This window comes from Pituophis catenifer, unplaced genomic scaffold (genome assembly GCF_029215685.1).
Source record: "Pituophis catenifer annectens isolate HBS135680 unplaced genomic scaffold, rPitCat1.0.hap2 SCAF_2, whole genome shotgun sequence".
NCBI classification, from domain to species: Eukaryota; Metazoa; Chordata; class Lepidosauria; order Squamata; family Colubridae; genus Pituophis; species Pituophis catenifer.
The window spans coordinates 174,330,207-174,617,798 of record NW_027256882.1 but is presented as its reverse complement, the minus strand read 5'-3'; the positions used below and the strand labels follow the sequence as shown (position 1 = coordinate 174,617,798).

Sequence of the window (287,592 nt, the reverse complement as noted above, 5' to 3'; positions counted from 1 at the left end):
GATGGAAAAAGAAGAAATTATCATAATATAATAGTAACCCATTTCCAGCAGTGAAAACCAGAAAGCAGTTTTTGCTACCAGAACAGCTCTCAACTGAATCAGCAAAAGCTGGATCTTTGCTAGGCAAACAGGACAAAGAAACTGCAAAGTAACAGAGGTGAACAAAACTGGAAAATAAATTGTTACTACAAATCTAGACCATCAGAAAGGGGATTTCAAATGAACATGTTCCATATTTTAAAAAAGAAATTCCCAGAATGAATGATTACATAAGAAGTGCAAATGGATCCGCATTGTATGACTATGAAAAGCAAAGTTTTCTCTGATACTGAGTTGAATGGATGGCAAACAATAACTGGGTGTTAACTGAATAAGATGAAATTACAGATGCTATGAACTCTGGACAACTAATAGCGAATGAAGTTATGAAAACCACAAGAATATAATATAATTCTGATCTTGGGAAATAGAAATGTTGCAGCTCACCAATCAGCTTATCAATTGCTAAGAAAATAAAAAGTCAAATGAGTCATAAAGAATACTCCTAACATTAAAGCAAATAACTTTTTGCTTTCTTTACAATCTTTGTTTCTCCTGCTTATTTGCCTAAAATTAATCAATATTTGTTTTACAAAAGTGTAGAAGCTGCTCAAGAAAAAATAAGTACCTACAAATCCATATAAAGAAAAAATAAATACATATTGGAAAATTTATGGGAAATATAGTAAAAGAACGTTTAAAAAAAGCACAATAGATTAAGAGAACTGGAAAAGCATTTGTTAGGGAAGCAATGGAAAAATGTACTGAAAACAAAATAAACGGTTCAGATACAAATTAGAAAGATTGAAAATTAGAGTGCTCCCCCAAAAAGATGAACTACATGATTTTTGGCTCAAAAGTCAAGTTTGACAAGTCTTTACTCCAGGCTAGCACACAGTTGAATGATCTGCAAACAATAAAGAATGAGTGACATCTGGAAGAAATTTCTTGTATAGAAAAAGAAGGGGGGAAAAACCTATTCCTGACAACTTCACGCCTATGTCTTGCCTGCTTACAACACTCAAATTGTTTACTGAAATTATTCCAAATCTAATATATGATAATTTGAAAAAAAATTTAATAATCTCAGTGGAATACAAGGGGAATTTTTATCATTCAAAATCAGCTATTGATTGACAAAACGGGAAAAAAAACTTTTATGGCCTATTCATAGAAAAGGCGTTTGACGCATTCTTTCATAGCTGGGTTAAAAAAATGCCTGAAAGTTTTTTGGAACAAACAGAAATATTAGAAGATTACCAAAAAATATCAGTGAGTTCTTGAATATCTTTGGGATAAGAAGACCAATTATCATCATTATTCTTTGTACTGGCAATGTTCCTCTCACAAACAACTGGAACAAAATCGATTGTGGATACCAAGTTAAAGAGCAAAGGCCAAAAATAAACAATTTGCTTTATATAGATGATCCAAAACTATAAGGTAAATCAAAAGTTGAAATCAAGTCAACTTTGTCCACATATTCAGTGAAAACATAGAAACAAAATGTGACTTGGATCTGGCAATTAAAAAAAAATTATAGAAGAAGAAAGGCTACCACAATGAGTGGAACTATCTTTAGATACCTGGCACCTAAAGAAAAATAAAAATATTTAGGATTAATGGAACCTTCTGATTTATTGTATGACCAAGTTAAAAAAATACCTTTCAGCCGAAATTATATAACTGAGCAGGGCAAGAGGCTCAGAAGAGACCCTGTCTACTTTCTCAGGCTGTATAGGAGAAGTTGTGGTGGAGAATAGTATTTTCATATTTTAAGATTGAAGTCAGCCTTGCAGGGTAAACCAAATAGAAATCACAACCAGATGAACTAATTCTACTTTATCATAAAGCTACTTTGACATAATCTTGCAAGTCTGAAAGTATAATTCTTTTCCCCCGCTCCCAATCTCCTATACAGACTGAGATACTGGAGAGAGAGTCTCTTCTGAGCTTCTTGTCCCATCCACTATCCAGCTGTACACCTTATCTAGTAATTCCCTTGACAGTGTCTCTTTGCCATATACCTTTACAATAAAACAACTATGGAAGAAAAAGAACACAGTCTGAATGATTATATCAGGGAATGTAAAGAGTTCTCACAAACGAAGGCAAAGAATTTTCCTTACAGAAAATTCTTATATAGGCTCTTGAAAACAACAAAAAACAAATTAGATTACAGGGGAAAAAGTAATTCAGTTGGATTGATAACTAGAAGAGCAACCACTCCATAGCTAGCATGATACTGAAGGAAAAGTTGATCAAAATCTAACATGTTTGTGTCTGAAATCTAGAACATTTAAAAAAAGAAACAGAAGGAATAATTGTGGCAACTCAAGAACAAAATCTACAAATCAATGCCATCAAAGAAAAAAATTGAACATATTTTCCAAAATGCCAAATGGCAATTATTTAAAATTAAGAATAATACTCTAGATTGTATCTTTAATAGTAAAATCACTCAGAAGATAAAGAATACCATGATAGGATTGTAAGCATTGGAATTTAAATTGGAATTTGAGAAGAAAATACAGCTTTACAGTTTGTACTACTGTACTATGACTTTACAGTGATACTACTGTATGACCACATGCCTGAAAATGTTTTGCAAAATAAAGAGATCAAAATTGTGGAATTTCCAATTCAATCTAATAACCACTTAGAACATAATGCACCAGATTTTTTTTCCTGGCTTTGAGTCATTATGGATCCCTGGAAATTGTCTGGACAAGCCCATATTTTTTTCTTGACAATATTTTTGGGAGTGATTTGCCATTGCTTTCTTCCTTGTGCTGAGAGAGGGTGACTAGCCCAAAGTCATCAAGCTGCTTTGGATCTAAGGAGGACTAGAATTCATAGTTCTAGTTTCCAGCCTGGTGCCTTAAACCACTACACAAAGTGACTCTCACACAAGATTTTACTTTTATAGAAAACAAGTGTGGTTCATTGATGTGGCAATACTTGGAGGCAGTCAACTTGATGAAAAACAACTGGAGAAAATGACAAAATACCATTTATTGAAATTTTGAGATTGAAAGTTTGTGATAGAAAAAAAAGTAACAATTGTACTTGGAATCTTTAGTGCAACATTAAAAGGATTCACCAAATATTTAGTAGTGTTAAACTTACTGGACTTGGTACCATTAATTTTTCTAGAGTATTTGCAACAGCATACATTTTATGTTGATACCTCCATGATTCTTAGCTCCTTGGCTAAAACCTGAATCATTGCAACTGCTGCAAAATCAATTAGAACGATAGACATAGATAATATTGGAATAGCCGCTTGGCTGCTAGCTAGCTAAATAATCCCAAACCAAAAAGAATTATATATTTACTTGTCTGTTCATTATAGTACTTATTGTTCATCTGGAACTCTGAGCAATGAGTCCAGGTCCAATTTGGTATGCATTCAGGGTAAGGTCTGTTGCCATGGGATTCTGATCTCTAATGTGCAAATACTGATTCATTTTAATTGCTAAACCTTGAAAGACTAAAATGATACTTAACAAGAACTGACTTTACCTAAAATGTTTCTTTTTGTTGATTTCTAGGTGAAGTCGGGATTCTTCCATGAAAGCGATTCCAAAGCTGTGGCTAAATCCATTCGTGATCGTGTCACCCTAATCAAGAAGACTCGGGAGCAAAGGCAGGTGGGCAACCTGGAGGAAAGGAGGGACTCTCAAATTCAGCTTCCAAGTGGACTGCCACTACTTCAGCCGCAAGGCTCATCGTTCACCCCACCTTCTCAGCAAAGCAAGACCGAGTGTGAGGAAACAGAGGTTGATCAACATGCCAGACAACACATCCTTCAACAAATGCAGCACAGCTTTTCCCTTACTGGTAATGGGCAATCATAGGCACTTAATACATGATATTATTTTATTATTTATTATTAAATAAATAATAAAGGTATGATTCATATGTGAGTTTAATGCATGTACATTTTTGAACAGCAATAATAGCTATCCAGAGAGCTTTTCAGCTGTTCATTTAGAAACTTTCCATTACTTTCACAAATTACTTGAAATTTTGTTGGGAGGGAGCTTATTTTCATAACTTTAAAATGCAACTGTACCTTTCTTTCTTTCTTTCTTTCTTTCTTTCTTTCTTTCTTTCTTTCTTTCTTTCTTTCTTTCTTTCTTTCTTTCTTTCTTTCTTTCTTTCTAGATAGCCAATTGTGATTGCTGAAAATTGCTGCTTCTTTCATTTGGTTTCTATCTTTTGTCAGATGGCAAAACTTGAATGAGCCATCTTTTCAAACTTGCTAGTCCTTCATTCTGTTCAATACCAGCAAAGTCATTTTAACTGCTAAGAGTCAGTTGGTCTAGTGTTGAAGGCATTAGGCTAGAAACCAAGAGACTGTGAGTACTAGTTGTGCCTTAGGCATGAAAGCCAGCTGGATGACCTTGGGCCAATCACTATCTCTCAGTCCAACCCATTTCAGGATTGTTGTGGGGAAAATAAGAGAAGAAAAAGGTATTAGGTATGGTAGATTTGCTGATGAGTTATTTATAAAAATAATAAATATTGATAAAAATGTATTTAAATAAAATAAAAATAAATGAGAGTTTAGCAGAGAGAACCCCCTCCCAATAGCAGCTTTAGAAGAAAACTCTATGGCCATGATGGTGAACCTATGGCATGCGTGCCACAGGTTGCACTCGCAGCCATATCGGTGGGTATGCGAACTCAGCTCCGGTGCGCATGCACGTGCTGGCCAACTGATTTTTGGGCCTTCTGGGCCCACCGGAAGTAGAGAAACAGGCTGTTTCCAGCCTCCGGAGGGCTTCCGGGGAGGTGGGGAGACCGTTTTTGCCCTCCCCAGGCTCCTAGAGAGGCTGAATTCACTGAAAAAAACATTTGCAACTTCCTCATGTTCCCCACTGCAAGGGTGAGGACCAGAACACGTTGCTCACTGGAAGCTGTTGGATCCTGTGGATTTCATGCTACCCTGAGCAGTGTTTTTCTCGAACCTTAAACCACATTAGTGCTTTGGTTAAGATATGGAATAATGAAATTTCACCACTAAATATGAATACTCCTAAATTCCCCCTGTCCTGTATTAGTGCCTTGAATGTTCCATGGTTCATACAGCAATTTGCATGCTATGAAATGTGAGGACAGAAATGTGCAGGTCCCAAATGAACCCATCTAGATAAAATGCATGCTTATTTATAGAGCCTATGTCACGGCAGTTAGGCGGATAAAAGTAGTAATTTATTTTCCACTTGATTACATCCATGGAATCAATAATCCAAGAGAACTCTGATAGTCCAACTACCGATAACTGTGGCCATTGTTCTCATACAATCTGATATCTACTGTGAGCCATTTACACAACACAAATCTGAAATGTGTTATTCAGAAAGTATTGAGCAGTTTACACAGTACTTTCTGAATAACACGTTTCAGATTTGAGTTGGGTTTTCCTTCATTTTAGGCAGTGTCATACCTAGAATTCTTCTGTAACATTATCAATTTTGTTGCTTGATCCCTTATAAATAACTGAATCCTCAGTTCAATTTGTACTGTTACTTGTTTGATCCCTTCCTAGTTTGGCTTCTAAGGGTTTTTAAGGATTCTGTCCTGCCATGATCTTTTAGATTGTTTAAAAAAGGATGATGAAGCAACTACTTAAGAAGCTTTTATTAGACATTGCTAATTTTAACAACTATGAGCCAGTATCCAGTATTCCATATCTAGCCAGCCCAGTAGAGAAGGCATTAAAGCAGGGGTGAAATGCTCCCGTTTCGGACTGGCTCGGGCGAGTAGGTAGCGATGGCGGCGGGCAGTTCGGAGAACTGGTAGCAAAAATCCCTGCCCCCGCCCCCCATGCCCAGCTGAGCCGCATGATCATCAGAGCCTTTTTTTTCTTTTAAATGGCTCTGACCAGCGAAGCTCTGATGATCCCAGCTGAGTTGCCTGCTAATCAGGCAACTCAGCTTGGATCGCCAGAGCCATGTAAAAGAAAAAAAACTCTTTTCCTTTTAAATGTCTCTGCCTGCTGATCGGTAGCAAAAATCCCTCCCCCTCCCCCCCTCAGCTTGCTTACCTTAGCTGCTGGTCGCAACGCCTTGCTGTAATCCCTGCATCCATTGCATCAGCAAGCAACTGAATCTCCCTGCCTGCAATCAAGCAGGCAGGGAGTTGTGGACTTCAACTCCCAGAATTCCTCAGCCAGCAAAGCAAAGCTGGCTGAGGAATTCTGGGAGTTGAAGTCTACAAGTCTTAAAGTTGCCAAGGTTGGAGACCCCTGTTCAATTGGGTAAATTTTTTCCCTTTTGGGAGCTTTAAAAAAATAGTTAATTGGAGTTTTTTTTTAGTTGTTCTTTTTTTAGACCTAGCCATTTAAAGTTTAGGAAGTTTTAAATTTAGCTGCTTTTATATAAAAATAAATTAAAATAAAATAATATTTGTGCAGCTTTCTGAGATTTAGTGTGTTTCTGTAGTGTTTCACTCTAACTACACAATCACACAAAATCTCACAAAGCTGTACGTGGAATTTTGTGTGTATAAAGTGTGAAAGTTGGTTTTTTGGGCTTTTTGTGGCTGTGTGAGGTTCCTGCTTGTTGCAGGGGCCATTTTGGGTCTAGCACAGCTGCTTTTACATTGTGGGTGAGCCAGTTGTGTTGTGTTGTGTTGTTTGTGTGTAAAGTGTGAAAGTTGGTTTTTTGGCTTTTTGTGGCTGTGTGAGGTTCCTGCTTGTTGCAGGGGCGATTTTGGGTCTAGCATAGTTGCTTTTATATTGTGGGTGAGCCTGTTGTGTTGTGTTTTGTAGGTTAAAAAAGGGTAAAGAAGTGACATTGACTTGGCCATGCCCACCTGACCAACAAGCCACGCCCTCCCAGTCACCTTACCACCAAGCCCCGCCCACTAATTAAGCCATGCCCACAGAACCGGTAGCAAAAATTTTTAGATTTCACCCCTGCATTAAAGCCTCTGAAGATTTAGATATAATGGGTCATCTTGAGCCTGAATTTTGACTTGCATGTGTCATAGAGATGGCTTTGGTCACTGTTAAATAAATATAACACAGTTTTTGATACTACACTTATTTAAACAGATTGGTTTAAATTGTGACAGTGTATCACTTGTGACAATTGTGGCAATTTTTAAAAGAAAGATTTGGCTATTCCTTGTTTTCTTTTCCTAGGGAGAAGCTTTCATTTTGTTGTATTCTTTCTGAAGTAAATATTCCATCCATACGTAAAACTGCATTTCCTGACAACCCAAGTGTTTGCTTGAATGAGGCAGAAGGAAGGGAAGTGGTTTTGATTTATTCTGAAAGAATGAACATTCTGCCTTTTCTTTCTTTTCACACTGGCACAGCTGACAACTTGTCTGAGACAGGAGCAGGATCAGTTATACTATCAGATGCCTCTAGCCAACATAATCTGGCATTTTCCACGGAACACATGATGGGCACTCAACAAGTCCCCAATCTCTCACAAACTGAAAACAGTGTTCAAGGGCGTATATATACTTCTCAACAGATGATGGGGCATTATCAATCCAATGCAGGGGTAAGAGGCTTATTGTATTCTTTAAAACATAGTAATTATGATTGTTGTATTAAGAAAGTGTCTTTACCTATAGGAGAAGGTGGCAGAACCTGGGGATGGAGTCAAAAGAGGAATCTCCATGTAGCCACAAACAGACTAATTCTCCCCCCACCCCGAATTCTGCCAACCCTTATCTAGCACAAAATCTTTAGTCCAGTAGATTCCTAACATAGGCATGAACAATAAATCAGTCTAATTGGAACTTTATGTGTGGTTCTCATCTTTCATGCCTGACATTATCCCATAGAGACATGTATGGTGTTTCAGTATAAATTTTTTTTGGCTCCAGGAAAGGAATAAAGCTGGTAGCTTTGAGTAGAGGGGGACTTTTGCACAGATTCATCTTGTGAACTAATTTCACCCTTTCCTGGACTAGAGGCCTTGTTCATGGTCCCTCATGCCTCAATCACTTCCCATTTGGATTACTGCAATGCATTTTACGTAGGGTTGCCCTTGAATGTAATGGGATGTGCAGTGATAGGCCCCCCTAGTTTTACCCACATTATACCCTATTGTGCAAGTATCTCCCAGTTTCCTTCCAAGTGCAATTCAAGGAAATGATTATTACCTTTAAAACTGAGAGAGACCGATGAGATGAATTAGTTGTGGGCTTCATGTCAAAATGTAATGATGGTGTCAAATTGTTTTTTTAAAAAAATATCTATGGTTTTTTTATTTTATTTATTTTATTTTTATTTTATTAGATTTATATACCGCCCTACTTCCGAAGGACTCAGGGCGGTGAACAGCCAAGAGATAAAACACAGAGATTACAAAATTTAAAAACAGTATAAAAACCTAATTAAATAAATTTGGCCCGGAACAGATTAAAACACCCCTAAAGTTTTAGACAAATTAAAAAGAGGTTAGGCCAGGCCAGCCTGTTGGAATAAAAAGGTCTTGAGGGCATGGCGGAAGGTGCGTAAATCCGGGATCCTCCATATCTCCGGGGGGAGCTCATTCCAGATAGCAGGTGCCCCCACAGAGAAGGCTCTTCCCCTGGGGGCCGCCAGTCGACACTGTTTGGCCGACAGCACCCTGAGGAGCCCCTCTCTATGAGAGCGTACTGGCCGGTGAGAGGCTACTGGTGGCAGCAGGCGGTCCCATAAGTACCTGGGTCCTAAGCCATGGAGTGCTCTAAAGGTGGTAACCAAAACCTTGAAGCGTACCCAGAAGACCACCGGGAGCCAGTGCAGCTCATGCAGGAGAGGTGTTACATGGGAACCCCACGTTGCTCCCATAACCACCCGCGCGGCCGCACTCTGCACCAGTTGGAGCCTCCGGGTGCTCCTCAAGTTATCGCGCAACCACACTCTCAACAACCTTCACCCCATGTAGAGAGCATTACAGTAGTCCAGGCGGGAAGTGATGAGGGCATGAGTGACCGTGCGTAAGGAGTCCCGATCCAGAAAGGGACGCAACTGGTGGATCAGGGGAACCTGATAAAAAATCCTCCCAGCCACAGCCATCAAATGCTCTTCTAAAGACAGCCGTGAATCCAGGAGGACACCCAAGTTGCGAGCCCTCTCCGTGGGGGCCAACGACTTGCCCCCAATAGTCAGTGATGGCACCAACTGACTATATCAGGACGCCGGAAACCACAGCCACTTGGTCTTGGATGGGTTGAGCCTGAGTCTGTTTCTCCCCATCCAGATCCGCACGGCCTCCAGGCACTGGGACATCACTTCAAGGGCATCATTGGGGTGGTCCGGGGTGGAGATGTACAGCTGAGTGTCATCAGCGTACTGATGGTACTTCACCCTGAAACCACAGATGATCTCACCCAGTAGCTTCACATAAATGTTGAACAGAAGGGGCGAGAGGACCAACCCCTGTGGCACCCCACATATAAGGCGCCTCGGGGTCGACCTCTGCCCCCCTGTCAACACAGACTGCGACCGGTCAGAGAGAAAGGAGGAGAACCACCGTAACACAGTGCCCCCCACCCCCCAACTCTTCCAACCGGTGCAGCATGATACCATGGTCGATGGTATCAAAAGCCGCTGAGAAATCTAATAGGACCAGGACAGAGGAGCAACCTCTGTCCCGAGCCCTCCAGAAATCATCAACCAAAGCGACCAATGCCGTTTCCGTGCTGTACCCAGGCCTGAAGCCCGACTGGAACGGATCCAGATAAACCGTTTCATCCAGGTACTAGGAAAGCTGTTGCGCAACCACACTCTCAACAACTTTCGCCACAAAGCGAAGGTTGGAGACTGGACGATAGTTTGCTTACACTGCGGGGTCCAGGGAAGGCTTGAGGAGAGGCCTCACCACCGCCTCTTTCAAGGCGGTGGGAAAGTCACCCTCACTCAGTGAAGCATTTATAATCCCCTGGAGTCAGCCTCGTGTCACCACCCGAGAAGCCAGCACCAACCAGGAGGGACACGGATCCAATAAACATGTGGCTCTGTTCAGTCTACTCAGAATCCTGTCCACGTCTTCGGGAGTCACAAGGTCAAACTCTTCTCAGATAACATTCTCAAGACCTGCCTCCGCCATCCCTCCTGAATCTACCCAGTCAGAATCCAAGTCTTCCCGAATCTGAGCGATTTTGTCATATAGATACTGCACAAAGTCCTCGGCCCTGGTGGAGCAGGGAGCGGGTCACCCTAAACAGGGCGGCCGGGCGATTATCTGATGACGCAATAAGAGCAGCAAAATAGTTACATTTTGCCGCTTTTATCGCCACTAGGTAAGTCTTAATATGAGACCTTACCAGTGTTTGGTCGGATTCAGAAAGGCTGGCCCTCCAACTGCTCTCCCCTATCCTGGGCCACCCTATCCTAGGTGGCCACTAGGTCCTCAGTCGAGGCGTGAGCCAGAACCTCAGGGAATGACCCAAGCTCCGTCTGGAACCTATCAGGCTCCATCAGGCGCCTGGGGCGGAACCACCTCATTGGTTCCGCCTCCCTGCGGCGGGGTGTGACAGTTCGAAGGTCAAAGCGAAGAAGAGAGTGGTCCGACCATGACAAGGGCTCAATCGCTATATCCCCTATCTCAAGATCACTCAACCACTGACCAGAGACAAAAATCAGGTCCAGCGTGTTCCCCCCCTGTGTGAGTAGGGCCATGAACTAACTGGGTCAGGTCCATAGCTGTCATGGAAGCCATGAACTCCCGAGCCGCCTCAGACGCCTCACTGACGGATGGCAAGTTGAAATCCCCCATGACCATAAGCCTGGGGGTATCAACCGCCACCGCGGCTATAACATTGAGCAGCTCAGGCAGGGCCGCCGCCATGTGGCAGGGAGCCAGGTACGTGATCAGCAAGCCCATCTGGACCCCATGACCCCACTTCACAAGGAGGGACTCACATCTGGCCGTCTGAGGAACAGTGGCCTCCCTCGACCCAAGACCTTCTTTAATGACAACCGCCATCCCCCCTCCCCTCCCCTGTGACCTTGGCTAATGAAATGCGCGAAAACCGGGTGGGCACATTTCAACGAGGGGGACCCCCCCCTCTCCTGGCCCAACCAGGTCTTTGTAATACCCGCCAGGTCCGCTCCCTCCTCCTGAACAAGATCACAAATGAGAGGGGCTTTATTTACCACGGACCTGGCGTTGCATAACATCAGCCGAAGGCCCAGGCCCTGAGGATCTGTGCAGCCCGGGGAACGAGTAGAACATTGGGGGCCGGAGCGCGCCACCACTCGAAGACAGCGAGCGCGCGCTCCCACAACACGATATGCCCCCCTGTTCCCGCCATATCTGCCCCTCCCACCCACAGTACTGATGGAAAGTCCATCATCGGAACAAGCTCTAACCCCCTCCTTGATCCCGAGTCCCACACCCCCTATGCCGTGCCCCTCAGCCGGACCAGGCCCCCTCCTCAGTGGATTATCCCCCACACCCACAACCCTAGTTCTAAACCAACCCTCCCCCCCGGAACCCCTTAAAAATTTCGCTAAAAATTTACATAAAAAAACCCTCAACCCCCTCTTCGCTGCATTTTAATTTTTTATTGTAAATAGATTTTTAAAAATCTGTTGGCTGCCTGGACTTGGGTACAAATGGGTGGTTATGTAAATGTTCTAAATAAAGAAAGGCCCAAGAACATATTTTGGTTATTAATTCTGCATCCTAGGAAGATATCTTGTTTTCCCTAGGGAATGTGTGAGAAAAGGCTACAAATAGGGCAGATGAGACCAGGGGAACTGAAGCATAGACAATTGTTTTGTTTTTCTAAGTGAAGTCTGTTAATTATTCTTTATACAGGTGCAGCCGGCGTTGCCAACAAATATGGCTCACCCTGGTGTTTTACCATTAATCCAGACTCAGCCTTCTGGTCTACCTACTCACAATTTGGCACCTCCTGCAACTCTCCAAGCCCAAACCTCTCCTCTTGCAGCTCAACAATTCCCATCAAGGATGGTAAGATTCTTCACTAATAAACTGCATTACCTAGCAGATTTTTCAAAGCATCACTAAATGTGTCCCATGAGTTTATTTTAACCATCTAAATTAAAAAGGGGGAAGCATTCATAAAATGGAAGCAATCATTGAAGGAAATACAGATAGTCCTCAACTTACAACCACAATTGAGTCCAAAATTTCTGTTGCTGAGACATTTGTTAGGGGAATTTTGACCCGTTGTATGATTTTTCTTGTCACAGTTGTTAAGTGAATCACAGTTGTTGTTCAGTTAGTAACTGGTTGTTGAGTGAATCTGGCTTCCCCATTGACTTTGCTGGTTAGAAGGTCGCAAAAAAGGACTATGTGACCCCAGGACACTGAACTATCATAAGTATGAATTAGTTGCCAAATGTATGAATTTTGATCATGTCACTGCTACAATGGTCATAAGTGTGAAAAATGGTCATAAGTCACTTTTTTCAATGCTGTTGTAACTTTGAATGGTCACTAAATGAACGGTTGTAAATTGAGGACTACCTGTAGTGGATTATTGCTTCTCATTTAAAACCAAGCTACATAGTACCATTTCATGTGTATGTTTTGCCTGATGGCATTTCTCAATAAGTGGCAGTTTGTAGTAGCAGGGTGAAGGACATATTTAATTCTCCCTTTTTTTCCTCTGCGAAAACTCCAAGCTGTAGTTCCAGAATTATTCTCCTGGAAGTAAATAATGTCTAAAACCCTGATGGGAAGAACAAAGAAAATGAAATTGTAAAATTAGGATTCGGGAAAAAATGCTTAGGTGTGAGGTAAAATGGGTAACTACAGGTAAGTCTCAACTTACCACCAGCTGCAACCATTTAAAGTTAGAACAGACCTCTGGAAAGCTACTAACTATCCAATTCTGAAGTTCCAAGCTCCCCAGTCACATGACCACATTTGGGGTTCTCAAAAAGAGGCCTGCATTTACAATGGTTTACAGCATCTTGTAGCTACATGACCACGATTTATGACACTTTTGCCAAAACCCAATGTTTACTTTCAATATTGGGGGGAAATGCCCTATGGTAAACGACTTAACAACTGCCACAAAAAGGTCATAAAATTGGGTTGATCACGTGGGTGACCTTCTTTACAACCATCTTGAGTTAAACCTATAATGGGCAGGCTCCATTAAACTCATAAATTGAGCATTACCTGTATGTCCCAGCTATTTTTGTATATTATCTGATGATAATAATTTTTATCCAGTTAAATTATGCATCTCTGCATTGTAAAATGAGGCTTGAGCCAAATGGGGATCTAACTTCATTAACAAATACATCTGAGTATCCATTTCATGGCACTAATGATTGCCACTCTTTTAAGCATCCTTTTTCTGATACTTCATAGTCCTGTGTATCAACAGGTGGCAATTCCTAAATGACTTTGCTGGGCTCCAAAGGTAAGCAGGGTGAACACTGTTTACTACCAGTAATGTAGGTTAAACTGGAATTGTCAGCAAACTTATCCTTTGTTACTCTATAACATATAACTCACATTATAGCTGTCCAGAATTTTTTGGCCAAAAACTAGTTTAATAAATAATCAAATAATAATGAAACATTACTCCCAATATAGATATTTAAGAAACCTTATACAGTTATTTGGGAAACAACCATCTGTTCAGATTGTATTTATTTAGATAACCTTGAATCTTGAGATTTGTATTTCCCTTCTAAGATTTAAAGCTGGAAATGGCAAAGAATTACTGAGATGTGCATTCAATTCAGATTTAAGACTACTTTAGGGAGACTTGTTTATATTGGTCAAGTCATACTTAATTCACTCGGTGTATTCCAAATAAAAATAACCTAATTTTCATCCGTTAAACCTTAATCAATTTATATAATCCCACATCAAGTACCAAATTATAGATTATATGTAAATAAGTATGTTTGTTAAAATAAAAGTATGCTTCCAGGTAGTGCAGCTGGCAGTGAAAAAGGATCTGAAGAACTTAATTATTTCCTTGCCTTTTTTCTCTGAACATTTATGTGCCTAAAAGCTTTTCCACTCTTGCTTCTAAAGACTTGTGAAAAGGGTTGTATTTCTGGATGCTATAGAGACTGCTGTCTCACTACAATGCATATTGCCAGATGGGATTAACATTCACTAATAGCAGTTTTGGCTCAGACATCTGAAACATAAAAATGTGAAAAACTTTCAGCATTTCCATTTTTCTTTTTAGAGCACAGCCAATTGTCCAGTTCCTATAGTTAAAGTAATTCTTTCAAAACATTGAATAAGTGTTGCTAAGGTGATGGAATTTTACAGCTGTTATTTTTAACTTGTACATTCTATATGTTGCTGCTTTTTATATAACCTGTTCTGTCTGAAATAATGTCCAGAAGATTATTTTTATGGCAACATTTTATCCTCTGTATTATGTTCTGTATGTTGCTAATTTGCATATACTAAGTTCTCTGTGAAATGATACTTAAAAGATTATTTTTCTGACAACATTTTATAGGATAAAATCTTGATACAAAAACAATCTCTTTATCAACATCTAAAATATGTTTATTTTTTACCAGCCTCCAGATTCACAGGTATCCTACAGTGCAGAAAGTCAAGCTTTGGATGGATCCATCATGGGAGTTCCTCAGCAGATGTTGACAATAACTTCTCCTCAGAATATACCTGCCTCACAGGTGGGGAATCAACACATGCCAACAAGCATGCAGTTAACCTCTGCTGCTAGACTTGGTAGTCAGGCTACAGCTGCTGTGGGATCGGTGGAATTAGAGATTGCTCCTGCCAATTTGGTATCTGCCAGTCAGTCCCCTGTGCTACATGGGCAGCCTTCGGTTCAATTTGTCAACAACATACAAGTTCTTCAATCAGTTCCACAAGGAGTTAGACTTATTCAACAACCCAAGCAAGTTTCACAGCAGGTGCCATCGACACAGCAACCACAGCAAGTTCCTCAGCAGGTGGCATCTATGCAGCCAAGCCAGCAAATGGTTCCACAGGTAACATCGTCTTCACAGCAGGTTTCTCAGCAAATTGCAGCTATGCAGCAGATTCCCCAGAAACTAATGGCTATGCAGCAGTCTCAGCAGGTACCATCTATGCAGCCACCTCAACAAGGGGTGTCCTTGCAGCAACCACAGCAAATTCACCAGCAAGGGATACCTATGCAGCAGTCTCAGCAAGTTCCTCAACAAGCAACATCTATACAGCAAAGCCAAACTGTTCCACATGTAGCTTCTACTCAGCAGATTCTAGAGCAGCCTCAGAAAATTTCCCAACAGGCAGCATCCATACACCAGCCTCCACAAGTTCCTCAGCAAATTCTCCAACAAGTGGCATCAGTGCAGCAGCCTCAGCAGAATCCTCAACAAGTAACATCCACGCAGCAGCCCCATCTTATTCCTCAGCAGGTTCCTCAACAAGTAACATCCACACAGCAGCCCCATCTTATTCCTCAGCAGGTTCCTCAACAAGTGACATCCATACAGCAGCCACACCATATCCCTCAGCAAGTTCAACAGCAAGTGACACCTTTACAGCAATCACAACAAAGTCCTCAACAGGCAGCAGCCATGCAACAACCTCAACAGGTTCCACAGCAGGTGACACCCATGCAACAGCAGCACATTATACAGCAGGTGACAGCCATACAGCAACCACAACAAGGCCCTCCACAGGCAGCATCTATACAGCAGCCACACCATATTCTTCAACAAGTTCCACAACAGATGACACCTGTACAGCAGCAGCAGCAACAACAACAAGGTCCTCAACAGGAGGCATCTATACAACAGCCACAGCATATTTTTCAGCACGTTTCACAACAGGTGACACCCATACAGCAGCCACAACAAGGTCCTCAGCAAGCAGCATCCATACAGCAACTACAGCATATTCCTCAGCAGATGACACCCATACAGCAGCAACAACAAAGCCCTCCACAGGTTCCGCAGCAGGTGACTCCTATACAGCAACCACAACAAGGATCTCAACAGGCCGTATCCATACAGCAACCACAGCACATTCCTCAGCAGGCTTCTCAGCAGGTGGCACCCATGCAGCAACCACAAATATCTCAACAGGCAGCATCCACACAGCAACTACAGCATATTCCTCAGCAGGTTCCTCAGCAGGTGACATCCATACAGCAGCCACAACATATTCCCCAACAGGTGACATCCATACAGCACCCACAAGGATCTCAACAAGCAGCATCCATACAGCAGCCACACCATATTCCCCACCAGGTGACACCCATACAACAGCAACAGCTTATTTCACAACCGGTGACACCTATGCAGCAGCCACAACAAAGCCCTCAACAGGTGGCCTCCATACAACAGCCACAACATATTCTTCATATTCCGCAGCAGATGACACCCATACAGCAGCCACAGCAGGTTCTTCATATTCCACAGCAGGTAACTTCCACACCACAGCCACAGCAGGTTCCTCAACAGGCAACAACCATGCAGCAGTCACAGCAAATGGCAACTGTTCAGGCACAACAAGCATCATCTATACAGCAGCCACAGCAAGTTCCACAGCAGATGATATCTATACAGCAGCCACAGCAAGGACACCCACAAGTTCCACAACAGGTGGCATCTATGACTCAATCCCAGCATGCTCCTCAGCAAGTTCTCCAGCAGGGGACATCAATGCAAATGGCACCAGGGCTGCAATCTCAGCAAGTTGCCAATCAGCAGATTGGATCTCTGCAGATTCCACACCAGGTAGCCTCCATGCAGCAAGTTACACAGCATGGGGTCTCCTCGCAGCAACCTCAGCTGGTTTCCCAACAGGTGGCATGTGGGCAGCCAACTTCACAATCTCAACATACTGTACCTGCTCATCAGGTCTCTACTGTACCACAGCAAATGACACTGATGCAGCAGGTCTCACAGTGCCCAGAATTATCCCTAGATACTTTGGGGCCTCAACAAGAGCAGCAAATGACTCAGATACACCATTCCGCAAATCAGCATCCTTGTGTAATGCAACATACGTTATTTCACATGCCTCCACAACAGCAGAAAGAAGAGCAGTTTGTTCTGTCTTCTAATTCCAAAGATCCATTGCCAGCTGTCTCTCAGCAAGACATGGAAAAGCATCAGCAATCTGAATTCTCAGGTTCAACTTCAGAAAAGGTGGCTTATTCCATCCAGACCCAGTATCAGCTGCAAATCCAGGAACAAATGATATACCCAGCACAATCCCCACACAATCCACCAGTTTCAGAGCAGCTGCAACACCAGCTAGAGCCAACTAACCAGCTGCAGGGTCCAGAGCAAGCCACATGTCAGATGCATGTCACTTATGCAGCACAGGGTTCAAATCAGGCGGCTTGCCCAGAGCCGTTGATTTATGCAGCTTCTGGAATATATTCAGGACATTCTTTGGACCAGTCAGCTTATGTTTATCAAGGGCAGACAGCATATATAACTCAACCAACATATATGGCTCAACCTCCAGAGATTCAGCAAGCTCATTTAGCAGTACAGAATACTGATCAACCAAGTTTTGCTGTGCATTCACCTGATCAGTCATTACACCTGTCGAAGGATGGAGATGCTGGCAACATGGAATTGCAGATCGGTTCAACACAATCCACAAAAACCCATCCTTACCCTTCTGAGCCACATCTGCCTGAACCAACAATATATCTTATCCAGCAAGATTCTGGCATGGGCCACCAGCAGCTGAACCCACCACATGTGGCACATAAAATTGCAGAAGGACAACAGTCAGGGCCACAGGCACCTTTTGCCTCGTCTCAGCCATCTTTCACATCACAAATGCAATCACAACCTCCTTATCAGGAGTTTAGCCAGCAACCTATTACTCAGCCGCACAAAGCCACAATCCCTCAGTCTGCTCTTGATACATTACAGACCTTAACTTCTGTATCAGAACAGTCAGAACAAGCTTATACAATGCAACAATCTTTGGATGTGTCAGGACTGTTGAATCATGCTCCTCTCCTCCAGCAGTCTCAGACATTTCAACCAATTGACAATAACCAACAGTTTATTCCTCCACCAGTACAACCAGCATATATTCAACAGCAGCCAGTATGTCAGAACTCAGTTTTAACTGCAGAATTGATTGTCCAGGAGCAGATGCCTTTTAAGAATTCTATGGCAGCTTCTTTGAACCAGCAAACAGCATTTACTGCTGTGAAGGAACCAAACCAAGAGTATCATCAAGGACAAGACATTCTACAGGTATGCCAGTTGTTATATCTACCCTCCCCCAAAAAAACCCCATTTTCTTAGCTACCTAATCCAAAAGAAGGAGGGCAAAGGAGAAAATGTTTATTATAAGAGAACATTTAAGTTTTTTAATCCTAATGTTTCACTTTCAAATTTTATTTCATTAAGTAACAGTCATTTGCATTAAGGGAAAAGGGATAATGGTGATTTGGAAGTAGACCTTTCCACTTGCTAATTTCTCTAATAAGAAAATTATCTACCTGTATACAAATAATCTAGATGTACAAAGGAATGTAATTGTACAGAACTCCCCTATTCCTTGATATCCTATGCTGCCATGGCCATAGGCTCTTAAGTGCAGATTTATTATGGAGCAATCACTTTGGAGACTTTTTTTGGGGAAAAAAAAGCAAGGTGGTTTTTTTGTTTTCCCTCATTCCTACCTTTTAATCTCTTGGAAGGAATTTTGGTTGTCTTTTGTTTGTAATTTTTGCCAAACAACCAAATACATGAATATATTACTAGGGAGTGGTAAAAACACTCTAAATCTTATTTTATTTTATCTTATTTTTTAATCTTATTTTTTTCAGGTGGGGAAAGTTACAAGATATTTATCAAATGTTTGCAAGTATGATGGTTACATGAGGGTGGGTGCAAAAGGTTGTTCAGTTACTGGTTAATTTGATGGAATTAAGAGTAAGCACAAGTTGATCATCTCTGAAGCTCCACACTTGGAAAATAATAGTGCTTCCACAATTATAGTTTTGTAAATGTCCCCATGTATTCTGATTTTATTTAAGCACACTCATTATAAAGAATGGAGAATCCAGTGGTCTAATAGCCTCCCTGAACCATTACCAACTCCCCCCTCCCCCACCATCTAAATGTGTCATTTAGATCACATTTTCTTTTCTGTGAACTAGTGTTGGATAAAAACTCTTCCAGAAAAAAAAAGTTAATAGAGCTGAGCAGAGCAGAACAGAACAGAACGAGCTGGAAGGGACCTTGGAGGTCTTCTAGTCCAGCCCCCTGCTCAAGCAGGAGAACCTATACCATTTTAGATAACTGACTCTCTAGACTTTTCTTAAAACATCCAGTGTTGGAGCGCCCACGATTTCTGGAGGCAAGAAACAAGAAAAAGTTCCACTTGGGTCTCTTTTTGTTAACTATTTTGCTAATTAGCTTTGAACATTTCTAATCTGTTTCACAAACGTTAATTGTGAAGTTTTAAGATAAATTGACAGGCATGGTTTTCTTGAGAGTTACTTCATGCTCTCCTGAATTTAAAAGATCAAAAAATAGGTATAATCCAAGAGCCTGTGTAGGGGGGGAAAGTGAGCATTCCCATGCCTTTCTTTGACTCTGTGCCCCTGCCAACATGTTACTTGATTGCATTTGATCCTATTTGCTGTGCCATCATGGTTCTCAATTGCTTATCTCAGTATATGATTTTGTCTTTTTTATCATTCTCTCCCATATAATGTAGTTCCAGCTGTTTTTGTGTGTGGCCCCCTCCTCTACTTCATGGTTCTTTTCTCTGGTACATGACTTCTAATACCTACCATTACTTCAGAATTTTCTTTCCTTCTTCTTGCTGACTCTGTCCTTTTCTTTTTAGCTGCCTGGGCATTTTGCCCTGTAACTTAAATTGTATACAAGTATCACATCTCAGTTATCCTGTCTTCTTAATGATACGGTTCACCATCTTCTTGGAGCCAGCTTAAAGTTTTAATTTCACAAAAATTGCTATCTCATGCCTTAAGTTCCTTAAAGAAGACTGGCTTGAGTCTTGAATCCCATGAAGCCTTTTAATTCTCTTAGCACTTAGATTATTAATGAGCTTTAAAAATAACACACATATAGAAGAGGTTTCATTGTATTATAAATCACCAGCTGTAGCAATCTTTGGATTATGTTTCTATGTGCCTGTTGTACTGTTGCTTTACATATTTTTTTTTGTTGGACTATTCTGGTTAGAACCTTTAGTCTAATGTATCTGAAGGCTAAAATCACATAAAAAGTCCTGCATACTAGAGAGCAGTTCCTATCTAATTTTTGAATAGAACAAAGACTCTAAGTCAGGGCAGCAGTATCAGTTGTACCTGGATGAAGTACAGTAAAAGCTGAGAAAGTTACAAACAATTGTTTCCTTATTTGTGATTTGTAGCCTCTTGTAGTATCATTTAACCATCACTGTGCCAATATAACAGTAATGAAGAGGTGCTTTATCTTGTCACAAAGATGATTCTTCCGTCTTCCGGGTGCAATTCAAGGTGTTGGTTACCACCTTTAAAGCACTCCATAGCTTAGGACCTGGGTACATACGAGATCGCCTTCTGCCACTGATAGCCTCCCACCGGCCAATATGCTCCCACAGAGAGGGACTCCTCAGGGTGCCATCGGTCAAACTATGTCGACTGGCGACACCCAGGGGGAGAGCCTTCTCTGTGGGGGTACCTGCCCTCTGGAATGAATTGCCCCCAGAGATACGTATGATCCTTGACCTACGTACCTTTCACCGTGCCCTTAAGACTCTATTGTTTCAACAGGCTGGGCTGGCTTAGAAAATGAATTTTAATTGGGTGTTTTTAGTTTTTTAATACAAGGGCCAAATTATTTAATATGTTTTAAACTGTTTTTTTAATTTTGTGGAGATATGTTGTTTTATTGTGGCTGTACACCGCCCTGAGTCCTTCGGGAGAAGGGCAGTATAAAAATTTAAATAATAAATAAATGATGATTTACAGAAGACTAAAATAATCATAAGAAAATGGCTACAATATCACAGTTTAAATAGCTAAGAGGAAAAAAGCAGTTTACCCCCTCTCTCCTCACAGGTTTCCATCTCAGTATCAGATGAATATGAGCATCATCCAGCAGTTCAAAAACAGGAGTCTACTCAAGGGTGAGTTTGCTCTAAGATTAATTCACTTAGCTGTCATAACAGTAAAGGGGATTGGATTTCAGCTCACATTATCCAAGCAAATAAGCAAAACTGGAGACTCCTAAGTGGGGGAAAGGTACCTTAGAATATTATGCCCAAACTTGGTGAACAACTACATTCTTTATTCATAAGTGAAGAACTGAGAGGACTGTGAGTGTGTCCAGAAACAGAAGATGACTTGAGAAGGTAACAGTTCTCAAAGAATGTGAGAAGAAAGATGAAATGTTTAGGTGGTTCTTTTAATCAAATGAAATCTTTAAAAAAAAACTTGTGGATTTTCTTTACTGAAATAGTTTAAATTAAGTATTTTTAAGAGTGTGTGTCTTTAACACTGTTTTTTTGCTGCATCATTCAGTTTTAATACTTGGCCACTTCTCTGACTCCCTATGGCAAAATTACCTACTGTATAGTAGGCCCACATTGTTTTCTACATACTTTTTCAACAGCAATGGGAAAAACTCAAGGTACAACATTGCATTTGTAAAGATCCGTATAGCTATGTCTTCCCTGTCCTGTATAGATATTATGTGCAATCTACCCTCATGTCCATTTGTTAGAGCATAGCACAGAAATATAACAAACTGCCATTGAAGAAAGCTCTATTTCTCCTGTTCCCTAGGTTGGAATGTGGTGAGAGAGCGGGAGGATGTGAGGATATGCCCAAATTTGTTTTATATTTGAGTGAAATTGTATGGCTATGGTTTTAGCCTTGGCATCATTCACATGGTCCTCACTCCCTCTATCCCAAAGTTGTGACCTATACCTTATTGATTAATTATTACAATGAGGACTTTGTGACTCAGAGTAATATAGATTAAAGACAATATGTTTCACCCAGTTTTAACTTAAATTGCATATTCTTTAAAGCTGTAAGTACAAAGTATCCCCAAAAGAATGATTTAGATTAATCTCAGAGCAATTACACTTTTCTGTAGAATAGGATCAGTGCTTCTAACAGATCCACATTGCTAGATCCAGCTTCTTTTGCACTGGCAAGAACATTCCCTGAGTGTGCTCAGAAAGTTGCCACCTTTGAAGTAAGAGGACAAAATCTGATTTATAATACAAATAAAGAAGCAATTTGGCAGTTTTTCAAACATAATAATTTATACTATTTCCTTGTCAAAAGCATTTTAGTTCAGTAGATATACGTGTTCAGCATGAGCAGTGAGGGACATTTTTATCATTTTTAAGTTACTGAACAAGTAGTGCCTGCCATAGTCTATATTTTATCTTTTCTGCATTTATTGTTTTGGCTCTGATTTAAGCTGTTGGTATATTGGAAATTACCCTTTATATTTACTAATGTTTAGGAGGTAAGTATATGCCTGTCTCCTAATGTCTCTGATTCATTTATTTTATTTAGCTTGGTACAGGACCTTCCAAAGGAAGGTGTGACTGGCTGTGACCTTCCATGTGGAAATGGCAAACAAGACAAGAGCAAACAGAGAAGGACCTCCTGTGCCCGACCAGAGAAGGGAACCAAATTTCAACTCACAGTGCTGCAGGTTTGTATATTTTTAAACTAGAGGCTGTTAAATGGGGGATTACAACAAAATCACTGGCCAGGTTTCCTGCCTTCTCTGACTTTATTTTTTTTTAACAAAGAAGTTACTGAAGTTAGCATGCTGTGAAGCAAAGCATCATCAAGTAGCATCACTTTTCTTGAGAAAAATGCCACTGGCCTTCACATAGCAGTTACAGGAATACTTAATAAATAATAATAATAAAAAAAAACAGTGAGCAACTGTACCCTAGTACCTTGCTTGGAATGTGCTTAGAATAGAAGTCAAAGGTAACTTTGGAGAAGTAGAAAGTAAGCTTATCTGATGAGTAATTGTTTTATAACTGGCCATTTTATGGGCCCAATTTATATGTAGGCAAAATCCTTTTATAATCACTATTTTCTGACAGTGCTCAAGATACACTTTCAAAATTACAAATAATTCACTAGCCCCAAAATACTTGCATGATCCTGGAGAACAGGATGTAGAAGAGGAACAGGATTACATAAGAGCATATCTTCAAATCTTGTGACAACATCAATAAAAAGATTGTTTATCTGAGCTTAACTGCTAGTATTTTTACAATTCTGGTTATTGCTTGAAGTTAAAACAGTGATTTAATGTTGCCATGCATTCAATAAAGTGGGTTCTACATATTGACCATATGAAACAGTGACCAATTTTAATTGTCTCACAATTGGCTGAGCTTGTACCTTATACTAACACATAAGTCATATTTTGTAAACTACAGTGCTTGGGTTCATCCATAGCTAAGCAAAAACAAGACAAACCACATTAATTCTTATTGTAGGTGGAGAATTATTTTCTCTGTTTCTGTTAAGAACCAGTACTTTGGCTCAATCTCTTCTAATTCACAGGCAATATTTCAGATATGTGTGAACATTTATATTGCAGGATGCAGAAAGAACAGAACCAGCTAGTTTCGCTCTACTGACACAACGTTTCAATCATTAGAAGATGAAGCAGTCTCCTATAATTCCTAATTCTTTTCTCCCTGCAATGATACAGTATGTGACCTGTAACACATGCATTGAAACAAAAATTATTGGAAAGGATGAGCCTTGCCATAGTAAGGACAATTATAATAGTGCTTTGTTGAACTGGTCATGTGATTTTATGCAACTGGTGGCAAAGTATAACTTACCCTAGATGTTAAAGACAGAAAAAAAAATGTATTCTGCATCTGTCTAATAGCCCAATGTCTTTTTTTGTTGCTGTTCAATCAGGTATCAACATCTGGAGACAATACTGTTGAGTGCCAACTTGAAACGCATAACAACAAGATGGTTACATTTAAATTTGATGTTGATGGAGATGCTCCAGAGGACATAGCTGATTACATGGCAAGTTACATATGCCTTGCTTCAAAGTAGATAATTCCTTACTAATGGCATTCAAACTTTTAAAAATTATTTAGATACTATATAGTTCAAATGCAAGTACCCTAGTTCTTCATGATATTTCACAAGTTATATAGAACCTCCTAAAGCCAAATCTTAGTTTTGCAACTCATATGCCTACATTTTATTTATTTGAGAATGAATTTTGATACTGGTTTTGGGGCAAGACTATAAAAATGAAGAGGATTGGGGGCTGTTCGAGGAATGTCTGAGAATAAAGGATAGAAATATATGATTGCACTTTACTTTTAGAAACATCACATTTGGAATCTCTGAAAGTTGTTAGCTTTCTTTAGACTGGTAATACAATCCATATTTTAGTCCTAAATATTTTATTATTTGTTAAATGTATTCATCACTCATCCTGCCATGGGGTTATTCTGGGAGGGGAGGGGGGCTTACAACAGTGAAAACGAGATTTTTTAAAAAAAATTAAACAAAAATAGCTAAGTAATGAAATAATAAAATAAACAAGGAAACTACAAAAAATGAATTTTAAAAAAAGGAGGAGCAGGAAATGCTGAGGGAGGAAATATGAGCTCAGTTAATTAGTCTAGCAGCCACCTCTAGTTGAAGTACTCCCCCACTGGGTCTCCAAGCCAACTGGCAAAGCCAGATCTTCAGGCCCTTGGCGGAAGGAGGGTGGAGGCAAACCTCATCCCGTGTGGGTGGGCTAGTTGTTCCCTATCAGCGCTACAGCAGCGAAAGCTGGATCCTATTAGTCGAAGTTCCACACCTACTGGCATGAATTTCTGGGAGTATATTACCTGGGAGTAGGGGACAGGAGGAGAAGAGAAATATTAGAAAAACATTTCAGAGAGTGGTCTACATTTAAATTAGCAGGAGGAGATTTTGAAAGCATATACATGTCATATCTGAAAGCTAACTTTGCATCATGGACCTTATTTGTTCTATTAGAAACTACTTCATCACATGGGATGTACTTTCAGGTGACCATTCATAGAATTATATCCTTCACACCATACTATAGAATTATTATACCAAACTTACTCATCAACTGTGAGGAAATCGTATAGGGGTATTGCTTTAAAATAAGTATGTTCTATGATTGATCGATTAATGAGTTCATTTGAAATTTTGAGAACACTTACCGGATATTCACAAAATTGGCAACATTGGTGGGCAAGGCTAATCACAAACCATGCATTCATCTGGAGACAAATAGATGTTGCTGCTTACCATAATTCCAGCCCCCCAATGGTGCCCAGAGATATTTGTAAAAATAAAACAATGATGTCAGAGATTAATATTTTGCTTTGTAAGAAAAAAGTAAAAATAAAAAGTTGGATATGAAGCCAGATAATATTAATATTTCAAAAACTGAGGTATTTCCACTAGTACAAAATATAATAGAAGAACTGGACACTGGCATCATGTGAGAAGAGTTGGCATTCATAAAGGAACACAAATTAGCATTATTGGGAAATAAAGCTTAAGAAAGTTTTTTTAGAATACTTTTTCAAGATTAATGTTCTTTTCAACATGTTTTGTAATAACTCTGAATATTTGGAATGTGAATATTTATGGGTGAGATCTAATTTTCTACAGCCTATTGGAATGGGTGATAGCCAGAATTTGAAGAGCAAAATAAGGTTTGTATCCATATCTTCTATCCTGTTTCTCCCTCCCCTTCCCTTTCCCACTTACTAGGTTGAAGATAATTTTGTATTGGAAAATGAGAAGGATAAATTTGTTGATGAACTGAGAGCTATTGTTTGCCAGGCTCAAGATATCATTTCTAGTCTTCCTATTGAAGAACGAGCCGCTGGCATGGAATCTGCTCCTTCTGATCCAAACAACTCCCAAGTAAGTTTAGCTTCTTTAGTAATCCCAGTTTTCTGGAAAGATGTGTACTTATATTGGGAAACTCCCTTTTTATATTTATCTATTCATTTTTAATTCAGACAGGATCTTCTGAACAAGTTCAGATAAATCCAGCATCTACTCAAAGTGGCAGTAAGTAACTATTTTAAAACATTTAACCCTGCAGGACCAAAGCAACACTCTGAAACTCACAAGACTAAAACCATCCTTATTTAAAAATAAATCTATGGAACACAGTGGATTTTTGACAAAGGTCTCTCCTCAGCTCTTTTCCATTTTGTCCTTTCAATCCCCTTATGATAGTTTACCTTTGATTCTCTGGACTGCTGCAGAGAGTCAATAGTTGACTCTGCAGTAGTCCTGTTGATTTTAATGGAATATTCTAAACATTTTAATGACATTATCATAGGCTGAAGAATGGTAAATAATGAGCTCCTAATGAGCGTTGCTAAATTAGCATTATTTCTGGAGTTTGCTTGGTGGACCTTTAAGAAAATTTAGAAATATTAGGAGCCCATTTGGTAAAAGCTATGCCTCATAGACATGTAAATTGTATTCACTACCAACTCCTTAAGATTATCCCTGCATTGAAAAAACGGATTTACGACTGTTTTTCACACTTACAACCATTGCAGCATCCCTATGGTCATGTAACCAAAACTCAAATGCTTGGCAACTGACTCATATTTATGACGGTTGCAGTGTTCCCTGGGTCATGTGATCTCCTTTTGCAACCTTTTGACAAGCAAAATCAATGGGGAAGCCAGATTCACTTAACCACATGTTACTAACTTAAGAACTGCAGTAATTCACTTAACAACCATGGCAAGAAAAGTCATAAAATGGGGCAAAACTCACTTAACAAATGTCTCACTTAGCAACAGAAATTTTAGGCTCACTTGTGGCCATATGTTGAGAACTGCCTATATTAACCTGTGAAAATGTATGCCAGAGCAGCAAAAGACATTAAATACTACATATGCATTAAGGATAAAAATGGATGGCAGGGCAAGGTTAATCTTAAACGGCTAGCAGTACTTATTTCCACCCTTGCAAATCCCCGTTGGCTCCTCTAACATTGGCCCAGGCCTGCACAGGACTATGCATCTCAAGAGGTTATCAAAGCTATCAACGACATGAATTTTAAGTACGTGACCATGATGTGCCTGAACTACTCATAAAATGGGTCATAATGCCAACATTATGCCAATACCAGCAGCTGAGTAAAATGCACCGCCAGCCTTTTGGCAACTTTCCTGTGAAAGTTGGCACACACTAAGGTTTGGCATTATCGCCATTGCTGGTAATTTGCACCATGGATACCATCATGCAAGACCTGTATCATAGTTTCTCCTAGACCTTGCTCCAGGACAATGACGTCCTGCTCGCAGCTACTACAGGGTGCTGTATCCAAACATGGAATGATCATTTTGGCCAATTTAGTTTGTATTTTTAACATCCAGAAGACAGCAAGGAAGGAAAGAAAAAAAATTGGGAGGGAGGAAGGAAGGAAGGATTGATTCTAATATTCCTTGCCAGTTTCCCTCAAGGAAACTTAAATGGAGAAGCCAAGAGGAAATCCAAAGTCACTGATAATTCCACTGCTTTTTTGTCCACCCCTGTTCATTCTGGTTGTCTCTTTAATAAAATATCTGAAACGAGGACCCAATGGATTATGGATTCTCTAGGTGAACTATTTATTGTGATCCTTTATATGATACAAAATCAGTCCGTTTCAAACATGGTTGATTTCATAATTTTGTTTCAATAATTGCATTAACAGAACAATAACAGTTTTATTATTGTTCTCAAAGTAAGCATCTGTTTTTTGATTTTGTAATTTCATTTAATTCTAACATACATGTCTTTTAGGTCCCCAGAGGACCAGAATGTTTATGATTCTGGCCATAATCCAAAGTTCCATAATTCAAACATCATCATAGTTTGTCCTAACCTGGTTTTCTGTAGAGCTTGGCAACATCTATAGTTCTTTCGGGTTGAGCTGGCCAATAAAGCTACTAAATAAATACTAGGATACAACTTGCAGAATTTCCAGCTATAATGCTGGCTGGCAGTTTTGGGAGTTAGAATTAGCAAGCTGGGGAAGACTGAGTTGAGTGATAATTAGTTGTGTTTATAAAGCAGAAGTCTTTCTTATCATAAATTTGTTTAAACTTTGGTGGAGCTTGATACAGCTGTTTGGATTCTAATCCTGCAATCTGTGGTATGAGTAAAAGTTATGGATCTTTTTCTGGGTTAATTGATTAATGATACAAACAATGTAAATTTTGATAAAATAGAAATAAGTCGTGCAAGCCAGATGTGTATCTGATAGCCTTCTCTTGAGAAAGAATAAAACTCTGGATTAAAAGGAAATCTGTTGAATTCACTAATCATCTGAATATTTTATTGATTACATTTTAGATATCTTTTTTCCTTTGTTGATTTGAGCTTCGTTCCATGGAAATTAAAATCATGGTTACTGTCTGATACTTCAGCAGTGCTATTGATTGATTCAGTTGAAATTAAATAATAGTACAAATGAATAAAATTAATTAATACAGAATGGGTCTATTGAAGCAGGATCAATATATCATGTACCAATACATTTAATAAAGACAAGCAAAAGACAGGTGTGTCACATAATGCAAATTTCATAGATGTGTATGCAATTTATGATAAATATGGTGGAAATATGGCCTGAGAAGCATTGTTTTTACTAATGAACATCTTTGAACTTAGGCTTTGGGGTAGGGTGGTATCAAGTGTCTGTAGAATTTTATCTGATTGCTCCTCCAGATATTCACAACTTGATTTCATTGTTGTATTGTTTTCTTGCAGTTAATGTTGTAAATTACCCAGAATGAGTTTCTTATGAAGTTAGATGGTCTCTAAATTGAATTAATTAATACATTAACAATGAATAAACAAATGTGTGTGTATTGTCAGCCAGAAGATGGATAATTTTGAATAATTGATTTATACAGAAAGGAAAGGGGAAAGAAAGGCTTTTATGTTTCATTAGTGGCTTCTAAAGGAAGACTACTTTCATATTTAAAAATGCATCTAAATAATGTTTAAAAAAACCATGAAGGAGGAAAGTCTACACAGTGTCAGAATTAGTATTTACTCTGATGTACATACTTTAGTGTTCCCTTATGTCTATTAAACCCTAATCCTAATCTTAATCCTACTATTAAGGATTATCACAGGCATCCTAATTAGTTGGATTACAGTGATCCAGGCTTGAGGGGAGGAAATTATTCAAAGTGTACATCAATGTATACATTGGACATTTTTAACTCTTTAAATAAAACAACTTTTCTTAGGCTCTTGGAACAGCAATCATGAAAATCCAGGAAAAATAAAACTCTTTCCATGTGCTGCTATCCACAAGTGTGACATGAGCGCCCATGCATATTGCAAATCAGTTTTTCCCCTTCAAATCCACATCTCTGGATAGCCCTACTGATTGTTGTATCTTTTTACTTCTAAGATTCCTTTTTTTGCAATAGTAGTGCTGTTTTTGTAATTATCTAAACAATGAAGTAATCTCCCCTGTTTGCTTCTCTCTCTCCTTTTTAGGTGATGCTGCTCCCCAGTCATCCCCTGTTGGCCGCTGGAGGTTTTGCATCAACCAAACAATAAAGAACAGAGAAACCCAGCCATCTTATACCCCAGTACAGTCAATGAAAACTATTCAAGGATGTCAGACAACAGGTGAATACATGTTTAGAAAAAAAAATGTCAGATTTTTCTTTTGGGGGTAGTATAATATCTGGATAATTTTGGAACTGGACTCTGCTTAAATGAGAGTGGCTCAGATTGCAAAGTATTAGGGGAATGGTGGTGAAGAATAGCAGACCATTTGAGAATCTCTTCCTTTTCAATATTACTGCATTTACTTGAAAGGAAGGCAATCCGAATTTGAAACCATGCCCCATCCCCCAGAAGATTAAACAAACTTACAAAAAGCCTTATTTGCCGTGTGATCACATTCCCATTTTGAAAGCAAATTATTTTGGGGGGGAAAATAGTAATAAAAGTATTTCCCTGTGAAGATATATTCCTATGAATCTCTTCATAGGAACATACTTCATTACTTTAGAGATAGCCAATCCAGTTAATAGCGGTTGTTTGTTCTTTGAGATCCCAGCTTCTTAACACTATGCTAAAGCGATTATGTTCATATTTTGTGTGAATGTTTTATGGAAATTTCACACTTTTTACCATTCTTTTTAGTCGCTCTTAAAAAACATAGTTTGTTTATTTGTTTGCGGCCTTATTGGTTCATGCACAATAATTATAGTGACAGAATTAACTTTGCCATTTTTTTTATTTTTTTCTTAGATTAGTATGGTGATGGATAGTCATAAAGACTATATAAAATCAGCTTTAATACCTGCAGCAAATCTTCATGTTTTAATAGAGAATTTAGCATAATCAGCTTTACCCATATTCAGTTCAATATTGAATTTGTGTCATATCACCTCTGATGAAGAAAATTGGTGATTTAATTGGCATTAGGGTTGGGCAAGAAATAAATATATCACTGTCTTATAATAATTAACATTTTAACATATATTTAATAAAACAATGAACTTTCCATCTTAATAAAATAAGTAAAAAAACAACCTTTATTTGCCCAGACATTCAATGTTATTGTTCGTAAAATCTTGTTTTCTTTCCCTCCCCTCCCCAACCCATCCTTTTAGTTTTTACTGTGCTCTTTTTTTACTATTTCTAATCAAACATTTTAATAAGACGTAGCTTAAAAATAGATAAACATTTTAAAAGGAAAAAAAAAAATCTAGACTGTATCACCTCAAACTAGGGGTGAAATTTACTTACCTTCCCTACCAGTTCGCCAATGTGCACATGCCGTCATCTGCGCACGCGCAAAACCTTCTGCGCATGCGCAGAGGCTTAAAATGTCACAAAAAGTGACGTCATGATGTCCGTGTGGGTAGGCAGAGCCTCCCGTAGCTGTTGCTACCGGTTCACCTGAGCCTGATAGAACCGGCTGGATTTCACCCCTGCCTCAAACCGAGTTTTTATTATTTCAGTGTTTCTGGGCTCTTTCTGTGATATATTTTTTTGCCCAGACTTTCCCAACCTTGGTGCCCTTAAATATGTTGGTGCTGCAATGTCATGAGCCATGCTAACTGACAATTCTGGGAATCTTGATTTTCAGTATATCTCCAGGATTCCAATTCTGATGAGGATCTTCTGTTTTAGATTCATAGGGCTTAATTTCCTAAGCAAGTCTGAAAATAGTGACATCTGAAATTTTTAAACCATCTCCCCCATGGTCATAATAATCTTTAAATAACTTGTTGGGAGCAGTATGCTGACTCTGGGAACTGGTTAGAGAGGGCTGTGAAGCTCTATGAAGCAGTATATAAGTCTAAGTGCTATTGCTATTTTAGAAGAGGCAGTAGTAAGCAACATGGAGATAGATTTTTAAAGCTTTATTAATAATATTCTTTTTTTTTTTTTGAGTTTGTATTTTGTCAACTGTTCATTTGTTTTGTTACAGATTGCATAAAGGAAAGTACCAAAGAAGAGACAACCAAAGATTGTTCACAACCTGTGGACAATCTTAGTAGCCAACGTAAGTCTAGCCCTTCTTTCAGTTCAGAGGATTTGACAAGTGACAGTGTGATATCTGAAGCCCAAATTTTGGAACCTGAACTTTCAGCCCTTTCTCATGAAGCAGAAGGCAGCACGGATAAATTACCATCTGCCTCTACAGGCGACAATACTGATGTTACTACTTACGATTCAGAAGCTTGGCTGGACCCTTTGCCAGCAGAGACTCGGTATAATGGAGCACCCCATATGTCTTCATATGTACCTCATCCAGCATCTGTGGTGAATGAGTTGAATTTGTCCACAGAAGCCTTTGAATCCACACCAGTGTCTTGTCAGACTTCGATCACTGAGGAAGCAGGACATGTAATAAATGCTGAGCAAGCAGCTGCTTTGGCGCAGACTCCGAGTCAGGAAGGAATTCCCTCCACATCCATTCTAGAATCAGACAGTGAGGGCCCCCCTAAGATTGATTTTGTTGACAACAACATCAAAACTCTGGATGAAAAGCTGCGGACACTTCTGTATCAGGAGCACAGCTTGTCAGGCACTTCTCCTGAGAGCCAAAAAGACACACAGAGTGCAGTGGAGTCTCCATTTTCCTCATCTGCTGAAGATACTTTTCCCTGCCCTGGACCTGAAACACAAGACACTAATTCCCCCCAAGAGACCGATCCCCAAGCTGCACTCATTCCATCCGGAAGTCATCCTGATAGCTTGCCAGTGATGAGGCAAGAGGACAGAGTTATTACCTCTGCTCCCAGGGATTTCTGCAGACATGTGAGTATTGACAAGGTTGGTAGGGGCTAAAAATTGTTTTGCCTACTAAAGAAATACAGAATATTGCTGAATGCCTATATAAACTCACCTCCCTCATTGATCCTGGCAAATGAAAGGTAAGCATTGACTCCACACAGATGGTTCTAACATGTTTTTTCCCTATTCATCAATTTTGTAACGTGTGGTTTTTGAACGGGAACAGAAATCTGTGTGTGAAATCAGGAAATCATAGGGAGCAGAGATCTGTTTATATGTAAAATTAAACAGGAAATTGATTTAATGCATGAATTAAATGGGTTTTAAAATTGGTTTTTAAGCATTCCTCATTTTTTTTTCACTTAACCAATTAAGATTCTCAGGAATTGGACATTCAGATTTGTTTGGAGATTTGCTGATGTAACATTAAGTAAGGAGGCAATCTTTAATGCATCTGAGGCTCAAGTGGTATGTGAAGTATCCTCATCCTCTTATTCATTATTGTTTCTTTTCTATTTGCTTCCCTGCACCCCTTGTTTTGTTCAGGAGATGTCCTTGGAGGCTTCATTTCCTGAGAATCCTGTGGCTTGTCCTGCTTCAGAATCAAGTGGTGGAGCTGTGCACCTGCATGCAGGAGGTGGATATTTTGGCCTAAGCTTTACTTGCCCTAGTCTCAAAAACCCTATTAGCAAGAAATCCTGGACTCGCAAATTAAAAAGCTGGGCATACAGGCTACGGCAGACCAGCTTTTTCAAGAGATCAAAAGTCCGGCAAGGTAGTGTGCTTACAGTCAGGGATCTAGACTAGGTAACATCTGTTTTGATTTCTTTAAGTATGTTTCTCTTTCTTCCTCCTCCTCTTCCTCCTTTTTTTTTAAAAAAAATTGGGCATTTCCTGCAAATCCATATATCCCTGTGTAACATTTCATCTGTCACCACTTTGTTTTCCGGTTTGATTAACCAGTTTTTTCATTCCACATAGAAGCATAGGACTTGGGATATTTAAAAAAAAAAAGCCTACATGTATACTAGAATTTATTTTATAATGTAGTACTGTATGTTAGTGTTCACATGGTCACAGTTTTACCTGACCTGTTTTTTTTTTCCTTTGTGTTTGTCCCCCTACCTGCTTTTTTTCCCTTTTTTAAAAATCACAGCAGAGGAGATGACTGCTGATGTTGCTTCTGACTGGATTTCTCTTTCTGAGCAAGCAACCAGAGAGAATAAAGCATTTGGTCATTCTAAATCTGGAGCTGGATCATTCCAGCGAGGCAGATTTCAGGTAAATATAATTTAATTCATTCATTCCTACTCAAATATGTCCCATCCAACAATGATTTATTGTTGAGGATCAAAAATAATTTATTGTTGATGTGTTGAATAAAGGATGTATGTTCTGCAACAATTCTTGTTGGCTTTTCAGCAAGTGCATATCTGTAATAATTACTGGAGGTATTGAGTTAGGTCCCCAACTGGTTTACCTCCTAATGTGTTGACTTCAACGCTCATATTTGACGATTCTGAGAATTGAAAACCATACACTTGGAAATTGCTAAAGTTGGGAGGCACTGTTCTAGGTGGTATATATTTTAAGTCATTATCTTTCACTTGGGCAAAAAGTAGAATAATTGAAGCTCAGGTTTTTGGTTATAGCTTTATTGAACGGATGATAACTGGTTTATAGTTTTTTGATGTATTAATTATGAGAAGCAGATGAGTATCATTTAATGCATGTTTCATTGCTAGCTCTTCGGTATTACTACAGAATTTGAGTTGCAGTATTTGGATCAGGTTTACATAGTAACACAGACTTGTAGCTGTAAACCACAAGGTTAGATATGAAACATTGATTCAAATTTGGAGATGTTTCTTTGAGTGTAAAACTGTTTCTTGAAATAATTGTTTCAAACTCAAAACAGGGCACTTCAAATTCAAATTCAGGGTTGTCTGAAAAAAGTGTATATCATTACTGTATTATGGATCCATTATGAACCAATTGACTAAAATAAAAACAAAATGAACCTCCCAAAAACATAATCTGACTTGGTTTTAAGTACAACCCAGGCAAAGTAATCAATCGTTTCTAATAAACATGGATTCAGCAAATGTTTTATTGAAGGTTGTTTCTTGCAATTCGTTATTCATATTTTCTGGTATTTCTTCCTCCCTCCCTGCTTCCTCCCCCCATTTTCTCTAGCACTGCTTCTCATTTGCCATTTTGAAGAAAATTTCCTAGCTTGGTAATTAGGCTTAGAAAAAGGTCCCATTGCATCCAAGGGAGATTTTTCCCCCTCCTAATTGCTGCAGTTAAGAGATGATTCTCATCAGTGCCACAGGATGCAGGAATATTTAAATTATCCCCCCCCCCCTGCGCGCAATGAATTGCATCTAATTGGGTTTAGGAAAAGAACAGCAGTTATCTTTGTTTTTTTTTAAAAAAGGGCTTACAGAAGAAGAAAGTGGGTCAAGAAGATGAAATCATAGTTAATATTTGAATCTACTGCAGAGTGGAACTTTCCTATTTTTGGCATTGCCCATCAGAAAATGGGAAGCCTCAAGTAGAGGGAACAAATTTTGGGAATAATACATTTATACCTTAGGATAGATGAATCCTCAGTTTGTCTTTTTTAATTTAAATAAAATATGCTTATCCAGTTGTCACCAAAGACAGCGATGCTGGTTCTGGCATGTCTGACAGTGTAGATATGATTCCATAACAATAGGATAAAAGGACATTGTTATATGTTACAGCAGAATATATATATAAAATATCTGTATAATAATCCTATTATATAGGATCCTATTATATAGGATTCTGTATAGGAATTTATATTATGCCAGGTCAACTATATCTCTGTCTTGTATGGTACTTTATAACCTATGATGGCTCTTTTGCCTCTTTAGCAGAGATTTTTTACAATGTAAATACATGGTACTGCTTATCTTTTATTTGGAGATGATAGGAGTATAAATTAGACTTTTGACACATCTACTTCTCAACTGCAACTCCTTCCCAATCAGTGCTAATACTTTGTTCTAAATCATCTGCAATGGGCTTTGGAGGGCAAATGACAAAAATAAGATAATGTAATCATACCATAAGCTCTGCTCCTCTTATACGTGTGTTGTGATGCTTCTAATTATTGAAATCTTGATAGGAAAAAGGGGATGAGTGATTGTATCTCACTCTACCTAAAACTGTTTTAGAAATTAGAGTTTTAGTTTCTCCAAGTCTTTGTCAGCTGGCTTTGCAGACAAAGAAAATTTTGACTTTGAAACTGGTCCTTACCCTGTTTTCCCCAAAATAAGACATCCCTTGATAATAAGTCCAATTCGGCTTTTGAGTTTTCTTTCTTTCTTTCTTTCTTTTTTGAATGGCTTTTTGGCTATAGAATCAGGTGTGGTTTATATAATTGTAGTTCAAGTCTGAGTTGACATGGTCCGTCACACGGGCCATGTCGTTCTTAGTTCCTTTTAATTTCACCTACCAAGGGACAGATGATTAAATAACATAAAGTTGAAGACAAGTAACTCTTTAAATGTGCATAATGAATGCATATATTATTTATGCCCTGTGAATCTCAAATTCTTTTCAATAGTGTAGCAGCTCATTTTAAGCTTCATTTTGATAGAACTCAACTGAATTAAACCTTCCTTTCTTCTCTGTCTTTTTTTCCCCCTCTTCAGGTTATCACAGTTCCACAACAGTTGTCCTCAGGTGTTTCAGAAAGTGAACTCTCTGAGATGTCTCCTTCCTTGGAGCTTGGAACAGAAGAAGGCTGCCCCAGAGGAACAGAAATGGCTATCTTGCCCAGTGCCTTGGGTGAAACAGATGCATGTTGCACCACCTCTGAACAACAGGAAGTAGAAGAGACCTCTGCTACTGCAAGCAGTGTGCAGTTCTGTTCAGAGCCATGGTCTAAAGGTGATGTGATCCAGAAGCAACCTAGCTCTGACAGTGAACTTTCTGCACCCATGGGTGGTGGCAGCCTAGAAGGCTGGGAGTCAAACCAGCAGTCTCAAGAGGAAAGGGGTGGCACCCACCCAAAGAGGCGTAGTTCTCTTTTTTACTCGGCATCTTCTCCAATGAGTAGTGATGATGAATCTGAAATTGAAGATGAGGACCTGAAATTGGAACTACAGCGTTTGCGGGAGAAGTAAGAGCACTAAGATTGAGTCTTATAGTATAAAGATTTGCATTGTGTCTCATCCCGTACTAGGTTGTGAAAAGAGTGGGATATGGGACAATTATATTTTTTGCTCTGTTAAGCTATTACTTGTGGTTTCTGTTTCAGGGATAGACTCTGTCTGACAAAACTTTATTTTATTAGTCCGAAATTATTCTTTTTGTTCTCTATTATCATTTATTATTAGTTACCTGTTAGTATGGAGCTGTCTGCCTTTAATGGTCAGTCATAAGTTATACATCAATTACACAACTGAATTTACATAAGTTTGTGCATAAATGAATCAGTACATTTTAAAGGAAAAACACTATTTTAAAATGGTACCTGTGCATCAAGGTAAGTATGTCTTTAGAATTATAACTTCCTTCTGTGTGAAAGAAACAACAGTTACTTTTCTGTGAGGGAGCGTGTCGGCCATAGAGTATTTCTTACAAATAATTTTAATCAAACTGGAAATGTCTTTTTAATAAATCAGAGGATTACATCAATCTAATAAGTTAAGTGAGTTCAGTATTGCATTCCTGGTTACAGCATGTAATTGGAACCATTCAATACTACAAAGGAAGAAATAATCTATAACTACACTGGCACATTAGCTCTATAACTTATATTTTTCTAGTTAAAACAGAACAGTAAATCCTCTGCTTAAAAAAAAACAGAATAGAGCAAAAAGAACAACCAGTTCTCAACATCACTGGAATCACAACAAGATGCCCAGTACTCGTGACCAGGATGGATCATAGATATAAAGCCAATCCATTCTCTCTCCCAGGGAATTCCATTATTCTTGCACTATTCTGCAAAAAATGCCTTGCAGCAGGTAAAGTAGAGGGAGCTCCTGGGTTTTGAAACCACACAGTGGGCTACTCCTATCCATTGTACGGGGGCACGATGGCTCAGCGCTTAAAGATGCTGAGCTTGTCAACTGGAAAGCTGACAGCCCAGGTTCGAGATCCGAGCACTACGCAGTGGGTGAACTCCCACTGTTTTGCCCCAGCTCCTGCCCACCTAGCAGTTTGAAAGCATGCAAATGCAAGTAGATAAATAGGTACTTCGGTGGGAAGGTAACAGTGTTCCATGCACCTTGGCATGTAGCATGATGGCCACATGACCACAGAAGTGTCTTCAGGCAATGCTGGCTTCCTTGTCTAAGAAACAGAGATGAGCACCGCCCCCTAGAGTTGGACACGACTGGACAGGGGAAACCTTTACCTTATCTTTATCCATTGTCAGAGCTAAGAGAAGAGATACTATGAGGCATTTGTATTCCATCAGATAGACTGCAGAAAGTGCCATAACCTGGAGATACAACTTGTTTATTACACACAAGGATTCTTAGATTTATAATATTCTGTGAGGCAGAAAAGTTATTATAAGCATAACATATAATATTTCCAGATCTGATAAAAATGTGATTCATTCCTTTGAAAAGTCATTGTTTGAATTTTATCAGTTTTTCCATAGGAGAAACTGAGCATACTTTTGCATACCAGTTATTCATTGAGAAGTTGCCTAGAAAATTCCAGTTTCAAGCCATTCTTAATTTTGTAGCCAGGAGTAAGAATACAATAAGGATATTTCTGCTTAGTTTACAATTATCTCCCTGGTAAAAGGTAAAGGTAAACGGTTCCCTTGTCCACTCATGGCTGACTCTAGGGGATAGTGCTCATCTCCATTTCCAAGCCAAGGGAGTTAGTATTGTCTGAAAATGCTTCTGTTGTCATGTGGCCAGCATGACTATACACTGAGGTGCATGGAACGCTGTTACTTTCCCACCAAAGTGGTACCTATTTATCTACTTGCATATGCATGCTTTTGAACTGCTTGGTTGGCAGGAGATGGGCAAAAACGGGAGCTCACCCCATCATGCAGTACTTGGGTCCCAAACTACCAACCTCCCGGTCAACAGTTTTGAGACCCAAGTACCATGTGACAAGGTAAACTCCCATTCTTGCCCCAGCACCTGCCAACCTAGCAGTTCTAGGTAATAACCCAGTGGTGAAATGTAAAATTTCTTACTACCGGTTCTGTGGGCGTGACTTGGGGGGGGTAATGTGACTGAGTGGGCGTGGCTAACTTTTTTTTGTTTTAACACTTTTAAAAGCATTTTTTCGGCCGAAGAGGTTGTAAAAAAAATGCTTTTAAAAGTCTCTGATGATCCCAGCTGAGTTGCCTGATCGTCAGAGGCTTTTTTTTTTTCTTTTAAAAGCATTTTTTTGGCCGATGAGGTTGTAGAAAAAATGCTTTTAAAAATAAAAAAAAATGATCGTGCAGCTCAGGTGGGCGGGGGGGAGGGATCAGGGATTTTTGCTACCGGTTCTCCGAACCACCTGCCGCCATCGCTATTGGATCAGGCGATCCAGTCCAAACGGAGCATTTCACCCCTATAATAACCCTATTTTTAGAATACCTTCTACTTTTGCTTAGTTGTTATTCTGACCTCTTTGAATGTTGGCCTCCAATAAGGTACCACTTTCACAAGTCCTCCACATATAAAAAAAATGTTCCCTTCCAATTGTAACCCCTCCAGCATTTGATGAAGGTTCTTAAAATATCATAGTGGGAAAGGGGAGGAGAAGTGCTGTTTCCCCAGAGCAAGTCAGAGCACTGATTGGGATCCCTTCTCCAGCATTCCTGTCTCCAGATGATGATCTCATCGCATGCAGTAGTATGTCATGAAACATCTCTCCCTCGCATCTTGAGGAAACCCAAGCAAGCTGAGAGTAAAGAGGCCATTGGCCTGAGCTAGATCGTTTCACGCTCCCTGCTTTCCAGTGGGAGGTGACTATTGAGGTGAAAGAGTAACTGAGAACTTACGTCTTGCCAAGGTTTTCTTCTTTTCCTCTGTTTCCATGAAGGCACATCCAGGAAGTAGTCAGCCTGCAAGCTCAACAGAACAGGGAGTTGCAGGAGCTATATGAACGTCTTCGCTCCATCAAAGATAGCAGGTCAGAATCCTCTGACTTCTCCCTGCAACTGTCATCCCCACGGCGGCCTAAATCTTTCAAAAGCAAGCTGCGCAGCCGGCCACAATCTCACTCTCATGTCGACAATGGCATTGTTGCTGCTGGTAAGGAAATGCAAGTGGGAGCCATACACAAAGCTAGGGGCCATTTTGTGGATTGGCCAAGCGTTTCCTAATTCAGAAAAAAAAGTTGCATTTACTAATCTGTGGATGAATCTCTAGGATTTCATATTGTTTGTCAAGGTTATGTCTGCCAACTCAAAACTCTTTAAGACTTTCCTGTTTGCCATCTGGCTTTCTGCCCTTTACCTCCAGTGAACTAAAACTGTTTTCAACCTAATTTTCCTAAACAGATTTAGGCATATTGATTCTGAATGCAATCCATGCCTTCATTATCATCCCCACACCCAGCCTACCACATATGCTATTTTAGTTGCTTCTGATTGTTTGTTTCTCCCTTCTCTGCCACCCAGAATGCTGTTGTGCAACCACTGCTGCCTCTGTGATTGACTATCAGTTGAGCATTCAAGCCCATTTGCTGCATCAAAGCTGTTCACAAGCAGAAACTAACCAAGGTATTTGCAAATGTTCAAGGGCAATTTAGATGCTACACTTGCTTTCTTATTGTCATTTCCCTCAGCCTCCTCACATAGAAATATGTCACAGATATTTGCATATTTTAGTAGATATACTGTTCTGCTTCTTCTAGTTTGTAAGTTATTTAAAATTCCCACTGTGACTGAGGCAGCCTATAGGTCGGTGTTGATGAACCTTTTTGGCACTGAATGCCGAAATGGGAGTGTGCGCGTGCGCATGGGGGAGCACCAGAAACCGGAAGAGCAGGTCCCCGGCACACATGTGCAGGAGCGCCAGAAACCGGAAGAGTAGTTCCCCAGCATGCAGGAGCACGTGGGGAAGCTGAGCTTCCGGTTCCTGGCATATGCATGCATGCTAGTCACCTGGTCTTCTGGTTTCTGGCACGCATGCGCGCACTGGAAACTGGAAGCTCAGCTTCCCGGTGCGCACATGCGCGCCAGGGAGCTGCTCTTCCAGTTTCCTGCACTCTGACACGCAACGGGCGATGGCTGGCGTGCCCGGAGGGATGGCTCTGCTTGCCACTTCTGGCACGTGTGCCATAGGTTCGCCATCACGGCTATAGGTCATAATGATTAAACAAGAATGGATACGTAGGTAGGAGGAGTCTGCCTATAGTTCATCATAACATTATGTAGCTGAAATTGGTTAGCAAAGTGGCTGATTTTTGCTTATATGATATTCTCTTTCTTTGGGAGATTTGGGGAAGTTTTAAGGATGGAAGTGCAAGAGTTTGAGAAGATTAAATGCTCTCCTTCCCTCCCTTAAAACCATCCAGTCTTGTCACCCCAAATAAAATTTAAAAAAGGGCAAATGTGTTCAGCCCCATCTCTTTGGATGATAGTATGATACTGGAAGATCTTTTCCAGACTACAGATAGGGCAAAAAGTGCTTTGCAAGACTCAGAAATTGCTTGTCACCCAGGTTCAATGTTTTGATACAACTACTTGAAGAGTTAAATACCCTCTAAATACTCTTGCTCCTCCTTAGAACAACTCTGCATCGTGAGTAGCACTGCCTCTTGTCAGCAGACAACAGCCAGTAAAAAAGGAATGTTCACGGATGATTTGCATAAACTGGTGGATGACTGGACTAAAGAAAAGGTGGGAAACTCCCTCATCAAGCCAAGCCTCAATCAAATCAAACAGAACAAGCACCGGCTGGATACTGACAGCTGGAGCAAAGTATATGAGGTAAGAGGTCTTTACATATAACAGGGGTGTCAAACTGGCGAAAGGAAAAAACGTTGCAATACATCATGTGATGGCAATGTGACATGGCGATTTTGACACCCGTGACATACAAGGTTTAGAATTTGTGATGTATTAGATTCACTTTCTCAAATCTGGTACCTTCCAGATGTGCTGGGTTTGTAACTTCCCAAATTTTCAACCGCTGCATTCAAAGGGAAATCTAGAAATCACAATTATCCTCCCCTAATTCAAAGGAGCCTGGTAGAGTATTGGCTATACCCAGTGTAAACTTGCACTGTTGATGACCTACAGTGTAATTTGATTTTCATCTAATAGTAGATGAACTTCATTCATAACTACAATTAGGAACTCACAAGTAAAATCTTCCACAGAATGATAAGTGTTTTAGAGCAGCCAAACCAGTTTGTGAAATTTTGTGGCATGACCTGAAACAAGTTGTTTAGCTTCCAAATACCTTCAAACAAATGTGCAAAATCGATCAAGAGGCACAGAAAAAATTTGTTTGGAGTCGATACATACAAAGTACAACCAGTTAATAAATGGAAAACATACATTTTCCCAGGGAAAATGGTGAATGTTGCTTCAATGTATTGAAGCACAATGTAAAGTTACAACACTGTTTTGAATGTGGTCTGTTTAACTAAACTCTATTAATAGGTAGGTGAATCTTGGGTCACATTACTATTTAATTCTAAAGGGTTCAAAATTTTTCTCTGATCATTCTAAGGTAAACTAAAATCATTGTCCTGATGGGGTATTTTTAGACCCTTCACATATCCCTCTTATTAAACTATTTTCACTATCTGTATTTTCTGAAGTTTCCTCATAAATGGCAGACAATCCATTCTAAGCATTAAGACTAGCTTGCTATTTTTCACCAGAGTTTACTCTGGAGTCATCAAATGTATTTCAAATTCAATCCTATATATCCCCTAGATTGCTAAGGCTATATATTCTTCACAGATTCACATCTAATATACTTCAGTGGCAGGGGGACATAAAAGACATAAAAGACTTTCAACTTTCCAAAAAAATCTGGTAGATCCCTGTGGGGAAAAATGCTGAAATAGTTCTGATTCAACCAGGTTTTTCGGTTTTCTGTGATTTGCTGGATAGATCACAACCAGTAAGAGATTATTATGTTTTTTTCTGAGTATATTGTCTCTGTTTAAAGTCCAGGTGCCCTACATGAATGGTATTGGAAAGGAGCGATGTTGCACACAGCCTTATGTTATGGATAGCTCTGGGAACGGTGAGCTGGGAGCAGGTACTTAGAAAGGAAATAGTGTTACTAGGATATTAGAAGCTGAAAGTGAAAATCTCCACTATGTGGTAATGTTTGTTCAAGTGTGTGCACCTTCCACTGCATCTTTGGTCCTCTTCCATGCTCTTCTGTTAGCAGATACTGCACTATTTAAAATCACAAAGATGTGCCACAGACAGCTGTTGAGTATGTTTCCTTGCATTTAAAATAGTTTCTGTTTTCCCTTGTGTTTAAGACAACAGCATCTACTGTGGGCTACACCTCCACATGGATTTCCTCACTTTCCCAGATCCGCGGGACTGTACCAGCTGCTTTACCCCAAGGACTTCCCCTGTCACCCTTTTCTGGCACACTATCGCCATATGGAATACCACATTTGTGCCAGTATAACACCATCGCAGGAACAACTTACCCAGTGCAATGGATGGGCATTTCTGGGACAACTCAACAATCTGTCGTGGTCCCTGCCCAGACAGTGGGACCCTTTCAACCAGGGATCAGCATGCCAGCATTTCCAGCATCACCCGTGCAAAACCCAGCTCCCATTCCCCCAAGTCCCAAATGAAGATGGATAGCAAAAGAATGCTAGATATGGGGGCTGTGCCTATCTCTCATGACTCCATTCCTCTGCCTTGCATTCTGCTGCCTGGATTTGGGGGTGAATTCCCCAGTGCAGTGATGTGGGAATGGTAGGAGATTGTCTTTGCATTCTCCTCTTTGAATACTTGATTTCATTTTCTTTAAGGGATTTTTTTAAGTACTTGAGAGAGCTTTGGCCTGTACATCTCTTTGTTCCTGAGATGGACAGCATGCCATGTGCTGCTTATTAATAAGCCTTCCCTGTCATTCCTGCCCTATATCCCTTGTTTGCTTTGGTGACAACTGTTTTTTGAAGTTGATAGTGACTCTTCTTGGATTATACACTTACTAGCATTTGAATTAATTTACAGAATGGAAGGGATCAGCAGAGAAGAGTGACATTTATATTCGCATTATTGTTATGTTTCCATTTAGTTTCATTGGCAGCTCAGACTACAGGCTAACTAAGGATTTTTTTAAAAAATTGATTGTAGTTTGTTTAGTTGAATTCTATTGTAAACTCTTCCTTCATCTGTCCCAGAGATAGGACTTTTGGAAGTGAAGCACTGCTGAAAGAAGAGGCATACAGTTGCTGCCTTCTCTTTGATTTGGGAAAGCTGTCCTGGACAATTCAGAACTATTTGTAGAATGCAACTAGATGTCCTTACACACACTGTATTCCGTAGATACATTGGAATGTTGGCCTGGTTTATTGTACCTGTGTTGGGAATCCTGAGTTTTTTTTAAAGCTTATTTTGCAGCTGATACAAATCTTATACTATGGAATGGGTGGGGGGGGGGGAGGAGGTAGCATTGGAAAGGGTGGGAACTAGGGCTGGGGGACTATTGTGGGCCTTTTTTTAAACTTGTCCCATCTTGGTCATTTTCGCATCATTTGTGATCCATATTCAACATTTCTTTGGTTGTTGGAAAAAGAATATAAATTGAAACAGGGTCTAGTGCACATAGTTTTTGCATTTAATGGATTGCCTTACAGCAGATTAGTGAAATACAGTCTCCTAGTTTAGATGCCTAGTGTTGTTTCTCAGAGCATTAAAGGTTTAGTGTCTACTGAATTTGATTGCCAAGGTGCAAGATTAAGCAGTCCATCTTTACATTTACAAATTAAGAAAATTCTACATGTATGTATGGCAGTAAGGATATAGTGTTGGAATCCCATTTGGCAGGCTTTCTGTTTTTTAGTTACATCTAGTGCTCTAATTGGATGTCATGCAAAAAAAGTCAAAAATTTACTAGTTCAAAATCCTTAAAAGATATAAAAATTTGCTAAATAAAGAGGCATCCTCCCTTGGAGGTATCTATCATATATAATCACTAATTCTATCAACTGCGTTTCAGCTGCCATGTGAAGATTGCTGTTATGATTTCACCTTGATAGAGAATTAGCTTAGTTTAATGGTACATGTTTAACTTAATTGGCTGTGAACTATGAGGGAAGTCATAATTCACTGGAGCTAACATTTCTTGTTTTCTCTAATACATAATCAGTTTATCCCTTTCTTGTTGGAAATTGTATTCTTATGTGCACTCAGAGGTTGCTTCCTTTGTTGCAAGTCTTTCAAGCACTTGCTGAAATAACATCTAGCTCACTTTCCTCCTTCATTAATCTGGAATGAAAATTGCCATTTTGAATTCAGACTTAAATTATTGTCTTTTGGATATTATAAGATAGCTGCCATTTTTGCAGCTGCCTGATATTTTTAGCAAGCAATAGAAAGAGGCTTAATTTCATTAAAACATCAAGTAGTTGAATTTTATCTAAAAGACCACGTTTAAATCTGAAATTAATGTACCATTGGTTTAATAGTACTGTGGCCAGGAATATCTGAGTTGCTGGAGATTGTTTTATTTAAATCAGTTTCAGACACCAGTTACTTGTTTGTTTGTTTTTTGTTTTATAAAACATCATCTGTAGTCTTAGTGATACATTATAGACTATATTTCTCCCCTCTGCATTCTGGACAAAGATTCTGCTTCCATTTAATGCAGCCTCTTTGTTCTGCCTGCAAAGATTTGCAGTGCCTTGTAATGGATAATCTTAGTATCTTTTCAGATTTTTACTGGAAAGTTGAAAAAAATAGTTATAGCCTTTTGATGCTTGAAAAGTACATTGCTGATTTGCAGCAGTAAAATCATATATACCTTAAAGAAAGTTTCAGTTTGAAGAACTTAGGCAAAAACAGTGTTATTTTTTTAAAAGACATACATATGATTTGTGGGAAAATCAGTGGTGCATTTCCATGAGCAGAAACAGTTTCCACTCATAGAGCAGTTGAGAGATGATTATGCCTCTTCCTACAGTCCTATCCGTGCCTTTATAATCTGCTCCATAAGGAAGGGGGGGGCACAAAGTGAGCAGACAGCTGACCACATGACATTTGCTTCCATCTTTTTTTTTCCCCAGCTTTAAAGTCATTAAAATAAACCCTTTGTCAGCAATTCACTTTGACTTGTTAGGAAAGCATAAAATGTTGTAGTCTAGTTTGCTGTTATGTAACTTAATGTTCATAAAAATGCAAGCTGCTAGGAAGTACCCGTGATAGTCTTAAAGGTTGATTTATCTATATTAAGGATCCTTGGCCCATTTAGCTCTCTCAGGCACACAAATATACGAATTGTGTTTCTGTTATGGAAATGTGGTGTAACACTGGTGCATTTGTGCAATCCTGATTATTGAGTAAACTGTAGAGTGTACTTCAGTATTGGAGGGAAACCAGTGTAACAATAGCAGTATCAGGGTTACATTGCTGCTGATTTTCTGTAGAGGACAGGGTCAGTTTAAAGTGCTGTGTATTCACTGAATTTCTACCTTCCCTACTTCATAAAATAGCCTCTCCTTGCTGCTTCTCTCTTGATGGAATTTTGAAACCAGGGTATTCCCACTTGCAAAAAGCAATTTTGAAGAAAAAAAATTGTACACCTCTTGCCTTGCCCATGCTGTTTCTAATTCAATTCCCGATTTTCATGTAGAACTGGCATAACCCATAATCTGATGTAGTTTGTATCAGTTGAGAATTACAATATATATTGCTTCTTTATTTAGAAAAATGTAGCCATGTAGCACAGACATGAGGCTTTATTTTATTATGCAAAAAAAAAAAAACCCTTCATTTATAACAAAACAAAATACCCCTAAAAATACCTCATTTGGGTCAAATTAGGCTACACAAAAAAATTAAAATCCTGCTTATACTATTTAAAGTATGGAGCCTGGGACTTTTTAAGAGCAGGAAAGTGTACAACTGAACAACAGTAGGCAAGGGAAAATAAACCTTAATTTATGCGGATTAACTGTCAGATTTACATAGCCCCTTTCCTTCTTGGGTAGAATTCAGAAATAACTTGGTATTGGAATTAAGAAGCAGTTTGGCAGAATACCCATTTTGCAAACAATGAGAACAGACCTGATTCCTATTTTCTGTATGTGGGTAGCAAGGGTTGAGTGAAGGTAATGCCTCTTAAGTAAAACTTGCATTTAGTCTTTTCTTCCTTTTGGTTTAATTAGAATTCCCTCAAAGAATCCACTGTTTTACAGTTGACAGGAGAAGGCTTTCTTTGAAGCCTTGAGAAGTTGGGAAATCCTTATGTGGCTTATGTTTCTACTGATAAAGAGAATGAAAGTGGTATTCATGAAATAACTTGTTTGACGCCAAATCTATTCAAAACAGTACCACAGTATCACAGATAACAATATCTGTGATTTCAGTTTAAGCTGGAATTAGATGCTAAGTGGTTGACGCTGATAACATCCATACTTTCCCCTGCTTATCATTTTCAAAAGCCTTACCAATATAGAACACATAATTTAACATGATTATGTGCTGAGTTTCTTCATTTCAAGTGGAAAAGCATAATGAGATTGTGTTATTGGGGGGGGGGGGAGAAATGTGAAGTGGCATCCTTTTACAAAGTTTACTTCCTGTCTTCAGTGGCTAGAGTTCAGAGAATATGACATGGCCAATGTGTTAACTGTGATGTGGATAGTAAATTACTCTGCCCCAAAAAGTCTCAAGACGCTTTGATTTCATAGGTTTTTGAAACACTATAAAAAACTTTGTAAACCCAGGCAATATTAGTATTACTATATCTTTAGATTTGGGGAAAAGATGAGGAACAGGATTTCTTCGAGTTGGATTGTCCCCTTCTTTGAAGCTATGTAAAGGCACCGGCAATGGAGGAAACATACATACTATGTTTATGTATTTTTGAGTCTCTGCATTTAATGTGAAACATTTACTGCCCAGTTTTTCTTCTCTTCCCTGTTGCTTTTTCATTGTTTCTCTTTGCAGCATGCACCCTCTTTAAAACAAATCAAACTGTGAATTTGGTTTTGGGAGATGTTTTGGAAGGCACTTTTCTGCTGTGAAGCTTGAGCCTGAGCTTGTATGATATGAATGGAATGTATAATTTTAATAACTTTTGTGAATTTTTAGTAGTGTTCAAACTGAATCGTTTTCTTTGTTGAAATTTCATGTTTCTACCTACCTCATTTGTTAGTGCTGTTTAAATCTAGGCTGTGGCATAAACAATGTATTCTACTGTTTCTGTCTGTTTAAATTGGATACAGTGTTTTGACACATGCTTTTTCCTTCCCCCCACCTCCCTTTTTTTGTAACTTGGCACAAGAGCTCATTCTGTTTACTCTTTTAAGGAGGATGTTTAATGTTCACAAAGAAGATTTCACAAATTTATCCATCAACTTCAGTATAACATAATGACAGATGAATAGAAAGAACAGCTCCATGCATTTTTTCCCAGTTACCGGTATATTCCAACCGGTTACAGCAATTTAGCAAGGAGTGTGACCAACTGTCTCATCCGTCTTCCAGTACCCAAGTACCACCATCTAAGTGGGAAAAACAAGATTTTCTTTAAAAAAGAATTTATCATGCCAATTGCTTGGAAGGATTATAAACAAATTTCTTAGGTATTAGCTCTTAACTGAAGTTGATGGATCAATGGGAAAGAGACAATACAGGCTGTAGGTTTAGTCTAAAAAGTTCCACTACAAATTCTTTTTATCCTTCCTTTCTGCTAAGCATATTGTATTTTCTGTTTACATTAGTCCTAGATTCAAGTAAGATTTAATGCTAAAAACATGGGTTGCTGTTCAATCCTTGATACATCTTTACTGTTACAATTTGTGCTGACATTAAGACTCACATAAGTATGTGTGTATGCGTAAGTATGTGTAAGAGGGAGAATACCAAACATGGATTCATGTCTTCACAAAGTGCAAAGGATCAGATTTTTTTCACTGGCAAAGAGACTTTACACAGTGAATTTGGGAGTCAAAACATGAAACCACATTCAGGCAATAAACTCATATGTTCCTTTTTAATTTTCAGACTCAGAAACATTCCTATAAAATTTCTAGTCATGTTTCCAGACTACATTTTCAAGATAAACCAGTTGATTTAAATAGTAATTTTCAGTTTATTAGTCCAGTTAAACATTTCACTTTCAAAGCTGATACAGCTAAAGGGTAGAAAGACAAACTTACTTTAGGGGTTCAAAGAAATTTTTATCATTTTCCTTTAAAAAAAAGAATTGTGATAATTTTGAACAGCATAATTAACTCTCAGAACCATATACCATATTGCATTTGTACAGCTGTTCCCAATATATACATGTTATGATTCTACTACTAGCTTCTTTAGAATTAAACTGCAATGAACAACAGTCTTAGCGTACATGTTTTTAACTAACTTCTTCGTGCTCATACAAATGTCTCCTTGAAGTTAATGGAACTGAGCCAATTTAAATTAGCAGTGGTTATGGCATTTAGCATGCTGGAAGAATACAATCACTTTTTAATAGTTTTGTTCCTTCCATTACAATAATTATATCATAGGACACATTACCTAAATTGTTCATGTCATTATTTCCTTGATTGCTAGAGTAATAAAGTATTGTTTGGGAAGCCAATTCTCACAGGAATACAGATATAGCAAGTACCATATATTTTACAACATGGCAGACAGTTTTTCTGTAGTGAAATGATCCACATACCAAATACTAAGCAGCCATCAGTGATAGGCAATGAATTACAAAGCACTCTGTGGAAGTCTGAATGTGTTGTTGCCTTTTAGACCTTCAGCAGATCCCTTGAAGCTATCTGTCCAGCATTTTATTAAGCTATTTTTTCTCTCTCTTTTTGATTGACAAAAGATGGTAAGTGCAGGAGAACAGCAAGTGGGAAGAAAAATAGTATCTTTGAGAGTTGTAGAAATATACATCCAGGTTCTGTTATACATGAAGTTATGTACATGAACAGCTGGATAGTAGAGCAAACAGCTATGCTCCTAGTTGCTGAGGAGTTAATTTACTTCCAGGTATCAGCTTCTGTTCCACCTTTTAAAGCATCCAAAGCAGGATGATGTTTGTGGCTCATTGTTATGGTTAATTTAGGCCACACAATATCACCTACTAGTTGGTTTGGTGGTCACATTGGAGGTACTGTGGTTCTAAAAAATCTAATACAGCAAAGGACTTCTCTATTTAAAAAAAGTAACCTATTTGAAGAGAGGCCTGTTTGTTTTTTCCCCTCATTCTTTGCTAGAAATAACTGAGGAGCATATGGGCCTAATGTATGACAATATGATCAGGTATATCCTGTGAATAAATGTCTCCTTAGGTTTACACACGTTGGCAATGTTTCAGAAATAGGAATTTTCTTATGTCTCTATGTGAATTATATCTTAATGTAACATCATAGAACTTATTTTCAACCCATCAACTTGGCATTAAAGCTGAGATGTTTCTGACTGAACATAGAATGTGGGTGACCTGTTCATTATAACATGGATGAGGCATCCCATTCACTTTTTTAAAAAAACATAGCCCTAAATCTTTATGGTAGAAAATGAATGTCTTTTATCAGCAGTTGTTTCATGTGTTTTTTTAATTATTTTTGCAAGCTGTGAGTTGACTTCATTTGTACACAACCATTAACAAATATTTTTTTAAACTGTTACAAAGGAAAATAAAGGCTGTGTTGGGAAAAAAAATGCCTAGTCTTTATTGCTAAAATAGGAAACACATTTACTGTTTCTGAAATGCATGTTTACAGCAGAAATCATACTTTTCTAAGGGTGTAATTGTAGTTATTTTTCCAAATTTACAAACTGTCATCAAAAAACAGAAAACAAAAAGTTATCTTCCTATCACCACTTTTACCGTGCCAACATGAACTAGGCAAGATTAGTCCTTGGCTGAACTACCACACTATCACCCAGTAAATCTTAGTGGGTGATAATGTGGTAGTTCAGCCAAGGACTATTCTCCATTCTTACAAAATTGTTTTTAAGGTGCTGCAAAGCCTTCATTGCATTTGTTTCCTGATTTTTAAATGGCTATTATTCTAGAATTTAGTTACACAACAGTAATAAAATGCATACACGCTTCACGAATCACGCAAATCAGTTATGGTTTGCAATCCCCCAGTGACTTGAGTTTGCGCTACATGCTAAGTCAAACCAAACAATATGGGATTCCAGTGACACAGGCTAGATTCTTGGTGAAGTTAAGGAATCCAGAAGAAAACCAGATAGGAAGTCTTTGAATTTACTTCTGACTGGGTGACCTTGGGCAAGTCACTCTCAGCCCAACCCACCTTAAAGGGTTGTTGTTATGGGGGAGGAGAGGAAGTATTGTATTCATGATTTATTCATAAAAAAGTAATAAAGGTGGGATAAAAATCTAATCAATTGTGAAGGATGGTGTAAAAGCTGGAGGAACATGACCACATATATTGAAGCAGGCATATTTAAAGTAAAATTGAAGTCAGAAGCTATGAGGTGTACTAATGAGAACAATCTACAATAACTGGTGGGTCTTGGCAATTCTGCCCTGTTTTTGATAGTGTGTTTGGTGGGCTAATAAAACGTTCTCTCATTTACTGATAAAGCTCTGGACTCTTGGGCAGTCTTCATAATTAAAAGGTTACTATAATTATGAAAATACAGCAAAGGAGCTGTGTAAGCGTTTAAAACATTAACATTTAGCCAGAGCGCATATCCTGCTGCTTCTGACACCAGCTGTTATTTAGGAAAACTCCAGCGCCAGTTTCATACGCTGGAACATTAATTTAAAGCGAAATAGATCCATTCCCAAGGTCGTCTGGTACGGAGGAGCCGCGGGGGTGGGGTTGGGGGGCAACGTGGCTGGTTGTGCCGCCGGATCAAATGGCCTTCCGCGGAGCGGAGTGACAATGTCGCTGCTGGTATCGGCGATTATTATTATTATTATTATTATTGCTCTGCTCTGCGCGACCAGGTGGCGCCAGCTTCTTTTCCGGCCTTCACAAAAGGTGGCAGACGGCGCGAGGCTGATGAAAACCAGGCCGCTCCGCCGCCTTCTGGGAGGGGAGGGGAAAAAAAGGGGGCGGTTTACGTCCGAGTAAGCAAGACTGCGTGGGAGGATCGGTAGGCCCCGCGACTTTTTAAGAAAAAAGGACGCGAAAAAGAGGAGGGCTGAGAACCATGTCACTCTTCCTTTCAACATGGCGCCCAGGACGACCCTTCTGAAACCCTGGGAAAGGGGTGACGGACTACATTTCCCGGCATGCCAAGCGCCATGCTAATACGGCGGAGGCGCAGCTTGCCGTTCCTTTTCCCTTCTTAGGTGGCTGTGTCTCTCATCCCGAGTGTAGAACTACGCCATGCTCCCCAGGGGCGGTAGAGGGCACCTACGTGGCAGAGAAAAAAAAAAAAAGGGACGGATTTACGTTAATGCGCGGAGATTGCTGGAAGTTGTAGTATTTCCAAAGCCATGTTTGGAATCTTTTTTTTTTAACTTCCGCAGCTAGCATGTGGCTGTATAACGTCACGGAAGACGGGTTCTTTAAAAAAAAATGGTGGACGCCTGGAGTTGTAGTTTTAATTTACTTTTTCCACCACTTTATGTCGATGTGACAGGGGACTCTCTTCTTCAATGGGACTACAAGCCCCATAAATCTATGCGACGCCAGGATACCGCGAAGAAAACTTTACAACATGGCGGCTCCTGCGTTCTTTCGGGACTTGTAGTCCCGCTCTGTGCTGACTAATAGATGGCGGGTTAAAAACAAAACTACAACTCCCGGTGAGCTTACCGCCTAAACTGAGGAAAGGGAGGAGGCAAGAGGAGGAGGAGGAGGAGAAGAAGAAAGCTACAACATGGCGGTTGCATCCATTCCTGAGATCTGGGAACTGTAAGAAGCGAAGCCCCAGGAGCTGGAGCAGCTTGGACTGTGCCAGGTCCTGGTTTCGGGGTGCCAGCCCCTCAGCCTTCCCTGCCTGCCCCAGTGGAAGTGGGCCGTATCCCCGCCGCGGTGCACAGCCATGGGGGTGCAAGGCTTCCAAGAGTTCGTGGAAAAGCGTTGCCCAGGGGCAGTGGTGCCCGTGGACCTCCTGAAACTGGCACGGGCTGTAGGGGGCCGTGGAGGCGGGGGGCCCTGCCTACTGTACCACCTTCCACCCACCAGCTGGCTATCCCCATCCTGCCGGGGCTGCGCCGGGGCTGGCACCCATGGTTGGTGGCTACCCACACTCCCAGCATGCAGGGGGGTTGGCACCCCCAGCGCCATGCCCAGCTCGGCTTCTGGTGGATGCTGACTCTGCTTTGCAGCGTCTGTACGGTGGCTACCAGACAGACTGGGTGTGTGGGGGCCAGTGGAATGCCATGGTGGGTTACCTGGCTGCCCTTTCACAGGCTTGCCTCTACCAAGGTGGCCTGGAGTTAGCTGTCATCTTCAATGGAGGGCTTGGAAAGGAGAGGCTGCCTGAGTGGGCCAGGAAAGCCCAGGCTGAGAGACAGACAGCTCAGCTAATTGCAGGGCATGTGGGTAACAAAGGTACCCCGCCACCCCGAGCCTGGTTTCTTCCACCTGCCTGCTTGGGGCATTGTGTACGTCTGGCCATGATTCGATTCCGGGTGAAGGTAAGGTTCTATGGTAATCTTGAATACTTCTATTGTATCCCTATAGGATTCTTTTTCTTCTGTCGTGACCATCTGTTTTGGATCTTGCATCTCTGTGTTACTGTATTGCTCCAATGAGATGTAATTTTATCCATATTTCCAGTCAAGTATTGTTTCTTTGCAACCGCATAATTTGCAAGCTTCATTCCGTTTCAAATTTCTTTTGTTGCTTTCCCTGACCGGCATTTCTAAAGCATTCCTACTAATTTTAATTTCCTTCCTTAAATAAAATTATTTTGTAATTAAAAAATGGTGTTTGAAATAGAAGTAGAAAAATAAAAAAGGCACAAAAAGACACAATAAAAATACACATCACGTACTTTAAATTCTTTCAAAAAACAACAGAAAAAAAATATAAGGTAGACTTACAATAACTTTATTGTCACTTTAAAAGTACACTAATTGGCATACATTAAAATGAAATTAAGTCTAATGTTGCAATAAACAAATATAATTCTGTATACAATCATCTAATGTAAATACACACAAACCTATAGTTATATTCATTTCTAATACATTTATATAGCTATGGTGCTTTTTTAACTTACTGTAGTTTTGTACAAATGAATCCCATATTTCCACTAAATTTATCCATACAAATTTTATATTTTATATGCAATCTGTTCACAGCAGCAGGTGTAATTAAATCTTCATTCCTTATTTATGTTGCTGAAATCTCTGATGTCTGATTTTCAGTTGTCCTTCAGGCTATTTTCCAGTTCTGAATCAAGGTGCATATAAGAAATAAATATTGCATCCCTCTGAATGTGATCCATCCCCTTTCAAGTTCAGAGTTTAGCCTTCTAAAAGAATCTGTATAGTTTGATTTTGCTATCTTGTCCCATACAACACGTTTTTTTATCATTTCATCCTTTTGCCACTCTTAAATAATATGCTTTTGAGGGTGAAGGTTGCTTCTCCGAGCTTGTGGGTTCATTTCTAAATGTTTCGTTACCAGGCCTAGATAACATCTTCAACAGAGTTTAGGAGATGTCAGTGTCAGTTTTCTTCTGCTTATAAGGGCTTCAGGTGTGGGTGTGTCAAGTGAGGTTCTTGTGATGGGTCTAATAATATGTTTCAAGCCACTCGTGAGCAGCTGTTTATCAAATTTATATCATTACTTTCTGAGTCACATGTTTAGATTATAAACCTGCCATAGTGTGTCTTTTCTCCATGACATGCTAATTCAAAAAACTGCCCCTTAATTTTTAAGATGTAAGATTATTCTTTCCTTCAGAATGAGTGTTAATGTTTTTGAAGCTGCAGTGATTGGTATTCATTTTGCATTCATTTGAAAGAAACATATGTATTAATTCAAAGCTGTGCAGAGCAGCCCTCAACATAAGAATCTTCTGTGTAATAATATATACATATGTCACTTTTTGGGCAAAAATAATGACAAGACTGCATCATATATTTAAATATATCCTGAACAATTAGGGGCTTAAGAAAAGCAAAATATCTTAGTTTATATCATTGTGTAATTTTGTAATTTTTCCTTCCAACTGAACTAAAATGGTTCTTTTTATTTTCTTAGTCAGAAAATCTTGAAATATTCATGTTTTGAATAAGAATGGTATATAATTATAAAATCCAGTAAGATTCCATTGTGGGGAAAAATATGTTCTGCAGTAACTGGTAATCATGAGGATTAATATGCACACTTTTTGACTTAACACAACTCTGCTGTAAAATAATTGTTATATTATACAGCTTCATCAGTATGGGGAATTTATTTATACCTCTTCTTTAGCAAATTTATATTCTGCCCACTTCTGAATTATTCTGATCAGCTTACTATACAAACATTTAAAAAAACAGGACAAGTTTTTTTTAACTCCTTTAAGAGGTTGTATTAAAAGAATAGGTTTTAAATCCACTTCTGAAGTATAATTGGGAGGGGCTTAACTTCAGCAGTTTTATTCCCCACCATGCAAACATATGTTTTTCCTGTTGATGTCGGATATATATTAATGGTGGGACTTGAAAAAGATTTGCTTATAAAAGCCTGTCAGTATAAAAAGTACTGTAGCCAATCCTGTCAGAAACATAAACCAATGCTTTATGAGGCTTTGTATGTCAGACAGCTTTTGGATTATCATAATTTCCTCTTCTCCCTCCTCCTCCTTTCCTGCAACATGGGATATAACAGCAACATACTAAAGAAAAAGAAAGAATTACAAATTGCCTTATACCCTAGGCCTAGTATAATTTTAATGTGCATGTACATGCTGACTGGAATTCTCATCTTTAGTAAATTGGGAAGAGTCACCAACATGCTCTGGAATAGTCTATTGTTTCTGGTAAACTGCACAAGAATAAGAGACTTGATTGAAGGGAGAGCTGAGATGCTATTATCCAAAGTGTGCTGTAGGGAAAAAAAGAGGAAATAGAATAGAAAGTTAGCATCAAGTGGGGGGGGGGATAGGTATGAGCTGGCCTAGGGAATCTGGTGGAGCATAAGCACAGTATGAGAGGGAGCTGGCTAATCCTTGCCCCTCAGCCACAACTCAGTTGATGAGCATAAGCAGGTGAGGCTCCTGCTTCTGCTTTTCAACACCTCAATAATGTTAGAAGATGACAAAATATATCATTGGAGAACAGGTGTATCATAGAAGACAAGACGTTAGTTAAATCTTGAAAATTCCAGATTTTTTTCTTTCTCTCGCATATACTCACCTTAAAATGTAGATGCAAAGCAAGTAAAGACAAGCCTAAAGTCACTGTATATCCAACATTTAGGCCTTATATGCTCTTATATGTTATCAGGCCTTTCTAAGGGCTGATCCAGCAAGTTTTTTCACATTTAAAGAATACCAGTGCTGCAGAATCACATGCCCATGGGGAGTTGGAGTTTCACTGTCTTCACAAATTAAATCCAGACACACTGTAAATCCTATCATTTATGTACGACAGATACTGTTGACTTATATTCTCAGTGAATACGTCATCCTAATTAGTTTCTGTCAGTTATCTATAACCTACTTGAGGCCAAGTGTGAATTTGCAAGCAAAGGCCTGGAAATTAGCTATTGTTGAAGAAGCATTAGAAACAACTGACCTGAAATATAAGGAACTTAGATATAAGTTACTTACAATATAATCAGTTGTTTGCATGTATGTGTTTACAGTGTCACTTTGAGCATCTTTAGAAAAGCATTTTAAAATATTGGGTATAATCTGGTTAATTGAATCACTTTTTACTGAAATGTGTACTTGAGTTTTTGAAATCAGGAAGAAATAAGTATATTCAACTTGAATATCTCATTTCTAGTGAATTGGTGAAGGGAATGAACTGATTTGTTTTAGATTTTGATAATGGTAGTTATAGCATATTTAACAGGTTAAGGAGTTTATGTTTCTCTTTTTCTAGAGTACCAGTTCTACATGTACAAATAATTTCTTGGTTTGTGTTAATAGTAACCTCCATATGATATAGATTTGGTACAGGTAGTCCTCAATTTACAACCACATTAGAGCCCAACTTTTCTATTGCCAAACAAGACGGTTAAGTGAATTTTGCTCTATTTTACTTAACAACCACAGTTGTTAAGGCAGTCATTGCAGTTATTAATTTAGTAACACATTTGTTAAATGAATTTTGCTTCCCCATTGACTTTGGTTGTCAGAGGGTTGGAAAAGGTGATCCCATGACTCTGGGACACAGCAACCATCAGAAATAGATGCCAGTTGCCAAGCATCCAAATTTTGGTCACGTGATCATGGGGATGCTGCAGTGGTCATAAATATGAAAAATGGCTATAAGTCACATTTTTCAGTACCTCTGTAATTTCAAACAGTCACTAAACAATTGGTTGTAAGCTGAGGACTACCTCTACTAGAAAGAATGGACTTTCAAAGCACATTGTTATACTGTACCATGGTGTCTACTGTTCAAACTAGGGGATGTGGAAAAGGAATTAAGAAAAATTAAAATACCCATTAGGTATTAAGTGACTCTGAAGTAATTCTTTTTACTCAGATTTCTGTATTTAGAGATGTGTAAGAAGAATGAAGGAAATTGAGTTTTTACAAATTTGTCTTTACATGTGTATTTATTTATTTGAAATTTTGTCTGTAAGGAATCCTAAACTAGGTATTGTAGTTCAGATTCAAAATCTGTAATTACAAGTCTTTCATTGTATTTGCATATTACATCTTAATTGTTTATCTTTAGTTTAAGACCTGTTTTGTTTCCAATGCTGTGAGGTGGGTAGACAGTGAGAAAAGTACTTAAAAAGGAGCTGGAAGTACTTTTGTACTCACTTTGTGAATACAAAGTGCTAGAAAACTCTTTCTAGCACTTTGAAATTTAGATACCTGCTAGACTAGTCACTGAGATGCTATACTATTGAAAACCTTTGGAAGAAATGTCCCCTCTGGTTCCTCTTTTCAAGAACTTTTTTTTAAGTTCTTGAAAAAAAAACTTGTGTTCTTTGAGCTGAAGCATAGCCTTATTCTGTAATATTTAACTTTATTAAGGCCATAAAGACTTTAAGATCCACAGTCTTTTGCTCTTTTGTAGTTTCATTCTTAGGATTCTCATTAAATTCTGATACGCTACCTTTTTTCAGCTAGGACTATAATTTGGCTGTAACAGATCTTACAACCAAAGTATATAAATAATCACAATTTCCTATTAATTCCCCTTGATTTATAGGAACATCTATTTTATTTCTGTTTGGTTTTTTTTTTTTTTTAATTTCTTTTCATACAGTGCCTAGGTTTTTTCCCCTTATTCCCTCTCTTATCCACAGGGAAAAACATGTGAAAGAAAATATCTAATTCTATAATTGTCTAATATGATCTTGGCTTCTAAAATGGAGTGAAATCTTGGCTATTTTTTTGAAACTCAGAGGAATTTCATTTAATGGAGACATATTGCTCAATATCATAACATTAAGTAGTCTCACACTCTTTGACTTTTTATTCTGATTCAGAAACTCCCTCTCTTTTCTCCTATCATTTCAATTCATCTGTTTTTAGTACTATGTCTGGTCTGAATTAACATGAGACTATACAGAACCCCACTTCAGCCACGGTTTGCAAAGTAGCACACAACTGAAATATTTCCATGACCCCCAGTATTTTGCTGTAAAGGCCTTTGGGGGTGTTCCCATGCCATGTTCCACATCTTCCATCTTCTGAAGAGTGGTGGGAAGCAGGAAAAGAAGATAAAACAAATGAACAAATTATCTCAAAGCAAGTACTTTATTACAAGTTAAGGCAAAGAAATTTGCCCTTGTAATTTACTCATCCTTGTCCTTTTACTCCTTTCAGGTGTTCCAGAGCCTGGAGGATCATCATCAGGAAGTAGTGTCTTTCTTTCGGGAGAATGGTTTTCATGGACTAATTGCCCATGACTCGGAATATGCTCTCTGCAACATCCCCTCCTACTATAGTTCCCATGCCCTGAAGCTGAGCTGGAATGGCAAAAACCTCACCACTAACCAATTCCTCATGCAAGAGGTGGCCAAGCAGCTGGGTCTCAAGCTGAGCAGTTTTCCTATATTTGCTGCCTTGCTGGGTAAATTGAAACTGGTTAACCTTACATAGATCATGTTAGATCATAGTCTGTGGTAACCATGGCTTATAAAAGCTACAGTGACTTGAAAGATGCAGCTTTTCAGTGTGCATTGTGCTTTTTTATTTTTATTTTTTTCTTCCTTAATGTATGTGAAAGAGCATAACTTTTTTTCCCCACATTGTCAGATGAAAAAAATAGGTTGCAGTTGGCTTGGAATACTCTCAAGAGCAAAAGGATGTCCCATTTGCAAAATCCCTGTCTTAACTCCAATCTTTTTACTGGAGTAGGTGCATCTCTACCCTACCCTTCATGATCTTTATATAGTATACATTAAATTCTTGTTTTTTAAAATGTTTAGAATCATAAATATAGCCTCCCACCGGCCAGTACGCTCCCACAGAGAGGGATTCCTCAGGGTGCTGTCAGGTAGGCAGTGTCGGCTGGCGACCCCCAGGGGGAGAGCTTTCTCTGTGGCAGCACCTGCCCTCTGGAACGATTTGCCCCCGGAGATATGGAGGATATCAGATCTCCGGGCTTTTCACCGTGCCCTAAAATCTTTTTTCTTCCATCAAGCAGGGCTGGAGTGAAACACACACACACACACACACACACACACACACACGTTTTTGAGATATTAGATTTTTTAATTGCTTAATGGGTTTTAGTTGTAAGGTTCTTAATGTTTGGCCAAAGGGTATAATTTTTTTAAATTTTTAAATTTTGTATTGGGTGTTTTTTACTTGGCTGTGCACCGCCCTGAGTCCACTAGGAGAAGGACGGTATACAAATTTAAATAAAATAAAAAATAAATAAATAAATTAATTAATTACAAGGATTTTTTTAAAAAATAAAACAGATTGGGAGGGTTACATATGTCTAGAGACTAGGAGAAATTGCTGCTATCTGGAAAACAGAATATGGTCTGAAACATCTCAAATTGAGCCGCATTTTATGGAGACCAATTAACTAGCCTGAAGCAAATAAGAGCTTCAGCTTCAATCAAAACAACATAATTCAATTACTTTGCTGTACTCAAGTTTAGTATTAGAGTGCAGATTTTCTGTTTGCAGAGTTTCAGATTTGGGATTCTCACTATAGTGTGTTCAGTTCAAGATCTTTCTCCTCTTTTGCAAAACATAATTTGCTAAATCTTAACTTTAAATTCGATAACACTTCCTGCTTATTTCCATTTTGGGTAAAGGGGTGGGGGCTTGAATTCCATTCTTGTTGCTGATTGTATATTACTGTGCCTTTCCCCCCTCAGGGAACCACATTCTTCCAGATGAGGACTTGGCTGCCTTCCATTGGAGTCTTCTTGGTCCGGACCACCCACTCGCTTCACTTAAGGTGACACATGCCCCTCCTTGTCCTCTTCTGAAGGGCAGCAAGGCAGGAATTGAAAGAACTGCAGAGTTATTACCCAAAGAACTAGTCGAGTGTTGTCTGGATTCTAAGCTGTCTCTGGAGTTTAGAAATGACATCTTAATGGGAGGAGTGAGAAAAAGCACCCCTAAATTTTGCAGACAGTTCTGAGAAACAATTGCCCTCTTATATTGTGTTTACCTGAAGAAAGCTATGGGTTTTCCCCAAATAATGTAACTTTGAATTGGAAGGATCACTTTAAATCCAACAAGAGATGATAATGGAGCCAGATACATTTTTTTAACCTATGTGAAATGTGTAAATGAAGTGTCACAATTGTCAATTCTGAAAAGAAATGGAAGGATTCATCTAATACTTAAAAAAAGGATTTAGGAAGAAATAGAGCTAAAATAGACTAGATTTAAGAAGTAGAATCAGTTGGGCACATTATTTCATAGTGTTTGTCTAACAGGACTGGAAAACCAGAAGACTTTTGTTGCTTTTTCTCTGTATTATAGTTTTGTGTAGCTCTACAGCTTTGGCTGGGAAACAGCTGAAACCACAGATAGAGCAGGAATAAACAGGTCACATTTCTGGCATGGATTATTGCAGTCTTCTCAACCTGATGCTCCTTAGTGTGACCTATGCTGAAAACAAGTAGAGTTATACAGGTAGTCCTTGATTTACAACAGTTCATTTAATGGCCATTCAAAGTTACGACGACACTGTAAAAAGTGATTTATGGCCACTTTTCACACTTACAACCATTGCAGCATCCCCTTGGCGATGGGATCAAAATTTGGATGCTTAGCAACTGGTTTGTATTTATGATGGTTGCAGTGTCCCGGGGTCCTGCAATCAGCTTTTCTGAGCTGCTGACAAGCAAAGTCAATGGGGAATCCAGATTCACTCAACAACTATGTTACTAATTTAACAAGTGCAATGATTCACTGAACAGCTGTGGCAAGAGAGGTCATAAAATGGGGCACTTAACAAATGTTTCACTTAGCAACATAGATTTTGGGCTCAATTCTGGTCGTAAGTCGAGGACTACCTGTAGTTAATATTACAAGGGAAGTTGCAAAAGATGGAGTCACTGAATTGTTCATGGTGTCTAAGCTCCTCCAGTTTATACAGGTAGTCCTCGACTTACAGCCACAATTGGGACCAGAATTTCCATTTCTTAAAAAAAGTGGTTGTTGTGAGTCGCACATGATTTTATGATCTTTTTTACCAGGGTTGTTAAATCACTACAGTTCTTAAGCAAATGACATGGTTGTTAAGCAAATCCAGCTTCCATTTACTTTGCTTGTCAGAAGCTAGTGGGAAGGTCGCAAATAGCGGTCATGTGATCCCAGAATGCTACCACCATCGTAAATACTGCTGGTTGCAAAGTGCCCAAATTTTGATCACATGACTGAGGGGATGTTTTGACAGTCATAACTGCAAGGACCAGCTGTAGGTCACTTTTTTCAGCATTATTGTAACTTGAAAGAGTCACTAAATGAATGGTTGTAGGTTAAGGACTACCTACATTGGTCACTGAGAATGAATTTAAAAAACAGCCAATTCATGTCTGAGGCTACAAGCAGCCTAATATACCCCTGAGTGACTGTTAACTGCAGTATCTTTCCTCATTTAAAAATACTGTAGCTATCGCCATTTTCTACTGTGAAGATTTGATTATAATGGTACAGTATAAATATACGGAGGATTTAAAGCAATTTAAAGAATCACGATAAAATCAAATACATGGCTGACATTTGGTCAAAAGTTTGATTTGACAGGAAGGCATTAGCCAGATTATTTTGGTTAGAAATGAAAGGGTTCTTGGCAGCTTTTGGTTTGAAAAGAGGAAGCTGTCATTGAGAAGACCTGTTCTGCAACCCTAAAAATGTTACGTGGGCATTGGGAGAAGGCATTTTATTATGTTTTTACAGTTTCTAAATCAACATTTTAACACTTCATTAATAAGCAAGATTACTGTATCACATTGAGAGAGTACTCTTCTGGAACATTACACATTTACATAAATGCCTTGATACCCTGAAGTGAAATCCTGACTCCTATGAGGAGTATTGTGGTCTACCAGCAGCCTGCGGAGCTGGCAGCAGAATCAGACAGTGAAGAGGCTGGGGAGGAACATGGGCCAGTCCTGGAGGTTGGGGAAGGCTCAGACGAGGGCTCTGCATCGGAGGCAGAGATGGGGCCAGGGTCATTTGGGAGTTATGTGCGGACTCCGGACATCAGAGAGGCAGAGGAACAGGAGAAGCCTGTTCCTAGTGCGCGCATGCGCAGAGCTGACAGAAGGCAAGAACAATTAAAACAAAAGGGACGACTCGGGAGTAAGGCTTGGAGATGATTGGACCTTCCCATAAGACATAAAGGAAGAGCAAAGGCACATGGGCCTTTGCAGGAAGCAACGTTGTGGATGGTGTCGGTTTGTACTTTGAAGCTCCATTTTTGACTCTGTGTTTCCATGTGGCCTTGCCAAGATAATTGCCAATTAGGTCTTTGGCAGCATGTCAAAGAAGATAAAGAGTGTTTACCAGCCTTATCCAAAGGACTGTGGCAGACTTCTGTTGGACTATTTATAAACTCTTGGTGATTCAGCATGTGCTGTGAATAAAAGGAATTCACAGCTGTTAAAATAAAAAAAAGGGGTTTTGGGACTAATTGTGTGTTTTTTACTATATCAGGAAGCGTAGATCAGAACAAGGAGTTGAGCTGAGGTTCCATAAGTCAGCAGACATAAGGAATCCATAGAGAAAGTCTATGATACTAATATTTCCTGATCATTGACTGATGAGGCGGGAGAATTTTCCTATTCTGTTCTTCACACTAATTATACTAATGATAGTTGTTCAGGTCTTTAGACCATAGAGTTGTTACTGTGCTGCCTTTTGTCTTCACTGAAACTTTTGTCTAGGTGCATGCTTCTTGTTGGTTCTAGGTGCGTGCCCACCAGTTGGTCCTCCCACCCTGTGATGTGGTCATCAAGGCTGTATCTGAATATGTCGGTGCCATCAAAAGTCCCTCTGGCCTGGATGTAATAGGGAGAGATGTCTTCAAACACTCCCAGGTGAGATGGGAATCATGGAGATGGGTCTAGACTAGTATCAGGCTTAATATTTATATAGTATGAAAGTTACAAAGAGAAAGAGAGAAAATAGAAGCCAATGTGATGCCAGATAACTAGTGTTTTTACTTTTTATAGAATCTAATGAGTTTCTAGTTTCCTCAGGCTCTTTCCTTCTGCTCTATAATTAATATAAATCTTATTTTGTGATTTCATTAGGAATAGAGACGGTAGCGTACAGTATATAGCTAACTATAGTAGGATTTCCATGCTGAATCCTAGGCTGTTGTTGCTGCACACTTTTTTTCCTGCCATTTCCATCGTTTCTTTCTCATTCCTCCCCAGTCCAGGACTGAAGATAAAATAGAACGCTTCAAGAAAGCAGTAGAATATTATTCAGTGGCCATGAAAGCACCTCCTACACCAGCCGGCCAGTCCCCGTATGTTCGTGAGTATCCAGGCGACGCTGGTCAACTTCACCTCTCTCTCAAGCGTGTTTTCTCCCGCTGGCCAAGAAGGTGAGGCCCTGCCTGATACCTTACAGCATCTTCTGCTGGGAGAGGTCAGGTCTGGATTTAACTCTGAAATTACCTTCTCTTGGCCCGAAGAGAGCTTTCGTGCCTTTTAATAACTACATGGCTGGAAGAGGTTTGGGATGCTTTCTTCAAAATAATGCCATAACAAGTTGGAAGTTCTATTTGTTCTTTGTCTCATGGTTTACTTAAAGGCACAAAAGCACCTTTCCAAGCCAGATGCTGGTAATCTTACTGGGCCTCTCCTGGATCTTGCATTCAGAGATCATAGTACACTATTCTTAATAGTTGTCCTTACTGTCCATTATTATGTGTTTAATTTTACAATGCAAAAATATTGTACACAAAAGATATTTAAGCAATTAAAATATAATTAGCCCAAATGCCCCTTGATCCAGTATTCTTTATAATGACCCCAGTATCTTAAAGAATTTGGTTATCTATTAAAAATCAACAAGAGGTTTGGTGATTAACCACTAGTTTATGCTTCCTTAGATATTTATTGTTGGATTCAGTGACTGGAAATTGGCTGGATCCATATTGTTGCCATTGTATCCGGCTTCTGTCCTGTTTCTGACACCATCCTTTGCTAAGAAACTTGGTCAAGTGTGTGAGAGCCATTCTCCTAAAACAGTTCCCAAATAATGTTCTAATCCTGTACTTCCAAGCTCCTCAAGGATTTTTTTCAGAGTTAAATGGTAATGGTGGACAAACCATCCTTCAGTCTAATTTCAGTTTCGTGTGGAACAGCCAGTAGAATTGCATCCTGCTGTTACTCTTTGTGACTTCAGGACATCCTCTACTCTATCGCAAGAATCTGAAGCTCAGGCTTTTATGGGTAAAGTTGCCCAAGTATAAAAAGTTGTCCATGGATACCAACTCTAAAAAACAGAAAATGGAAAAAGGCAAGACTGATTATGCTTCAGACAATGAAGATATGACTTCCCATGCATAACTTCTGTCTGAAGTGTTTTTTTTTATCTACACACTGTTGGCAGAAGTCTCCACTCAGGGTATCCTAATAGTAATGTTGGGCTATTTTTTTTAAGTATAACAAGGATCCAATTCTTTGTTTCAGTCCCAGCATTTGGACCTAACCATTTCGGAGGGGCACCACCTCTGAATCGCAATCCAATGGTATCACTTCCTTCTGGGAAGGCTATGGTAAGTGCTCAGAACTGCTTTAGGCAGATATTAAATTTAGTGTGAGATTTCCTTTACTGCATCCATCTAGAATAGTAATGTTCACTGGGTTAGAGAAAGCCGTTGGTCCTTGCAGGCTCAAGCTACAACAGGGAGATGTAATATATACTACACAAATTGAGATATCTGAACTTGGCCTGCATCCTTATGTGGGAAAAATCATTTCTGAATGCTCTTTTTCTTTATATAAGGCCCACTGCATAGAAGATATTAACGCATCAAGGAGAAGCTTAGGTTAAACTGTTCCCTCTAGTTTATGTCATATAAGCTACAAATATGAAGAATCATTCAGAAAATTGCATCCCCCTTGCAGTTGGGTCTGAAGAGAGATTTAAAATGCTACTAGGTCAATTTTACTCATTCATGGGGCACAAGCATATAATTCAGCTAAGGAGAATTGAATTATCTGAATGTAGTGAGCAAATTAGTAAATTATTGTGCATCTATAGATAACTTCTTTTGCTACCATTTTCCAAAGAGTCCCCTGTGCCAGTCCAGCCATACCATGGCTGTGCATGTGGCATTGGTGTATAATAAACATATGATATTTGAAACATGTGACTGGAATTTCAGGTTTTTCCTTTCCTTGGGGAGGGGGTACATTTTCTGTCTGTTTCTGGTATGAGGTAAGCATTTAAATATTTGTAAATGTTCTCAGGAGTAAAATGTAATAGGATCTCTATTACAGAATAATTTCAGAATCACAGATAGTATTCAGTTAATGACCACTCATTCAGTGATTTCAAAATTACGATAGTGCTGAATGAATGGTGGTTACAGCCAGTCTTCGAACTGCTGGTCATCCCAGCTGCCCTCCCCACCCCATTGTCATGTGACTGCGAATCTGGATACTTGACAACCAACTTGCACTTATGATTGTAGTGTCATGCAGTCATGTGATTGCAATTAGTGATTTTCCCTGCCAACTTCCTTCAAGCAAATGGAAAAGCTGGATGGGATATTTGCATAATGCTCTAATAAGTGTCCCCCCCCCTCCCACCTGCATACTCTCCTCTACTGGTTTTGAATTGTTGTTGATAAATGATGCAGTCACATGAGATCACACTTTACAATCACATCACTTAGCAATAGAAATTCTAGTCCCAATTGCCATTGTAACCCAAAGACTATCTGTATATTAGAGGCTTTTTTGTCTTGATTTAGATCATTGAGTCCACTAGTCCAGTACTTAAGTATTATGGTTCACAGCAGTTCTGCAAGACTTCAGACAGATATTTTCTCTTGTTTGCTCATTGTTCCTGTTTTAATTACAAATGCCAGAGAATTAATCCAAAACCTTCTGAGTGCTAAGGGTCTTTGCTTATTTTCTCTGCTACTGGGCTATCACTCCTCCCTAGGTTTGAATAAGTAGTTTTGATTGCAGCCATTCCTTTTCCCCTTTCTCTTTGCTCCCATCTCTAGTTTGCACCCCAAATGGGGCCAAAGATGCAGTACCAGCCACCTGCTCCACATGGTGGCATTGCTGCCTCTTCATCTTTCCTTCCGGGTCCTGGTTCCAGTTTTCTCTTCTCACCTCATGGCTTGGCGGACGCAATGCCCTTCCATGAAGATCCTGCCTTGAAGGCTGGTCACTTCAACAACTGGCCTGTATCATATGATAATTGTCCTGCCAAGTTTCCTAACCATCACCTGGGTTCCAAACCTTCCCCGTCATCTGGGCCTGGATCTTCACCCTCTTCTTCTTCTGATGGAGAAGAGCACAATGGAGCCAATTCCAAGTGAGTGTAACTCATTGGAGTCTTGTGACTTTCTTAGCAAACTCTGGGGTTATGGCAGGGGTGAAATGCTACTGGTTCAGGCCGGTTCACCTGAACCGGTAGTAAAAAAATGCTACTGGTTTGCCAAACCGATTGTAAAAAAAAAAAGTTCCGAAGACCAGTTGAGTGACACGCGATCGTTGGAACTTTTTTTTTTTACTTTCTTAAAGCATTTTTACTACCGGTTCCAGAGAACCGGTAGTAAAAAAATGCTTTAAAAAAGTTTTTTAAAAGGTTCCCAAGCTTGTGCGCCACAGCTGATCCTCCCCCCCGACTGTTCTACTTACCTTCCCAAGCCTCCTTTTGGTGCACACTGTGCATGCGCACGCCCTTGGCGCAGCAAGGAAACCGGTAACAAACTGTTTCAGATTTCACCCCTGGGTGACAGTGATAGTTTATGGGGGAAAGTGGGGAGAATTAGCCAAATCTCAGACATTCTATCCTTGTTCTGGGAAAGGAGAGACTTCTGAATAGTTGTACCGTCACACAATTGGGAGAAACAAGACTCCTGGATTTTAATCCCATTCTAGGATGACAGTATTTCTTTTCTTTCTCCATCCAGTCATGTTTCTGAAACTGTGTCTCGCAAGTCTGGCTGGGAGGATCCTGCGGGTGAAAAGATAATGAATCAAGGCTGGGGACAATCACCTGGGAACACTGGCAACTCAGAAAGGACCTTGAGTGGACCTGAGGCCCACATCCCTTCATTGCTCTCCATGGCAACCCGAAACCACATGGACATAACCACCCCGCCTTTGCCTCCTATTGCTCCAGAAGTACTTCGAGTGGCTGAACACAGGCATCGGCGGGGGCTTATGTACCCTTTCATCTACCACGTCCTTACCAAGGTGAGGCGGGCGGTGAGCCTTCGCGGGTCTATTAATTGGTTTTCTTGCAGGAGACCTAGGTGGTTTTGAGAACAGTCGGATGGTTGAGAATCAGTGATCCAGGATTTTCATTTCATTCCAGGGTGAGATCAAAATCCCTGTGTGCATTGAAGATGAATGTAACACTGAACTGCCGCCAGCAGTTGTCCTTTTTCGGGCCTCACGGCAGTATGTATACGGTGTCCTCTTCAGTGTGGCTGAGACACAACGGCGGATGGAACGCCTGGCTGTGCGCAAGCGCATTCCCGTGGAAAGTAGGTAACTTCTCCACACTTTTGTACGTGTGTGTACTTTCCAAGTTCTCAGTTAGGGCTAAATCATAGTAAGGTCACTTAGCCACAGTTTATTAAGTAAGACATAGGGGCTGCATTCTTGTTTACCGCTTATGAAGCCAAATGAAGTAAACCTCACATGCTTTAGTATGATTAGTAAACTGGATCACTGTTTCTAGAGCTTGGTGTTAAAAATATGGGAGACAAGATTCCCAGAACCTACGTTAGGTAGTTCAGAAGGATGTACCCTGTCATGGTGGGATTTGCTCGGGTAATAAGACTACAGGTAGAGATCCTGTTCCTACTCCCCTTTTCTCAAGGCAGCTGAGAACTGGGAGTCAGTTGAGTGTCTAGTGCTGCCTGCATGGGGGGTGGGGTAAGTCTGCTGTGTTTCTAAATGGGATGATGGAGTTTGTGGGATGTAATGTAGCCTCGTCCCTATGCGTTTTCATTTTTTCAGACAGATTGCCATATGCATATGTGTAAATGGAGTATCTGCATCTCAATTAGTGTTGTTGTGTTGTTGGGCTTTCCAGTTACCAAATGGAAGTGCTATGTTGCTTTGTTGACTTTTCAAAGCATATTCTGAAGGCAAAACTTCCTAATTCAGTAGTTTTTCTATAACCTATATCAGTGCAGTAAGAGTTCTGAAGCTAATTGTCAGAGAGAGAGTGAGTCTTGTATGCTTTTATGGATTAAAGGTTGAGATAAATCTGTTGCTATTGCGTCTTTGCTAGACCTTCTGAGATGCTTTCACCAGGCAAGTCGCAAAGTATGCTTGCTGTTGGCTGTTGTTTGCTATGGGGGTATTTAAAAGTCATTTTTAATAAGTTGGGTACTTTAATAGAATCAGAATGGATTGCCTTTGTGGTTCTAGGACAGAAAACAAGGGGACTAGTGACTTTTTAAAAATGTCCATTGTTTTTTACGGCCAAACATTTTGAGGGATTTTTTTGCCAGAAAAAAGACAGAAAAACAGACTACTTGAAACATCATAACAAAACTTTTTAAGTGGGCTTTGTTTTAAGTTCACAACAGAAAGAGCTTTTGTTTGTTTTGTGCACATCCATATTCTCTGGGCCAGGTATTATTAACCTGCCTTCTCTTCAGTTGTTTCATCATGAATGGCTCAGGGACCAGGTTCTGCCTTCTCCTGTATATTTTGGTAGTACCATGGTTGATCTTCACATTTATTCATGTTTTGCTTTCTTAGCCAATTTATTTAGTCCTGAACATGAATCTCATCTTATTTTGTCTGCTTCTATCTACTTTCTTCTGATTTGCACCCCCCAGGCAGGGACTAATGCCAAGCCAGCTTTTTTCTGCAACTTGTTCATAATTGTATAGGCATCACTTTGTGATGATCTGTAATCCTACCACATAGCTGTGGAATTCATGCCCTGGCAGTCTTCTCCCTTTTATAGAGCCATTTACTCCAATTGTGATTACTTTGTTATATGGCATAAATCAACTGTATATCCTTATATAAAGGCATACTTCATAATATTTATATAGTGAGGAAAATGTTTTTTCCTCCCTCTTCTCCACCATACAGCATTTTATAATTACCTTGTTCAACTCCAACAGGTGTGTTTTAATTACCCTCCCATATTTTAGTGTTACCTTATGGCTTCCAATCCCTTAGTACCATTTGCAGCTAAATGACATATGTTGAACTCTCCCCATTCAGTAGTCCCTGATACTTTGCTTTCCGTGTTTGATGCTGGATAATTTTAGTCTAATTATGATATCTTTCTTGACTTGCAATAATGGAATTGAATGCACTGTTTCATGGGGACCATTTTGGTGCAACTTGAAAGACTGGTGCTAGGATTTCTGTTTGATGCCATGGCTATTAACTTTTGGGTTTCATTGTGCTTCCATTTTATAGGGTTTCCTGCTTGAGCAGGGGGGTTGGTCTAGAAGACCTCCAAGGTCCCTTCCAACTCTATTATTCTGTTATTCAAACATAACACATTGGATGAGATGATCTTATGTTTGGGGAATCCAGTTCCATCAAAATGCAACAGTTTGGCTGCTTATTTCCATCTAAACCTAAGAAGGTTGTACACATTCTAATTTAGTATCTGATATTACTTCAAGTCAATTGAGAGATGAATAAATAGGGATTTCCCCTTGCTTCAGATGTTCAGCTTGAATGTTACTCCCGTATTCAGCCCTGAAATGGGATGTCTTGCTTTTTTTGGCAGCCAAAAGCATTTTTGCACAGCAGAGGCTAATATGGTAGCACAAATCTACAAGTGGCAAAATCAGCAGTAGTGGTAATGATGATGTCTAAAATGGCTCACAAATGGGATTTTGCAAAACATTTCATTTCAAGAAATGCCAGAACTTTACATTTTTCCTCTAGTTCATGTCAACCTGGCATTATGGGGATAGAAGAAATCTAGAGGGGTTAGTATATTAATATGTATATTTAAGCATCTGTTGTGATATATGTTGCTTTTAAGATAGTTTTAGTCTAAACTATCTGGTTCTATGTTTTAATTGTTTTTATGGTTTTTGCTTCTATATGCTGACCAAAGTTCTTTGGATTTGGGCAGCTATAACAAATATGAATAAATTATAAGCAAAATTAAATTTAAAGTAAGAACAGTGTGTAAATCATGGTGTTATGGATATTTTAATTCAGGTAACATCTCAGATTGCCCTGGAATTGCCAGATCAGCATAGTCTGTGAGAAAAATAGGATGTTCCAGTATTCCCCATAGAGTCCTGACCCTTGAAGCATACATACTTTTCAGCAACCTACTCCTTGGCATACTGGATCAGAATTGATATAATGCAAAGAAAAGCTATATGCTCTACTGCGTTAAAATGTACAATCGAATCTTGGCACTGTTTCACATTTTGAGCTTGAAATATATTTTTGCTGTAAGTGTACATTCATTAAAATACACCTGGTCTAAAATATCTGAGTGTTGTTTCTCCTTATTATATGAACTGGGAAAGTCATTTATTCTAATCAGATATTCATCCCTACATAGCGCATCCTGTTATCGTCAAGGAATGGTCAGCGTACAAAGGGAAATCACCCCAGACTCCAGAGTTGGTTTCAGCTCTTGCTTTTCGGGAGTGGACCTGTCCCAACCTCAAGAAGCTCTGGTTGGGCAAAGCAGTGGAAGACAAGAACCGGCGTATGAGAGCATTTCTGGCTTGTATGAAATCAGACACCCCTGGCATGCTCAACCCTGCCAATGTACCAACACACCTACTGCTCATGTGTTGTGTATTACGGTGAGTGGAGCATATCTGAAGAGAAAAGTCAAAAGAGTGGCAAGTAACATTGTGTGCTAGGGTTGGCACCAATGGGATATGGCTATGAAGAAGAGCTGTGAGAGATCTGTACTATTGAAAAATCCAGGAATTGGTTGTGAATTGGAGTTAGTAGGTAAGAATGAGATGACAATATCTGAAAATATAAAGGAGTAGGCATTATGCAGTGTTCCAGATGTTGAACTAGCAGTGGAAGAATCCATGTTCTAGTCCCTCCTGAGTCACAGAAATTTAATGGGTGACTTTAAGTGAGTCACAGTGTCTTAACCCAACCCATCTCATAGGCCTTTTGTTGTGGGGTAAAATGGAAGGAGGAAGTGCTATGTATACCATCATGAACAAATATTGAGATATAAATCTATTAGATAAATTTATTTGGGTAAATGAAAGCTTATTGTTATATTTATGTTAGTGATCTTCTGCTGTATGTTACTTGAAGATAAAACTATCAAAGCTTACAAGTCAATCTAGAATCATTTCCTGATTTTAAGCATGGTGACAAATAATATCCACACCATTTGCTGAGGTGCACATTTGGGATATTTGTTCTGCAAATGATCACTATTGAAGTATGAAACTTCATTTAGTTCTTTAGCTTTACTGCTCATAACTTTTGCTAAGTGAATCTGTCTACTCATGCTTCTTTTGTCAAATTACAAATTCTAGATTTCAACATTTTAAAAAAACCAATTATAATTTTCTCCAAGGACCAGCAGTATCCAAAAGTAAAAAAGCATTTTAAATTTTGATTCTTGTTTAATAATGTATTTTGTACTTTTATTTGAATTATTCTTTTTTCAAGATACATGATACAGTGGCCTGGAGGCCGGATCCTCCACAGACATGAATTGGATGCTTTCTTGGCCCAGGCTGTGTCTGCTCAGCTATATGAACCAGATCAGCTTCAAGAATTGAAGGTTGGTGTTATTTATCACTCCTGTATTAGTCCTCGTAGTGGGAATAGGAAAGAAGAGAGAAGATGAGGTTAGAGCTAGGGGGCCGAGAATAGAAGAGTGCCCAAGTCTTGTTCTTGCTAATGAAAGGTAAATTCCTCTTACATTTTCACAGGCATAGAATTAGCTGTTTGTTCATGCATCCCTGCATCCCTTTCTTCCATTACTCAACACTCCCAGGTTCTACCCTATTCAAACTTCATCTTACTAATTCAGTTGGTCTGATAAAGAGCAGGTAAATTTGCACAAATGGGTGCTCATACAGTGAAATGCTTGTCTGTAAAGAACAGTTCCTTGCACATAGAGAACTAAGATGTGGGGGACAAGGGAGAGGTTGTACTAGGATGCACTAGATCTCCTATATTGCAGGGTACCTTTTTTTTGTCATAGAACTGAAATATACATCTGCATACATGATATTGGAATGCTTACATTTGAAGCCTGGTTGCTTAAAGGAGACTTAGAGAGCTGTAGTAAGGGCAGTATTTTGAGACGTTACAGGACACATGCTGTTAACATTTTTAGTAGAAGTAAAAACGTTCCTCAACCCCTTCTTTCTTTGACTGTCACCAATCCTGCTTTCCTTAAAAGTTCTGTTTGAAGGTCAGTACTATGCCATTGGTCCTGGAAAAAAGCCTACTCCTTAATTCTAAGATAAAGGTTGTAAGGGACCTTGAAACTGGAAGATCCCTTGTACATATTCTAAACAGGTATATTAGATCACTTTCTCTCTCAAAATGGGGCATGGCCTCATTAGAGGTGGGTAGAAAGAGGAGTTAGACCAGTTTTAAAGAAGACCAGAAGTACTAAGATGAAAGTGTTTCCAAAGTACATGTTCGTGCAGAGGAACTAAATGGCCCCGGGTGTTGTCTGGGAGATGCTGAAAGGGTGGGAATATTGAACAAAGGTGACCTCTGCCTTAGAAGGCTTTTTCTTGAAGTAAATGCTGTTTTCTTCCCCCTCTTGCCTGAACATTCCCTGGAGGTAAAATATGCTTCACACCAGTAGACCTTATGATTTGAGCAAGTGAGCAGTGTAACCCATAGCCACTGTGGTGTGTTGTAGTTTGTCTTCCGTATGACATAAATACTTAATGTCTCTGGGATGGATGTCGGCCATTATAGACAAACCTTATGTGAAATAAATGCTCAATTGGAAGTTTATACTTTATGTAGCCATAACAATAGCACTTAGACTTATATACCACTTTATAGTGCTTTACAGCCCTCTCTAAGTGGTTTACAGAGTCAGCATATTGCCCACAACAATCTCTGTCTTCATTTTACTGAGCTTGGAAGGATGGAAGGCTGAGTCAACCTTGAGCCTGATGAGATTTGAACTGCCAAATTGCAGGCAGCTGGCAGTCAGCAGAAGTACTGCACTCTAATCCCTGCGCCACTGTGGCTCAATATGATTATAGGGAACAGAGGAATGGGTTGTTGCTGCCTCTAATACTGCTGTCTTTAATACGCAAATAGTAGTATTACTGTATCCTGCCTTATAAAGTCACTTAAGCTGGATCGTGGTCATAAAGGCCAGAAGACAGAGGAGAAGGAGTAAAGGGATGTTGCTTTCCTTGCAGATTGAGAAACTGGATCCCCGAGGAGTTCAGTTGGCTGCTCTGTTTATGAGTGGAGTGGACACGGCCCTTTTTGCCAATGATGCTTGCGGGCAGCCTGTGCCCTGGGAGCATTGCTGCCCATGGATCTACTTTGATGGGAAACTCTTTCAAAGCAAACTGATTAAAGCTGCACGAGAGAAGGCACCTCTGATAGACCTCTGCGATGGCCAGGTAAGCATCCTGTAGTAAGCAGTTGCTTCTGCTTCTGACTTACAAAATTGTGGCAGCAATTGTTTCTGGTTTTCATTCGTAGGTTTTCTGATGTGCAAGAGAGGGTCCCAATGCTGCCTATATATTGTTCTCTCTTAGAAATCAACAGCGAAGCCATTTGAGCAAAGATAGAGATGTTGCTCTCAAATTACTTTATAAAATGATTTAAAACAAAAAACAAAAAACCAGCTTTACAAATTGCTGATATTCCAGATAACTTTGTCTTTCAGTTTTGTCTCCTTCATCAATAGCTGAATGTGCGCTTTGTGTTTATTAGACAGCAGGAAAAGTGCAGTGCTATCATTCTCCTTGGCTTACTGCCCTAAAGAAGCCTAGGAGCAAATTGATAGCCCAGCTATCTGACTTATCTTGTGCTTTAGAGAGTGTATTGCATAGGATGATCGAACTAACCCGTGGCCAGCAGAGAAGGCCTGCTGAGGATCCTGTCAGTCAAGGAACTCCGACTGACAAGATCCAGAAGAAGAGCCTTCTCTGCAGTAGCACCAGCCCTCTGGAACTTCCTATCCCCTGGGGTGTAAGAGCCTGAAGAACTGGCTCTGCTGATTGGCCTGGGGAGGAGTCCCAATTGGGGGGGGGGTGTTTCATCACAGGAGGTGGTTACTAGACTAACTTGCTGACCCCACCTCCCCCTCCTGTGCTTCCTGCTTTCCCTCCGTCCATCTTTTTCATTTCATATTCTCCACTTTCATTTATTGTTTCATTCCTTTACTGTTGTTGTTTTTACATTTTTATCATCTTTTTTTCTTTTATTGTTGTAGGCTGCCCAGAGCAGCTCCAAGGCAAGATGGGCGGCAAATAAATTTAATAAATAAATAAAGTGAATCGTGTTCAGCTCTTGTTGATTTCAGTGAGAGAGTCGTGGCATCTGATATTATCTGGATATATCCTCCTTTATCCCAATTACTGTCAATTTATGCTATGATTTTTGTTGTTGGCACTTGGCCCAAATTGTGCCAAAGGAACGTGCCTTAGATTTCTCATCAGTTGCGCTTCCTTGACCTTGGGGGATATTAGATAAAGACTGAAAGAATATGGAGATCTCCCCAGAATTCTACTGGATACCTATTCTGTGTGTTCTGTTTCTATTTGGTCTTGGTCAGACCGAGCAGGTTTCTAAAGTAGAGAAGATGAGGCAGAGTATTCTGGAAGGCATCAACCTCAATCGCCAGGCTCCTCCACCTCTTCTCCCACCTCCACCCTTTGTGCCCTCTATGGCAGCACCTTTTTATCCAGTGCCTCTTTACCCTCGCACTATTGGATCAATGCCACAAGCAGCCCCTGGGAGGACTAGAGGCTTCACAGGTAAGTGAACGAGGTTCAGATGCTTCTACTAGACCCTTAATTCATATTTATGTGATTCCTATATTTTGAGTGTAGAGCCAAAGTTCTAAACAACGAACTTAATAGTACCAATATAAGAGTCTTCATTAGTACAGTGTCATTTTGGCATGGAATTCTTGGGAATATTAAATGCTAATTCTCTTGTGACTTCCAGCTCATAGTTGTATTTTTAATACTGAAAGGATGCAACCTAATGTACAGTTAACCAACAAAAGCACTTGTGCACATGCTTTCCTCCTCCCCTGTCTCTTCCAACAAAAAATTTGATTTATGGACCCTAGATCTGTGGATAAAGCTAATCCCATGTCCCCCTGTCCTTTCTTACCTTTTTTCTTACTGACTATGCCTTTCCTCTCCAGGACTCCATCCAATCCCACCACAAGGAGGCAAATTGGAAATTGCTGGGATGGTGGTGGGGCAGTGGGCTGGGAGCAAACCTTCTCGGGGACAGGGCTCCTTTGGCATGCAGGTGGTATCAGTTGGAGGCCCAGGGAAAGGGTAAGTAGCACTAGAGGATGGCCTTGATTAGTTGCTGCCAGATTCTCCCTTCGTTCCTTATAACCTGTAGAAATGCTAGGGCATCTTAACCGCAGGCTACAAGCGCTTGCTTGGATATTTTGCTCTGGGATTATTATTACTTCAACAGAGCTAAAAGGAGAAAGAATGAAGATGGAAAAGGCAAACAGAAAATTAAAGCATTATTTCTTAAAGATACATTTTTCTTATAGTGACCAGATTTGATGGAAACAGTTCAAGGTAGGCTAAATGGCAATTTCAACCTTCAGCTGACTCTGTTTCCCATCTGATGGATGATAACTAATGGAAAGGAAAAAACCAAAAGAAATAAATACAGCTGTTCATGTTTAATATTTGTATGTAATGTCAGTCTTTTGAAACTGACAAATACATCCATGCACATAAAGGACCATGATCTTTACAAACTTTTATCCGTGTCTCAATTGCTTCCTGAAAATTGTTTAATGTGAAAAGCATCTTTATCTGACCACAATTCATATATATCCTGAGTGAAAGGCTCTTTAGAAGTCGCTATGTTTTTTAGCACAGGAAATGTATTTATTTATTGTGAAGAGATTAAATTATCCTAAATACTGTTGGATGTTTTAATTATTTTGATCTTGTTCATAAAATGCTAAGAGTCCCTAAGTGATAAAACAGTGTACATCAAATAAATAAATAAACAAACAAATGATCTCTTCTACCTGTGAACTTGAACTTTCAGCTTTTTTTCTTTTCCTATTCTGCAGCCGTGGCCGTGATTGCTCTGGAAAAATCCCCAAAGTAAACAAGAAAGTAAACAAGCAAGTATGTCTCCCTAAGGATTGTGGAAATTCATTTTATTATGAATTTTATTGTAAAGAGTTTTCCTCTTTTGCTGATTGATCCATACTGAGTTCTGTCCATCTCATCCACTATGCAGTAGACCCTTAAAGAAGGAATGATCTTTGAAAATATACAAATGCATACAACAAAGATCAGCTGCACTGCGATTGCTGGCACCAGGGCAATCAGGATTCCGTAAGAAGAGTCTCTTCAGAACTCTGATGTTAAGACGTAACAAATATAATCAGCCAAAATAATGCAAGATTGCAAATCTCTTGAAATATATACAGTATATACTGTATTTTGTAAGCTGCCTGAAACTATTCAGAAATGGATGGCATACTGATTTGCAATGTAAAAAACAAAAACTAATGACATTTGGAGATTTCAGCTCCTCTTCCAGCTGTGTTTTTAATCTTTTATGGCAGGCTTTGAGTCTTCTGCTTCCTTATCTTTTCCTAAAGTTATCCTTTGTGTTCAACAGAGCTTGACCGACGGAACTGCAAAGACGCCCGAGTTCGGCAGCAATGGCGGCAGCAGCTGCAGCCGACCCCAGTCCCAGTTTAATGGGGATGGAGGCCCCCCCTCCAGAGCCAACGAAGATCCCACTGTTGGAGCATGCCCTTCAGCCGCATCACCTTGTGCCTTAGCAAGAGACACTGACTCATGCAATAACAAAAGCCCCTTTTTCGGGACGCTGGGTGGGGACTCTGAACGATGCCCGGAGAACAAGCTTCCCTTCCCAGTTCTGCAGAAAGAGGAGTGAATAGATGCCGCTGTGGATCCAATTGGCTGGCAAATGGAGGGTGGGGTGAGGTGGGATGACAAGGTTTTGACCTGCCAAGGATAGGATTCAGCCCTTCAACACATTGGCTAGAATGTAAATGCAATCAAGTGCTGCAATGGAATTATTAGCTAGGCAGGGCAGGACCGGAAGATTGCTGTTTTGATAGCTCACATTACAACATTGGGCTAATTAATCAAATTGCTCCACTACAGCAGATATTATAATATTGTGAGGTCAAGCAGCCTGCTGGGATTCTTGCCCCTGCTTTGGAGAATAACATCAGCTTTTTTGCATTCCACCCCTCAAATTTGCCACTGTGCCAATCGGATCCATAAAGGCGGCAATTTTTTAAGTTTATTTGAATTTATTTTTGTTTTTTAATTTTATAGGGGGAAGACTTTTTAGGGGGCAAGAATTATGAATTCTGGATTTTGGGAAGGGGGATATTTTTAAAGGAAGAAAAAGCCAGGAAGGTTTTACTTTAAAATGGGGCAGATTTTTCCTGCCTGCCTTGTTTAATTTCTTGCCAACTCCCCCACCATTAGGCCAAATAGCAGTATTGCTTTGAGGGATGGTGATGTTGGTATGAATTAAGGGGTGTGTATGAGAGACAATGATTTTTAAGAAAGAAAGAGTAGTACCACCACTGCAAATTATACACAAGAGGCATATAGCAGTTGGCGTGTGCTTTTTATTATATATGAAAGAGAGAGAGATTGATTATATTTATATATAACATGAATAGAGCTATATATAAATATGAATGCTACAAACCCGGAAGGGGTAAAAATGTTCCCGGGAGACAACTTGCGTTCCAAAGCGCTACGTGTTTAATGAATTAAAGGCCTGCTTCGCCAGTTGCCAGCAATTGGGTCCTATCCTCAGGTTGCGGCAGTCGATGAGGCAGGCCTCCTGATACCAGACAGAACACTTCTTATCCTTTAAACAGACAAGCACTTACTGTTACAATTCCAGGACTGTGAGCAAATGGCTGAAGATAGCTGGGGCTGTAAAGATGTGGGGTGGATAGCCATCCAAATGGGGAAGTCATGGGTGAGGCTGCAGAGATACCAATCCTACCCAGAAACGGGGGGGTGGGGGTGGGATTCTAGCTCTTGTTGTCATTAAAAGGGTGACATTGGATGTGTGTGTGTGGGTTGATTGCAGTTGCTCAGCTGGTGATTCTTTATTCTCTTCCAAGGGAATCCTACAAGTTCAGTACACGATCTGGAATCTAGGATGAATCGGGCCTTTTAGAAATCACCCTGCCCACTCCCAGGCTTCGCACAATCTGCTATCAATTCTTATGCTGATGATAATGAGAAAAATTTTCAAAGACTTTCTGAAAACAGTTGGTCGAGATTTTCAGTAGTGTAGCTAAACTCCATTATATACACAAGTTTCTCTCCTATTACCCTATCCTTTTGGGTTGTCTAATTTGAATTACACCTATCCTTGCAGATGATCTTGTAGAATCCGAAAGCCTTGAATTTTGGAAATTTGGTAAATCCATTAGAAATGTGTACTGAGGCAGATTTCAAATGCAGAATGTTTATATAGAGCAGGCAGTTCAAAGTTTTTTAAAAAATCAATTTGGGTTAGGAAATAGAACAGGCTGAACATTCTGTTGGAAAGAATTTTTAAACCAGTTTTCCAGCTGCAAACATACATGCACTTCTGCAGTGCATGTTTCTTTCTAGTTTCTTACAACTTCTATAGCACGTACCTCAGATGACTTGAGTAATCTAAAACGTGTTTTGATTTTTAATTTGTCTTTTGCTATCAGTATCCAGTAGGATGAATGTTTCCCTTTCTGCTTCCTTCAGCAGAGGGGCACATGATTAAACCCACTGCCTGGAACAATGGTTGGTTCCACTTCAAACCAAAATCAGAAAAGTATTCTTAATAGTGCAGAGTAATTATATGAAATTAATTGCCACAAGATAAATGTTGGTAGCTACGACTATAGACCCTTTAGTGAGAGATTCCATATATTATTGGGCAACAAGTCATAACTAAATTGAATTTATATATTCATAAGAAATATTTTCTTAAATTTCAATTACTGCAGAAGAAAAATAGGATTGTGTTAAAAAGTGAGGGAGGGTATTATCCAGATTTTAACAAATGTATTTGCCTTACTTTCTGCAAATGTATAAAAGGGTAGTTAAAATGGGTTTAAAACCTGAAACAGGGCAGGGTATCTTATTTCTACTGCTGGCTCCATTCTCTTGAGTTAGTTATTCACCTACCAGTAGGAAGCCCTGATCTTCCTCCTCCCAGTTTAGCTGCCAGATCACTCTCATCAAAAGATTTAAACTGTTTGTTTCAGACAAGTTTTGGAATCGATCTATAACCAGTTGGCTATTTTTTCTCTGCAGCTGTTGACTCAAACTCATTGAGATGGGAAATTTCTTATATTGCTCTAAGAGCAGGACCTTTGGAAATGATCCATGGTTGCCAGAAGGGAGGTAGCACCTGAAAAAGATTAATCCCTTATAGGCAAGAACTTGATAACAGCCAAAGGAAAGAGTTGCTTTCACCTTTGGGAAAGTAGCTAGAGCAGCCTAAAGGGTGGGAGAGCATTTTTGTTTGAAAACTATCATAGTTATAGCTGGGTAATATGGGAAGTAGACTCTATTTTAGAAAACAAAGAGCTGCTATTTAAAGTAGTTTGTGATACAAAGTTTGAGTATTAAGAAAACTTGATTTTTAAAAAGTATTTCTGGTAGGTAAATTTTGGAAAAATCAGATTTTTTTAAATAGTCAAAGCAGCATGCTTTTCAGCTGCAAAAACTAGTAATTCTGATTGGGTTGACATTCTAAACGTTGAAAAGAGAAAGTTTTTGTTCTGCTGGATAAATTGTGAAGAACTGGCAAATTGATGTCTTTCGTGTTCTGAAGTACTTGCTCAAGAGTTAACAAAGAGAATCTTCTTGTTTAAAGATAGCAGTACTACTGAGAATCATACATTTGGAGAGCGTCTTACAAGCTTTCCCTCCCAAAGAAAAAATAAAATCTTATTTTCCTTTTTTTAAAAAAAATATTTATTTGCAGAATTAATGGAACTAGTAATCAAGTCTTTTAAAATCTCGTTTGTTTTGTTTCTAACCTTTGCTGATAATTTAAAGCTAGTTGTCCAATGCAAAAATTGCCTTGAAGAATCAAGCCAACTTTTATTCAGGAATGACTCGCATTCTATCAGTGGATTCCATTGAGTACTAATAATCTAGATTGCCTGGATACATTTTTTATATTTGTGGGATTTATTTTTTTTAATCACAGTTATCCCTCCATTTCTCTTGGTTCTTTCATATTACATCGTGTTGCAGTCCCTAAATAACATCTTAAATGTTCAACTTTCTTTTGCAAGAAAGCCCCAAATAAAACCCAGTTCTCCAGTAAGCAAAATGAATAAATAAATAAATCCCAATGTACCATTTAGAATACAGTTCTTTTAGCCTTGGTATCTAGGTAGCATCCTGTATCTAGAGTTATAATAGCAGATATTAGTCCCAAGGTTATGAACTTCCAGCATCAGGCATTGAATGGCATTTGCAGGGGAGATATACGTCTCTACTTCTTGCATGGAAGATCCTGCATAAATTAACTATATTTGCAGCTACTATCTTTCGCTAAATGTGGAATCCAGGTCTGAATTTTTCTGCAATGGTCTTAAGATTCATGCTTTTGTTTTTTTTTTGTTACGATAGCAGAACAAGGCAGAAGTTTAAATCACACATCAAAGAAGATTGGGGGAATCTGCTTTTTCTGGTGATATCCTAGCCCCAGTCTCAGTTGAAACAACTAATTTGAAGAGACTGTGGCTCTCCATTGTGAAATGTGCTCTAATCTGGGCCTAACAAGGAAGTGCCCTTCTATTCCCAGGATGAAGGATGGGAAAGATAAAGACTTTCATTTAACCGTCAGATTATTTCCTGATGCAGGTTGTTTAACTGATTGATTTGGAATGGGATTCCCAAGTGAACTTTGATGAATAGCTTGACAACTTCTTTTGTGTCAACTTTAGTTTGATAGTATTCATGGAGGCAAGATTCTGTCCTAAAGGCAGCAGAAATGTCGGTGCAGCCAAATCTTTGCTAGTTCTGACATCTAATCTCAGAGTTACAGATCTGCTTGCTTATGTTAGTCAATTATGGAGGTTTGTAACAGATAACATACAGATAATTTTCTACGGTATCTCACAGTTTAGGGGCAGATAAGGCTGCCTCAGTTTTCTGTCATCTTCATTTTCTAACGCTATTTCCAGTGCTTCAGAAGAGGGAGCTCTCGAGAATGGGATCAGAGATTGATTGACTATATTGCTAAGATAAAAAAAAAAACATTCTGGTCCAATCCCCATTTTTGAAGCCCTGTAGAATTCATGTGGTTTTATGATCTGTTTGGGTTGCAGAAGTTAATGAGTCTCGGGTGTAAACTAGTTCATTTTGCAAGTAATAGAAAAATATCACAGAGTTTTGTACTGTGTTTCTATAGGAGTATGGAATGTGGGATTGAATATAAAAGTCATTTTGATTTTTTTTTTTTTAATCCTAATCGTTCATATTAGCAAAGATATTCTATAAAAATGTAGGGGCCTGGGTGAAATTTCAGATCTTGAAAATGATGCCTAAATTTAATTTGATACAGATATTTTTTTTTAACATTTAAGAAAATGGTTGTGGAGATATGCATTTGATCATTTTATATCCATGACAAAATTCAATGTTTGAAGATTAAATTTTACTTAGTTTTGATCTGGAGTATGCAGACTTAAGCCAAGCTCTAGTAGAAAATGAGATTTGAAATAATGTTATTCAATTTCCCTTGATAAACGTAGATGATTGAGGCATGATTTTGTTTTGAGTTGCTTACTGTCTGCTGATCCAAAACAATAGAAGGTATCATGCAGCTTTAAAATACTCAATAAAAATGCAAAGTGCTTCCCTAGGGGCTGTAAGAGGGATAATGAAAACATGCAATTCAAAGTCCAGTGTTGTATCAGAGCCAAAGAGATGGATAAAATTACTGATTTTGTATCTCCTTTCTGGATCCAAAGAATCACCCCTTTCTCCATTGATATATTTAGATTTCTGAATGTATTTTTATTTTCACATCAGTTGTTCAAAGCATCTTTTACTTGCATAAGTTAATGCTTTCACTTACATGGCCATTTCTTAAAAAGTGTCTCTGATTCGATGCCCGTTGCTCCACGGTACGAGAGCCAGATGACATGACCTTCTTAAGTCCACAGTAAAAAGCAATAATTTGGCAAATGTTTTTAAAGCAACAGTGGATTTGCATATGTTGTTGCAAAAATTTACTGTTTTAATTACTGCAGTTTCCCAAATCAGGTCAGCCTGATATGGTTCCTGTCTGCAGACCTAAAATAGGAATATTATTGTATAATGAAGTCATTCAAACAGGAGAAATATTTTGTAATTAAGCCTTTTTTTGAGAGAATTAAAGACATTTGGAAGGGCTCCTCCCCAGCCTAAGTTTTAGTATAGAGCTGATTAATATCATTTGGGGTTTTATTTTTTCAAAATGAGAGTCTTTCTCCTAGGGACCCTCTTCTCTTTTCAGAATAGCCTGCCTCAGTCCACTGGCTAGGGAATTGGGAGATCTGAAGTCCAACACATGTCTGGGGAGGGAACCAGATTGAAAAAGGTTGGATTAGAATTACAGCAGGAGCATTGTGCTAGATTGAGTTGTGCTTTGAAAAACAACAGGTAAAGATTTTCATATTGTTATTGTCTTTATTTGGGGGCAAAAGAATGCAAATTCCCTATCTTTCCCTAAACTAGTAGATATATTTATAGTAGTTACTAAAATTTTTGAGGGATCAAAAATCAAATGTTAATACAGGTTACACTGTGCCTTAAATAGTAATGTTAAAATTAATTTGAATTGAAACCCTGAAATTACAAACTTTCAAACTGTGTTATTAAAGAACAGTTTCTAACATTGAGGTCCTCTTGTGAAATCAGAAATCTAAAGTATTGCTTTGGAGTTGAGGGTTCAGATTTCAAAGATGCTAAATATGTAGCCCTTAAACCCTTGTATCTGAATTTAAAAATCTGGAAGTGTTTCATTTCAAATATGTCACTGCAGGCAAGTGTTTACCACTGCTGATCATTTGGTAAAAAAATAGGTATTGTAAGTTTAGCCTGTTTGTGATCCTAGAGAAGTATGTGAGTAAAATTCTGAATATACAAAGCATCTATTTTTCCTATCCTTGCACTTCTAGAAAGCTGGAAACTTAGTGCAAGATAACTTGTGAAACTTAGAAGTTTTAAAATAGTCATAATAGATAATATGGACTTTTTATGAAAAGAAAAGGAATATTTTTTTTTGTATCTGGGAAAAAACTGTATGGATCACTGGAAACAAAATGATTGCAATTAATTGCAAATGTCCAGTTTATTGAAGTTGATTTCTAAGGAAATATTGCAACTAACTGACTCAAAGGTTTTCTCAAGTATTTGTGAAACTAAGCCGTTCTTTTTCATTTCTGTAACCCTTATGCCTGGTATCCCCCATTTTGGTGCCCTCCATTTGAGATGGACTTCAACTCCCATAATCCTTAAAGTAGAGATTATGGAAATTGAACTTCAGTAGTTTTGGAGAGTTCCTTGCCATGGGATCCTGGTCTAGATTCCCTCTAAAAATGGATCTTTGTGTGGTATAGATTGTCAAGTATTTATCCCAGTGAATTAAGGCCCATTTACTCCACCTATGTTGTCATGTTTATTGCCATCAATTGCTGAGTTAGCATATTGTGATGTTCACAATTCATTGAAGTAATCCGATTCTTTCCTACCCATCATCCAGTGAATCTTAAATTACCAATGTGACAAAGTGTTTTTCTGAGTTAAGACTGCATCCTTTAAAATATAGGAAGACATCTTTTAGGGTAGAAATATAAAATTAATCTTTTTAAGCTTGCTGTATTCGGTTGCAGTTCTGAACTTCTAAAGCATATTTCCTGGAGTCCAACAACCTTTGTAAGGATTTGACCCATCAAATCATAGACATGGGGTTTTAGCATGCTTCCTTCATAATTTTGTCACCAGGGAGGGAGGGAACGTTTAAAACCAACCTGTTGACCAAGATTACTTGCCTTTCTCTTAGGAGTCATTCATCCCATTCTGAGGCAGTACTGAAAATTGTGACTGTGGCTAGCAATTCTTAAGCTTTTGCTACCAGTTAACTTGGCTCGAACTCTTTAAGAAAATGGAATATTCCAAATATACTTTGAATATAATATATATACTTGAAAAGACTAGGGAGCCTTTTCAGGGAGGGACAGCTTTTAACTTTTTCTGGTGTGGTTTAGAATTCCACTCTTTCTTGGATTCAGATTCAAACAAGTGAACCCTTGGATCCCTGGGGGAAAGTGACAAACAAACATTACAACAGGGACATGATTCTTGTGGAGGGGAATGGGGGTGTCCCAGTCCACAAATTATACATACACTTGAGCCTGTGAAGAGGACACAGTGCCACTAACTAGCCATTTGGGCCAGAGTACCACCATTTCCCCCCCATCACTCAACTTCAAATATAACTTAGTGCAAACCTTAACTGTAGCTACTTAGATGAAAAGCCCCATTGTACTATGGTCTCTCCTTCTAAGTAAGCATGGTTAAGATTAGGCCACACAAGTCCTACACAAACTACAATGTGTTCTTTTTTATTTTTAATGTAGTTAGCAGAATTTTACTACCAAGGTTGAATCATTATAGTAGCTAACTTACAACATGTACTTTGCTAAATATGCATGTACTTCTATTTTTAATTTTTTATTATTCCCATTCTCTCCCCTCCCAAAAAACTCTTCTGCTTTTTGGTTTTACCTGTGCTGATTTCTGTTTTGAAGTCCACCTTTAATGTTTAAAGGAAACCTAATGAACACACCTGTTACGAATCTTACCATTTTTAACTGCTATTTGCTGGTCATTGCTTAAAGTCAGACGCTGTTGCTCATTTTCTAGTTATTTTTCAGATTAGATTTTTGTCCTCAATTTTGAAAAATCAACCCTTTCTTCCCACAAGCATCATATCTGTCTATGATATTACCCTTTCAGATGGGATATACACCTTTTCTGATTATAACCATTGCTCTTGTATTTTGGTAGATGCTTTGTTGATAGTAACTAAATGCCTAGTAAGATTTTTAAAAGTAAAAACAAACTCAGTTGTTATTTTAAGCCAGTCTTTTCCCTCATACTTTCCTTGAGTAACCTTGACATTGCATTTTTACCAGATATATATCTCTCCACAATTGCCTTTTCAAAATGTTTAGCCTAAGAGTTTAGCTTAAAAAAATACAAATCAATAATTTTGCTGAACAGAGTAAATCTGATTTTTCTTGTTAGTGATCCCGTCAATTGCAAGTTTCATGCTTTATTTATATGGGAAGTTAATGATCAATACATTATTCCCTTCTACCTTTTAAAAATATTTCTTTTTATGCTAATTAACACCTGTTCTTAGTGAATGGATAAATGTTATCTTTACTGTCCCCACCCCAATCTTGATAATCAAATTCCCATCTCCCCAATCCTTGCACCCCACAACATACTCCATAGGTTGTTGGGTTTTTTAATCAGTGTAAGTTTGGACAGGTTGCTCTAAATCAGGGGAAATTTGCAGTAGGTTTGTGATCAGAAAGCTTGGGTGTCTTTTGGGAATGTTTTTTGCTGGTGGAATCTTGGTGCGCTGTTCATCTGTTGATGATGGAGAAAGACTTACAGTGCTTAATAAAGTCTATTCTTTTAGTAAAGAAAAAGTGTTGTCTCTTTTGTTTTACACTCTATTTAATGAGGCCACCATTTCAAGTCACTACTAGGTATCAGCTGCAACTCTGTGAAAGCTGCTGGAGGGAAAAACTCCAAATTGGAAGAAATCCATTTCATAAAAAATTAATAATTAAGAGTGCCAATAGCCAAATTTCAGTAGATGTTACTTTTCTCAATCATAGAACATTATAGTTTGTATTCTATGAACTACATAGAATTATATTTATCAAATTTATATGGCTGTCCATATCACAGAAAGTGACTCGGCAGTGTACAACATCCAATAAAGTAATAAATATAAAACAATGATTACTGAAAATTGTAGTTATTTAAAAATAATTATAAAAACATTAGAACTATAAAAGCAATACTTTTCTTCAGAAGAAAAAGAAACAAGAAAATAAAATAAATGGGAGGATGTTAATAATAACAGAGCCACCTCACTAGTTCACTCAGGTCCCTAGGTTTGCTGACATAACCAGGCCTTGAGGGACCCTCAAAAACTCAAGAGATGAAACTGATGTCATTTCTGAAGACATATTACACAACGTGGGTGCGATAGCAGAAAAGGTCCATTTCCTGGGGTCTATTAAATATGTACCAAATATATACACTGCTCAAAAAAATAAAGAGAACACAAGCAGAAGACATCCGAGATCTGAAGGAATGAAATAGCCTTATTAAATACTTTGTTCGTTATATACAGTAGTTTTGTGTTCCCTTTAGTTGTTTGAGCAGTGTATAAACTACTGTATGTAAAGAACAAAATATTTAATAAGGCTATTTCATTCATTTAGATCTCAGATGTCTTTCTGCTTGTGTTCCCTTTATTTTTTTGAGCAATATATAAACTGAAATTATGTTTTATTTGTAACGTCATAAAACAGTTATCAGCATGGATATGGTAAGTTCAAGCAAGGTGTTATATAATGGTATCCAAATGAGTACTATAGTTGGGAGCCTCCTTGGGGAAAGTGGAAAAGAAGACATTTGTTTACATTACAAATGTATGAGTTCAATAGTTGCAACTTCTATGCTTACAGGCTTTTTCCCCAATGGAAGGTGTATATAAGTGCTAACAATTACTTGATATCATGCATGGAATTACAGTTCCAGGAAAAGAATGAACTCAGAGTAACTGTTATGAGAAAATATCTTAAATCTTAAGAAATGGTAGAACAAAAAAATGAAATTTAAAAACAGATCTGGGCCTGAAACATATAATTATGCCACTGTAGCATTACCTGTGCCTATTATTCCTTGACATAACTGCGTGCAGTCCAAAAGACAGTTCCACAAATACCTAATTTATGTTATAACTAGGCCTATACTTTTTCTACTCTTTTGGAAAATGATTGTTATGATTTAACTCAACCTTTCTATGGTAATGGACAATGAATTATTGTCTATCCTTTAATTAGCTACAGTGTTGTGATGGTTACTGAATATAGCTGGAATACGTGGCTTGGCTAGAAAGAGGATACTCCCTTGAAATCTAATCCTAAAGAGTGGGGGAAACCGTCTTCTTGATATGACACTTTAATCTTTCTGATTTAACAGTTTTATTAATTTATGTTATAACATACAAGAAAATACAAAAGCAAATTAGTAGGAAGAATAGAGAAGGGAAAAGTGAGGAAAAGAAGGGGGAAAAGAAAGAAAAGGCATTGATTTCTGATTCCCTTTGGTGCAGTAGAATAAGGCATTAACATCAAACCTAAACTTTTTACTTTTACATAATAGTTTAAACTAGCCATTTCTAAAACAACAAATCTGACACTTTAATCTTGCAGGGAAAACTAATGCATTATCAGTCAGAAGGGTCACTAGTACATAATTATAGGCCCCAATTCTAATTCAGATTTAGGATTTGTGCAACAGTGTTCCAATCCTTAAAAATCTAGCAAAAAGTACAGCAACTCCCAGATTATAGGAAATTAGATTGGAATTTTGCTTTTATAGAAAATTGTGCCTTTGTTATGCTTTGCTGTTTCTGATTCTGTTCTGTGTGTATGAGGAAGTGCATTTTTTGATTGAAAAGAACGGATTAGTGTTCTTTTTAGATTTTTTGTTTTGCCTTTCATCTCCTGTCTAGTTCCTTAATCTTGATGAATACAATATAGACTTGAATTCTTGTTGAACCAGCACATTCATTCTTTCAAAAGACTGAAAATGACCTGAAGGTGCAACACAAATCCTCCATCAGTGTGACTCAGATAATTTTTATCCAGTACCATTGCCTAAATCTTGATTTTAAAAGGGTTTAGAATAAAATAGATACATTCGTCAAGAATCATAAGGTACAACGCTTAATGACAGTCATAGGGAAACAGTCAATATAAAACTTAAGGATACCAGCAACAAGATTTAAATTAAATAATCCACTTTCTCTTGGGTACATTGAAGCTAGAGCACCACTATTTTCTCTATAAACTTCTCTAAAAAGGGAAGCCTGGGAGACAGAAAAGTCATCTTGTGCAGATGGATAACCTCGCCCAGTGGCTTCATGTATACGTTCATTGCTCCAGGGTAGAAGAAGTGGAGAAAGCATCGAACCCTGAGGCACTCTGCAAATCAGGGATCAAATGTGGCACTCCCTCCCCCCCATCCCGACACACTGACTAGAACTGGTCCCAAAGGACGAGAACCAGCACAATACAGTGCTGACCACATCCAACCCCTGGAGCCCATCCAGAAAACTACCATGTTTAAAGGTATTGAAAGTTGCTGAGAAGTCAAGAAAGAGCAAGAATGGACAAACTACCCCTTCCCCCATCCAAATGTGCCCCCAATGCCATTTTGGTCCTGTAACCAGGCCTGAATCCAGACTGAAAGGGGTCCACATAAGTCTACTTCACTGAGGATCTTCTGAAGCTGCTGCTTGACCACCTTCCCTGAAAAACAAAGGTTGGGTATGGCAAATTTTTTAACAAGCATTTTTACTCCAAATTACACAAAATCCTAAATTTAATTTTGGTGCTGTCCATCAACCCCATTCTGCCTTTTACCCTAAAATAATTGTAACATAAGAATCAGTTTGGTTTAGGCACCAGGCTCCTAAGAAACTATAGAGACAATTTGGGGCCAATGCTGCTCCTTCAGCCCTAGGAGGAACGAAAGGCCAATGACAAACCACTTCTGAAAATATTGCCAAAAAAACTGTAGGAACCCGTTTAGGCAGTCATGTAACACCCAGACCGACTAAAAAAAATTGCAGCACATTCCTAAACCTCACACACACACACCAAGCTCCATCACATGCTCTATTTCAGTTTGTACAGGTAGTCCACAACTTATGACCACAATGGAAACAGTTATTAAGTGAATTTGCCCCATTTTACGACCTTTCTTGCCAGTTTCCATGTGTACTGAATGTTGCTCCAAGACCTCAAATAATGAAGCATAGTTTTAAATAATGTTTTAAATAAATAAATAGATGTTTAAATAAATAAATAGATGTTTAAATAAATAAATAAATTTTTAAAGTAAATAAATAGTTGTAAGTAAAAAATTTTATTTATAACCTAGAGTTGTAGGAGATTAGATATAAAAAACAATAAAAATAAAAATAGAGTCAAACTGTATACTTTATAACAGTCATGAAGTACAAGCCAGCCAAAGTTTATCAGGTTTACAAGTGTAACATACAGAATATGTGTGTATTACACAAAACCATTACAGAGGATAACTGTCCCAATGCTGAACACCCCCCCCCAAAAAAAATTTGCTGTGGTTCTTTCTTTCAATTTAGGCCATTTTGACCAGGGAATTCTGGGAGTTGTAGTTTTAATGTATCCCAAATTGGGAAAGTGTGCTATAGAAAACAGCAGTGTGTGGCTTCGGTTTGACTGTTCCTCCTGCTTCCTCAGTGCGGATGATGTGATCCTAAAGCCGAGTGGAACACAACTGACTGTGGAGTTCCTGGAAGAGAACAGCTTCAGTGTGCCTCTCCTGGTCCTGAAGAACGATGGCCTGGGCATGACTCTTCCTCCACCATCATTCACTGTGCGTGATGTGGAGCATTATGTTGGTGAGTGCTAGGAGAATTTAATTTAACTTAGTTTATCGAATTTCTATGCCGCCCAACTCCCAAGGGACTCTGGGCGGCTTACAGCAAAAAATAATACAACAAAGAATATGAGAAAATTATTAAAAAACATTTTAAAAACATTTTAAAAACATTAAAAGCCCATGCACACCATTCATGGCCGGATCTCGTAAGATTGCAACAGCGAGATCAACGGCCTCAGGCCTGCCGGAAAAGCCAGGTCTTCACCGCTTTCCGGAAGGCCAATAGGGTGGGGGTAGTCTGGATCTCAGGAGGTAACTGGTTCCAGAGAGCTGGGGCAGCCACAGAGAAGGCCCTCCCCCGCGGGGCCGCCAGCCGGCATTGTTTAGCTGATGGGACCCAGAGGAGACCAACTCTGTGGGATCTTACCGACCGCTGGGAGCTATGTGATAGAAGGCGGTCTCGAAGATAGCCTGGTTCTGAGCCATGTAGAGTTTTAAAGGTAATAACCAACACCTTGAATTGTGCCCAGAGACCAATAGGAAGCCAGTGCAGCTCGTGGAGAATTGGTGTAATGTGGGTGTATCTAGGTGCACCCATGACAGCTCGCAGCTGCATTTTGGACCAACTGTAGCCTCCGAACACTCTTCAAGGGTAGCCCCATGTAGAGCGTGTTGCAATAATCTAACCGTGAGGTGACAAGGGCATGAGTGACTGTGAGGAGAGCCTCCTGATCCAAGTAGGGTCGCAATTGGTGCACCAGGCAAACCTGTGCAAAGAATGGGTTGATTGGCAGGCAGACTTCCATTGGTGACCTGAGGGAGAGCTCTCTTGAAGGGCCAGCAGCATGAAGCTTCTCTGCATGGTTTGCCGGGCAGTTTCCACAGTATTTTATCCCATTAGTTAAGTTGAGGGAACTGAAGTCCAAAATACCTGCCTCCTACTATTTTGTATGCCGTAGGCTGCAGAGAAAGCTAAAGGTCATTTTTTGCTAAAGGGATATATTTTTTTGTTTTTTATATAAGGAGAAGTATTATCTGGCATTAGTATTAGTCATTTACTTCTATGTAGAGGTCAAAAGACCTCTTATCAGAGTTTGATGAAACAAAGCCACACTTTTTGTCATCACTGGCTGCTTGGATTAAGCTCATCTGTAATTTCCAATACTAATGAGGAACGTATCCATTTGAACTATGGCCAAGGATGTGGTTCTTCTCAGTCACTGCATCTCAGCAAAGATTCTTCAGTTTGCAGAAAAACTAAAACTTAAGGAAGGGAGAGAACCATCGTTTGTTGCAGTCCTACTATTGGGTTTGCAAGCACATCTGTTCATCATGGATGTGTGGGTACACAAGGAAGGTAGGATGCATTTGGAAAAGTCACAAGTCTGGGCTGGAGGACAATAATCCCTTCTATTGTCATATCCCAGCGATTGGTATTTAAGGTATGGTGACTAGTATTTAGGAGGCAACCATCAGTATTCATAACCACTGATCCTTCCTAAATTGCCACAGTTGTTAACTGAATCATTGCAGTCGTTAAGTCAGTGTCATGGTTTTGAAGCAAATCTGGCTTCCCCATTAACTTTATCAGAAAGTCGCAAAAGGGGATCACATGACACCCCTCTCCCCAGGACACTGCAACCCTCATAACTTATGAGTCAGTCCCCAAACTTCTGAATTTTGGCCACATGATCATGGAGATTCTGTAATGATCGTTAAGTGTAAAAAACGGTCGTGAGTCACTTTTTGCACTGCCGCTGTAACTTTGAACGGGCACTAAGTGAACTGTTGTAAGTCCAGGACTATCTGTAGTGCAGAGGCACTTTCATACATTCGTAAACCCCACGAAATAAGCTCGGCATTTCCCCACAAAAGGGCTGAATTTTGAAAATATAGGCGGACACGCAGGCGGTTAGGCGGATATTCTCGTGGCACGAAACGAGCTCCGGGAGGGACAATCGCCTCAGCGCTACGCTAAAGCCCGGATCTCCCATCGCTTCCGGTATTACCCGCCGTGTCAGAAATAACCCGAATTATCCCGCCTTCTTTCGTGGCGGCTGAGGGCGCTCTATCCGCCGCTCCGTTTGTCTCTATGGTGGAACGCTCGCCTTGATCCGCTTCCCTAAATGGCCGCCGCAATCGTCGTTGGACGTTGCTTGCCTGGGGGCCCCAGCGCCACTCTCAAGATGGCTTCTCCGCGCGCCCGTGCCTTGCCTCTCCTAAGATGGCCGCCAGCCCCTCCTCTATTCCCTTCCTCTCCCTTCCCTTGTTTTGAATAAAACTTTATTGGGAAGCTGGAAAAGAAAACCCCAGGACCGTAGGCCTCGCGGAGGCCTTTTCAGCGGCCGAAAAGCCTAGAGGAATTGCTTTGCTTCGGGAAGGCCTCGATCCCCGTCCTGGCGTTGTCGCTTCCGCCGGGGAGAAGGCGGCGGGATCTGGCGTGCACAGAAATCGGCAGTCTCGCGTCCGCCTTCGGCTCCGGGGCAAGAAGAAAGCGGGGGAAGGGGAAAATCTTTTGATTTAACAGAAGGAGCCCCCCACTCCCCTCCCAGACAAGATCGTGGGAGTAAGGGGGAGTTCGGATGGGCATCGCGGGGGGAGGAGGAGAGGAAGGGAGGGAAACAACAATGATTTCGCTCTTTCGGGGAGAAGGGAATACGGAGGTCGTCCTTGGAGAGCGAGGGAGCCGTAGCGCGCTTTGTTGGGCTTGAAGGAAGAGCTGAGGGTCTCTTCCTCCACCCCCTCCGGGGACCAAGTGGGAGAAGAAAGAGGGGAAGCGGGCTCTGCCGATCGCACCGAGAGACTCCCCTTAATTTGGGAGGGAGATCGGGGAATCCCCCCCCAAGGAGCCTTGCAAACTTCTGAACGGAGCGGGGAGGAGGCGCTGCGAGCTTTTTTTCGGGGGGCCGAAAAAATGTTTCGGAGGATTTCGGATTCTTAGGAAAAGCCCCTGAAGAACGTGAGGTTTGTTCGGAAAAGGCGATCTGCGGAGGATTAAACCAGTTGTTTTTCCTTGCTGGTTTTGTTTTGTTTCGGGGGCCAAACCGAAAGAAAGAAAGAAAGAAGAAAAGCCGGCCGGACTTCAGGCTCACAACTGCATTTTGCACAAAAGTTGGTCAAGCCTGGGACGTGGGTGCGTTGTGCGTGAATGATTTTTTTTTCACCCTCGCTTAACCCCAGCTGGGACAGGACTTTTTCCTTCAGGCCTCGGCATGAGAAGCCTCTCCGGCTTGCCCTAGCGGACAGTTTGATATCCTTTTGATTCCTGAGGGTCTTCCTTGGCTTGAACTTGGGAGCAGCCCCTTCCTCCACCATGGCCTCTGTCCCGGTGTATTGTCTCTGTCGCCTGCCCTACGATGTCACCCGCTTCATGATCGAGTGTGATGCTTGCCAGGACTGGTTCCATGGCAGGTGAGAAACAAAACACGGAGTGGAAATGGCTGTTTGCTGGTCTTGGGCACGCTGAGCTGCCTAAGCCTGTTTTCTCTTTGGGTGCTAATGTAAATGGACGTTTTCCAGGACATGGACAACATATATAGCAGCACTAGGTCTTAGCGGGTGGTTGCTTTCAGGATTGGGTCAGAGTAAGATTTGTGTAGTTGAAATTCATGTTGCAAAAAATTCAATGAGGCATTATTTTTAAAAAAAACCTTGTCCCTAGTAATTAATGGTACCCTATCTCTACATCGGGATGCTTGTAGTAGTCTGAGACAACAAATACTGAGAGAGTCGGAGAATTAAATCTATACAAAGGTGCTCATGGCATGATTCATAGAGATGTTTTTTTCGGCAACAGAACTTGGGTACATAACTAAGATGAGTGATAAGGTAAGTGATGAAGTTGGATTCCCAATTAACCAGCATTGTAAAGAATCAAGAAATAAGGGAATAGTATCCCATAATTCTGAAAGGACGGCGTTGGTTATCATTGCCTTAAGTTCTAATAACGCCAGTCAACTTGGACTGAAGTAAATTTGCATTGCCACTTGTCCTCGCACAACCGAAGTGTTTTGAGTTGGGTGCACTAAGAAATGGTGAAATAAATAAATTGCCTCAGGTAAACAGGCATTCATTGTGTCTCTGGAATAACCTGCTCAAGGATAAGCAGAATCAAAACTGTACAAAACTGTACACTACAGCTTTCAGCCTATTTTTGTTGTGTTTTAACTCCACACTACTTCCTGTTCCTTTTTACCTCTGACAAATTTGTGTAATAATTTTATGCTAAAGAGGACTTTTTTGTTAAAGTTATTTATTGCTGAATGATAGCCTGAATGATACAGAATGATTCTGTAGGATGTTCAAATAAATCAAAGTGGATTTGGATAGTAATTAAGCTTTATAGGGGACTGCTTGATGCTTTGTTTCAAACCCAAAATATGGCTATTGAATTATGCTGGTTAGAATATGAAAATGTTTCTTGGACTGGATCAGAGACAGATCCCTCATCAAGCAAAGTGTGGAATCATTCCCTCCTGTATCTTCCCCAGGCACCCTCCCTATCTTTAGACTAGAAGCACTAGGCCTGTAGTACTGTAGATATTCAGAATTCACCTACACCGCCTGTGATTCAGAGTTGCGATAGCTTCCTGGATCTTTGCAGGGCTGTCATCCAGGCTAGGCATTTGGAGAAAGGACATTTGGGTCTAACTTTTTAAAGTCAGTGTTGAGCAAAGCAAGCAATTTTCTTTCTCTCTTCAAGTTGTGTTGGAGTAGAAGAGGATGCGGCAGCCAACATTGACTTGTATCACTGCCCCAACTGTGAACTGCTTCACGGACCATCTGTCAGTAAGTTATTGTCACTTTATATTTTACACTTCCAGGAAGATAAAATACGATGTGAACAAACATACTAAAGATTGTGTGGTTGCTATTTCATCACCAATGCCAAAATATATGGTGTATTGTACACATTCTTGTGAATAAGAATTTAAAAAAAAAACCATTTGTAGCTGACAAAGTCTGCCAGCTAAAGGAAACTGAAGAGAATCTTTTTTACAACTTTGCACAGCTCTTCCTGCATGCCTAGCCCAGTTTCCTTACCTTTATGGGCTGCTGTTCTACTGTTTATATTATTTTACAATGAGTGACAGGTCCAGGACTTTTATGATGAGTAATAGCTACAGAATTTTACTTATATCTACAGCTATTAAAATTCTGCTCAGCCATTTCTACCTCAGATAGGCACATTGAACAAATGTGTGTCATCTGGCTCTAGGTCTAGGTGCATAATTTGTGTGTTGATTATTTATTCTAATTATATAATCAAATTAATAAACATACATTGCACAATCTGTTTTAAAAAGCCTTCATTGATCTAGGCAACTTGTTAGCTCAGACCCAATATGTAAAAAATTTTCAGCAACCCTTTTGACTTCCAAAATTCCAGTAGATATTGATGGGATTTTTCAAGCTTGTGGTTTACAATCATCAAGACTACATGATTTTAATGAGTTGTTTGTATGTATCTATAAATCATATTTTGGTTTTCCTAAAGATGATTATTGATATTGGGCAGGCTTACTTCATCACTACTCTTGCCACATTCTTCATAGGAGGAAGGAGCATTATGTAGTCTGCCTTGAGTTGAGCAAAATAGAGATGGGATATCATTTTCAACATCATCATCATCTCTGCACTGCTGTCTTTGAATTGTCTATATGCTTGTCTGTATTTTGATTTCTTCCCTCCATCCCTCAGTGAAACGGCGCAGAGGAAATCCAAAACAGTCTGAAGCCTCTGTGAACAAAGAGGTTGGCAAAACAGTGAAAACCGGCAGCAGTCAGTTCATCAAAGAACTTCGCAGCAGGACATTTCCTAGGTGAGATTATGCTTGATGTTTTTGCCATTACAGAAAAAAGAAAAAAAAGGCATTTCAAATAGCCATATTGTGGAATGACTGGTTGATTTCTAGCTAAATCGAAGCCTTTCTTTCAGTTCGTCTGGGCAATTTTATTGTAAAATTTCTTCAAAAAGAATTCCTCTGCTCATGAATGGGCAATATTTAATGAACTACAGCTTCCAGGGGCTTTCATTATTAGCTTTCCTTTAGAAGGATGCTAGGGGCTGTAGTTCTGCAACTTCTGAAATACCTTGCCAAGATTTACTGATTTGTGGTCTCTCGGATAGCAACAGTTGGGCAGGATAGAATTAATAAACTTGCCCAGCTATAACGTCAAGACTGCTTTTGGTTTTTTCAAGATTTTGTGCTGCTTCTTTATATTAAGGTATTTATTGAAAAAGGTTCAAGAGTAGTGTTTTTTTAATTTGAGTGGAAAATATTTAAACAATAGGTTTGGATAATAGCCCATTTTGATAGAATCTGGAGAACAGGTTGCTTTTGGGTAAATCCCCTTCTTTCCTATCTGGATTGCGCTGCTATTTATTGTCACTGTTTCCTCCAGCACCAGAATAGCTGTCTCTGTAGGGAGACTCTTTCCAGCTGCCCCACCTTACAAGCAGCTGCACAGAGGTCTCCAAAGACATAGCCAAACAGCTGCTGAAGGAAAAGGAATCAAAATAGTTGTTTCTTCCTCCATGCAAATGTTCAATTTAAATAAAAGGAAAGGCAGTTTGTAAATGATGCTGAATGTTTTAATGTGTACTGAATGTTGCTCCAAGACCTCAAATAATGAAGCATAGTTTTAAATAATGTTTTAAATAAATGTTTAAATAAATAAATAAATGTTTAAATAAGTAAATAAATACTTGTAAGTAAAAAAAATTATTTATAACTGCCTTGGAACCTAGAGTTGTAGGAGATTAGATATAAAAAACAATAAAAATAAAAATAAAGTCAAACTGTATACTTTATAACAGTCATGAAGTACAAGCCAGCCAAAGTTTATCAGGTTTACAAGTGTAACATACAGAGTATGTGTGTATTACACAAAACCATTACAGAGGATAACTGTCCCAATGCTGTAAACCCCCCCCCCCATTGCTTTGGTTCTTTCTTTCAATTTAGGCCATTTTGACCAGGGAATTCTGGGAGTTGTAGTTTTAATGTATCCCAAATTGGGAAAGTGTGCTATAGAAAACAGCAGTGTGTGGCTTTGGTTTGACTGTTCCTCCTGCTTCCTCAGTGCGGATGATGTGATCCTAAAGCCGAGTGGAACACAACTGACTGTGGAGTTCCTGGAAGAGAACAGCTTCAGTGTGCCTCTCCTGGTCCTGAAGAAGGATGGCCTGGGCATGACTCTTCCTCCACCATCATTCACTGTGCGTGATGTGGAGCATTATGTTGGTGAGTGCTAGGAGAGTGGGTTGATTGGCAGGCAGACTTCCATTGGTGACCTGAGGGAGAGCTCTCTTGCAAGAGCCAGCAGCATGAGGCTTCTCTACATGCTTTGACAGGCAGTTTCCACAGTATTTTATCCCATTAGTTAAGTTGAGGGAACTGAAGTCCAAAATATCTGCCTCCCATTATTTTGTAGGCTATAGCTAATGCCATAGGCTGCAGAGAAAGCTAAAGGTCATTTTTTGCTAAAAGGATATATTTTTTTGTTTTTTATATAAGGAGAAGTATTATCTGGCATTAGTATTAGTCATTCACTTCTATGTAGAGGTCAAATGACCTCTTATCAGAGTTTGATGGAACAAAGCCACACTGTTTGTCATCACTGGCTGCTTGGATTAAGCTCATCCGTAATTTCCAATACTAATGAGGAATGTATCCATTTGAACTATGGCCAAGGATGCGGTTCTTCTCAGTCACTGCATCTCAGCAAAGATTCTTCAGTTTGCAGAAAAATTAAAACTTAAGGAAGGGAGAGAACTCTATGTTTGATTGAACCACCGTTTGTTACAGTCATACTATTGGATTTTCAAGCACATCTGTTCATCATGGATGTGTGGGTACACAAGGAAGGCAACCATCAGTATTCATAACCACTGATCAGGGTGGATAAAAATCAATGGTTTTTTTTAAAAAAATAAAAAACATCAGATTTTTTTTATTTAAATCGGATTTTTTTTATTTAAATCGGATTTTTTTTATTTAAATCGGATTTTTTTTATTTTTATCAAATTTATTTTAATAAAAAACTTTTGGGGTAAAAATCTATGGTAAGATAGTTTTCTATTTAAGATACATAAATAATTTAGTTTATTCAGCATGAAATGGAGCTTAGTTATGTAGCATGAGGCTGTATATTCTGCAACACTGGGACTATCGGTGAGTCAACAGTGGGTCAAAGGAGTAGCAGAGATGACAGTTATCCAGATATCCTAGAACCATGATGGCAAACCTATGGCACGTGTGCCACAGATTGCACGAGTGCCCTCTCTCTGGGCACGCGAGACATCACCCCAGTTCAGTTCTGCCATGCATGCACATTTTTTCTGCAGTTTTTCTAGCTCTATAATATCCTTAAGATCCAGTGATCAGTGCAGTGTAACAGATTCAGTGCATCCAATTGGAGATATTCCTGAGGCCTCCTCAAATCTTCAGCTCTCATTCCTTTTCACTTTTCTTTCTATTATCTGCAGATATAAAGATTTGTATTTTCTGCAGATGTAGAAAGGTCAAGCTATCCTTCTTTCCTTGTCCACTAGAAGAAAATCTGTTCCCACCTTTTGCTATTCTTACTGAGAGCACAGAGATCTTGGAAAGATTGACAAGGAAATGAATGTTTCTTTCATCATAAGAGTTATTAAACTGAATTAAGAACATATTCTTTATAGCTTCCATGCTTCACTTTTCCACAGGAATCTGTGGCTTATGATGTTTACAGTGCAAAAAAGACAAACAACCCAAATTAATCAGTCAGAATGTCAGCACAGGAATTAAATAGCTTCTTGTATTTATTTGTTTTGGACTGCTGTTGACTAACAACAATCCTCAAATTCAGGCATGTGGTACTTATAACTACTTAGCTAGTGCTCAAGTTTAATTCCCATCAGTGCTAATCAATAATAAGGATGCTAGAACTTCTTATTTCAACAATATCTGGACAGTTATAAGTTCCCCAGTCCAACTCCAAGTTGTAAGTATGGAGTCAATAGATCCAGGCCTCAGAAAATGCTATATGGGCCCTTTGCTTGGACAGGTGCTGGTACTTTGTCAGATTGCTTACCCACACTTTGCTCAAAGAAAGCAGATATCGGTTAGCCTTGCCTGACCAGCTAGTTCCTAACTACTATTTAGTTTTCTCTCTTTCAAAGAAGATGAATAAGAGACTTTCAATCAATAGCGGTGATTGTGTAGCTGTAGACTAAGGTCTCCGGTCAGAAGTTTTTTATAATCCCACATTGGCTTAGTTCAGACATTACCCTGAATCATACTTTGTTCTAATGATAGTTTGTTGAATAAGCTATAGTGCCTGGGTTCACACAGCTGCTACGTCAAAACCAGACAAAACACATTACTTCTGAGATTTCTTCACAAATCAGTTCACTTACCATCTTCTTCTGGAGCATGCAGTTATCCAAAATTGTTGGGAATATTCCCTGAGCTTCCTCATTTTGATGCAGAGTATCAAAAAAGTATATAAGGCATCATTATTTCTCAGTTATTCCTCAAACATGATACGACTTATGGAAGATTAAGGCAACTTAGTGCCCTCCAGATGCTTTGGACTTCAATTTTTTTGTCAGTCCCAGCAAAGGGCAAGAGTTATAGTTCAGAGAATGATAGATGACATCAGCTTGCCTGCCTTCCCTGAAGGAGACCCAGAGTGTAGCATATTCTTAAATGCCTAAGACAACCCTTCTTCCCCTGTTGCATGCTGAAATGCTATTGTTCAAAGAGAACATAGCTTCCACTGTTGCTTTTGTGGGCTGGCTCTCCCTGGGAATGGCTTGCTAATAGGCACTCCACGTACAGCATCCTATGTTGTAATATAGAACCAGAGCATTTGTATGATTGCAAGGTTTGGAAAGGGAAAATCCTTAGCTGAATTTTGAAAGTAAGAATAGATACGTATGTGTGTAGTAAGTAGCCTAGCAGCCTTTGACAAAATGGCATTCTGGCCCTTGGGTATAAGTAGCAGTTGCTGACCAAGGTGCTGGAGGAAAGGACCACTAGAGGGAGATGTTTGCATCACTAAGCTTCTGATGAGTTTGTTGCCTGCCCCACGGTGTACTTCAGGGGTGTAACTCAGGGAAATATGGCTGCTGCTGCTGCTGCTGCTGCTTCCTCCCAGCTGACTTGCTCAACATGAGGTGTATCTCTTTCTTAACAGGTGCAGACAAGGAGATCGATGTCATTGATGTGACACGCCAAGCTGACCTCAAGATGCGCCTGGGTGACTTTGTCGGCTACTACTGCAGCAGCCGCCGAGAGAAAGTGCTCAATGTCATCAGTCTGGAATTCTCAGAAACCAGGTAAAAAAGTACAGGGAGGTTGCAAGAAAGGCTGCATGAGACTGCAAAAGCAGTCCAGTTATTTTTGTTCTATGCTCCATCCGCCCATCTCCCCCCCACCCCCCTATTGGGAGAACCTGGATCTTCAAGATCCCGTGTTTTGGCATCAAGATGTATTATTTTCCCCCAGAATAGTTTTATTTAGCCTGAAGGGGCTACAAAGAAGTCCTCCATTTTGTTCCATCCTTCAAATGGGGGGTGAAGGCTAATACAGGATGAATATTCTGAGAAATCAATCACAGGTAGTCCTTGATTTACAACTGGTCACTTAACGACTGTTCAAAGTTATAACTTGCCTGGAAAAGGGGACTTATGACCTAAATCCAAAATTCTGATGGTCAGGAGCCCCTCCCTCCCCAGGGTCACATGACTGCAGTTTGGGTGCTCAGTTGCCGCGTTCACACAGCCAACCACTGGGTTGCTTAAGGACCACTGCAAAAGAGCATAAAATTAGGTCAGTCATGTGACTGACCCATTTTACAACTGTTAAGACTTACAAAATAATGAGCAAGCTCTGTTACAGTTACAACTCAAGCACTACTTTTATCATTATTTGGAAGACACTGAGTTGTAATTATTCCCTTTCTCACAAATGAAGATGGAGATGTTTCTTCCTGCCATATTTTCCTAGAGGCAATTGGGGTGGGGGGTGGTGAAGGAACAAACCATTGGTTTAAGCATCAGTAGATAGTCTCTCCACCAGCCACCCAAAAGCATTCTCAGGGGTCATTTGGAAGGAGATGAGGTTGTTTATTTACCTTTGCAATTTTTCAGGTTGTCTAATTTGGTGGAGACCCCAAAGATTGTGCGCAAGTTGTCCTGGGTGGAGAACCTGTGGCCAGGAGAGTCAGTCTTTGAGCGTCCCAGCGTACAAAAGTACTGCCTGATGGGGGTGCGGGACAGCTACACGGATTTCCACATCGACTTTGGGGGCACCTCTGTCTGGTACCATGTCCTACGGGTAAGAATCTGGTATATGGGATAAAAGGAGGATCCTTATGCAAAGCTTCAGAACTGGAAGAATGCCTTGGTGATGTTTGAATGATCTTCCCACTGCATCTTTGTTTTCAAGGTTTCCTTGTACTGGTGTAACCGAAGGAGGAAAGTAAGAGTAGTTGGAGTAGCAGCGTAAAATAAGACACATAGTTATACTCTGATGTGGTATAGTCCAGTAATTGATATAGTCAGATCAGTTAGTGAATTTCCCTAGGGCAAGTGAGAACTAGGCAATATTGCATTCATTCTTACCACCGGTGGTCCAGGTTTTTGGGATGCAGCTGCCTTTCATGGCATTGACAGCCAGTATTATTATTATTTTTGTCATTAGTTTCTGACAAGGATTCTTGTTAAAAGGGTTCAGAGGCATTTTGTGGAGGTGTCGGTATGAAGAAAATATACCGAATCCATAGAAGAAAGGATGTAATGGTTTTAATTTATCCATTTCTCATGTTTTAAGATGAGAGCCCAGTTGGTGTAGTGGTTAAAGCATCAGACTAGAAATTGGGAAGTGATGAGTTCAGACTCGTCTTAGGCACAAAGCCAGCTGGGTATTTTGGGCCAGCCACTCTCTCTTGGCCCTAAGAAGAAAGCATGGGCAAGCCACTTCTGAAATCTTGGCAAAACAAATAAGCAGGGACTAGTCCAAGCAATCACCAGGAATCAACACTGACTTGGAGGCACATGTATGTTTTAAGAAAGGTTTCTGGGGATGATGGTAGCTTGAAATCCAACACAGAAAGCACAATCTGGGGAAGAGTGGAGGAGTTATTTTTGGACTCTATTTGGAATAGGCCATGAAATGTTGGTTTACGATTGCAAAAATATGTTTATGCCACAAAAAGACACAATTGGATGATAATTGCAGAATTCAGCACCTGGAAAATCTCTGCTGTCATTTGCAAACTAGTCCTTATGGCCTGGGAAATTTGCAGCTGTAACCAGAAACAAAGCAAAGATTTTCAGCAGTCAGAAAACTGAACTTCAGCACACTGTACTTCTTCATGTCCCTCAAAATGTACAAAATGTAGAAAGTTATGCAGATGGTCTTACTTAGCACACCTCTTTAGAATTCAATTGTTCTTGGCCCAGACCTTCTGTTACCTTGGCATGCACTGTGGTCTTTGATTTCCTTCATGTATAAAGGACATATGGTCCTGAAAGTTATAATGTAAAGAAGAAAAAAAACTGCCAACATTTGTTTAAAAAAAATAATGAATCATATAGAGAAAACTTAGTAAAATTATTGGGCAAAATTACCTGTGAGACAACGCAAGCTGACTCAGACAAGGAAGGTGTTTGTAATTCTGTTACTCTTCAAATGTTACCTCTGAAATGTGAGGCTAATAGCATTTTTCCTGGGCTTGGAACAGTCTAATTGTCCATGAGACATGTCCCCATTAGTGCCGAAGTACCCAATGTCTCTGTGCTTTACTGTATCAATCTTTCCCTTATTTATGTGTACCTTGTTCTTTCGGCTCTTTATCGTTTTGGAAAAAGAGGGAGGAGACTTAGTGTGGCAATTTATTCTGTATCATTCCCCGCAGGGAGAGAAGATCTTCTACCTGGTACGTCCCACTGTGGCCAACCTGACACTCTTTGAGGCATGGAGCAGCTCCTCCAATCAGAATGAAATGTTCTTTGGGGACCAAGTGGATAGGTGCTATCGCTGTCCTGTCCGCCAGGGCCAGACCCTCTTCATACCAACAGGTAAGGGCCCCGAAAGCCACATTGACCATATATCATTCCCAGTCGGCATCATTCCTCCTATTGTGGTTCTTGGGCATTCAATTTTCTCTTTTCTGGGCTGCTTCTTTTCCTGTAGCTTCCATTTTGTGTGACAATTTGTAGATCACTTTGGGAAAGGGCTATTTATATGTAAAGGTTGAGGGTTGGTTTATTTCTTTGAGTTTTACAGGCCACCCGACTCCAAAATTACTATAGGTGGTTTAAAGCAATGGGAAAAAAAGAATAAAGAAAAAAAGAAAAAACAGGAAAATCCTGTGCATCTGCACAAACCCACTCCCTCTATCAATAACATCATCCATCAACCTCCATATCACAATGCCTGGGAGGGAGAGACATGGATCTCAGCAAGGATATCCTTCCATGGGGTAGGACACATGACCAAGAAGCCCTGCTGTCTGATTGGCATTGGATGGCATTGCTTGAGGAGACCCAAACTGCACTGACTCTGCCCAGTGTTACCGGATGGGTAGAAACCATGGAAGAGAATAGCCATGTCATGTAGAGTAGCAAATACCTTAAGCCCTTTTTCCTCTTTGGCATTTCAGGCCAGAAACAGCTGTTTCCCCTCTTTCCCAGTCAGTCAATGTTCTTGAGAAGCTCTTTATCATGTTATCACCTCTTGTCCTTTCAGGGTGGATCCATGCTGTGCTGACCCCCGTGGACTGCCTGGCCTTTGGAGGCAATTTTCTACACAGTCTCAACATTGAGATGCAGCTCAAGTAAGCTTGGCTGGGAGCGACTGACCACCATTGAGCACCTGGGGAAACTATTGGGAAAAGCCAAGACTCGGGAGCAGAGGGTGGAGGTCCCAAATTCATTTTTTGACTTCTCCGAGCTAGTCTGGGAAAATTTCCTTCTGAAAACCCTCAAGTGAGTTATTGCTTATTAATGTGGATGACACTAAAGCAGAGAACGCACTGATCTGGCCTGGCATAACATCATTTCTTGAGAGGATCCTGGATATGGGAGTAGAAACATCTGGAAGCATACCAAACTTAATATTGGTTTGAAGAATTAAATATACATAGTCCTCGACTTACAACCATTTGTTTAATGGCCGCACAAAGTTATGATGGCACTGAAAACAGTAACTTATGACTGGTTTTTACACTTATGACCATTGTGGCATCCCATGGTCATGGGATCAGAATTCGGGCTCTTGGCAACTGACATGTATTTATGACAGTTGCTGTGTACCAGAGTCATGTGATCATCTTGGGTAACCTTCCCAGCTAGCTTCTGAGAAGCAAAGTTAATGAGGAAGCCAGATTCACTTAATGGTGCATGATTCACTTAACAACTGCAGCGATTTGCTTAACAACTAGCAAACAAAGTCGTAAAATGGAGCAAAACTCATTTAACAACTGCCTTGCTTAGCAATGGAAACTTTGGGCTCAATTATGGTCCTAGGTGAAGGACTACCTGTATCTGAATTGGGTTTCTTTTTAATGCTTGTGTTTCTAGTCCTTAGAAAATGCCTCATGAAATCTTAGCTGCCTAATGCAGTGCTGACTAGAACCCAGGAGTAAGTCAGAGGAATGAGTGTTTAGTGCCTAGATAGCTTCTTACGGCTCTGATTGGCAGCTGTTGACCAAACTATCCGAGGAGAGGAGTCCAGCAAATTAACATTATTTACAGAAGCAATGTCCTCTTTATGGAAGATGTTACATCCCTCCCTCCCTCCCTTCCTTCTTTCCTAGAGCTTACGAGATTGAAAAGCGCCTCAGCACAGCTGATCTCTTCAAATTCCCCAACTTTGAAACTATCTGCTGGTACGTTGGCAAACATCTCCTGGATATCTTCCGAGGTGAGTTTTGAGTTTGCCTGTTTTTAGTATTCTCCTTTCTCCCTGTGGCTCATGAGAATGGCCACCACTGATGCACTTTCTCTCTCTCTCTCTTTCTCCTGGCAGGCCTTCGAGAAAACCGTAGGCACCCAGCTGCCTATTTGGCTCATGGGGCCAAAGCCCTCAATACCGCATTTCGCTCCTGGACTAAAAAGGAGGTAAATGATTGAGAGAATAACTCATTAGTATTTGGGCTGGGTAACAATCAGGAGGACCTAGAACTGTGATGGCTAACCTTTTTGCCATAGCGTGCCAGGAGAGGGGGGGGCGGGGGAGGGTTGCCCACGCACGTGCCCACGCGCATGCGTGCGCAAGCCCCTCCTCCCCCCCCCTGCTCCTGGCACATGATGGCCTGGTAGGCCCGTTTTTCTTTCTTACCTGGTTCCAGATCCTCTCTGTGTATCTGGGAAGGGAGAAAACAGCCTTTCCCACTCCCTTGGAGGCCCTACGAGGCTGAAAGTGCCCATTTCTCAACTCTCGCTGGGACAGGAAATGACATTTTTTGCTGTCCCCAGCCTCCAGAACCTCTCTAGGAGTCTGTAGGAGCCTCTCTAGGAGTCTCTGGAGGCTAGGGACAGGAAAAAAGTCACTTCCTGTCCCACCGGGAGTCGGGAAATGGGACCTTTAGCCTCCATAGGGCCTCCAAGGGGGTGGGAAAGGCTGTTTTCGCCCTTCCCAGATAAATAGAGAGGATCTGGAGCCAGGTAAGAAAGAAAAACGGGCCTTCCCCACCCCCCCGGGCCCTCCAGAGGCAGGAAACAGCTGTTTCCCTACTTCTGGTGGGCCCAGAAGGCCCGAAAATCGGCTGGCCGGTGCGCGCATGCGCCCCAGAGCTGAGCTGGCGTGCCCACTAATATGGCTCCGCATGCCACCTGTGGCACGTGTGCCATAGGTTCGCCATCACGGACCTAGAAGGTCCTGGAAAAGGGGACTTACAACTTGGATCCAAAGTTCTGACAGTTTCTTCCCCCCATCCCAATTATGTGACAGCACTTTGGGTGCTCAGAAACATGGCCATATTTATGGCCATTTGCAGTATTCCATAGTCATTGAATATATTTTAAAACATTTTTGCCAAAATCTGGCATTTCTGGGTTTTTTGGCAATACCGTGCCATAGCAAACAGTGGGTTTATTTAACAACTGCGGTGGTCACACTTATGACCACTGCATTCATTTAACAACCGCCACAAAAAATGTAGAATTGGGTCATTCATGTGACCAACCTGTTTTACAACCATTATGACTTATAACTCCATTATGGTCATAACTCGAGGACTATCTGTAAGACCGTTCTTGGAATGGAAGACTGATCTAGCGGAGAATATTCTGTCCCAGGAGCAGTCCAGAGTGGCTCAGTTATAGGCTGACGACTTCAGTCATCCAGCCAGGGAATTCTAAGAGTCGTAGTTCAGCATATCTGGAAAGCAGTAGATTTGGGGAAAGTCTTTGCACTCTTCAGCATGTTTCAATTTTACAGAGAAAAGTAGACTAGATATTATTCTTTCCAGGCCTTGACTGAGCATGAAGAAGAAATTCCTGGGACAGTACGTCCAGCACAACTCATCAAAGACCTGGCCAAGGAGATCCGACTGGTGGAAGTGAGTATCAAGAGGCTCATTGGTTTTCCTACTGTTCGGTTGAAAGCAGCTCTGGGGGAAGCAAAGTGCCAAAATGTATCTGGTGCACATCTTAAAACTAAACCTAAGAAGATCCTGCTTTGGGTTTTGTGGAAAGATTAGTGTCTTGTTTAAAAGACTTGAATATTATATCCTGCAGTTCTGATGCTTACAACCACTCGTTTTCTACCAAGAAAATTTACATATATGGCTTTGTTGCTTAATAATGCAAAAGTTGAGTGTTTATGAAGATATTTTGCAGGCTGTTTATCAATCCCACTTTATCCCTTGAAATTGAAAGTTGTATCCTCCCATGAATGACTCTAATGCCAGCTTCCTGGCAGGCAGGTTCCCTTCTGCAAAGCATTCCCAAACTGTACTCAGGCAAGGAACAGCAGTCAAGGACATACCTTGGAAAATGCTTAGTTCGGGTTTTGCTTATCTGCATGTTAAGTATCTTGTAGGAAATAGGGGCACCTCATGTTAGCCCCGAGCATAGTAGTCTGAAGTGTTACTGGCTTTAGGTCCCCGGTGTGCACAGAGCTGCCATGGCATAGTCTGTAGCCTGGCTGTTTATACCACACCGCAGAATACATATTCTGGTCCTTCAATGTGTCTGAGAGGGCTTGAAAGTTTGCTCTCTCTGTCCCAAAGTGGCGCCAGACATTTGCAGCCTTTGTGTTTTTTTAAACAGCTACCCTACTTATCCTAAATGACAAGAAAGTCTGCAGAGGAATCCGCTAAGAGTCTAGTAGCACTTTTTGGCAAATTCTGAGCTTGCATAGGTGATACTCTGTGACGGGCTTGAGAACAGAGTGTATGTTTTAGCTCCATAAAGTTGCAGGTTCCTTGTAGAAAAACCTGAAGCAAGCTATCGTAAGAACTCCCTTTTTGCCTTCTGCTTTTAATCTCAGAGAGCCCTTTCCATCTCTTTATCAGTTGGCAGTATTTGTTCAATGTGTCTGGGGAGGAGCTGGACTTTTATCTTAGCAAGACTTGCCCCTCCCAAACCCTCCCCCCCAGGAAAATTGCAGCTGTGTTTCTGTGGTGCTGAACCCAGCAGGGGTGGTTGCCTCCAGTCCAAATGAGGGATTTGTGCTCTCACTCCTCCAGGATATATTCCAGCAGAACATTGGGAAGACTGGCAGCCCATTTGGCCTGCAGAGAGTCGCCCAGCCTGGTGCAGCAGCTGCCAAAAAGGGAGATCAGAGTCCCAAGGAGCCGGTCAAGAAAGGCAGCCGAAAGGATGCTGCATCTGTCAAAGCCCTGGAACTAGAGTTGCTGCGCAAGTACAAGAGGCAGCAGAGCTTGAAATGTGCAGAGAGTCCTGGCCAGGAGGAGGTGAGGTGCCACTGGTGCACGCTAAGTGAGAGAAAGGGTGGCGTGGAGGTGGCCCCATAGGCGGGATTTGGGACCCGGTTGGGCAGCACCTGGGCTTGTTAGTGGTTTACAATCTGTTCCTGCCCCTGTTTTGCCTCCCATGATCTCAACATATACCGGCCAACACTCTTTGTTTTCCTTGCCCAGTTTGACTTGCCAAGTTCCAGCCTGGATGATACAGATGGAGAACCTGACCTGACAGAGGAAGAGCTGTCCATGGTGGTGGCCAATGGTCGAGGCATGAGGTTAGCCTCTTGAGATGGGGTTGTTTGGGGAGGGGGGGGTGGGGGGTTACAGAAAGAAAGTAGGTGACAGATTGGTAAACTGTGATACTTCGGTAATGCTGATTTGTTCAGATTCCTAGCCACCTGAGACCTATTTTTTCAGCATGAAAGAGATAGGCAGCCAGCAGCTGAATTGGCTCTCAGCAGTACTCCAGAACTGCCCTCCAGTGTGTGCACACTCTGGGTCAGCAGGGCGTGACATAGACATTTGGCAAGATGGAGCTTTCCACTTCTGCTTTTCAAGCAGCTCCTCCTCCTTCGTAAGCCGTGTTGGTTAGCAGATGGCCATGCTGAGAAGAAAGAACCCTGCCAAAAACCTCCTTTGCTGTCAGCAGGGGGAGGAGTGGGGTGTGTGTGTGTTTAAGGCCAGGATTTGAGAACCTAGAAGTGAGTAGATTGGCAGGTGGCTGCAGCCCAAGTTTGCTGCAAGAGATGGCCCACATTTAAACATGAGTTGCTGGTAAGAATAATAGAGAGTAGCAAAATGTTTCACTTGACTAAGGTTAAACCTTGTGCTTCTATGGTATCCTCTGGAGGAATCTTTTGTTGCCTTGAGTATATTTATGTTTTTACATCCTTCCCTTCCTCCAAGGAGATCAAGGCAGTGAAGCGGATGCTGATGTTCTCCCTCCTTCCCCTCCCTGCCCCTCCAGTTTATACCCAGCAACTCTTCAGGGTTGTGAGAAAGGTGAATGGTGACCAATCTATGCATAAAGGCAGAGCAGAGATTTGTATTCCCCATGTATAGGCTAACCCAAACATCATAGCTTCTGCAAGGTGACTCTTACTTACCAAGAAGACATCTCAGTGTTTAAGAAAAATAATAATCCTTTTCCCTACCTTTGTAGAGCTGATCCAAAAAGTGGAACAGCGAATATATTATGGGCTGCATAATAACCTCCAATGATTAGATCATCAGATCAGGTCAGCCTCGTCAGTTTTGGTGTTTCTCCTCCTCCCATCTCCCCCCCCCCCCCGGACAGGAAAATCAAAGCCTCGGAGCGCACCCGGAGCCACAAAGGAGCACAAAGGAGAGCCCCACCCAGCCCCTCTGATGCAGAAGCCCCAGATATAGACTCCGAGGAGGATCTGCAGATCGACGAAACGCCACGCAGGGAAAGAAGGAATCTGCTGCTGCACAAGAAGCTTTCCAGTATGTGGCACCTTCCATCCATGCTTGGTGGCTCTCTAGAATCGATGCATTTCTCTTGGGTTGGGCAGATACCTTCTCCATGTTCACTCGTGCTAACTCTGGTCGTCTCCTTCATCTCTGTTCCAGGCCTCCCTTCAAAATGTCTTTTGGGGCAAAGCTCAAGAGTTAGGCTGCATTGTGCATGTACTGTACTTGAGGCCGGGTTGGAAGGAAAGAGAAGAATCCAGATTCTTCTACAATCTGAATTAAATAGGCAGATGAACACATTTTTCTCTCCCCCTCTTTTTTTTTTTTTTTTTGCCATGACAAAACCCATCATCTGTCTGCTAAGAGCTATCGGCTTCTTTATTACCAATTGCTTATGTGCTTTCAGGCACATCATTGTAATGGCAACAACTTAAAAATAATTAACCACCAACACACTTATTGTTCTGGGGTTAACACTGTCACCAATCCGTGAAATTTATTTTATAAAAACTAAAGCTGGAGTTTTAGAGAAGCTAAATTCTGTATTCCCTGTTATCGTCTTGGTTTTTAAACATATTTTTGGAGTCACATTTAAAATGTGACTTTGCTGTTCTGTTTTCTTTTATGAATGATCCTTTCTTATTTTCAGCTTCAGTAGTGGTTGCCTAAATTCCATTCTCTTTATTTCATCTTTGACCTACGTTCATTGAAAGAGGTTACATAGTTTCCACACCTGCTTCAGATGGTTATGAGGGCACTTGTTGATTTCCAAAACTTAGGTTGCATCCCTAATTGTTTATCATTATTATTTATTTATAAAATGGCAAGTGAGTCCTATATTGTTTTCTTGGCAGTAAGTCCCACCATGATTTAGAAGGCAGATTCCTATGTAGGTGAGTGTGTAGGGTAACTGTTATCTAAACCACAGTTTACAGGGCTGATTCCTAGGTAGATGGTTGTATATACAGATATTACCATTATCTGAGTCACAGGAGCCACACATGTCTCTCTTTGGAGAATTAATACATTTCTGTTTGATTCACAGCATGCGATTTGCCAGCCTTTCCTCAAGTTTCCAGTGACATATTTTAACCTCTATGTTCTTCCAATTCCAGAATTTCCTCGGAAACTGCCACGAGCCAAACCCTGTTCCGACCCAAATAAAGTGCGAGAGCCAGGGGAAGTAGAATTTGACATTGAAGTAAGTCTGGTACACATGATCAGGATTGTGGAGTTGTGACAACCGGGTAGGATCACCATTTAGGAGTGGGAGTTAATTGTGACATGAGGTACTTCCTGTGGTTTTGGCTCAGGATCCATTTTTAAAAGCTTGAAAAAGTTATCAGGCACTGAACATTTTCCCTGCATCCTGGAGTCATTTTGTTTAGCCCACAAACCCTTGCGGTAAGGGCTCACCAGACAGTCTTAAGGACAGAGTTATTACTTTGTTGGACTCAACCGAACAGTACTATAGCTTCTGTAGTGCCCAGATGGCTACATCCCACCTCACAAGATTGTTGTGGGAAAATAGGAAGCATGAGTACTAGGTACGTTCATCACTTTGAGCTATACATAAACAAGGATGGAAAATAATAAGGATGATGATACCCATGCTATTTTCTTGGCAGCAATATGAACATAGTTTACTATTGCCGCCTTCTGGAATATTCTTTTGACTTACACCAATTTGAGGACATCTGGGCAGTTTCATATTCAAAAGTTACGTAGATCTGATGCAAACAAGATCAGCCAGGTCCTGTCCCCTGCTAAGATTTAGACTGATAATCTAAAATAATCACAAGAGCTAGCTAAGTGAAACCAATTCAAGTAGAAATGATAACAGCATTTTAAGAAATGTTTATTTTGTCAGTCATATCGGTAAAGGTCCAGCTTTCCCTGAGGAATAATCATGTACAATTTTAAACATGGCACTCTCCCTCTGCCTAAGGAGTAACTGTAGTAAGGAATCGCAAGTCCAGTAGAAATGTTGGTGCTCTTGAGCTTCAGCTGCACATTTTGCTCAAATGACACTCATTTTCTGCTAGCCTTTGAACTATTGTGCTGCTGGAGTAGATAGGCAGGATACCCATTAGCCTAGCGAATTGGCCTCCTGTTAAAACTGGATTTATTTTGTCTGCAGGAGGACTACACCACCGAAGAGGAGGAGGATGCTTCTGGTGATGACCAATTGGAAGGCAGCAGTAGTGCTGGTGGGATCCTGGACCTGCTGAAAGCCAGTCGGCAGGTTGGCGGTGCTGACTATGATGAGCTGAGGTGAGATGGGACCTGAGGGGGCCTGAGGAGGTGTGTGGGGAGTGGCTTATAATCCTTCAAAGGCGATTGTTTCTGTTTCCCGGGATGGGTGTGTGGCAGACCAGACCATCGGACCTCTTGGAGCTCTGCTACTTCCAGGAAACCCCAAAGCCTTGCCTGTTTTGTTTGGCCTGCTGTGAAGGAGGCACTGGAGCCACGTACAGCACAGCTTGATTTTAACAATTAGTTAAAAAAATTTTTTAATTAGTTAATTTTAATTAGTTAATATTTTTTTTATCCCTGGTAAACTGCTTTTTAATACTCAAAATAACAATATTTTTAACATTTCAAGTAGGCTCTTTCCCCCTCTCATCAGCTAATGAGTTTTCTGGTGTTTGAGGGGGTAACTGAGTCTTGCGGGGCTTCTGTTTTTGCTACAAAGTGAGGAGCTGGAGAGTTCCCTTCCAACTTCCCCTTTGGGATGGCACCTTTTCCCCCTCAGTTCTCAAACTGTTAAGATTTTACCTCAGGCATATGTAGGTACAGGAAATACACCTATAGGCCCCTCAGGCAGTGGGTTTCATAGGTTTTCCCCTCCACCAGACTCAAAGAAGGCTGAAGCAAGGAGGGGGAAGAGCAAGGTGACTCTTTTTGATCACCAGTTTCCAGTTGACAGAGATCTGCTGCTACGTCAAATATCATCCTCAACAATTTGCCATATATTGAAACCAAGATGGAACCCTTTCATGTTTTTCTGTTCATTATACCTGAGAGGGCTTTGATGACCTAGGAATTTAGAATAAATGAGTTTCAGATTTTTTTCTTTCTTTCTTTAAACCAAACAGCATTATGTCTGTTTAAATAGATTTCACCTTCTACCATCCAGATTGGTTAGATGACAGTTCCTCTTCTTTTTTTAGCCTCTGTAGGAAGCACTAATAGGAATATCCAAGTTGCAAGAGAAATTATGAAAACATATTTTGAGGTAATATATGAGCCGTGGTGGTACAGTGGTTAGAATGCAGTAAGGCTAGCATTGCAGGCTAGCTCTGTCCACCACCAGGAGTTCAATCCTGACAGAGCTCAAGGTTGACTAGCCTTCCATCCTTCCGAGGTCGATAAAATGAGGACCCAGATTGTTGGGGGATTATGCTGACTCTGTAAACTGCTTAGAGATGACTGTAAAGCACTGTGAAGCGGTATATACGTCTAAGTGCTATTGCTGTTTTCTCAGTGCAGCGAGTATACTTACGACCTGTCTAAGGGTACTGAGAAGTGTTGTTGTTCAGAGGCTTCCTGGATAAAACCATGTTGTATGTTGTGTCCCAGTGCTGATACAATAAGGACTCCACTTCTATTGTCTCCCCAGTGATGCACCTGCGTCTCCCAGTACTCAGGAAGCCATCCAAGGCATGTTGTGCATGGCCAACCTCCAGTCGTCATCCTCAGGAGGGGCCTCCAGCTTGCAGGCCTGGTTGGCAGCTGGGCATGAACGTGGCTCTGCAGGAGCCTCCGGCACACAGCGCTCAGGGAAGAGGCCCATCAAACGGCCGGCTCATCACAGCACAGACAGCGAGGAAGAGGCCAGCATGGATGAGCAGGAGAGCCTGGGAGCCTGTTTTAAGGATGCTGAATACAGTAAGGAATGGAAAGAGATTTACTTGTCCTTTGGAAGGTTCAATAAGAAAAATAGGGCTTTTTTTTCTCCTGGGCAGAAAAGTTAAAAGGCTACTTACAATCTATTGGCCTGGAAGAGTGCTGTGCATTACAAAGTATGGATCTTAATATATACCTACACCACCTGTACAACACTTGCAAAGATGGAACTCTGGAACACTATTGCAATTCCTACACTGTTCCCTATTATAGGTCCTCCCATGTAAAAATCCACTGACCTCAATAAACACGTCGTCCTTGGTTTAGGGGTCTCTGGAGGTGTGGGGCTAGCACAGTTTGAGTGGAAACTTCAATACATGTGAAGGACATCAAATTGGGGAAGGCTGGAGAATTGGCCAGCAGTGGTTAGATCGTGCAGAGCATCTCCCAACCACCTTCTCATTTCTCAGTGCCAAACTGCTCACTTTCTAATGGTTCTCTTGCTCCTACTATAGCAGTGTATTTTGCCACTGACCTGGATAGATGACATTTGATCACTAGCAACTGGTTTAGGAACATGCCAGTTTTTGTAGGGCTATTTTGACTTGTCTAGCGGGAAACTGCTGTAGTTGTGCTGAGTTTCCTTTCCCAAGCAGGGAAAAATACAAACAAGTGGACATTTCTGGTCTTGGCAACAATCCTGATGACTTTTAGAGCTGTGCAAGGAGTTGAATGGACAGGCAGAGTGTCTAGAATGAGGAGCAGACCATCTTGTAAACTTTTGGGGTGGTATCTCTGGCTTGGAATTCAAGACCCTTGTAGAGAATTTGGTCTTATTTGACTTCTGGACTTCCTCTTGCAGGGAGGAATCTCTGTCATTCTGCATCAGGAGAAGCTGCTTTGCCCAGCTTAATTCATCCTCCTGTCTTTACAGACTTTGCTACTCAAAATTATATGCAACCTTTTGGTTTTCTGCAAGTACCAAACGTGTTCCCTTATCTTGGTTTAAAAATTATTGCATCAGAAAGATTCATGTTTTGTGAAAAGGAGCTACTCTATAATAAATGAAAAGATATCCGGTTGATATAAATTGAGCAGAGAAGGACTTATGGTTATAGCAATAAAGCATTTGTCTTCAGAAAAATCTAGCTTCCCTTCATGTGCCCCATTGCAATCACAGTTTCTTGTTTCGTCTCCCATATATTCAGACCTGAAAAATTTACAGTTCATGCCCAACTGCATCCCTCTCTCTGTAGTTTACCCATCCTTGGAATCAGATGAGGATGACCCAGCCTTGAAGTCACTGCCAAAGAAGAAAAAATGCACGGATGATGCTCCGTGGAGTCCTAAAGGTAACCATCCATCACCTGTAACAGATGGTGTGTATTTAATGTGAGTCTATACAAAGAGATCCAAAACACAATTCCCTGGGAATAATTCTTTTAAAAAGCAAATTTCTAACCCTTTTGCACACGAAAATATACCTGAAAGTGTTTGGGATGAAAAATGTAATGAGGATTCTAATGCTAGGAGAATTGCTGAAGACTTTTATACTATACTTGAGGATGAGATTTCATGGTGCAAGTGCTGATCGTTGACTATCCCAGGAACCAGAAATTTATAGAGTGAACTGGATAGTAATTCTTGGAAATATACAAAGCACAATGGTATGGGCATAGAAGGCAAACAAGATACAGGCAGAAGAAGAACATCATGGCTTCAAAATCTAAGGGACTGGTTTGGACAAGACTCAACAGCACTTTTTCGTGCAGCTGTTGATAAAAATAGGATCGCCAACATGATCGCCAATGTCCGATGACAGATATGGCACAAGAAGAAGAAGAAGAATGGTCATAGAACTTACCTTTTGTTTCTGTGAGGTATGGAAAGGCTATAGGTTAGAGCAATGGGTTTTCTCTGTTTAAACCAAAAACTGCACTAAGCATAGACAACCTGTATTGCAGCTTTGCCTTATTACAGTTTGTAGAAATGCCTGAAAGGCCACAATTCTGAATGTGGAGATCTTTCTGATTCGCTTGATATCTGAAATGGGAGTTGGAGGGGTGGGGTTTCATTGTAATAGTAATAATCTGAGGCAAATCTGCTTGAGTATATTGGAAAGGAATTTTTAAAAGGATTTTATTTAAAAAAACAACACTGAGCTCTGCAACCTAGCTTTGCTAATTTTGATATACCTGCCCTCAATTGGCTCCATGGTATATCTGGCTTAGCTCAATTCACAAATGCAAATTGTTTTTCTTTTTTTCCTTTGGGTTTTGCCTGTGACAAGCGTTTCAGAATGAGCACTGCATCTGTAAGGGCTCTGAGGCCTTAACTCCAGATTTGTGGCCCAGATATTATGGATTTCCAGTAAATGAAGCTTCCATTATCTTATTCTTGAATTCATGGGTTTGTAGGGCAAAGGATATGTTTTATATGTACCAAGTGGGAGCAAGTAGAGCAGCCTCACCTAATTTTGGGGTGCTTCAGATCTCAGGACTGCAGCTCCGAGAATTCCTCAGCCCAAATGGCGACCTGGGCATTATCATTCCACATAAATTGAAATCATCAAGGTTCGGGGAAGGCAGAATAGAAAAAAATTTCATGTGAATTTTCCCTCTTCACAGCCCGGGTGACCCCAACACTACCCAAGCAAGACCGCCCTGTCCGTGAAGGGACCAGAGTGGCATCTGTCGAGACCGGTCTGGCAGCTGCAGCAGCTAAGCTAGCTCAGCAGGTAAATGGCCAGGTTGGTTTATGGATAGAAGGAGCAGGTTGTGAGGCCCAAACAGACTCTTCCTCGGGAGGGTGGCCTTCTTCTTCATTTGCTTCATCAGTGGGGAAAGCTTGGGGTGTTTCAGGAAGATAGAATGGTTGTTCAACAGAAAGCATACTCATTGTTAAGGTTAGTGTGCTGCCTTCTATATACTGGTTTTTCTTAGTATATTTCTCACCGCACTCAGTGTGGCAACTGATTGTTTATGTGTTTATTCCCTTTCTATGCCATCACATTCAAAAGACTGAATGCTACATAGCATAGTTCAACATATGCAGGAACTATCAAAAGCCACCCCAGGATCAGCACTCAATAAACAATGAACAGAAATATAGCAAAATTTATTCTAAAAGAGCCAGAGTAACATATTTCATAGGATAGCAGCATTGCATAAGTTGTTAAAGCCCTACTTTCAGATTTTGTGTGTGTTTGTGTGTGTGTGTGTGTGTTGAATTTAGGATATCTAGTTCATTCAGTGTTCTCGAATGGGAATTCAAATGTGTAGGAATCCTTTCAAGACATTTCCAGGTACCATTATTGGATCCAGCCAGGCAGGAGCAACAGGAATCCCTAGCAGTGCTGCTCATACCCAGCTGATCTTAAACACTGCAGCTCTGCATAAAGGATTGTGCCTCTTTTCTCTTCTTTTTAAGGAACATCAGAAGTTGCAGCGACGGAAATTTGTGGTAAAAAAGAAGCCACCATCTCCAAAAGCTCCTAGTCCAGAACCGGAGCCAGAGCCGGAGCCGGAACCAGAACCAGAACCAGAGCCAGAACTGATAGAACCAGAAGTGGAGCTGGATGTGCCACCCCCACCCCCCGTCCCCCAGGAACCAGATCCTGAGCTGGAGGCCCCTGTGCCCACCCCTCCACCGGAAACAAAACAGGAGCAGTTTGCTGGCAGCCTGGTGGATCATGAATATACCGCTCGGCCTAATGTTTTTGGAATGGCCCAGGTGAACCGGGGCTCCACGCCTATGGCCCCAGGGGTCTTCTTGTCCCAGCGGCGCCCCTCAGCTGGCTCACCAGGTCCTCAAGCAGCACAGGGTAAGCTTGTATATATGGGCTTCAAAAGGGAAGGGTCAGTCCTATTGCTGTTGTTTAGGGAAGAGTTCTAATTGTTTAAGATCTGCCACAAGGTGTTTTTGCCAGTGGAAGAGAGATAATGGAAGAATATGGCTTGGACTGGTCATTCATAGGATGCATTCTGGGCAGTCAAATAGTGAACACACTTAGTGGCATTATCTATTATCAGCTGTGCTGCATTCAAAGGAAGTTATCAGTTCAAATAATACCTCACCTTGAGTATCTCGCTTGGGAGAATACCAGTGCATTGTGTAGCACGTTTGAAATTGTCATTAATTATATAGCATTGTGAACATTCTGGACTTCCTTATAAGAATAAAGTACTGTATGAGTAAGGAAACTGAGGCAGATGTGAATCAAGGCAGGTAGGAACCACTGGATCCTGGCAAGTTCCAGACTCATTCTGCATGATCCATAACATCACACAGATGGAGTTCATGGTTCCCCACTCGGCTCACCGTTGTGAGAGAAGATGATATTCTTGTTCCCTTGTGGGAATTTTTGGCTGCCAAGTGGAAAGCAAGCAGGTAAAAGAAACAAGATGCCATTTTTAATGTTCATCTTAGATTCATTTTGTAGCTGGAGAGCACTTGGTGAGTTTCATTCTCCACATCAGCAAGAGACATTCTTCAGAAGGAAAATAAATGGGTTTTATGACTCGAGTAAATCTCTATACTTCTAAAGCTCTTGTCTCTGTAACTTTTAACTTGACGTGACAGTGCCTCATGGGGCAAAATTTTTTGAACCAAGGTACCTCAAATGGACCATTTTACAGAATGCATCCAAAATCCATGACCTGCGATTTCTGTGGAATTGAAATTTGGCAAATTTTGTAAAACGTTTTATGACATACAAAATGTCATAAAGCATTTCTGGTGGTTGGTTCCTGATGTTTCACTGTGCTGTACAGCGGCCATCCCCAACCTTTACGGCTTGGTGGCCCGGCGGGGGGGGAAAGGGGGAACCAGCCTGTGCAAACAGCGGGCCATGTGCATGCTGGCCTGTCGCTTGCACAAGTTGAGCTGCGCACATATGTGCATGTGCCGGCCCATCACTCGCGCCAGGCTGTGACCTGGTAGTGGGCCACGGCCCAGGGGTTGGGGACCCTTGCTATACTGTTCAACGTGGGCTACTTTCAAGGCAGATACATCTTTGAATATTTCCCTGAATTTTTAAAATACCTTTTCAAGTACATTAGAAGTTCTGTCATGGTTGAAGGCATTAAGAAATCTGGTAAGGAAATATCTCTAAAATGGTTGTCTTTTTTCTTGTTCTTCCCGTTCAGGAAAACGCCCCAAGAAGGGCTTAGCGACAGCAAAGCAGCGACTGGGACGCATCCTGAAGATCCATCGCAATGGCAAGCTACTCCTCTGAGTGCATCCCCATGTCAGCTCCAGACCACATGCCCAGCTCTTGGGCAGCAGAAGTTGGGTGAGGCACAGAGACCCACTTGGAGGCACCGCCTGGTGTCTTTGGAGGGCTGACAGGACCTTGGGCGCGTGGACAAGGCCTATGCTACTCTACCTCTCCTTCCCTCACATGGATCAGAGCCAAGTCTGAGCTGCCTGTGCTGCTGTTGGAAGCTTTGAACTCGGTTGGCAGCACCTGAACACAGAGGCAAACCGCACTGGTTTCTCTGAAGAGACAGACAACGTAGGAGGCGGGGGGTTCGTTGTGCCCACTGATTCTCCATCCCTACCTCGACCCACTGCACTTCCTTTTTTGTTCTGGGGCTGATACCTCTTTCGAAAGCTCCCTTCCCTCTGTCAAGTCACACCTTACAGATGTTGGCTTTATTTTTTTTCCTCCTAGCAGCTTCAAATGCCCTTTGTATCTTTCGTTGCTGTTGGCAGACCCTGGCATGCCAAGGAGTGTTTCTTTTTTTTCATTACTTTTTAAAAATGTTTTTCCCAGCAGAAAGTAGCTGCTTGTTGTTGTTTTTACACAAGCAGAGGGTTTCTTTGCAGTCTTCCAGAACAGCGTTTCTCAGCTTCAATGATTTTGAGATGAGTGGACTTCCACTTCCAGAATTTTCCAGCTGGCACTATTTATGGCTGGAGAATTCTTGAAGTTCACCCATCTTACAATTGCTCCGCTTGAGATACGCTATTCTGGAGAGATCCTTCCAAAGCCTGGAAGGGCAGGAGAGGAACCACTTGTTTTACAAAGGGAACTGGATGCTTCCCTGTTTTTCAGCAGTCAGGGATTTGTGGATGGAGTAGGCAGACACTGGAAATAACTCCCTCTCCATCGAGAGAATTTTGAAACTTCCAGTCATTTGGCAGCAGGGAATCATTCGCTCGTCATACCTTACGTTATCCATCCAAAATAGAAGATTGAGAGCCTCACAAGAGATCTGTGTCTCCAGAATGCAAAAGGGAGGGGCGGTCTAATATGTTATAAAAATTTTGCAGCACGTACAAGAAGGCAGTTGAGGTAGAAGGCTAAGTAAGCTGCCTCTTCCCTAGTTTGCATGTCTGTCCATGCAAAGGGACTTCTGTTGCTTTGAGTGTTTGTATTTTAAATCGGTGAAAATCCCAGCTCTGCCCAAACGGTAGTTGGAAACTGTTCAGGTCAACATCACTTGCCAGTTGGGGCTGCCAGCCAGGAGATTCCATGTGGAATATTAGCAGATTCTTCCTGCTCCCAATGTGAAGTTTTCCAGTAGGCTTCACAGCTGTTCCTGTTGCAGATCTCTTGTTTTGTTAATTCCAGGGCTTTTTCTTTCTTTTACATTCTTGGCATAAGGCAGTCTATCCTCCCTCCTCCTTCTCCTTCTCCCCCTTCTATGGCGGCAGGGAGGGCGTCATGCCCCCTAAGTAAGACTTAAAAGATGTTTCTACCCAGCAGCACAGCTCAGTGAATACAGCTGTGTATCATATTTTTACACCAGACTCTAGCAAGCTTTGTGTAAATGTTTGAATTCTATTTTTTAGGCCTCACTCTAGAAATGTGTGTTTAAGGGGGAGAAAATTATATATATATATAATTTATATATAATTATATAAAATTATATATATAATTTTTTCCAGGGGTTAGAATAAAAGAAAACCTTCAGTTTATTGTAGCATATGCCTGAGATATATTTTTCTGATTCTGTTCTTTTAGGAACAAATGCTTTCACTGGGATCTGGGAGAACTTGCCCACAAAATTTGTGTTCTGGAGAGTCTGATACTGAAATACAGCTATAGCAGTTTCTTGCACAAGAGTTACTACAGGGGGTGCAGCACCCTGACCAAGGCATACATTCTACATACAGTTTTTAAGGGTGAGGGCATTATTATGCACAGCTTTTTCTTTTAAAGAGGGCTGTGCTGAAAGGATTCACCACTGGGGGAATTATTTCAGGAATGCTATCCAAACCTCTTTTTTTGAAGGGGGGGACAGTTTTTTTGCCAATTGGGAAAGAAAAGGTATTCTAAATTGCTATAGCATCAAATAACCAAATTGAATGTTCGCCCATTTAATTATTTTATTCTGACACTCCTTGGTACTATTCATGAAGTGTGCCTCACATGGATCTCATGTGGACTTTCTCCCTGCAAAGTATCACAAGTCACCTTTTAGTCAGAATTGGCATTATTAATGGTCTGTTGTTGATTTTTCGATGCACAAAATTAATACCCTAAAGTTATTTATCAAGCAAAACTGAAAGGCTCGTTCTCCCAGCTAAGGGCCATTGCCTTTTTACTTTTCCTTAAATTACTCTCCTATATTTGCTTCAGCTGCAGGTTTACAATAATATCTCGGGCAGCAATTTTCGTTTTTATTGTAAGAATTGTAAAATACACATTAACACATGAAAAGAGAGTCTGATCCCGCAATAATTACAAGGACAATAAATCTTGAGTGCTGCAGGGCCCCAGGAACTTTGGGGGGGACGGACAGAATGGGTCTCAGCTGCAAAACTGAGGGGGTTTTCTTACTGCAGACAAGCAAAACAGGTAAAAGAAATATACATATAATGCAGGAACATCAGGAAGAACGCCATCCAACCTTCTGCAGGAGAAATAGAGAGAGCCTGTCTGCTCTCAGTTATAATGTAAGATTTTTTTTATATGGATTACAAGGGCTGATGGAAGGAAAATCCCTGGACAGAGGCTAGATTCACATCCGTCAGATTACTGGTGTGAATTACTTGATTCTGCCTCTCGGCTTGCCACATGCTAAAAATTTTATATGCTTCTGCTAAGGCCTTTCAGTGCAAAAACATTTGACAGGTGCATTACGGTAGTAGCTTTTATTCCCTTCTTTTAAAAAAATAAAATCATGCGCTTTTCCCTGCATAGGACACTAGGTGAGCAAATTGAGTTCCCTTATTGATGGGAGATTTCTGGGAGCAAAATTGTGAAAGACTCCCAAGTCGCATCAAGGAACAGGATGCAGCGAGTCCAGCTGCCAACCCTCCTATTTCTACTTTTAGTCTCTAAAACGTAAGAATTTTGACTACATGGGGTCTGATTAAATCTACAAATGAAATAGTGGAGGCCACTCTAAAATGATAAAAAGCAATCCACCCACAACTTTTGCTTTATCCAACTGAGCAAAGCTGGTAATTTTTCTCTATTGGTGATGGAAATATTTTGAATAGGCTGCTCTTTCCAACTGCTCCCCAGGATGCTTCATGTTCAGAAAAACCTGCCACAAGGAAGACAACGAGTGCTCACTCTTCATACTATTGTTCACCTGTCCAGAGCCAAAACACTCCAAGGGAAAAGGCTAATATGGCATAAATTGGATTGTTGAATAACTAAAAAGTCCAGAGTATATTAAGCCAGGTTGAAAAATGGCTCCCAAACTGATCAATGTTTCGCAACATCTGTATTTTCCTGCTATTTGAAGAAATTTGCAGGGCTGCTGCTCTTTTGTTGAGCCAGCGCCTAAATCATTTCCCTTCTGTTGTGCCTTTGAACAGGAGTTTGTCTCACACACATGTGGTCAATTTTATTTGAGCTGAAATACTGCAATGTGTCACTGTGGTTGATATACATTCCTCCATTGATTGAAAAGGGCACATTGGCCTTTGCCTCTATGGCTTTTCATCATGGAGCGTAGCTAGACAAAGACAGTATGGAAGGATTCGAGTGGATCCCAAACAACTCTCCAGCATATGAGGCCCACAGAAACCCTCATCCTTTCTTTGTTCTTAACAATTCCAATTAAAGCTGTGAACTGGGGGTGTGGGGGGAATCTGTTGTGGTAATTCCGAAAAGCCAAGGTAAGGATCTCTCGACTTTTCGGAGAGAAAAGGAATAAACACATTCAAAATCCCTCCATCTGCTGCCCAGAAGACATATTTGCAGCTAAGCACAATGTCCTTTTCTGCATTATATCAGCACAGTACAGCATGGGGATAGATTGGGCCTACAGCATAGGGAGAAATCGGTCTGTCTTTGATTATAGTGCGATATCTCTTCCATTTCCAAGGACCTACTGCAAAGGTCCAGAAGGAGAACTTGGGTTTCTCTCTCTTCTCCCCATCATGGGCGACCAAAATAGTGAAGGAGAAACAGGGAGGTTGTCCTGTATTCTGGTAGCCTGCTGTTCCAGCTTTTCTAGACAGAATGGAAGAGGGAAGCTCATATTTCCAACAGGTTGGAGGCAAGGTAGGAGCAGTAGGAGGCTCCCAGCAACTCTTCCACATCCTTGCGCTTCACCAGCCAGCACTTGGCTTCGTGAGCCCTCTGGACTGAATCCTTCAGCACCTTGGAGACTTCAGTGAGTAGTATTTTGTTTGCATCGCTTTGCATCCGGGCAACTTTTCCCCCTTGAGATGGATCTGGGGAAAGGCTGATGTTGGTATTCTGGAACTGGCCTGGGAAAGAGAAAAACGGCAATGCAAAAGCTACTTATCTAACTACATTAATTTAACAAAGGAGTTGCAAGTCATTTGTCTCTTATTTATACCTTCAAAGACACCGGTGATCTCAAAATTTATTAAGACTACAGTACCCAGAGTTACCAGCCAGCATATTGTAATTATGAGTATCATCAGTGAGTTGCCAGCTCTCATAGGGAAACAAAGCATGGACTGTATTTTTAATATGTAGGACCAGCTGGCATCTTGGTTTTTTTTTTTTTTAGAATTACTTGTGTGATTCTTAAGAATACATTACATTTACAGTACTCTGGAGAGTGGCAAGGAGGGAACTCGGGGCAGAACATAAACAGATGAAGGCTTGGAACTAGAAAACATGATAGTCACTCTCTTCGTAAAACAGCTTACCTAGCAAGCCACCTGCTGATGCTGATAGGCCTTGGCCCTTGACAATATAGAAGCCAAGATGATCCAACTGCAGGACTGTGGGTTGGCTATAGTGATGCAGCAGAACAAGAAATTCAACCGTGGATCCAATCTGGACAGTGATATTGGCCTCGGGCCACATGGAAATGGCCAGAGGGGGCTTACTGATTGTGGCCCGCTGAGTTAAGGGCACTTCCAGCACTTTCTCGCCATATAGTGTCACGCCCTTCTGGGTTATATTAATCACATAGCTAGCATGTGGGTGCTCCACTACTATGGTGATGACATCCAAATAGGTGCGGGGACGTTCTTCATGGCCTGGCCTTGAAGGGGCTCCCATTAGGTGTCCATTAACAGACAAACCTGAAGGCAAAGAAAGGCAAACATCAGTCTCTTCCTTTCCCCCTTGGCCCCCTCAACAAAATGGAAGCAGATCCACTGTTGCTGTTCTTCCACCCTCTCTGCTGAACATCCTCTCTCTGACTCTCCTGTCTCAAAAAGCTCCCCTAGGTTCCTTCAACCAAGCTGCCTTTATTTAATTCTTCTTATCATTAAAATATTTAAAGCTGCTTCATTTTACAGAAGAATAATGCTCAGAAGCACTTGGTCCTTTTGAATGGAAGTTTTCCTGACAGAACAATTAATCGGTGGAAAAACCTGCCTCCAGAAGTTATGGCGTGCCAACAATGAAAGTTTTTAAGGAAATTGGACGACTATTTATCCGAAATATTATAGAGTTGCCTCAACTTGCCTGCTTGAGCAGGGGGTTGGACCAGAAGACCTCCAAGATCCCTTCCAACTCTGTTGTTCTGTTATTTAGTTCTGTTATTCTGATACTTTTCACACTGTAATTTTGTTGTTTGACTGTTCTGTCCCAGCTATGGACCCAAAAAATGCAGCACACACAAAGTCTGTACAAACCTTAGTTTACTAAATTAAATCAGTCTTTTTCAAACAAAGGTTGTTAATTAACTTTCTTAACAGCCTACAAGAATCCAAAGAATAAATAATCGTAATCTTACTATGGTTGGCAGAAAGCCCAGAAGCAATTTGCAGGAAACTGATAAGAGAACTAAGATCCAGACGCGAAGGAGAGTGAATAAAGTTGTTCCCTGCAAATTGCCTCAGTTGTCATCCTTCCTTAAATAGGCTAATGGAGTGGCCAATTAGCCCCAAGCCTTACTTTCGAGGAGACCTCCTCCTGAGAAGCCCCTCCTGCCTTTTGGCAGCTCTGTGTGCCCATGCATCGAGAAGAGGCTCCTCTTCTTCTTCCTCTTCACTTATGGGAGCTTCTGGAGGTTCTGAAGGCCCTGGCTCAATCCCTGCATCTGGCACCACATCTTCTCCAGCCTCCTCATTGTCTGACTCGAGTGCACAGGCTGCTGGCGCAGCATCACACCAGCCTCCTCGCTGTCGGCATCAGCTACTAGCTGCACAGGCCGCTGAAGGCTACAACATTGACTTGGAAATAACATTTCTGCATATGATCACAAGCACCAGACGTTGTTCCTGAAAACAAGCTTATGGCCCCACCTGTCTTCACCTTTAGCCCTCTGGGATTGTCTGGAGCAGGTTCTAATCACAGCTCTTACCTGTGGCAGGGTCGCTCACCAGCCGCAGGATATCTCCTGAGCGACCATCCAGGGTGAAGCATAGATTCCCCAGTGAATGTGGCAACTTTATTACAAAGTGAGGGTCTCCATCCACTGCAAGGAAGAAGCAAAGGGTGTCCATTAACAAGACGTTTAAAAACCCGGGGACCCTGTGAATTCTTCATAGCTAGGAATGAGTTGTTACCCCAAGAGGAGAAAGTGAAGAGGCCAGACTTGGGTGACGCTCCCAGGGAGTCTGAAAAGAGAGAAAGATGAAATCCACTGCGCATTAGAAAAATATTTCTGTTTATGGGTACACCAAGTCCCATTCTATTACCTGCCAATCAATCTCAATTCAGTCTCAATTTCAATCTCTTCTAGTTCCAATAGGCTCTATCTTTTGAAAAGTTATCCAGTGAGTTTTAACATAAACCAGGGAGAGGGACACACACACACACCTACAAATAATAATAATAGAATAACAGAGTTGGAAGGGACCTTGGAGGTCTTCTAGCCTAACCCCCTGCTCAAGCAGGAGACCCTATACCAAATCTCTTAAAAACCTCCAGTGTTGAAGCACCCGCAACTTCCGGGTGCAAGTCGTTCCACCGATTATGCACTAATACGCATTGACTTACTTACTTATAGGATATGACTTTTCATTTTTTCCCCCTAGCCTAACATGTTGGAAAGAAATTATGTAAAGGGATTCAAGACTGTGGCCCATCAACAGGAAAGCTTTGTGAGAACTGAACAGAATGGGATCAAAATTGGCTTGGGAGGAAGAAGCTGGCAAAATAATTATCAACTTCAAAACTGAGTTGCATCTGGCTGAGGACTGACAGACACACCCCCACCCAAAAATCTGGAAGTTTTTCTCCAGTGCATTTGAAGGTAGGCAATGCATTTGAATGAAGCTGATTGCTTTATTCTAAGCCCCCTCCTCCTGGTCATGTGATTCAGATAAGAACATATATTCGGCTTCTCAGCACAGACACCCAGACGAGCACATGAGGAAAGAAATAAAAATACACCACTCCAGGTAATGGAGAGAGGAAATATCCTGGAAGCCATGTTCTGCATCTGTTCCCTTTCTTCATGCTTCTAAAAGCGCAAACCTCCCTCAATTCACCCACCAGGAAATTGTTTGACAAGTGCTAATTGTCCAGGAAAGTACCTGATTCACTGTCCGATTCTTCAAAAAAATCTGCAAAAAAAGAGAGTTAATTTTCAGAGTATTTTTATACTCACAAGATTCTCTCAGAAGCAATCCTGCACTGCCCACCCCCACCATCCCTACTTCATGGCAAATATTTGAGCTATTTAACTGAAGAGAGTCATTGACATGTAGGTAAAGGTAAAGGGTAAAGGTTCCCCTTGCACATATGTGCTTGTCATTCCCGACTCTAGGTGGCGGTGCTCATCTCTGTTTCAAAGCCAAAGAGCCAGCACTGTCCGAAGACGTCTCCGTGGTCATGAGGCTGGCGTAACTAAAAGCCAAAGGCGCACGGAACGCTGTTACCTTCCCACCAAAGGTGGTCCCTATTTTTCTACTTGCATTTTTTACGTGCTTTCGAACTGCTAGGTTGGCAGAAGCTGGGACAAGTAACGGGAGCACACTCTGTTACGCAGCACTAGGGATTCAAACTGCTGAACTGCCGATCTTTTGATCGACAAGCTCACCATCTTAGCTACTGAGCCACTGCATCCCTACACATAGGTAATGCTTACTTATTCAAAGTGCTCTTCAAAAGACACCAGCTCTCATTGGCCAGACCACAAATTCTATCTGCTCTGAAAGTTAAGCTTTATTCTGTTTAAAGAATTAGCAAAGTATGCCTTGTTTTCACTTTATCATGAGCAACTTTAGAGTTTTGTAGCAATAGTTGCTAGCAAAGAAAACTTGCATCCCCTTCAACATATAATACTATAGTACTGTCCATCTCAATTCCATTCCATATTTACTTTTTAAAGTAACAAAACCATAGCTTCATCAGGGTTGCCAATACACTTAGTCTCCCATCTTCAATGGCCATGAATCTTACTTTATAAAGGACACTCCGTTTCTCTTTTCCAAAACCTAATTAAAAAGAGGAGACCCTCCTGACTTATGGATTTGATGCAGATTGTGAGTCAGCCATACATGGACTTAATCCCTTCCTGGATTTTTTCCCCATCCTCAGTATGCTTTGCAATGAAAGTGTTAAGATGCCTTGTCCTCCATAAAGTGCTTTATGCAGACAAAGAATGGGAGGAGCATTCAGGCCCACCTTGAAAGAAGAAGGGATGAAGGTAGACAAGGCTTTGTAGGAAAGGGAATATCTTTAAACCTGGGTACCCAGAATTTGGCACTCCAGGTGTTGATAATGTCACCAGATGGTAGGGTAGCACTGGTCAGGCTGAGAAAGGCTACTGGGAGTTGTGACAGATAAGAAATTGGGTGTAGAGAATTCAGGCCTTTTCTAAATTCAGTTTCCAACTTCTACTCTCTTAGAGGACTAAATTCATGCCCGATGTAAAATATAGATATGAATTTGTATTTCACACAGCAAGAATTTTAACATTTCCACGCCTACATATATATGGATACTTTATGCAAATCCATGTTCCCATTTGTCCTTTGCTTTTCAGCCATTTGTTTGTTCTTTGTTCTTTTGTGATGAGTGTTAAATGAGTCACTGAACAATCAGGCATTCCACCCCTTAAGAACATTGAATGATCAGGGGTGGTTCTCTTTGTTAAAGAAAACTCATTTTCTGGACCTGAGTCCTTGTGTACCTAAATTGGCTTCACGTTACACACTTGGTTGGGATCAGTAGGCTCAGGGGAATCCCAGAGGCTGTAAACAATAAAGTCTTTGGGAGAGGAGAAGAAAACATTCTAAGGAGGAGACACAATACGCTATCACACAGTTAAGAATGTGGCTGGAACTAGTACCGTAGTGCACTTCTAATCATTTTATGACTACTCAGTGCCATGAAGGAAATGAAAAACCGCAAGAGAAAGGAATAGAACAAATCAGAAATCTGAACTGGAACACATTCCGTACATTGCAGCATATGTGTGGTTTAATGTGGGCTTAATAAATAAATGTGCTCTCCAAGACGAACATCTGGGAAGATCTTTAAAGATAGGAAATAGCATGAGCTCACTAGGCCATGTCCCCAAAGTCAGTCTCTGTGATGGAAGAATTACCTGGATAGTCTCCATAATCCAAGTTTTCTGAGAAGGAGAGAAATAAGAATTGAACACATAGATAACACAACATCCAGTCATCAAAGAGGATCTAGAACAATTCCAGAGTGTTACATGCATGGCCGGGGGCATAAAATACACAGATTAATGGGAAGAGAGGGGAGAGGGCAGTTGATTTTGGGAATAAGGAGGCAGGGCTGGAGTACCACAACAGGGGTAAAAGGGGGCATGAATTAGGCTCCCCCACATGGCTAGCAGAACTGGAGATTCGTCAAATTTACAGATTAATAACCAAGATGAGTTCTTAATCTGCTAGGCACAATTCACCCTTGTTGCAGTTCTCTCATCGCTTGGGAGATCAGCAGCAGCAACAACAACAACAGAGATGGACTAAAACCCCATGCAGTTAAACCACTCTCCTCAGATGTAAGTGAAGAGAGAGGAGGGCACATAAGTGGCTTAGGAGGAAAAGGCCCCAAACCCCAGCATTGCCCCGGGTTCCTTTGCACTTACCTCCAAGTCCGTTGGGTATCAAAAAGCTGTATACAGCTGGAGGATTCAAGGACTCCACATATTCTGTGTTCTGGATGGTGGTTGAGTGTAATTCAGACTCCCCAGGCAGCAGGAGGAGGCTGATGTCAGAGGCAGGTGTGGAGGTGTCAGGAACCGGACTGGCTGCTCCCTTTAATTCTGCTGCCTGAGTGGTGAGGGATGTGGCCCAAGAGACTGTGCTCTTCTCCTGGGACCTATCAATGTGCAACTTTGAGGTTACCCCATCCTTGGTGTCTGTCTTGCTCCTGGGAAGTTTCCCTGTCTCCATCCTGGCAGTACTCGCTTGCCACTTGGTATACAGGTGGTACTCAGTGACTGGCCATGGGGTCATCTTGGGCTGTTCCCAATGACTGGAGTTGCTCTCTAGAATCTTTGGGCTAGCAGAAGGATACAAAGCAGTCGGTGCCTTGACCACAGTGTTGGGGACCCTTGCTACAACCTTTGTCATGGCTGTTCCTCTGGTCTCCAGTGCAGGATGTGGCTGAACAGTGGGTTTGAGTCTCGCTGCTCTGTTGGGACTGATCTTGGGGAGGGTTACAGGCAACCTGGTTGACTTAAGAGTGGTGGTAGCTCTTGGGGGTTTAGTAGATCTATTGCTCGCTAAGGGAATCCAAGAGATGGTTGTTCTCCCCAGAATCATTGTGACTTTGGCTGATTTGGGGTGGGCGGTGGCAGTAGGTACTATGGTGGGATAGATAGGTGGAGTGGTGATGGTGGACATAGTGGTAACTGGTGAAGATGTGGCTCTGGCTACTTTAAAGAGCCTAGGTGCTGTCATTGGAACAGTTCCTGTCCCTGTCATTTCCTTGAAAGCTTTTGTTATTGCAGGGGCATCGGTAACTCCAAGAACAGATTTAGCTGCCTTAGAAAGTCTTGGCAAAACAGATACAGCCAATGCTTGAGGAGAAGCTTTTAGTGCTCTAGTCACCCCTGGAGGAATTGTGGTTTTCACAGGCTGGTTTCTATCTCTGGCTTCTTCTGGCCTCACCACTACCAATGAGGTGACAGGGGTGACAAAGTTGTATTTGATTGACAGATTGGTAGCTTTTTCTGTCAGGAGACGCCGGGCAGTGGTGTCATTGGCTCGGAACCGGGCCTGTAGCAGATCTTGAATGGTGAAGTAGGCCCAGAGCCTTTGTACAAAGTGACTGATCTTGTTGATCTCACCAAGGCAGCCAAATGGAGCGGCTTCAGTGGTATTGGTTGAAATGTCATTTTCCAGGTTCAACGGGCCTTCCTGGCCTTGCCCTGTGGTGCGCACCTGCAGTTTTGATGCTCCTGGCTTCACTCGGCCAACCACAACCAGCTCAGAACCCTGGAAATAATTGGGGAAGAGGTTCTGTGTGAGGTCTTCTGCAACCCCATCAAGATAGGACAGCTCCACATCATACAGCAGAGGGCTGGCAATTTCATCATAGAAACCCTTGAGCTGCAAAGTAGCATCAGCATCCTCGTAGATACGCCGGGCCACCCCACGGTTCTCTAGCGAGAGTCGTCTCAGCAGCCCATAATCAGCATCATCTCCAAAGGCCAGACCAAAGAGCGAGATGGTGCCCTTCAGAGCCTTCTGAGCGTTGGTCAGAATGCGACTGCCGGCTGTTACTCCTGAAGTGGGTTCACCATCGGTCAGGAAGATGACCAGTGGGATTCTCGGCTCCTTCTCCACCTTTCCATTCACTGAAGAAGTCTGATTGAAGATGGAGGCAGCTGCAAGCAATGCTGCGTTGATGTCAGTCCCTAAGAGTAGGAAATGAGAGACTCAGAAACAAAGACACCTCTGAAGAAAGGTTTTGGCCATATCAGGATGAGAACTTCCTCAGTTTCTTCAGATACCTTTGAACTGCAACTGTCAGGCAGTCTCTTATTGATCAGGTTGATAGCCCTAGCCCACAGCAATATTAGCAATATCTAGACACACACAGGTCTACCCCCCCACCCCTCCCTAGACTAAATGCATGGATTGATCCAGGTAGCTATAAACAGAAGTTCCTGGATCTGATCTTCTTGGAGAACAATCAAATTTTAGAATAACAGAATTGGAAGGGACCTTGGAGGTCTTCAAGTCCAACCCACTGCTTAGGCAGGAAATCCTAAACCATTTCAGACAAATGGTTGTCCAATCACTTTTTAAAAACTTCCAGTGTTGGAGCATTTACAACTTCTGGAGACAAGTTGTTCCACTGATTAATTGTTGTAACTGCCAGGAAATTTCTCCTTAGTTCTAAGTTGCTTCTCTCCTTGATTAGTTTCCACCCATTGCTTCTTGTCCTACCCTCAGGTGCTTTGGAGAATAGCTTGACTTCCTCTTCTTTGTGACAGCCCTTGAGATATTGGAACACTGCTATCATGTCTCCCTTAGAAAAGGATTTTATAAAAGGATTTTTAGCAGCAACCTTTAATGATGAACTCAAGGTTGTAAAAAATTGATAATTTTTCCACATGCAGAAATGGCTGTTCTTGCAATTATTTTTAGGATGCCTTCTATGTCACTCTCCTGCCCTGTCTCACAGATCTCCAGGCCAACACTTACATCCATCTGCTTCCATTTTGCTGACATAATCTTTGGCCCTCCGGATATTTTGAGTGGTGGCTTGGATGGATTGACTTGGCTTCCACACATTCACCGTGTCAGAAAAAGTAACAATGTTGAAATGGTCGTCTTGATGAAGATCACTTAGTATGACGTGCATAGCTTTCTTGATCTGTAAAACCAAGAAAAATTAGAGGTAGACTTGGATGGCCTTATTAGCAGAAATCTGACCTTTGAATCAGATCAATTGATGCCCAATATTGGCATTGAGCAAATGGAAATGTGCATTCTCCACCCTTTTTTAATTTAGGTGTTTACAAACGAAATGATATTATTCCAATGAATGTAAAATAACAAGTTATCTAAGCTTCCTAAGTATATTCTTTGTCAAACCTGAGCCTTAAGTCCTAGATAGTAGATGATGGACAAATGGATTGTAAAGTAGACTCTAGATTAGAAATTATATTTTGCATAAAATGACATGAGCAAAATTATATTTTGCATAAAACGACTTGGATTCAGATTGCATTTATCAGAAATCAGAAGGAGTCTGGTAGCACTTCCCTGATTAACAAATATTATTAAAAAACATAAGCTTTTCTTACCTGCAACTTACTTCATCTGACTGCTATGATCTTTGTCATTAGCAGAAATGCTGAAAGTAGCATTAGCTAATTTAGTCTATACTTTCTCTTCAATGACCTATTTCATTTCATGTTTCCACCAAGAATCCCTTTTCATCATTCCACACCCTTCTGTGACACCTGGATTGCACTCATTCAGCATGTTGCTTAAGCAATCATTCTTCCATTTTCATCATTTATTGGAGCTTAAATACAATATGTTATAATAACCAGCATCAACCCACATCCATAGCAAGCTAAATGATGGTAATTTATACTTTCTGACATTTTACTCTTTTATTAAATTAAACTCCCACCTCCCTAAATGTATGTGTTTACCTGCACTTCCTTGATGCTCTCTGAGCTTGCTTGTTGTTGTTTTTTTTTGCAGACGTTTCATTAAGGACTAGTACTGATGATGTTACCTAGTTTGGTTAATGAAACGTTTACAAGAAAACAAGCAAGCTCAGAGAGCACCAAGGACTCCTCATTTCAACCCTGAGCTACAGATATTCTCCTTTATCTACCTGCCCTTCATAAAATCAGACCACCTTCATTCACATCCTTTCTCTTGCTCCTAGATTTACAAACATGTAATATATCTAGTTTTACTTTTTTCATTTGTTAATTCATTTTCTTCACCGTTTACATGTCAAGCTACAATCTTCCCCACACCATGGGCATCGCCATTCAAGTCTGATTGGTCACTGAACAACCAGTTGTAACTTGAGGACCCCTTGTTTCTACTCCCTCTTTCTTAATTCTCTCTCTATTCTCTCCCCATCCTTCATTTGCCAGCCTCTGGGCAACTTGGGGCTGCTAACCTGTTTCAGCTTGGTGCCATACATGGAGCCACTGATGTCAATAACAAAGACCACATCCTTCTGCAAAAGGGGCATCCCCCTCGGGGCAAAGTAGTGAGCAAAGTAGCCATTGTAGATCTGCGAGAGAAAGAAAAAGATACCAAAGTGTAGAAATGACAGGGAAGATGTCCTTGCTGGTGGGGTGGCACTGGACAGGACAGGCAGGATTTGCTGAAACAAAGGAACATCTTTGGCCAATAAATTAGGCAAAGTTGGGTCCTCCTGGTACATCGGAGGTTACAGGCATTGGAGATGCCATGACTGGAAAAACTGATATAAAGGTCATAATTTTTGTCAATCCACATTTGGCTATAAATTTATACAGCTCAAAGCAAAACATCCATTTCTATCTTATACACCTCTCTGTTCAGTTGTTATTCATTTATTTGACTGGCCTTTCTCATATACACACACCCTCAGTTGTCCTTAGTGTGTCTTCAACATTGTTCTCAATTCTCTATAGTATATGCAATAACTAAATTGTAGATTTCCTTATATGCAGTTCGATATTAACCACAATATTGTACTCTGAATGTCCACAACTGCAAATACACCCTTGTACATATACAGCTATAGACTTTGGCATCCAGTAGAGCCTTTCAAAAATGTAACCTTTGGGGGGGGGAGGGAAGAAAATCAGGTTTCTAATCCTAACAGCTAACTCGTTTGATCCTTCTTCTGCCTCGCCTTTGATTGTGCCAAAAAGAAATTACACCACCAATATTCAGTGATTTTTGTTGCCAGAGTTCAGTGGCTTGACATTGGTGAGTATCAGGAGAAAAAAAAAAAGTTTCAAAGTCTACATACAGCTCTCGGGGTCTCCATCCAGATTTATATAGAGATGATATATTTTTTCTACAGATTGCAGCTTTCCTCTTTTATTGGAAAAGAACTTTATTCTACCTACCTCTGAGCTTCCAGGTATTTGATTCAGGAACATTGGCCTAAATGGACGCAGAGTTTGCTCCAGTGGGGGAGTTCTTATGTTCCCACAACACTTTTCTTGGATTGCTCTATATCATCCTATCTTGCTTCCATTTTTTAAGACTATCTTGATACCCAGAGTGTTCCTTTTATTCTATTTATTCTATAATTATATAATTTTCCATTTATTATATGCTCGTGTAGCCTCTCCCCTAACCTGTACGTCTCCTGCAACATCTGGCATGGCCACATCATACTGCACCACAAAATCACCCACGATTCCCGAGCTGGAGAAGGCTTCCTGTTCTCGGAGGGTTGGGGTGAAGACAATCCAAGCGCACTGCCGTCCTTTCTCGACTCGTGTTGATGGTGGCATATCGGCTTCACCTGAGAAGACAGAACAGCAGATTTATTAGTGGGGTCAAGAGTTTCCTCAGATCATGCAGGAATTAATTGATGTAGAGGTGACTTGGCCTGCCTTGGTGTCATTTCACTTCAAGGCTTTTCACTCAAGTCACTTCAGACCTTCTACAGCTACTCATTGAATCAAGAGAGAAGTCACGCAAGACACGGGCATGTGTGGATGATTCCTCAAGTCTTGGGGAATCATAGGACAGCAGCCAGGATTACAGATACCACCACCCCTTCTCATGACACTTGAGCAGAACGTAGACTCTCTGGGATGCCTGTTTACTTCCTGGGATCCTTCCAAATGAGGAGATGGGGACGTAAAAGCTTAAGCAACACAGATGAGGTTCGAATGTTGTAACTAAAGTGAATGCTAAAGTTATTATGAATGGAGTTAGGAGGCTTTGTAAGCTGGTAGGTAATCAAATCTTTATCTAAACCTGGGTAGGTATCCATAAGAGGAGGGACTGCACTGAGCCACAGCAGAGTCATTGAAAGCGAGACAGTAAGCTAAGAGAGTGCTAAACTCCTGATGACTGTATGGACAACAATCCCATGTAACTTTCTCTGTAATAATACAGAATAGCTTGCCACTCTCTTCCCTTCTTCAGGATAATTTTTAACTTTTCTTAGTTTAACCCATAAGCCTGGGATTTTCCTGATCCAAAGTTGCTTAGCTTTTGAAGGACCACCTATTATGAAACTTTGCTGCTCTTCAAAATTGAAATGCAAATATATTTCTTTGTGATTCTGGACCACAGCTCCACTTATCTGAGGAGAAGGATGAACTCATACCTTGAAGAGTATTGGTCATCAGTCGAGTTGTGCGAAGGGGCAAGACCTGGACATGGTCGATGCCAGTTCTCTCAGAGATGCTCACTTCTACTGTGAGGTTCTTCACCAACTGCTGGGGACGGATGCTGATAGCTTGCTGATACTTCCCCAAATGACGCTGAAGCAATTCTTCATAGGTCAGCTCAAAGGCCACCTTTCCTCCTGCTTCCACACTGGTGGACATTCTGAATTTTTCTATTTCTCGATCCCTAAGAAATAGTGAAACGTGTTGTTCAGTATGATGCTGTTTGCCAGCTGGTGTTCTACCCCAGCTACGGACCCCAAAGAACGCAGCACACACAAAGGCTGTACAAACCTTAGTTTACTAAATTTAATCAGTCTTTTTCAAACAAAGGCTGTTAATTAACTTTTTTAACAGCCTACAAGAATCCAAAGAATAAATAATCGTAATCTTATTATGATTGGCAGAAAGCCCAGAAGCAATTTGCAGGAAGTTGATAAGAGAACTAAGATCAAGACGAAGGAGAGTGAACAAAGTTGTTCCCTGCAAATTGCCTCAGTCGTTGTCCTTCCTTAAATAAGCTAAGGGAGTGGCCAATTAGCCCCAAGCCTTACTCTCGAGGAGACCTCTTCCTGAGGAGCCACTCCTGCCTTTTGGCAGCTCTGTGCGCCCATGCATCGAGAAGAGGCTCCTCCTCTTCTTCCTCTTCACTTATAGGAGCTTCTGGAAGTTCTGAAGGCCCTGGCTCAATCCTCGCCTCTGGCACCACATCTTCTCCAGCCTCCTCATTGTCTCACTCGAGTGCCAGCTGCACAGGCTGCTGGCGCAGCATCACACCAGCCTCCTCGCTGTCGGAATCAGCTACTAGCTGCACAGGCCACTGACGGGCCACAACAGCTGGCAGAGCAACTCATTCTACACCATCCCTCTGCCTGTGACAAAGCTGCCAATCTTCCCGTTCATAGAATTTTCCCTCCATCCCACCCCATTTCCACCCCATCTTAGTGGCTATCTCTGGAGGAAGGTCTAAGACAAGAAGAGGCCGAATTCTTCGCGAGGCTCTTACTTGGTGCCCACATGAGCTGCTGTCCTTCCCTGCCTGCGGGCTTCCTCATACATCTTCTTAGCTTGGTGCTTTTCTTTCACTTCAGCCACATAGATCTTCTCATTCATGGTTCTAGTGCATTGGAACAGAACAAGAAACATCTGCCATCAAATCTCCTTTCCACTTTGGCCCTGAGCACAGAGAACATCACAAGAAATATTTTTTTTAAGCTATAGCTTTTTTTATTATTATTATAACTACAACCAGGATGCCCACATTGCTGTTGCCTTCTGCCTCTGCTTGCTCTAGTTTCTTAAAAATGCCCCCCTCTGGGACCAGAGACCTGGCATCCATTTTTAGTAGCTTCCAGGACCAGCCCTGGTCTCTAATGCTTTAAAGAGCAGAGAGGTGATGCCATTTTAGATTTCAGCTTGGAAGAGGAAGCAAAGGCAGGAAGGGTTATTTTGGAAGCAGGGAAAATGAGTTTCACGGCATGTTCCTGGATATCTTCAAGATTCAACCGCAAAGCCCAAATGCATTGCTGGAGCACATGTTTTTATAATGATGAGACAAAAGTGGGTGTCCGTACAGAACCGTCACATGAACTGGGACCTGCAATAATAGGGCAGACTTACTGCTGGCAACCCTCCCCCTCCGCAAATAGCAGCACCCCAACTTTGTGAGTTTAAATGAAATGCTAAGAGGATTTTTTTTTTTTAACTTTGGAATAAAAATGACACTGAGTTTCCAATATGTTAGGATTAAGGATATGGATTTTTGGACCACAAAATGGTATTTAGCACCTCATAGTCATCTGGATTTTGTAGCCCAATCCTAGCAGCCTCCATTCCCCCTCCCACCCCCACTGCAAATCCATCTATTGTGGTTAGGAATCAGTCTTGCTTGCCAAGGTAGTGAAGGAAAACAAACTTTCCAAAGCCTCAGGAACAAGCTGTGCCTATCTTCCTAATGGGTACCCAGAAGAGTAAAAAATGGCACCAAGCAACTTTGCCATTTCTACCAAAACCTTTGCTCTTCTTGGGTTTTTTTGGTCAATTCTTTAAACATACGTATAAATATATTGTCCTCAGCCTGATTGATGCACCTACACATGAACGAATGTACATGTGTATTCCCTGCTTCAATATGATTTTGAATTGGTGTCTAAAATAGTCTATGTACAGTAGAGAGTGTATATAATAATCACAGGAATCCAGTCCTAACTACAATGAGGCTAAATGATGACATGCGTATCATGACATTATGTCCCAAAGGTGCTTTTTCAGGAGGCAACTGGACTTTCTTGTTTTTTCTTTTGAAGACATTTCGCTTCTCATCCAAGAAGCTTCTTCAGCTCTGACAGGATAGTGGGGAATGGGAGTCCCCATCCATGACCTGGATGATTGAGAATCTCTACAGATCATGACATTACAATGCAAGCTCTGCCCTTGATACTGTGTTGCGATGTTAGATTATAGGTAGTCCTCGATTTACAACCACAATCGAGTCCTGTTGCTAAGCGAGACAGTTGTTAAATAAGTTTTGCTGCATTTTACAACCTTCTTGCCCCAGTTGTTCAGTGAATCATTACAGTTATTAAGTTATTAACACCATTGTTAAATGAACCTGGCTTCCCCATTGACTTCCCTTGTCAGAAGGTTGCAAAAGCTGATCAGATAACCCCAGGACACTGCAACCGTCATAAATATGAGTCAGTTGCCAAGTATTCGAATTTTGATCATGTGACCATGGGGATGCCACAATGGTCATAAGCAGGGATGGGTTCTACTTACCTTTACTACCGGTTCGCAACGGGATCACGCACGCATGCGCAGATCGCCAATGACAACATCCAGGGCGGTGGGCGGGGCTTCCCACCGGTTTTACTACCAGTTCTTGCAAACCAGTCCGAACCGGTGGCAACCCACCACTGGTCATAAGTCCAAAAAATTGTCATAAATCACTTTTTCAATACCATTGTAACTTTGAACAGTCACTAAATGAATGTTCGTAAGTCAACGACTATCTGTATTACCAGTGCCATCCATGGAACGGCTCAACGCCTGCAAGATACAGATGTAGCATTGTAATAGGAGTCCATCTCTTTTCTCTAAGCAGTGAAGTCACACCCATGTGTGACTTCACTGTATATGGAGAGCTGGGGCTTTGATCACAACACTGCACCTACCAGATTTTGATTTCTCCCCTCTAATTAACCATGCAAATAACGTGTTCAATTGTTGCCTGGCATTGTAAACTCTTACCTCTTCCAGAGAGAGAGATAAGTCACCAACTACACAGGTGGTTGCTTAAAGAGCTGTTCCTAAACAGTCCCAGTTCTAGGACTTTGAAGCTGTTCATTTTTATTTACATACAAACCCTTTTGGTGGAGGCTTCTGCTCAATTTGCCAAGTTTTAGCCCAGTTTCATCTGCAGATGGTAACGGGTAATACTGCTTGCTATCTTGTTGTGAACAGTAAGCTTTACTATCTGCTAATCAACTGACTGCTTATTTATACAACTATAATTGTCATGGCTCCTACTGCTACCACCGTCCCCCCTCTTCTTTTAGTTTTTAGCAATTTTTTTACAAGAGGTTGCTCATTAGGACTGCCATGCATGAGCTGCAAAATTATGGATAATCACTAGGTTACAAAAATATTTCTACAGAGATCACTCTTTGCTCCCATCTATCAGAGTTTTTTTTAACAACATAATAGCTTTATTCCTCACTGTAACTCCCTGAACAATAGTTCATGCAAGATTCACTGGAACAGCAGTGTATTCAATGTATGTACTATTTGCAGTAGAGGTTATTTTTTCTGCAGATTATGTTCTGTACAGAACATTAATAAAAATGTCCACTGAATGGGCCTTGGCTGAATCTATTCAACATATAAAGATCGTTTACTATTCGTTCATCTAACACAGCATTGCCTTCTTCTCAATGGTAAAAGTTGTCAAGTAATTCAAACAAAGAGCATCTCCATTCAAAGAATATACTGATGTCTTTCCCTGGCCTAGACTCACATAGTAAAGTTGGAGATGAAGGCAGAACGGGGCAGATCCAAGTCAAAGGTAGCTTCTTTGGCTTCAGGATGAGGGTTACTCATGGAAATCCACACTCGTGTGGAGGCATAGCGGGACACAATCGTCGCACGCACAAAGAAACTGGAAATGATGAGCTGAGGAGAGAAATGATAAAGTTGGTCAGAAAATGGTCCAAAACATCCATTCAGCCTTCAGCATGAAACTTGAGAGAATTCTCTAAATCATTTTGAAGACTAGGTGGAGAATCGCAGAAACAACCCTAAGAATGATTCAAACAGGGAAGGCCCCTCAGACTGTTTATATGTGGAGTCCCAATTCCACTGAATACAGCAGTACCCTGAAATACCAGGTTACCTGTGGAACCATCTTTCCCTAAGAACATCTACTAGTACTACCAGATTAGATAGGAATCACATTCCTAGTTCCTTCCCTTAAACATTGTCACATTATGGAAGCTAGGAAAGGTGCCTTTTTTGTAGCTGTCCTATGCCCTACGGCAGGGGTCACCAACCTTGGCAACTTTAAGACTTGTGGACTTCAACTCTCAGAGTTCCTCAGCCAGCTGGAAGTTGAAGTCCACAAGTCTTAAAGTTGCCAAGGTTGGAGACCCCTGCCCAATGGAACACTCTGGCCCCTGAGCAGGCCTCTACTTTCCTAGCCTTCCGAAAAGCCCTGAAGACCTGGTTTTAAGCCCAGATGCTAGGATAGGATGAGGTGACTGCACGTTGGAAGCGTAACTTGGTTTTTGTTTTTAATGTTTATGGTTTGAATAGTTCTATTATGGTTTTATTTATATCATTTTATTACTGATATTGGTTTAATTCTTGATTGGAAGACACCCAGAGTTTGGTATAAAATGAGCAACTATATAAATGTTACTAATAAATAAATGCATGTAGTGTGGATGAAGAAAGCACCTAGAATTGTGGTGAAAATAGACTGATTAATATATGAATTGACTACTGATGATCAAGTTCACTTTCAAAATTGGATACTCACAGATTGAACTCAGAGGGAAAGATTCCTGTAATGGTTTCCATTTTTCTTCATTCTTTCATATCCTCTCGAGAAATCCACTTAAACAAAGGAACATTCACATACACATGCTCTGTTCCCACAACATGCTTAATTAGGTCAATGACAGCAATGCTTGTGCATTATGGGATAAACACAGAGTTACCCTGCTTGGTTGTATGAAGGGAATCTGTGTAATCCCAGTCAGTTAAGCCTTTTTGGCCACCTAAATCCTCCAAGAAAAAGAGCCAGAGAAAGAATGGATGGAAAAAGCAAATCTCTTTTTGTTAGAAACTGGATCTAGCCCAATAACTCAAAGACAGACTCCAATTCTTTTCTGTAGTTTTATTGTTGATCTGTTGGTACTGGAGGTCACTGACCTTGTACCTTTCTCTTTCAGGTATACATCTGGAATCAACTGTGGAACATGTGGTTGGACCTTTTGTACCCAGGAGGAGGGGCTAAGAGGTAAGGAGTGGTTACAGGGATTATGGGATATGTGGTTAGTTAACCCTTGAAGGTCCGGGTGGTCAGGGAGATGTAGTAGTTAGGCATTTATTATGACAAAACCCCCTCTAAATGCCTAACTGGGTACCTGGGGCAATGTTTGCATACATACAGGAAATACACAAGTACAGGCATGAATTACAAGCAAACACGCATTTTTGACATTAGGTAAGCATGTTGTTTATGTGGTAGGGGTTTAGTGAGAATATCTGCTGTTTGCTCCTCTGTGTCACAGTGTACTGCTCTAATGAAGCCTATCTCTGAAAACTGCCTGACGTGTTTGTATTTAATGTCAATGTGCCTAGAACGCTGACCTATGGCATCGGCCCTAGAGATCTCTATTGCTGCTTTGTTGTCTTCGTGGATAACTATTGGATATGAGGGTTCAGCCCAGATGTCGCAGAGCAGGTCATCGAACCATACTAAATTGTTTGCGGCCTTTGATAGGCAGACAAATTCTGCTTCCGTAGTTGATGTGGCCACCAGTTTTTGCTTTCCAGTGTACCAATGGATGGGGCAATTGTTGAGTAGTAGCACGTAGCCAGAGGTGCTTTTTCTGCACCCTATGTCCCCAGCCCAGTCAGCGTCAGCATAGCAGGTTAGCTTTGGTTTCTCGGATGTTTCTGGTTCTAGGCAGAGTAGGGCATCCGCACTGAATTTTAGGTATCTGAGTAGTCTTTTTATGGCGTTCCAGTGTGTTAACGTGGGCTTGCTTACATGCCTGGACAGTAGATTGACGGCTAAGGCGATGTCGGGCCTGGTCCAGTTGGATATGTACAGCAGTGACCCTATCGTTGATCTATACAATTTGTTGTCTGTGAAAGGTTCAGATTCCTCATACATGGTCTTCAGGAACTCAGGCTGCATGGGGGTCTCGCTGGGTTTTGCTTCGGACATGTTGCATTTGGACAGCAGCTCGATGATCTTTTCTCTCTGGGAGAGGCGGAAGCCCTTGTTGGTTTTCATCACTTGGACCCCTAGGTATCTGTCAATCTTTCCAAGTGACTTTAGGGAGAAGTGGCTACCCAGGTCAGTGGCGAACTTGTCACATCTGTCCTTGTGTTTGCTGATGTACAAGATGTCGTCCACGTAAACGAGCACACCCTCGAATGTGTTGTTTTCTCTCCTCGTAAAGAAGCATTTGTCGGCTGAGGTGGCCTCGAAGCCCATGGATCTGAGTGCCTTGGCCAGGCAGTCATACCACCTTTTGCCTGACTGCTTGAGCCCGTACAGGCTTTTGTTCAGCAGCCAGGTTTCGTCCTCGCCTTTGTTGTACCCAGGCGGCGCTTTGACGTATATTTCTTTATCCAGCTCGGCGTGTAAGTACGCTGTTTGTACGTCGAACTGGAAGACCTCCAAGCCCAGGATGGTGGCCACCACCAGGGCGCTTTTGACGCTTTCCGCCCTGACGGTTGGCGAGTAGGTGTCTGTATAGTCTTCGGGGTATCTTTGGGCGAAACCCTGCGCGACTAGTCTTGCCTTGTATAGGACCTTGTTGTCCTCTAATGTCTTAACCCTGAACACCCATTTGGTTCCTATTGGTTTTTTTTCTTCTGGAACTTGGGCAGGTGAGTATACCTGGAGGTTCCTTAGGCTTTCCATCTCCTTCTCCATGGCAGACATCCATTTTTCTTTTTCTTCCTGGGGGAGCCCGAGGATGTCTTCATATGAGCTGGGCGTGAAATGGGTGTCGTGGATGGTCATGACGTAGTCCTCTAACTTCTTTGGTAGCTTGTTTCTGGTTCCTCTGACTGGCCTGCTGGGGGTTGGCTCGGTTTCCTGCATGTTGTCTGCCTCATTGTCCGTCAGGTCATCTATCTTCAGTGAGGGGTGTCCTTCTTTCCAACCTTTGACGCTTGCCTTGCGATGGTTGGCTTTGTGCCCTGTGACCTCTCTGACCTCCCTTTCCCCTTGGTCATGCTCGAATGTGACCCTATTGGTTGGGATGTCATTGGAGTGTACCCTCGACCAGTTTGCGTTTTCGTGGAAACTGGCTGATCTGGAAACCACAAAACGGTTATTGTTGTCGACAAATCTGTAGCCCTTTGTGCCCGGTTCGTAACCCACGAACCTTAACCTTTTTGATAATTTCTCCCCCTTTCTTCTTAGCTGCCTGGGAATGTGGACATCAGCTGGGGCGCCAAATATGTGTAAGTGAGCAATGTTGGGCTTTCTGTTGTATAGCATCTCGTATGGCGTCTTATTGATAGAGCTTGACCACAGTCTATTCAGGGTGTAATTGGCGTAGTGTAATGCCTCTGACCAGAAATGCTGCCCCATCCCAGCATCCTCCAGGGCGCACCTCATCATGGTTTGCAACACCCCGTTTTTTCTCTCTGAGACTCCATTTTGGAATGGGGAGAAAGGTGAAGAGGTGTAATGCGCTATGCCCTGCTCCCTCAGCCACCTTGTGAATTCTTTGGCCATGAACTCTGAGCCCCTATCAGTCATTATCTGCCTTATTCTCATGTTGTGTTGCATATCTACTCTCCTGTGGAATTCTTTAAACCTTTGGAATACTTCATTTTTGTGTCTGAGGGAGTAGACGTACCCGTATCTGGTGTAGTCATCTACAATCGTGAGGAAGAATCGCTTCCTATGTCCTACAGAGGGTTTCATTGGCCCTACCAAGTCCATATGCACCAATTGGAAGGGGTATTCCGTGGTTCGTTTGGATCCCCTGGGGATGGCCTTAACCTTGATCTTGGAACGCTTACAAACTGAACACTCCAAGTAGTTTTCGCAGTTCTTTACTTTGAGACCCTCGGTACATTCCGTCATTTTCTTTACAATGGGGAAGCTTATGTGTCCCAGTCTCCTGTGGAGGAGGTGGGCGCAGTTATCATGTAATGGCTTGCCGATAGATACAGACTTGTTTGTCTTCTCATGGCTACATCCTGCCTCCTGCTGCACCCCCTCTGTTTCTGGATACTTATCTACCCTGTGGTTTGTGCTGGTATCAATGCCTTCTTCCTCCCTTGCGTTGGGTGTGAAGTAGGGAAGTCCCTCGTGTATGGTTACCTTTCCTATCTCTTTCCCTTGCTTGATCAAGTGTGCCTTTCCATCTTTAAATTTTATTTCTATATTTGTGTCTCGTGTTAGCCTTGTGATGGCTAGCACATTGTGGGGAATCTCTGGTATGTACAGTACTTCTTTTAAGTCCCCTACCTGTGTGATGTGTACATTTCCTTTCCCCACTACTCTGACCTTGCTTTGGTTTGCCACCTTTATTTCTGAGTCTATTTCTGTGAGTGAGTCTAGCAGCTCTGGGTTACAGGTAGTGTGACTTGTGGCCCCTGAATCTAGAAGCCATGAGTTTCTCTCTATCTTATGTTTGTCATTTGGGTCATCGTGCCTGATCCCGTACATGGAGCCAGAGCTACTCTCCCTGGAGTGGTCTCTGCGCTCGTGGTGTTTCCTGGGGTTGGGTGACCACCCTCGCCCCCTTTCCTTTGGGTACCTGCGTTCAGGTGACCTTCCCCCTCTACTGTCGTGCTGTCCCCTATCCCTATGGTTCCTGGGACAATCCTTCTTTAAGTGGTTCCTCGATCCACAAGAATAACATTCTGAGGTATCCCTGGCCCTATCCTGGAAATCCACCCTCTTTGTGGGTCTGGGGTCCCCTTTGGCTAGTTGGCGTTCCCTCCTCAGAGTGTCCTCTGCAACGAGCTGACTGGTCAGTGAGCCTAGTGTGAGGTATTGCAAGTTGAGGCTATTTAGTTGGGTCATAAAGATGTCCCAGCTGCTATCAAGAGAGTTTATGATTATGCTTATCATGCTCTCTTCAGTGATGATTTCCCCCCTCTGCATGAGTTCTGTCCTTGCAGCATTCATCTTTAAGATGTGCTCACTCATGGGGACCCCTGCCTTATGCTTGGTGGAGTGGAACTCCCTAGATAGTCTAGTGGTGGTGGCTCTGCTTTGGCTATAAAACAGGTTACATAGTTTTTGCATAATATCATAAACAGTTAGATTGTCCTCAATAGATGGATACATAGCAGATGGAATGGAGGTTAACATGATGCAAAATGCCCTGTGATGAATGCAGTCAATTTCCAGTGACCAGGGCTTTTGGGGAGGTTTGTTAGCTAGGAACAGTGCATTCTCTCTCATGAGAGCAACCCTTAATTGTTGGCTCCATTCTATAATATTACCCCCATCTAACTGCAGTTTTGGCAAATTGGCATAATTTGCCCCAGAAATGTTAGTAAGGTTACTTACTGGGGGGAGCTGTCCATGGTCCAAGTTGTGATTAAACTCACAATAAGGCTTTGGGATGTCTGTGGCCATTCTGTACTTGCTTGGATCTATGTAACTTGCTTCTCTTATTACAGGCAGGTACTGGGCATGCGCGAAGCTCATTCCGCGCTGGAGTCCATCGGGTGAGGTTCCTGTTGCTGGAGCTCCCAGGCCTAGGCCTAGGCCTGTCGGTGGGAGGCTGGACCCGCCCCCGGTGGGTCCGAAGATTCCTCCTGAAGGTGGACACCACTGCTGGATGGCCGGATCCCCGGCGAAGAAGGGCAGAAGGTGAGGGGGCGACGCGGTCGCAAGTCGAGGACTTTCGCGGGTCGGCGGCGCGGCAGCAGCGGAGGTCGTAGGTTGAGGATTCCCTGCACCCAGCGGCTCGGCGGTAATGGCGGCGGCGGCGGCTGATCCTCCCTCGTGGTCGCTGGTCCCTGGTCGCGTGGACTGGCCCGATGGGTGTCGTGGCGTTGGTGAGTAGCCGGTTCTTCTCTTCTGCCTCGGGCCTCGCATTGCCGGTGTAGCGGGTGGTGAGTTCGAGTTCTGCGGTTGATTTTTCCTGCAGGTGGGCGGTCTTTTGTGCCGGTTGTTGGCGCGCGCGGTGTTTTTTGTAGGTTGTGACTCGGTTGCCTGGTCTCTGTTGGTTGTCCTGGCCTTCTTGTGCCCTCCAGGATTTTTCTTTGGTTTATTGAGTGCCGCAGGAGGCTTGAAAGCGGAGCCTAGGGCAGCGGTGATGGTCTCGATTGCCTTTTGCAATTCGAGATCGGTAGGTGTTTTTCTTTTTGTTATTGCGATCTCTTCGTGGTCGCTTTCAGAGCTGGGCTCTTCGTAGTCACTTTCTGAGCCCCCCTCGTCTGTTTCGGGGTTCGGGCATTTTCGCGCCAAGGGATTCAAATCCTGGCTTCCCATTGGCTGGTGCTCGTCCCAAGATGGCCGCCGGGAAGGGGGCGCGGAAATGGATTCTGCCGGCTCAGGATCATCGGGTTGGGGTGGCTTACCCTTTTTTGCTGGCTTTTCTTTCTCGGTGGTCTTTGGGGCCTCAATCGCTGCTTCTTGTTGCTCGAAGAGGCTTTGAAGGTCCGCGATGAGGTTTTCTTTGTCGCTGTTTCCCTCCATCAGTTTCAGGATGGAGAGTTTGAATTTTTTCATTTTCTGTGCTGTTTCTTCTTCCGGGGCGGTGATTTCCTTGGATGGCCCCTCTTCATCTGATTGTGAGTCCAGGCTGGAGTCCTGTTCGCTTCCAGCTTCTGTCTCCTCCATGGCTGTGGCTTTGGTTGCAAGCTTCTCAGCCATCTTCTTGGTAAGAGCTCTGGTCTGTGCTCTGTTTGCTTCTTCAGGGTAGGTGTTGGGTTCAGTCATTGTCTGGAGTTATGGGCAACCGACCTCTGCTACCATTTTGTTAGAAACTGGATCTAGCCCAATAACTCAAAGACAGACTCCAATTCTTTTCTGTAGTTTTATTGTTGATCTGTTGGTACTGGAGGTCACTGACCTTGTACCTTTCTCTTTCAGGTATACATCTGGAATCAACTGTGGAACATGTGGTTGGACCTTTTGTACCCAGGAGGAGGGGCTAAGAGGTAAGGAGTGGTTACAGGGATTATGGGATATGTGGTTAGTTAACCCTTGAAGGTCCGGGTGGTCAGGGAGATGTAGTAGTTAGGCATTTATTATGACACTTTTAGAACTCACTGCCCAGGCTGTGCAACATAGAATGTAACTTCTAAATCTGATTAGTTGTAGATACTAGGCCAAGCATCCTACTGCCCACCAGCCTGACCAGGGCCAAAAAAATAAGATGGAAGGAAACCTTGTGTTCTATGGCACAAGACCTGCTGAAATGCTGGACTCTTCCTTGGGGGAACATGTACCCTGTATTCCCAGAATAACCCAGTTAGTTGATTCTGGGTGTTGCCAAAACTGCCAAGGTGATTTGACCTGTCTAGTGGTTCTTTAATTATTTTAAAGAATAATTATTTAATTATTTTAATTATATTTAAGGCATGTGTTTAAATTGAACTCAAGATAAAAAAATGTGTGGTTGAATGGTACCGCTGGTATGTGCCAATTCTATTCCCCTCACAAAAAGTCCTTGTTAATTTGGATTCTGCATAATATCCAATTGATGTCATTCAAGTTACCAATCTGCAGTGGATGAGGAAGATGTTTGGAACTTGATTGGAATCCCAAACACACCTGGTATCAAACTATTTTGTAAATATATTCTGAGAGACTATATTCCCAGCTTTACTTACTGGCCAGCATGCCTCAATACAGGATCTCAACAGGACTTCTAAAGGAATATGTATAGGATTGCTCTGTAAAGCTCCAACTTTATCCTGTTTATAAGCACAGGCTAAAGGACTCTCCCTAGATTTTGATGAAAGAGCAGTAAAATCCCTCCTACCTACCAGATTAGATTGTGATGAAAAATCATTAATAAAATCAACTGGTAAATCAGCGGATTGCCTACCTTGCTTTGGGGAGCTTTCACTTGACGTATAGACCTCTGTGGAAAAAAACAAAATAGTGATTTTCTTTCACATAATATGGCTTTGAAATATTCCAAATGGATGGATATTGCTGAGTGATTTCCAGAGGCCAATACATCCCCTTTTGTATCTCTTCTTAGTTCTCTTTTGATACTTCCTACCAAACCCAGCATCCTTCCTTCCTTCCTTCCTTCCTTCCTTCCTTCCTTCCTTCCTTCCTTCCTTCCTTCCTTCCTTCCTTCCCTTTCCCCCTCTTTTTTGTTGTTTCTAGGACATAAAGACATAATTTAAAATTTTGCTGTCCTAAGCTGCCCTAACCATGTTCAGAAGCATCAGAAGCCAGTTCCAATGGCTTTTGAAAGAATGGCTGATAATTAATTATCATGAAAATGGCTGCAAAAATCCAGACAACTATAGGTGGCATCAAAGCAGTGGTGAAATATGAACCGGTTTACTACCGGTTCGCTGGCTGCGCATGCGCACTGGATGCCAAATGTGTGCTGCGCGTGTGTATGCACAGTGCGCACCATGCACCAAATGCAAGGTGCGCGTGCAGTGCACACCAAAAGGAGGCATGGGGTAAGTAGAACAGCACGCGGGGGGAGATGATCAGCTATGGCGCGCTATCTTCAGAGCCTTTTTTTTTTTACTTTTAAAAGCATTTTTTTACAACCTATTCGCCGAATACCGTGTTTCCCCGAAAATAAGATCCTGTCTTATATTTTTTTGAACCCTGAAATCAGTGCTTGGCCTTATTGCCATGCGCTCAAAAGCCCGATTGGGTTTATTATCAGGGGATGTCTTATTTTGGGGGAAACAGGGTAGGTTGTAAAAAAATGCTTTTAAAAGTAAAAAAAAAAAGGCTCTGACGATCGCGTGGCACAGCTGTTGGATTTAACTTGGATTTTTTTTACTACCGGAGAACCAGTAGTAAAAAATGCTAAAAAACTTTTTAAAAAAAGTTCCAAAGATCATGCGTTGCTCAGCTGATCGTCGGAACTTTTTTTAAAAATATTTTTTACTACCAGTTAGGCAAACCAGTAGCCTTTTTTACTACGGGTTCGGGTGAACCGGACTGGACCGATAGCATTTCACCCCTGCATCAAAGAGCTTGCTGTAGCTCTTTGCTAACATCTAGTGGCTCTCCAAATTCTTGCAAACAAGGTCTGTTAGCCCTAGTTAAATCCAACATGGAACAACGTGCCTGTTGTTACAAAAGAAAAAGAAAAGAAAATTTTATAAAGAGAGTAATGGATCTCGGTCGGGCTTCCATGTCTTATGTTTTTCAGCCAGAATATCATTGGCTGTTGTGAAAAACAGAATGCTAGACTGGATATGACTTTGTTCCTGTCTAGCTTTTGTTATGCTTTCATGAGAACTTCCAGATGGTGGGCTAGAAATTGGGAAAGCCAGAATTTAATCCCTCCAAAAAGAGAAAAATAAAACAAGATAAAGAAAAATGTTAGTTCTTTCCTATTCTTCCCCAGTCTGCCAATTTATAGTGCATGACTTCCAGAGATAGTAATGTTATTATATAGAGTTTGTATTTCTCTCACTTAACTTTTGTTTACAATGAAACTGCAACAGTTCCCATTAGATTGCATTCAAGAGATTCAAAACCATCTAACTCTCTACTGCCAATTAGTTAGCTGTGGATTTTAGTAGAAAAGCTTTAGTAGAAAAGACAATCATAATTTGATATCTCATTATCAAGATGCTTCAGAAAGAAATAATCTATTCAGTGCAAGGGTTCTTCAGGATTCTGCTTTGTCTATGGCCTGTAGATTTTTCTGTGAAAGTAATAATTATCCTCATGTTAAATTATATTCTGTATTTCTGGCACCATTTCTGTGATGAGCTTATCTGATGAAAGTAGGAATCTGCCCTATCTTGTATCATCCTGTGCATATTTAATTTAATTTAAATTTAATAAATAATAATAATAGAACAGAACAGAACAGTACAGAATTCTTTATTGGCCAAGTGTGATTGGACACACAAGGAATTTGTCTTGGTGCATATGCTTTCAGTGTACATAAAAGAAAAGATACATTCATCAAGAAACATAAGGTACAACACTTAATGATAGTCATAGGGAACAAATAAGCAATCAAATCATATTAGGAAACAGTCAATATAAATCTTAAGGATACCAGCAACAAGGTTACAGTCATGCAGTCATAGGTGGGAGGAGATGGGTGATAGGAACAATGAGAAGATTAATATTAATGCAGACTTAGTAACTACTTTGACAGTGTTGAGGGAATTATTTGTTTAGCAAAATGATGGCGTCCGTGAAAAAACTGTTTTTGTGTCTAGTTGTTCTGGTGTGCAGTGCTCTATAGCCAACACATAATAATATGGCCAACACAGTGAGGCAGCTGTTGCCCAGGAGTTCAAGAAGGACATTTTAAAATCCTACCGAGAGTTGGATGGATTTGAACTTGGGACATTCATTATGCAAGAGAGGGGCTTTCTTACTGAGCTATGTCCCTGGCCCTTCTGGGTAATTCCGATAGGATTACTCTGTAAATATTCCCATTGCATTAACGTTTGCTTCTCTCATTTCATTCTTGTTTTGACTGACATGGGGGTTTATGTGCGGAACATATGAGATAGAACTGGATGTAAACAGGCATGTGAGGGAATTACAAATATTGATAACATTTAGCACCATCAGTTTCCATTATTATGAGCCTTGGTAGTACAGTGGTCTAAAGCACCCTGTTATTAAGACCAGCTGCCTGCAATTACTGCAAGTTCGAATCTCACCAGGCTCAAGGTTGACTCAGCCTTCCATCCTTTCAAAGGTAGGTGAAATGAGGACCCGGTTTGTGGGGGCAATAAGCTGACTTTGTATAAATATACAAAAGGATGAAGGCTATTGCTTAGCGCATTGTAAGCCGCCCTGAGTCTCCGGAGAAGGGCGGCATATAAATCAAATAAATTAAGTCTCAAATCAGTCTTAAAAATGAAAAAAAAAACATTTAAAATTTATCCATTCATTACAAATGTAGAAATCCGGAGTGTTTTCCAGTAATAGGAACTATCTTTTTTTTTGAAAACTTTCCTATGTACATATGTGGTATGATTGTTCTGTCCTATTACTTCCTTAGAACAAAGGGTCATGCAGAACATTGTGCCAAAACCATCCTTTCCCTTGAATTATCGGGGGAGGTTATCAATCAGAAGATCAAAAGTCGCCCAGAATCATTTGCTGAGACAGGTAGCTATAAAATCAGATGATAGATGATAGGTAGATAGGTAGATAGATGATAGATGATAGATGATAGATAGATGATAGATAGATAGATAGATAGATAGATAGATAGATAGATAGATAGATAGATAGATAATTGATATAGATAGATGATAGATGATAGATAGATAGACAGACAGACAGATAGATAGATAGATAGATAGATAGATAATTGATAGATAGATAGATAGATAGATAGATAGATAGATAGATAGACAGATAGATAGACAGATAGATAGATAGATAGAGATACTGTGGATAATAAATTTCTTCCTTTTCCTAGACTAAGAAATCCAAAAATTTACCATGTGCTTATGTGCTTCCCACAGTTATTACACCTGTGTTGTTTTTAATGACCTATGTCAAACAAATCACAGAACAAAATTATGAATTCAGCCATAACTTATTTTCAGCGAAGCAAGTTAGTAAATGATATGAGATGAAAGAATATTAGTACGTGATTTTTTTTCAACACTATGCTATTCTGTTTCGTAATATTCTTTGTTTTTCATAGTTCAAATGGTTTCACAATAGTCCCAAATATTGCTATTCATAGACTGCACCTGCTGTGGGCTTGGGTCCTTTAAACTTTGGATGGCAGTGAGCTGCAGCTGCCATGGACCTGGAACCGAACCAAGCCATCATAGCAGTGACTGCTATGGAACTCAGCAAAATTGGGTTTTTCTTTCCTACTAGCAACAATGAAGGTCCAGTTTAATAAGGAATGATCCAAGCCAGTGATGGTTAACCTTTTCAGCACCAAGTGCTGAAACTGGAGCATGTGGGCGCGTGTACTCGCACTGGAGCACCGTAACCTGAAAGAGAGCAGCTGGCCGGCGCGCATGCGTGCGGCGTCCAGCTGCTCTTCCAGGTTCCATCACATGCATGCGTGCCAGCCAGCTGCTCTCTTCCGGGTTCCGGCATGCACATGATAAAACGTGGAAGAGCAGCTGGTGACGGTGCGCATGCCCACAGAGAGGACTCTGTGTGCCACTTCTAGCACGCATGCCATAGGTTTGCCATCACGGATCCAAGCAGTCCATAATAGACTGCTTCTATGGCTGGTATTGTTCCATTGAAGTTAGCGGGCCACATCTTCAACAGTTCATAGTTTACCTAGAGTGTAACTTCACACGAAATATTCCTGGGCGGACTAGAGATCTGAAGTGAAAGGCTTTCCAGCAGAAGAAATAGAACAGGAGTGAAAACATCTCTGAAGCTATGGAATGGCTTTGTTAAAAGTGGCATGTTTTTGATCCTGTTAAATAAGTCAAGGATTTATTTGCTTCTGGTAGGAAAAAAAAAACAAGTTTTGAAGTAATTTAGAAGGCTCTATCCAGCTGAATGGAAAGGCTCTTATTATTATTCCTATATCATGCATAACTCCCCTCACTCTGTTGAGGGGCTGTCTGTCTTTCCCTTGTGCTCATGAAGCATTCTCTGTAACTCAAATGTTTCCTCTGTGCTTTGCCCTCTGAGTTCTGCAAAGAGACATCCACCTGCTATTTCCCATCAATGCTTTACTGTAGAATCCTTGGCAAGTTATGGTAGAACACAGCTAGATTTCTCCTTTCTCCAGCCATTCGTTCCCATCGCTTTCTACAAAGTTAGGAGCAAAACTCAGGATTTCACGGTGGTTAAAGAACCATTGGGCATTGCTGCCTCCAGTGATCTTATTCCCTTCACCACCATTTCCATTTGCTAAACATAAAAAAAAAAAAAAAGATAGGGGGAAAATGCTACAAAAACAACACAGCAACATCGAGGCATCCTTTGGGGCTTACATTTGTTCACCCCTTTGCCTGGACTTACCTCATGGGAAGGTACCTGTATTGGAAGAGGATGTCCCACAATGCTTAAAGGTGCTAGAATCTGAAGGAGAACGAAGAGAGATCTCCGGAGCTGGTCCATGGCTGGCAGGAAAGTTTTGCTTCGTCTTTGTGGAAGGCGCTCCGGATGAGAACGCCTCCTTGGCATCTCTTTCCTTCGTACTTTTGAACCTCAGGTTTCTTCTTGGCTTTTTTTTTCCTCAAAGGATCTATAAATGTAGCATTCATCCTGATACAAGCCTTGATTGTCCATGCATCCAAGACTGGAGAGTGGCCAGTTTCGCTTGCTACTCCATAAGATGAAATGAAAACAAAATCTTCTGAAGAGCCTGTGTCTGTCCTGTTTTCCACACTTGGTGAGGACTTCACAAATCCACAAATATGTTGCATAAATAGGCCCAGATAGGCAAGGGGACAGGAGAAGATCATGGCAAAGTTATCAGCATTGGTCCCAAAGTGTACCTGCTGCACAGTCCTTTGACAGGAGAAGCCAAAAATGTGCCAAGGACTCATTCGAGAACAGAAAATTCCCTAATTCAGTATGTACGTGTATGTTTGTTTGTACAAACCAGAAAGGGAGAGATTTCCTGAGTTGTGGGATTTTAGTGAACTTACCCAGTTTAGCTTCTTTTGGTCCTGGTTTAATCCTCCTACTTCTCAGAAGAGACACCTCCCTCACAGTGGTAAAAGAAAAATATTTCTCTTCCTACTGCCCAAACTGTAGGATAAACAAGCACATTGGCTTGCAAGTCTCAAGGACTCAAATCCTCTCCCCGCTTACTTCTTACAAATGATTCCTTCACTTCTGTCCTGATGCCTCATTAATATTCTTCGGCCAGTGTTTGTAAAATTCTCACTGACTACTTTACACATAAAGCTAAGCCATAATGTGCTTGCTTTGTACTGTATTTGGTTTAGACTGTTTATTTATTTATTAAATTTATTGGCTGCCCATCTTGCTACAGGATAGCTCTGGGCAGCTTACAATCACATTCCTTAGTTGCTTTGTAAACTATGATCTGTACTCCTGGCATTGTCATTTAGTAAACAAACTTATCTTAACTAGCAAACTCAGCCATAATATGTCATAAATTAAGCTAGAGTGCCCCCTCTCTCTTCCTCTTTTACTCTCACATTCGTTCTTTCTCCCTCTACACATACTGCATAGGTTGCTAAAAATAGATAATGGTGTTGACCCTGAGGGGAAAAAAAACCCTATTCTTTCATTAGACCAACAAAAATTGTACAGAATTGCTGCAAATATTTGAAATACATAATGGATTCTTTTGAATCTAAGATTTAAGGCAGATTTATCTTTCCTAAAGTGGAGATTTTCACATGTTTCTGTGACATTTCTTCTCAGGATCTTTTCAAAAGAACTAATAGCAACCTAACTCTATTCTGTAGACCAACCTGCATGTTTGATAGTGCTCAGTCACTCCATCTCGTCATGTAAGCTGGTACAGAAATGGTTCCAGTCCAGGCATATCCTCTTGCCTCCATTTTCTAACCAACTTGTAAACAGGTTTGCAGCATTTTTGTTCAATTCCCTTTCAGCAGGTTTGTTACCTTGGAAAAAAAGTATTCCCATTTAATTGATCTTCGACATCTTAACTGTTTTAGAAGCAAGCTTTCTATGGTATTGTGATCCTCTTTTAGTTTTGCAGTTTCCCTCCAAACTGCAAGTTACAAAAGGTCTCCCAATTGTGTATTTATGTATTTTATTGAAAGGGAACTTTTCCAAGAAATATTTTCATACCAATGGGAAGTTCATTATGTTTGAAAATGTATGTTTCAACATACTTGTCTTGGCCATTTTAAAGCTCCCACTCCCAAGTAATCCTTTCCTGTTTGTGCTCCTGCTGGTTGTTTTGCACACATGAATGCTTAAAAAAAAAGAAAATAAAAATTCTGAATACCAGATCTCTTACTGAATCCTCCTCCTACATATTCCTGTATTTTCTGACAATTAAAGAAGCTGTTGTCTGCAATGAACATTTCATAATAGGATTCAGGAGCAAAGCTTAAGTAAATAAATTAGTATAGCCATAGCAAGAGATGAGGGATTTTGTCTTCTCTACACCAGAAAAATGATGGATCATCAGGCTGCAAAAAATTTGAGGAGTTAAAGATGCCTATCACTATTTCTTTCATCTTATGATTGTCTGGACTTTGGAAGCTCAGATATGGTAGCCTTAAACTTGGAATCTTCTATATGGAAAATACGTGATCATTCATTTGGGTACAACTGCTCTGTGACCTGATTAAAGGCTGTGCAAGATAATTTCCTGCTGGATTTGGTATCATGTGAATTTTGCAGGATGCCAATTCTTTTTTCCTTTTCCAGCTAAGGATATAAAATTAGCTGACTATTCTATGAATTATACAGCAATTTTAAAAAGTATTTAATAGAACTTTCATTGCATGAAATACTTCAAGATCAAAAGTTACATCAGTAATTTCCACTCAATACACCTGAAACCCATGGGGAATTCAGGAAATTGTGGACACAGATATTTGGAGAGAAAGGAAAGGTTTATTTAGGACTAAAGCTTATTTCATATAATAGTTGACCAAGTTTTTACTCAAATGTCTGTTGTGCTTCCTTTTGAAGTAATTGTGCCAAATCTTAAAAACAGATGAGAGCCACAAACATCCCATCCCAATTGTGCACAAGCAGATTATATAAATGTCCTGTACCTTTCCAGTTCATATAATCTATAGTTTTTATTTGAAAAAAAAAATATATTCAGGAAGATGTGACACTTAGCTCAGAAAAAAAGACTTCCTTTCCGTTTCCCTCCCTTATGTATGTGTGCCTGTGATATAAAAAAAAATCAATTCCCTTTGATTGCCAAGGCAAGAAGGAGGAGATTTATTATAGACATAGCAATAGCACTTAGATTTATATACCATTTCACAGTGCTTTACAGATTGTGCCCCCACCATCTGGGTCCTCATTTTACCAACCCTGGAAGGATGGAAGGCTGAATCAACCTTGAGCCAATCAGGATCAAATTGCTGACATTATATTTTCCCAAAGGAGAAATTGAGAAAAATCTTAACAAAGGCAGAAAGCAGCCCCAACAGCCTCCAACAGATGCCTGAAGTCTTTAGAGATGAGTATTTTGTGCCCATTAAGAAGACTGGCTGGGCCAATCTATTCATAAACAAAACACCTTCAGCTCCAGCTGATGGTATTATGAATTTACATCCCCCATCCAAATTCTAAGAACATAATGGGATTAAGCCACCACCATTAGAATAGCAAAAGACACAAGGCTCACTACATTGCACAACCCCCAGAGCATCTCAGAACCCTATAAAAATCCATCCATTCCTAAACCAAGGGGTCAGCTGTCCCAGAACTGCATGCTGTTGTTGGTTCTGCTTATCAATAAACCTTCTTTCTTATGCAGCCTCCATTTTATTCCCGGATTGAAACTGGATCTGGATTTCTCTTCCAACAGTACCACTTGTCTTTGTGAACAGTTGAACTAGAACTTCTTAATGGCTTGATTTGTATTGTAAGATTCTATTGCTTGCTTCTTTGTTCAACTTCCACTAGAAGACAATGGTACATAATTCACCCCATGGAGGTGGGATTAGCAAACTTTGATCCGTTCTAATAAAGGACTATTAAACACTTGTGCAATGACACTTGCACAACCATGCATGATTGGTTTCTGCATCTTTTCATATTGAGGGTGTAGCACTGTGAGAGATATTCCCTCCAATATTAATTTTGTCTGCAATGGCATTCTGTATTTGCTGCATATGTGTCTTTTTGTGCAACTTCAATATTTTTTGGATATGTATTTGCTCTAAAAAATAACTGAGTATTATTCAATTTAGTTAGCACTCAGCATGCTTCCAGTGAATTCATGTGTCCAGTTTAGAGTAAGCATATATGCCACTCAGTTCAGTTAGCAAAATATAGCTTGCTGTTTATTTCTTAAACATCATAAACAGTCAACTGTCAAAAGGGGGTTAAAAAGCGGGCAAAAACAGGAACAGAACAACAATCAAGAGGGGAAAAAAACTATTTGTTTAAAAGTGATTTAGAATGAAAAATGAACAGAACAACTGATTTTATCTGCTGGATACTGTTAGAAACTGGATCTAGCCCAATAACTCAAAGACATGGCCCAATTCTTTTCAGTAGTTTTATTGTTGATCTGTTGGTACTGGAGGTCACTGACCTTGTACCTTTCTCTTTCAGGTATACATCTGGAATCAACTGTGGAACATGTGGTTGGACCTTTTGTACCCAGGAGGAGGGGCCAAGAGGTAAGGAGTGGTTACAGGGATTATGGGATATGTGGTTAGTTAACCCTTGAAGGACCGGGTGGTCAGGGAGATGTAGTAGTTAGGCATTTATCATGACAAAACCCCCTCTAAATGCCTAACTGGGTACCAGGGGTAATGTTTGCATACATACAGGAAATACACAAGTACAGGCATGAATTACAAGCAAACACGCATTTTTGACATTAGGTAAGCATGTTGTTTATGTGGTAGGGGTTTAGTGAGAATATCTGCTGTTTGCTCCTCTGTGTCACAGTGTACTGCTCTAATGAAGCCTATCTCTGAAAACTGCCTGACGTGTTTGTATTTAATGTCAATGTGCCTAGAACGCTGACCTATGGCATCGGCCCTAGAGATCTCTATTGCTGCTTTGTTGTCTTTGTGGATAACTATTGGATATGAGGGTTCAGCCCAGATGTCGCAGAGCAGGTCATCGAACCATACTAAATTGTTTGCGGCCTTTGATAGGCAAACAAATTCTGCTTCCGTAGTTGATGTGGCCACCAGTTTTTGCTTTCCAGTGTACCAATGGATGGGGCAATTGTTGAGTAGTAGCACGTAGCCAGAGGTGCTTTTTCTGCACCCTATGTCCCCAGCCCAGTCAGCGTCAGCATAGCAGGTTAGCTTTGGTTTCTCGGATGTTTCTGGTTCTAGGCAGAGTAGGGCATCCGCACTGAATTTTAAGTATCTGAGAAGTCTTTTGATGGCATTCCAGTGTGTTACCGTGGGCTTGCTTACATGCCTGGACAGTAGATTGACGGCTAAGGCGATGTCGGGCCTGGTCCAGTTGGATATGTACAGCAGTGACCCTATCGTTGATCTATACAATTTGTTGTCTGTGAAAGGTTCAGATTCCTCATACATGGTCTTCAGGAACTCAGGCTGCATGGGGGTCTCGCTGGGTTTCGCTTCGGACATGTTGCATTTGAGCAGCAGCTCGATGATCTTTTCTCTCTGGGAGAGGCGGAAGCCCTTGTTGGTTTTTATCACTTGGACCCCTAGGTATCTGTCAATCTTCCCAAGTGACTTTAGGGAGAAGTGGCTACCCAGGTCAGTGGCGAACTTGTCACATCTGTCCTTGTGTTTGCTGATGTACAAGATGTCGTCCACGTAAACGAGCACACCCTCGTATGTGTTGTTTTCTCTCCTCGTAAAGAAACATTTGTCGGCTGAGGTGGCCTCGAAGCCCATGGATCTGAGGGCCTTGGCCAGGCAGTCATACCACCTTTTGCCTGACTGCTTGAGTCCGTACAGGCTTTTGTTCAGCAGCCAGGTTTGGTCCTCGCCCTTGTTGTACCCAGGCGGCGCTTTGACGTATATTTCTTTATCCAGCTCGGCGTGTAAGTACGCTGTTTGCACGTCGAACTGGAAGACCTCCAAGCCTAGGATGGTGGCCACCACCAGGGCGCTTTTGACGCTTTCCGCCCTGACGGTTGGCGAGTAGGTGTCTGTATAGTCTTCGGGGTATCTTTGGGCGAAACCCTGCGCGACTAATCTTGCCTTGTATAGGACCGTGTTGTCCTCTAATGTCTTAACCCTGAACACCCATTTGGTTCCTATTGGTTTTTTGTCCTCTGGAACTTGGGCAGGTGAGTATACCTGGAGGTTCCTTAGGCTTTCCATCTCCTTCTCCATGGCAGACATCCATTTTTCTTTTTCTTCCTGGGGGAGCCCGAGGATGTCTTCATATGAGCTGGGCGTGAAATGGGTGTTGTGGATGGTCATAACGTAGTCCTCTAACTTCTTTGGTAGCTTGTTTCTGGTTTCTCTGATTGGCCTGCTGGGGGTTGGCTCGGTTTCCTGCATGTTGTCTGCCTCATTATCCGTCAGGTCATCTATCTTCAGTGAAGGGTGCCCTTCTTTCCAACCTTTGACGCTTGCCTTGCGATGGTTGGCTTTGTGCCCTGTGACCTCTCTGACCTCCCTTTCCCCTTGGTCATGCTCGAACGTGACCCTATTGGTTGGGATGTCATTGGAGTGTACCCTCGACCAGTTTGCGTTTTCGTGGAAACTGGCTGATCTGGAAACCACAAAACGGTTATTGTTGTCGACAAATCTGTAGCCCTTTGTGCCCGGTTCGTAACCCACGAACCTTAACCTTTTTGATAATTTTTCCCCCTTTCTTCTTAGCTGCCTGGGAATGTGGACATCAGCTGGGGTGCCGAATATGTGTAAGTGAGCAATGTTGGGCTTTCTGTTGTATAGCATCTCGTATGGCGTCTTATTGATAGAGCTTGACCACAGTCTATTCAGGGTGTAATTGGCGTAGTGTAATGCCTCTGACCAGAAATGCTGCCCCATCCCAGCATCCTCCAGGGCGCATCTCATCATGGTTTGCAACACCCCGTTTTTTCTCTCTGAGACTCCATTTTGGAAGGGGGAGAAAGGTGAAGAGGTGTAATGCGCTATGCCCTGCTCCCTCAGCCACCTTGTGAATTCTTTGGCCATGAACTCTGAGCCCCTATCAGTCATTATCTGCCTTATTCTCATGTTGTGTTGCATATCTACTCTCCTGTGGAATTCTTTAAACCTTTGGAATACTTCATTTTTGTGTCTGAGGGAGTAGACATACCCGTATCTGGTGTAGTCATCTACAATCGTGAGGAAGAACCGCTTCCTATGTCCTACAGAGGGTTTCATTGGCCCTACCAAGTCCATATGCACCAATTGAAAGGGGTATTCCGTGGTTCGTTTGGATCCCCTGGGGATGGCCTTAACCTTGATCTTAGAACGCTTACAAACTGAACACTCCAAGTAGTTTTCGCAGTTCTTTACTTTGAGACCCTCGGTACATTCCGTCATTTTCTTTACAATGGGGAAGCTTATGTGTCCCAGTCTCCTGTGGAGGAGGTGGGCGCAGTTATCATGTAATGGCTTGCCGATAGATACGGACTTGTTTGTCTTCTCATGGCTACTTCCTGCCTCCTGCTGCACCCCCTCTGTTTCTGGATACTTATCTATCCTGTGGTTTGTGCTGGTATCAATGCCTTCTTCCTCCCTTGCATTGGGTGTGAAGTAGGGGAGTCCCTCGTGTATGGTTACCTTTCCTATCTCTTTCCCCTGTTTGATCAAGTGTGCCTTTCCATCTTTAAATTTTATTTCTATATTTGTGTCTCGTGTTAGCCTTGTGATGGCTAGCACATTGTGGGGAATCTCTGGTATGTACAGTACCTCCTTTAAGTCCCCTACCTGTGTGATGTGTACGTTTCCTTTCCCCACTACTCTGACCTTGCTTTGGTTTGCCACCTTTATTTCTGAGTCTATTTTTGTGAGTGAGTCTAGCAGCTCTGGGTTACAGGTAGTGTGACTTGTGGCCCCTGAATCTAGAAGCCATGAGTTTCTCTCTATCTTATGTTTGTCATTTGGGTCATCGTGCCTGATCCCGTACATGGAGCCAGAGCTACTCTCCCTGGAGTGGTCTCTGCGCTCGTGGTGTTTCTTGGGGTTGGGTGACCATCCTCGCCCCCTTTCCTTTGGGTACCTGCGTTCAGGTGACCTTCCCCCTCTACTGCCGTGCTGCCCCCTATCCCTATGGTTCCTGGGGCAATCCTTCTTTAAGTGGTTCCTCGATCCACAAGAATAACATTCTGAGGTATCCCTGGCCCTATCCTGGAAATCCACCCTCTTTGTGGGTCTGGGGTCCCCTTTGGCTAGTTGGCGTTCCCTCCTCAGGGTGTCCTCTGCAATGAGCTGACTGGTCAGTGAGCCTAGTGTGAGGTATTGCAAGTTGAGGCTATTTAGTTGGGTCATGAAGATGTCCCAGCTGCTATCAAGAGAGTTTATGATTATGCTTATCATGCTCTCTTCAGTGATGATTTCCCCCCTCTGCATGAGTTCTGTCCTTGCAGCATTCATCTTTAAGATGTGCTCACTCATGGGGACCCCTGCCTTATGCTTGGTGGAGTGGAACTCCCTAGATAGTCTAGTGGTGGTGGCTCTGCTTTGGCTATAAAACAGGTTACATAATTTTTGCATAATATCATAAACAGTTAGATTGTCCTCAATAGATGGATACATAGCAGATGGAATGGAGGTTAACATGATGCAAAATGCCCTGTGATGAATGCAGTCAATTTCCAGTGACCAGGGCTTTTGGGGAGGTTTGTTAGCTAGGAACAGTGCATTCTCTCTCATGAGAGCAACTCTTAATTGTTGGCTCCATTCTATGATATTACCCCCATCTAACTGCAGTTTTGGCAAATTGGCATAATTTGCCCCAGAAATGTTAGTAAGGTTACTTACTGGGGGGAGCTGTCCATGGTCCAAGTTGTGATTAAACTCACAATAAGGCTTTGGGATGTCTGTGGCCATTCTGTACTTGCTTGGATCTATGTAGCTTGCTTCTCTTATTACAGGCAGGTACTGGGCATGCGCGAAGCTCATTCCGCGCTGGAGTCCATCGGGTGAGGTTCCTGTTGCTGGAGCTCCCAGGCCTAGGCCTAGGCCTGTCGGTGGGAGGCTGGACCCGCCTCCGGTGGGTCCGAAGATCCCTCCCTGAGGTGGACACCACTGCTGGATGGCCGGATCCCCGGCGAAGAAGGGCAGAAGGTGAGGGGGTGACGCGGTCGCAAGTCGAGGACTTTCGCGGGTCGGCGGCGCGGCAGCAGCGGAGGTCGTAGGTTGAGGATTCCCTGCTCCCAGCGGCTCGGCGGCAATGGCGGCGGCGGCGGCTGATCCTCCCTCATGGTCGCTGGTCCCTGGTCGCGTGGACTGGCCTGATGGGTGTCGTGGCATTGGTGAGTAGCCGGTTCTTCTCTTCTGCCTCGGGCCTCGCGTTGCCGGTGTAGCGGGTGGTGAGTTCGAGTTCTGCGGTTGATTTTTCCTGCAGGTGGGCGGTCTTTTGTGCCGGTTGCTGGTGCGCGCGGAGTTTTTTGTAGGCTGTGCCTCGGTTGCCTGGTCTCTGTTGGTTGTCCTGGCCTTCTTGTGCCCCCCGGGATTTTTCTTTGATTTATTGAGTGCCGCAGGAGGCTCGAAAGCAGAGCCTAGGGCAGCGGTGATGGTCTCGATTGCCTTTTGCAACTCGAGATCGGTGGGCGTTTTTCTTTTTGTTATTGCGATCTCTTCGTGGTCGCTTTCAGAGCTGGGCTCTTCGTAGTCGCTTTCTGAGTCCCCCTCGTCTGTTTCGGGGTTCGGGCATTTTCGCGCCAAGGGATTCAAATCCTGGCTTCCCATTGGCTGGTGCTCGTCCCAAGATGGCCGCCGGGAAGGGGGCACGGAAATGGATTCTGCCGGCTCAGGGTCATCGGGTTGGGGTGGCTTACCCTTTTTTGCTGGCTTTTCTTTCTCGGTGGTCTTTGGGGCCTCGATCGCTGCTTCTTGTTGCTCGAAGAGGCTTTGAAGGTCCGCGATGAGGTTTTCTTTGTCGCTGTTTCCCTCCATCAGTTTCAGGATGGAGAGTTTAAATTTTTTCATTTTCTGTGCTGTTTCTTCTTCCGGGGCGATGATTTCCTTGGGTGGCTCCTCTTCATCTGATTGTGAGTCCAGGCTGGAGTCCTGTTCGCTTCCAGCTTCTGTCTCCTCCATGGCTGTGGCTTTGGTTGCAAGCTTCTCAGCCATCTTCTTGGTAAGAGCTCTGGTCTGTGCTCTGTTTGCTTCTTCAGGGTAGGTGTTGGGTTCAGTCATTGTCTGGAGTTATGGGCAACCATCCTCTGCTACCATTTTGTTAGAAACTGGATCTAGCCCAATAACTCAAAGACATGGCCCAATTCTTTTCAGTAGTTTTATTGTTGATCTGTTGGTACTGGAGGTCACTGACCTTGTACCTTTCTCTTTCAGGTATACATCTGGAATCAACTGTGGAACATGTGGTTGGACCTTTTGTACCCAGGAGGAGGGGCCAAGAGGTAAGGAGTGGTTACAGGGATTATGGGATATGTGGTTAGTTAACCCTTGAAGGACCGGGTGGTCAGGGAGATGTAGTAGTTAGGCATTTATCATGACAGATACTGTAGCAATTATTACCCTTTTAAGGTTGATTGGTTGGTTTGTTAAACTGCCATTTCCTTTAAACTATTTTGGTTTCCACACCTCAAACAGTGACTTCTTTCATTCTTTTTTTTTTCCAGAGTCACTAGCTTCTAATCTTTCTGCCAAAGGCCACATCCTTCACTGTTCTGCCAATACTGGCCCTGGAAACCAAGTAGGACTAGGTAACATCTTAATATACAATACATAGCCTGAGGTTTTTAAATGAAAACCACATCACAGTCCACCGTGGTCTGTTTCTGTGTTGTTACTAGGAACTGCCACAATATTTTCTAAATATGTGCAGAAATCGGTAGCTGAACAGTATCACGACTCTATCAACATACAAACCAGTAGTTTCTAGCTCCTACCAGGTGATGCCAAAAACACTGCTTGAATGGGAAACTTCATACTCTGCTTATCATCCTAATGTGAGATCTGAAGAATGGTGAATTAATTCAAGAGTGAGCATGGTACTATAAATGTTCAACTTATTTAAATAGAGTGGAAAGTTACAGAGGAAGATAAGAACCTGGACATTTGATTTCAAAATGTACAGTATTTATTACTTGTGGGACTGGCAAGTTGAAGGATTGCTTGGGAGTTATCTCCAGCCACAATAGCAATTTCTGCATTATTCGCAACTTAGCAATTTAGTAATAGGTTAGCAGGAGGGTTACAAAGCCAAAAAGAAGGTATTCATAAAACTCAGACTTTCCTTAGTAAAAGAAAGCCTTGCTTAAATGAAGAGAATTTAGTCCAAGTTCCAGGACACTGCTGTGGTGGAGGCAGAAGAGCAATATTGGTTGTAGGACATGGTATTTTAAAATTTTGTGTTTTATGAAACATAAATAAAATGAAAATGAAAATCAGTCAAAGTCAAGTTTTACTTTATCTTCTTTTTTTTTAGAGAAACTACATAGCATGCCAATGTTTTGTGATTGGCTGATTGATTTTTTTCCCCCACCATTGGATTTTTAAGCTTGCTGACATATACCACATGTTAAGGTTGCAGTTTTATTTTTATTTTTATTTATATGCAACTATTTGCAACAAGTTGCCCATTTCACAAGGTAATGGGCTATGGGAAGTTAGTGCTTTTTCTGTGGAAAATAAATTACGGTCCTTTTCCATTTATTATTTGCACAGCATCTTCCATTATTCCTGATCATGGTGCTAGGGGTATGATTGAAACAATGCTCAGTGGATCTGATAAATCAGATCCAGATTTCAAGAAATTTATGCTATTTCTTGTTCATGCTATTACAAAGGTCTTTAAGATGCCCTAATGATCTCTGATGATTGGAAGAAGTAGGAGCTTCTATTTGTCCTGACCCAGCATTTCCTCTACAAAGAACTAGAACTCCCAGAATTCCCGGTCTGTAATAAAGGGGGACCGCGGACTGGGAACCCTAAATGTTGCAGTCTTTAATAAACCTAAGACAGGGCCACCCTATTCAGGCTGCAAATATCCTGCCAGCCCTACACAGCAGCAAAGATGTTGCTGTTTCTATATCTCTTTGCTGCTATCTCCGGAGTTTGGCAGCTCCGATGGCCTCCCTCCTCCGCAAGCAGCGCCGCCGCCCCCTCCCCCCCCCCCCCCATTGGAGAAGGATATACCGAACAACGCTCGCTACCCGTCAGGCGTTGCTAAGCGACGCTCAAGAAGGAGACTCCGCAAGTAGAGGAAGGGTTCACAGTGACGCGCGTGCGCCGTTGCAAAGTTCTACCGGCCGGGCGGAAAGAGAGGCGCATGTGCAGTGAGGCCGCGGACGGAACCGAGACTAGAGGCTTTTCTAACAAGAGGAAAAAGGCGGACTGAGTAAGTGTGTTGAGAATTAACCTTCGTGCCTGGAGGTCCTGCTAGTGCGAGCAGAACCAAGTCGTCTTTCTGGGTTGGGAGGCCGGAGTGGCACTTTATAAGCACTGTCTTTTGCATTGCTAGTTGCTGTGTCTCGGCTAAAGGCGAAAGACACCTAAAAAACAGAGACTATGGGAGTCACGAGAATATGGGGACTATTTGGGCTGGCACAGAACTGTCCCTGGGTAGAAATTTAGTCCAGTGCTGGGTTTTCCCACCAGAATAAACTTGTTGGAGTTCAAGTGTTGGATATTGGGAAGAGACCTTCTTGAGGAACTAGAGGGGAAGATCTGCTAGTTTAGGATCTTGGAAACCTTCCTTTTATTTACAGGTAGAAGAGGCTACTTGCTGGTCACCTGTATATAGACAATTGACAAAGGTTAAGGACTTTTGCTGCACCTTCAGAGACTGGATATGAGCGGTAATAAATTTATTTTCTTGTTCCATTCAGGTCTATTTCACCATGTCTCAGCACAGGCATAGTGGCGGCAGCAGCAAAGGATCTGGCTCTTCAAAGGTATGCCAGTAAGTGTAGGATACACCTGTAGGGGAAGGCTAGCTTATAACTAAGGTTCAGAATAGGTGATGTAAAAGATGCACACATTTTTTTTTATTGTTAGAAAAGGGAACAGGACACATAATGTGATATTTCAAAAATAGCCAATTTTAATGTCATCTTTCCCATACTCGGATGTGATTAGAATAGTACAAAATATTTGTGACACCTTGAATTGCATGAATATATGTTCTTAAACCCTTATTTTATTAATATAAATAGCCATGCCTTTTTTCACATGTGGCGATAGGAATCTGTGGTCTGCCGTGCCTGTGCCTGTATCAAATGAAAATGGAGGAAATATAACAAATTCATGTTGTTGCTTGCCGTTTTTTTCGTGCAGTAAGACAAACGGTGCAGTGGTGCTTGAATGAGCTTCTGAAGGAAGTTCTTGGCAAATCTGGCTTAGTGTTTAGTACAGACTGATCTGTTTACTATTTTATTTCTTCTTATTATTTTAAGTCTCCCCTTGTGAAACAGTCTACTTCAGTGCTGCCTTGTGCATATTTATCTAGAAGTAAATTCTACTGTTTTCCATGAGATTTACTTACAGGTAAATATGCATAGGGACATGGATTTAATAATGGAAATGCAAAGGCCCAGTAACAAAACAAATCTTTCAGGGACCATCCATTTGCTTTTGTCCAGGTACGGCATATGGAAGTTGATGAAGAATTCACTTTAAGTCAGACTCAGACGCTAAGTCAGGCGCAACGTAACTTGGAGCAACACTCCGCTTCTGAAGTGGAACAAAAAGTGAGGCACTTTTTATACATTTTTGAGGGCTTCTTGTTATGACTGGCTATAACCAAAGATGTATGCTCTGTTTTAAAATAAATAAGTACACATTTTATGATTTGTAACAGTTATCTACATTGTAGCAGCTTTCCTGACCTAGAGATTTTTTTAAAGTTACAGAACGGCTAGGGACACTGAAGACAATATTTATAGGAAACTTAGATTAATACTGTACTCATGGAACTGTAACACATGCACAAGTCTGCCTGCAATGTTTGTTATATTCTCTGTGTAGGTAAATGAACTGGTGCAATTCCTTCTGATCAAAGATCAGAAGAAAATTCCTATTAAAAGGACAGGTAAGCATGGATTTATTTTTATTTTATTTCATCAGGGGGACTTGGATTCAGTTTCCAGGGTTGGAATACAGATATCTGCATGTGCTCTGTTTTCAATAATTTCTGTTCTAAGATTGAGTTTTTCAAAAAATGGGAGCATTTTTATTATTTTGGTGAGCCTCTTTCCCCCAACTTTAATCCAGTTTGTTTGGTTTTTTTTGGCAAGGTCATTTAAGAGCCACGGAGCAGGATAGTAAATATATAACAATTAGTAATGCTAAGTAAAGAACAATCTACTTTATGAGTGCTAAACTAGAAATTATTTGGTTTTTTAACGTTTCTGTCAGAATGTATGCCATAAACTTCATTGTTATTTGTGTTTAATTTGAGTAGGTCCAACATTACACAGAATGTTGTACGTATAAGTAGCATTCATCAAAAGAACATAAGATTAAGTGCAACTAGTTCAAAATTCTAGTTGCCAACTAAAAGCACTTGAAACCCCAGATATGAGATCAGTCTCTTCCCATTCCAGTTCTCTAGGAACTGATAGATCAACATTATTTGTCTTTTTACAGATATTCTGAAATATGTCATCAAAGACTACAAAGATCTCTTTCCTGAGCTCCTCAGACGAGCCAATCAGACTCTTCAACAAGTGAGGAATCCATTGATGATTTTAGCATATTTGATCAATCTATAAATCTTACTTTCTGAATGAAGAAGCTAGTCTAAAAATTTAGCAATAAAAAAGTTTTCAGAGTGGGAATCCTGCAGCACAAAAAATCTTGTCTATCCTAAAGACTCACTATTGCATTGACTATGATCCATGAAAGCTTATATTTCAATTAGTTTATCAATTTTCAAGATGCTACAAGAGTATGTAGAAAAGGTCATTGTAGGATATAATGAAACCGAAATACTCCATTGACCATAAGCAATGAGAAATCTAGCCTCATAATTTGGGAAATGATTTGCCCTTGTCATCAAAATGACTGGCATTTCTATCTTAACCTGAATGAATGGAGAAATTTCAATAGATTGTAAATGTATTATATTTCTTTTTTTTTAAATTTGGTTAATCTAGGCTTACAGTTGGGGATACTAATTCAGGCTGAACTCTTTGTCAACAATCTAGAGTCTGAACATTTATCATAAACAAGATAACTTATACAACTAATGGAAATGATAGATTTTATTAATTATTTATTAAACATATCAATTTGTTATGTTTGCATATGAGTTTTCTCTCATTTAAAAAGAAGAGACAATAATAGTGAACAAGGAAGGGAGCTCTATTCTGATTTATCTTTCCTGTTTTCTCAGGTATTTGGACTGGGACTTGTGGAAATTGACCCAAAGTACCATTCCTACATCCTGATCAGTAAATTTCCTCCTTTGGAAGCAGAGATTGCGAATGAGTAAGGAAAAGGGGGAATGTAATGCCTCTGTTTCTGTGCTTCTGTGTTGGCTAAATTTTGTGTAAAACCTTGTACAAAACACGTCAAAAATCTCTTCATACATTTTGAAATGAGCAATAGTATTGCTTTTTTCTGATAACATGGTTTCTATATTCCTGCATTTTGAGATACTAAGGTAGAGATCAAAAACTTTTTCTGGGCCACGTAGTCTTTTAAGTGGTATGGCAGAAGCTAAATTTCATTTTGTTTATATTTAAGTATACATTGAATTAAGCGTACTAAATTAATTAAATATATGATTTTCAGTCATGTGTTTAACCATTCTCCCTTTCTGACATATTGAAAAGTGTCTCAAATTGTAATAACAGAATTTCATGGGGTGCCTTTTCAAAAGTTTTGGGAAGTGCATCCCCCAATGAGATTTCAGCTGGTGGCCCTATGCCTGAGGAGAACCCATGTATTCTCTAAGCTTTGGGAAATGGAGTTCCTCTGTGTTATCCCATGCTTTGTGCAGTCCACAGATCTTCTTTCATTAGTTCCTGGATTGAAATGTTAAAAGTTTGGCTGAAAAAAATTGTTTCTCACTGGGTAATTCAGGTTTCTTTTGCATTGCAAATCCTGTCTTCACTTCCAGACTAAGAAACAGAATCTTTTTTCTTTTCTTTTCTTTTCTTTAGTGATGAGAACACTCCCAAGATGGGCCTTCTTATAGTAATACTTAGTCTTATCTTCATGAAAGGCAACGTGATCAAAGAATGTAGGTTTCACTTTCACTCCTACTTAATTTACCCTGTTTCTTAGATAGTTTCATATGCTTACTGTTCTCTTTTGTCTTCATGCAGCTGCTGTTTGGGAAATGCTGAGGAGATTACATATTGACTGTTCTGGGTAATATTGGCTGCTCTGAGACAGCACTGAGAGATAAATTCAAATATTTCAATGTGGTTGGATGAATCGGGGAAGAAAATCTCCTTTGTCTCCTGATCTGAGACATTCTTTTTTTTCCCCCAGGGGAAAACACAAAATATTTGGTGATGTGAAAAAGCTGGTGACAGAGGAATTTGTGAGGCAAAAGTGAGTTGGGGGTTGCAAAGCCTTTGTGCTATCTTTAGTGCTCGAAGAGAAATTGATCATATTGGTTTCAGTGAATGGCAGATGGGAATTCAGAATGTTTTGCTTGTCTTTTAATGGCTAACATCTGGATCTTTTAAGAAAGGGGATTGGGATAGGATTATTAATTAGGATACAGGCTAATGGGAAATCTCAAACTATTTTCTTCCAAAAGGCAGGAATGATATCTTTGAGCTGAATCAGTTATTCTACTAAATAATCTGTCTGGTGCTTACAAAGGTTTTCTTTCACTGATCACATCATTCTCACTTCCTAGATATCTGGAATATACACGTCTCCCACACACAGATCCTCCTGAGTTTGAGTTCAGATGGGGACCACGGGCTTTTAAAGAGACTTCCAAGAAGCAGATCCTACAGTTTGTTGCTAAGGTAATGACTAGACAGGGGAAAGGATTGGACTTTGTGACATTTGGTTTCATGGTTAAGGCACCAGACTAGAAACCGGGAGATTATGAATTCTAATCCTACTTTAGCCATGAAAATTGGCTGGCTGACCTTGGATCAGTCACTCTCTCAGTCCAACTTACTTCACAGGGTGGTTGTTGTAGGAAAAATAGGAGGAGGAAATTGTGTTGGATACTTTCACCACCTTGAGTTATTTTTAAAAAATAATAAAGGTGGGATACAAATAAATATTCAACTTCTGCATTAAGGATAACTAAGGTTGTAGAATTAAAATACGTTGGATTAATAAATGGGTCTGAACAGTTGTACATTTTGACATGGAACTTGTCCTTTTCATCCTTTTTTAATATTTTACCAGAAACAGGATCAAAACACTGAATGATGGGAGTTATGGATTTTGCAGAAAATTGGCAATTTTCTAAGTACTCACTTTAACATCTAAGCTTTCCTTTCTGAATATACTCAGCTTTTTGTTGGCAGTTATGCTTGCTTGAAACAAGTCTTAGGGCATTAAAATGTCTAACCGTTAACAGATCCTGTACTGTTCTGATAAGAGCCAGTGTAGTTCTGTGGTTAAAATGTGGGCCTTGGAGATCTGGGCTTAAGTTCCTTCTTGATGTTATTCTCTTTCAACCTTGCCCGGCTCACACAATTCTTGCTAGGTTGGTAAAGTTAGAAGAGAACCCTCATACATACCACCTTTTGCTCTCTGAGAAAAGATTATAAATAAAATAAATAAGCAGACAGGTAGGCAGACAAAGCTGTACAGCCTAAATCATGTCCGTACGATTTCTATTTTCCTTAATAACTTCAGGGAGGGTATTGCAGAGAATATGGTATATCTTTTTATTCTATTTTCCTAATTGGACTCCTTTGATTTTCCTTGATTAGATACAAAATCAGAATCCCAAATCTTGGATGAGTCAGTACAATGAAGCGGAAGCAGAAGCTAATGCGGTGGGAAAGTTATAAATATTGTGGTGTTGAATTATAAGGAACTGTCAAAAACTCCTCCCTGGAACTGCTAGAACCACTGCCTGTTTTCTGTTACTATTCTTGGTAGGATTACCAGAGCCCCATTTCATGATCTGTGCTTAATACATTCCCTGTTTTGTGAAGGAAAGATTCCAGAATAGACTGGACCATTTTATTGGTTATGAAGATAAAATTCTTCTCTAAAACTTGGTAATTACTCAAGCATTAGCAATAGTATTTTCTGGAAATAAGATGATCGAATATCTACTGGAAATAAAAATATTTTTGCAATCATTTTTCTTTGCTATATTTTCTGTATTGCTTCCCACTTCATTTCAGTTGACATATATGGTAGAGTCCTGTATTCATTCATCAAAATAAAAATAAGGTATATTATCTTGGCAAAGCTTCCATTGGATCCTCTACTGAACCTAAGTGCTTATTTAATTCTCTCTAAAGAAATGGAGCTTTAAAGGTGTTTACATTTGCCAGGATTATGCTCTGTGTTTTTTTTTTTTTAAAGTTTATAGTTGATTTATTCTTTGTTTAAAGAATTTGATGGATGGGACTCAATTATTCATCTTAGGTTGGCAGATCTATACCTTGAGTTGCCTTTGGATGAGATCCCAGAGGTGATTTTTTTCAAGAGGCAACTGGACTTTGTGGTTTTTCTTTGAAGACGTTTTGTTTCTCATCCAAGAAGCTTCTTCAGCTCTGACTGGATGGTGGGGAATGGAAGGATTTATACTCCTTGCAAGACAGCTGGTCATCCTGTAGTCTGCAATTTTTCTGGAAATCCGTTCATACTCCTGCACCATTCGAAGAGTATTCATCCCAAAGTGCATCGCTAAAAGTCTATGGAGATTCTCAGTCATCCAGGTCATGGTTGTCCCAAAGGTGCTTTTTCAAGAGGCAACTGGGCTTTCTGGTTTTTCTTTGAAGATGCTTCGAATGGTGCAGGAGTATAAATGCATTTCCAGAAAAATTGCAGACTACAGGATGACCAGCTGTCTGCAAGGTGTATAAATCCTTCCATTCCCCACCATCCAGTCAGAGTTGAAGAAGCTTCTTGGATGAGAAGCAAAACGTCTTCAAAGAAAAACCAGAAAGTCCAATTGCCTCTTGAAAAAGCACTTTTGGGACAACCATGATTTGAGAATCCCCAAAGACATTTTGAATGAGATATGTCTACATGTATAAAGTGATACAAAGTAGTTCAGAACTTGCATTCCAGTTATGTTTCTCTAGATGGCACTGTATATCTATATTAGTAATAGAACCTCTTAATAAAGTCAGTTTATTTTTGTTTTTAGTGTTTAAGTTTAATAATGGTCTGGCACGGTGTCTAGGGCTTCCGTAGGATCTCGTGACACATCAACATTCTGCAAGAAGACAAAGGAAAGAAAGACTTTAAAGCACCACTATGACCTAAAAAGGAAATACAGTGAAGAACTGAAGCCTGTCTACATCCATTTATATTAGTCATTTCAAGTATCCGGAGTGTTAGAATTATAGCCAGTGTATCTTGGCTCTGTTTCTCAACTCTGCCCTTGGGCAGAGAAGAGTAGTTCTACCACTTCTTTCAGTATAGACCCATTGCAGAATATTGGACTAGTTCTTGTCAACTACATATGGTTTTCTTGTGAATAATTTGGCACCATGAAATTGTGTCTTTGGGCTTCGAAGGAATTTCTCAAGGGCAGGTTAGTAAAAGCATTGAGATAGCACAGCAAAGCACAGCGAGTCCGATGTGGCAGAATTAGGTTAGGGAGTCAGGTGAAGAGAGGATTCTTTTACCTGAGGGTCAAACAGGCAAGAGGGAGGAGAGCGCCCCAGATCTTTCCAGCAGGGTTGTTTGGTGGGCTCAGGGCTAGCCATTGGCACAGCGCGGTAGTGCCGATACAAGGGGGCCTGGCTAGCTTTGTAGGAAAAATGCTAAGGGTGTTTTGGGGGCGGGGAGTGAAGATAAGAGGAAAATATTACATAGAGAGATGCAACTCTGAATACAATGATCTTTAACAGGAGCACCTGTCAAGTCAATAACCAGGAATACACAATGGGGCTGAAAAGCTTCAGGTCATACAAGCCCTTTGCCAATCACAGCTTCCTTCACAACCTCTTTCCAAAGGTTTTCATATAAAATCTCCCATGTGACAGGAATCCTCCTTACCGTGGGGCGTTCCCGGTGTGTATTCACAGCCTCAATATTGAGAAAAATGGATTCCACCTCGCAGCCTGTCCCCAAAAGAATGAACCCCCAATTACTGATGGGAGATAGGAGTTCCAAACACTCATTCACTGCCAATGGCTTTATCAGCTTCAAGATGACCTGCTACGCCTGCACGAACTCCCTTCTCTGAAAATAGTCATGACTTGCATTGGTTGGCATGAATACCTGATTTGGAACTGCCAGTTTTTTCCTTTTAATTGAGCAGAATTAAAATGGCTGGAACTCCAGTATGGCGGTTATTGCCAATAGGCTGCTGATTGGTCACAGAAACGCAATGTTGTGCAGTGTGCAGAGATGAATATAGAAGAGGAGATGTGTAGCTTTGTTCAGGTAGATGTTTAACGACTGTAGGTGTCAAATTCAATACGACCCACAGGGCCAGCCTGGAAATATCAAAGGACTGGCCCGTGGTGCCTCTGCTGGCCAAAACGGGCCATGTGCACTCCCCCTGTTTTTGGCCTCCACGGCCTATAGCACTCTGCCAGCCAAAAACTTGTTGCGGGGGGGTCCACGTGGCTCATTTTTGGCCAGCAGATTGCTGTTGGAGGAGAACTACAATGTTGATCCGGCCCTCAAAGAAATCCAGTTTGATACCCCTGCCTTAGCTAATCTTAGAGAAGTTAAGCAGGATTGGATTTGTCTAGTAAGACAGCTAAAAAGTACTAGGACTGTAGCTTACAGTGGACAGAGAAGTAAAAAAAAATCAAGAAAGTAGCAACAGCAAACTACATTAGAGTCAATAAATTGGAAAAGACTGTACAGGCCAGCAATTCTTGCTTTTTCTCCCTGCATGTTCCACAGTATTCATACAAGTAGGAAAAGTCCCTGAAGGAATGTATCAATGACTGTACGTAGCCACAAAATGGGAGGAAGCTTATTAACTTTAGAGAACAATTTACTACCAACCACTATTTGATAACTTTAGGTAGCAATATGAGTATATTATATTTTGTTTTGCAATAAATTCATCTTCAGTGCCTAATCACTGGCTATCTCTGCATGCTCCCCTAAAACAGACTTCTGATTTTTGCTGTCCAAATGGATCTTTGATCAGGAAGAAGGGACTTACCGTATGCCACAGGGGTGAGCTTGAGAACAGTGTGCAATGGGCACTTGAGGTATGGCAATTCCTCTGAAAAAGAAGAATGGCAAATGAAACAAACGTGATCTCTAGAACTACACTGAGAGTCTAAGGAAAAGGAAGAACTGGTGCATAAGAACAATCCATCCAATTTGCAAAAGCAACGTCTTGCAATCTAAAGGAGAAAAGTTTAATTTTTTTCCACTGGCAAGTGTTACGGGAAGAGAAAATGCCTTATATACAGGAAGAATCATACACTGAAGGTTTTGCCACCATCTGCTTCCCAGGCTCTTAGCTGAGAAGACTAAATCAGGAAGGGGGAGAGGAAAGTCTTGCAATGTGGAAAAATGGTTCTGGTACCTGCACTTTTGTCCAGGAAGTAGGCAAGGAGGCAGCGCATGACAGCTTGGTGGCAAATTACCAGCACATTCTCTTGTCGTTCCAGCTCCATGATGACCGGCTCCAGGCGCTGCACCAAATCTTCATAGGACTGAAGGAAGAAATTTGGAGAGGCCTCTCTGTTGGTGTTGATTTAGATTAGAATTTTTGTCCTGCTTTTCGTTATAACCTTAAGGGTGACTTCAATTTTAGCCGTTTTTCTTTGATTAGTGATAATACTTTCTTTGCCCATCCTCCTCTGTTCCTGGGAGCATGTTAGAGTTGCCCATTTCCCCCTTTTGTAACATGCTACCTAAATCCACCCATGTTCCAGATTGTACAGTTCTTACTTCTCCTTTAGGATAGCGGTAGCGGTATTTGTCCTGATCTCGCAGGGCAAACTCTTGTGGATAACTGGCCTGGATTGCTTCATAAGTCATCTCCTCACAGACACCCTGAAACAAATGCAGGATTTGGAATCCCTGAGTTCTGGACACTGAGAAGAAAAGACAGCTGAAAGAAAGTTTATGAAGAAGCAAAGTATCAGGTTTCTCTCATATGCTTTCCGCAGGATGAGGCTAAAGAAGGGACTCTGGTCTTGAGAGTTAGGCCTCTCTTGGTCATAGAAGGCAATTTGCGGTAAATGAGAGTGAGAGAAATGTGCAATCCTAAGGGCTACCTTCCAATTTAAGAACCAGGATGTGTTAAAGATAGCTTCTCACCGCATCAATCTCATTCAATGCTTTCCACTGTTCATAGGGCACATGCAATGCTTCTGCTGTTTGGATTGTGCGTTTCATGTGGCTTGTCCAGACCTTGAGGTCACGGATATCCTGGGAACGGATGAAGTTGGCCAAAGCACAGGCATACTGACAAAGAAAGGGAGGGTGGGAAAAAATATGGAAAAAATGTTAGATATGAATCACCCAAAGGACTCGGCACATTTGCCCCAAGAGTACTCTGGCCATTCTGACACTGCTTATCTCCAGTGGCTGCTTAAGGATGAACAGACTGTAACTACAGCGCAGGTGGCTAGATTGTGCGCAGCAGCACTGGGGATTCGTCGGAAACGTGATTAATCCACCTTAACAAATTTTACACAACTAATATGGCAAAGCCTTTTGCATTACTATTTCTTTGCATTTTAGTATTTAATGACTACAGGCCTCGCAGTTTATGGATTGTTACTATCGTATAGTTAGGCCATGTGTAACTGACAGACTGGATGCCAAATTGTGATTTTAATATAGATTTTATCTGTTATTTATTACTTTTATTCTAGAATTTTTAACTGGATGTTCATTGAGTGTTTTTCTTTGTTCTTGGCTCTGGTCTTTGACTGTAATAAACTTGATTTGACCTGGTTTGGTTTGATTCAACTCCAGGCAACTGCCTGGACTAGTCCTTAGAGTTTTCCTGGTAAGATTTTCAGAAGTGTTTTGCTTTTGCCTCTCTCCTGGCTGGGAGAGAGTGACTGATTCAAAGTCACCCAGATGGTTTTTTATGCCTAAGGAAGAAATGGAACTCACAGGTTCTTTCTGCGAGTGCTAGCTTGGTGCTTCAATCACTACATCAAACTGCTGAATTTATCCACTGCTGATGCTTTTATGCTGCTTGGCCTGACTTGAAACAGCTAACATGCAACAACATACCAAGATATAACAATGTGATAAGCATACCTGTTTGCCACGCTCAGATAGCCCAGAGTCACCCCCAATGCACCCCCGGAGGTTAAGCTCGCTCTCCCCGTGCCGACTGAGGTAGATGGAGCGGGGTGTCACATGGATATTCATCAGGTAATAAACAGTGCGACTCTGTACGTGGTCCTGAACCCTGTTCACTAGGTACCGACTGCCAACATTGAAGATCTTAATGTAGGACAGGGAACTAGAGTAAGAAGAATAACCAAATCACATTTGAGGAGCCATTCTTTTGGATGGATGGATCCATTTGTTAGTTATAATCAGGACTGGGAAAACTCTGGCTTTCCCAGATGTTTGAATTATGACTCTCTGCCATCGTTACCATCTATCATGGGCTTTCTGGGAGTTTAGCTCAACAGCTTTGTGGGATAACCAATTCACCACTCTCATGGATTAAGCACTCAACGTTTCTTAGTGCCTGCTTTTCTTTAAATATTGGTTTTAAAAAATGTGGCATTTTTAACCAGCATAATTCACTTCTGATTCGTTCCTAACATCTAATATTTTACTACCAATTTTCAGTACTGGTATTAAACGTTCGCCAAAATTATACCAGCTTTCCCTAACCCTATCTCCAAATGTGTTGGGCTTAGAATTGGGAAATGTAGTCACATGGCAATAGATTGGAAAAGACTGTATTACCAGAATACAGGTAGTCCTCAACTTATGACTGTTCGCTTACTGACCGTTTGAAGTTACAATGGTACTGAAAAAGTGACTTATGACCGTTTTTCACACTTAGGACCAGTAGTGGGTTCCTCCCGGTTCGGCCAAGCCAGTAGCGGTGACAATATGATGTCACCGAACCAGTTCTCTTTGTTCGGGAGCTTGGCCCTCCCACCCCCCACCCCACCCCCGCATTATTCTTACCTTTTATTTGGCCCCACCCCCAATCTATTGCTGCCTCCTGAGTCCCAGCTGATCGGCTAGAAGGAAAAAAACTTTTAAACTCTTGCTGCGGGGCTTCAAAGGACCGCCCTACAGCTGATTAGTGTTAAAAGGCAGTGTGGTGGTAGATCGGTGCCTCCAAAAACAAATGGGTAGACCGGTGCTTCCAAAAACGAATGAGTAGATCGGTGCCTCCAAAAACAAATGGGTAGACCGGTGCCTCCAAAAACAAATGAGTAGACTGGTACAGCTCTGCAAGCAGTTAAAAGCCTGGTAGACCAGTACCTCTGATAAATCCTAAAGAATTGTCACATGACCATTAAGCCATGCCCACAAAATAAGCCACACCCACAGAACCGGTAGAAAAAAAATTTAGAACCCACCCCTGCTTACGACTGTTGCAGCATCCCCATAATCACATGATTTACATTCGGATGCTTGACAATTGGTCCATATTTATGAAGGCTGCAGTGTCCTGGGGTCATGTGATCCCCTTTTGTGATCTTCAGACAAGGAAAGTCAAAGGGGAAGTCAGATTCACTTAACAAAGGTGTTACTAATTTAATAACTGCAGTGATTCACTTAACAAATGTGGCAAGAAAAATCGTAAAATGGGGCAAAACTCACTTAACAAATTTCTCACTTAGCAACATAAATTTTGGGCTCAGTTGTGGTTGTAAGTTGAGAACTACCTGTAAAATACAAGATGGGGTCCATTTATCATAGAATTAAGTGTTTTTTTTTAAGAACGTCTCCTATAGCATATTCTCAGAAATTTTATCTTTTGATTAAGAAGAATGGAGATAGAATATTCATCACAAAATTAAATAAGCAAAAATTAATTTTGGAATACTATATACAGTAGACCATAGCTCTGGTACATACCAGTACTAGATATACGAATAAAATAGAATTATAGAGATGAATTCTAGCCTGTGATGCAATGATTAGATAACTAGCAGGCACTGTGAGAATGTCAGCCTTCTTAAAAACTTCCCAACCTTTGCTAACAGATTAACAATTACATGGATATTGTTTTACTGGAAAACTCACTTGAAGATGGGTGGGTTAAATATAAAAGATAAAGTACTTGTTTTGTATTCCTTAGTAGAAAGAATGCCATCTTGCGATTCACCTCCAGCCTCTAGTGAACACATTATTGTCTCTGGTTGGGGGAACTGCATCATTTATTTCTGACTGTGGTCTAATTTATTGGAACTGTTGCAATGATAGTAACTGAATAACTACAATTTTTCTAAAAGGTTAATTTAGTTCCAGGTAGAAACTCATGTCTCAACTTGCCTCCCAGCTCTTTACTCTCTGTACTTTCTCTTCCCCACCCTTTCTCCATTATTTTCTTCTCCCCACCCTTCAAAGAAAGTTCCAAATCTGTTCCAAATCCTGCCTTTTCCCGTATGCATTGTTCAGAATCTAATTATTCTCTTCCTATTAACTCAGTTGCTGTTTCAACACGCAAAACACATTCATAGCTGTTTTGGAAAAAGTGCTTAGTTGTAAAAATGTCAACCTGCTATCGTTTCAGCTTCCTAACTCACAGCGACTTTTAAATGTGACAGGAGAATGGTGGCCAGATAACCTTGAGAGGATCTCAGTGTGTTTGTTGTTCCATATATATTGACAAATAGGAAGGTGCAAAATACTGGAAATTACTTTTTTTCTTAGACTGGTAGGAGAAGGAACATCTGTAACTGTACAAATGATGGTAGTTCACAGCAGAAGCATCTACAGAATCTGGCAATTTTGTCAAAATGACAAAACACCACACAGGCCCCTCCATGTATGTGTGTGTGAATGTGTGTGTGTGTGTGTGAGATGCCACAACATGCCTACAAAAGGATTGAAGCTTGCAACATGATGGCACACAAGTTAAATTATTTAGGTGTCTTCCCTCCCTCAGTTCTGATAACATGACATGGATTAGGTAACATAATTTGAGGATATACTGTACCCAGAGTGGCTCATGGTATTCTCTGTGTATCATAAGAGGCAGAAATGAAAGTTATTGTGGACAGTTTCTGATTGTGATCTGTTTTGTGACAGATCTGGAGGCTGAAATAATGCTGGCAGTGTGAAAATTCTTACCATCAGTACCTAACATATACATTTTACCCATTTCCACAAATATGAAAGATAAAAACCGACCATTAAAATCTGGTGCCAGTTACAGAATACATTTAATTTATTTTCATTACATGCAAATGCATTGTCATATCTGGAATTGTGTATGCATATTGTGTGAAGCAGCAGCAGATGCCTTCCTTTCTCACCCATCATTTCTTCATTCCACCCCTTAAACAACTTTTTATGGATAGCCAGGGGTCTCTTGTTGAAATTATAGATACTCAAAATCGAACCGGCAACACAATTCTTGGCAGTCCACTTCTTTTACTTTAGTGGAAGGCACACAGTTTTTCCCAAAATCTTTTATACTATCATGAGCAGTGCACATTTTTTAGGGGGGGGGTGGGGGTGGGACAGTGCTGAAATCTAAAATTTGTTACTACAGGTTCCGTGGGCGTGGCTTGGTGGGGGGGGTAATGTGACTGGATGGGCATGGCCAATTTTTTTCTTTACTTTTAAAACCATTTTTTCTACAACCTCTTCAGCGAAGAGGTTGTAAAAGAATGCTTTCAAAAGGCTCTGACGATCCCAGCTGAGTTGCCTGATCGGCAGAGGCTTTTTTTCTTTTAAATGCCTCTGACAATCAGGCAACTCAGTTGGATCATCAGAGGCATTTAAAAGAAAAAAAGCCTCTGCCAATCAGGCAACTCAGCTGGGATCCTCAGAGGCTTTTAAAAGCATTTTTTCTACAACCTCTTCAGAGGTTGTAGAAAAAATGCTTTTAAAAGCCTTTGAGGATCCCAGCTGAGCCGCACGATCATCAGAGGCTTTTTTTTTTAACTTTTAAAAGCATTTTTTCAGCCAAAGAGGTTGTAGAAAAAATGCTTTTAAAAGTAAAAAAAAAGCCTCTGATGATTGTGCAACTCAGCTGAGTATGGTGGGGGGGCAGGTATTTTTGCTACCAGTTCTCTGAATCATCCGCCTCCATCCAGCGATCCGATCCGAACCGGGAGCATTTCACCCCTGGGGTGGGGGGGACTTTTTAAGCTTAATATCTTTTTGATGCTATGTTTTGCAAGCCACTGAAAATTCAAATGCCCTGCAATGCAGACGGCCTTGAATGTACCTGCCCAACCCCAACACAGTAGCAGAGACATTCCCTCCTTACCTGTCCAACTCATCATCTAATGGCTGATAGGTTTTCTGGTAACAGTCAATCCTCTTGAGGAAATCCTCCACCACTTCATCCCGGTTACAGTCCTTGTAATCAGGACTGGTTAGCTTCACTTGCTGTGGGTGGTTGGTACACCAGGCAAGAAGAGAACATAGGATGGGGATAGAGAATATGATAGAGAGAGACACCCAATCAGCCTGGTGATCTTTGTTATTATCCAGATTAGTATGAGTCTAGAAAGCCAGGGAAGAAGGAGGTGTCCTCAGCTTTACATCTCTACCCCAGACTGGGTAAGGAAATCTGTCAAGGTACTGATCCACTTTTGGGAAACTGGATCTGGATGGGAGGGACACTGAGACTTTGGCTCAATGCTTACAAGACTAAGTGGATCTGGCTGTCGAGTCCTCCTGGGTTGGGAACATTCACATCTTTGTCTTGGATGGGACTTGATTTCCCCATCAAGACCTGTGTACAACTTGGGAGAGTCCTCCTGGATTCACAGCTACTGCTGAAAGAGCCAATGGCAGCTGTGGCCAGGAAAGCCTTTCCAGAGGTATATTGTGTATATTGCTTTCTTCAACCAGGGGACCCTGCAGACTGGACTACTTCAATGTGTTCTATAGGGCTGCCCTTGAAGATCATTCAGAAGCAACAGCTGCTTCAAAATACAGCAGCATGAGCAGTAACTTCTCATTGTGGCCACATGTCACCACTGTATTGGCTGCCAGATGGTTTCTCAGTGCAATTCAAGGTGCTGGGTGTTACCTTTAAAGCCCTTCATGTCACAGGGCTTGGTTACCCGAGGAACCACCTTTCTTTCACTGTTTCTGCCTTTCCAATACATTTGGACAGAGTGGGTACACTTCAGGTCCCTTATATTAAATGCTGCCAACCTGTGAGACCTAGGAAGTGTGCCTTCTCCCTTACAGTCACATCCTCTGGAACAGCATTCTCCCAGAGATATGGATGGTGCTTACTGTCCTAGGGTTTCCAAGAGCCCTTAAAACCTGGCTTAGGTCCCAGACCTGGACTTAATATTTGGGGGAAGGATGATGTGGCTATTGTACTGTTTTCCAAGTCTGTTGTGTTGTTTACGTTTTCAATTGTTTTATCTTGTACTTGATTTTGTCAGCCACTCAGAATCTGTTGGAGTGGGCAGCTAGGATGGATGGATGGATGGATGGATGGATGGATGGATGGATGGATGCAGTTATTCACTATCTAGCTTTCTCTTGTGGTGCTTCACAACTCTCTTCTTCATGCACTTATCAGCTGTTGTTTCAGGCTGCTTTTTACCACCGATTTAACAATTTTCTGGAATACAGTACTATTATTTCACAGTAGCTCTACTCCAGTAGCACTAAACCCCTGCCCCAAAGGAGCTCCATTATCAGTTGTTAATAGCTGACTGTCAGTTTACTTTTGAATACCACAAAAAACCCTTGCACCAAACCTGAATGAATTTTAAGATGGCCAACTCCCATCCCTTTGAACTATGCAAATGAATGCCCCTGAATATGGAGAGATATAGATTTTATAACTGGCTTTAGCTCTCTTCCAGACTTTAAACATCACCAAAATATCTGACAGAAGGCACAGAAAGGAGTTTTACCTTGATATTTTCCTGAATGATGTCCGGATCATCACAGATGGATTCAATGAAGAAAACCTCCAGTGGCAGATGGAGGGGTCACGGAAAGAGAAAAAAATATTATTTAGTCAGCCACCAATCAGCTATTACAACTAGTGAAAACAATTAATTTCAGAGAGGAAAGGATATGAAATCGCCGTAATTTATGATTTGATAATTTAAATTTAAAGTATGATTTGATTGCTTATTTGTATCCTATGACTATCATTAAGTGTTATACCTTATGATTTTTGATGAATGTATCTTGTCTTTTTATTTATACTATGTAAATAATGCATATGCACCAAGACAAATTCCTTGCATGTCCAATCGCACTTGGCCAATAAAGAATTCTATTCTACTTTATTCTATTCTATTCTATTCTATTCTATTCTATTCTATTCTATTCTATTCTATTCTATTCTATTCTATTCTATTCTATTTGCTCCTGACAAAAGCATTTTCTTCTATTATACAAATTTTGCAGTTGTTGTATTTTTATGTAAGCCTTCAAAATCTACTGGAAGTATGAGATGTGGTGGTGGTAGTGGGGAGAGAAAGGCAAGTGAATGTACATGGCGGTTAGATGCCTAATCTACTATGCAACCTGCAAATCTAGTTACGAAAAAACAACAGCCCTGCTGGGTACCTTCCAGATGTGACATCTCATATTGGCATTTTAACATAAACCGTGATTTAAAGGATTTTGTGAATTCCAAGTGACCAGGGCAATAGGCAAACTGAAGTATCTAGGAAATGTCCCGTATTGGGGGGGGGAAGGATGTATTTTTGTCCTTCCTTCCCTAACTAAAAATGGGGAGCAAACTTAGTGAGTTTACATTTATTTTGGAATAAAAGAAAAAAAATAACTATAATCTTAAGAATGTAAAGAATTTGAAATTAATGGCCAAAGCTGAAGAAGATTTTAATTCCAAATTAAATTCAATTTAATTTAATTCAAGAAAGTGATAAATGAATTAAGGGAACAGACAACTTTGAAATACTAGGGGTTTTGTTATGATTTTGAAAATAATAATATCAATAAAGAGGACCTTCATGGGAACTAAATTATTTAGTTTACCTTAAATTATAATAAAAATTTGAGGCTTTATGTTTTCAGAAATTGGATACTAGAAGGGGCTAAATATTCTAGGCATAAAAGAAAAATGAAGAGGCAGATTTGCCTTTCATCAGCATTGAGACAAAATAACAGATCATGGTATGCCATTTGAAATACTCCAGGAGACATTTGAAGAATCAGGACAGAAACTGGGAGCTACAGTGTCAGCAGCGATGTCTGCTTCTACAGCTAGATTATGTCCAAAACGATATTTAAAAGGAAATGACAGTTATGAAAGAGAATATCTTGGAAGATCTATAGGACAAAGAGCTAAAACAAGTCTCATCTGAAGCAGAAATATTACAATATAAAGAAGTTATTGAAATACTGGAAAATGAAAAATATATGGATTATAAAACAGAGAGGACAGTTAAAGTGGAAATACCAACGATAAGCGAAAAGATGACTTGGACAATGCCTCATTATTGGATTTACAAAAGGGATTTAAGCCTTGAAGTAGCCTTCGAGGTGGGAAAAAGAAAATCTGAAGAGAGAGCAAATCCTCTGATAACATCCGAATGAATTAAAGATCAAGATTCCTAGAAGCAAATGGAAAGAGCAGAAAGACATGTTTCTATAAAATTCTTGAAATCTTTTATGGACTTTGGCTGAGACCAGGACTGAAATGTTAATGATTTATGGATTTGTGTCTAGGTAGAGGATGGGCAATGGGAAGAAGAGATACTTGCATGTAATTTTATAGGGGATGAAGAATAAATGGTGTTTGTAACTTATTGTAATGAAGATCAGAAGTCACTCCTTTAAATATTTCTTTTCTTATTCTTATTTTTTTCTTCTTTCTTTTTTCTTGCACTTTTTATTTTTTTTTCTTTTCCTTTTCCTTTCTGAGTTTAGTCTGCATTATCTTGTTTCTTTAAAAACAACTTCGAATAAAATTATTTTTAAAAATATCATCCTCATCTAATCACAGCCAAAACTGTGACTCAAGTCTCACCTAACTGACAATTAGGACTGCTTAATTTGCTTTAAGAACTGAACTGCATTGTCTTAGTAGGTATTCTAGAATAAAAAATTACTGGTGTTACTTGTTTTTGAATATCTTAATGGCTTATAATGATAGATGAATGTAACAAAAAGAATTTTGAACTTTGCTTCTTCTGCATTGTAAATGAAAGTTAGGAAGCAAATTAAGTAAAGGTAAGTAAATAAAAGAAAAAAAAGCCCAGTTTGCTTAATTCAGTCTGTATTTTCAAATCTGAATTTGCCTCGTGGCAAAGAGTGTACGTAGAATAGGGCACAGACCCAGCATTGCAACTGAACAGGGTGACAAAGTCCAGATTTCAAAACTACAAGGTGAGATCAGGACAAGAACTGAAATTGATTTGATTAAACATTAATTTGATTATTTTCCAGTCATATACTTAATTTCTTCCTTCTATAGTTTTAAAAAATTACAACCTTGAGGATCTCTAAGGGTTTGGCACTCAAGGCCTTGCAAATTTGCACACAGCTCTAGGTCATCACACCCTGTTGTTCTTATGGGCTCTTTATTTCCCCCGCTTACTTTGTAGCCATTCTCCTTGGCAAACTGCAAGATAAGGGCACGGCGTTCCTGTGTAGTGTTAGTGGCATCGAAAACCTAGGTAATGGAGAAGACAAGGCCACTGAATTGGCATACAGCCTGAAATAGGTGACAATAGGATTAGATCTACATGGGCTTTTGCTGTCTTACCGCCACTTGTCCCTCTTCCATGCTCAGATAGATTTGGACATCCCGAAGAGCTGCTAATGCACACTGTCTAAAAGAGATAGCAAGGAAGAGGTCACACAATATAATCCATTGTTGTGGCAGCACCAAAATAAATAAATAACAACCAACCACCACATTAACAAAAAACCAAAAAATAAATATAGAAATATGGAACAGGCAAAGTGCCTTTCTAGCTGACCAAGCTACCTCCTTGAAGTTTGAGGAGATAGGCTAGAAAGAGAATTGGTGGTACTGGAGAAGACTGCTGAAAATACTGTGGACAGCCAAACAAATGGGCCATTGAATGAATCAACCCAGAATTCTCACTCAAGGCACAAACGGCCAGGCTCAAATTATCCTACTGTGGATGTTATGTGAAGACCTAGCTCTCTGGAGAAGGTTCTTATGCTGGAAAAGGTGGAACGAAAGAGATGAAATGAACGACCATCATCGTTCAGTAGCAATGAATGCACAGTAGGAAGACCTGAAAGGTCAGGTTAGGGTCAGATTGTCATGGAGGAAACCAATCTATGTGTCCGCTAACAGTCAACACCAACTTGATGGCACATCATCAATCAATCAAATTATGTTTCACATGTTGAATCTTTGAAACATTCTTTTTGTATTAACAACTATGTTTTTTTTTTTTATTAAATTCAAGAGGTAGTGGGAATGCTGACTTTTCCTCTATGGCCTCCCCTTTTCAGCATCTTTATAATGTAATATCAACAATTATTTTTTCAGTAGCACATAAAGATGTGTGGAAGGTTTCAGGTGCATTATTTAGAGCTGTGGTGGCACAGTGGTTAGAATTCAGTACTGCAGACTGAATGGCTGCCTGCAATTTGGCAGTTCGAATCTCACCAGGCTCAAGGTTGACTCAGCCTTCCATCCTTCCGAGATTGATAAAATGAGGACCCAGATTGTTGGGGGCAATATGTGGACTCTGTAAACTGCTTAGAGAGGGCTGTAAAGCACTTTGAAGCAGTATATAAGTCTAAGTGCTATTGCTATTATTTCAGCCATGTTTACAAAAAACAAAAATGTGGTCTTGCCAAGACCCATATCCCCTGGTCCCCAAATGTCATGCAGGGGGCCAATGTGAGGCGACAACTCAATTGGGCACCAGATTCTTTGTCCCATATGACTGTTTTAAAGGCTTTTTTTTTACGAGAACATTAAATGGGAAGATAGAATATTGGAAAATAAAATGCTACAATCAAGGATAATAGTTATTTCCAAGAATGCTCCTGGATCCCATATATGGCACAGAAATATCTTTGGAAAACAAAAACTAAGGGTTGTATTTGAAAGCTCCTTATTTGCTGCCCCTCTCCCCAAGTTAAATCGAACTAAGACTTCGGAGGGCATCCTGGCAGACTACGGTGGGCATTGTGGTAGGAAACAACCTCCTCCGTCTTCTCCACTATACCAATCAGATCTGAATAAGCTCCTCACCTCCGGATCTGCATAGCTTCCTCATTGTCTGGGCGGAAGAACTCATAATTCTTGTATGTCTGGACGGCTTCACGGCGATACTGTCCAACATTGAACACTAGGGAGATGGAGACTAGGATGGCTTGGTATTTTTAAGTAAGTCCTTCTCTGTTGGTTTACGAGGTTCTCCCTCTGCCCTTTGATTCCATTCACCTAGAATGAATCATTTATTCCCTTCCATACCTTTTGTGGGGATCCCAATCCAGTTGAGATAGCGAGTGAGCTTTTTAGAGATGTAAGTTTTTCCCCGTGCTGGCAATCCTACCATGATCACCATAGTTGGTGAATTGGTGAACTGTGGCACTGAGGCTGAAGAGAAATGGAAAAAGGAATAGAGACTGAGCCTAATTTCGTGATGAGATTCAGGAACTCACAAAACAGAGAGAAATGGTGTTCTGTCTAATACATACAAACCTTTTCTGGTTTAGCATTAAAACTCTGAATCCTAAAGCAACCAATAGAGTCTTTCAGTAAAACCTACAGCACAGCAGACTATTGTGGGATAGATAACAGTTAACCCAGGACTTTTCCACCTTGGTGATCTCTGGATTCATAGTCATTAATTTGCAGGATTTTCTGGCCAGCATGACCATTATTGTGAATTCTGGAAGTTGGAAGTCCATACATGGCTGGGGAGCAAATGATTGGGAAGATTAGAGTCTCTCCCACTCAGGAAGATTGAACTCAGAGACCAAACTTGAAGATGTTCAAACCTTCCCTCATCGTAAATGCTTATTGCCTGAGCAAGTTGGGCCTTAGAGAGTCCTTGTGACTCCTTAGGGTTGCACACAGCCTTCTGGCTAATTTCAAAACTCCTCTACAAGAGATCAGGCTTCCTGCTTGGGAGAGAGAGGGAAGGAGTATTAGAAAGAAAAATAAAAAGGGGGTGTCAGAGACAGAGTGATCTCCTTCCCACTTCTGGCCTTGGCACTAGCCACTGATTGCTTTAGCCCTCATTTTCATAAAGCTCCCGTATATTATCCCTGCAAAAACACAGCTTCAGAAGATTTGGTTCTGCCCTGCCTTGCCCTTCCCTTTTCAAACCTCCTGTCGTCGTCAAGAGAGCTTAGCTTTTCCTCAAGGGAAAGAGCTGACCCACTTTTTCATCCCAACTCACATCCCCTGCGTTGCTGCAGACGCCTGCTGGTGCGGGGAATCCATACTTTCTGGAGGGGAGTCTGTGTGAGCTCCCCAAACTCTCCAGACATCCTGACAACCGTCTTCCTAGCTTGCAGAACTGGACTGTCTGGCTCTTCCTGAAAGCTCAGCTATGGCTGATCCTGTGTTTGCATATGCATGAAAGATAGGTTCGGTGTTGGACGAGAGGTCGTTGAACTCCCACCTTTGTATACATTACAGATAACTTGCAGCTCACTTCTGGACAAATATGCTTTGCTATTAGGGAGAGAAAGGTCCTGATATCATTTAGAATCACCACTGCAGAAAGTGATGACACACAGACATTGAAAAAACCAACCTGTTTCATTTCTTAGCCTTTGTAATACAGATTTTTTTTTTCCAGCCGACATCAAGGAGGTCTTTCTTTCAACAGCAGAGACCCCGGGTCTTATTTCTTACTTCCAATTCTCTAGAGCGTTCAGCTTCTCTAAATTAAACCCTGCAGTTGAATTCAGTTATGATAATGTGTCAGTATGCACCGTTATTTATTTATTTGACATACTGTATGCATAGATAACTCCTATATTTTAAGTAAGAAATAAGTGAATAAGAATCAGAAATAGGGACAGAGACAGAGGCTTGGATGATGTTTAATCTTAAATGAAGAAATCCAATTCTTTCCACCTATAAAGTGAAATCTTCTCAGTTTTCAATATTTTGTCATCTTTCTTGATGATGATGATGATGATTTGGTATTTTGTTTTTACAGCTACCTGAGCTAGAACTTTGCATTTCTAATAAATGAAAATAGAGAAATGCAAGAATTTGCACAGGTTTGAGCTCTCTGTAACATGGTTATTACCATGGAGAGTTCCAAAGCCCCATTATTTTGTTTTCAGTGGAAAACACTGGTTCACTTTACTTTTAAATCACCATTTGTTTGTTCTCTGGCTTCAAGGCCGAGTGCAGAGCTTGCCAGAGATCATGGCTGGAAGAAATGATCCTGAACTACTACTGAAACTGGTGTCAAGGGCCCAGCCTGCCCTAGGTATGGCTTTGACCCATAATAGTTCACACGCCAAACAAAATGTTGGTGCTACTGGTGTTTACTACGGAATTAGTCCACAAACTAGAATTTCTGAAGAAAACAGAGCTTCAGGCTAGCAGTGGATCTAAGAATTCTAAACTGTGATATTCAAGATTTGTGTTTTATGGGATAATTATAACTTTCAGATTACCTTCAGTAGGTCTATCCCATAATGGTAGTTTAAACTACCACTATGAGGATGTATGTTGGTTTGCTGGCATTCCCCGGGCAATACTGATGAAGATAAACAAGCAAGAGCTGAGATAGGACATCAAAGCCCCTCATCCTCCACGACGCTCATTAATATTTAACAGTACTTAAACAGTAGGATTTTTTTAAAAAAAAAACCACCCACCCCCAAATAATAAAATTCAAACCTCAAAACCAACAAAAGTGCAATGATGTTATTCTTTTTCACTTTAAGAATGTGATCTGAAATGAGCCAAATTTTAAAATGTTCTTGGATTAAAGCCAACTTTTCCTCATCATAAACTGAGAAGGTGCTTCGGCAAATAGATCACAAAATAATATTTCTCAAAACAAAGAAAATGGTTCAGTGGAAAGCGATGCTTTATAAATTTGATTCCAAAGACTGGAATTTGTGTATAAGACTTTCTAGGAGAATTATATCTTTAACCTGGTTGATAATTCAAATTTCTGGTTCTATTCACCATTTCCCTGAATTTTTTCTGCCTATGATCATTTTGGAAACTTCTTTGCCATTATCATATGAATCAGGAAATTTAGCATTTAAAATTTTGATGGAATCCGGATACTATTATGTCCTTTCTTTGAGCATGAGGCAGTAGCTAGCACCAGTTGATCACTATCAAATGAAAACCACTTTCTTCTATTAGAATGTTTTTACATATATAAATCTTTAATAAATGGTTTGAATATACATCAGAAGAGTGTTACACTGAAGTAAGCACAATCCAATGCATTTTTTAAAAAGTCAGATTTTTATATGTTGATATATTTATATTAATTCTCTGGGACTGCCCTGGGACTGATGAAAAATAGGAGATAGTGAAATAATCCACTGACTATAATACAAAATCAAAAGTTATAATTCAATAATAACTACCATACACATTTTATAAGAAGGAAAAATAACATCATGCTGCAGACCTTTCAAAAAATTATTACATTAGAAGACCAGTGACTACATTAGATGACTCACAATGGGATAGTCTTTTAAGTTGTAGGACTAGGATCAGAAAGTCACATTCATATCCATTCACAGTCACTGGGTGACTTTGGGCCTATCGCTTTCTTTCAGCCCAAACTACCTTGTAGAGCTGTTGTGGGAAAGAAAGAGGAGGGATTTTATATATACCACTGCAAAGTCCTGGAAGAAATCTGGCATATAAACCTGATGATTAAAACAAGGGGAAACATGCCAAACTAAAGTGGACTTTTACTACAGAGACATCACATGGAGGTAGAGACCAAAATTAGGTAAGTTTAGTGACATGGAATAAACTAGGTAAAAATCCTTTTAAAGATAAAAATGAATAAAACTCTATTCATCATACTGTTTGGCTATCTTTCTATGTCTTCTTATGCAAGTAGATCAGCTTTGCAGCAAGTTGCTCAATATGTACTCAGCTTCTACCCCCATTTAACATAGACGGCCCTTTTACAAACAACTTTAACCCAAGCTGTATGTCGCAGAGCAAATCCTGGCCATCAATGCTGCCACCTTTCACCTGCCAACATTCTAGGCCAGGAAGTATAATACAAGCTGGGAAGGTTTTGATCGGGCTGAGCTGATGGAGGGGGAGGGGAGGAAGGGAAGGGTGCTATTCACAATCTTGGGTACTTCCCAGTATGAATCATAAACCTACACCAGACAACAAGATGACAGAAGCTATGTCATTCTATGTTTCCCACAAATGGGATCCTTGAGTATTGATTCTAAGACAGCATCCTGCCTATCCGTTAACTCCTTAAAGTACAACTTCTATTGTCCCCCTAGTTTTCTAGTTACCAGATGTATCAATTAAAAAACTCCTACCTGGGATTTTGACAGGTTTTTCCTCCATATCTGATCAATCCTGTTTGTTTTCTAGAAGCCATGGCATTGGAAGGATTGCCTTGTCACTACGGCAAGAACTTTCTTTAGGGGTCAGGTTTCCAGTCATGGTGTCATTAATAATTGTTGCTGAGCTGGAGGCAAAACAATCCAGGGAGTCTTTCCAAAAAAACCCCTTAGCAGAAAAGGTCAGTACTAATATTAGCCTTAAAGTTGGAAGAAGGAGACAGCAGCACCAGATCGTAGGGTAAAGTTGTTGTCTAACCCAGATGGGCAGGAGCACAGAAGATGATATTTTGATCCAAATCCCATTAAAATCATTACAATTTTTAGGTGAGCGTGGGACACTATAACAAGAAGCAGTGTAACATTTGTGTATTTGGATTATCAGAGCCGAAAGTCCCTGGATGAGCTTCTGGTCAGACACTCTTTTCCAGCTCCACATGCTTCACAGGGTTATGGTTGTGGGGATAAAATTTTAGAAGGAAAAGTGGGATAAAAATTAAGTATGCATAATTAACAAACAGGGATTCTTTGTCCAGGTCAAATACATAGCCAACTCTGGGAAACAACAGGCTCCCCCACCCCAAGTTAGCTCTAATGTAAATATGAGATAGACAATTATAGCATAAAGACTGGATCTAGAATAACAGTTTTGAAGAAAAAGGATTTCTGATACATTCATTCCCTACTTGAAATTTCATTCCATTTCCAAGAAGGCTGTACGTAGTCCCACTGAAGAATACATCAGATATTTTACCTCACCCGCCCCTTAATTAATAACCACCGTGGGGATTATGCATGTAACGTCTTGCATTCCTTATATCCTTGTGTGACTCTCTGCCATGAATAAAACTAATAAAACTGTCGTTTTTTTGACAAATTGCTGGATCTGCAAATTTAGCCATGTCCAAGAATTGATTTCAAATGACAAATTCACTCAGTTTGCATTTGCAAACCGCTTTAGTTTGGTCAAGACCGCCTGGGGAGATTATAACCCATGGTTTGACCTTCAAGACAATAAAGTTATTCCGAAGCTTGTAAAGTGGAACTATAAAGAGCTTGAACTTTCCCTTCCAAAAACTCTCTGGCTTTTTGCAAACTCGATTTAAAAAATCACCTGGCTTTCATGGGGATATTAACCTAGCATCCTAGCCTTCCCCTTCTAGCTCCCACATGCTTCAGATTTTGCAGCATGTAAACTTAATTTTACTGTATTGGATTTTATGTTTGCAAACCAAATTAAGAAACAATCAAGGAGATTAGATTTTCTCTCAAAGGCAGCAGACCTTAGGTTTCCAAAAGTCCACAAACAGGTAAAAAATGAAAGTCAATTTTAAAAAATAAATGCTGGTGGTAATCATTTTTAGCAACTATAATTGATTAGACAATAATTGATTAGACGTTTGTAAAGTGTATTCTAAATCTTGAATCCTCTTGCAGATATACCCCTTTAAAAAAAAAATATGAGTGCATTATATGTTCGAAATAGCACACCCAACTTCGAACTGCTCCCCTACATCCCCTCCACTTCCGCCCCGCAGATCACTCATTCTAAATAGAACCGGAAGTGAACGCCCATTTTATTTTTAAAAAAGAAAACCCTCTTGCTTGGCGGCGGGAAGTGACGTTTGGTGGGGGGGGTTTGCCTTCTCTGCCTGGGTTCGAGCCGCCCCGTTTAGCTGGGATGAAACTGGTGACTTGGAACGTGAACGGGCTCCGGGCAGGAGCGGGGTCGGCGGGGTTGAAGCAGCTCCTGGATTCTTTGGGAGCGGATCTTATTTGCTTGCAGGAGACTAAGATAACCCGTGAGTCCCAGCACCCCCCACGTGCATCAGTGCAAGGCAACAGCTGGACAAGTGTTAAAATGCAAAACCGAGGTTGAAACTGGAAAGGGGGGGGCGGTTCCCCGTATTTTTGTTTTTGATTTGCAGCTTTGCAGCTAGCAACCCTCCTATCTAAAATCGAAGTATATAAGAATCTGAAGAGAAGGAGAGGCTGCCCCATGGTCAGTACAGGTAGTCCTCGATTTACAACAGTTTGTTTGAAGTTACAAAGGCATTGAAAAAAAAAGTGACTTAAAGAGCATTTTTCACACTTGTGACCATTGACAGCATCCCCGTAGTCATGTGATTTGCATTGGGATGCTTGACAACTGATTCATATTTATGACAGTTGCAGGGTCCCGGGGGGTCTATGTGATCCCCTTTTGCACCTTCTGATAAGCAAAGTCAATGGGGAAGCCAGATTCGCTTAACAACCGTGTTACTAACTTAACAACTACAGTGATTCGTTTAACAACTGTGGCAAGAAAAGTTGTAAAATGGGGCAAAACTCACTTAACAAATTTCTCACTTAGCAACATAAATTTTGCTCAGTTGTGGTCGTAACTCGAGGACTAACTAGTTGGAAATTGGAGGTGGCAGACAAAGTATCTAACTTATCAGCCCCAATCCCCAAACCTGAGATTTGTTTGGCTAATTCAGATTTGGTTCTGGATCAAAACCACAGATTTGGTAATAGAAACCAGAAATTTAATGAAATTCAGGAATAATTCCCAACACTTATAAATATATTGATTGAAACGATCATTTGAGGTACAATGGGAGGGGAAAATATAACTTGCAATCTAGTAGTTTCCTAAAATTTGTTGTTTTTCCTCTTTGTATACCAGTAGCTACTTTTCCTTTTCTATGTGATTTGTATTTACTGTTTGCATATTAATAAAAATAGATTTTAGAAAAATGAATTTGGCTAATATATCCTTCATTCCCCCTTCCTCTGATCAACTGAACACCTTTGAAAAAACCTGAAAAGAGCAAGTGTGTGGAGACCTCTTAGTACCCTGTTTCCCTCAAAATAAGACATCCCCTGATAATAAGCCCAATTGGGCTTTTGAGCACATGGCAATAAGGCCAAGTGCTTATTTCAGGTTCAAAAAAATATAAGACAGGGTCTTATTTTCGGGAAAACACGGTATTCATCTTCAGTGGGTACTTTTTAAACAAGCAAAGGAGAATTTTAAAAAATGAAATGGGAACTTTGTGTATGCAATGAATGAGGCTGTGTCTTTAAGGAAATATAAGATTGTAGGTCCCTGTCCATGGTGTGTACAGTAATAATTTATTGCTGTAATAATAATTGATAATGTTGCAAGTCTAGATAAACTTGCCCACTTCTGCTTGTCTTCTACTCAAAGGGAAGAACATGTTAAAAGTGCCTTGTGTACTTATCAAAAAATAAACTTAAATATACTTTCCTCATCAGGATATCTTAATCTGATTATGAAAGTAATAGAATGAATTGTTAAAAATGTCAATATTTCTGGATATATAATGTTGGGGAGGATGAAAAGAAAATTAAAAGAGGATCACTAGCAATAAGGTGGATGGATGAACTTGATTATAACAGCAGTGAGTGCACCCCTGAAAGACACAAAAGGCCAGTGGAGGTCACATCATCTTGGAGAAAATCTATTTTGTCATTAAAAGTTAACACTGATTTGATGTACTTAATCATCATCAGGTTCCTTTTATCCATAAATGAGAATAAATGGAGTCACATATTTCAGCCTGACTATTTGGGTATATAAGATACATTTATTGCAGTTAATTTCCCCTTGGGAAAGTGTGAAATTTGCCCTAAGACTAAAACAGATGAACATGAGGGCAAAATGGAGGTGCTGTTGTTTTGTCACAGTACCTCAGTGTTGACTGAACTTTTTAGGTAAAAGAAAACTGTAGCAACCACAATATTGAAATGGAATCAAGAAAATTCTAGTTTTAGTGAAGTAGCCTAAGGTACATCTCATCTACATGTTTGCTGAACATGGGAATGTGTGCCTGTGTTTCAGTGAGGCAAACTAGTCATTTTCAGTCCTTAAACTGTAATGGGTCCCTGGGATTTCAGACAATGAGAAATTTTGCACAATTGTATTTTAGATGCTTTAAAAATACTTTTTTCCATGTTGAGCCTTAAGCCATATGCTGGCTGACCATACACTGCATTAATCTAGGATTCTTTTTAGCATGCTGGAAATATTCCCTTTTTAAAAACTGGGAAAGAAAAGGGGTGTGTGTGTGTGTGTGTGTGTGTGTGTGTGTGTGTGTGTATTATAGTTTGTCTCTAAAGCTTGCTGGCCTTGCTGGCTGGAGGAGAAGTTTAACCATGCTGGGAAAAGCTGCTCCAGGCTGATCTTTTTCCTCACTAAAATTCTGCTTTGTTCTCAGGTGACCTGTTGGAGGAACCATTGGCTATAGTGGAGGGCTATAGCTCCTACTTCAGTTTCAGTCGCACTCGCAGTGGCTATTCAGGTACGGATGAGTTAGCAATCCTGACAAATCCAGTTGATTCCTGGATTAATAGTTTCTCAATTGATTCCTGTTGCTGTGTCTTAAACAGTGCCATTCTGAGTAAAGAAATAAATATGATTCAAAGGTATGACTGAAAATATCTCATGTTTCTAAAGCCAGCTTGAACATGTGGCATATTTTTTGTCACAATCTGTGTTCTAATCTGTGATCTGTGTTCTGTGTTGTTTTGTTGGCATGTGAAATTGTATTCTGGTTTGTACACTTTCTTGCATACACTGCCCTTTTTGGCATTGGCATGTAGATTGATTTCTAATCTGGTGGCCACTGTATCATTTTCCAGATTGGTTGGCATAATTTGTTTAAAAACTTCAGTTGTTTGCTATATTTTAATGGGTATTCCATCAGTTCTTGTAGTTTTCCAACTTGGAAAGGATTGGAGCGCTGAACTAACTTCATCTTCTGGTACTACAGGTTCTTTAAATAGAGCGTATCTTCTAAGCTAAAGTATCTTGGATGTTGACATCTCTACTGTACAATATTTTAGTATATTCTTACTTTCAACTTTTAGCTACTGTTTGTTCATTGACATCCTTTAGCATACCAATTAATGGTGGAAACCTAAGCTTAGAAATCTTTTGGAAGTCTTGTTTTTTCATTCTGTTTTCAATTTACTGTGTCAGGATTATAATAGGATTGTTATATGTTTGTCTTCCATTTTGGTGGGTTGATAGGAGTTGCTCATCATGACAATTAAAAGGTTGATGTAATAACTAAACAATGATGGTGCCAGAATAAATCCATGCTCTTAGCAGGAATATCCGTGGTTTAAATGTCCCTGGGGGCGGCACCTTGTCTTTATCATATAAGCAATAGATAAACAGAAGAGGCTTCTTTTTATAAAGAAGTTTGACGCTTATGCCAAAGATTATCCTGGGAAATTAAATCAAAGGCCACTCTAAAATCTGGGAAGTCTGTATTATAGCTTTGTGCATATAGGTTACTATTCAGGATTTCTGCAGTTAGTGAAAATGTTGGGCCTGTGATTAAGTAGATAGCCTTTCTGCCCTTTCATATGTAAGATGACCTTTTAAATCTCCTGCGTTTCTAGGCGTTGCAACCTTCTGTAGAGCAAGTGCCACCCCAGAAGCAGCTGAGGAGGGCTTGTCTGGGCTGTTTACCAAGCACAGTGGAGCAGTCGGTTGTTATGGAAACACAGAGGACTTCACAGTTGATGAGCTCAAGGCCCTGGACAGTGAAGGCCGGGCAGTTCTAACCCGTCATCGCATACGGTAAAGATAGCAATCACAAAGGCGGAGGAAGGAATACCTGCTGTTGATGTTAAGTTAGCAAATATCCTGGAAGCTGACAACTCATCTAATATGGAGATGAACAGAGAAAGTAATTAATAAGGCAGTGTTGTGATCTGGATTCGAAGGGGAAGAGAAGGTTTGGAGCGCGTAGGAGTGGTTCCTGTGGCCTCTATTGGTGACTGCTTTAAAAGACTAACTTTTTCTGGGCTCACACAGCAAGGCCCCCCAAAAAAGGTGTGTTTGATTTAAGGATGTGTTGACAGGAATGATAAGTATGCTCATGCATATTCTGAATCATTTTTTCAATTTGATTTGGATCACTGCATAGCCCTTAATGGTAAAGCAGGTATTTGGGAGTTAATTCTAGGCCATAAACAGCCTGCACAAATTCAGATAGCCACTAGATGGTAGCAGAGAGTCAGTTGGAGGTATGCAACCTGGGTATAGAATGTCTGATTAATTCAGTAGTGGGTTCCTCTTACCTTTGCTACCAGTTCGCAACCAAGAGCGTGCGGCGCTTCTGCGCATGCACAGAGCATCCGTGATGATGTCCGGGTAGGTGGGCAGAGCCTCCCGCCACCGCCACTACTGGTTTGCCCGAACAGGAGCGAACCGGTAGAAACTCACCACTGAGTTAATCCCAGTATTTAACAGGTTTTACAGATAAATGTGGCAGCCCCACGAAATGTGAACATGAACTCAGAAACTCCTGACACCAGTCTAAACTCAACAATACATGTGCAAAGTAAATGGCTCCCATCTCTCCAGATATGATTTGGTTAATAGTGCTGAATTCTTTTATATGGGCATTGAAGGCACAGACAAGCAAATCTGCCTTGCCAAAGCTATAATTAACCCATTGGAATGAGCCTATAGGTTGCTCATGGTAGAAGAATTAGAGATATATTTGTGGAGATTCAGGCTGTTCCAGCTACTGTAATTACTGTATAATAATATTTTACCTTCAGTTTCAAAGGCAACTTGATTTGCAATACTTTTTGCTGGGGAGTGCCAGTGGAAAGAAGTGGTTGCAATGACATCATTTATAATAATAATGATAATATTTATTTACTTAATTACTTCAACTTTCCTGCCACTTGACTTCAGGCTGACTGGGCAGCTCACAAAAAAGAATGTTAATTTGACAAAATACATAGAAATACATTATGGGAAATAAATAACAAACCCAGACAAGTACATCAACATCTATATGACAAACATGTTATTTATTTGTTTATATCCGCCTTTATTATTTTTATAAACAACTCGGGGTAAACACACACAATATTCCTTCCCCCTCCTATTTTTCTTCCAATAACAACCCTGTGTGGTGACTTGGGCTGAGAGAGAATGACTGGCCCAAAGTCACCCATTTCATGCCTAAGGCAGGACTGGAAGTCACAGTCTCCTGGTGCCTTAACTACTAGACTAAACTGGTTGAAACCTATCTAACATTATCATTGTAATTATTCAATTGACAGGGTCACCTAATCAGAATGACTCCTGTTTATGTAATAGTGTCTTAAAACAAAAGTAGAAGAGGACCAATACAGTCATTGCAGTGTGTTGGGGACATCTTTTTCGAGGACTTCCCAGTCGACCCTTTGAAAATAGAATGTCTGGGAGATTGGATCAGCAGGATGCTTGTATTTAAGATGTGAAGCTGTGTAAAGGAGGTGTATAAATGTTAAATGTTACTCCTTTTGAAATATCCTCCAGTAGCAGAAAGTGGGGTTGGAATATGGGCTGAAAATGGTTAGATTCTTCATAATAGGTGCAGTTGGCTGAGCATTATTGGATGGCATGGAGAGGGGGGAAACGACTGAACTCTACACTTTCTCTGTGTTGTAGCACTTCAGAACAGCAGGAAACTATGCTGACTGTCATCAATGTGTATTGCCCTCGCGCTGACCCTGAAAAGCCAGAACGTGGAGACTTCAAGTTGCAATTCTACCGCCTCTTGCAAGCCCGGGCTGAAGCTCTTCTTAGAGCTGGAGGGTAGGTATGCTGTGAAATCCTTGATTCAGCTGTTATTATTAATGCATTGAGCTAGGCTAAGCAATATTCTTTCTACTTTCTGCAATGAGAGGAAAACCGTTGAACTATCTTGCAGGGAAACTGTAAAGTCTGCTATAACTAAGAGTATCTAATAAACATTTGTTCCTATTTGTAAGTCCTGTAATATCCCTTTGACTTCTTTCTTTTTTAAAGTAGCATTCAAGCTGCTTTTTTTTTTTTTTGACTGAATAAATAGAGCAAAATACATATTATATGAGTATGAAATTCAAGACAAAGCCTAGTTATCCCAGATCTGTTCTGAATTTTATGCAACTCACTTAGTGGGATTCGTGCATTGCAGATTGTTCGGATTTGTAGATCCTGAGATTTCAGTGGTGTGAGCAAATCGCCTACTTTTTGAGGAAATTCTGGAGCAAAAACTATTTGTGTGTGTTGCGCACTGAGCACCATCATGTGTGTGTGAAGGAAGGTTGGTGGCTAGGTGGAACAAAATTCTGGGGAGGTTTGTTTGGAGTGTTTTGTTAAGAACTTGGGAAACATGTTGGAGCTCTTTCAGATATATTTGTTTGCTTGATTTGGCCAGATATGTTTTTGGTCTGTGTATAGTTATTCAAGGTGAGGGAGTGGAGGTCATGGCATGCTTTGTAAATGAAAAGTTCCATGTTTAGTTTTTTATCTTCAGAAACTGAAATGCCGGGTAAAAAATGGTAGAAAACAGATGTATTTGAAGCCTAGGAAAACCATTGCTAATCCGACCCTTTATGACACATTCCAAAGATGTCACTTGATTTAAGTGGATGTTCAGTGTTTTACTCCAAAGTAAGCTATTTCTAGCTATTGGAACTGAATTTCTCCTTGCTGATATTTCTCAATGCTGCAGCTGCCTGCTTCTGAGCCATCAGCTGTGCTTTATATGTGTACTAGCAGTCTCTAAAATGGAGCTGCAGTTTTTGATCTTGAAGATGGTACACGTTTCCTCTCTTCCTCTAGCCATGTGATCATCCTGGGAGACATCAATACTGCACACAGGCCCATCGATCACTGTGATCCAGGAGACTTGGTAAGTGAAGGCTGTGAATTCTAGTCCCACCTTAGACACGAAAGCCAGCTCGGTGATTTTGGACCACTTGCTTTCTCAGCCCAACTCGCCTCAAGGGCTGGTGGTTGTGGGGAAAATAGGAAAATATTTACCAAGTTGAATTATTAAAAAAAAGTAATAGAATCAGAATGTACAGTAAATAAATAAAATAATGCTGGTCTATCGTACAAGGTTATTACAAAGCAAGGGAGGGCAACTTATAGCTCCAGGCTTGCTTTCCAGGCCCTTTTTTGCAACCCTTGAGACTCCTGTGGCCATCATTACTGAAACCCAACAGCACAGTTTCCTGCCACATTGAGTTGGGAAGGCGATGGAAACTCTGGTCTTGTAAACCTTAAAATATGGCCACATTTGCAACCAGAGCCACCATATGTGAGATATGATTCTATCCATTTTGAAGTCCAGGTATCAAAATCTTGCACCCATTTGGTGATACATGGGAAGCACTTTAATCTCATAAAACTACCCTGATGGTCTAGCAATGTATCCCTGATGCTTCTTTTCTGACTGCAGGAATCCTTCCAGGAGCATCCTGGGCGCCGCTGGCTGGACGGTTTCCTTTGGGAGCCTGGTAGAGATTCTGAGAACGAGAATCTCTTTGTTGATACTTTCCGCTTTCTGAACCCAAGTCAGGATGAAGCCTACACTTGCTGGTGTAACGTAACAGGATCCCGGCATCTGAACTATGGTACCCGCATTGACTACATCTTGGCTGACTGTGCTCTGGCATTGTTGGAACTGACCGATGCCCAGATCATGCCAGAGGTGCTGGGCTCTGACCACTGTCCCGTCCAGGCTGTGCTGAAAAGTACCTGCTTAGCTGCCCCACGGTGTCCCCCGCTCTGCACCCGGTTCCTGCCTGAGTTTGCTGGCATCCAACAGAAGCTCAGCCGGTTTCTGATAAAAGTGGAACAGACCCAACTGCCTGAGAAGGGGCAGAAACGGGACAAAGCAGAGAGAACTGCCTTGGGGGATTTGAAGAAAAGGCGGACCGGCCCAGCACAGAAAGGGCAAGGGGATTTACGTAGCTTCTTCAAAGCTGGGAACTTGGATGCTGAGCCTGTGGATGGTGGAAGGGGCCAGTCAGTTTTGAATGTGGTCCAGAGGGCGACAGCAGAGGATTCTGGGAAACAGCCTCCTATGAAGAGTGCTGAAAGGATAGCTGATAAATGTGGGGTGGAGGAAGTCTCAGGGGTAACCCAGACACCTGTCAAGAGTCCAAAGAAGGCACCCTCCAAGGGTGTAACCAGCAAGGCAGCTATGAATTGTGAGAAAAACACACTTCCCTCTACGCAAAATCAGTCTGTGTTGTGGAAGTCACTGCTACCTGGCCCTGCACACCCACCTTGCTGCAAGGCCCACAAAGAGCCCTGTGTGTTGCGGACAGTGAAGAAACAAGGGCCAAATTGTGGACGGCGCTTCTTTGTCTGTGCCCGGCCTCTGGGGAAGCCCTCGGATCCCCGTGCACGGTGTGACTACTTCCTGTGGGCCAGCTAGGGCACTTCCTGAGTAGAGCAAGGGGAGACTGAATCTGATTTGTGGTTTAGGTGCTATGTGCTCCATTTGAATTGCCCAGGCAGGCCACTCTGACTTGGGATGAGTAATTCCAAGTGGCTGCGTGAGGTCAAGGATGCAGATTTTTTTCTGCTCAACATGTCTCTTATATCTCAGGAATTTCTACAAGGACTTGGGCAACCTTTGATCTCAGTCCTCTTTTCGCTGTTGCCCCATAAAAAACTTAAATCTTTGTCATTGTGGGAAAATGACTCTCCTTTGTAGAAAACACATTTTTAAAAAAACATTTGTTAAAATAAAGATCTTTGGTCAAAACAAAGAAACAAACACCCTTCTGTGTTTTCTCTGTTAATTGGGGACATTCTTCTCTGAAAAGAGAGGAGATGAGGCTAGGAAATTTCACAGCTGTAGTTGGAGCTTGTTTGAATGCTTCCAAATCCCTCTTCTGTGGCCGGAGAATTTCAAGTAGAAGGGCCAACAGGGAGTAAATCATGGTCAAAGGTCAGGAGGGTCAATTTTAGTTTTGAAAACAAAGTTCTGCCCACTTTCACAGCTCACTGAAATAATTCCACTAGAATTTCCCCTTTCTTTCTGCTCTATTTTCTCCAGAGCTAGTTCTCTGCTGATTCTATGTAGGCTTTTTGTTTTGGATGTTCCTATTAATTGGCAGCCCAGTAAACAATCATGTGGAAAATAAGAGTGTAATCTGTGGGAGCCTTTCACTTTGTTCCTTGGAAAACTGAATTACAACTTAGTATGTTGTTTGTACCCAGCCAGCTATGACTTACACTCTATCGGGGCTTGATGTACTATGTGAAGTCAGTGCCACTGGCTCCTTGGGATGCAAAAGGCTGCCAGCCAGAGGAATTTCTTCATCCCAAATTCTCACATTCTATGAAATCTGCAGAAAAGGCCATTTCAGAGCTTTATTGTATTCAGACAATCTCTTTTCTGCTGGGCAGCCTTGGTGGGAGGCATGCCCCTCTCTCTTCCCATTCCCAGGTGGCGAGCTCTGTGGCCTGAGGCACTCCTTAGGCACAAAGGGTGACATAGCGGGGGCCCATGTTTCCAAAGTAATCCCGCTCCCATTCACTCATGAGGGCAAAATGAAGTGGGCGGTGGCAGAAGTGGCACTCGGGGGAGGTTGAGACCTGCAGCGGTAGGCCCACCTCCTGCCAAGCAGCCAGAAGTTTTTCTGGAAGAGAAGAAAACAGAGAGCTTAAAATACTATTACTAAAAGACTAAAAAACTATTAGCATTGCTGCTGAATGGGCCATTGGGAGCTAGATGATGGCCTCTGGAGCTAGTAGTAAGAAAATGAATGGCCATAGGCCTGAATTAGAAGCTAAAGATGAGAGGAAATCACTGGCCTTTTTAAAATCCATGTGAGGAAAGAGTCAAATCTCTGTATTGAAAGCTGCTGCTTGTGTTCTATTTATAGACAGAACTGTGGGCTTACCATTGTCTGCACCAGCAGAGGGTAAGTCTCGGCTCTTATTTCATCCTGCTTTTGAATTTACTTCTAATGATTAAAAACGTTGAAAAATCTATACAATTTTATTTTATAAAACATGGGTTAATATCTAAAGAGATCTTTCAGTGTCTAAGGAACTTTTTAACACTCCCCATAAATATCAGCTACTATTATATTTACAGTATGAGTTTGTGGAGTTAAAAATAAACACAAACAGTACAGTTGTGGAGTTAAAAATAAAAAATTCTCCACTGGCCACTTGGTGGCAGTACTTACTCACCATAGGCGGATAACTATTGGCCATATGTGTAAAGTAAAATCTCCCAAGGGAGAAATAAAGAGAATTCCAGTGATCAGAAGGCCACGTGCACTGGATCCTATTCATTGTCAGCCTTTTACAAGACTGGACTAGAGGTACCAATAGGATCAGTTTTGGACTTTCAGATGTACAATTTTTACAAGCCCTTTCAAAACAGTTTACTGAGGGGTGAGGAGACTTCCTTTTCTACATTTGATGGTTAACCATTATTGGGTGGAAAAAGCAGGTCACTAGGCACAAATGAAGCATCCCAAAAAGTATATGCATCTACTTAGAACTATAAATCAGAGAACTCCTAGCTGCCATATTTACATAATATACACTGTTAGGTTTTCTAGAATCTAGTTTTTTCTACCATATTTTTTCTATGGTACTAGATTTGAATTTTGTTTGCTGTGAAGTTACTTTACCACAAGCCTGGTGCTAAAATTCAAAGCGGGAGATCAGAATAGTTGGCATCCATTTTCATTATTTTTCATCTTCCATCCACGATGAAATGGCAGTTAATTTTAGCTACTGTTTGTGCAGAGCAGCTTCAGCTTGTAAAAGTATGTCTCAGGCTTAGGGTTCAGTTCTGTTTATGACATCCTCAGTGGTTGCTGCACTGAGCTAATAATAAAGAGAAGCAACCATAACTTAATTATCGCTTCAGAGCCTTGTTTCCACAGAGATTTCAAAAGTTCTAACCCTGCCCTTTACTAGTATTTAATTTATAGAATGAGATGATTTATGTAGGATAGAGCTGGGGCCTTAGTGCTCATGGCACTGGAGACTCACCCACAAAGTAGTCCATCATGGGTGGGGTGTGATGAGGCGAGGGGGCCAGCCGCAGCAGTTCCTCCCCCCGGGGCACAGTAGGATAATTGATGGCCTGGACGTAGATGTTGTACTCTGAGAGGAGTAGGTCACAAAGCTGGGTATTCAGGGCTGCATCTCCAACCTGAGGAAGAATGAATCGGACAACTGAGGAAGGGCATCCAGCTGTTTCATCCATCTGGAAAGTTGGCCATAGAGAGTTTAGGGTATCCAGGATTCCCCTTGTGTGATGGGACACAATTCTGCAGCTACTCAGTCCCGTTCATTCATTTCATTTTCTTAAGTATTCTATAAAGGGCTGTGTATATTAAAGACATGGCAAAGTGGCGTCGGTGGAATTTAAGCCTTTCACCTTGAGGACTTTACCCCAGATTCTGTGTCTGTTTTACTTCTAGAGCCCTAGATTCTCCCTTCCACCATCCCAAGGCATCCATACCCGTATGGGAATGATGTGACTTGGGCAGCTGACCACAGGCAGCCCGGCATCCATAAGCAACTGGCGCATATGCTTGACATTCCGCTGGTGGGCACGGCGCAGCACCTGCCCCTCAGGACTCTTCAGGATCCGAACAGATTCCAGGGCCCCAGCCAATACCATGGGGGGCAGCGAGGTGGTGAAAATGAATCCGGCTGCATAGGAGCGCACTGTGTCAATGAGGGAAGTAGTGCTTGCAACATAGCCACCCACGCAGCCGAAGGCCTTTCCTGGAGGAGAAAGGGAGAAAAAGAAAGGTGTATCTTTAATGACAAGCGTGTCTTATGCTATTAAGTGTATTTAGCATTAAAAAACATGAATGAGCTAGTGCAGTTAAAAAATAGCACAATGACTTCTGTGAATTCTGGGAAGCTGCTGGATCTGAAAACTTGTATAGAGTATGCAAGCTGGACATATTGTACGTCTTGCATTTTTTCCTCCTTATGAATGATAAGGAGAAAAAAAATCAGAGGCGGAAATCTTGCAGCAACCAGCAGAACTCACCAACTTTGGATCTTGAGATGGTCAGCTTTTTAATGGCCAGTAGGGTTCCCTGAGAGCAGGAGTCCCCAATCCCCAGTCCGTGTACTGGCACCAGTCTGTGGCATGTCAACAGCCGGGCCACACAAATAAGCGAAGCCCCAGCCACAGTATGCAGGCAGCATGCAAAACCACGCCCCCTCTCCGGTTCGCAGAAAAACCTTTCTCCACGGAATCAGTCCCTGGTGCCCAAAGGTTGGGGGCCAGCCAGATGCCTTATAGTATTTATGACACACTTTCTTTCTGGTTCCTCTCTGGGCCTTTGCTTTCCCAACTCACCCAGAGTGCCAGATACGATGTCTATTTTGCCCATCACTCCATCACGTTCTCCAATGCCAGCTCCCTGGGCCCCATAGAGTCCCACAGCATGGACCTCATCCACAAAAGTGATGGCCCCATAGCGGTGGGCCACATCGCACATTTCTTCCAGGGGGCAGATGGCACCTGCGAACAAAGGACTATTGAAAACACTGGATTTGGCCAATTACCTGAATGACAAAAGCTTCCAATCCACTTTTTTGTGTGCATGCAACTTCCGGACTACCCTTTTTGCAGTCTGTTTTGCAGTATTAGTCTAGTGGCTGCCTCTAGTCCTGCAAGTCTTTTGACTGAGTCCCTGTTTATTGTTATTTATTGTTCATCTAGTCCAGAGGTCTTCAAACTTGGCAGCTTTAAGACTTGTGGACTTCAACTCCCAGAATTCTCCCTGGAGAATTCTGGGAGTTGAAGTCCACAAGTCTTAAAGCTGCCAAGTTTGAAGATCTCTAATCTAGTCATTTCCATAGTGACCCATTATCTTTGCCACTTTTCCCCTGAACCTGCTGTTGGTTATCCCTTCTTCAACTGGCCAAGGAATCAGGGTTGGCCCAGGAAGAAGGAAGTGCTTTTGGTCAGCTTATACCTAGAAACCCCTTTCTGATGCATGATGGTGTTTTATGAAGTCATTAGGACACCGTATAGCAAAACCTAAAGGGAGGCAATTACCGTCCATCGAATGCACAGTTTCAAAGGCAACAATCTTTGGGGTGCTGGGTTTGGCCTTGCGAAGGAGCTCCTCCAAATGGTCTGGATCATTATGCCGAAACACATACTTTGGAACGCCGCTGTTTCGGATGCCCTGGATCATGGATGCATGATTCCCAGCATCAGAGTAGATTTCACATCCTACGGGAGAGAAACCAAGCCAAGAGTAATGCCCCATCTCTCCTCTTCCCACAAATTAGAGAGAACAGAGGTCTTCACTTCAGGCTGATCCTAGGGACTCCTGTACTGCCTGGTTACCTGGCATCATGCGGGCAAGCGTGAAGAGAGTAGAGTCATTGGCCACAAAACAGGAGGTAAATAGCAGAGCGGCATCTTTGTTGTGCAAGCTGGCCAATTCCTCCTCCAGAGCCACGTGGAATCGGCTAGTCCCAGAAATGTTCCTGGTACCTCCAGCTCCTGCTCCATAACGCTGCAGAGTATCCCTGCAGGTTAGAAGAGGAGACTGAGACCTTGCTCAGAAAATAGCAAAGATCATCTACAACCAGTTCTCATACCCGGCTTTCAAGTTTCTGAGAGGAAAGCTTTTGCTAGAGACAACCTTGCTGGGTTCTGAATATAGGTAGTCCTTGACTTATGACCACAGTTGGAACCAGAATTTCTGTTGGTAAGTAAGGTAGTTAACATTGGGTAAGTCACACCTAGTTTTACAATCTTCTTTGCCAAGATTGTTAAGCGAATCACTGCAGTTGTTAAATGAATCATGCCATCGTTAAGTGAATCTGGCTTCAACCATTGACTTTCTAATCTAGAACTATCTGAACCCTTCCATCAATGACTTATGTCTCTGCTGACCTTAACTAAGCTAAAGCTTGAGCAAGGTATGGTTCAGGTAGTTCTAGAAAAGCTTCAAGAAATGCCCATATTTCTTTTTTCTTTCAGACCAAGGTGGTCTTTGACAGAATAAGGCTAACATAAATTGAGAAATCTACCATCCACCCCAAATTTTATTCAATTGTCAGTGGCAAAGCAAGGGTCCCCCCCTCCACTATAGAGTTCTCTATAGAGTGGCAAAGCGAGGGTCCTCCTCTCTACTATAGAGTTCTCTATAGAGTGGCAAAGCGAGGGTCCTCCTCTCCACTATAGAGTTCTCTATAGGGTTGCAAAGCGAGGGTCCTCCTCTCCACTATAGAGTTCTCTATAGAGTGGCAAAGCGAGGGTCCTCCCCTCCACTATAGAGTTCTCTATAGAGTTGCAAAGCGAGGGTCCCCCCCTCCACTATAGAGTTGGTCTCTATAGAGTGGCAACGCGAGGGTCCCCCCCCCTCCACTATAGAATTGCTCTCTATAGAGTGGCAACACCAGGGTCCCCCCCTCCATTATAGAGTTGCTCTCTATAGAGTGGCAAAGCAAGGGGTCTCCCCTCCTATGTAGAGTTGCTCATGAATATCAAGGAAAGCCTCAGGCCCTCCTCAGGTTGGACTCAGTTTCCCCATTATCCCCATTATGCATGTTGGCTGGGAATAGTGGGAAATAGAATTTCACCAATGGGGAAAAGCTGGACACGGGGAAAATTAGAATTGTTTGGGAGTTGTGGAAAATGGCAGTGCAGAGAGTATTGTCTGCCACTCACTGTATGGCTTGCAGCACACGAGGGTGGCGACTCATTCCGAGGTAGTCATTGCTGCACCAGACCGACACCTCTCGCGCTTCAACCTCAGAGGTAGAGAAGTCCTCAGCGAAAGGATAGGCATCTGCCCGGCGATTCACAGTCTTGAAGATCCGATAAGTATGATCTTGTTTCTTTGCTTGGATCTTTTCTTCAAAGAACGCATCATAGTCAAACACAGGGCTCTCTGTTAGGAAACCACAGGGGTTAATTTCTGCCTGCACTGACCCTCACTCATTGTCTCTCAATGGTGACTGTACAGTTAAAGAACAGCATGCAGGAAGGGGCCACCTGTTGTGACTCCAACTCCCGAGCCTGTCCTCATGGAGGAAGAGGACTCAGAAGGTGAGGGGGAGGAACTGACAAAGCCTCCCTCTCCAGGACCCTCCTCTCTGGCAATGCCTCAGGTTCCATCCGAAGGCCAGGAGGAACAGCCTGGGATGGGCCAGGAGGCAGGCATTTCAGAGCACCCATTGATAGAGAGTGATAATGATGAATCCTGGCTTGATCCCAGGCAGCCTCGGAGGGAGAAGCGTGCGCAGCAAAAGAAGAGGCGTGGTAGGGCCAGGGATTGAGCTGAGTCACTGAGCCATGCCCCACAAGGGATAAAAGGGGGCGTGATTGCTCGGCAGGCTTTGTGACGGACAAAAGTTTAAACTCTAAAGAGTCACATCGTGAATCCTGCACTTCGGTTCAGATATATTTTGTACTAAACTCCTGTGGATAATTTGTCGCTCTGGAAACGGACTGCAGATAAGGCCTCTCCTGCTTTTTGGGATTACTAATTGGACTTGGCAGGCGTTTTACAGTTAGCTGCCAGAACTCTCGTCTGCCAGGAATTCTGGTCTGTTTATACAATAAATTATTGGTTTTGATACTGCATTTGTCTGTGTGAGGACGGGGGACAGAACACTACCAAAGTTTATTATTTATTTTATATCCTGCCTTTATTACTTTTATAAGTAACTCAAGGCAGGCGGTGAACATATCAAGTATTCCTTCCTCCTCCTATTTTACCCACAACAACAACTCTGGAGTGGAGTGTGCTGAGAGATTGGTCCAAAGTACCCAGTCCCACTTTCGTGGGTAAAATGGGACTAGAACTCAGTTTCCTGGTTCCTAGGACAGCACCTTAACCGCTACAGCAAACTGGCTCTCAATGTTCTGTTTAGCCTGGGTTAACCTTCTATTATTGTGGGGTAGAACCAGGGGTGAAATGCTCCCGGTTTGGACCAGATAGCCTGATCCGGTAACAATGGCGGCGGGTGGTTCAGAGAACCTGTAGGAAAAATCCCTGCGCCCCCCCCCCCCCCATGCCCAGCTGAGCTGCGCGATCATCAGAGGCTTTTTTTTACTTTTAAAAGCATTTTTTCTACAATCTCTTCGGCAGAAAAAATGCCTTTAAAAGTAAAAAAAAAGCCTCTGATGATCCCAGCTGAGTTGCCTGATCATCAACTCAGGCAACTCAGCTGGGATCGTCAGAGGCTTTTAAAAGCATTTTTTCTACAACCTCTTCAGCCGATTTTTCAGGCATTTTTTTTTCTACAACCTCTTCGGCTGAAGAGGTTGTAGAAAAAATGCTTTTAAAAGCCTCTGATGATCCCAGCTGAGTTGCCTGAGTTGATGATCAGGCAACTCAGCTGAGATCGTCAGAGGCTTTTAAAAGCATTTTTTTCGGCCGAAGAGGTTGTAGAAAAAATACTTTTAAAAGTTAAAAAAAAAAAGTTGGCCATGCCCACCCAGTCACACTACCCCCCACCACTAAGCCACGCCCACAGAACCAGTAGTAACTAATTTTACATTTCACCACTGGGTGGAATCTGAATAATTAACATTTTGCAGTTCAATGGTTAAGCCCCAGTGGTGATATTCAGCCGGTTCTATCAGGTTTGAGCGAATTGGTAGTGGCGGCTGCAGGAGGCTCCGCCCACCTGCCCGGACATCATCATGTTCTGTTTTGGACACTCTGCTCATGTTCAGAAGGTCCTGCGCATGTGCAGAGGCGCACACTCACATTTGCGAACTGGTAGTGAAGGTAAGTGAATACCACGCCTGTTTAGGCCACTAGGTAACAGGGCAGCACCTAACATTTAATAGAGGAGATACAGGTTTGGAAGCTTTAACAATCTTCTCCTATGTGGTGCCCTCCAACTGGAATTCCCAACCATGTAAATCCAGTAAGACGGGCGATGCTGTTTTGGGACATGAGAAATGAAGTAAGAGACAAAACTCTATTCTCTGTAAACATATGCCGAGGTCTTCTACTACTTCCTATAGTGGACCTTTATGGTGGGCCTTTGTTGGCCAGAATATCAATGGTCTGAATACAGATACTCACCAGATGGCAGCAAAGAGATACAGAAAATTCTGACAAGATTTTTGCAGCCCAGATACAATGAGCATGCAGTGTGCATCCAGAAGGTCAAAGACTTAATCCCTACCATTTCAACCTGAATATAGAACTGGTAATATAAAAACCAACCAACCAGCAAACCGTGCCTGAAACTCTGGAAACCAGCTACAAGGGAGAATAAATAATGCCAAATATTTAGACTTGCTATATAAAGCCACATAAAGCCTATTCATGCAAGGCATTTTGGATAGCTTCCACCGGGCTTTTTGATGGTAGAACAATCATTGCCAAACATCATGCTGAGCACAACTGTACAAACATAACGAAAAAGCAATAATTAAGAAACGAAAAAGCAAAAAAGCAATTATGTGGAGGGAGGGGGTGGTTGGAAGTCCCAAATCTAGTTTAAGGCAATATGCTTGTTATTATTTGTTTATTTATTTCACATTTCTTATAGCCTGCCCAGCTCAGAGTTATGGAGAAAAAAATGTGCAGGCTGTTCATTTGTAAAATTGCAATAGTTTTTGTAAACTTTCAGTAAACCTAATGAAAGCCTTATTTTAATATACAGGTAGCCCTCGTTTAGTGACCACCTCATTTAGCGATCGTTCATAGTTACGACAATAATGAAAAGGTAACTCTGCAACCAGTCCTCACAGTTGGTTATTAAGACCAGCTGCCTGCAATTACTGCAGGGTTCGAATCTCACCAAGGCTCAAGGTTGACTCAGCCTTCCATCCTTTCTAAGGTAGGTAAATTGAGGACCCAGTTGTGGGGACAATAAGCTGACTTTGTATAAATATACAAAAGGATGAAGGCTATTGCTGAGCACATTGTAAGCTGCCCTGAGTCTTCGGAGAAGGGCGGCATATAAATCAAATTTAAAAAAAAAAAAAAAAAAAAGTTACGACTCTCACAGGTCTGTAAAGCAAAGCAAAGCTGAAAGGAGATCATAAGTGCAGTTTCAATTTTATTCAGTGACTGCTTTATTTGATGATCTAGTTGCCGGTCCCAGTTATAATTGCTAAATGAAGACTACCTGTAATTACTGAATAATTAAGGGTTCTTATGCACTCAAGGAACTCAACAGAGAAGGTGCCTAATGCTTCTCTGTGTGCTTTAATCCTTGGCTTGCTATCTTCCAATCAGATCTCAGAGAAGGCCAAAGATTTGGGTCAGGGGTGTCAACTCCCAACATATAGGCTGGATGCGTCACATGCTGGTCACGCCCATGCACGGTTTAGTGAAGGGGGAAAAAGTCACGATACATCAGGTGATGACACTGTGATGATGCGAGTTTGACACCCCTGATCTAGGCAATTATTCTGCACTGTACATGGATTGTAACTGAAATGTTTAATCAACCCCAATATAGAGACAGGGTAAAACATCTTTGCTCTCAGAGGCAGCTGTTGTATTTTGTTTTTGCCTGGGTAACTCTTATAGGTTTGTCTCATTCTGCTTAAATTCTGTAAACCACTGGCAGGTTAGCTGTAGAAAGGTAATGAAAAAAGGTGAGCTAAGTGTTTTTCCTTAAAAAAAAAAGGATCAACAGATCCCAACTCCTTCCTCTTTTGGGGCTTTAGTATAGATCACAGAGAAGAGAGATTGGAAATCTGGGACTGCTGTGAAGGTTGGGGCTGGTATAACAGCCTGGTTGCTAGACGATCCTCTGGATAAGGTATGGAGAGAAGTGGATGGGAATAGTCTTAAAAGCATCCTCACTTTATAAAAAGCTAAAAAGTGGTACAGTAGCAGATGGTATAAATAAACAGCAAATGCCATTTATACTTCCAATTTTCATTTGGGGGAGAGGAGGAAGAAGAGGCCAGACAGTTAAGCTTGAAACAATTAAATTCTTCAGACGGAATCAGTTAATCTGCGCTGCTGACCCTAATACCTAACGGAAGCTGGAAGATATCATAGACCCCCTAGGCAATTCCCCACCCCCACCCCATGGAAGAAGTTATCAGGAGCCAATTCCCCAACCTGGCATGTTGTCCTGGATGAGGTGAGACACTTTGTTAGAGTCCAGCAACTTCTTTCTGAGGCTGCAGTGCACCTCTCGGATCAAGGACGTCAGCACTCCTAGAGGGAGGGGGATGCACACAGGTCAGAAGAAGACGGGGGGGGCGGTCTCATCTTTCCCACTGCTGTGATCCCAAGGAAGTTGGCCTCCTTCCTTACCTGATTTGAAAGGCTTGACATCTTCCTGGAGTTCAGGTTTTGCTTCTTGCACAAAGGAGCTCTGGCCACTTTGACGCTCGGATTCCATAAAAGGGCACTGGGTGGCAGGGAGAGACTGTGGTGCTGAGTGGGGAATCGAAACTAGAAGGTGCACAAAAGAAAACCCATCGTGATTTCAGCCTCCAGAGACAGGTTGATAGAGATATTCTTGAGTAGGATTCCCAGGAGGCATGGCTTTTAGCAAATTTAGTGTAGGAGATGAGAAGGCTGAACTGGAAGGCTGTTTGGAATCATTGCACACTGCACAGCCACAAGAGACCCATCTCCAACCCAATTAAATACAATTAAAGGGAACATTAGGACAGGGATGGTAGGTACGCTGGGTGTTCTTTTGTACGCCCCTTACAGACCTCTTAGGAATGGGGCGAGGTCAACAGTAGACAGTCTAAGGTTAAAATTTGGGGGTTTGGGGGATGAAACCACAGAGTCAGGTAGTGCATTCTAGGCATTGACCACTCTGTTACTGAAGTCATATTTTCTGCAATCGAGTTTGGAGCGGTTCACTTTAAGTTTGTATCTATTGTGTGCTCGTGTATTATTGTGGTTGAAGCTGAAGTAACAACAACAACAACAACAACAACAATAATAATAATAATAATAATAATAATAATAATAATAATAATAATAAACTTGAACTCAGCAAATGCTCCTGGGTCCTGCTTCCAGACTCTCCACCACTTCAACTTTTTCCAAGGACTTTGAACTTAAGTAGATTCTTTGTCCATTCAGACTACTAGGTGTCCTGTTTCTCTAAAATGAGAACCCAAGTCCCAAAATTTTTGGTATTGGTCGTATTGTCAGTAAATCTGAGAAGTTCTATTCCAGGATGTCTAGTGGGTACCAGGATAGGGAAGGCTGGGGTTCTGGCATTGGATCTCCAGGGTTGCAGTCAGAGAAAGATTTTTCTTATCAGCTATTAACAATTTTTGCAATGGGAGATGAGGAATGTTACATGCGAGGTGTGTTTCATGTGAATATCCTCTATCTGTCATGAAAATATAACCAGCATGCCTGATTTCAGATCCCTCAATTGACTCAGTTGGACATTTGAACCAACTTTCAACACCTAATATTTTTAATGGTCACGAGCAAAGTTAGGACTAAATCTATGTCCCGTCAATCACATAATTAGAGATTATTCCATCCATACAAATCTGGGAGAGAATTCTTCTATAAGAATATAGGAAAACCAGGAACAAGATTCTAGTTTATATTTCTGGCAGGTTATATTCTCATTTTAATATGATTGCTTTGTCAAGGCAAAACTTTTTTTATGTATAGAGAAGAAAAGATCCAATTTCCACTTCCTTTTCTACAGACTGAAATACATATTAAATTCCTGAATGTGTCCACGTAATGCCAGCCAGGAAGTAAAAATTAGAAAAATTACAAGTTGCCTCTGAGCTAATTAGTGACTGTGAAATGATGACACCATGTCTTGAACTACAAAAGAACAATTTCAAAAGGAGCCACTCTATAAAAAGGGTTTTAGGTGTTTTCACACAGAGATTTCAACCCTTCTACATGTAATCAAATAATGTAGGGAGTACACATACTCTATACCCACAAAATATAGGTTTGTTACCAAGAGACTGGCTTGATCTAAAGAACCTTGAACACCTCTACATGAGCCCACTTGTGAGCTCCAAGCCTAAAATGTGTGGTTTGGTTTGGCATCTATGGATCTGATATGACATCGGTTTCTGTTTCCCTTCCAGTATCTTTTCCCATCATCTCACCAGTGTTTCCACAGGTGTCTTTTTCATTCTGCAGGTCAGTGACAGAACTATAGAAAGTGCGGGCCACCATCACAGGGCAACGTTGAGCACTGTTGACCAGCAGTGGACCAACTTTCCGTAGGAAGAGAGATGGATCTCGGGTCAGGAAAGGGCAGCACTGCAGGATTGAGGCCATGTTGCCAACCAGTTTTGTGCTATTCAAGAGAAAGAAAGAAAAAGAAAAAGATGAAATATATAAGCACTGGTAATAAGAATGCCACTCTAACTGAGCATGGTAGAGCAATGGCACCTTTCCGCAATCTGTTGCCCACCAGAGGCAGATGCATCTAGAGCAGTGTTTCTCAACCTTGGTAACTTTTAGCTGTGTGGACCTCAATTCCCAGAATTCTTCAACCAGCCTGGCTGGGAGATTCTGGGAGCTGAAGTCCTCACATCTTAAAGTTGTCAAAGTTGAGAAACACTGCTCTAGCAGGAACCAGACTGGAGGAGACTAAATCAAGCTGTGATCTTTTTAACAGTAGGATAAGGTCTAAACTTAAGAAGGAAGGAAGTGAAATGTCCCACTATAGAAATAGGTTAATTTCAGGCTAGTGGGATTGGTTCATTTTTTACAAGAAGGCCATGAATCATGCTTGCTGGAACCAATGGGAGCTGTTATCTACAATAACCAGAGAACATTGGCTTGCCTACTTCTAAGTAGATAAATGGCTCTCTTAGCTTACATTTTACATCGAGCTTTTTCTCCTCCCACCCCAAATCCAGAAGCAAGATTTTTTTAAAAAAAGGATGAGAGGAGAGAAAGAGTTTAATGTAAACTGCTAGATAAGAGAGCCATTGATCTGCTCAGAAGTAGGCAACCAATGTTCTCTGGATATTGTAGACCAGGGGTGTCAAGTTTGAGTTGTTACGGCATCATCACATGACATATCGTGACTCCCCCCTCTTCACTAAACCAGGCGTGGGTGTGGCCAGCATGTGACGCATCTGGCCTGAGGGCTGGGAGTTTGACACCCCTGTTGTAGACAATAGCTCCCACTGGTTCCAGCAAGCATGATCCATAATCAGGAATATTGGGAACAGTAACGCAAAATATCCACACAACAAATAGGTGAATGAGCTGCAGATTGCCCTAACCTAGAGGGACACTGCTTTGTCTTGGAAGTAATATTGAAGTGATTTTTTTTCTTGTTTTCTTCATCCAGAAGGAATTAATTTTCAATTAAGGCCCAAGGAAAATTGAGAGAGGAAAGCATCAAAAGAGTCAAAGAATTGTTTTAGTCTCATGGCCACGGCTGCCATAGTTCTTTTGTTGAGCCACCCCCACTCCTGTTGGAGGTCTGTTACCAGATCTTGTACTGGTTCTAATAAAACCTATTTAAATTTAGGCTGGCATCTGGAAAATATCCATCAGAATTCAGGGAAGGGAAAAACATTAGGATCCAAGAAAATAAAAAAGTCTCTAGAAATGTACACTGTGATGATCTCATCCAGGTTTACTCAGAAATGAATGCCAAGGATAATTACTGTGTCCTACTAAAAAAAAAAAATCCTTAAGACATGTAATTCTAGAAAAGGAGAGGTGAGTGAGACCAACTGCTGTGTTCCAGGACAGGTTTCGTGTCCCTTTGCTAATAGTGCAGCAGGTGCAACATATTTTACCCTTTGGACAAATGTATAAAACAAGACATGCTGCTAAGCAGGTATGGAAGAAACTTTCCCTCCTTCAAAGAGAATAATCTTCCAACTTCCCAAGGGGGATGATCAGGAAAAAAGAAAAAGAGCAGAAAACCTTATCAGAAAAGAGAGTCAAGCTGAGTAACATTACACAATGTGAGGAATTATGGACTGGGCTTCAAAGACAAGATTGTTGCTCATACAGGTAGTCCTCGACTTACGAAGTTCATTTAATGACTGTTCAAAGTTACAACAGCACTGAAAAAAGTGACTTACGACCATTTTTCACACTTATGACCACTGCAGTATCCATGTGGTCATGTGATCAAAATTCTGCCGCTTGGCAACTGGCTCATATTTATGACGGTTGCTGTGTCCCTGGGGACACATGATTACCTTTTGCAATCTTCTGACAAGCGAAGTCAATGAGGAAGTCACTTAACAACCGTGTCACTAATTTAACAACTTCAGTGATTCGCTTAACGATGGTGGTAAGAAAGGTCGTAAAATGGGGCAAACTCACTTAACAACTGTCTTGCTTAGCAACTGAAATGTTGGGTTCAGTTTGGTCATACGGTGAGGAATACCTGTATTTCTAAACAACTGAGGAAAAGGATAAAGATGAAGGTAAAGGTTCCCCTCGCACATATGTGCTAATCGTTGCTGACTCTAGGGGGTGGTGCTCATCTCCGTTTCAAAACCGAAGAGCCAGCGCTGTCCGAAGACGTCTCCGTGGTCATGGGGCCAGCATGACTAAATGCCAAAGGCACAAGGAACACTGTTACCTTCCCACCAAAGGTGGTCCCTATTTTTCTACTTGCATTTTTTACCTGCTTTCGAACTGCTAGGTTGGCAGAAGCTGGGACAAGTAACAGGAGCTCACTCAGTTACGTGGCGCTAGGGATTCAAACCGCTGAACTGATGATCACAAAAACAAGTTTAATGAGACTGTCCAATAGAGCTGTCATTTCATTGTGTAGGGCTGGATAGGAGGCACCCCTTTGGAATATGTGGGTGTGGGTGTGTTTGAAAACTATCTTAAGGTCACAGAATCACAGGTGCCAATTATAGCAGTCCATTCAAAACTAGGCAGCCCGGCACATGTGCAGATTTACAATAAACAATTCGCTAATCAATTGAAACCTTTCTCATCAATAGTTTAGTTCAATGGAATTGGTTTGGTCCTGATGCCATTGATCAATAGTCGCACTTATCTGCCTGCGAGCAGAGAAAGTCAATTTAATTTGCTAACTGAGGAGGTCTGCTCCTCAGCGGATGAACATACTCAGTTTATGACATTTACCTGGAAGGGTGACTTTTCCCCCATCAAATAATTTATCCTTATGTTTACTATAATATAGTATATATTTCTATATAGTAGGTTGCTAAATATAGTAAAGAAATAGAAAATAGAAAGGGGATGGCTTTATTTCAGAGGTGAAGCATTTTGAATTCAAAGTTAACTTCCTTTGGGGTATTGAACTACACTGTGCCCCAGCACATTTCACCTTATTATATGCTGAAAAGTCATGGATGATCACTAGGTGGCAGCAAAGAGATACAGAGTCTTCCAACTCTTTGCTGTCATCTACTGACCCAATAGATGTGTACAGTGCAATTATGGTAGCCTAATTGTACTTAGGCTACCATAGTAAGTAGCCTAAGTAAGGAGTAAGTTCTTAAAAGAAAAATATTCTCTTAAAGTCACGTCCTCTGATAGTCCTCTGGTCAACTACACAGATATTCCTCTGGTCAGCTACACAACTGACTGGAAGCCAGTTTAGAGTTAGGAAGAGGAACAATGGTTGTTTCCATATTTTGCCACGCAGAACAACCAAAAACTCTCTTTAATCTTCCTGGAAACACACCTAAATGGCAGGGATCACTGCAGAACTGAAAGTCTGCTTAGCCCTCAGGACAAAAAGAAGTACATCAAGGTAAGAGAGGGTGTGGAGGGACCAATTTTCGAGCGGAAAGCTTTGATGTCTTCTGTGCAACACTCTGATATGTCTGTGTATCTTACAGAATTTCTGACTTTTTTTTTTGAATAACAAAAACCTAGCAAGCAACCCCATGGAATTGTGATTTTTCATTTAAACAAACATGCATCTTGATGACGAACAATAGCATGAGATAGAGCAAACATTTGTATCTTTATATAAATAATATTTTTGATCCCAGTAGAAATTATGCTAAGAATATAATTTTTAGGCAGAGAACAAACATGCATAAACTTATCCTGAAAAGGAATATATATTGGTAAATAATATGTGGAAACACTGATCATGAACTACCTTGTGTGACTTACACATCTTTTGTAACCTATTTGTCCTTTTGTCAATTTTTTGACTAGCTATCTGATCTTGGCATCAGAAGTCCTTTGAGAAGGAAAGATCATATAGTGGACTGCATTTCTATAATTCCAGCTTCTTTTCTTAAGTGATTCTGGATACGACTCAGGCACCCCACAGAATGTTCTTAAGAGTTCTAGTATTTCTAAGAAAAATATAGGGGAGGGTGGAGAGATAAAATTTGTGTGTATACTCCACCTATTCTTTGAATATTCAAGGATTCTTCCTTTTTAGCTCCATAACAATCTGTGGAGGTTGGACCAAGAGAGAAAAATTGGCGTAAAGCTCCATAGCAGAGAAAAATTGGCGTAAAGCTCCAGAGCAGAGAAATTGAATTGGAGTCTTGGTAGTCTCCAACATCTCATTAGTGACTTACAGTGTCTTCATTGCATCATCCAATCATTGTTTATATCACTTCAATACTCTTATTTTAGCACAATGGCGATTGAATCATTTGAGAAGACAGTGTAAGTTACTAGTTGAGGAATGACCACTGAACTCACCACATCATGTTTGTTCTTTGTGAAGGAAAAAAAAAAGAATTGGAATGGGGAATGGGGAGTTTCTTTCTAAAATAAGTTAAAAGATAGACTTCTTAGGGGAGTAAGTAAATAATTGCAGAGATAATATGAATTGATAATACATTTCCATCCACCAAATACTAAATTTATTTATTTATTTATTTATTTAATTTAACTTATATGCCGCCCTATCTCCAACGGACTCAGGGCGGCTCACAACAATAAAACCCACAATAACCACAGTACAAAGTTAAAATACCTAATTAAACCAGATAAAAGTTAAAAACCCATATAAAACCCCATCAGTCCAGGCCGGGTATTAATTGCTGCTGGATTTGGTATTGGGTATTGGTATTGGTATTGAGGCTGCTGGATTTTCTTACATTGCAGTGGAATTTGTAGACTTCAACTAGTTCCCTGAAGTTGCTAACCTAATTGAAACATGCATGTGATTACATTATCACAATATTTTTTAAACAGTCTCAAACTCTGACACCTAACCAAATTTAAACTAACAATTACATTAAATAAATTAAAGCTCATTTTAATTTTAATCACTTAGTTTACCACAATGATAGGTCACCTCTGCTTTTACATGTTCTTTCACAAGAAGGGCACATGAATATGTTGGGCAGTGATAAGCTCCTCTCATTTTATCTGGCTTAAAGAAGACACACCCCAGCCCAGTTGTGATGATTAGAAATAAAGGACGCAATAAGAGCTGGAATGTGGGCTTTTAAGACAGCACCCATCATCTGCTCCTTCCCTCCTTGATCTGGAGTCAGATCAGAAATTGCATCCCTCAAAGGAACCCCAGGATCTGGTGCCGTTTCAGATTAAAGAAACCTGTAATACTTGGTGGGAGCAGAGAAAAAAAACTAAAACCAAAGCAAATTACTGAAATGCTTTTTCCTTTTAATACAGAACATCTGTTTGGGTTAAACAACGTCGCTAAAAAAGCTCAGATTTCTACATTCCCCGCAAAATACCACCTGCATGGAGGGGAAAAGGAGTAAACATTTCTTTTTCAAACATTTCCCTCTTCAGTTAAAGCATCACTTTGCATGTCTTAATTTTTATTTATGTTTAAGAGAGATATGCCTTTCTTTCAACTGGCTAGGGTAGCGGTGCTTTTCTCTGCCATTAAGTGTGCAGATGTCAATAGTTTACCTTCACAATGAGAACATTTTTTACATGCATTTAATTTTGCCTACTGAAGAGCGTATCAAGATAATCGCCCTGTCTCTGTCTCGCAATCTCTTACACATTGGGCAACTCAATGCAAATATGATACCTTAACTTGCATTCTGAATTGATATAGAATGCAACCAATACAATATACTGCTGGTAAGACACCACAGCAATGTGAACGGTGCCAACTAAAAATAAACTCATAATGAATATATCATTCCTGACTCAGATTAGAAATGGAACTTGACTGATCCAAACCAATTTTAATAATGAAATAAATATTTTAAAAAATCCTTCCCTTCTGCATATCTTCCAAAACGATAGTGTACAGAGGAGACCTTACAAATAGCTTTAAAAATCCAAACTGATTGATGTATGTTAATCAGCAATTTGCTTAATGTTTTACTTATTGAATAAAGTAGAGTTGGGTTAACTATGAACAATGGTTTATAAATCACACTAGCTGAGTTCATGTAATAAATTAAAACCATGAAGAAGCAAATCATATTTTTTGCATAAAATAACATGTGAACTTACAGAGAGGCATTATGTTAAAAAAAAATGCGTTAGCATCAGTTAATAGTTTTACTGGTGGGCAGAAGAAGGAAGTTACTTGAATTCTAATCCCAAATATCAAGCAATTACACCAAAGCCATACATAACCCTTTCCTGAGATCCCAACTGACAAGGAAATTGCAGTCCAAAGGAATTGTGTAACTGTTCCCCATTCTCATAATTTTCCTTACCCCCCTTCTTTTCTGTTTATATAGGTGAATATGCCCGTCTTTTCTTATGTCAGGGAAAAAGGAAACTGGAAAGCAGGCGCGAAAATGGCTGGAAAAAGGATGCTAACACCTGTCACTATTTTTCTGAATGGCTCCTTGGTTTGTTTTTCATTAGCAAAGACAAGAAGAGAAGACGTTGATTTATTATAACCTGCACCTATTTCATAATACTCAACTTGTTCATAAAGGGAGAAGATGCTGCGTAACTTCTTTGGTAGTAAAAATTGAATTAAAATAGGTTGGTCAATTATGTCTCTGGCAATTAGTTTTTTCAAGACAGGGGTGTTTTGTTTTGTTTTCTGCCTGAAAAAGTTCAAGACCTGTGAAGACAACACTGAATTCAACCTACTAGTTGATATCTATCCCACAACAGCAGTTAACTCCAAGCTTTACCAAGTTTCTTCTATTACTTTCTTGAAATCAAATCTCAGGAACAGATCAGCTGCTTGTATTTAAGCTAGTTGGCAGCCTTAAAATCAATCCCACGTACCCAGCCAAGCCACTGGCATGTTCCTTTAGCCACAGACTAAATATTAGAGGAAGTGAACAGAGAGCAATTCCCCTAAATGATCTTTCCATGATGTTGGAATGAGGAAGAGGAAAGGAGGGGAAAAAAGAAGATGAGCTTCACTTAGAAAAAGAGGACAGATGAGTGAAGACAGAATGAGTTAGAGAAGAGCTTAATAGCTGTCATCCCTCCCATTTTTTCTGCCTTGCTATTCAGGAATCCATAGAAAGTAACCCCAATCTCCCCAGACCCATACAATTAACCTTTTTCCTACCTGTTGACCTGCACTGAAGTCGAACAACTTCTGAATGTTATTTTGTGCTCCAAGCCCACTTGGATTGGGAGCTGCCTTTCCCCACCCAGCAGCTGAAGGCAGAGATAAGCAAAGCGGACCATGAGTGCAGTAGTTCCCTCCTGCTCATATTCAGCTGTTGGGGGATTCCATATTCAAGTTTAGATAATGCTAGTGTATCCTTCTTTCTAGTCATTCTTCTAAGCCAGCTTTCCTCAAGCTTCCCAATGGAGTGAAATTCAGCTTCTATAAGCCCCAACCAGCATCTGGGGTGAAGTGTGTATGTTTGTATCAGGTAAAGGAAACTATATGAAGCCAAAGAAATGGTGTAAGTTTTTCTGTGGTTGGCCTTGCCTGCCTGTTCTCCAGCTTCACAATAACTCTTATTTAGGAACCTGTGGTGGTGCTATTGAGGGAGCTAGCTAACTCTTCCTATCCTTGTCTGCTCCTCTGCCTGAGATCTCATATGGCCTGTGAGTAAAACTTTTGGAAAGAAGGAGCAAATCATAGGGGCCTTTCCTTACTAGGAATCCTTCCTATATTCAATGACCTGCAGGTCACAATGTTTTGAATTCACTCTTGATGCCATGACATGTTCTGTGGTGATTCACAGATGATGAAGTCTGCCTTAATTATACATGTCAATCCTGGCTTGCTATCATCAACAAGTGATGACTACTAATGTGAATCAGACTCTGGTGGGACTCTTTGTAATATGTGCCTGCAGTTTTCCTTTTTAATATCAAGAATTAGTGCCTGCCTTGCCTCTTAACTATTTTTCTCCTTCCCTTCTCAACTTCATCAAATGACATCTTGGGATCTCCTCAGGCTTATATACCGGGCTGATACTAATTAATGCCCCATATAGTCTGTCTATCTAAAGCTGTCTATCTAAAGTTGATGCTTATACAAGCCCTTTGTAAACTATAACCCAGTGTTTCTCAACCATGGCAACCTGTTGTTGAAGTCCACACATCTTCAAGTTGCCAAGTTTGGGAAATACTACTATAACTGTAGTTATAGTAATATCTGCAGTATACTGTAGTTAAACTCATGCAGACACTCTAGTAGATATGTCTACTCACATCCCCTGTTCTAGAGGGTTAGAAGGTATGGCAGGAGGCTATCTGGCAAATGGTATATTGAGATTGGTCATGACTTCTATGGTGAAAATTTTGTGGATAGCAAGTCCTTTGCATGACAGCTGTTTTATGAAAGCTACTATCACTTGTTTCCATTTTTCCAAACGTCTTTAGTGTCATAAAAAGTTTTTCCAGCTCTGCTTTCATGAAATGAATATGGATTCCGGACTCAACGACTTAAATTCCTTTCAGTAGCAGTTTTGTTTGGTGCAAAGGATGGGTATAAATGAAAACCGATCTAATTGCCTCTTATGTCCTTATGGTTATAGAAGCAATCAATAGGTTTATCCCATGACTCCAGATGCTATTCCTCAATCTGCTGGCCTTACCTTCAGTCCTTAAGCATGCATCTGAATAGGATGTTCTAGTTTTTGTATATGAATGTGAGCAAGAATTCCCATGAGATTTTGAAATCAGGGAAACGTACGAGAAGTTGGTTGTTTGACCTTTTTCTAACTCACCAAATTTTCTTCTGTGAATACTATTTGTAATAATTTATTTGAAATAGATCTAAAGCTGATGTGAACCTGGTTGGTACTTGGATGACAGATGACCAGGACATTTTAGACCCATTGAATAAATTGAAAAAGTGAAATAATATTTTAGAAGAAGGCTGGGACAAACTGCTTCCATACTGTTGCCAAGAGAATTAGAGGAATTTGTGCATTCAGCAGAAACTGTGTTGGTTTAGAAGGTGCCTTTATTTTCACCTTACTCATTCCATAGCTAAAAGAAAGGTAGTTGAAGACAGGGTGGGGCAGGGACAGAGGAATATTTCAGAAGAGAGTTTGTGATGAAGAATTAGCAGGCCAGATAATTTTGGTCAGTTTTTTTCTGGTCCTCCAGTTTGGTTCTAAAAATTTCCTAGTATTTTTTTTTAGGAAAAGAGTTTTTTTCTACAGCCTCTTAGAAGATGTTTAAAACCTTTCTTTATATGCTTATGACCTTTTTAAAGGCAGTCTTATAAAACATTCAGGTTTCTTCTAATTTAGCTGGGAAGAAACTCAATTCAACTCAAAACCTATATTCATCTATCCCAGGGGTCAGCAACCTGCGGCTCCGGAGCCGCATGTGGCTTTTTGGGCCCTCTGCTGTGGCTCCCTGTTGGGTGATCCCACCATTGGCTGGCCCTGCCCCTTGCCCTCCCCTCCCAGTCACTCCTCTCCTGGTCTGAGAAGGTAAGGGCACCGGTGGGGGATGAAGAAGCGGCCAGGGCAGAGACAGAAAGATACAGAGAGAGAGGGGAGAGAGAGAGACATAGAGAGATAAAGTAAGGAAGAAAGGGGGGAAGAGAGGGAGGGAGGGCAGAGAGAGATATGTCAAAAGGATTTTGTGGTTCCTTGTGTTTTTTAACAACTGGTTCTCTAGGCTAATGACCGGCTGGGTAGGCGTGGCTAGGGGGGTGTCATGTGACCGGTGGAAGTGAGTGACATTGAGTTGGCCACGCCCACCCAGGTTTTGTGGCTCCCGGTGTTTTCTTTTCTGTGGGAAACGGGTCCAAATGGCTCTTTGAGTGTTAAGGTTGCAGACCCCTGATCTATCCTCTTATCCTGTGCTACAGATACCTGTACATCTTCAACAAAATGTGGTTCCACCTTAAGTGTCTAAGCTTAGAGCTAGACTTTGCTATAACCCTAGTAGGCATCTTTATGGAAATCTTTTATACTGGAATGGGTAAATAAGGACCCAGTTGTGGGGGCAATAAGCTGACTTTGTATAAATATACAAAAGGATGAAGGCTATTGCTGAGCGCATTGTAAGCCGCCCTGAGTCTCCGGAGAAGGGCGGCATATAAATCAAATTAGAAAAAAAAAAATAAGGACAAATTTTTTATATACGGTTGTTTCTATATTATATTTATACATTCAGCTAATAATAAAGTTACAGAATGACATCATCATGCTTAAGAAAGAATCAATCTTTGACTTGTAGGGTTTTTTTCCAGAATACTTTCCACTTCCAACTTGATCAAAATTTTGCATCCACTTATCTTATACCAAAGTCATTTGAGGTTTTGTTGGAGAGAATTGGCCTTTATGCAAAACTTGGGAGAGGGGGGAATCACATTTTCACCAAACTTCCTTTTCTTATAGCAATGTAAAATGAATATAAACAATCCTCAAAGACTGGACATACAGTCACTCTGCATTTTCTCTTGGCAAAAATGCTAAGAGGAAATGTTTTCCTGTGGTTCTGCTTCCTTGCCCTTGAGTGTTGATGGGGGAGGTTAATTTATAGTGGGATGGAAAAGAAGAAAGAGCTGGCAGACAGACTGATTAAAGTAATCTCTAAAGGGAAGAAATAAATAAGGGCTGTGTGTGTGTGATCTTGTGGCTCTAAGATTGCATCCAGTATAACCCTTGCTTTTCTAATCCTGGTCCCTTTTCAGATGACAAGGATCAAACACCGGAGGGGTCATTTTGAAGCAGATGAAAAGATTAACATAATATTAAAAACCAAGAGCCCATTCTCAGGAAAACTCTTCAAAACCCAGCTGTCTCTAAGTGTGCGAGACAAACTCACCATGTTGCATTATTATTTTCCTGCAACCCTCACCCCCCCCAAAGATTTTTGTATGGGTTCTGCCCATCAAAAGATCATCTACCTCGGTTTAAATTGTATGGCTCTAATCAAAACAATCTGTAAATCTTGTGTTCCGCTTTCAGGCCACTTGGCTACGAAATTAAGCTGCAAATGCTTATGGCTTTATTTGGGAGTTACTCCAATTGACAGGGTTTAAGTGGTTTTTAAAGTCTGTTTTCAATTCTCTATTGGGCTGTGGCACAGCTTCTCTCCTTTATTATAGAATTATTTCCTTGATCCTCCTCCAAGGAGTTCAGATGGCGTAAATAGTAACCTTACAACAACCCTTTGAGGCACATCAACCTCTGAGAAACACCTGCTAGGATTTGGACTCAAGTCTGCCCTGTCCAAATCTGTGACTAGTAAGAATATTTTCTGTAGTTAAGAACAGTATCAGATTATTTACCTATCCATCTATCTTGCAGAAATAAATGGGCATTTCAGCAAGTCTCTAAATTGCAATGGAACATTAAACTCCTGGTGTTTTTTAATGAAAAAATATATAGCATTGCTTAGCATTGCTTAGCATGTGCTTCCCATTTTAATTTTCTTTAAAATATGGGGTAGAAGCATATACTTATTTTTTTTTTCTTCAGGAGACAATATACACTGATAAGCTTCCAGCTGATGCTACTTTTGATAAGGAAGGGCAGACTTTATAGGATGTTTTTATGTCTCTCGGTGTGATCACAGTTGCCTGGAGATCTTTCTCGCTACTTAGTAGACAACTAAGTAAACATCAAGGAGATTGGAAAATTATCTTCCCGGTATAGTGAAGAGCAATCACTCAGGTACTGTAATGTTAAGCCTCTTGGGCTGACTTTATTATCCTCTAGTTTGCAAAAGCTTATAGCAGTCAAATTGTGTCAGGACTGAACTGGGCAAGTAGAAAGAGTGTGTGTGTGTGTGAGAGAGAGAGAGTAAGCCTTTTGGGCTACTGTGTAAAGTCTGTAGACAAAGTCTCCTGGGATGTCTCCTATAGCTACGATAGAACCAAGAGGGGCTGTTTTCTTTCTTTCTTTCTTTCTTTCTTTCTTTCTTTCTTTCTTTCTTTCTTTCTTTCTTTCTTTCTTTCTTTCTTTCTTTCTTTCTTTCTTTCTTTCTTTCTTTCTTTCTTTCTTTCTTCTGAAGAGTAGAACTGTGGAACAGAGAAGAGGGGAAATGACAACAATTGAGAAAGAGGGAAATTGCCTCCAAGGACCTGGAGCATGATAAGAAGAAAAAAAAAAGTGGCAGGGATGCCAGGGGAAGGAAAAAAGCGGCGTTGGCTACTTAATAAGAAGTGACAGCAGGCCCGGGGAAAAGACTGGGAAGAGTTTAAATGGATGGAAAGTGACAGCGAATGGGGAAGGGAAGCAGCCAGCTCGTTTGCTTGACAAAGACGCGCTTCGGGGCGCAGGGCGAAGGAAGCCACCTGCTTGTGCGGTCAGCCGGAGATCCGCGTTCTTGCACCCTCCTGAGGACCCGGATCCTCGTACACACATACAGTCACGCAATGCAGGTAAGCCACCTCTGCGAGCGTCGATCATTGCGGTTATTAGGGCCCAGGACAAACGTAGCGGGGAAGCCGGCGGGAACCCAAGAGCCGAGAGCGCGCAGGGAGGGAACGATCCTGGGAGGAGGAGGAGGAGGAGGTTGTGGTGGAGGATGGAAAGGAAGCTCGCGTAAGAGAAGGCGAAGGGGCGGGATTGGGTGGCTGGAGGCGGGGAGGGATCCGGAGACGGCGACTCCTCCCTTGGGGAAGGGAAACGCAGCCACAGCCGTAGCAGCGCCCGGGCGGCTCACCTATCTCCAGGTTTCCCCCTTGCGCCCGGGCGCTGAAGACGGCGGGATCGGGGCCATGTTCAACCGCGGATCGCGGCGCCGACGATCCACCCGAGCCGTGAGTCCCCGTCAATGGGAGGAGGGATGGGTTGGGAATCGGACCGAAGCCATCTCGAGCAGGCGGCAGCCGCGGCCCATTCGGAGTTCGGGGGTGGGGGAGGGAAGGGAAGGGAGGGAGGCCGGAGGACGAGATCAGAAACGGCACGAGGCGCTGTAATGGATGGGCGGGGAGAAGAGGCGGCGGGGCTGGTCCCGGCGGGGTGTAATTAACTTCATTCCCTCTTCCCAAAGGAGACGTCATGGGAGGGGGTGGCGGTGGAGAGATCAGTATTGCAAAGATACCGAACGGATTTTCTCATGCCAAGGTTTCCAGGGAATCCTCCGGATAAAAGGGATCCCCCCTCCCCCTCCAAGAGGATTAAGGTGCTCGGATTACAGGGCAAAAGAGGGCAGGTGGCTCGGCCTCAGGGCTGGCGATGTGGGGGGACGGGACGGGACAGACGAATATCTTGTCAGCAGCTCTTAGGAGGAATGTTGGCGCTGGACTCCGGGTTCTGTTATTTCACCACAGATACCCCAGACCCTTGGAGGGAAGGGTAAGAGAATTTCAGCTACCCCACCACATCCTATTAAGAGAAGATGCTGAGTCTGGGGCCTAGAAAGGTGTCCCGTGCAAGCTCTAAAGTGGCTGATGCCAATTGCATTAAAGCACTGCCAGTACGAAAGACACAGGTTGTTGTTGTTTTTTTTAATTTGATTTATATGCCGTCCTTCTCCGGGGACTCAGGGCACCTTAAATGCGTTAAGCAATAGCCTTCATACTTTTGTATATTTATACAAAGTCAGTTTATTGCCCCCACAAACTGGGTCCTCAATTTACCTACCTTAGAAAGGATGGAAGGCTGAGTCAACCTTGAGCCTGGTGAGATTCGAACTTACAGTAATTGCAGACAGCTGGTGTTAATCACAATGCTATCAGTCTGCTGAGCCACCAGGCCCTTTCAGTGAGACACAATATCCACAGGAGGGCCACCCGAAGGGAATAAAATGCTAGTTTTTTCAAAGGCAGTTGCCATTATCTGTGGCTGTGCTGTGGAGACCCATTGTCTTTGCAGGGTGTTTTGTAAATCCGAGGTAGGTGGCATGAAAGAGATGGTTTGGGATGCCTGTTGGATCATAGGGTTTTTGCCAAACGCAGGATAGTCATCTGTTCTCAGGAGTTTTGTCAACACACACTTGAATCAACACAAAACCTATCATGGAAATCATAACCCAAAACATCTGGATTGTAAAATCTTTCTTATGATCTTAAATCCATATTAATTAAACATGCTTTATTTCAGAAGAAATAATGGGGGTTGAAGGAGGTGGGGGGAGGAGGAATTGTGGGAAGGCCACAATTCATCAGTATGTGGAGGACCATAGCATTCCTTATCTCCTGCTTTGAGATCCTGAACTGGACTTTCTTAATAAATTAAACAAGTAGAAAGACTGTAGAAATTCTTAAGAAAAAGGTGAATGATACAAGCATGAAGTTTGCTCACATGAAAATGGTTATGCATTCTTTCTATGTAAATGGTCCCTGCATATCCCTAACCTTTACACCTGTGAGCAATACCCAAAAGCGTCCAGTTGCCCATAACATCCATGTGCTAAGTTCAATAATAAGAGCATATGGAATCTTCCAGTGAGACTTTTCCTCTTGACAGTGAAAGGTTTTGATAAAGTGCCATGAAGGTGAGTGATGTTCCAGAGCCAGTGTTGGACTGGCACCAAACAGCCCAAAGTTTAACCCCACTCTCAACTATAGAAACTCCTTGGTGATTTGAGATAGTCATTCTATCTCAGACCAACATGCCCACAGAACAGTGAGGAAAAATGGAAGGAAGGAAGGCGCATAATGTGCACCACCTTAAACTCCTGAAGAAAATGTGGGATGTGAATTTAATACATGAATCACAAGCAAAAAATTTCTGCATCTAGGTCTTTGCTGGAGGAGCATATACCATTAATTTTAGTATTTGTAGGAGGCACAATAAAAGGATAGGGAGAGGCAAGTTAACAGTGTAATAACATGTCTAAATTGTTATTAGAGATATTTTAGCTTCCGCTCAATGAGGACCTAGGAGTTAAGCCAAAGGCTTCATAGAAGAGGTGGAGTTTGAAAGAGGGAGAGGTAGTAACAGGTGTTCGCTGAGGCACTTCCAGGCATAAGGGGAGGCAAATGAACATGGTCCGACCTGAATAAGAGAACAGGTAACTTTTTGATAGCTTAGAGTGGTTAGTTGATGATATGAAGATCTTTGCTGGAGAGAGCTTTCAAGCTAACATTCAGGAGTTTGTGCTGGATGGTGAAGGGCAATGGCCTTTGTAGGCTAACTTCTGGTGTGTGATGCAAGCTCTGGTGGCTCACAATTGTCTTCCAGCATCTTGCTTTCATTCCTCATCCTTTGCATGCTTTGCTTGGGTGGTTGTCTTGCTCTGCTGAATGGTGGGATGCTCCAGTGGAGAATCCTATATTTGGACATTCTTGTTTGAGCTTATTGTAGACACTTGACGGGCGAGAGTCCTTCATTTGATGTATGGGATGATATGAGGGGGGTGAAGACAGTTATTTCTGGACTTTGCCACTTTTGCTTCTTTTAGAGATAAAACTTTTAGAGATAAAACACTTAATTCTCTCTCTGCCCTGGGTTCCCTCTTCTAGGGCAATCCAAGTTAAGTCCACACTTCTTGTTTTGTCTTGAGGACTGGGGAACAGTAGGTGCTGGGGGCAGCTGAACAAAAATGGTGAGCATCTGTGAAGTAATGTAGACAGCATTTTCTCTCTGTCATTTCTCTCTCTTGCATTATCTGTTTTTTTCTCTCCTTTACTGAAGTTTTAGTGTGAGTTTTGGAGCAGTGCCTTGGAAGCGGGTAAGACCAAATTTTATGGTGTAATAGGGATGGGGGTCCAAATTGTGTCGGTAAGAAAGGAAGGATATATGAGTGAGCAATGTTTTTGTAGGACTCGAGCCAATTTTCTGAAAAGCTATAATTGGGATTTCTATATATCCAAATCCTTAGTAATAGATCAGTGGTATTTTGCCTTTTCTTCTAACAGAAAGCTTTTTGGGTTGTGTTAGGCTATTATGGAGAAGAATATAGAAACACAAATAGTTATTTATGTGGTAAAATAAAAAGGAGTCACATAATGGTGGGTCCCCAGTCTGGGGGGTGAGGGGAGATAAAGGTTTCATATTATGTCTGCCTCGGCAGATTTATCAAAGCATCATCTGATGAACTATATCCTTCCCCCTTGAAATCCCTTCTAAGCTGCAAACGGCTGGGTAGATATCAGTTAACAGATGTGAGAGGAAAGGAATTATGTTGCTTAGGGATTGTGAGCACTCCTAACACAATGGTTGCCCGTTCTGTTGAGAAATGGTGGCTGCTGTTGGTTGTTTGCTATTCTTTATAGAAAATGCAAATATTTGAGCATTTGCAGAATGCACTTCTTAAACAAGATTTGTTTTTAAGAATCTAAGGGTTGTTTTCCTTTGTCATCTGATGGAATTAACAATAATAACTATATAAGGGGCTTTGGGACGCATGCAGAATGTTCATTCTGAGGTGTACATTCTATTCAGTACAGGAAAATATAGTGTTTTTTCCTAAATCCTTATGGCAGCTTACCTTCAGGATATTTTTAAAAATTATGTTTAAATGTCATTTCCTTTCCTTCAATTTGGGCAACCGGGAGGATGAAATGTTAGCTAGGTAGAGAGCCTAGTTTACAGGTCTCTTTTCAATTATGTTTAAAACTGATAAGATACACACTGCCATTCTACAGAAAGGTAAGAAAAGCGTAAGATGAAGTCCCAGTAGTGAGTTAAAGCTGATAATTTGAGGCTTCAAGGGGAAAAATGGATGATGGATGGTCCAGGGATCCCCTTATTTTTTTTTTACCCCTTTCCTCTTGGTTTCATCATTTCTGGCATTCTCTTGGCCTAAGGGTGCGAGTAGGGAATAAAATACTCGAAACCTCTTTTTTCCTGCCCAGTTCAGGCGGGGCTTCAGTGAAGTTTGCCTGGGGGGATGAAGTGGGAGCGGTTCCCGGCACCTTCTCCCTCTCTCTCCCGAGCACATTGCCTCCCGCTCGCTCCCCCTTCATTCATAGCGCGTTGGCGTGATGAAATCCCTTAAACGAAGGAGCCAAGATGGACGGAAAGTAATCCACCCCCCCCAAAAAAAAAACCCCGTCCGGGAAAACTCCCATTCCGCTCTATGCAATTTCGCAGCCGATTAAACTCTCCTTCTCGTCGCGCTCGCGTACCCGCTCCGGTCTCCGGTCTTCTCCGCCCCGCGTAAAAACTTCCCAAGACGCCTGTTGCTTTTGCTGCCGACTTTTCTCAGTCACCTGTAGTGGCAGGAAGCCAACGTCTGGCCTTTTTCTGCCTCGCTGACTACACAGAGCAGGTCGCGGCCTGTGTGGGTTGCATTTTCCCCACAATTCCCTGCTGGTTCCTTTCGGCTTCTTTAGCGTTCCCTTTTCTAGGCCTGTGCAGGAACAGAGTTTCACCCGCAAAGCTCCTTGCTTAGCAGTTTCACTGGCTTCCCACAGCTGGCATGGAAGAAAAGACACTGCCACGAATAGACATGGACACACACACACACACATCAGTTTCTCAGCAGCACTGGTTGATGGTTACAAGGCAAGAGGAGAGGGGGAATAGACATTGCCAGAATAGATATGGACACACACAGAGAGAGAGAGAGAGAGACAGACAGACAGACAGACAGACAGACAGACAGACAGACAGACACCATTTTCTCAGCAGCACTGGTTGGTGGTGACAAGGCAAGAGGAGTTGGGGGAATAGACATTGCCACAAATAGACACACACAAACACAGAGAGAGAGAGAGAGACACACACACACACACAGACACCACTTTCTCAGCAGCACTGGTTGGTGGTGACAAGGCAAGAAGAGAGGGTGCTGCTTTCGAGCCAGTCTTGACTCCGGGTGACTGTCTGAACAAGTCCTTGCAGTTTTTTTGGCAAGGCTTTTTGGAAACAGTTTGCCTTTGCCAGCTTCCTAGAATTCAGAGGGCGCTTCCTAGAGTTCAGAGAGCGGGACTGGTCCAAGATCTCAAGAGCCCTTATTAAAAAATATCCTCCCTGCTTCAAACAGAGCTTGGCCAGAGGTTTTGAAGGCTGGCTTCAGGCCATCCCTGTTCCTTTTTCTGGAAAGTGAGTTTTGAAAATAGAATCCTCTTATTTCTATACCCAAATTCAGTTCTACCTCCCAGGTATAGTATAGGTGGTCCTTGACTTATGACCACAATTGGCCCCCAAATTTCCATTGCTAAGCAAGACAGTTGTTAAGTGAATATTGCCTCATTTTACAACCTTTCTTGCCACAGTTGTTAAGTGAGCCACTGCTTTTGTTAAGTTATTAATGTCGTTGTTAAGTAAATCTGGTTTTCTCATTGATTTTGCTTGTCATAAGGTCATAAAAGATGATCACATGACCCTGGGACACTGCAACTGTCATAAATACATGCCAGTTGACAAGTGTCTGAATTTTGATCATGTGACCACGAGGATGCTACAACAGTTGTTAACTCTGAAAACCGGTCATAAGTCACTTTTTTCAGTGCCGCTATATCTTCAGTCACTAAATGAATGGTTGTAAATTGAGGACTACCTGTACATGTTCTGTAGTAAAAGCCAACCTAAAAATGTAGGCAATTCATTTCAAATGGGAATTGGTGAACAATGTTGTTGGGAACCTGCTGAGACTAGTTGTATAGGCATTTGGATTGACAGCACTGATGTATCCCCATCTGTGGATAGAGACAACTGGAATGGTTGGGGTTGGAGAGCATCAATGGGCACCACCTGGTTAGTAGATACTGAAAAGTGGGCCTCACCCACAGTGGTTTTGTGGACGATTCCTGCTAGTGAATCTTTACTGATCACGCTGGCAGGTGGAAGCGGGCTTTGCAGTTAAATAGGAACTGTAGGGTGGAGCCATACTGGGAACGTTGGGAATTGTGACATGGATGCCGTTACAGTTTTGGTGGTTGATTTCTTGCCTTTCTGTCTTACATCAGCTGCCTGAACTGGAGGACCCTGACCGGGGCCAACCGTGTCAGGCGTGTGGGGAGCAGTGCCCAGGCTTCCTAGTGCATGGATGGAGGTAGGAGAATGTATTGTCCCTCCTTTGCTCCACTGAGTCCCCCACTCCATGCTCCCAAGTGGCTTTTTCATCCCGGTCCTCCCTGGTTTACTGGGCTGCCATATATTGTTTGCATTCATTGTTTAGGTTCACTGTGCTTTTCTCACCCAGCCTTCCTAAATTTGGCATTTAGTAGTTCTCAGTATTCTCAGCTGGCACTGTCAATTATAGGCAGTTGAAGAAGTCTGATTTTAGCTGCTTTAGAAAAACCCTTTTCTCTCATTTTGAAACCCATATTTAACTTGCACAAACAATACACATTACACATTTTTGTAACTGGAAATCCTTACAAGGTTAGACTATTGCCTTCATCCTCCTATATATCTACTTATAAGACTTCTAGCCTATTATATCTAGAAGAGACCAGGCTTTGGAAGAATTGTTAAGGAATACACATATTGTGTACATGCAGTCAGAAGCTGACTTCTGAATAAAATGCTTAGGGCTGCCTGATATGGTCCCCACCCCCTTTAATTCATTCTGACATCTGCCTTTTCTGCTTGTACTTACATTTTCACTCTTCCTATTGTTTTATTCGTTTTTAAGTGTTTTGTGTTTGGGTGTGGGGAGAGGGATTAGACTGATAAAAGCCATGGGATCCTGCAGATGTTGCTGTGATGCAATCCAAATAGATAAATGAATTGAAACATTGTCTTAGCCTTGCATCTTTTCTTCTCCAGTTGTTATAGTGCCATGCTTTTTTTCCCCAGCATTTCATTTCTTTCTCATTGCTCTTTTCACATTCATCTCATTTTTCTCTTTCAAACATAACTTTTCTGGATTCAATTCCCCCCCCGCCAACTGACCATTTTCTTTTCTGAATAAAAATCTGCATGGAAGCAGAAAAATAGTGCAATTGAAGAATACTTTTATTCTATCTCTCTCCATTATTCACTATACATCCCCTTCTTCAAAATAGTCCCCATGTTATAGCCCTCTGCAGAGTTGTTCCTCTGCATTTCTACATTCACCTCAATTATCTTGCTTCACCACTGGTTGCCTTTTCCCCCTGGCTTCTGTCAGCCGGTCTCTGGGAAGGGAAGCTTGAGAATTGCTTCACCAATCACCAATTGTACTATAATCTCTATTGAACTGGTGATAACCCCATTGCGAAGGTTGAGCACAGGCTGTTCATTCTTCCTATTGTCCTTGTTATAAAGTTTGGGGAACTGGACTGATCCTTATTTGTAGTCAGAGTGCAAATAAACATAATATATTAAAAAATCCATTTAGTTTTATAGATTACACTGCTATTCAGTTGTAGAAATCTATATTGTATATAAGCTACTTTCATAATTTAGTTTAAGGGATGGGATAGCAGTAGCAATAATAATAAAATATAAGAACTTGATATTGGTTTAGAAAAGCTTAGTGTTTTTTTTTTTAATCAGCTATCTCTTTATTGCTATATTTTGGGTTCATTTCATTTTTAGATTACTCACACTATCTTGTTTTCCACCTTAAAACTGGTTGAATGTGACCTTGTGGTTTGCCAGCTAGTTATTAAGTTAATAATTCATTCTAGATTTCTGGGTCTGTAATTAAGAATGAATGTATCTAAGTAGAGGTTGATGGGACCAATTTAATATTGGTCGGGGTCCAATCAGAGGGTTTATAGGTAAAGTCTTGAGGAACTATGCTTATGCTTATTATTATTATTTTAATCTTTGATAGGTAACAGAATTCTGTGAGATCTTTTGTTTCTTGCAGCTTCTCTTGGCTCTTCCAAGACTTAGGTCACTATAAGCATTTTCCTTCCCGTGTAGGAAGATCTGCCAACACTGCAAGTGTCCCCGGGAAGAGCATGCGGTACGCATGGCTCCTGTCGACTTGGAAAGGATGATGTGCCGGCTCATTTCTGACTTCCAGCGTCACTCTATCTCGGATGATGATTCTGGCTGTGCTTCGGAAGAATACGCTTGGGTACCTCCAGGACTCAAGCCTGAACAGGTGATGCTATTAGTTCCATCTTCTGAGACTCTACCCAGCCTGCAACAAGGCAGGAGAAGGTTACATGCATTTTTGGTGCAATCTGTTTTTAGCTCCCACCCCCCACCCCCCACTTGTCATTTGGTTAGCCCCCAAGTTTAGTGCCAATTCAGTTGTTCTGGCTTTTTCCAAAGATTTCTGGGAATTGTTCTGAGCATTTTTACACATATCCTGCCTTGTCTGTTTTGCTTGAACTACCTCTCCCAGTGTTCTGTGGGAGAAGACATGACCATTTTACAACACTGCAATCAATAATAAAGATTCGTAGTCTTGAACATCATGGTTTACTTTCTTTGAAAGAAATGAAGGAAGGAAGAAAGTGAATAATGGAAGATAGAAGAGGTGTTTGGGGGAGGCCTTACTATTGAATCCTTCTAGGCCTTACTTGCTACATCTTTGGGCATGAAGGAGTAAGACCTTCCCCAAACTTACCATTTCTATCTTCTCATTCTTGCTCCTTGCTAAAATCCACAGTTATCTGCTGCCTTTCTTCCTCTACTTCTTTCAGATGATAATAATGACTTTTAAATGGCTATGTCACTTATTGCTCTCTTACTGTAGTGTTATTAACTTTTCTTGGTATAAAACTGGAGGTTTTCAAGAAGTGATTGGACAGCCATTTGTCCAAAATGGTATAGACTAGAGTCTCCTGCTTGAGCAGGTGGTTAGACTAAAGACCTTCCAACCCTGTTATTACATTCTTCTGAAAGGGGAAGGAAATTTTAGCAAGATTTCAGTATTTTATTGGACCTGATTTCTGGGTAGCAAGGTTTTGAATCTCACTGAAATCTTCATGCAGAGGAACGCATGGATTTTTTTTTTTAAAAGGTATGTAGCTGTACTGATGCTGATCTTGATAAAATGGGGTGTTTTTCTAAAGATGAAGGCAGGAAGTTTAAATGGGATAGAATTAGTTTAATTACAAAGCAGTAACTACCTTTTTGGGTGTACGTGTGTGTGTATTGTGTCACCTAATCGTTCCAGTAAAGCCAGGCTGCTTGTAATCTGATTAGTAAACTCTTGTTTTAAACTGATTAAAGAGAATCATTTATAGTACTTTCTGCTGTTTCTTATCAGAGTTTTCATTACAGAAAGTATTTACATTTTTATTCTGTAAATTATCTGGAGAACCCTGTAAGGCCAGTTTATTAGACCACAAGAAAGTGTTTTTCTGAAAAAATCCACTGAGAGGAGAGTTGAATCTGGGAATAATATTTATTTGTTTGTTTGATGATTTTATAGTAGTGATGTTATGGAGGACTATTTCAGTCCAATGCAGCTGAATGGATCTCACTGTTGTCTTGAAGATTCGTTTGGATAGTACTTATTAAAATAAAAATCTTCTGCCCATCATGCTGGACAGAACTGAATTTAAATTGCAAAATGGAAATTTTGTGGTGTGTGTGTGTGTTTATATCACTGGCTTATTATTATGGGTAGAGGAGATTAGTGGGGGAAGTTCCCTGTTGAATTCAGTAGATCAGATTCGGGTACCTTTATCTTTAAATGATATAATAAGAAGAAAGCTTGATCTTGTAGCAAACGGAAAGGTTTTATTGCTTGCTGTTCCTCAGGAATAAAATATTTTGATTGGTAGGGGACTCAATTTCCTGTTTCAGAGGGTACAAGGGCTGCACTGGGTAAGACGAAGATGCTTTCTGAGTCGGGCCATATAACATGTGGGATGAGCTGAGAACACTTGGGTTAACATAACCCTGTTTTAAGGCCAAATATATCTCAGAACACCAGGAAAAGTACTGATTTTGGGCATAGTTGGAACTTTTCCATAGTTGGAAAAGTTCTGGGAATTATCAAAGAAAAAGGGGAGTAGGAATCAGGCCCCATTGGATTGCCCATCATCTGAGGGTGTTTGTGATCTCCATGTTTTTTCTCAGCACTGCTATTTGAGCCTCTTATATCTGGCAAACCTAAACATTTGAACTTGGAACGTTCTATAAACCAAACATGCCACCTGCCCCTGAGTTAATGGCCTTGATCCTGCATCCCATTCTTACGGATAGAATAATAATAATTTGTATAACTATGGAGCCCGTATCTTGCAAAAGACATCTGATGTTTATAATAATATACTTGCAGGGGACACTTTTGCTTCCAGAGGATTACTGTATATGCCCAGGGCATCCTGTCAGCATTTTGAGACCTAACTGGGATGACCTAACCTGTTTGAGGAATTTAGCTTTGTGTGGGCTTCCTGGGAGATCTGTAGAGAAGATGGAGAAAATTTTTGCTAGACTCACTGAGCACTGGATGCAACCACTGTGAGCTCTGTTCTTGGCTTTCTTCTCTAGTGTCCTCCTTCAAAATTCACAAATGGTGCTTTTTACCCTCAGGTCTATCAGTTCTTCAGCTGCCTCCCAGAAGACAAAGTCCCTTATGTCAACAGCCCTGGAGAACGGTACCGCATTCGTCAGCTGTTGCACCAGCTTCCACCTCATGACAGTGAGGTGAGGAGAGATTATTATTATTGAATAAGAAGGAAGGAATGGGGATGGGGGGATGATGAAGTTAAGAGATGATTTCTATAGAAAGCTGTTTTCTTAAGAGTTCTATACTTGATATATGTAGTAACCAGATGCAAAAGTTCAGGAATCTTCCATTAATTGTGTGGAAGCAAGAACTTCAACAGGAATGATCTTTTTTTGCAAAAACTATAAATGTCGGGAATCCCATTTCTAAACAATGAAAGATGCAGGAATACTGTCCTTTGCTGTTAGTGTGCTGGTTAAGCAGAATGGGACAACTCACCACCACTAACTCACCACAGGAAACTCGCCACAGCTAACTTGCCACAGGATAACTCACCACGGGACAATTGAACAATTCAATTTATTTAAAATAAATAAATATTTTAATTTTTATCATTCACATTTCATTTTGTCCCTCCTTTTGCATCCTTTCTTTAATGATTGTAGTCCACCATTTCTTTGATATTAATGTAACACTTGTCCCTCAGCGAGTTGGCCATGGCAGTTGTCCTGAGGTGAGCTGGCTGTGGCAAGTTGGCTGTGGCAAATTGTCATAGACCCCTGGTTAAGATGTTGGACTAGGATCTGGAAGATCCAGATTCAAGTTCATCCTGATTCATGAAACTCATTAGATGACTTTGCCCAAACACTGTCTCTCTGCTTAAACTGCAAATAGGATTGTAATACTGTATAAATATGTGAAAAAGGGGCCACATTAATGGTGGTCTCCAATCAACACATTTTCCTGTTAGTAGGAAAAAAGCTTCAGAACCTTTTCTCCATTATGCTGTTCTTTGGCGTCTTCCTTCTTTTACTGTTTTTAAACTGCTTTTGGAAACATAGCCTGAGAGCATTTGATACCCATTTTTCCTACTGCTTTATTGCTGCTTGCTTTGTAATGGTGCATTGAAGTGTTTTTTAAGTAGATAAGCAGGGTAGAAATATTTTTTAATTGTGTTTGGGAGAGAAGTATGCACAAGCCTATATATCTATCATTCTGTCTCTTTCAGGTTGATCACATTATTATCCAAAGTACCAAACACAAATAAGACAGTAAACAAAACAATAGCTAAATTTAATTTATACTGATAGTATTAAGTATATCCATATCTTTCGATCCTTCCTTCCACCATGTCCAAGATAGCATTTCATATGTTGCTTTCTTCCCCCCTCTAAATTTCTTATTTCTTGAGGATCTCATCACCTTCATCTAACCATGATTTTTTCCGGTCTTCCTTCAACTCATTCACTTTTCCTTCATATATTGGTTTGCAATGTGATTGAAAAAGTTTTGAGAAGTATTTAGCATTCCAAATTTAGGATGCTTTTGTTATTTCTAAAGCTGCAATTTTTCCTTCTGAATCAGTATGAATGTTTTGTTGATAGTATAGAAATTTTAGTATAGTACTCTTCCCAACCCAACCCAGGACTGGGTTGCTGAGAATACTGTAGCCAGTATCTGCAATCAGCATTCGTTTCCCATGACACCTTCACCAGGCTAGTTTTGATTGATCCATTTCATAAAAGTTTGGATCTTACATACCTCACAAATGGCCTTTTTACCTGCTCTTCCACTTGGCTTGTGTTTACTATGAACCTCCATCTTTGATTTCCAATATCTACATGAGTTGTACTTTAGATAGATTTCCACTTGTTTTTTAGAAAAAAGATTACAAACTCTTTTCTAATTATCTCAGGGATCCTGTCTGTGAGGAGTTGGCTTACATTTCCACCATCCTTTTTAAAAAATATTTCTTTTGTGGCTTCTTAAAAAGTATGTATTATTGGTATTAACAGAGATAATAACTGTATGCCTTAAAATAGATAAGCAGCCCAAAGCTAGAATTTTACCACACAAGGGAATTGATTCCATTTCCCCTCCAGTGGTTTCAAATTACCTCAAAAGTAGTGATGCTATATTGGTGGTATGAATATGTGGGTGTTCTCAGTTACAAACAGTAAAAGCCTTAAGTCCTGGATTTTTCCAGTGATTGTTCTGCTATAATGAATAAGTGCTTCAGGTAATATGGTGGACTCTATTTTAGGGAACTAGAGACCAGAACTGGTTTTCTACTGCTTTGCCCTTTTCCATCTCATTGTCAGCAACAAAAAAAACCCCTATCTTTTATTCTCAGTATTGGGGTGTGAGGTGAGGGAAACTGAAGCCAATCTAGAGATGCTACAAATAAGAATATATTAATGAAAAAAGAAAATAAATGGAGTAATTTCCCACTTTGATCACGTGTAAACAATTTTAATAACTTATCACCTTCTCTTAAAATACATCAAATGATCTCTTCTTTCCATATGCCATTTCTTATCTATAAACAAATCCATAAAGCAGTTCAGTCCTGCTGTCAACAAAAGTCCATAAAGGTTACCGGGAGTGACTTATCAGTTTTAACTTCAAACCAAGTAAACTAACTTTAGATATCTTCCTTTTATTTTTATTTTATTGTACAGATGTTGTGCACTAACAATAAAGATTTGAATCATTTTACCTTTAACAATTTTAAATTTTAGTTCCTTCAAATAATGCCATAAGTTTGATTATGTTTCATTTTTTCTTTTCAAAATGTTAACAAGCTTCTTTTCCAAAACAAATATAGGAAAAGTATCCAAGTCAGTTTCTTGGTTTGTTGTTTGTATGTTCCCTTTAAATATTAAGACATCAGCCAGTTTCTTTTGTGTACACAGTGTAACATCTTTTTTCATGCAAGACTTGATCTTGTCAGGCAGAACTTGTTCCTCTGCCATAACATTTTTAAAACACAGTTTATCTATAGAGGCAGATGATATTAAAATTAACTTTTAGGTCCATTGTTCAAAAATATCCTTGAATATATCCAATGTTAAAATATTTTGCTTCATTCTGTATTTGTACATTAAATTGAGGTGTTCTTCTCCTTTAACCTTAATCTTTAATTCCCTCTAGTTTTCAATTTTACCTGGACCCATAGTGAGTTTGTAGCTTATGAAAATCAAAATTTTAATCATCCCCTTTGCTGTTTATTAAAAAAAACACCTACGTTCTTAAATTTATAATTAAAACTTCTTTTGCAAAGAATTGAACAAAATTCATCCAGTGTTATCAAACCTGTTGATTTAAAGATTTCTAAAGCAGTTCAGAAGCAATTTTTGAAAGTGATTAGAACAGGAAGTATGCAAACTCAGTGTCCTTTCAAAGGTGCTGGCTGCAGTTTGAGAACAATGGCTCTTCCCTCATCTCCCAGAGCTCTAAATCTGCCAGAGATCCCCATTACAAGAAGCAGCTGTTTGAAACACTTGTATGCAATTTCAAATCTTCTTGTCCAGAGAGGAATTATTGAAGAACTAGTCTACTCGCTGGCTCTTCATTCCATTGCGGTCGTCCGCTATTTTCTTCAGAACACTATTACGTCCTCTGGAAGTTGTTTTCTAGTCCTGCCTCCTTTAGATCCCAATCCACCTTCCCCAGGCTTCTACCAATCATCAGTTTAGAAAGGGAGTGTGCTTGCAGAGTTCCTGGTTGTTCTTGGTATGCACACACAAATGGGAAGCCTAAAGGGTTAAAACGATTGCTACCCTCTGAATCAGAAAGGAATTTCCTCAAGATCAATCTTGTGTATTTTGCTAGATTAGTTTCTTTGCCTTCTCACCTGCTGGGTTGTCAGTCACTGGCAGTTATCAGCTCTAAAGGCAGTTTACACAATCCTGTTCTCTGTTTGCAGTCTAAATAATTGGGCTTAAACTACCACAGGTGGCAGGGACAAATAATCACCCCAAAAAAGCATTCATAATTATTCTTGTAATTTGTGATCCCCATTAGGCTACCAGTGCATAACATTATCTACTATATGTGACTTTTCAAAATATTTCACCAGGAGATACTGTACTGATGTAATATTATGATTACTTGAATGAGGTTGGTATTGTTATTTATCATTGTTATTCTGCTTTTGCAGTATGTAAAGGAATGGGGAAGTTCCATTGAAACACCCCAACAACAACAACAACAACAAATCTCTGCAGTTTTCACTATGTTTTGATCAATGATTTAAATAAGAATTAGGAACCTGATGTTTTCAAAATTAAAAACATTAAAAGGTTGCATTTTGTTCTAAGTTTTCTGCACTTTGAAGGGGTTGCAGATTGAAAGGGCCAAGCATTGTTCCCAATAATAACTGTAACTGTGAGAAATGAAATAGATAAAGTCTGTATCTTTTAAAAGATGAGATTGGGTGATTAATTGCCTGGGGCCCTTTACACGGAAGGACTCCTGAAATATAACTTGGTATCTCTTGTACTTAGGTGGATCACCATTTTTTAACCAGAGGTAGCAAAATAAATTAGTTAAAATATAATGCCAAGATCTATTTCAGGTCTCCTTCCAGCTATTGGACTGTTGACAAGTGGACAAAAGGCAGTGAAGGAAAATATGCTCACATAGAATGCAGTGAAGAAAGGGCGTGGGAGTACGGATTGTTCAAATAAACTTCTGTCCTCAGGCATCTCAGAATTTTGAAAAAACCCTGGTAGAGGGTTGCCAGTTTCAAACTGTAAACAGATGAAGGATTTCTGTGCTAAATCTCTTTTCTCCACCCTCTTTAACTTTCAAGGAGGTAAATTAATCATTAGACTCAGCGCTTCCTTGAGAAGAGGCCCTCTTTGATGTAGTTTTCTGATCAACCTCCAGAGTCCCAAGTCTGTGTGAGCTCTCCCTGGAAATTCCTTGCCTCCTAGGGAGTAGGAATTGATTTGTTTACACAAGGTCAGTAAGCTAATGGTTTCCCCATACTTGTGGGCAACCACCATTCTCAGTTATAGAATGATGTAAAATATAAAATTTTCCCTGGGCAAGATTTAATTGATTTCTTTTATCTTCTGGGCTACCAGATCCCTGGGGCCTGATAGGGCAGCCTGGTGCTGTCTGTTCCTATGATTTATGGCTAGTTTGTTGCTACCCTGACCTGGGCTGGTTTCGCTTGCTGGAATTGTTCATTTGCCAGCAGTGAATGTGTTCCCTTGGTGTCTGCATTGTACAGATCAAAGGCTGTAAATTCTCCTTTTTTTTCTGCTGAGATCTTCATTCTTTCAGAAGGAGTATGTTCGGGGCTGAATGCTTGCAATGAGTTGAAGGGGTTACCCAGTTTTCTTCTGTTTCTTGGACTATCCCCTTTTTATCCTTTCTTTCTCCCATCTCTCTGTTTTCTCTTTTCTTTGCTACATATTTTTTTAACTAATGATCTGTATAACATTATGCTAAACCTGTTGTCTTTCTTGCTCTAATTCCATTGAGGATCTGTATACTGCACGAGTCAAAAAGAGGGCTCACATCCTGGACATAAATTGTTTCAACTTCTGCCTTCAAAAAAATGCTATAGGGCATTGCACACCAAAACAACTAGACACAAGGACAGTTTTTTCCCCGAATGCCATCACTCTGCTTAACAACTAATTCCCACAACAGTCAAACTATTTACTAAGACTGTATTACTATTATTCTTCTCTTCCTTACTAGTACCTATCTCTTCCCACTTATTACTATAACCATGTTGCTTGTATCTTTCAATTATATTGTTTTTATTTGTTTCCTAGTACGATTTGATAGCTTATTAGTAACCTTGACTATGACTAAATGTTGTATCTTTTTATTCTTGACGAATGTATTTTATTCTCCTTATGTACACTTAGAGCATATACACCTAAGACAAATTCCTTGTGTGTCCAATCACACTTGGCCAATAAAGAATTCTATTCTATTCTAATCTGAAGGCTGGTGTTGTCTAACCTGGCCCAGTAAACAGATGGTTCTCTGTTTCAGCTGGGGCCTAGTTAGCCAACATACAGCTCTTCAGAAGTGGATGGACTGCAGTTGCCATCATGCTTCAGAACTGACTGACTGTGTTGGCTGGACGTAAGGAGAATTGGAGTTCACCAGCAAGAGGAATGCTGGGATTACACTAAGTATTCATTAGCCAGCTATCCTCCCTTTGTAATTTTATTCCAGATTTTTCATTTTGAGAGCAGGTCATACTGAGTGTTCCTGGAATGGAAACCCTGCCCCAGAGTCATCAGCAGAAAAAAAGATCTTGGCCTTTCTTGACCATTTTGCCTTCCTTTTCAAATCTTTATCCAGGCTCAGTACTGCAGCTCCCTGGAAGAGGAGGAGGCAAAGGAGTTGAAATTATTCTCACAGCAGCGTAAGCGAGAGAACCTTGGCCGAGGAACAGTCCGACTCTTTCCTGTCACCATAACTGGAGCCATCTGTGAACAGGTAGTGGTGGGGGGAGGGGGCTCATTTTGTATCCTTATCAATGTAAAGCAGTTTGAGAAGAATGGTTTTTTTTAAAAAAAATTTTTGGGAGAAATAATTTGACTCAAACTAGACTTCTGGCAGTAGGGTCTTGAAACTCTGTTTTAGGCCCAGCATCCGAAAGATAGCAAGTGATTGGGGGATGAGACAAGAGAGAAAGAAAAATGAAAAAAGAAAAAAGAAAAGAGGCTGCCACTTCTCTCCAATACCTGGTTGCTTCCACCACATTTCCCAATATGCTAAGCCCCAGAGGAAAAGAGGTCAATTCCCCTTCTGAATTTTAGCCTCCTTCCTCACTTTCAGCTATTTAGATGTGTCCAGAGGCATATTCTCAAAACATAGACCTTTCTCCCAACATTTAATGTGATAAAGTTCAGATTAAAACCATAGTAAAAACCTTTATTGACTGATCATGGCTCCTTGAGTCTTTTATGTTGAAAGTGGCATTAACCTCAGAGTGGCTGATTAAATCAGAAACCAAACTTTCTGGCAGATTCCAGAACTCTTCTGTGCTTCCCATTCCTGGTGGTTCTCAGAGCAGTCTGTATTGGAAGGATTTCTGTTCAGTGCCCACTTTTGCTATTGTTGGGGTTTCATTCATACGGGGTTTTGTGAACAAACTGTCATGTCGTGCGAATCTTTACAATGGCTGCAGGAGTTGGCATTTAGGGCAGCGGCTAAAAGCATGTCTGAAGAGCATCCTAGTTCCCGCTGTAGTGTTGCCATTTGCCAGTTTACTCCTGTTTCCTCCAGTTGAAGGAAAAAAGGAAGTGAAACCATCTTTCTGGTTCCTCAGTGGAATTCAAAGAAACTGCCTTTTGCTGTAGGAAGGGTGACCAAAGGAAAGAGGACACTGTGCAGGTGCCTGTAGCAGCTGTTGGAACCATTAGTTGCTTCAGTTTCCTTGAAGGCTTTTGGTGCTTCACAGAGTTTCATTCAGAGACTCCTGTATATCTTGAGGCAGTATCACTAATCCCCAAATACAAGTAGTGAGTCAAGGAAGCTGCTTCGGCCTCTTTTATTATAAACTAATAAAGTATAAACCAGCCTCTTTTATTATCAACTCTTAAGTAGCATGAAAAAGAATTAAAGGGAAAGATGTACAATACAATCCTTCCCTGTAAATTACAGTCTTTGAACCCTGGGGGCCTGTTCCTTTATTTCAGAAGTTTCTATCTAGCAAAAGGCCTCCTGGACCTGATTACTCTGTTTTGCTTATTTGTGGAATCCAGAAATGTTGCCTGGTTTTGTGGGGCTAAAGCCTTGGTGATCCTCAGCTTAAGTTAATTCCTGGAATTTGGAATTTTTAGACCACTTCCCCAGTAGTCATCAATAGCATCCTCACAGTATTATCCAGCTGTTGAAATGGTGCAAAGCTTTTCACCATTATTGTTTTTGCAGAAGAATAGTTGGATAACTCTAGAACAGGCCTGTCAAAGTGGCGGCCCATAGGCCGCATGCGTCACACGTAGGCCACGCCCACCCCGACTCCGCAAAGGCAAAAAAAGTCATGATACATCACGATATGTCATGTGACATGATCGAGTATGATACCCATGCTGTAGAAGATACTCTAAGTCACTAATGGGGAACCAACCTTAAAAAGGCAGATTTCCCAATCATATGCCTAAGCCTTTGAGTATCAGATTTTATCTAGGTTCTTGTTCTAGGACTACCAGACCCTAAGGATCTTTGCAGCCCAGATGTTGTAGCCCTACTTATTCAGATGTGTTTAATTAGATGTGGTTTGGTTCTAGCTGTTAATCTCACAATGAGATAATTATGTTGATGATAATTCATTTTTATTTATTTATTTATAAAATTTATTGGCTACCCATCTTACCACAAGTGTAAGTTGAGATATTAGGTGTAGTTTCTGCCTTTGGTAGAATCAAATGGTAGGGAGTTTCCTGGACTTTAGTCTTCAGGTAGCGGGAGATTGGGGATATTTTAAATCATGATTTGTGTATAAAACATTCCAGCTTTTGTAAGTCCTAACGAAAGGTTAATAGGGAGAACAGGGCTGGGAGAAGCCTCTGGCAAAGATCAAATACACCCTTAGATGAGCAACAGTTTTTGCTCTTTTAAAGTTTGCACATTGCCACAGTGTGGTCTGATTTTGGCTTAGTGTGACATGCAAACCCACACTATAGGCATAAACCGGACACTTTTGTTCTTGTTTCTTTTTTGCCTAGCAAAAGGTTTTTGCCTGCCTGTGAATTCTGTAATCACAACATCCTTGAGTGCCTTTTCCATGCTTTCTGTTTGGTGCCTTTGAGTCAGTGTTGACTCCTGGTGACTTGCTGGACAAATTCCTGCAGTTTTCTTGGCAAGATTTTGGAAGTGTTGCCTCAAACCATGAGTTGAGCAGCATATAAATTTAATAAATAATAAAATAAAAATAATAAATGGTTTGCCCTTGTCTGCTTCCTGTGCTTGGTAGAAAGTGACTGGTCCAAGGTCACCCAGAAGGCTTTGTGCCTAAGGCAGGACTAGCATTGTAAGCCGCTCTGAGTCTCCGGAGAAGGGCGGCGTATAAATCAAACTAATAAATAAATAAATAAATAAATAAATAAATAAACTCATAATTTCCCAGTTTCTAACTTGATACCTCAATCACTACACAAAAATGTCTCTCTACAGACTATGTCTTTGCAATATTCACATAACTGAGTTAATATTTATGAAACTGAATTAATGATTAATAAAAGTTCAAAAAATCTGCCTGTGGAAATGTATCTGCTGTTGGGCAAAAACTGTTTGGACGTGAGATTTTATCATTAGCGGTGAGCAAAAAGGGAACAAGAGCTCACTTTTATTTTGAAGAAAAAGGCAGCCCCAGGCCATTAACCTGGAACAAATTCTGTATTGAATAGAATATTTCTGTGTGGTCTTCAGAACAGAATACTTCTTAGTGCAGGCAAACACTGTTATATCTGTTATTATAAGCATGCAAATTGTAGGCAGTAGCATGGGATGGATAGCTTTGATTCAGTGGGTATAGAAATCCAGCCATTGCTTTATTGTAATAAGAGAGCACCATCACTGCTTGCGGATTAAACACAGGACACTACAGGTTGACAAAAATCTAAGGAAAACCCTAGAACTTGCCCTGTTATAAGGTGTTAGTAGTTTTTACTGAATGAATGATTTTAGAAAAATAAAAATCTACAAAAAATAAATACGAGAGTAAAGAGCTGCACTCTGAATTAATTTTTAGATCCTGATTTCAGACTGAAAGCAGTGTTTGGAAAAGTTTAAAAGCATGAAGCTAGGCCAGGCTTCAGTCTGTCAACTACTCTAGATTCAATCAATTAGAATAGAGCTGGAAGGGACCTTGGAGATCCTCTAGTCCAACTCCCTGATCAAGCAGGAGACCTTACCACTTCAGACAAGTGGCTGTCCAGTCTCTTCTTAAAAACCTCCAGTGATGAAGCACTTACAATTTCTGAAGGCAAGCTGTTCCACTGATTTAATTGTTCTCACTGTTAAGAAGTTTCTCCTTAATTCCAAGTTGTTCTCTCTTTGATTACTTTCCATCCATTGTTTCTTGTCTTGCCTTCTGGTGCTCTGGAAAATAAGTTGATCCCCCCTCTTCTTTGTGGCACCCCTTAAATACTGGAATACTGCAATTATGTCACCCCTAGTCCTTCTTTTCTCTAGACTGGCCATACCCAATTCCTGCAACCGTTCTTCATATGTTTTTGTCTCCAGGTTGGCTCTGCCCTGTCTCTTTCACATATTTTTTTTTTTAAAAGAATAGGGTTATTTCAAGTATCAGGTCAGGATCTGAACATGGACTGCCAAGGCAGGGTGTGGCTGGCTGGAGAATTCTTGAAGGCCACACATCTTAAAGTTGTTAAGGTTGAAAAACATCAGTGGTAGCCAGAAGAAGAAATATACTGGTGGATCAAGTCTGCCCTCTAGTGCTTCATTGGCTTCCATTAGCATTTTTTTTTTTTAATTTGATTTATATGCCGTCCTTCTCCGGAGACTCAGGGCGGCTTACAATGCTTTAAGCAATAGCCTTCATTCTTTTGTATATTTTATACAAAGTCAGCTTATTGCCCCCACAAACTGGGTCCTCATTTCACCTACCTTAGAAAGGATGGAAGGCTGAGTCAACCTTGAGCCTTGGAGAGATTCGAACCAGCAGAAATTGCAGGCAGCTGTGTTAATAACAGGGTGCACTAAACCCCTGTACTATCAAGGCTCTTATATATCTCTTAATGCAGTTAAAAGAAAGGAGCTGCCCATCTATTGTTTCTAAATGATTCCGTTTACCTTTCCTTAAATTCATCTGTGAAAATTTCAGAAATATATGTGTATTTTAAACTGAATTCAAATTATACATCAGAGCAGCCACAGCAAGTCAGTTCGGAATATCCTTACTTGCCTTGTTAAATTAGGACTGTCAAATTTGGGAGATGACATTTTTCAGTCGTATTCTTTATTTTCTCTTTTGCTTATAAAATCTCAAAAGCTTCCAATGAGTTGAGAAGAGCTCCTGTGATAAAATGTTTTCAAATAGAGTGAAATGTCAGAGATCACCAGCATCTTTGCAATTCCCTTCAACCAGATTATTTTTTTTTCTTAGTATACTAATGTGGTTAGAGTGCTTGGAAAATACATGATCCACAGAGAGCAGCTGACTTAAGACCAGAGAAAGCCTGGATGCCTGAAAAAAATGTGTGCCAGAAATATGGTCTCACTGTGGGAAAAAGCAAAAACTGAAATGCCTTCAATATTTATAAACTGGAAAGTGTAACATTCCTCACCTAAAGGAGTGCAGGAACTGAATCCATTGTGTTTGCTTTTTTAAAGTTTTTTACTTGTTCTTCTTTTCTTGGTAGTGTGGAAAACAGATTTGTGGAGGGGACATTGCTGTCTTTGCCAGTCGAGCTGGGCATGGTGCCTGCTGGCACCCCCAGTGCTTTGTTTGTACCACGTGTCGGGAGCTCCTCGTTGACCTGATCTACTTCTATCAGGAGGGCAAAATCTACTGTGGGCGCCACCATGCTGAGCGCCTCAAGCCACGATGTGAAGCTTGTGATGAGGTGAGAAGGTCCAGCCAGACTCTATATAGAGTGTCTGGGAGCCTCTGGAAGGCTTCCCAGAATGGAAAATATGGAAGTTGGGCAGCTGGGATCATTTGTGTTAGTTGGAAATATACATGTGTGCTTTAAAGCCGTGTTTGTCACTCCTAGTGGCTTTCAGATATGTGGACATAAACTCTCAGAAACTTTCCATATGTCCTAAAGTTGCTGAGATTGAAAAACACTACTTTAAATTGAAACTGTCCAAATGTTACTTTGGCTTGGTTTCCACAAAACAGCAGTCTGTTTTTTTTTAGTCTGTCTGTGTTTGTTTAAAGGTGCAAATTCACCTCAAGTAATACACTTGTGTTGTGTTGTCCTGCTTTATTTTTACCCTCTAACCAAATTTCATTGGTATAGCCAATCTATAGAAGTATCATGCAAGAAAAATTAAGAAGTCTCTCTTAGAGACTAAAAAGAACATCACTCTGGGTAATCTAGCCTTCCTCACCCCCAACTCCCTGCACTTTTCTGGCAATCATTCTTTTAGTGCCCCTTTCTTCTGGAACAAATGGTAATGTGAAGATCTAACTTTCATATGGCAAACCATATATTTGTCCCATTAGAACATAGCAAGTTATCCACCTCACAAAATCAAAATACACTCCCAGCATAAAAATGTGCAGCTATCCTCATCAATCCCTCTAAAAAACATAGACAAAATATACCTCATCCAGTTCAAATTAATTTATCATAAAATGCTAACAAATGCACAGGAAAAACTTAGAAACATACACTTGCAGCCCCCACCTCAGAGTATCTCAAAGACTATACCCACAAAAAGATTCCGTAAAACCACAGATTTCCCCACTGACTTATGGGTGAAGAATGGATAATCGAATAAAAAGGGCTCAAAACACCTTTAGAAATGCCTTTTAGAATAAATGCCTTTAGAATAGAAGAATAGTATCTGAGTAAGTAGCAGAGTAGTGTGAGCTATATAAACTATGGTTATTTTGATAGTCTCAGCAATAAACCATGGTTAAAACACATCTTGGCTTTAAAATATATGGATTCAACCTCTGAACCAAGAAATAGCTTTGTTTTAAGAAGCAAATGCGGACTACTTGATGAAAGATGGACCAGTAATTTTCTCCTTTAATATAACTTGCTATCATGTATAGAAGAAACAACAGGTCCAAAACTAGTTTATTGTACAGGACATATTAGTCATTAATTATCAGAATGCTTTTGTTAGTTATTTCGGTTTTCATTTAGGGACAAGTTAGACATGATGTATTTTTGTGAGGAGCTAATGGAATGTAGGCCCCATTGATTCAGATGCCTGCCCTTCTTGTATGTAGGTTAAGTGGGGGGTAGGGAGCTGAATCCTTTTTGATTTTAGAGCCATCCACTATCATATTCAGGCTCTTCAAATCTAGTTCTGATATTAAAACAACTGAACCAGGCTAGGAGAAAATCACAAAGCATAAGAGATCTTGGCAGGAACCAAGATGCTAAATATAAACCTCTTCTCTCCCAGATCATACATAAACAGGGCAATCACACAAATTTATGTAGCAGTTCTATTAGAAAGCAGCTCTTTGCGTTTCCTAGTCTGCGCTTTCCTAGGAGGGAGAGGCAAACATTTCAGGTGAACTCATTCCAACATTTTGTGTGACCACACCTCCAAGTACCTGGAAATGTTTCCTGAAAACTTGTGAGAACATTCAATCTTGCACACGAGCGAGATTTCGGCCATTTAATTTTAAAAATTTGGAAGTCCTTGATATTGTTTTTTGTACCTTTTGCCTTTTGAATTTCTATTCCTCTATCCTTTTATCCCCACTTTCAAATTTGCCGGACAGTTTGTGAAAAACAAATCAATGAGATGAGGATAGTTTTTAGAATTCTCTCTGTCATCTACGTAACACATTTACAGTATATAGCCATCCATCTCATGTGACTCTAGGCAGCTTACATTAAAAATAACAAATTATGGTTCCAAGGATACTTGTGAAAGGCTGTAACATTTTTGCGGCGTGTTGAAGACGGGAACAAATTTTAGTGCTGCAGGACTTTTCTCCTTATCTTTATTATTATTATTTTTTTCCTATGGTCTCCTCCTTGGACCCATCTCCCTGCTTTCCCTGAACAGATCATCTTTGCAGATGAGTGCACAGAAGCCGAAGGCCGTCACTGGCACATGCGCCATTTCTGCTGCTTTGAGTGTGAGGAGGCCTTGGGTGGGCAACGATACATCATGCGCCAACGTCGCCCCTATTGCTGCCGTTGTTATGAAAGCCTCTATGCAGAATATTGCGATGCATGCGGGGAGCACATTGGTAAGACAACCTGGTGTCTGGAGAATGGGAGGACTGGATTCTACCTGCATTTCTTAAAAGTGTGGTCCTAGGACCCCTAAGACTCTCTCGGGGATTGGCAAACTCAAAATTATTTGCCAGCCTATGTCAAAAAATAATATATAAGTAGTCCTCAACTTGCAAGAGTTCATTTAGTGACTGTTTGACGTTATAATGGCACTGGGGAAAAAATGACATGATCATTTTTCACACAACCATTGTAGCATCCTGTAGTCACATGATCAAAATTCAAATATTTGGTAACTGACTCATATTTATGATGGTTGCAGCATCCCAGAGTCACATGACCACTTTATGCAAGCATAGTCAGTGGGGAAGACAGATTTACTTAACAACTCTGTTACTACCAGTAACTTTACCACTGCAGTGACTTGCATAGCAACTGTGGTGAGAAGTCATAAAATGGGGCTAAATTCACTTAACAATTGTCTCGCTTAGCAACAGAAATTTGGGACTTAATTCTGGTCGTAAGTCAAGGACAATCTGTAGTATTAAAATCCCATCAAACAACCATGAGAAGCAGTAGCGGTAGTAAATGCATCAATTTTAATTTCTAATATGTTTAATATTGATAAAGTTATCATATGGTGAGTTATACATTGGTGAGTTAACATACAAGTAAAAGCTTTTTTGGGGTCCTCCATAATTTTTAAAAGGGGTAAGGGGTCCAGAAGAAAAAAAATCAAGGAACACTGGGATATTAGGCAAGATAAGGCTCCTTCAGTCTTCTGAAAGCCCACATTTTCTTCTTCAAGATGTTTGAATTCCCAGCCTTGAAGCCATGATGACGTTATGAAGATACATTTATGATCAGTACCGAAAGTAAAACCATTGGTTACCTCCAGAATCCCATATTCCACCAAGTTGTAAGATAATGTTATGCGAACTATTCTAGTTTTTATGGCCTACATCGTGGTTCAATGCAGTATGAGAAACCAGGAAATAATGACTTCTTTAACAAATCATGGTTAATCAATCCACATTATAGCATGTTATGTAAAGCTCAGATGTTTATTGCTCATTTGTATCACCTGGAGATTCCACAATATGGAGGGTTTTCTACACGTCTTGCTTACTGCCATCCAGAAATTCAGTCATGGATGTGATGTAATATGAATGAACACATGCAAAACTAGCATGGGCCAGGGATTTTATTTGGGCATTAGTTATTCAGTTTTCAGACAGGTGATTTAGGATTCATTTTATTTTTGTTTGCAAGGTTAATAGACAGGCCTGAATCCAAGTAGGAGGACATGGAGGGGAGATATTCTTCCATCACTGACTTTCTAACAAGAGTGTAAAGATATCTGATTGCTGTTTCCTAAATGAATCTAAGTTCCCAGTGTTGGCTTTGGCAGTGCTTTAAATGAGGCAAGATAAAGCTTTTTCCAGAACATGGCTTCAGTGCCAGGCCTCCAGGCTTTTGACTAGAGAATGCTTTTTACCATTTAAAAAGAGCAGCGGCTTCATCCTCTTTGCAAAATCTAGATACAGGAGGATATGTCCCCAAAGCATTTTGTAGGTGGGATAGATCACCTTTGTTGGCAAGAGCAGATGACCTTCCAGCTTTTGTGGGTTTTAAACAAAGTGCTTAAACCCATCCAATGGTTTGGCCTTGTTCCTTCCCTGCAGGTATTGACCAGGGTCAGATGACCTACGAAGGCCAGCACTGGCATGCCACAGATGCCTGTTTCAGCTGCTCCCGTTGCCAGCAACCCCTGCTGGGGAAGCCTTTCCTGCCCAAGCAGGGTCAGATCTTCTGCTCCCGGGCCTGCAGCCTCGGCGAAGACCCCAACGGCTCGGATTCCTGTGACTCTGCCTTGCAAAGCACCCGTCCTCAGGATGTTCGGAGGACCAGCTGGCAGCAGCGCCGAGTTCAGTCCCAGGGCACGTCACCCTCCTCCATCACCCGCTCCGTTTCCTTTGCGGGGCAGACGGTACCGTCAGACTCCACCCCAAGGATCCGAAGGAGCTGGAGTGGGGCGCCTGGGGATGAGGACGAGGAGGTGCCCACGGAAATGGAAGAGCTCTCCGATCCAGACAGTAATGGTTCCGGCTACAGCCAGACTTGTGAGGAGCCAGTGGAGCGGGCTTCCCGGGGAACGTCGACTTGCCTGCCTCCAGCCACTGACCAGGAGGAACCAGGAACAGGTGAGGTAGAGCTAAGTGGAACAAGAATGCTGCGGAAGTGCAGGGCTTGTAGGGGAAGGCGCCTGGCTTTGAGACTTAGCCCACTCCACACTAATCATCTTGTTTCTCCTCAGGGACCGAGCTCCAGCCACGTTTCCAGCGCACCTCCCCTTTGCGCCACTCTATGCCGGAGCTGGGGATGCCCTCTTCCAAAACCTCCGACTGGAGCAGCAGTTCCACTTCCAAAATTCAAGCCTCTGCCCGGCCACGGCTCAGTGAGGGCAGGGAGCCTGGGACTTTTGCTCGGGGAGGAATACCCCGAGTTAGCTTCCGGGAACCGTTAATCTCAGGAGAGCCCAGCACCCCTGAGCAAGCCTCCTTGGAGACCCCGATGGCGCAGAAGGGGGGAGCCATCCAGGGACACCCTCGCTCCACTTCAGATAACTCGCTCAACCTGGGGAGTCAAGACTGGAGGCCAAGGAAGGGTAGGGGGGAAAGGAGGGGAGCCAACCTCTCCTATTCAGCTTCAGAGAGTGCTTTTCCTGCCTGGCACCGGCGCTACCCACCCCGGGGATGGGACTTCAGCTCTTCCGAGTCTTCCGATTCATCCTCAGAGGAAGAAGGCTACTTTCTAGGGGAGCCTATACCCCTGCCGCCCCATTTGCGTGGTGGAGCCAATTCCCCAGAGGTCACGCCGCCCAGTGAATCAGCTCGCAAACGGCAGCGCCGAAGATTGCGGGTGGTCCGGGACAAGAACTGTGTGGTGGCCTGAGCTGTCCTGGCTTTTGCTATTGCAGTCCAGCCGTAGTCGGGCTTCGGGGCTTGTCTGAATGGTGAAATGTTGATCATTCTGTCTGGGGGCCTCTGCAGCCAAAGGCCATTGTTTCTTCCTCCTTGACCCGTGCCTATTAACCAAGGATTCTCCTCGGAAAGTGACCTCTATCATCCTGACCGCTGTTTCTGTTGAAACCTTTCCTCAGGGAGATTTGAGTTGTTTTTCCCCACGCTGACCTCTGATCTTTAGACGTGACCCGTGTGTGAAGAATCTGGAAGTGTCTCTCTCTGTGGTGCTCTTTGAACTGTGGTAGTTTATTTTCCATGGTGGCCTTTTGACCTCTCAACTGTGACCTCCTGAACGCAGCTTTAACTTTGTCTTCTGGAAAGTTCAAATCCTGTAAACCTCTGCCCCGTGAGCGAGCGTCAAGCAGCAGCAATTTACCCGGGAACCCTTGCACTTCTGTTTTGACCTTTTTACTGTGACTTTTGAATATTTGCACCATTCCTGGGTAATCCTTTTGGCCATTGATCCTTCGAATTGCTATTACTAATATAAGTCTCTAGCAAGGTAGCAGTTTCATGCTTTTGGGATTCTCTTCCTTTGGTAGCAAGGTGTTTGGTGGCAATATGTGTGTGATTGTGTGTGTACACCTCTGAGTGAAGCTGAACTGTCCTCCAGCTTTCCACGCTAGAAGTGGAACATGGGCAGAAGATGTCTTCTATGGGGTAAACCCCTCAATGTATCTTCCTAATCAAACTGGACCTGTGATTGCACCTCACCACCCCCCTATGTCTAGTCTCTCTGCACTGTGTGCATTTCTAAAGTTTGCAGTTTTTTAAAAAAAATGATTTTTTTTTCTAATTAAGATTTTTAATTTAAATGAAATTGAAATAAACTTCATGAAAAAAACATTTTTTGTATTGCAGTGGATCATTACAGTGTGTTAGATATTAATAAGCAAAGTAGAAAAGATAACCTAAGGAACAAAGGGACATGGGTGTTACAATGCAGTGGGCAAAGGGGAGTGATTTTCTCATTACCGCAGCCTCTAGTGGAAGTGGACAAAATGGCACCCTCCAAATATTTTGGGTGATAACGATTATGGAACCTATTGTCTGGAAATCAATAGGGTACGTTGTTGATTATCCCTGGCTTACATAGTAGGGACTGGCAATATTTTGGCAACCAAGACTGCATTGGAAATTTTTTAAAATGGATTTTATTTTTTAACTTGGTACACCTAATTTAGGGCATATACTGTAGGTTTCATTGGTTTCAGATGTCAACACAACAGAAAAATAAACCCACTTTCAGCTGTCATGATTAGATTGGGTTTGGGGAGGTTGGCCAAAAAGGGAATTTGGGGACCAAAGGTTGCACATGTAGAAACACAACATAGTATTATAGGAATAGCACTTAGACTTATGTACCGCTTCATAGTGCTTTTACAACCCTCTCTAAGAGGTTTACACAATCAGCATATTGCCCCCAACAATCTGGGTCCTCATTTTAATGACCTCGGAAGGATGGAAGGCTGAGTCAACCCTGAATATTATGTTCATCTTCCATGTCCTATCTTAGACAAGAGCTGGATATAGTTATTCATTGTAACCTAAGCAAAAACAAACAACTCTGGTTACTAAGCTCTAATCCATCACTGGAAAAAAAAAATATGCTATGAGTTATCCTCTCCCTAAAAAGCTATAGTTTGTTACTCAGAAGTAAAACATTTTGGATTTGACTCTTCTACCAAGTGTGCCAAATATACCCTTGGTGAAAAACAGCAGCTGGTTTTGGGAAGATTGGGTAGCAGAATCTGCAGAGATTTGAATTAATCAAAGTAGATGTAACAAATAGAAACTTTACTTTAAATAAATGAAAGTTGTGATTTGTGAGATGCTACTTATTTGGTAGAGTTCCCAAAACATGGAAATACAGAGATTACACACTAAAGATGCAGAGAAACTTGCTTTTGATGGTATGTTTGTACTACTTAGTTGCTGACTGAAGATCTTTACTTGATCAAATTCTTGGTGATTTTGTGGATGCAGCACTTGTTGTGTACATTGACAGCCAAATCACTTCTATTTAAATGTAAAATGAGAGAAAGTCAGAGAAACACATAGTGCCATAATTTAGACCTTATACGGACAAGCATTATTAAGCCAGGCTGGGTTTTTATACAAAGAGGTTCTTTTTACAGATGCGGGCAGATGGCAGTTGAAGACATTACAGACACTGTTGGACGAAGGGATTAACTTAACTTGGTTTCAATATAATCAACTACAATTGAGATGGAAAGAGGACCAAAAAATTGGTATTATGTTGCATGAGGAAGAACTGGTTAGACATATAAAAGAGAAAGGTCCAATGCATATTAAAAGACTTTATAATGTTTTGTTAGAAAGGGACTCAGAAACTGAATTAGTTAAAGACTGTATGATTAAGTGGGCACAAAATTTTGAAGAACCAGTGATGTTGGAAACATGGGAAAAAATTTGGGTTCAGAATGTTAAATTTACACAGTCGCAGAATTTGAGGGAAAATTTTTACAAAATGTTTTATAGATGGCATCTAGACCCTAAGAAATTGTCGTGTATGTACCCTAATGTTCAGCCAAAATGTTGGAGGTGTGATTGTACCGATGCTACATATTATCATATTTGGTGGACCTGTAAGAAAGTTAAGGCTTTTTGGATAAAAATTTGGTGGGTCATGCAGAATGTTTTGAAGAAAAAAATTCAATTTTCTCCACAATTGTTTCTATTGGGTATAGCTAAGGGTTTTACAGTGGACGAAACAAAGTTGATTTTGTATATGATTACAGCAGCGAGACTGTTGATAGGTAAATATTGGAAAAATGAAGCTTTGCCTACCGTTCAAGAATGGATTTTGAAGATGGCCAGTTTCGCTGAGATGGCGAAGATTTCAGCATATTTAAAAGACCGCTTACAAGAGACTTATGAATGTGAATGGAAAAAGTGGATAGATTATGTGCAGAACAAATATCAAACTAGGAAGTATCAAATAGCTTTTTATTGATAGTATTATATTATATTAAGATAGAAATATTTGAACTATGTGAAGATGAAAAATGATATGGGGGTTGGCGGGGTTTAAAGCTCAAGGTTTTTTTATATAAAGGGGATAATGATGGGGTATATTCTATGGAAGTCTGGGGGGGAGGGGAGGGTTAGGGGGGGTTAGGGAGGGTGGGTTGGGGAGTTCGGGGTGGGTTAGGGGGGCGAAAATGGGGTGAAAATGTAATTGTAAAACTTTTACAATAAAAAAAAAAAAAGCATTATTAAGCCAGGCTGTCAGCGTTCCAGAAAACCCCAGCCTTAATATGGCTTCCAAAGCTGACACAGGCTCCTTTTCCTAGATCAAGGGTGTCAAACTTGATTTCATTAGGGCCGCATCAGGGTTGTGTTTAATCTTGGGGGGCTGGGGTGGGCGTGGCCAGGGGCATGGCCAGCTCAACATCACTCGTGTTGGGGGCACCTGTGGTGGCCTGATCATTTTGCCAGCGAAAACAGGCTCTCGAGCTCCGTTTTTGGCTGCGACGGCCTCCTACACCCCTCTGCCAGCAAAAACGGAGGTTTGGAGGGCCACCTGCAGCCTTTGCCAGCTCCATTTTTGGCTGCAACGGCCTCCTGCAACCCTCTGCCAGTGAAAACAGAGCTCAGGAGGGCCACACACAGCCTCCATTTTCACTGACAGAGACACTGTGGGCCGGTTCTTCGTGTTTTCCAGAGTGGCCCCGCAGGCCAGATCTAAGCACCCTGCAGCCTGCATCCGGTTCCTGGGCGTTGAGTTTGACACCCCTGTCCTAGATGGAGAAGTTTCACAAATCCCTTTAATTATAAACAATTCTCTACAGACAAGATTGCACGAAAAAATTATGGTAGTAGACATCAAGTAAACAGACTTCATACCAATTCAGATATCATTTATTTGCATTTTCAACTATTTTATTTCTCCAGCAAGCACAAAATAAAACCAAGCTGCCCAAGGTCCAACAGGAGAGAATTGGACGAGAGATGGCAACAGACATTCTCCTTTCTCTACTATCTTTCCTGCCAATGCAGACAATGTGTTCTAAGCTTAAGGCAATGATATACATTCCCCAGAAGAAAATCAGGCCGCATATGTGTCTCCTAATAGATCACTGAGGCCCTAGCCAAGGCTGTATTCTGCACTACACCAAAATAATTATTAAAAAATACCCAGAAATCAGCACCAAGGTAAGCCAAGTTCTCTTCTTTGGGAAAAAAAAATGGCCTTTAACAAGTATATGAGTGCATAACCCATACATGTCACTGGAAGGCAAAATCACAAAACTCTGTGTCACTTATTTTGGCCATGTCATGCGGTGGGTAATTCACTGGTGAAAGCAATTATGCTTGGAAGAGTTAAGTGGGGAAAGGAAAACAGACTGCTGAAGAACACAGTGGCTGGACATCATCAAAGCTGACATCAGCCAGAGCTTAAAAAAAACCCTCAAATAGTGCAAGATCGGAAGATATGGGGAAACCTGGCCCACAGAATTGCCGTGAGTTGGACACGACTGAATGGATAACATCATCATCAAGTATATGAATTTGCATATTTTATATAAAAGTTTGCTATGTTTACTATTTTTATATTTAAAAATTTTTACAAAATAGGCCAGGGTAATGAATTTTGCCTGGCAGTAGAGTTTTACCTCTGAGCCCTGGAAGTCTAATTCAGTAAAGTTTTCCTTAATCTGGAAGTTTCAGTAGCTCATGACCACCCAAACTCACTTTTTCTATTTGCTCACAATGACTGAACATACACATAACCCTACTCCGTAACCTGGTGCCTTTTTTAAAGACCGAGGTTCCCCCTAAGAGAGATAAGATTAGGGGAGAAAATAAATGGTGTAGAAAAAGTTACCAACGTAGGATGCCTTTTAAGCGCTTGCTTTATTAAAAAATAATAACTTATCAAAAAGGGGTATTTAAGATGGCTTAGTGAAATTTCAAACACCTTTTCATGGGGTGGAACTCAAACTCTTCAAAAGTTACAAACTTTTGAAAAAGTCCTATTTGTTAGATTTCAAAACAGTGGATTCTTATTTGAAACTCTGGCTGCAAGCACCTGGAGTCTGCAGACACCCCAAAGAGAAGGTCCGGGGGCCCCTTTGCACTTTGCTGCTATTTTCTACTAATAGGACTAAACATGTAAAGGCTTATTTTCTTTGCATCTCAACTAGAGAGTAAATGGAATTACTCTCAATCTGATGCAGTCAATAGTTACAAACCTATGAAATCCATCTTACTGGGGTCTGCAATTTCCCTGGAGGATTCCAGAACTGCCCTTCTTTTCCATTTCCTGGAACAGTTTCATAAAGTGGAAACAAGAGGAAAGGACCTGCCAATTCAGACAACAATCAGTCCTACTGGGCATCCAAGAAAAAGAGGCTGTGATGTTGCCAAATTGATACGGGGAGGTGGTCTCTTGGGGACAGATCCCACAGAAGGCAATAGGAGATGGGTCCAGTGTGGTGTTTTGTCTTGAGGTGAAAGAGGGATGGCGTCTTCAAATCCCTTCTGTAGGCTCTGTAATAAAGCAGATAAAGGACAGACAGATATTAAGCAAAGTTATTCTTGTAACTTGTTTGTTCTTGCTAGGAAAGATGAGAACTGCTGGCCAACGATTCTAATTCTAGCTAGAAGCTATTTATTGCTATTCATCACCATCCCATCCCTAGGAATAAATAAGAAGCTGTAACATTGCTCCCTGCTTTGCAACTGTCAGGAAAACAGTGAAAGTACAGGATATACATTTTACAAATAAATACAATATGAATAATATGGGCCACTGTAAGGCCCAGAGATGGGGCCACGAAGATTATTATACTGTATGTTCCTGGAAAGACACTTGAATACAGATGTCAAAGGCTGGATTGATTAAATGACTCATTTCAACCTTTGAATAGGCTGTCTCTTTGACCGGAAGACTGGACAATAGGATTCTATGCAGTTTGGGTTCTGTTCATTGTTTAAAAACTGAGCAGTAGTAATTTTTCCATTGATGTACTTAGTATTGTATCTGATTGCTGTATTTGATTTCATTTTGATTTAGCTCTTCGTCTTCATTGTTGCTAGTTCGTTTTATCTGAGTTTTTAAATGTTCTGTTTTATATGTATTCACATGTTTTGCTTTTGTTTTGTAGTTCTACAAATTAAAAAGATAATGGCAATACAATTATCTATCAAGGGAGACAAAAATTGAAACACTGTCAGGCTGAGCTGACGCTAAAAATATCAGTATGCATGCATATATTTCTTTCCAATCAGTTGGAAAGCTTAGTCCTAGAGTCTAGGTGACTTAAAATACAGAAAACAAAACAAAACAAAACAAAGGAATTAAAAATCAAGGAATTATATTTTTTTTAAAAAAATAATTACAACATTCATATTCTTCAGCTGTTAAACTATAAATTGAATTGCATTTGACTATCAGGGAATATTTTTTAATGAAAATATATTAACAATGCCTTGCATTAAAATGCACTAGCCTTAAAAGATCTATTAAAAATAAAAATGTAATGCTGGTAATTTAAAATGAAATGGATTCCCTGGATTCTTCTCATTTGAGATTTTGGCTGGAGAACACTGGCATTGGCATTGGTTGGTGATCTGTGGCAGGACTGGTGTGGGAAAGTAACTTTCTTGGCCCTGCTGAATCTCCCAGCTGCCTTTAATATCTTCACTTATGATATCTTTCTGGATTGGCCTTATCCCGTTTTCTTCCTTCCTGCATGGGTGATTCCATTTGGTGGTGCAGAGGGAGAGGTCAAACGTGTGGGCTTTGTTTTGTAGAACGCTGCAATGCTTAATCCTCTCTCCTATAGAAATTGCTGGCGGAGGCCACCCACTTCATTGGGTGGAAGCATCATCGATATGTTAGATAGAAGAGCCGCGGTGGCACAGTGGTTAGAGTGCAGTACTGCAGGCTATGTCTGTTGATCACCAGCTGCCAGCAGTTTGGCAGATCGAATCTCACCTGGCTCAAGGTCGACTCAGCCTTCCATCCTTCCGAGGTTGGTAAAATTAGGACTAAAATGAGATTGTTGGGGGAAATACGCTGACTCTGTAAACCCCTTAGAGGCTGTAAAGCACTTACAAAGTGGTATATAAATCCAAGTGCTATTGCTATGGCTATGTTAATGATAGCCACATGTGTATATCTTTCCTGGGCTAAACAGAAGATATATTTGGGGTTCTCTTCTGCTTCCACGAGGGGAGAAACAGATTTAGACCTAACTCTAGCAAAAATAGAATGGCTGTTGATTCAGAAGCAGGGGATTTCAGCAGGAGTCCATCGTTAGCTCTGAATAGGGCTGCGCTTGTTAGAAATCGAGGATCTTGCCCAATAATTACTCAGAGTCTGTTATGATAATAGTAATCATTTATTCACATCTGATCTCTTACAGAATGTGCAGAAAAGGACACAAGAGTCTGTAAGGATTCGATATATATACAAAGGAGGAGTGGTCAAGGGTAAGTAGGAGTGGTTTTGGGGATGATGTACACAAAAATGGGAGGTAACTACAATTATGTACAGAAGCAAATATATTAGGCATTTACATATGTGACAGAACCCCCTCTAAATGCCTAAGATAGTTGTATGTTGAGCTTTGACCTTAAATATGAATGCTGCTTGTTAGGTAAGGGTTTCGTAAGTATGTCTGCTATTCGCTCACTAGTTTCACAATGAACAGTTTTTAGAAATCCAATATTAGACAACTGCCTTACATGCTTATACTTAATATCGATGTGTCTGGATCTTTGACTCACTGCATCTGATTTGGAGATTTGTATGGCAGCTTTATTATCTTCACAAATGATGATGGGATAATTGGGTTCATTCCATATTGTAGTTAATAAATCGTCAAACCATATGAGGTTATTTGCTGCTTTTGACAAACACACAAATTCAGCTTCAGTAGTAGATGTAGCAACTAGATTTTGTTTTCCTGTATACCAATGGATGGGACAACCATTGAGAAAGAGGATATACCCTGAAGTGCTTTTTCTAGTTTTTACATCACCTGCCCAATCAGCATCAGCATAACATGAGAGTGTGGGTATTGATGAGTTACTTGGCTCTAATCTTAGAGATGCTCCTGAACTATGTTTCAAGTACTTAATGATTTTTTTAACCGCTTCCCAATGATAAATAGTAGGATTGCTTACATATCTGGATAGTAAATTGACAGGTAATGCTATATCAGGTCTGGTCCAATTAGCTATATACAATAAAGAACCTATTGTTGACCTATATAATTTGTTGTTAGTGAAAGGATCGTTTTCATTATGCATGTTCTTTACAAAATCAGGATGCATAGGGGTTTCGCAGTACTTAGCTTCATTCATATTACATTTTTTCACTAATTCTAATATTTTTTCTTCTTGGCATAATTGGAATCCCTTTTGTGTTTGTGTGATGTGAACTCCTAGGTACTTGTTTATTTTTCCTAGGGATTTTAGAGAGAAATGTTTGTTCAATTCCTGAGCAAAGATCTCACATTTTTGTTTCTGGTTCCCTATATATAAAATATCATCAACATATATGAGAACATATTCTGTACAATCCTTGTTTTTCTTATAAAAGAAACACATATCAGCATGAGTGGGGGAGAATCCTATTGATTTTAGTATGGTGGACAAACAATCGTACCATTGTTTTCCAGATTGTTTCAGTCCGTATAGGCTTTTATTTAATAGCCATGTGTTGCCTTCTAGTGGGTGTATTCCAGGAGGAGCTTTAACATATATTTTCTTGTCCAGTTTGGCATGCAGATAGGCAGTTTGAACATCGAATTGATATACATCTAATTTCAAGATTGAAGCAATCACTAAGGCACATTTTACGCTTTCTATTCTTACTGTAGGAGGGTAGGTTTCCGTATAATCTTCAGGATATTTTTGGGCAAATCCTTGGGCAACTAATCTAGCTTTATATATGATTTCATTGTTATCTAGGGTCTTTATTTTATATATCCATTTTGTTCCAATTGGAGATTTATCATTAGGTACTGGTGAGGGGGTGTATACATCTAGTTCTTTTAGACTATTTAGTTCCTTTTTCATGGCTATTTCCCATTTATTTCTCTCCTCATGAGGTAGTTTCGTTACTTCTTCATATGAAGTAGGGGTATATTCTTCAGTATGTATTGACATGATAAAATCATTGTATTTACTAGGTTTTTTGTTTCTGCTCTCTCTGATAGGTCTGTTCTCAGGTGTTATAGACTCATGTAGGTATCTTGCTTCTTTATCAGAGAGAGTGTCCAATTTCAATGATGGGTGATTTTCTTTCCAATCTTTAGTATCAATCTCTTTGTGTTTGGGTTTGATTACTAGTTGTGTGTTATGATTTGTACTATCTGGATCTAATTGATTGTTTGTGTTGTGTGCGGTGTGAGTTATCTCGTTTAGGTGAATCTTGGACCAATTAGTGTGTTCATGAAATGTGGCTGACCTGGAGATTATGAAGTTGTTTTGGTTGTCAATAAATCTATATCCTTTGGTGCCAGATTCGTACCCCATGAATCTGAGTCTTTTGGATACTTTGTCTCCTTTTCTCCTAATTTGTTTGGGGATGAGGACGTCAGCTGTGACTCCAAAAATATGTAAATGAGATATGCTGGGTTTTCTTTTATACATTAACTCGTAAGGAGTTGAATTTATTGTGCTGGACCATAATCTGTTGATTGTATAGCTAGAATATAGGACGGCTTCTGACCAGAATGCCTTTCCTAGTCCAGCATCTTCTAGTATGCACCTCATCATTACCTGTAATGTCCCATTCTTTTTTTCTGCAATACCATTCTGAAAGGCCGAAAATGGACAAGATGTGTAATGAAGTATTCCCTGTTCCCTAAGCCATCTAGAAAAATCCTTGAATAAAAATTCTGACCCTCTGTCAGTCATAATTTGTTTTATTTTTGTATTATGTTGAACTTCAACCCGTTTGTAGAATTCTTTAAATTTGTGAAAGACTTCACTTTTGTGTTTAATTGTGTATACAAATCCATAGTGACTGTAGTCATCGACTATGGTTAGAAAAAATCTTTTCTTGTATTTTATGGAAGGTTTGAATGGTCCTACTAAGTCCATATGTATCAATTGAAAGACTGAATCAGTGGTACGCACTGATTTTTTAGGTCTGGGTTTTGTTTTTAGTTTGGCAGACTTACAAATTGAGCACTCGAGATAATTGTCACAATTCTTTATTTTTAAATCATTAGTATATTCTTTCATTTTTTGTACTGTGGGGAAACTTATATGATCTAATTTCCTATGTAGGAGATGTGCACAATCATCATGTAATAGTTTCGGGCTTCCGGTTTGGCTTCCGTCGCTGTCAGACGGTCTTTTGAGACCGCCAGCCCCGTCGCCCGTAAAGAGCCGCCTTTACAGCTGAAAGGCGGCTCGAAAAACTCCATTTCCTAAAGGAAATGTGAGACAGAGCCGGCGAGGGCAGGTAGAGCCCTCTGCAAAGTCCCCAGAGTTCTTTTTTACTCTTGGGGACGAAGCAGGTTGTGGCTCCCTATTTCCGCTCGCCGCTGCTCCGGGCTTCGGGAGAACTCTGCGTTTTGCAGAGCCAGGCGATGGGACCAGACCAATTAACGAAACTAACAGATCATCTGAACAAGCAGGATGAAATCCGGATCTGGGATCCTAAACTGCAAGTATTTCTAACCCCAAGACTGATTTTAAAAGTAAAGAAGAGTGAAAGGAGGAAAAACAAGAGTTTAAAATGGCGACTGGCCGAGGCTTGAGAAAAGCTGAAAGCGAAAGTCCTTCCGTTTGAATAGTTTATTACGTTACAAAATATCTAACAAAAGTGCTGGTTAGAAGTGAAGAGAAAAATTCTTATTTCATGCCTCTTCCTTCTTAGAGATTTGTTATTGATATTGTTTGGAGAGAAGTCTTTTTCTTTAAAAGGAAAAAAAATTGTTTGTGTGGCAGGATGGCGCTAAAACTGACAAAGCCAGATAACCAAGCTGTGGGGGGGGCCCTCCCCCATTTATAAATCACATGAACAAGTTGTGAGCTTGCAGATGCAGAAGAATGGCTTCACAGACCTAAAGGAATTTGTACTGGAGATGGCAAGACATGATAAGATTGTGAATCAGAACCTTGAAAATTTTAGACAGGAAATTAAAGAGTTGGTTCAACAAAAGTATGATATTCTGAAGCAACATATGAACAGTTTCTTAGAAGTAATTATGAAGATGGATGAAGTTATAAATTCAAAAATAGAGTCTAAAATGAAGGAAGTTGATGATAAGATTTATAATTTGGATAATAAAATGCAAAGAATTGAAAATGATTTAATAATGATTCAAGAAAAAAGCTCAGAAGTAGAGTTTAAAAAAATAAAGGAAGCTGACTACAAGACTCACAATGTAGATAATATAAAACAAAGGATTGAAAATGAAGCCACAATAATGCAATTCAGATTTATGGAATTTGCGGTTAGAATTAGGGGAATACAGGAAAATAAAAGAGAAGATTTGAGAAAGGTGTCTGCTGAAGTTCTGGCTGGGATCTTAAAGGTTAGTTCTGAAGAGGTATCCTGCAAGATTGACAAGGCCTACAGAGTTAATTCTTGGGTGGCGAAGCAAAGGCAGTTGCCTAGAGATGTGGTGATTTACTTTACTGATAAAGAAATAAGAAAGGACATTGTGCAAAAGTCTTTTAACTCCACTCTTGAAATGCATGGAAGGAAGATTTGGATATTTAAAGAGCTGCCGCCCAAGATGTTAAAAGATAGAAAGGATTTTGGATTTTTGGTGACTGAGCTAAAGAAACAAAACATCCCATTTAGGTGGGATGTTCCAGTTGGTATAATATTGAGATATCAAGGAGAAAGATATCAACTAAATACTGTTGAAAAAGCAGAAGAATTTTACTATAAGGTTCTTAAAATGGGTTCAACATCTCCATGTATAATACACAAGGGGAATAAAGAAAAGCAAAATCAACAAGAGATTGAAATTCAGGCTAAGCAGATGGAGGTGGAGATAACGGAAAAACAACAAGTTACAGAGGCCTTTGTGGACAAGCCGCTTTTGGATTCTCCTTCAGAGGTTATAGTTGGATTACCTATAAATACAAGAGAGGCGGCTTTGGATTCTAATGTGATGACTTATCAAGTTACAGACCAGCAGGGAAATCAATCAGTTGATATACAACTCATAGAAAGGAAACTAGGATGGAGATCTAAACCACAAAAAGTTAAGAAAAGAAGAAGCAGGTCCTACAAAAATAAAATTTTTTAGACTAAACAACAGTGTAATGCCAGTTACTTAAGAGACGATTGAATACATGAAAATATAGTTGAGGCAAAGTATTGGTTTATATTATTTTGAGGAGAGTGACAGATCTCTGCAGTGCTGTACTTTTGGGATGTGGAAGATGGCCTTAAATTGAGTGGATTGGAACTTTCTATTTTGGACTCTTTGACAAATGGATTACGTTTATGCTGAGCTACAAGGCAAGAGAATTATGGGATTGGGGCATGCAGAAGATCTGGTTGTTACCCTAACACGGTGGTTGGAATTAATAATCTAGATGGAAGACATTACAGAAGACACTATATGGAATATAAATATAAAGTCACTCGGGTGTTTTTTTTATATACGAAAACATTTATTATTGATAGGGGCAGATGGTAATTGAAGATACTGAACATGCTGTTGGAACTAGAATTTGATGTTACCCTAATATGGGTGATCCAATTAACAATCCAGATGAAAGACATTATAGAAGATACCATATGGATTACAAGCTTAAAGTCATTTGAGGATTTTATTTACATATGGAAATGTTTTTTTTTAGTGGTGTGGGCAGAAGAATAAATATTAAAAATATTATGTATGGTAGACCTGTAGGAAAATGGGTGGAGTTGGGTTAGTTTACTGATTGTTTAGTTTAAGAAAAGGGATGTTATGTTATATTAATATACGTAAAAGACCTGAATTAAGAGATATATGTATGGGGGAGGAGGATATGGGTGGATTATGAGTTGAAATTGCTAAATTAGGATTTATTATACAATTTATAGCTGAATGTTATTTTGAAATGTATAATATAGGGGGGATATAATAATATTGTTAAAAAGAAAGGGTCAGTATACGGGGGGTGGAGTAAAAGGATGGTAAAGTATTATATAATCTGTTATTAATCTGGGTTTTATTTTGGAGAAGCCATAGGGGGAGGGGAGGGGGAGGGGGGAGGGAGGAGGGGGGAAGAAAAGGGGGGAAAAATTTGTATTTGAAAAACTTTTTTAATAAAAAAAAAATCATCATGTAATAGTTTCCCTATGGAGGGCTTATCATTTTGAGTTTCTGGTTGGTTGTCATTGTTTGCATTGTCATCAGTTGTTTGATTTGGTGCTGTGAGAGTATTGGTGAGATGTTGATTGGTGTTTGTTGTGTTGAGATATGGCAAACCATCAATAATGGTGGTTCTTCCTATATGCATCCCGTTTCTGTTCATGTAAGCTTGGCCTGCCTTAATCTTAATTTCTATATTTAAATCTTGGCTGAGTCATATGGCAGCCAGTATATTGTATGGAATGTCGGGTGTGACCAGGACCCCCTCTATTTTGCCAATTTCTGGTAAGATTATATTTCCTTTTCCAATTGCTTTGACATTAGTTTGATCGGCTACTTTGATTGTGGAATCTTCATTGACAAATGAAGATAATAGACTAGCATCATAGTCTATGTGTGGTTGGTTGCGCCCGAATCGATTAACCAGAGGTTTTCCCTTTTGATGTATTTGTTATTGTATCCCCGTATTGTGAGCCCATATAGTGATCCTGAGTATCTCTCTTTGGAGGTGTCTCTACGTTCTTTCCTGTTGTTGGGGTTTGGGGAGTCTCTACGTCTAAATCTGTGTTCTGGAGAATGTCTATATCTATGTTCTGCTCTGTCTCCATGATAATTATGATCTTTACTTCGATTGGCTTTGGGACAATCCCTTCTATAATGATTCTTAGACCCACATAAGTAACAATCAGGGTGATGATTGTATCTGTCTACAGTGAGTGGCCTTTTATCTGTTTTGTATTCTCTACGTGACATGTTTCTATCCTTTCTTAAGTTGTCTTCTGTAATTAGTTTGCTAGCTAGGTTTTCCACTATCAAGTGCTCTATGTTGAGACTATCTAACTGAGATATGAAATTGTCCCAGCTTTGATCTAAAGAATTAATAATTATACTTTTCATGCTTTCATCTGTTATATTCTCACCTCTTTGAATTAATTCTGCCCTAGTGGCGTTAAGTGCAAGCAAGTGTTCACTCATAGACATACCTATTTTCAGTTTTGAGGAATAAAATTCGCTGGAGATTCTGGTGGTTGTTGCCCTACTTCTGCTGTAAAACAAATTAAACAGTTTTTGTATTATTTCAGTTACAGTTAGGTGGTCACAGAGACTGAGGTAAATCAAGGAGATATACTAGCAATTAGTTGGACTGTAGACAGTCCAACTCAAAAGACCAGGGTTTCTTTGGTGGATTGTTGATTAGAAATAAAATGTTTTCTTTTAAAAAAATAATTTGCAATTGTTGGTTCCATTCTAGTAAATTAGTTCCATCAATTTTAAGTTTGGGAAAATCAATAGGTAGAGTTCCAGTATTAAATGGTGTATTACTTACAGGCAGGCGCTGTCCATGGTTTACAACGTGAGGGAACTCACAATATGGCATTGGAATACAGTTAGGCAGTCTGTAGTGACTTACATCTATGTCTCTCTCTTGTTTAATAGGAGGTTGCTTCTGCGCATGCTCAGCTCTCATTTGTGCTCTGCAGTCGTTGAGGAAGGACCTCTCCACCGGAGCTCTTGATTGCAGGCCCCACTCGCCTGGGTAGACAGTTGGATCTGGTCCGGAAGCCTCAGGGAGACCGAAAGGGTCTGGAATCTTCGCGTGGCTCTCCAGGACGTCCCTCCGGACCGTCGTCTGATACTGAAGATCTGCGGCGAGGTGCTGGACATCAGGGAGGCCCGGCTCTGCGTCTCGTCTGCCGATGGGGAGTGCACCGAGGATGTCGTCAGTCGCTGGGTCGGGATGACTCTTCGGTGCCAGCAGGACTGGTAAGTATTTTTCTCGCCCTTTTGGAATCGGTGTGGTTGCTGTTTGTTTTTCGAGTGTGTCCCAGCATTGTAGCGTAGGCATATGGTTGTGGTAGTTTCTTAGGCAGGCTTTGGTAGGGTCTGTTTCAGCGTGGTAGTCTTTTACTTTATTTTTAGAGATGTTTGGGTTTTTATTTATTAGCTTTACATTTTCACCGAAGGCAGCTGTTATGATTTGCATGGCCTTTTCTATTTCTTTTCTGCTTGGTGGTTTTTTAGTAGGATTGTAGTTTTCTTCTTCGCTCCTATCATCACTGTCCGATAGGTTTTCTAGTGAGTAGGCCCTCATTCCCGCTTTAGTATTTGAATCGGGAGATTCCCTCCCTGATTGGTCGGCCATTTTATTTAATATTTCTGGGTAAGGTGGCCGCCGCGAAAAGGGCGTGAAAGTCGTTTCTGTCAGTTTGGTGGGTGTTAGACAAATGGAGGATTCTCTTACCGGATTGAGGTCTTCGGGTTCAGGTTCTGGTTCAGGTTTGTTGTTCTTGGTCGCTGCTCCACAGTCTTTTATTAGATCTTGGAGTTTCACGATCAAATCTTCTTCACCTGGTGTGTTGTTAATCATTTCTAGCAGGTTTCTTTTTAGGCTGTCGTCTTTGCTTGGAGAGGTTTCAACGAGGTTTTCTTTTTCATTTTCTTTTGTTGAAGTTTCCTTTGATGCGTTGATCTCTGGTGAGAGTTGGGCTGCCATCTTTTGGGTGCAGGCCCGGGTGTTATTTCTTTTTCTTTTGGATTTTTGAATTTCGTTGTTTTCAGACATATCTGGATTTAATTGGGCTGCCAACCATCCTCTGCTACCATATTTGTTAGAAATCGAGGATCTTGCCCAATAATTACTCAGAGTCTGTTATGATAATAGTAATCATTTATTCACATCTGATCTCTTACAGAATATGCAGAAAAGGACACAAGAGTCTGTGAGGATTCGATATATATACAAAGGAGGAGTGGTCAAGGGTAAGTAGGAGTGGTTTTGGGGATGATGTACACAAAAATGGGAGGTAACTACAATTATGTACAGAAGCAAATATATTAGGCATTTACATATGTGACAGCGCTGCCCCATGTAGAACCGGTTTGCAACCTGTGGGTCCCCTTGGACTCATGATTCCTGCTCAAAGAGCAGATAGAAGTCATGACTAGGAGAGACTTTGTGTTGTGGCTCCGTCCTCCGAGCCTATCTTATCGGAGGGAGAAGGCTCCGAACATGAAGGAGAGGAGTTGGCCAGGCCTCCCTCTCCAGGCCCCTCCTCTCTGGCACTGCCTCAGGTGCCGGCCGAGGAAGAGGAGATTAGCCAGGAGCCAGGTGTCTCTGATGATAGCGATGGAGGCGATCTGTCGTTCCTGGATCCACGCCAACAAAGGCGTGATAAACGGTTGCAGCAGTTGAGGAGGCGTGCCAGGGATTAGGCTGAGTCACTGGACCACACCCCAGAGACTATATAAGAGAGTGTGGTAGCTATTTAACACTCTGTGACGGACAAAAACTAACCCTGGCTAGTCACTTTGAACAACGCCTAAATCTGCCGAAGGTTTCTTGTTTTGAACTGGACTATTTGCAAACTGTGTGTATTTCTGTTTATATGGTGAAGGGATACTCCCGTTTATTGAAGTAAAAGCACTTGGCAGTCGGTGCTCGTCTTGCTGCCAAGTTTCTGATAACAAACTGTGTGCGTGCCAAGTGCTTCCTTTAACCCTCGGCTGGCTGTGTGTGTGTGTGTGTGGAGATGGGGACAGAACACTTTGTGCATCTTGCATATCAACTGCAGGCTTTTGGGGAGCAGGGCATTTTGCTGACAGTCAGACCCATTGGTTCCCATTTGGATTATTACAGTTTGGTCTACATGAGGCTGCTTTTGAAGACCATTTGGAATTGCAATTGGTCCAGTATGCAGCAGCCTGGGAATAAAAGGCACAACATTGTTCACTTGCTACTTCTATGGGAACATACCAGTGGTGAAATCCAATTTTTTTTACTACGGGTTCTGTGGGCGTGGCTTGGTGGGCGTGACAGGGGAAGGATACTGCAAAATCTCCATTCCCCCCCCCCACTCTGGGGTCAGCCAGAGGTGGTATTTGCTGGTTCTCCGAACTACTCAAAATTTCCACTACCGGTTCTCCAGAATCTGTCAGAACCTGCTGGATTTCACCCCGGAACATACCAGTTGGGTTCCAAGTATAATTCAAGCAGCTGATTGTTTATCTTCAAAGCCCGTCATGGCTTAGGACATATTCTTATATTCAACCTATGTTCAAGACCACCAATTGCATGGAGTATAGGGTAAGAAGGAGGCAGGGCTTGAATGGATCCTGGTTTGAGGAATTGTTATGTTCTGGGATCCCAAGGGGGATCCTTGGTAGTAGCTCCATCCATCTGGGAAAAGCCTACTTTCAGAAAGAAGAACAGCCCCATCCCTATTAGGTGTCCTGGCAGTGAAGACTTGGGTCTTCCAGAGGGCCAACAGGGATTATGTAAGATGTTAACCCCTAAGGAGGTGGCACCACACATATTGGGATGAGAATGAACATCAATAATTATTTGGTTAAGATTTATCTTTTGATTTACTTTTTCTTCATTATGGAACATTATGTTTTTAACTCTAATAATGAGTTAAAAACAGATGCCACTTGCATCACTTCCAATTTTAAGTCCCTTTTAACAATAACTTCTAATAATGAAGTTATTGTTAAAAGGGACTTAAAATTGGAAGTGATGCAAGTGGCATAAATAATTAGCAAATAGACATGATAGCTATCCTAACTGAATGCATGATGAATTCCACTGCTTCCATTGAATTCTCTAACAGAAGAATAACACTGGATGTCTGAATCTGCGGAAATTACAGGTAGTCCTTGATTTGTGACCTCAACTGTGATGAGAATTTCCATTGCTAAGCAAGGTGGTTGTTAAGTGAGTTGTGTCTGATTTTATGACCTTTTTTGCCATGATTGTTAAGTGCTGCTGTTAAGTAAATGAAGTGGTCATTAAGCGAATCCAGCTTTCCCCATTGACTGCTTGTTGGAAAATGGTTGGGAAGGTTGCAAATGGCAATCATGTGAACCCAGGATGCTGCAATCATTACAATTACATGCCTACTGCAAAACACCCAAATTTTGATCAGGGGACAATGGGGATGCTACAACAGTTGCTGTAAATTTGAGTGATTATTAAATGAATGGTTGTAAGTCAAGGACTACCTGAACAGTACCATTTCGTATTCTTAAAACCACTGGACGTGAAGCAGAACTCCTCAATCACCCACATTGCTCAAAGGGCACTTGAATGCAACAGAGTCATCATAAATCATGAAGATATTCTACAGCCAAGTTTAAGAAAAAGGATGGCAATTCCAGAGAAATGAATTCCTTTGGGAGGATCTCATTTTCCCTACTGGGTTTAGCAACAAGTGGAATGCCTAGTTCTGGATACAGAAATCTACAGTAGAAATCGGTATACCAGTACCATTTCCAAAAGCAAAGTTTTGTGGATCTGATTCATGCAAGAAAGAAAAGACATCTAGAAGCCACCTAGAAATGTTCACCTTCCTAATGCCTTCACCCCAGAAGACCTACCGGAAGGAGCTGGTGCATGGGATTTCCTGAGAGTAGGCAAGATGGTGTATGCATCGTAGCCAAAGAGGATTCCAGTCAGAATTGAAACCACCTATTGAAAAACAAGACAAGTTTAGTTTGGGGACTCAGGATTTTTCCACCCCCAATCATATTTGGTAGGCTGCAAGTTTTTCTAGATGCACAACTCGTAGTGCTACCAATTAAATACATTGGGAGTTAATTAAGCAATGAGAAAACAATTGAGAATTATATGTAACAAATGAAGTTATCTGGACCTGACATGATAGCAGTGTTCCAATATATCAGGGGTTGCCACAAAAAAGAGGAAGTCAAGCTATTCTCCAAAGCACCTGAAGGCAGGACAAGAAGGAATGGATGGAAACTAATCAAAGACAGATGCAACCTAGAACTAGGGAGAAACTTCTGACAGTGAGAACAATTAATCAGTGGAACAATTTGCCTCCAGAAGTTGTAAATGCTCCAACAGTGGAAGTTTTTAAGAAGCGACTGGACAACCATTTGTCTGAAATGGTATAGGGTTTCCTGTCATAGCAGGGGGTTGGACTAGAAGACCTCCAAGGTCCCTTCCAACTCTTGTATTGTATTGTATTGTATTGTATTGTATTGTATTTATATTTGTATTTGTTGTTGTATTGTATTGTATTTGTATTTGTATTTGTATTTGTATTTGTATTTGTATTTGTATTATTTGTATTTGTATTCTTCCTATAAAATTGTAAAGCAGGCAATGCATGATAAAATCTTGAGCCAGAAACAATCTGCGGATAGAAGGTATTATTGTAGCAGCTACATTTTGTAATATACAGGTAGTCCTCAACTTACAACCCATTGTTAAGTGACAGTTCAAAGTTACAATGGCACTTAAGTAACTTCTGACCGTTTTTACCCTTGCAACCATTGCCACATTTCCATGGTTACATGATCAAAATTTGGGCACTTGGCAACTGAGTCCACCAGGAGAAGGGCGGTATACAAATTTAAATAAAATAAAATAAATAAATAAAATAAATGTATGACAGCTACATCATCTCAGGCTCATGTGATCACCATTTGTAACCTTCCCAGCTGGCTTCCGACAAGCTAAGCCAATGGGGGAAGCCAGATTCACTTAACAACTGCAGCAATTTACTTAACAACTGTGCAAAAAGGTTGTGAAATGGGGAACAACTCACTTGACTTATTTAGCAATGGAAATTTTGGGCTCAGTTGTGGTTGCAAGTTGTGGACGACCTGTAATCTCATTTTATTTCAATGCTTTGAGTACAGGTACTCCCACCTTCTGCCATGATAGGATTTAAACAGTGTACTGTATCATGGTATGACATAATAATAACAATATACTAAAAAAGAAACTATAATAGCCTGCTTCACTGGTAACACTGGCATAAACCTTTGTGTTCATTGTTTGGTCTTAATGCAAGATGTGAACTGATTCCTATGTCTTGCCGAATTCTGTTCTTTTTTAATTGTCCTATTTAAAAAAAAAAAAAAGAAGCAGTGAAAATCTGTGAGCCCCCAAAAATGCTGAACTGCAATTCCCAGCAGTCTCAGCCAGCATGGGCCATGGCAATTGATTCTGGGAAATGTAGTTTTGGGAGGAATACCCCAAAGGTACTACCACTCTTGCTACTACAGCATTCTCCAGCTAATGCGATCCCAGAATAAGCAAGCCTCACCTTGTTTGATGCATGTTCTTGAATTTTCAAAATTCCTACCAGGTCACCATTCCAGCTTCCTTTCTCCACTCCCTCCACAAATTTGTCCCATCAACAGATTTGATACTTACCGCCCCAGCTATGCCTGCTCCATCTGGGTGGCTAACAAGGACAACGATGGCGGTGATGATAAAGGCCACTGCTCCAATAAGAGCCCGGATAAAAGTCTTTGGAGAAGCAAGAAAAAGATTAATCTTGGTGGACTCTAAATTAGGCTTTAAATGGATCTAGCCAGAGCACAAAACCAACCACTATACATGCCTACTCAGAATTAAATCCCCTTTGGAAACCATGGTTGAACGATATACACTTGCACCACATCTGAAACTCGGATTCCTCTTAACATCAGGTCTTTCATTATTCAGATAGAAATTAATGCAATTCTTATTTTATGATTTATATTGGGCTGATGATTGCTGTTGATATTCAAATATTATTTGGACATTAATAGTGGTTGATAGTTTATAAAATGATATAGTATATATCAGCTACTTAAACTAATTATAAGTTCTTAGGGTGATGCCTTTTTAAATTGTAGCACAATCCCTTGAGCAGAGAGGTGAATGTAAGATTGTAATCTTACATCCTAAACTGGATCTGTACAATGCTGTACTAATGTCAATTCTCATCTTCGTATACACCAGGGTGTCCAAACTTGGCAACTTTAAGACTTGTGGATTTCAACTCCCAGAGTCCCCCAGCAGCATAATAGAATCATTATGCAAAAAAAAAAGGGACAATAACAAGAAAATTAATGCAAAAATGCTTCCCTATGACCACTTTACACAAATGCCAGGATATGACTGGCTTCACAGGCGGAAATTTTTACAGGCATTCACACATTCTGAGCAGTCAGTTATATCATATAATGCCTTGCAAAATGTAATCTGCCCATGTAATTGAGGTATCCAGGGAGGGCCTACGGAAGGTGTTTTGCCCTCAAGGTTCATGGGATATGGACCTTCCTGAGGGTAGATCCACATTAAGGATCACCTTGCTCCAGCAGGACAGATGGCACCATTCCTTCTTATTTTTTAAAGAGGTTGCTCCATAGCTTGCTTTGGGGGACTATCATGGTTGAGTGTTATTATTTAAATAATGTTGCAGAGTCATTATGGATCAAGGGATGGGTGCTAGACGTATTGTTAAATAAAAAATATTGAGAGAGAGAGAGAGACATAAGAATCCCTCCCCCGCCCCAGGGCTTACCACAGAACCAAAACTTACCGTCCATCCCCAGTGAACGAAAGTCAATTGGAGGTGTAATCCTAACATGAAGATGATAAACAGGACGATGCAGTAAATCAGCATGAAGATCGCCAAACCTGTGTAGGCATATGACCAGGATGCCCCATAGCAGATCAGTATGATGATACATGCAATCTAGGAGAGGAGAAATACTTATCAAAGAGCAGAATGGGGAAGGAGAAACACTGAAAGAAAATAATGCAGCCAATGATGAAACGTGGCTGATTTTTAAAAAGCTAAGCAGGGGCTCTCCATGAATGAGAGGCCATCAGAAGGTTTCAGGGCTTCCTTCTGTATTTGCATGATCAAAGAAGTGCATTAAATTGCAGTACTCTACTAGGCTGTATCAAAAGCAAAGATATGCTTTAGCTATAAGAGGGGGAAACAAGTTGAAAAGCATCCTAGAAGGTTGCAATATCCAACTATTTAGATATATTGTTAGCAAAATAATTACATGTATAAATGAAAAAAAAAAAAGCTTTGAGGAGTTGAAGTTGACTTGAAGATTTTACTTAGTTACAATTAGACACATACAAAAATCTCCACCTTTAATAGATAAATATTAGGACAAAACATTAACAATTCAATGGATGCTTAGCCTCAAAGCAATGTATACACACACACAGGGAGGGAGGGAGGGAGGGAGAGAAAGACTTGTGCAGAAATCTTAGGCCACCATTAGTTTTGTTGTTGTAACAATGGTATAATGTCCATATATAATTATGTCGTAGTCTCCTTATTAGAATACAACCAGAAAATGCAGGAAATATGTGCGCAGCATTCAAAAACAGGAAAAAGTAGAAAAAGCAGCTTCCATAGGCCAAAGTGGCAAGTATTTAGTATGCCCTCCCACTAGACTTGATACTGGCAGACACCCGACTCCTATAAACCTAAATGGAATGGAACCCTAAGAACAACCATTGCCAACACCTCTGTATCCTACTACTAGTGTGCCAAAGTGACTGCAATGCAAAAAGGTCTATTACACCAGGTTTGTGCAAGACATGCTTGAGCATTTTACATGTTGTATGAATGTTATTTCTTGGAAGCTTGCTATTAAGACCAACTTTCAATCATATCGTTCCAGTCAAAATGCCAAAGATCACAGACTTTGACAGGCATGAAGTCATACTTTTGCATCAGCCAACGCCACTCTGAAAGGGAAATCAACCAACTAGATATTCAAGATGTGACATTGAATACCGAAAAATAATTATGGGTGGCCCTTAAAACTTTGCGAAAATAACAAATCTAATAGACACCTAAGACTTTTGCACAGTACTGCATGTGTGTTTGTGTGTGTGTACATACATATATACACAATTTATATATTTGGCAAGGGGAAGAGTGACCAAAAACATTTCCTAAAATGATATTAACTGTATTGTGTAGTATGAAATAAAGTTTACTAGGTCAGTAAAATACAGTTCAGATATAAATACTGTTTCCCCCCCTTATAGCTAAAGCATATCTTTGCTTTTGATACAGCCTAGTAGAGTACTGCAATTTAATGCACTTCTTTGCTCATGCAAATACAGAAGGAAGTGTGCTAAGATCAAATTGGCCTTGGAGTGTCATGGCAAGAGGCTGCTCTCCAATACATAAATGAAGTCAGAATAAAGAGGTGAGCAAGGAATTTGTATATTTGGTTTCATTCAAATTACACTGTTAACTAAGCCATTTAATATGGTTACTTCCCATGCATGGAGTAACTTACTTCTTTGTTACACAGTACTGTGATTTTATTTATTTGCCCAGAGGATATAATTTTCAATAGCAACCCCTTCAGTATAGAACAGCTTATATTTTGAGGATGGATTAATTCTTGCCCTCTTATTTCTTAGAATAATAGTGAAAACAGAGTCATTTTTAATAGGACTTTTGGAAAGGAAGATATTTAATAAAGGACAGCAATTAGGTGATACAGAAATTTAATAAATAAATACTATGGGTAACTTATTATGGTTTTATGATGTAATAGTGTTGTAATGCTCCCGAGATTGTAAGCTGCCTAAAGTTTGATGAATAGATGCATGCAAACTATTGTAGTACACACTTACGTACCTTAAAATCAGATGTTAATATTCCCCAAAGCATAGCTTCCACCTTTAGCTAAAATAACTTCAAAACAAAATATTAGGAAGCCACCCAGTTATCACTGAATTAGCCTATTGAAAAATATTTGGGGTGCCTTTCCAAAGGCCAGGAATGAGTGTGGTGATTTATGGCATAACACTAACAGTGATTAGAATACAGTATTGCAGACTAATGCTGCCCACTGAGAAGACCTGCTAATTGGCCTAATCTCTAGACAAATTGCAGAGTAGGTAGCATCGTAACAATGACAGCTAGAATATAGCAGCAACATATTTGGAAGGATGCTCTAAGGGCTGTTTGCACTTCTGGAGCAAGAATTTCTGCACTCATGAATATAGTGAGTAATGCAAAGATAGGTAGCATTGATCCACCCGATTATGTCTAACCAATTCCCAGCAGTTCCAGCCCACATAACTTGAAGTTAAATTATATCTATTGGGCTATAAGTTACCTATTCCTATTTCAGGGATGCCTAGAGTTTCCAGGATGGGCCAGTTTTGCATAGCGGTTAATGTTTAGTGGTTAAAATTGGGAGACTGTTGAGTTCCGCCTTAGGCATGAAGCCAGCTGGGTAACCTTGGGCCAGTCCCTCTCTCTTAGTCCTGGCAAGGGCAAATCATTTCTGAAATCTTGCCAAGAAGACTGCAGGGATTTGTCCAGGTAGTCACCAGGAATCAAGGCTCAAGGGCGGGTGCACAGACATGTACCTGCACGCACACACGCACACACACACACACACACACACACACAGAGCGTCCAAGGGAGATATTACTATCATTTGATATGAATCTGCTTTTAATTTCTTAGAAAAGCAAATTGTCAATCCTCTCTAGTTTTATTTGTACCTACTTATCAGGGAGAAAAATAAACATACCTTAGATTGAATTAATTCATGTTTCTGTCTGTGCGTGTACTACACAGGACTCCTCCCAAAATGTTCCAAAGTGAATTGGGAATTAACTGCAGGGCTGTGCCAGCTGCAGCAATTGAGAACCATGTTTGGTGGCTAAATTTGCCAAGTGGGAGCCTTGAAGACAAAAGCTCAATCCGTTTCCCAGCATGCTGGCCAAAGACTAGGCAGAAGCATGCAGGGGTCCTGTCATCACTGGGGCAACTGCTAAACAAAGTGGGAATGTGCTGCCAAGTATGCCAGGCCAAGAGTAAAATTTTAAAGAAACAGGAGTCAGATGAGATGCAGTAGACAATTTGGGGTAGCATAATTGCTAAAAAATATTAGCTGTTAGATAAATATCTCTATTCTACATCTTATAATAACATCATTGTCAAAGACGAATAAGCCACCCAGGTACCGAATGCATAATTTAACTGAATTTTACAAATTTGTTTGTCCTGGACTGAAAACTAGTTTGCCAATTACCTGGAACAGGCATATTCAACAGCAGTGTATGCTGTAGAAATAAGTCAATGAAACGTTCAGCACTGTTGCTTGTTCATCAAAGTGTCTTTGAAGTCAAACTGATTATTAAAAAAAAAAAAACAAGAATCCAGGCTACCCCAAGGAAAGCCAAGAACAAGTCACATTACTTTACCCACTGCCAAACCTAAACCAATATTCAGATGCACATTATAAAGAAAGAGGCAAATCTGAAAAACTATGATTGAAAGGCTAACAAAGTGAACTTCTATTTTGGGTTAATTTTTTGCCAGAGCTGCTTCATTGCCTGGTATGAAATTTGTAAAACTCTCCCCCTTTCATCTACAGGAAGGCAACCAAGATTCTCCCCTGCTGTCTCTGGAATCAGGAGGTTGGGGTTTCCCAGTTATTTCCTTGCAACTCAACGTTGCAAGATGTGGTGATAGGGAGGAGGCCAGTGATTCATTTCTGGATTCCAAAAAGACAAAGAGAAATCAGAAAATGATGACAAGAGTCATTTTCTCTCTTCCTGTGCAACTGCAATGATTTATGGTACCACCTCGTTTTAAGTTTTTAATGGAGATTTTAATGGTTCCATCCATTATAGCTGCCCACCTAATCAAGAGCTTAAGAGTCCTGAAAACTGAGCCAAATGTAGCAGAAGAAACAGCTGTAGATAACATAGTTACATGTTTTGCAAACTGATGCAAAATATGTAACTCTGTGACTAGCAACATTCACTAGTTGCTAGATAAAGGATCTTTAAATCTGTATAAATGAAAAGGAAAAGAGTTTACAGCCAACAAGTTGGATATATTTTCTTTAAAGTATTTAAAGGGTTTAGCCTAGACATTTAAAATCTGTCTGGATTTTAAAATATACAGTGGTAACTGTATATTTGGCAAACTAGAAGCTTTTTCTGTTCTTTTCACATTTTACTATGCTTTAAAAAAAACAATTGGGTTCACTCAACACACATAGCACCCTTCCAAAAAAACCTGAGCAAAAATAAATGTGAAAATGCTGATGAGTTTTGGTTTTTAGTCAGACCCAACTTCTGACTAAAAACTGAGCATTGCTGGTATTTGAATTTTACACCCCTCCCAAGAGTATCACTATTATTAAAATGTATATTTTATCTGATGTTAGATAATGCATAAAAAGTGAATGTGATAAACGGTAGATCTGGGAAATTTTGATTTCATTTTTTCCACTCTTTGCAAACCCCCCACAACTTAAATGAAATTCTGTGGTTTATGTATATCCTCTTTATCATACTGTTCTTGTTTGGAATTTTTCTAACCTTCTCTTATTACAATATACTTTTATAGCATATATATCTATGATTTAGGAAACTATTTTTATTTCAGATTTGAATTGCAAAGAAATGCATTTCCATAAGAATTTATTTGTGTATTTGGGAGTGAGAATGATCTTACAGAATTATTTAGGAACCGAAAGCTGCTGCTTTGCTCATCCCAAATGAACAAAATGACTAAAAAAACCTCGATTATCTTGATTTGTACACTTTGAACTGCACAGTACAAGAGCTCATGGAATGATAAGGTGTGGTACAGGTAAGGGGGGAGGAAAGCCTTCCCCCTTTTCTTTTCTAGGTCTTGTCAAAACCTGCTATTCCCAGCTCCAGAAAAAAAAAACACCTGTCATTCCCAAACACCCACAAAAACACCCAGCCCTGCAGGCATTTAGAAACACCCTATTCTTTAAGAATAAAATTCAGTTTTATTGGTCTGGTGATATTTGTGCATTTTTTCACTAACTTTCTCAAAGAGAACCACTGTAAATGGGGCAGACTTGTAGAAGACAGGTTTATATCTGCATCAAACAAAAAGGTTTAGTAATCTCGATTTCTCAGCCTAACCTACTTAATAAACTTGTTGTAAGGATAAGGCAAGCATTCTAGCTACAACTTCTTTCATAAATCATGCTAGGCTTTAGTTTGCTTTAGCAATGGTTGATTTATACATAATATTACCAAGAAAACTGCATATATGTGTCATTTGAGTCACCAAGAGCCAAATTTGACTGAAAAGAAACATTATCTTTTAAGCCATAAAGCCTGGTTTATAGAGTGCCTGGCTTGCTACATTAAGCTAAGCCAAAAGTAAACAGAAGCATAAAGTAGGAATCCAGCCAGTGGATTCTGCCTCAAGCAATGGAGGGAAGCTGAGGTACACACATACAATAGGTGCTCTGAACCCTTGGAATAAAGAGAAATGCACACTTTTCAGTAGTTCTGAGGAAACTCAATTTTTCAATAGTTATACATTGATGGCTTTGGTCAAAATAAAATTAATTGGATTAAGACCCAGGTTCCTGTTTGATACTTCTTGTTCTCATCCGGAAATCATTGCTTCAGTTAATTATTAATGAATGTAATGAGGCTGACAGACAACCCAAACCAACTGTTCTGAGAGGTGAGGCAGAGCAAATGCTAAGTCCACACTGGAAAGTGGCACCTTGTCTGGTCCTGTTATGAGAGGCAAAAAAGGAAGGCTTCTTCCCCATCAGCTAGATGCGCACATGTCCTTTAAGGCAAGGACAGGGATGGAGCACACAAGTATGAATACACACCCTTGCACACTGAGTATGGGGGGGGGGTTAGGGAAGCACCAGTCCACCAGATGTTGAGGAACCAATTCTAAGCACATCACACCACTGATCTGGCTGTTGATATTACTGGAAATTAGAATTCAGCAACATCTTGAAGGCTTCAGAATCCTCTCTCATCTATATGATGATTTAGATAATTTACCAAGAAGGATTGGCAATAAAATGTTATACTTTGGAATGCTCCAAGCAACCCACTTCTGATTTGTCATCTCTTTTTTTTTTCTGCCAGAGTGCACAATTTTGTCCCCACCCCAACCTGTCAATTCCTTTCCTTATGTTGGTTCATTTTTTATTGCATAATGATTCACACTCTGAGTATGGATGCAAATAATATTTATATATTGAAATTTTAGTCAGTCGTTTATTGATTAACATGCAGAATCGTATTTTGTTACCCTCAAAATTTCAGTCTGGTCTTAATTTATACCTCACATCTCAGTAAGATTTGAAGTTGCAAGATATTGCAAGTACAATAATTGTACATACAATTTTCCAATTATGACCAAACTTCACTTAAGAAAATATGACCTGGTTCACATATGACACTACCACTATTTGGTTGATTGGACTTTGACTTAAATGCTCCCGGTTTGGACCAGATCACCCAATCCGGTAGTGATGGCGGCGGGTGGTTCGGAGAACCGGTAGCAAAAATCCCTGCCCCCCCCCCCACTATGCCCAGCTGAGCCGCACGATCATCAGAGGCTTTTTTTTTTTTACTTTTAAAAGCATTTTTTCTACCACCTCTTCCGACGAAAAAATGCTTTTAAAAGTAAAAAAAAAAAAGCCTCTGATGATCGCGCGACTCAGCTGGGATCGTCAGAGGCTTTTCAAAGCCTTTTTTCCTGCAACCTCTTGGCCAAAGAGGTAGTAAAAAAAATGCTTTGAAAAATCTCTGATAATCCCAGCTGAGTTGCCTGATTGGCAGAGGCTTTTCAAAGCATTAGAAAAAATGTTTGGAAAAGTTAAAAAAAAAAGTTTCCCACACCCACCCAGTCACATTTCCCCCCCCAAGCCACACCCACAGATCTGGTAGTAACAAATTTTACATTTCACCCCTGCTTAGTATGCTATATGAATACTGAAATTTGTTAAATTTGTTAACTACAGTTATGATTTAGCATAGTCAAACAATGATGGATTTGTTCAGTGCAATACATGAACCAGGTCTATAAGAGACCATGCACAAACATATTCAAGAGACTGCCAAAACGAACAAATGAACGTTAACACCTGCACCATTTCACACATTCATATTAACCATTTCTTTTTTGAAAAACAACCAAAGTTCCAGATGTATGCATCTTCTTATGAACTACAGGTTGGGCCCCTTGCCAAAAAGAGAAGTTAGCTCTTTTTCCATTCTGTACAGTAAAAAAAAAACAAAACCAGCAAATCTCCCCTTTTCACTGAGTCAGCGGAGTTGAATTACCATTTTTCTCCACCTCCTCCTTTGGGTAAAGAATAACCAATTTAACGTTCCCTGGAGGAAAACGTGCTTGTTTTCCACATTCCTTCTCATTCCTTTCAAATCACATCATCTACCAAAGATACAGGATCACTTCTTATACTATGAAATCATAGTTATGCCTAAATTCCCCCAGGTAGTGGGGGAGGGGTTAGTTTGTGGCTCTAGTGTGGGTGGTTGGGTGTGTAGTGGTTTTTGGTTCTATTGAACCTTGATTCAGTTTTAGATGCTCTTTGTTTTTATATCATTCTGTTTTTGTTTGTTGTGCAGTTCTTGGATAGGTGGATGGCTACATATATTGTAATAAGTGTAAACCCACCAATTTGATACCCTACATTCCTGTAACTGCCTACGATCTGCCTTATGACTGGCTGGGTAGGCGTGGCTAGGTGGGCATGTGACTGGGTGGGCATGGCCAACTCGATGTCACTCATGTCGAGGGGCGACTCACCAGCCTCTACTCACCCCTCCCCTCCCAGCCACTCCTCACCTGCCCGCCTGGGGCCTTAGGGTCCCAACAGGAAGCAGTTGTTGGAGCTAAGCAGCCACCATGAGAAAGAGTTGGCAAAACAGCTCAGTTCAAATTGGATCTGACCAAGGAGGAGGCTCAGCAGAAGCACCTCACTGAGGACTAGGAGCATAAGCTTTCCAAGCAGAGGGAAGACCTGTAGGAGTGCAAGGCAAGGTATAGGCGCCTGGAGGCTCAGCGGGCTGAGATGGTCAGGTAGTTCCAAGCCATGATACAGTCCCAGTGGAACGAGGCCCTCCGGATCTTCACGAGTGGCGCTTCCCTCCAGCCTTCGCCCAAAGCCCAGCACCAGGAGGCTGAAGCAGACCCCAAGTTGGAATTTCTGCCCCGCTCGACTCACACAAAAAGACTCTGAGGGGGGAGACTCTCTGCAATAACACAAGCGTTCATTGCACGTATCCGGCCCAGGGGCCATAGTTTGAGGACCCCTGATTTAGTGCAATATAAAAAATGCAAATATTTTTTCTGCAGACCACCAAAATTTTCTCGTGGACCACCAGTTGGTGACCACTGCTCCAAACCACAATGGCTATATGCATTGTGCCAAACATTGAACAAACCACGTGAGTCGATGACTTGTGTGAACCATGTCCATAAATCTTATGTTTTTATCTCTGTATGATATTTGGAAAATGCTGGGGTTTTCATGAGCTTATACACATACAAGTTCCTCTCCTGTCATACATAAACATGACATAGATCATATTATGAATTTTGAAAAACATTATTCCAGATGAGTCCACTCGAGCAGATGGTAACAGGGGACGCTCGGGAATTCTCAGCTGCAATTCACCAGGCAATGGATAAAAGGCAATATGTAATTGGTTACTTCAGTGCCACCCAGATGTAATGGCTTTAGGTAAATAAAAAATAAGCAGCATCCATTCCCATTAGAACAGATTCAAAGCAGACATAAAGTCCACCTGGAACCCAAACCAGGCAACAAAAAGGTAAGCAGATCACTGGAAGAACTCTAGAGAAGACATCACATTACTTTCCAGCTACTTTGCTTCTTCCAGTAGGCGCTTTTAAGCACCTGTATGGAAAGCAGAAATTCAGTACCACTTCTAGGGAGACCAATTTTGGGCGGGTGGATCAGTTCCGGGCTTATGGAAACGCGCACGCACAGCCGGCTCTGCCAGCGTGTCAAGCGGCAGGGCAACAACTCCGAAGAGCTGCCCACAAACATAGGCACATATCGCGGGTTGCGATCTATGAAGCCTTCAGTCAGGAATTTAGTTTTTCCTTAAAGGGCCGGGCGGCAGGCCGGCACTGCAGCGAAGCCAAACCGACGAGCGGCTGCCTCTCCCGCCCAATTTAGCTCCAACAGGGCTCCGCCTGTCTGTGTCCAGGCAGGGCAGGACACAGTGACTCACGTCACACTCGTTCAGCCGAGCGCGCACATGGCGCAATATTAGGCGAGGGGAACGGGGCGGACTCGGCCGCGCCCAAAGGCCCTGAGCAGAGCCGGACGGGGGGAGGGGGGAACCAAAGCCGGCCGGCCGAAGATTTTTAAGAGCCCCGGAGGGTCGTCGTCCTTAAATTGCCCGCTGCGCAGACTTCTCTCCTGCCGCACAAATTCCCCCTTTCCGAAGATTCGTCGCGAATCTAGGAAGGGCGGTTGCGCGAACGCAAACACCCCCCCCACACACACACCACTCCTTTCCTTCAACCGGACGCTTTTCGACACGTGCTGGATTGCAACTTGCAAGCGTGTGGGGGGATGAGAGGGGGGGGAAGAGGCGTAATCCAACGCAGCTCGAAAGGAACCGGGCCCTCTCCGTTTGGACTGCTGGTAAATCGCATGGGAGGCATTCCCCGAGAGACGACTGCACATACTCAAATTGAAACCGGACGACGGCGGAGCGGGGGGGGGGGCGGAATTGATGGACCGACAGCAGGGGGTGGGGAAGGGAAGGCAGAGGCCAAAGTGCAGGGCACTCCCCAGGCGCGCGCGCGCACGGGGCTTCCGGGGATGAGGAGAAATTGCTCTCCAGGCCCCTTCCCGGTTTTGTTTTTTTGCTTCGCTCCGGCTTGTTGCGCTCCCCCTTCCCTCTAGTTACATATCTACCCTCGACTCCGCAGGCTAACTTAACCGGATAACTTAAGTCCTTCCTCCTCCGCTCCGCTTCCAGCACCGCCCTCTTAACTCTACCCTTCGGTAAAAGTCTCCTTCTCTCGCGCTAGGGCGTTTCCCGCTCGGCTCCGGAGTTTTCAAAGGCCCAATTTAGCCCTCGCGGTAAACAAAACTTAACAGAGCTTGGAGGCTTCGGGGTGGGAGAGCAGCCCGAAAAGCACCCGCTTTTCCCCCTCAAGTTTTCCTAAAGAGCGGCTCCTGACCAAAAAAAAAAAATACGCATGCCCGGCGCAGCTGCTGTGGCTTGGTTTTTCCACCTTAATGGAAAAACTTTTTTTGGCAGGGGTGGGAGAAAAACGCAAAACGCAAAAGCTCCTGAACAGCAACTGAGGGCATTTTAAATGAGATTCTCTCTGGAGTCTGGAAAGAAACTTCCCGCCTCCCACATTCTGCGGACGAAGCAGAAGGGGCCACGCAATTGCTCTGACAAGCCAGCTGGGGCCTCGCGTTCTTCGTGGGGGGGGGGGTGTTCTGTGTGGGGGAGCGAATGACAGATTTCCTCTCTAACGCTGCTTTTGCCACTTTGCTTTTAACCGCTTCCTCTTCGGTTGCCTCAGAAGCCCCGCCGCTTCTCACAAGGGGCTGGAAAGGACATATACATAGATATGTATGTTTTAGGACCTAGATTGTCGCGGAGGTGGGTGGGGGTGGCTATACCGACTCTGTAAACCGCTTAGAGAAGGCTGTGAAGCACCATGAAGCGGTATATAAGTGCTATTGCTATTTTCACGTGCTAAGAGCAAAGAAATGCCACCGCCCTCCTCCCCGAAGGGAGCGAAAATCCACTCGGTTCCCCACAACTCAGGAGCGTTCGGCCGTCGCCTTTGCCCGACAACCCCCCCCCCCCCCGCAATTCCTTCTTGCCTCTCGCGGCTCGCTTTCCCACCCTTCTCCGTTTCCCTCTTACTATTTCTGCGAAGAGTAGCATTCCCCTTTGGGAGCGGATGAGGCTGGTAAATTGATCCATGCACCCCTTGGAGGAACCACCGGACGACTCCATGGCAACGGCGGGATGCCCCTCTTTCGAAGGGGGCAAAACGTCGAGTTCCTCTTATCTCTCTTTCGCGGGCGACTCCTGCAAACCAGCCTCCCTTCAAGCGCGGGTTCGCGGAGCTGGGCGAGGGCGGGGAAGCCTGTGGGCGAGGTGTGGCTGCTGTCGAGCTGGGCACGGCTCGGGTTGTTTTTTTTTTTATTTTTTTTTATACAGCCGCTGTTCCTTTAAGGACAGCCGGAGACGGGAAGGCGCGCTGGCACTTAACTGAAAAATCAAACTGATGCTGGAAAGGGGCGGCTGGGCGCGGAGTTGCTGGAAGGATCGCGATTCGAAAACGGTGATTTCTGCGGCCGCCTCTGAATCCCTTTGGGAGAGTTCCTAGCTGCGAAATCCCAGGTTTTGTAGGTGCATTTACTTCCCTGAGGAAGCCGCTTCCAATCCACTTCAGGCGCAGGCTAACTCCACGTGCGGATGAAACGTCTAACAGAGGCGGAATACTGTGTATTGCTCATCTTTTAACCCCAGAAAAGAGAGAGTAACAGTAACAGAGTTGGAAGGGGCCTTGAAGGTCATCTAGTCCAACCATGTGCGATTTATGCTGCTAACTTTTTTCTCCAAGGCAAGACATCTATGCATTTAATAGGGAGTGGCAGGCTGAAATTCCACAGATGCTACCCCAGTTTAAGGGACACATAGACAAGGTCTCCAAGCCTTCCCCTGACCAGCTAATCTCTCTACTTGTCACCCTTCTGGTCCTGATGTCCTTCCTACATGAGATGCTCTCTTCCCTTTGTTTTTCTTTTGCATTCTTTCTTTTGCATTTTTTCTTTTGTTTTCTGTAAATTATGTGAATAAATTGGGATGTGTCTTGACAGCAGTCCTGTGGAGCATTTTGATTTCTACCAAGTTTTCAGAAGACAGTAAGACAAATTCTGCTCACATAAAATTACACTGCTTCCACATAGTTTGAATTCCACACATTCAAACTGAACCACGCCACTGACCAAAACTTGTTAACTTGTTGAGGTTAACTTTGGAGAGCCTCCTGTATATGAAAGATAAGTGATTGGTGGCACTGCCTGTGTTTTCAGTTTTAATACCAGGTATTTAATACCAGACATTACCAGGTAGAAGGAAAATGTACTCTGGAAGTTGCTGCTAATAACTAGTGGTAAAATTGGTTTTGTATTTGCACAGTATATTTGTTTGTGGCTTGGGATGCTGTTTGAATCAAGACTTGGACCTGTGTGTCATACAGTGGCTTAGTCAAATAAGTCAAATATTCAGCAACCTATGAGTTGTTATGTTGGGAAAACAGACCTTATAAGGCACTTCTGAATCTTCCTATGATCACTTGGGTGTGGGAGAGGAATCCCAGAGGAAAAAAAAATAGACTTTTTTTTTTTAAACTTTAGCTATTGACTGAGTTGGATTAAGTCATTAACTAAACAAGCTACAGTTTAAGGACTCAGACTGAAAGAGTCTTTGGAATTTCTGATTTTTCTTTCTCATCTGCTACAGTTTTATGGTTTCATTTATAAAAGTGCCTAAATGAAGCCTTTCTATGTGGCTCACATAGTTCTTTTCAATTGATTAAGATAAGCTTTGTTTCTGTGTGCATTCACACCACCTATTCAAATTGGGCCCTTCTCCATCCTATCACAGGTTTGTAATGCATTTTGGTGTCTGCCTTGCCAAGTTCAGCCAACATAATTCTCCATTGGCTCTGGCCAAATGGAGCCTCTACAATTTCTCATAGCTTAAAGCCTCACAGTGTTAACTAGTCCTTATGCCCTGGCAGTTTCCTCTGCTTTTCTAATTAA

General features: G+C 41.0%; 9 protein-coding genes and 1 long non-coding RNA gene across 20 annotated transcripts; 5 read left to right on the top strand and 5 right to left on the bottom strand.

Moving 5' to 3' along the window:
- The first annotated feature begins 52,233 nt into the window (after positions 1-52,233).
- Positions 52,234-78,330, top strand: FAM120C (family with sequence similarity 120 member C). Its single transcript, XM_070935140.1, is given in 17 exon segments — positions 52,234-52,504; positions 52,506-52,997; positions 58,316-58,562; positions 59,827-59,909; positions 62,878-63,006; positions 63,349-63,451; positions 64,615-64,700; positions 66,162-66,478; positions 67,080-67,365; positions 67,487-67,658; positions 70,685-70,934; positions 71,776-71,890; positions 73,509-73,718; positions 74,879-75,080; positions 75,479-75,617; positions 76,385-76,442; positions 76,945-78,330. Coding segments are annotated over 17 exon segments (3,276 nt in total). The 5' UTR covers positions 52,234-52,399; the 3' UTR covers positions 77,227-78,330.
- Positions 78,331-92,317: 13,987 nt separating this feature from the next.
- On the top strand, positions 92,318-120,938 carry PHF8 (PHD finger protein 8). Its single transcript, XM_070938108.1, has 21 exons — positions 92,318-93,473; positions 94,765-94,850; positions 95,763-95,883; positions 97,148-97,308; positions 100,247-100,388; positions 101,202-101,388; positions 102,971-103,133; positions 103,804-103,891; positions 104,873-104,979; positions 105,085-105,176; positions 106,529-106,618; positions 107,750-107,977; positions 108,164-108,261; positions 109,284-109,453; positions 110,536-110,621; positions 111,561-111,694; positions 113,043-113,311; positions 114,526-114,621; positions 115,897-116,006; positions 116,699-117,092; positions 118,417-120,938. The coding sequence occupies exons 1-21, from the start codon at positions 93,376-93,378 to the stop codon at positions 118,503-118,505; spliced, it is 3,009 nt and encodes a 1,002-aa protein (XP_070794209.1). The 5' UTR covers positions 92,318-93,375; the 3' UTR covers positions 118,506-120,938.
- Positions 120,939-122,711: 1,773 nt separating this feature from the next.
- On the bottom strand, positions 122,712-152,446 carry ITIH6 (inter-alpha-trypsin inhibitor heavy chain family member 6). The gene is made up of 15 exons (XM_070935139.1): positions 152,282-152,446; positions 147,192-147,227; positions 138,935-139,089; positions 135,926-136,036; positions 134,859-135,106; positions 133,873-134,042; positions 132,693-132,809; positions 131,246-131,417; positions 128,677-130,452; positions 128,164-128,190; positions 126,146-126,175; positions 125,174-125,224; positions 124,969-125,082; positions 123,359-123,739; positions 122,712-122,947 (listed from the first exon to the last, which is right to left on the bottom strand). Exons 1-15 carry the CDS (start codon positions 152,444-152,446, stop codon positions 122,712-122,714), a joined length of 3,789 nt encoding a protein of 1,262 aa, XP_070791240.1.
- Positions 152,447-164,303: 11,857 nt separating this feature from the next.
- On the top strand, positions 164,304-170,293 carry LOC139310890 (non-structural maintenance of chromosomes element 3 homolog). Of its 2 annotated transcripts, XM_070935137.1 has the most exons (11): positions 164,304-164,392; positions 164,883-164,948; positions 165,636-165,743; positions 166,021-166,084; positions 166,642-166,721; positions 167,390-167,484; positions 168,162-168,241; positions 168,327-168,372; positions 168,496-168,558; positions 168,872-168,986; positions 169,914-170,293. In XM_070935137.1, exons 2-11 carry the CDS (start codon positions 164,895-164,897, stop codon positions 169,992-169,994), a joined length of 786 nt encoding a protein of 261 aa, XP_070791238.1. In that variant the 5' UTR covers positions 164,304-164,392; positions 164,883-164,894; the 3' UTR covers positions 169,995-170,293. The 2 variants fall into 2 exon arrangements, with proteins under 2 accessions (XP_070791238.1, XP_070791239.1); XM_070935138.1 differs by lacking the exon at positions 164,304-164,392 and having other exon boundaries at positions 164,890-164,956.
- An 867-nt stretch (positions 170,294-171,160) lies between these two features.
- PFKFB1 (6-phosphofructo-2-kinase/fructose-2,6-biphosphatase 1) lies at positions 171,161-189,835 on the bottom strand. Of its 4 annotated transcripts, XM_070938105.1 has the most exons (17): positions 189,718-189,835; positions 188,881-188,998; positions 186,969-187,109; positions 185,675-185,800; positions 185,453-185,549; positions 183,977-184,043; positions 183,809-183,883; positions 181,146-181,202; positions 179,528-179,649; positions 175,366-175,573; positions 174,409-174,555; positions 174,037-174,141; positions 173,669-173,798; positions 173,297-173,359; positions 172,168-172,232; positions 171,795-171,932; positions 171,162-171,379 (listed from the first exon to the last, which is right to left on the bottom strand). In XM_070938105.1, the coding sequence occupies exons 3-17, from the start codon at positions 187,018-187,020 to the stop codon at positions 171,320-171,322; spliced, it is 1,512 nt and encodes a 503-aa protein (XP_070794206.1). In that variant the 5' UTR covers positions 187,021-187,109; positions 188,881-188,998; positions 189,718-189,835; the 3' UTR covers positions 171,162-171,319. The 4 variants fall into 4 exon arrangements, with proteins under 4 accessions (XP_070794205.1, XP_070794208.1, XP_070794206.1 ...); XM_070938106.1 differs by lacking the exon at positions 188,881-188,998; XM_070938104.1 differs by lacking the exons at positions 186,969-187,109; positions 188,881-188,998; positions 189,718-189,835 and adding an exon at positions 186,609-186,709 and having other exon boundaries at positions 171,161-171,379.
- A 1,577-nt stretch (positions 189,836-191,412) lies between these two features.
- Positions 191,413-200,228, top strand: APEX2 (apurinic/apyrimidinic endodeoxyribonuclease 2). Its single transcript, XM_070938115.1, has 6 exons — positions 191,413-191,543; positions 193,965-194,048; positions 195,157-195,337; positions 197,210-197,356; positions 198,368-198,437; positions 198,990-200,228. The coding sequence occupies exons 1-6, from the start codon at positions 191,423-191,425 to the stop codon at positions 199,971-199,973; spliced, it is 1,587 nt and encodes a 528-aa protein (XP_070794216.1). The 5' UTR covers positions 191,413-191,422; the 3' UTR covers positions 199,974-200,228.
- A 675-nt stretch (positions 200,229-200,903) lies between these two features.
- ALAS2 (5'-aminolevulinate synthase 2) lies at positions 200,904-220,029 on the bottom strand. The gene is made up of 11 exons (XM_070938114.1): positions 219,908-220,029; positions 212,604-212,797; positions 210,805-210,945; positions 210,607-210,705; positions 206,229-206,451; positions 204,897-205,081; positions 204,600-204,779; positions 203,895-204,059; positions 203,037-203,305; positions 202,562-202,724; positions 200,904-201,186 (listed from the first exon to the last, which is right to left on the bottom strand). Exons 1-11 carry the CDS (start codon positions 220,027-220,029, stop codon positions 201,023-201,025), a joined length of 1,905 nt encoding a protein of 634 aa, XP_070794215.1. The 3' UTR covers positions 200,904-201,022.
- A 136-nt stretch (positions 220,030-220,165) lies between these two features.
- PRICKLE3 (prickle planar cell polarity protein 3) lies at positions 220,166-253,708 on the top strand. Of its 5 annotated transcripts, none has more exons than XM_070938112.1 (9): positions 220,166-220,220; positions 231,575-231,660; positions 233,466-233,649; positions 236,040-236,153; positions 242,293-242,430; positions 247,323-247,526; positions 249,664-249,850; positions 251,522-252,040; positions 252,154-253,708. In XM_070938112.1, exons 3-9 carry the CDS (start codon positions 233,515-233,517, stop codon positions 252,789-252,791), a joined length of 1,935 nt encoding a protein of 644 aa, XP_070794213.1. In that variant the 5' UTR covers positions 220,166-220,220; positions 231,575-231,660; positions 233,466-233,514; the 3' UTR covers positions 252,792-253,708. The 5 variants fall into 5 exon arrangements, with proteins under 5 accessions (XP_070794213.1, XP_070794210.1, XP_070794211.1 ...); XM_070938109.1 differs by lacking the exon at positions 220,166-220,220 and adding an exon at positions 224,767-225,151; XM_070938110.1 differs by lacking the exon at positions 220,166-220,220 and adding an exon at positions 225,400-225,532.
- Positions 224,446-225,557, bottom strand: LOC139312909 (uncharacterized). Of its 2 annotated transcripts, none has more exons than XR_011600043.1 (2): positions 225,436-225,557; positions 224,446-224,788 (listed from the first exon to the last, which is right to left on the bottom strand). It is a non-coding gene; the product is annotated as an uncharacterized lncRNA (long non-coding RNA). The 2 variants fall into 2 exon arrangements; XR_011600044.1 differs by lacking the exon at positions 225,436-225,557 and adding an exon at positions 225,065-225,282.
- Positions 253,709-256,731: 3,023 nt separating the features above from the next.
- On the bottom strand, positions 256,732-285,872 carry PLP2 (proteolipid protein 2). 2 transcript variants are annotated; one of them, XM_070938101.1, is made up of 6 exons: positions 285,683-285,872; positions 274,515-274,670; positions 273,359-273,454; positions 271,552-271,642; positions 267,159-267,220; positions 256,732-258,379 (listed from the first exon to the last, which is right to left on the bottom strand). In XM_070938101.1, exons 1-5 carry the CDS (start codon positions 285,773-285,775, stop codon positions 267,165-267,167), a joined length of 492 nt encoding a protein of 163 aa, XP_070794202.1. In that variant the 5' UTR covers positions 285,776-285,872; the 3' UTR covers positions 256,732-258,379; positions 267,159-267,164. The 2 variants fall into 2 exon arrangements, with proteins under 2 accessions (XP_070794202.1, XP_070794203.1); XM_070938102.1 differs by lacking the exon at positions 267,159-267,220.
- Between the last annotated feature and the right edge of the window lie 1,720 nt (positions 285,873-287,592).

Excerpts from the sequence above, each read along its gene's own strand:
- LOC139310890 (XM_070935137.1), top strand. The coding sequence starts at position 164,895 with ATGTCTCAGCACAGGCATAGTGGCGGCAGCAGCAAAGGATCTGGCTCT. Across the intron at positions 168,242-168,326 it reads AGGCAACGTGATCAAAGAAT|CTGCTGTTTGGGAAATGCTG; the intron begins GTAGGTTTCACT and ends GTCTTCATGCAG. Across the intron at positions 168,987-169,913 it reads TCCTACAGTTTGTTGCTAAG|ATACAAAATCAGAATCCCAA; the intron begins GTAATGACTAGA and ends TTCCTTGATTAG.
- PFKFB1 (XM_070938104.1), bottom strand. The coding sequence starts at position 186,699 with ATGTCTGGAGAGTTTGGGGAGCTCACACAGACTCCCCTCCAGAAAGTA. Across the intron at positions 179,650-181,145 it reads TCATTCAGGAAAATATCAAG|CAAGTGAAGCTAACCAGTCC; the intron begins GTAAAACTCCTT and ends AACCACCCACAG. Across the intron at positions 172,233-173,296 it reads GCTCACCCCTGTGGCATACG|GCTGCGAGGTGGAATCCATT; the intron begins GTAAGTCCCTTC and ends TTTTGGGGACAG.
- APEX2 (XM_070938115.1), top strand. The coding sequence starts at position 191,423 with ATGAAACTGGTGACTTGGAACGTGAACGGGCTCCGGGCAGGAGCGGGG. Across the intron at positions 191,544-193,964 it reads GCAGGAGACTAAGATAACCC|GTGACCTGTTGGAGGAACCA; the intron begins GTGAGTCCCAGC and ends CTTTGTTCTCAG. Across the intron at positions 198,438-198,989 it reads ACTGTGATCCAGGAGACTTG|GAATCCTTCCAGGAGCATCC; the intron begins GTAAGTGAAGGC and ends TTCTGACTGCAG.
- PLP2 (XM_070938101.1), bottom strand. The coding sequence starts at position 285,775 with ATGGAGTCGTCCGGTGGTTCCTCCAAGGGGTGCATGGATCAATTTACC. Across the intron at positions 274,671-285,682 it reads TGCTACTCTTCGCAGAAATA|ATTGCATGTATCATCATACT; the intron begins GTAAGAGGGAAA and ends CTCCTCTCCTAG. Across the intron at positions 267,221-271,551 it reads CCATGCACCAGCTCCTTCCG|CAGAAGTAGGGCAACAACCA; the intron begins GTAGGTCTTCTG and ends TTTGTTTTACAG.
- ITIH6 (XM_070935139.1), bottom strand. The coding sequence starts at position 152,446 with ATGCCAAGGAGGCGTTCTCATCCGGAGCGCCTTCCACAAAGACGAAGC. Across the intron at positions 130,453-131,245 it reads CAAAATGGAAGCAGATGGAT|GGACTGACATCAACGCAGCA; the intron begins GTAAGTGTTGGC and ends TCCTACTCTTAG. Across the intron at positions 125,083-125,173 it reads CTTCACTTTCTCCTCTTGGG|TGGATGGAGACCCTCACTTT; the intron begins GTAACAACTCAT and ends TCTTCCTTGCAG.
- PHF8 (XM_070938108.1), top strand. The coding sequence starts at position 93,376 with ATGGCCTCTGTCCCGGTGTATTGTCTCTGTCGCCTGCCCTACGATGTC. Across the intron at positions 110,622-111,560 it reads AAGTAGAATTTGACATTGAA|GAGGACTACACCACCGAAGA; the intron begins GTAAGTCTGGTA and ends TTTTGTCTGCAG. Across the intron at positions 114,622-115,896 it reads TGCTCCGTGGAGTCCTAAAG|CCCGGGTGACCCCAACACTA; the intron begins GTAACCATCCAT and ends CCCTCTTCACAG.
- PRICKLE3 (XM_070938109.1), top strand. The coding sequence starts at position 224,993 with ATGGGGAAGGGAAGCAGCCAGCTCGTTTGCTTGACAAAGACGCGCTTC. Across the intron at positions 236,154-242,292 it reads TTCCACCTCATGACAGTGAG|GCTCAGTACTGCAGCTCCCT; the intron begins GTGAGGAGAGAT and ends ATCTTTATCCAG. Across the intron at positions 252,041-252,153 it reads CCAGGAGGAACCAGGAACAG|GGACCGAGCTCCAGCCACGT; the intron begins GTGAGGTAGAGC and ends GTTTCTCCTCAG.
- ALAS2 (XM_070938114.1), bottom strand. The coding sequence starts at position 220,029 with ATGGTCCGCTTTGCTTATCTCTGCCTTCAGCTGCTGGGTGGGGAAAGG. Across the intron at positions 210,706-210,804 it reads TGTCAAGCCTTTCAAATCAG|GAGTGCTGACGTCCTTGATC; the intron begins GTAAGGAAGGAG and ends CCCTCCCTCTAG. Across the intron at positions 202,725-203,036 it reads GTCACATCATTCCCATACGG|GTTGGAGATGCAGCCCTGAA; the intron begins GTATGGATGCCT and ends ATTCTTCCTCAG.